The 283,263-nt window shown below is 50.2% G+C and overlaps 8 protein-coding genes and 1 pseudogene across 11 annotated transcripts; 3 read left to right on the top strand and 6 right to left on the bottom strand.

Moving 5' to 3' along the window:
• Positions 1 to 4,058: 4,058 nt before the first annotated feature.
• Positions 4,059 to 6,647, bottom strand: CLPSL2 (colipase like 2; the record flags this gene model as incomplete). The annotated part of the gene is made up of 3 exons (XM_080938390.1): positions 4,059 to 4,154; positions 5,728 to 5,850; positions 6,558 to 6,647. The coding sequence occupies 3 exons, from the start codon at positions 6,645 to 6,647 to the stop codon at positions 4,059 to 4,061; spliced, it is 309 nt and encodes a 102-aa protein (XP_080794516.1).
• Positions 6,648 to 13,659: 7,012 nt separating this feature from the next.
• On the bottom strand, positions 13,660 to 21,025 carry ARMC12 (armadillo repeat containing 12; the record flags this gene model as incomplete). Of its 2 annotated transcripts, none has more annotated exons than XM_080938308.1 (6): positions 13,660 to 13,995; positions 14,428 to 14,499; positions 14,623 to 14,796; positions 19,408 to 19,542; positions 19,762 to 19,907; positions 20,863 to 21,025. In XM_080938308.1, the coding sequence occupies 6 exons, from the start codon at positions 21,023 to 21,025 to the stop codon at positions 13,660 to 13,662; spliced, it is 1,026 nt and encodes a 341-aa protein (XP_080794434.1). The 2 variants fall into 2 exon arrangements, with proteins under 2 accessions (XP_080794434.1, XP_080794435.1); XM_080938309.1 differs by having other exon boundaries at positions 13,660 to 13,965.
• Positions 21,026 to 60,909: 39,884 nt separating this feature from the next.
• Positions 60,910 to 140,772, top strand: FKBP5 (FKBP prolyl isomerase 5). Its single transcript, XM_080938140.1, has 11 exons — positions 60,910 to 61,046; positions 100,591 to 100,716; positions 103,443 to 103,587; positions 111,767 to 111,909; positions 112,681 to 112,795; positions 122,660 to 122,816; positions 127,478 to 127,568; positions 130,456 to 130,539; positions 133,911 to 134,096; positions 137,667 to 137,906; positions 138,790 to 140,772. The coding sequence occupies exons 2-11, from the start codon at positions 100,612 to 100,614 to the stop codon at positions 138,892 to 138,894; spliced, it is 1,371 nt and encodes a 456-aa protein (XP_080794266.1). The 5' UTR covers positions 60,910 to 61,046; positions 100,591 to 100,611; the 3' UTR covers positions 138,895 to 140,772.
• Positions 140,773 to 160,000: 19,228 nt separating this feature from the next.
• TULP1 (TUB like protein 1) lies at positions 160,001 to 171,219 on the top strand (the record flags this gene model as incomplete). Its single annotated transcript, XM_080938466.1, has 14 exons — positions 160,001 to 160,047; positions 160,161 to 160,212; positions 160,545 to 160,626; positions 160,723 to 160,875; positions 161,199 to 161,345; positions 162,213 to 162,308; positions 162,392 to 162,511; positions 162,695 to 162,816; positions 165,383 to 165,553; positions 165,748 to 165,860; positions 167,814 to 167,925; positions 168,004 to 168,102; positions 169,282 to 169,453; positions 171,086 to 171,219. The coding sequence occupies 14 exons, from the start codon at positions 160,001 to 160,003 to the stop codon at positions 171,217 to 171,219; spliced, it is 1,620 nt and encodes a 539-aa protein (XP_080794592.1).
• Positions 171,220 to 172,341: 1,122 nt separating this feature from the next.
• TEAD3 (TEA domain transcription factor 3) lies at positions 172,342 to 191,088 on the top strand. 2 transcript variants are annotated; one of them, XM_080937596.1, is made up of 13 exons: positions 172,342 to 172,460; positions 181,501 to 181,747; positions 182,828 to 182,892; positions 186,339 to 186,401; positions 187,271 to 187,282; positions 187,762 to 187,899; positions 187,976 to 188,025; positions 188,329 to 188,390; positions 189,045 to 189,187; positions 189,293 to 189,466; positions 189,622 to 189,762; positions 189,845 to 189,997; positions 190,103 to 191,088. In XM_080937596.1, the coding sequence occupies exons 2-13, from the start codon at positions 181,603 to 181,605 to the stop codon at positions 190,214 to 190,216; spliced, it is 1,260 nt and encodes a 419-aa protein (XP_080793722.1). In that variant the 5' UTR covers positions 172,342 to 172,460; positions 181,501 to 181,602; the 3' UTR covers positions 190,217 to 191,088. The 2 variants fall into 2 exon arrangements, with proteins under 2 accessions (XP_080793722.1, XP_080793721.1); XM_080937595.1 differs by lacking the exon at positions 172,342 to 172,460 and having other exon boundaries at positions 181,619 to 181,752.
• A 698-nt stretch (positions 191,089 to 191,786) lies between these two features.
• Positions 191,787 to 194,180, bottom strand: RPL10A (ribosomal protein L10a). The gene is made up of 6 exons (XM_080937765.1): positions 193,960 to 194,180; positions 193,693 to 193,767; positions 193,529 to 193,609; positions 193,034 to 193,182; positions 192,195 to 192,367; positions 191,787 to 191,984 (listed from the first exon to the last, which is right to left on the bottom strand). The coding sequence occupies exons 1-6, from the start codon at positions 193,962 to 193,964 to the stop codon at positions 191,814 to 191,816; spliced, it is 654 nt and encodes a 217-aa protein (XP_080793891.1). The 5' UTR covers positions 193,965 to 194,180; the 3' UTR covers positions 191,787 to 191,813.
• Positions 194,181 to 195,921: 1,741 nt separating this feature from the next.
• Positions 195,922 to 208,184, bottom strand: FANCE (FA complementation group E; the record flags this gene model as incomplete). The annotated part of the gene is made up of 11 exons (XM_080937733.1): positions 195,922 to 196,224; positions 198,422 to 198,547; positions 200,012 to 200,078; positions 202,022 to 202,100; positions 202,269 to 202,392; positions 202,666 to 202,809; positions 203,045 to 203,110; positions 203,369 to 203,413; positions 204,030 to 204,627; positions 206,041 to 206,446; positions 208,157 to 208,184. The coding sequence occupies 11 exons, from the start codon at positions 208,182 to 208,184 to the stop codon at positions 196,123 to 196,125; spliced, it is 1,785 nt and encodes a 594-aa protein (XP_080793859.1). The 3' UTR covers positions 195,922 to 196,122.
• Positions 208,185 to 218,158: 9,974 nt separating this feature from the next.
• On the bottom strand, positions 218,159 to 282,579 carry PPARD (peroxisome proliferator activated receptor delta). Its single transcript, XM_080937612.1, has 8 exons — positions 282,488 to 282,579; positions 278,709 to 278,792; positions 232,916 to 233,122; positions 225,459 to 225,613; positions 222,470 to 222,608; positions 221,212 to 221,414; positions 220,657 to 221,107; positions 218,159 to 219,941 (listed from the first exon to the last, which is right to left on the bottom strand). Exons 3-8 carry the CDS (start codon positions 233,040 to 233,042, stop codon positions 219,694 to 219,696), a joined length of 1,323 nt encoding a protein of 440 aa, XP_080793738.1. The 5' UTR covers positions 233,043 to 233,122; positions 278,709 to 278,792; positions 282,488 to 282,579; the 3' UTR covers positions 218,159 to 219,693.
• Positions 244,486 to 245,010, bottom strand: LOC308436567 (acyl carrier protein, mitochondrial-like; annotated as a pseudogene). The gene has a single exon. The product of its transcript is annotated as an acyl carrier protein, mitochondrial-like (transcript).
• Positions 282,580 to 283,263: the final 684 nt, after the last annotated feature.

Here is a 283,263-nt window from a genome sequence, read left to right as displayed (position 1 = left end):
ATTTTTTAAAGGGAAGGAAGAACAGAAATGGGTGCTTGAAAAGTCCCTGAGCCCAAAACAGAACATAATTTACTCAGTTTTGAGTCACAGAAACAAAAGATGATTAAGGATCTGGGTGGTGTGGTGTACACATCTTTAACAATGCCTGTACTCAGAAGGCAGAGCCCGGTGGGTCTCTGTGAGTTCAAGATCAGCCTGGTCTACAGAGTCAATAGTTAAGATGACATAATGAGACCCTGTCTCACAAAATGAAAGAATTAAACATTTGGCTTATTTAATTTAAGCCTGCTGTCTGGCTAACGGTACAGCCTGTCCCTACTCTCCTATAGCTAAGTCCAGTAGAAGAAAAGATGTCTCATCTTTTTTTTTCTCCATTATTTTATTTATTCACTTTATGTCCTGACTGTAGCTCCCTCCAGTCCCCCAGTCACAGGCCCCTCCTCCTAAGATATTTCATCTTAATAATTGTCTATTTTTAAGATTTATTTTTATTTATTATGAGTACACTACAGCTGTATTCAGACACACCAGAAGAGGGCATCAGATCCCATTACAGACGGTTGTGAGCCACCATGTGGTTGCTGGGAATTGAACTCAGGACCTCTGAAAGACCAGTCAGTGCTCTTAACTGTGGAGCCTTCTCTTCAGCCCCCATAACTGTCTATTTTTATTGTATTTATTTATGATGGTGGGTTTCAGAGCACACAAGGTAAAATCAGAGAACAGCTCTTGCAAGAAGTGGTTCTCTCCTATCTTGGAGGTTCTAGGGTCTGAACTCAGGTCCCCCAGCGTGATAGTTTGTATATGCTTGGCCCAGGGAGTGGCACTAATAGAAGGTGTGGCCTTGTTGGAGTAGGTGTGTCACTGTAGGCGTGGTCCTAAAGATCCTGATCCTAGCTGCATGGAAGCCAGTCTTCTCCTAGCAGCCTTCAGATGAAGATGTAGAACTCTCAGCTCCTCCTGCACCATGTCTGCCTGGATGCTGCCATGTTCCTGCCTTGATGATAATGGACTGAACCTCTGAACCTGTAAGCCAGCCCCAATTACATGTTGTTTATAAGAGTTGCTTTGGTCATGGTGTCTGTTCACAGCAGTAAAACCCTAACTAGGACAACCAGTGTTTGGGTTTCCATTGCTCACCTAATAGGATGATGGCATTGCGGGGTGACCTGTCTGTGGCTCTGATGTTCTCAGAATCCAAGGTGACCGCCAGCTCAGGACAGTGGCTGGAGACAGTGAGGGGCCTTCCAGGGGTCTGGAGCAGGACAGTGTGGTAGCATAAAATGCCTGTGGCTCTTGTGCGCTCAGCCTTCAGGGAGGTGAATGGGGCTGGTTTCTCCACACGGAGTGCTGCCGTGGTGTGAGGAGTTAACCGGAAGACAAAACTGACAGATATAAAACGAAGGTAGATGAGCCGGGGGTGTGGCTCTATTGGAAGCCCTGGGTGCAGAGCCAGGGTGCAAGCTAAGCCAGGAGAGTCAGGCCAAGGTGGAGAAGGTAGTAAGAGATGTAGCAGAATCTCTGACGGATATGAGAACATCTGGAACCCCTGTCTCCACCCTCTGTAGAACCCGGGCTGTCCTAGCAGGAGGCTTCCAGCCAGTGATTGGTTTGGGGAGCTATCAGTCCTATGCGGCTGGGGAGATGGCTCAGTCATTGAAATGCTTGCTTTGTAAACATAGAAGCCCCCAAACTACATTTAAAAAAAAAAAAAAAACCAAAACTGGGTGTCACGGAGCACCCTTGCAATCCCAGCACTGCAGAAGTAAAGATGGATAGGTACCGGGGCTCACTGGCTAGTCAGCCCACTTGAAGAATGATAGGGAGAGATCTCCCTCCAAAAAGGTTTAAAAAAAAAAAAAAAAAAAACTCCCGTTGAACATTAATCTGAGGTCAAAAAGCAGCGCCCAAACCATCCGAGACTCCAGTTCTGGGATATCTGATGCCCTCTTCTGGCCTTTTCTAGTATTGCATGCACGTCGTATATAGGCGTACATACTGTGAAACACACCTACAACATAAAAACAAACCGTTTAAAAATTATTTTAAAAATGGGCTGGGGAGATACGAAACAAAGTTCGTATGTTCTTTCAGACTGTAAGGGTTCATGATTCTCTGAAGAAGGACACCCCCGACTCAAACAGTATGTAAACACAAAGTGTGTTTTATTTTGTGGAACTCCAGCATGTTGCCATCTCCCCGTTACCAAGACAACCACACGAGCTCACAGGCTAGGCGATTCCAGGATAGGTGACCTCTATCTTACTCCATCTCTAAGGGCATTCCTTTACTGGGCTGTGGAGGCTGGAAATTGTTACTGAGGAGGTCCAGGGTAGGTGGCCTTTATCTTACTCCATCTCCAAGGACTTCCATTACCTGGGCATGGGGGCTGGATCTTGTAACTGGGGAGGTCGGGAAACTTGCTGACCCTGCCCTTGCTTTAGGCTAGGTGGCTGTGGGCACCTTCTAGTTTCTGACTAGCTGCCTGAAGCCTGGGGTTTTTTAAACGGACTTGCTCAGTACTTGGGAACAGAGGTTTAGACCTAGTCTCCTTAACTGCCAACTTGAATTCTGCCATGGAGTCAGTTTCAAGACTACTTAAGTTCGATTCCCAGCATCCACAGTGGAATGGCTCACAACGGCCCACAACTCAAGCTCCGGGCAACCCCTTTACCTCTGGCCTCCATTGGATAGGCTCCTGAGCATGTCTGTACTTGCTGACCGACTGTGTGCACTCACAGCTGAAACAATTTTAGGGCAACAGTAGATGGTTTGGTAGAGAGGAGAAGGTCCAGCAGCCTGGAAACTGGGTACTCCGTAAAACTCACCGTTATTGGGTGAACTCTTGCCGTTACTAGGCTACCAGGAAGGAATTCAGCCTGGGACCCAGGGCTGGCTGGGCCCTGCTTTGACTCTGAATTTCATATCTAACCACAAACAAATTCCCCACATCCCTTAAACCAGTCCAGGTGGGCTTTTCAGATGTTCCTGAAGCAAGGAACTCTATGGTAACACCCAAGGTTGAGACCTGGGGCACAGGCTGTTGATCTGAGCCTCAGTTTCTCTGTCTGTACAATGGAGCTGGTAGAATCGAACAGTGGAGGCATCAAGACTTTTTTTTTTTTTTTTTTTTTTTTTTTTTTGCCATTCCACAGGTCACACTCTAGGGTGGTGGTGGTGGTGTGTGTGTGTGTGTGTGTGTACGCATGCAGCCGCACTCCCACCCCCACCCCTGCAGTTGCACAATGCGGAGGCCAGAAGAAGGCAGCAAAATCACTGGCGTTGGAGTTACTGGTACTTGCCAGCCACCGATGTGGGTGTTGGGAACTGCACTCCCAGGGCCTCTGGAGGAGCAGAAAACCCTCCTTAACTACACAGCCATCTCTCTAACCTCACGTTCTTGCATTAAAACTTTAAAATTTACTTTGCGTGTGACACACACATGCTGTGCTGCATACGTGGGTGTCAGAGGAGAACTTATGGGATTCCATGTCCTCCCACCGTGTGACACCCAGGGGACTGAACTCGGGTCCTTAGTCTTGGCGGCAAGTGCCTCATCTCAGCAAGCTGGGTCGTCTTGTTAACCCACGTACGTGCATCTATACATCCCTACAGATTTGAACACACTCCCAGTGACCACCACCCTTCTGGTTCCCCCACAAAACACCCCTCCACCCTGCGATCTCCCCACCACACACTCCCAGCCTTACTCTTCCCAGGATGCTCTCCATCCCTCCATCCATCCCATCATCCCTCCATCCATCCCATCATCCCTCCATCCATCCCATCATCCCTCCATCCATCCCATCATCCCTCCATCCATCCCATCCCTATTCCCAACAAGGCTTTAGCCGAAAACAAGCCCTGGAGAGGCTCTTCGTGCCTCAGTGTCCCCTTTTGCCTTTCCCACAAAGGGCAGAGAGACACCAGAGCCAGGAAGTGACTTTAATGCTCAGGAGCCGATGTAGGGGTGGGGGTGGGGGGTGGCACCTGGGGAGGGAGGCACCTGTGGAACGAGGGGTGCAGCAGCAATGGCCAAGAGAGGCCTGAGTCATCCTCTATATCATCTGACACCGTCGTGGGCATATGGGGTCCTTAGAATGGCAGCTCAAGCCAGTTCGGCAGGGACACATGATGTTCAGTCTTCCCTTGGTCTGAGGGAGAGGAAAGGTGTGAAGCAAGGGGATTACCCTTGTGAGGGTTGGGGTGAGAGTAGTGGCGGGAGATGCCCCACCCCGAGGGTCCATGTCATAGGACCGTGAACACAGCCTCTGCCATAGCCTTTCCTCTGTCCTGCGGGGGGATAGCAGCTGCCCTGGTTTCTCGGTTTTTGTTTTTTACGTGTTTGCCTGCATGCCCGTTACATTGTCTGGAACTAGGGTTACACAAGCTTATGAACCACCAAGTGGGTTCTGGGAATGGAACCCCATCCTGGCAAGAACAAATGGAAACCTTAGTTAAGGAATTACCTCCCTTAGATTGGCCCATGGCCATGTCTGTGAGAGACAGCCTCAATGATTGGCATGCCAGGGCCAAGCCCACTGTGGTCGGTACTATCCCTAGGCCGGTGAACCTGGTAGGAAAGGCTAAGTGTGAGCCTGGTAGTGAGCCACCGAGCAGTGTTTCTTTATGGTCTCTAATTCAGTTCCTGCATGACCTTCCTTGGTGACCCGGAAGTGATGGACTGTGACCCAGAAGTATAAGCAGCAAACTTTCTCCTCCTCCCCTAGTTGTTTTTTTGGTCTTGGTGTTTATCACAGCAACAGAAAGCAAACTAGAACAGTTCTCATCTCCACATTACGGCGAATGAAATACAGTGTACTAAATGGCCTCTAATAAAGAGATTCCCAAGGCTTCAGTGGGGCCCTGGCTGGTTCCTTTAAGCTCTGGCAGTGAACCAGGCTGGGATATGGAAGCTGGGTCCATCCTTCCTGGGAGACTTTGGGCCCAGGTCCACGGAGTAGGAAGAAAACCTTCTGTGCCTTCGTGTCTTCCAGTTAACAATAGCCTGCTTGAATGAGCCCTGTGAACTTTTCCCAGCCACTTCATGAGGGAGACACATTAGTCCCTCTCACTGGGTGAGGAAACAGTCCACCAGGACGTAAGCCTGGATCCCAGAAGCTGAGGTGCTAGCTAGCCCTGCAGCCCTCCCAGGTAACTGGGTCACGGGCACTAGGTCAGGGTAGGTTTATCTCCTATCCTTCTCTCCTCAGAAAGGTTAGAGGAAAAGGTTCTCACTTAGCAAGCATCTGATGTACAGCAAGCACCTACTAGGTACAGTAGTCACTGGGGGGAAGGGGGCTTCATAGGAGCCAGGGAATGTGACTCAGTGAGTCTTTGCAAGTTCTCCTTACTTGAGGCAGTCCAGGATGTAGGGATGCCTCTTAGAAGAGATATTGCAGGACTGGAGAGATGGCTCAGTGGTTAGAGCACTGTCTGCTCTTCCAGAGGTCCTGAGTTCAATTCCCAGCAACCACATGGTGGCTCTCAATCATCTGTAATGGGATCTGATGCCCTCTTCTGGTGTGTCTGGAGACAACGACAATGTACTCAAACATAAAATTAATTAATTAATCTTTAAAAAACAAAGATGAGATATTGCAGGATGAATAGTACTTGGTAGTGGGGGCAGGACATCCCCAAAAGTGGGGGTAGGGGTGGGAGAGCAGAGGCACCTGTTTGTCTTTTTTTCTAACCCCCCACACTCCCTGCTTGTAGGTGTCTCACCTGTGGCAGGCAGGCCATGCCTACATGGGACTTGGAGGTGCAGAAGGCCCCTTTTCTTTCCAGGTCCATGAGGCAACAGTCGGTCAGGCACTGGGTGTGGTGGACACACCTTTCTCCGTTGGCCTGTAGAAATAGCCCCTTGGTCACCAGCACTTGTCTAGCAAACGGTGACTGAGGTCCTGTCATTGTCCAAGAAGCTGGGGTCCAGGAGGAGAAGCCATAGATTGTCACCGCCGTGGAGCCCCGCCCAGTGTATTCCTCCCCAAAGCCGGACTTGACTGAGCAAAAAAGTCAGGAGCTGGGCATCCTGCCCCTCACCTCCGTGACTCCCAATCACAAATCTAATAGCTAGTAGGCATGGGAGGGGCCAAGATGGCTCAGCAGGCGAAGGTGCTTCCTGTGAAAGCCGAGAGAGACCTGGGTTCAATTCAACCCCCCCCCCTACTGGGGGTGCTGAATGAAGATGGAAGGACAAAACAGACTACACTGAGATGACCCTTACCTCACACACAGACATGGGGGGAGGGGAGGGAGAGAGAATTTTTAAAAATGGAAGGGAGAAAGGGGAGAGCAAAACTTTGCATCTAGAAGGGACCCTAGGTCTTGGAGGAGGGAAGGGGAAACCCCAGAATCAGAGGGTAGAGAGGGCTTGGGATAGTGGGGGGAGGGGTGGTAAGCCCAGAGCTGAGAGAGCAGACAAGGTTAAGGCGAATGGAAGCTGACCAGGGCTGTGCTGTACACGGACAGTCCCCTGACTCCAGCCCTGGACCCTACAGCCCTGGGTCTCCCTCCGCCTTTTCATCACGGGGCAAGTCAAGGGCAACACTCACCTTTTTAAGATCTGAGTTTCTACTGAGTTTGTGCGGCAGGGTCTCAGCAAGCAAAGCCAGCACGGTGACCAAGGCCTGGGTGAAGTCCATGATGGCCTGGGTGGTGGCAGGCTCCCTGAACACGGATAAGTCCCTGTCACTCTGGGGGTGGGAACCAGCCAGCGTGGGCTGGCCCAATGGACAGACTGTCCTGCTCAGTGGATGTGGGACAAGGACTGCTGACTCCCAGCTAGGCCTTGGCAGCCTCTGGAGGAGCTGAAGGGAGGAAAAAGTATGGACTAATGGGGTGTTTGTGCTGTGGAGCCCAAGGGCCTCATATGGGCCACTTTGAAACACAGACTTCAGGCTATAAAGAAAAACTTTTCTTACTCATCTCAAGAGTAGCAAGCAAGTTTGAAGGTGGGGCGGGGCGAGGTGTGTGTGTGTGTGTGTGTGTGTGTGTGTGTGTGTGTGTGTGTGTGTAGAGCTGGCAAGCTCACCAAGGAACCAGGGATAGAACCCTTGGAAGGAAAGAAGTCAGTAGCAAGTTCCTACCCAGAATGCCTAGGGCAGCAGAGCATCCCTGTAGCAGGCGAGAGATACTTGTCTCTAATGGGAAGGAGGGCTGAAACAGGAGGACCGGGCTTTCTAGGCAGGGGCAGATGGGATGAAGTTGAGGCAGGAGAATGTGCAAGGCTGTCAAGAGAGGCCCAAGGAGAAGGGGTGAGCTCTAGGTAGGGTGCAGAGCAGAGAACTTGGAGAAGCTGGCCGGGACTTCTCTGAGCTGCAGTGTGGCTTCTCCGAGGAAAGCTATTGGCTGCCGGGCTAGTATTGGGACCGAGGACTACAGCCTGTGTCCCTGAGTATAGGACGAGGCTGGTTGTCCCACTCTGTGAGGACAGCAGCCTTGAAGGAGGGCTGGTGCTGATTCCCAGTCACCCCCTCAGTCCCTGTACATACCTCTGTAGGACTGGGACATGCAGTGTGCTCTTACCCCTCCTGCAGGTCCTGCTGGCTCATGGGTCTCCAGACATGGCCGACCTTTAACCCCCACAGTCACCCTGGATGACAGAGGTCGACAGTCCTGCCTAGTATCAGGGTATGTTGTCCCACAGCCTGGCCTATAACAGTACCAAAGCAGGGTTCTGTTTCTAGAAAGATAGTCTACGGCAGCGGAGTTCCTCAGCAGGGCCAGAGAGTTCTGTGCCATCTCTGAGATCAAGTGAGATAAGCTCGCACAGCCTCGGGGGAGCAGGGAGCCATACGCGGGCTAGATGCACGGGTTCCCTGACCTCAAGTCTCTTTCTTACTCCCCTCCCCCCATGAGTCTGAACCACATCAGTGCCCAGCCCCTTGGTCAGTGAAGGCTCCTTCGTTACCAAGAGGTAAGAGAAAGAAACTTGAGCCAAACTAACACTAAATGTCACTTGTTGTCATTGGTGACTCTAAGACCAAAGTCTCCTCTATCCCAGGCTGGTCTTGATAACGATAATTATCAAGGTTGTGGTAATGATCACCGGGTAAAGTTGTTTACGGCCAAGCCTGATGACCTGAGTTCAATGCCCAGGACCCACATAGTAGAAGGAGAGCGTCAACTCTTGCAAATTGTCCCCTGACCTCCAGAGAAGGGACATGGCATACATCTGCATGCACACATGCACACACATGCACACACATGCACACACATGCACACATATGCACACACATGCACACACATGCACACACACATGTACACACACATGTATCTGCCTTTTGAGTGCTGGGCTCACGGGCACACACTACCATACCCAGTTTGGTGCTTAATATAGTGCCTCTTCTGTGTTGCTAGGGACTGAACTCAGCGCTTAGAGCCTCCAAATCTAACGTTTTACTTGTAAAAATCCCAAAGAAACAGTTCTGCATCCACAGACATGTAGAACCAGGATGACTAAGACATAGACACACTGATCTCCTGAGGTGTCTCTTCTCCACGAAAGGCTCTGTTCTTGTTCTTCCAGGGAAAGATATCCCTGGCTGGCCTGGAGCATTCATTATGTAGTCCAGGTTGGCGTCAAGTTCATGGCCTCCTGCCTCAGCCTCCCAAGTATCGTGATTACAGTGTGAGCCACCACACCTAGCTCTGAGGGGTTTTTATTTTATTCTCTTTGATCTTAAAAAAAAAAAAAAAAAAAAAAAAAAAAAATGCTATCGGCGATTCATCATCTGGTTTCTACTGCCCCCTGGTGGAATACGTGCTCCTCTACCAAAGTGGTTTGTCAGGCTACTTTGTTGTAGCCATCTCTCGGGCTCTGAATTCTTAAGTGACTCCTGGCCACTCAGATGGCATTGAGGGGCCCACGGACCAGTCACACACATCCAGCCTGAGAACTCGGTACCAAGGAGTTACTTCAGTGTATGTGAGACTTAGCCACACCATCCAAACTGCCAGGGACCGTGGGATCAGATGTGCCTGCTTGCAGGACTGTTGACTGTCCCCTCTTGTCATTGTGCCCTAATTTCACATGGCCTGGGGGCTTGGGGCCTGGTGTGGGGGGTCAGAGCATATTGGCTAGGAATGGAACTAAGTCGGGCTCTGTTTTGGCTTTGAAGAAGCGGCTCTTCAGGGTGGGAGAAGACATTTCAGTGGGGCCACTTTGGGGTTCACCCATGATCCTGTTAGCACCCCAACACCTTCAGACTGTCTGTGTGACTTCTGAGTAGCCTGTGGCCTCTCTCACTTGCCTGGGACTTGTACAGAGCCTGGTTGGCTAGTGAGCCCCAAGACTCCCCAGGGGGTCTCCCCAGTTCTGTGGTCACAAGCATACCCCATGCCTGTGGTTCTATTGTTGTTGTGCCTTGTGTCTTTGGGTGCTTTGCCTGCATGTGTGTCTGGGCACCATACGTGTGCCTTGTGCCCTTCAGAGGTCAGAGTGGTTGGCTCCCTGGAACCACAGTCAGTTGTGAGCCACCATGTGGTTGCTGGGATTTGAACTCAGGGCCTCTGGAAGAGCAGTCAGTGCTCTTAACCGCTGAGCCATCTCTCCAGCCCCTGATTTGTTGTTGGTGTTGCTGTTTGGCTTGTTGTTGATGTTACTGCTGCTTTTCTCTCCCCCCCCCCCCATCTGAGATTTTTATTGGTTGTGGAGTACACAAACAGCTCAATTCTTAACACATGGACCAAAACCCCAGAGTCACATAGTGTTCCTTCAGAAGGGTTACGCCAGCGACGGTCCCGCCTCAATGCTTGGCAAGTTTCCCGTAAGACCTCGCGCAGCAGTCAAATGCTCGGAACCTCCCCTGCTGCATGAATCATGGTGTTGTGGCGTCCGCGGTACGCACTCGAGTTTTCTTTCACTGATCAGTATCTCCACATTTAGGAAAATGGGCTGCTGTGATGGAACCAGTACAGCCCCGACAGGGCAAAGACCAGTGAGAGGTTGTATAGGAAACAGAAGGCAGGATGTAATTTAAAATATTCCAGACACAGGCTGGAGAGATGCCTCGGCCGCTAGAGGCTAGGCTCACAGCTAAAAATATAAGAGTTGCCGTTCCCAGCACCCATGGCCAGCTACATAAATGAAAAAACAAACAAACAAACAAATCCCCTAAAGATCCCAAACTCAATGCAGCCACAAATGCACAACTTTGTGCTCCGTACTGTAGGATGTCAGCAGCAGTCGCCTCTGTGGGGTGTTTAACTCCAGACACAGGCCCTCCCCGATCCAGTGTCCCGCAGTCCCCCTGGTTGTATCAAAAGCTAAGCAACCAGCGAATCATTTTACCTTTCCCCCCTAGGTTTTTATTATCTTATGTGTATGAGTGTTTTGCCTGCATGTATGTCTCTGCACCACGTGTGGCCCTGGTGCCCTGGTGCTTGAGCCTCCATGTGGGGGCCAGGAATTTAACCTGGGCTCTTTGCAACAAGATGTGCTCCTTTAAAAAAAAAAGGTTTTATTTATTTTATCTATATGAGATGCTGTCTTTAGAGCATTAGATCCTATTACAGATGGCTGAGCCGTCTGGGACTTGAACTCTGGACCTCTGGAAGAGCAGTCAGTGCTCTTAACCGCTGAGCCAACTCTTCACTCCATGATTTCACCCCTTAAGAAACCTTTGAAGCTTAAAAATTAAGAGCTGTGGAATTTCCCAGCCTCCATATTGCAAATGGTTTTTGTTGGTGGTGGTGGTAGTGGTGTTGTTTGTTGGCTTGCTTGTTTGTTTTTGAAACAGGGTTTCTCTGTTTAGTCCTGGCTGTCCTAGAATTTGCTTGGTAGACCAGGCTGGCCTCAAATTTAGAGAGAGCCTTCCTCTGCCTCCCTAGTGCTCGGATTAAAGGTGTATGCCACAACCCAGTTACCCCCTCCCCCAACCCCTCTTCAAATGTTCCTGAAGCTACTAAAATATTCATACTCAAAAGCTGATAAAAATATTCCTCTGGACTCTACAAGGAGGGGGGCGGGGCCCTGACTGACAACCTGTGGCCAGTCCCTCCCCTCCCTCCTCTGCTGCAGAGACGGCTGGGCTCCTGTTCTTGGTCTGTCTTTCCTCGGGCAGATCTGTTGGTTACTGTGAGCCACCTTGGCCTGCTTGCCCCTTGATCCCCTCTAGGTGCATTTTCCTGACTGATGTTATATCCTTTCCCAGGGTCTTTCTTGGTCTTGTGTTCACCTCGGCAGGGACATGGCAGGTCATAGAGTTGCCTAGCAGCCCCTGGATCATAACCCTGTAGTTTTTAACAGTGGTTCTGGGGATAGAACCAGATCGGGTCCTTCTGGCCTCTCCCTGGTCCTCTATCTTTTAACCGCTAACCTGAAGTGAGTAGATGGTTCTCTTTGGGTGTTCTACAATCCTCAAAACGTAGAGAAACGCCACAGGGCCACACTGGCCACCCACCATGAGTCTGAAGGCTATGCTAGTATTGTTGCCTGCCTTGAATGTCATTGTTTCTTCTTAAAGATGTCAAAGACTGAAATCCTCAAGAGAAAACTTACTTTGAAATAACGAAATAACTAAAATACAATGCTTTTCCTTTAAGAACATTTATGAGCTGCACACACTCCAGTCACAGCATACATGTGGAAGTCAGAGGACAACTTGCAGGAGCCAGTTCTCACCTGCCATGGGATTGCTGTGGATTGAACTCAGATCCTAAGGCTTGGCAGCAAGCACCTCTACCCACTGAGCCATCTCACAGGCCCAGACAGGCTTTTCCTATGTTCTACCTCAGAATCCACAGTATTAAGACTTGTTTAGGGTCTGGCAGACTTGCTCTAGGGAAGCCAAATGCTATGACCTGAAGACTCTCCAACATCTTGCAGAGAGAGTGGGGCCTCTTGGAAGGGTACCCACCAGTCCTGGGCAAGGCTGGATGGAGCTGGATGGAAGCCAACCAAGACACTCCCAAATTCCCAAGATAACAAATGATCGTTGGGAGTTGTTCTTATGTCTCCCAGGGGCTGTCACCCCGGAGAAGTGACCATCTTTGTCTTCTTTCTCCATGACAACCTCACAGTATGGCTAGTGTAATGTCATAAGGCCAACGGGCTCATAATGAGTCTGTGCTGCTACTCACTTCACAGACATGGAAACTGAAGCTCAGACAGGCTTCCCGGCTCCCCCAGGTCCCACAGCTGGCAGGGTTAGGATTCGAACCCAGCTCTCCTCTCTAGCCTTCTCCCTCTCACCCAGTCTGTTATTCTGTTCCTTGTTGTCACCAGATAATTTTTAGCTCTTCCTGTACAGCCTCATTTCTGATATAAACTTTGAGAGGAAGGTAACAGAGCCATGGTCCCTCTACTGGCTGGTTTTGTGTCAACTTGACACAAGCTGGAGATATCAGAGAGAAAGGAGCCTCAGTTGAGGAAATGCCTCCATGAGATCCAGCTGGAAGGCATTTTCTCAACTAGTGATCAAGGGGGAAGGGCCCATTGAGGGTGGTGCCATCTCTGGGCTGGTGGTCCTGGGTTCTACAAGAAATCGAGCTGAGAAAGCCATGGGGAATAAACCAGTAAGCAGCACCCCTCCACGGCCTCTGCATCAGCTCCTGCCTCAAGGTTCCTGCCCCGTGTGAGTTCCAGTCCCGACTTTCTTTGGTGATGAACAGCAATGTGGAAGTGTAAGCTGAATAAACCCTTTCCTCCCCAACTTGCTTCTTGGTCATGATGTTTTGTGCAGGAATAGAAACCCTGAGTAAGATAACACCAAACAGGAGGTCAGAAAGAGGCTCCCACACGGCACCTCCCTCAAAGGCCCACACCATTCACAATAGGAGAAACTGGGGAAGGTTCTTTTTTTTAATCCTTTTTATTTATTTATTTAATGAATGTGAGTTCACTGTTGATTTCTTCAGACACACCAGAAGAGGGCATTGGATCTCATTACAGATGGCTGTGAGCCACCATGTGGTTGCTGGGAATTGAACTCAGGATCTCTGGAAGAACAATCAGTGCTCTTAACCACTGAGCCATCTCTCCAGCCCTGGGGAAGATTCTTAAGCCACAGAGGATTGGACTGGAGAGATTGCTCAGCAATTAACAGCACTTAGTGCTCTTGCAGAGGACCGGGGTTTGATCTCAGCACCTGCCGGTAGGTTCGCAACCATCTGTATGTAACTCTTGTTTCGTGAAACATAAACACCTACAAACTCACGCACAGCACCTATGTCCTCACAGGAAAGGGTGGGCTCCACATTCAGGCTTTAAAGGGCGTCTGGGGAGTCGACATGCGGGTCAAAGTGCTCCCCAGCAAACACTGGACTGGAATTCACACTCCTCACAACCTCTGCAAATGCCCAGCGGGCGGGGCGACTGCCTGTCCTTCCAGCCTTGGGAATCAGCGACAGGGGGATTCCCAGGACGACCTGGCTGGTGAGACTAGCCGTATTAGTGAGCCCTGGGTTTGACTGAGACACCCCACCTCAGTGAATAAAGTAGAGGACGTTGACCCCGTTGTCAAGCTATGTCCCTATGCTAGGGGCGCGCGCACACAAACGTGCACATGTGCCCACACACACCTCAAAAAAAAAAAAATTGAAACAGATTTAAAGGGTAGCAACCTCCACCCGGGTCCTGGGAGGCAACGGACAGACGCGTGCTTCCAGGCCTCACGCTTCCCTCCTGTACGCATTTATTGGATCTCCTTAATGTTACTCCCCGGTTTTGAAGTAGGAATGGCTGGGTCGGCAGACAGAGGAGGGTCGGGATCCCAGGTCCTGGGGATACTGCAAGCTCACTATGACTTTGCAGGCCTGGATCTGAACCTCCTCCTCAGGGTGGATGACCACGGAAAGCAGTCGGTCCGCCAGTCTGGACTCATCCCCAAAGAGGGCTTCGTGCAGGGACTGTTCGTTGTAATGCCATTTGACCGCTCGGTAGTGGGTGGCGTTCCGACCCTCACTCAAGCGCTCAGCAAACACCAGCACCTCCAAAAGCAGACAGCCGGGTTGTGAAGACTGGAAGAGGTTCAGGAAGTTGGAATGCACCTATGGTGGGGGTGGGAGAGAGCCAGTGAGCTCCTGCCCGCTCTCCAATTCTCTTCTTTGGCTTCCCACCGTCTCTGCTCTCTCACGGAGCCACGTTTGCCGTCCTCCTCTCATTTTCATGTTTCCAGAGGAGTTACATCACAGTCAGAGCACGCGAGTGAAGTTCCTGAGATTAATCTTAAGACAGTGTGTGAGGCCGGAGGCGACAGGCTCTGAGTGCTTTTGCATTACCCTCGTGGTGGCTCACAACCCTCCGTAGCTCCAGTTCCAGGGGATCTGACGCCCCCTGCTGGCCTCCACCGGCACTGCACACAGGCGACGCACAGACACCCGCGCACGTTCAAAATTAATCTCCAAAAATCGATCTAGCGAACCTCCCCCCTCCTGACACCTGCGTCAGCATCCCATCAGCCCCTCTCCACGTTTCCTCACCTGACAGTTGAGAATGTCATAGAGAAGGTCGTTCTTCTGCGCCAGGTAACTCAGGAGGCGGACCGCTTGTACCTGAATAAAGAAGAGGGTGGTGGGTCTGGGCCTCAGCAGGGGTGTCTTGAACTTCTGCTCTTCCCTCTCCGTCCTGCTCCAGGACTAGCCAGGGGCAGAGCCGCGGCTCTGACGGGCAGGCACCTGTGCCAGGATATAGTCTGACTGCATGATCTCCATCAGGGCGGGCATCACCCGCCGCAGCTGAGGGTGAACGTAGTCAGGCAGTGGGAGGCTGTTGAGCAGTCGGAGGCCAGCTACGTGCAGCTCCATGTCCCAGATGATGGAAATCAGTTCCAGCACCTTGATGCAATGTTCCTGGGGTGGAGAGATGGGACTGCTCTCACATGGTGACCTCCCTGACACACTCCGTGTTGCCCTTCACTGACCCTACCCAGGACCCAGGAGATAATCCTTCCTATCTTGAACTAGAAGTACCAAGGCATTGGTTAGCTACCCACACATTGGTTAGCTCATCCGCGGCTAGCCACTCCCACCTCACGGTTGTTTTGTTGGTGGTGGTGATTGTTTCCCTTTCTGGGCTATCTCTGTCTTCCTAAAACTTCTGCCCCATCTCCACATCTCTGATCCATCCCTGTAAGGTCGTCCAGTCCACCTGCTAATCCCACTTTCTTTCTGCCCAAGCTTGTTTCCTTCATCGTGGTCACTAGTGCCCGCACTCCCTCCAAGCCCCAAGCTGCAGTATTCTATTCTTTGTCCGCCTGAATATCTGTGGTCTGTCTCCTTCCCTTCCTCCTTTCCTCTCTCTTTCCTTCTCTAGCCATCTCTCCCTTTCCCATCCCTCAGAAAATATTTTTGGTTTTATCTTCAAACCCACCAAAAAGGGGCTAATGAGACGGCTTAGTAGGCAAAGCGCTTGTGGCACACGCCTGCCAACTGGAGTTCGAGCCCTGAAATGCACACACATAGAGGTGTGGGGAAGAAAACCAATCCCATGAAGTTGTCTTCTGGTCTCCACAATGCACTGTGGGACAAATGTGTGTGTGTTCGTGCACACACACACACACACACACACACTGATTTTTAAACATCTAGTAAAAGGGCTGGTGACTTGGCTCGATACTGTACTTGGCTCGAGTTGTATTTGATCCCCAAACCCCAGATGGTAGGAGAGAACCGACCTCTGCAGGTTGACCTCTGACCTTCAGGATTGTGCCATGCCATGCATTCTCTGCAAAACACACACATGCATGTCTTCCTTTGGCATGTAGGCATACATGCAAATAGAGCACTCATATACATAAAATAAATATTTTAAAAATTAAAATTAAAATTAAGAAATAATAGAGAAAAATAGCTAGGTATGGTTGCTCACACCTTTAGTCCCAGCACTCTGGAAGCAGATACAGGAGAATCTCTGAGTTTGAGGCTAGCCTGGTCTACAGAGCTAGTTCTAGGATAGCCAGGGCTACACAGAGAAACCTGGTCTCAAAAAACAAACCAAATAAATAAATAAATAAATAAATAAATAAATAAATAAATAAGGAGAAAAGTATCACACATATCCCTTGCTCTTCCATGCATACAGCATACATCTTACCCAGTCATTCAGTACTACAGTGAGAGGGATGGTTGGCAGTGTGGTGCGCAGGTCTGCGTCTTATTACAGATCTTTGTAATGGCCACAGCCTTCAGTGTTACTTCATCACATCCAAACTGTCCCAGGGACCTCTCTTGTGGGATTCCACCCCCCCCCCAAATACTGGATAGTCCTTTGAGAATGTCATATAAATGAGATTAAACTTCATGTGGCCTATTGAGATTGGCTACTCTTTGTGTGTGTGTGTGTGTCTGTGTCTGTGTCTGTATATCTCTCTCTCAACAGAGCCTCACCACATAGCCCTGGCTGTCCTGGAACTCTCTCTGTAGTGCAGGCAGGACTCAGAACCACAGAGATCCCCCTGCCTCTGCCTGCCTGGTGTCAAGACTAAAGGAGTATGTCACCATGCCTAGCTTGATTTCCTTCACACACCATGACAATTGCATGTGACACACTGTGTCTCTGCCTTCTGTGTCACCCACCCCAACTGGGAGGCTACAAATCCCACAAGGACCAGCTGCCTTCTCTCTTCACCACTACCCCGGTGCCCGAAAGTCGGCCCAGCAGGATGGCTCAGTGGCTAAGAGAGTTCAAATCCCAGCAACCGCATGGTGGCTCACAACCATCTGCAATAAGATATGATGCCCTCTTCTGGTGTGTCTCAAGACGGCTACAGTGTGCTTATATATAATACATACATAAATCTTAAAACAAAAAAGATACTGGACTGAGAAGGGACACCAATCAAACCTAAGTTGGCTTGACAGTGGTGAGTCGCCCTATGAGAGCCAGCATCCCCTGCCCTGCCTGGCCCACCCCTGAGAGTTGAGGGCAGGTGAGAGCCTAGGGCAGGGCAGGAGGAGGAGGAGCAAGTACAAGAACAGGGGGAGAGAGAGGGAGCCTGGAGTTTCCTTTTTAATGGCTCATTTTAGCAAGGAGGCATGGCCAGAGCCAAACATCATGTTTAAGTGTCTAGGAAGGGAAAAGGAGGAGGTCTGATTTAGAAGGTAGGGCAGATAAGTAGAGGCCCTCTCCAGGCCTAGGTGGTGTATCTGGTAGCAGCTGGCCATGAGGAAGCAGAGGAACTGCCCCCAGCCCCGAAACTGCAGGATCCAGCCTGGCTGGTACTTTCTAAATAGAAAGAGCCAAGCCTTCACAACATAAGCCTTCATAACATCCTGTGAGGGGTGGGTGGGGGATGCTCCCTGGGGAACCGAACCTTGCAGGGTGGAGCCTCAGGGTCTCTCATGAAAGCAGCTCGAAGGGGACCTGGGAGAATCAGAGCTTTCAGGCAACAGAGAGAGAGAGATAGAGGGCCTGGGGGAGAGGCAGAAGGGACCATCAACTGTCACTCAGAGCCTCAGGCTGGCCTCAAGCACTTGATCCTCCAACCCCAGTCTCCTGAATGCTAAGGTTACAAAAATACACAATACCTCAGCCCAAACTTTTGTTTCACACCAGTTTTTCCCATGTCAGAAACAATTCTAGTTTGCAGTGTGTGTGTGTGTGTGTGTGTGTGTGTGTGTGTGTAAGAGAGAGAGAAAGAGAGAGAGATATTAACACCATGACTGAAAGCGATGTTGGAGAGGAATGGGTTTATTTGTCTTAAATCTCCAGGTCACAGTTGAATGTAAGGTACAAGCCTGAGACAGGAGCTATGGGGGAGGGGCTGCAGAAAAGGCTCAGCAGTCAACAGCACTGGCTGTTCTTGTAAAGGATTCGGGTTTGGTTCCTAGCTGCCACATGGTGTCTTAGAAACAACATCCATAACTTCAGTTCCAGGATCTGGCCCCTCTTCTGGCCTCCACAACCAACAGGTGTGAATATAACACCATACATACACGTAGACAAAATACACATAAAATAAATGTTTCCTTCTTTTGGAAGAGCTGTGCAGAAATGCTCAGCCGAGCTCACACATCTAGGGATGGTGTCGCCCACAGTGGGCTGGGCCCCCACACCAGTCACCAGACAGACCAGTTTTTCACAGAATTACCCACAGGCCAGTCTGCAGAGGGAACTCTTCGGATGAGAGAATGTCAAGTTGCCGATTAAAACCTTACCAGGACGGAAATGTTAAAATGTGAAATATTCAAATGCCCACAGTAACTCCCAGGACTACAAGAAGGCTGCGCACCCTGTTCTCACTGCATTAGGAGAAACCAGGGAAGATGCAAACATCCCACAGTGGACAGAGAGTGAGGCGGTCACAACGCAGACCGCAGAACAGCGTCTGCTATCAGGAGGAGGAAACAAGGTAAGCTTAGTCTTTTCATCTGTGGAGGAAAGGCAGACCACGGAAAAACACAAACCACACGTGTATGGTTTGAAACCAGAGTACACCTTTCCTCCTCCAAGCTGTCAGGTGCTGTCCCCGAAGCAGAAACAACTAATCCGCAGTGTCCCTGAGCACACAGAAGTCCAAGCACCATTAGTCGACCTCGCTGCACGAAACACGCAAATGCAGGTGTATCTGCACCAAATGTGAGGTCATAACCCTTCTGGATGGGAGGATCAGGATCCAGGAGGGCACCTTATGGCCATGCTGTTCTCAGTTTGGGGCTGGCCACATTTAGGGAAGGTTTCCCCCCCCACCATATGGGAGAAGGTGCTGTATGCACGTGCTCATGGGGGGGGGGATAGTGGGGGTCAGAAGACAACTTGTGGGAGTTGGTTCTCTCCTTCCACCATGTGGGGTCCTGGAAATTGAAATCAGGTAGTCAGGTTTAGAAGCAAGTGTCCTTGTCCACGGAGCCATTTTGCCCCTTGATATCTCTTGAGTTGTTTTTCTTTCTGATATATATATATATATATATATATTATATATATATGTATATATATAATATATATATGATGTTTATATATGTGTGTGTGTGTGTGTGTGTGTTTTAAGCCGGGTGGTGGCGCACACCTTTAATCGCAGCACTCAGGAGGAAGAGGCAGGTGGACCTCTGAATTTAAGGCCACCCTGGCCTCCATAGTGAATTTCAGGACAGCAGGACAGCCAGGGCTACACAGAGAACTCCCCACGCCTTTAACGGGAAAGTGTGGTAACCCCAATTTCGCAGCCAGCCTGCCAGAAGTCAATCGGCATCTAGTGTTGAAATGACCGCTCTCGCGAGTTGCACGGTTGACTCCCATTGTAAGTTACGCCGCGCTGTCGACTTAAGAATCTGCTCTTTGGGGGTCCTGCGTCGCCAGGCGTGGGGAGACCAGAGTGGCCTGGGAGGACGCTGACCACTGTCTCCTCGCTCATTTCCGGGCTGCAAACTCGGAATCAAACAACCTTCCGGAATTTGTCGGGTCAGCAGACAAACGAAAGGACCCCAGACCCTGGGGAACACCCTGCCGATCTTGTTCAGGCTCACCTGGATTATGAGCCTGAATTTCCTGATGCCAGAGAAGGCTTTAAGTGCATTCAGAGCTTGGATTTTGACACTGTTGTCCTTCCCATCCAGCATTTCAGCCACCAAGTTGATGTCATCCACAGTACAAGTTAAGGCCTAGAGTGTGTGAGGAGAGGAAGGGAGAGACAGGAGAAGCGGGTGTCCTGAGCCTGCTGTCCCCCAAGTCTCAAAGGCCTTCTTTTCTTTGATGCTGCTAATCAGAGGGACAGGTCTGAGGATGCTGCCTGGGCAGTCCTGGGGTTACGGGTGAACTGTAAGCCAGGGACCAGACTAACTGGGAGGGGCCCGGCCATGCCCCGCCCCGCCCCGCCCCACCTCAGTCTCCAGCAAGTACACGCAGCGTGTGATACGATGAAGAATCATGCTTCTGGTATACGCGTCCTGTTTGCACGCTAGAGAGTTGAGAAGTCTTCGAATCTCACCCGAGTCCCGCCCTTGGCGCTCTCTCTCGATGGCCAGGCCTAGACAGCACCCCAGTCCACAGTTAGGGATCCGGACTCAGAATTGAGGGAGGCAAGGGGCTGGGGAAGTGGGGGAGGGAAGGAGGAGGGAGCTGAGGTCAAAGGCCTTTTGTGAAATGAAGGCCTTTGCTGTGCTGCGCTTCACGGGGACAGCTACAGGCACTGTGCCCTGCCTGCACCGAGAACCAGACCTGCCATTGTACCACCTGCCCTGTCAGTCGCTGGTTTGTGTGTTCACAATCACAACTTTCCTGGTGTGTAGCCACAACAGGTAGGGTTCTGTTCTCATCAAGACACCCTGGGAGATGACAACCAACGATCTCAAATTAGTGACCCCTTTTCCTGATGCTACAAAAGTGCCCTAAGGGGGACTAGAGAGATGGCTCAGTGGTTAAGGACACTGACTGCTCCTCCAGAGGACCCAGGTTCAATTCCCAGCAACCACATGGTGACTCACAAACATCTGTTATTTCAGTCTGGGGATCCAATGGCCTCTCCTGGCCTCCATGGGCATTGCATACCGGTGGTGCACATACACATACACACACACAGGCAAGACACCCAAACACATAAAATGGAGATTTTTAAAGTACCCCATGACCTAGTTGGAAACTCAGGGCAAAAGGTCCCTCAACTTTTCTTCCCCTCGGTGTCCCCAGTTCCTGGGCAAGATAAAACTTTTGATTTCCATTTCCCAATACATAGAACTGAGAGAGAGCCATGTGGATGGTTCTCAGAGGCTGGCTACCCAGAGACTCCCAAACTATCGTCTACAGAAGACTCTTGCCTCAGGTGCTGCGAAGTGGGAGGGAAGCTGAGGCAGACTGGAAAAGAAAGACGAGGAAGACGGGAGCTTGAAGGAGTCACCTTTGGGCTCCCCCCCCCCCCACAGGGAGGCCTCAGGCAAAGAAGCCTCCTGGAGCAGAGCCCTCTCCCCCAGGGACTGGACACTCACGGGCAATGCAGATAGGCGGGTTGGAGCAGAGGGGTGGCTGACATTTTAAGCTAGCCCTGATGGCCTTGTACAGCAGGTATAAGGCCCCGATGCCTGTAGCCAGGCCCACAAAGGCTTTGCGGAGGTCCAGTTGCTCCAGGCACTGGGGAATGATCTTGCCCATGTCTTCAGTACTGCCTGGTGGCTCGGTAGGAGCTAGGCAAGGCACCTGGAGAGAACATTCCAGAACCAGAACCCTGGTGGGGCCAAGAACCAGGGTACTAGAATCAGAACTAGGCAACAAAGGAAACTTTGGAGATGACGGGGTCAAGGATGGCCCTCAGGGAAGAAAGAGGCCCAGAGTACCCCAGATGAAAGAAGAAGATGATTTGGGAGGTTGCAAAGAAGATGCCAGAGTCTAGGGTTAGAAGGTAGGGAGGGGAGTGGGGCTCAGAGGCAGCATTTGCCTAGCATGGAAAAGGCTCATCTCTGCAAAGTTTTATGGTTTTTATCATCTATTTGGTCCTTTCTTTCTTTTTAAAAAAGGGTTAATTAATTAATTTATTTATATGAGTACACTGTAGCTGTCTTTAGACACACCAGAAGAGGGCATCAGATCCCATTACAGACGGTTGTGAGCCACCATGTGGTTGCTGAGAATTGAACTCAGGACCTCTGGAAGAGCAGTCAGTGCTCTTAACCGCTGAGCCACCTCTCCAGCCCTGTGTTTGTTTGTTTATAAACAGTGTCTCATATATAACCCTGGCTGGCCTAGATCTGAGAAATTTGCCTGCTTCTGCCTTCCCCTTGCTGGGATTAAAGGTCAGCAGCACCACACCTGGCTTTTTAATTTATGTGTGTCAAAGTCACACGCACTGGATACCCAAGGATCGCAGAAACAAGCATTGGGCCTGCTAGAGGAGTTACAGTTGGAGGTGGGCTCAGCTAGTTCAGACCCTTACTATATAAGAATAACCTTGATTGATCTTCCTGCCTCTACCTCCCTAGTGGAGGGTCACTGGCATATATCACCATACCTAGCTCCTGTTTTGCTGTGGCTCAGAAGGAAAAGGCTTCCCCTAGGGAAGTGTTATGCAGGGGAAGGTTTCCCCAACAAAAGCGTTACAGCCTCTGCCCAGGTAGCGGGAGGTCTTCCCAGTCAAAGCTCTGCTCTTGTGACAATGTTACAGCTTTGCCCCTTGAGGTATCCTGGCAGTTGGGAGCCAGGGAATGCCACAAGGTCACCCTGCATATAGCAAACCTTACACAAGAGACCTATTGGGAGGGTGGCTGTCTTTGCTCTGGTGAGAAGCAGCTAAGAAGAAGGTAAAGCTTATGTAAGATTTCTTGCTGGGAGGAGTGGGGGTGGGGCGATTTCCCTGTGGAGATTTCCGGGGTGAGGATTGGTGGGATTTCAGTTTCTGAGCTTGAGTGGGCTCAGGGAAGGGCTGGATTTGGAAAGATCCCGTTTCTTGTTCCTGGTCTTGGGCTTGGGGTCAAGTTCAGGTCAGGGTGTTTTTCCTTTGCCCTTTTATCCTACAGAGAGAATGCATGTGTGCACTTGTGAATCTGTGTGTGCACACGAAGCTATAAATGCGCATGTGTTCACAGGCATGTACACAGGTCCGAGGATAGTATCAGGTATCTTCTCTGGGCGCTCCCTCTTTCCTTTGTATTTTATTGCTTATTGTATCCTTTTAAAAAATATTTTATTTATGTGAGTACCCTGTCAATATCTTCAGACACACCAGAAGAGGGCATCAGATCCCACTACAGATGGTTGTGAGCCACCATGTGGTTGCTGGGAATTGAACTCAGGACCTCTGGAAGAGTAGTCAGTGCTCTAACCACTGAGCCGTCTCTCCAGCCCTGCTCATTGTATCTTATGCATGCTTTGTGTATGCATGTGCACCCAGTAACGGTTTAAAGCCTTGTGAGGCACCATGGAGGTGCTGGGAGCCGAACCTGGTCCTTTGCAAGAGCAACCAGTCATCTTGACCACTGAGCCATCTCTCCAGCTCCCTCTTACGGCAGGCATTGTGTGTATGTGCTTCTATGTGTGTGTGGGTTTGTGACTTTCAGTGCAGATGCCTTCGGAGGCAAGAGGCATCAGGTCCTCCTGGGACTGAAGGTATACACTGCCACCTTCCTGTGTGATCTTTAATTCACCTACATATTTATTGTTCAAACCGAGGAGTTTCACTAAGACATGTTAGCACCTGTGCGCCGTGTATTTTGACCTTATTCAAGTCTCCAGTTCCTTTTCCTTTGAGCAGGTTTGAGGGGCAAGCTGGTGCCTCTTGCCACTGCCCTATCTTCCACTAGAGGGCAGCAGAGGCCCACTTCTGGGCTTTGGGCGTCTTTCCTGTGGACAGCTTTGGGGAAGCTCACCCTCAGCTTCCATAACTGTGTTGGGTTCCCACTCTGAGCAGCAGACTGGCAGGATTTGGAAAGATCCCCGTTTCTTGTTCCTGGTCTTGGGGTCATCCATTCCCTCTTCCCACTGGAGTCTGAAAACAACGGGTGGACACCTCAGACAGTTCTGCTGTCCCTCGATCCAGCTGCCAATTGCAGCTCTGGAGTCTGCAGCCTCCCTGAGGAAATCTCAAGGTCGCTGTTTAGCCTTTGGGGGGCAGCGATCCAGGATGGAGGCCTGCACTTGGTAGGTCCTTAAGCCATGTTGTCGGTGCTTAAAGACGTATGGACGCAGCCCTCACTGTTTGCAAAGAGGGGTTTTGTGTCCACCTAACATGACCCCAAAGGGAGAAAGAATTAGAGTTGCCTGCGGCATTTGCGGGCGGAAGGGTCTAGGTTTTTCATTCTCAACTGCAGAGTTACCTGGAAACTTCTCTTCTCACAGCGTCCGGTGTTGGCTGCGGGGGTGAGCTGCCCGGATGGAAAAGCTAAGGTAGAAGAGATTTTTAAAAAATAGTAATAATGTTACAACTTGACAGGCCCCACAGAAGCTTGTCCCATCTCCTCAGGGAACACACCTGAGCCCAGCGTCTTCCTGTACTCTCTGAAAATCTGCCTGAGAACCTCAGGGACGCCCAGCAACAAGGACAAAAGGAAAGGGTCCCTTGTGGAGTCGTCTGCCTCTGGACCACCAGTCACTTCCCATCAATTCAGGACAGGAAAACAGCGCCCCCCCCCCAATGGGGACTGTCACCCTAGGCCCAAAGGTCTGAGACTGGGTCTCAGGTCTGCCTTTCTCATTCTGCCTTCCTACCCTTTCTGACAACCGAGATGATTCTGAAAACTTCACATCTATTTCCTTTTTTTTTCTTTTTTTCTTTCTGGTGTTTATGGTACGCCAGTGTGTGAATGTGAGTGTGTCCACCTGTGTCAGAGTACATACACACTTTTGTGTGAGTGCACACGGAGGCTCAACTTCCACTTGCTACACTCTTTCTGTGTTCCGTTTTGTTGTGATAAAACACCATGATCAGAACCAACTTGGTGGGGAAAGGGTCTGTTTGCCTTCTACTTTCATGTCTACGTCTGACACAGAGGGAAGTCAAGGCAGAAACTGAAGGTGAAATCAGGGAATATCTTTCCCTAGCTTGCTCTCAGCTGACTTTTTTTTTTTTTTTTTTTTTTTTTTTTTAACACAGCTCAATCCTTAGGAACTGTGCCTCAATTAGCTGTCAGGAAAAACTTCCACAGACATGGCCACTGGCCAATCTGACGCAGGCAGTTGTTCATCCGGAAGTTCCCTTTTTCCAGGTGTGGTGGCCACCCCTACACACACATCACTCCCCTGCCTTACTCCTTAAGGTAGTGTTTTCCAATAAACCCGGGGCACTTGGGTAAAGGCAAGTTTTGCTAGCAAGCTTACTCTGGGGAGCCCATCTCTGCCTTCAGTGGCTAGATTTACAAGTGGCCACCACACCATACCCATCTGGGACTAACATGGGTTTCGGGCATCTCAATTTTGGGGTGCATTAACTAGCGTGCCTACTTCTGCTACTGAATCCCAGCATTTGGGAGGTAAAGGCAGGCGGATCTCAGAGTTCAAGGCTAGGGAGTTCCAAGACACCCAGCGCTACACAGGGAAACCCCGTCTCAATAAAAACAAGACAAACAAGAAAGACTCATCTCTGTTTGCCACCAGATCCCCTCCTGAAACTACTTAGCCCAGCATCTCTGGTTCTGCCTTTAAACAACAATCCAGAGGGACTGGGGGTGATCATCCCCCAAGGTGACATGTTTCTGAGCTCAGAGCAGCTCTTTTTTGAGGGGGTGACCAGACTTTCTTCTTTTTTCTCCTATGGTGCTATAGGTCAGACCTGGGGTCTTGTGCGATGACACCAAGTTGCTTCTTTGTTGGCTTTGAGGGGGTCGGGTGTGAATGTACCATCTGCATTGTGTCTAAGCAACTCCTGCCCCTCAGGGTGGCTGGGATGACAGGGCAAGCCAAAGATAGAGCCAGACAGGCTTATTCTGAAGAAGATGATGTTTATGCAGATTAAGGGCAAGTGTTCTGCCAGCTGGTGCCTGGGTGATCCCTGGCAGCTTGTTTTTTCTTTCATTGGAAAGAACTTGGGCTGGAGAGATGGCTCAGTGGTTAAGAGCACTGACTGCTCTTCCAGAGGTCCTGAGTTCAATTCCCAGCAACCACATGGCAGCTCACAACCATGTGTAATGGGATCAGATGCCCCCTTTCTTCTGGTGTGTCTGAAGACAGCGACAGTGTGCTCGTTGTATAAATAAATCTTTTTTTAAAAAAGGAAGAATGTGTACGAGCATTTCGCTTGCTTATACAGCCCATGTGACCCGGTGCTGGAGGAATTCAACAGAAGGCATTGGATCCCCAGGGACTGGAGTTACAGACGGTTTAGACCCTAGTCAGGGTCTCTATTCCTGCACAAAACATCATGACCAAGAAGCAAGTTGGGGAGCAAAGGGTTTATTCAGCTTACACTTCCATATCACTGTTTATTACCAAAGAAGTCAGAACAAAAACTCACACAGGCCAGGAATCTGGAGGCAGGAGCTGATGCAGAGGCCATGGAGGGATGTCACTTACTGGCTTGTTCCCCCTGGCTTGCTCAGCCTGCTTTCTTATAGAACCCAGAACCACCAGCCCAGGGATGGCACCACCCACCATGGGCTGGGCCCTCCCACCCTTGATCACTAATTGCGAAAGCTGGATTTCATGGAGGCAGTTCCTCAAGGAAGGCTCCTTTCTCTATGATAACTCCAATCTGTGTCAAGCTGGCACAAAACCAGCCAGTTGTCAGCTTTTGAGACAGGTAGCTTAGGCTGGCCTCAAACTCTGCTTATGTGGTTGAGGATGTCCCTGAATTCCCAGCGCTACCTCCACCACCTGAGTTGCTCGGATTCCTGAGTGCATCCTGTCTACTTTATTTGGAGCTGGAAAGTGAACTCAGGGCTTGCCACACGCAAGCAAGGGCCCTACCAACTGAGTTATGGCCCTGGCCCACATCTCCTGGTAGCTTTTTAACTTTGGGGGTTATCACCCAGGTGTTCCCTACAGGTCAGTTCAGCTGACATCATCCACCGTGGAAAGGGACGGGGACCCACAGCGTGGAGTTGCCTGTGGACGCTGAACCTGCGAATTGAGCTACACGATGCATACTGACCGGTCACGATGAGGATCCACGTGGTTCAAGCGCAGGGTCTTCAGTGCCTCCACTAGCGACAAACCACTGTGCCGAGTTGTTGCCTCTAAGGCCCATCATCCACCCGTAAAACTGCAAAGCCACTTCCCCATTCTCCTCACCCAAGCGTGGACCGTGGGTGTTTTCAGCGGGTGTTTCTGTATCCTTATGGCTCCAAGCGCTGTTGGGAGTCTGACACACACCCGGGCACGTCTATGATCTCCAGCACTCTCCGGAGGTAGAGGCAGGGGGGTCAGAAGTTCAAGGTCACCATTACACAGCAGTTCAACACCAACCAGCACTTCGAAAAGCTGACGTTAATAGCGCCGCTGCACTTGCAAGCGAGGCTTGGCCTTTTCTGATTGGATCAAGTAAAGGACATTATTTAGATAAATAGCCTCCTCCCCCCGTTTTTTTTTTTTTTTTTTTTTGTTTTGTTTTGTCTTTTGGTTTTTGTTTGTTTTTTGAGACAGTTTATATAGTAGCGCTCAGCTCAACTAGAGATCTTCCTGCCTTCGCCTCTTGAGTGCTGAGTTTAAACCCACACCATACCTGGCTTCCCTAAGGATGGGTGTGCCAAAGCACAGGTTTGGAGGTCTGAGGGCAGTTTGTGTAAATCGGTGGCTCTCGCCTTTCACCTTGTGTGACCTGGGGATCGAACCCGGTCTGTAAGCTTGGAGGCAAGCGCCTATCTTGACTTCTGAGAGGCCTCTTATCAGCTAAGGGTTTTGAGTCTTCGCTACACCCAGTGAAAAACCCCTTGCGGTCTGACCGATTCCGGTTCTAATCCCAAGACTGTGAGGGTTGTCGAATTCTACCATCAGCTTTTCTGAGTCGGTCCTGAAACTGCAGCCCGCAGAACTAGCCCAGAGAAGGTGCAGATTCTAGCGCGCTGCGCAAGGGACAGCTCGCCATTAGTGTTTAGCCCAAAAGGCTTGGGGAGGGGGAGCGCCCGTTCCTCACAGCGGATCCCACACTCCCTACGCTTACCCCAGCCGGGGAACTCGAGCCGAGGGGCCCCTCTGGCCAGCTCATGACCCGCGAAGGCGTGGGGACCAGGAGAAGCCGTGTGAAGCGCGGGAGCGGGCAGCGCCCCGGAGGAGGAGCGCGGGGCGGAGCGCATCGCCCTGCCTCCCCCGCGCCCCCGCCTCTCGCATCCGGCGGCAGCACAGGATGTTCTTTCGCTCGGGTCCCCCCGCCCCCGCTCTCACTTTCTTCCCCGCTCCCCTCCTCCACACGCGCCGCGCCCCGCGCCGGCACCTTGCTTAACCCCTTCCCGCCCGCGCCCCGGGGCGTGCAGCGAGTCTGGGGTGCCGAGTAGGCACAGGATTGCGCCCACCCGGACAGCGTCGAGGGTGGAGGATATAGTGGTCTTCTGGGGACCCAAGCCTGCAGTCTCCAGAGGCCCCTAGATCGCCAGGGGATTTTTCTCGGAGACCCAGGCCCGCTCTCTCTCGATCTTAGGCTAAATAGCCAAGAGCAAGCGCCGTGCTCGCTCTCTTGTGGGCGCAGACCTGAGTGCGTAGTTATCTCCGGTCTAAGGAGTGGGGGAGGACCCAGTAATGTTAACCTCATCTTCCCCTCCAGGTTGAGCTAAGGCGCGGCTCACGTCCTTTGAGAGGATGGAGAGAGGCCACACCCCCTATAACGTCACTGTTTCCAAGGCAATCGGAGGCGGGGCTGTGGACAAGCGGACTTCGGGGACTGCAAGCTGACTAGGGCTCCAGGACAGGGTGCGGCTGGGCTGGGGGCTCGACGGGGTGGGACATTTCTGTTTTTGCTTTTTTTTTTTTTTCTTCCCCGACTCGCTTGGTGTTCGAGAAAGCGAGAGAGGGAATTGGGTTCGATTTTTGATTCAACAAATGTTTATGCTCGGCGCCATTCTTAGGAATTGTTTTGCTCTCTCCAAGCCTGCGGTTCACAGGTTGTCACCAAATCCGGGTGAAGTGGCCATGCACCCAGGATATGATCCTGGGATAGATGTAATGTCTTTTTTATTACATTTATTGTGGGGGGCTGGGGCTCGTGTGCCAAAACGAGAGGGCAGGTAATTTGTGGGAGTTAATTCTCTCTCCTTCTACCTCGTGGGACCCCGAGGGCATCCAGCTTTTGAGGGCTTGGCGGTGCCTTTATCCACTGAGCTGTCTAGATAATTATTCAGTGTATCCTTTCCCTTGTCACGTAACCCCAAATAAACATAAATCAGGGAAGACTTGGTTCTCTGATTCATGGAAGGTCCCAGCCATTCAGGGAAGGACAAACTGTTCCATGTTCTCCGTGTACCAGTTCATTCTCAGCACATTAGGTCTTGTGACCTTTGCCCCTTGTATTTCTCGCTCCTTTCACAGCCTGAGTCTGTGAAAGAAACTGGGTCTGAGCGGTCAGAGAGGACCCTAAGCCCAACAACTAAGTGTTGGAATCAGGATGGGACCCAAGCCTGTGTCTGAGTATCCATCTCTGGCTTCCTCCTTAAGACTAATTAAATGCTATGAAAGAAAGAACAATCCTGCCTCTAACCCTGTCAGGAAGGAGTTTACAGCCCACAGGGAAATGGGGGCGAAGATACCACAGAACATAATTAAGCAATAAAACCTGGAACAGGTTGGAGGCTGTTTAACAGGATCAGAATGGGGTTGAGATTGTCAGAGCCTTTCCTGTGAAAGGTTCAGTCCCAGGTAGGACAGGAGGTAGCCACAAAGCTGGTATCACAGCCTGTGAGAGACCTGTTAGTGCAAAGAACCCCTAACTAGCGGCTCAGCCACAGAGACAAGCGTTTTTGTTTTGGTTCTTTTTGGTTTTTTTTGGACAGGATCTCTAGCCCAGGCTGACTTCAGAGTCTCTATTTAGCCAAGAATAACCTTAAACATCTGATCTTCTGCCTCTACCTCCAGAATGCTGGGATTACAGGTGTGCACCCTCCCTCCCACCCATGGATGGAGGGCCCCCGGAGGCCTTCTCCATGTTTGGCACGAGGTGTACCAATTTAGTAATGTCTACAGCCCCTCCTTTGTGTCTTTTGCCCTGGTCTGTGGCACTGCCTCACAGAGGCAGACACCACAGCAGCTGATCAAATCCCACTCCATCCTCCCCCACCCCTAAGTGTTTTCGACTTAGCCGAAACTCCAAGTTAGAGCGTAACTTGGACGTCAGCGTACCCTTCCTCCAATCTCTGAGAAGTCCGAGGTAAATGAAAAAGAGAGCCCGAGGGCCAGCAAGACGGTTCCAGTGGGCAAAGGTGCTTGCTGCCAAGTCTGATAGCCTGAAGACCCACATGGCAGAAAGAGAGATTGGTTCCTGTAAGTTGTCTTGTCCTAAGTTGTCCTGCCACCTCAGGCCATAGCAGGCCTGCATCCACACTCACCGAATAGGTGCATGTTCAAGGAATAAGATCTGGGAGAGCATCAGGAAAGGCTCAGCTGGTGGCAATGGGCATAGCAACTGAGGGGAGAGAGTAAGAGGAAGGTGAGGGGAACAGATGGGCGTGGCTGGGTCACTTGAGGACTTCTGATGTCCTCTCACAGTGGGCTGGAAATAATATGGACATACCCCTGGCCTCTGCTCTGGGAACACACAGGGTAGTACCCAGCGTACTCAGTGTGTTTGGCTGAGGTGCTAACACACGCAGTTAATGGTGTTTGGGAGAGATTATCCCAGAAGGGTGTGTAGGAGCCAGGGAAGGCCCGGGGCCGGAAAGCATGACCTGTATGGGCCAAAGGTGGGATCTATGGGGCTGGAGAGAAGGGACTGGAGGCGGGGTTAATGAAAAACTCCAACAAATGCAGCCAAAGTGGAGAATCTGATGTTTGCGGACAGATCCCGCATAGGCCTCTGATATAAGAGGGAACAAGTTAACCAGCTGGGACGGCTCAACAGTAAAGACACTTGCCACCGAGCCTGATGACCTGGGGTTTGATCCCTGGGATTTACGGGGTGGAAATACGGTCACTGATAACATTTTATTGCTGTTGTTGTTTTGAGACAGGGTTTCTCTGTGTAGTCCTGGCCGTGCTGAAACTCTGCAGACCAGGCTGGATCTCGAACTCAGAGAGCCACCCGCCTCTGCCTCCTCTGTGCTGGGATTAAAGGTGTGCGCTGCCATGCACAACTCGGAAATTTGTTCTTTTTTTTTCCTTGTTCAGAAACTTTTAACAGGTGAGCTTATCATTTTTATAAGGCTGGACTGTTGTAATGTATTCGCTGAAACATTTTGCTTGTGTTAACGCTTTACCTCTTGCGTTTACATGAAAATTCACACAGAGATAAGAGTGGAGAAGCTGCCAACACCTGATTTTCTCCCGTTTTTTCCATCTGTAGTCATATACTTAGGTAGCCTTTGACCTCATGGGGAAAATGTCTAACATTCAGATAAACTACTGATAAAGAAGAGGGAAATTTTTTTTTTCTTTGAGAATGAAATGTTCCTCCTCATAGTGGACTCTTAAGCATGTTCTCCATGTAGACTGCACACTACCTGGGTATCTTTTGGCACAACTGTTACACATTTGACATGGATAGCATACAGGTTGGTGTCTTTTAAAAGGCCAACCAGATAGGCCTCACTTGCTTCTTGCATAGCACCAGATTTCATGGAGCGCCACAGTACCAGGCCCGTAATGATGAGGTTCTTCACCCCTCCAGTAGAGGGCGCACTCTTGTAGCCAGCTGTTTCCTGGGGGCTTTACCAAAAAGGGATTTGCCCGGCAGTCCTCTCTGTATGAGCACTTCCTCATGCTGTTGTTGGCGCTCAGTGGAGGCTGGGGACACCCAGTAACTTAATTTTTGTAAATTAAAAGTAACCAACTAACTATAGTAAAGATTTCCGCTTAGTAGTAAAGTGTCTGCAAGACCTTAGATTTAATGCACAGCCCTCTAAAAATTAGCCTACCACTGTAGGGAGTTTGGGGGATTGGGCCCCAGTGGGCAGTGGGGGACATGCTTGGGCTAGGGACAGAGTCTGTTAAAGTCAGTCACTTGTAGGTCATGGGAAGGCAAATGTTTGTTAGGGAGCCAGAGATGGAGAGGACGAGTCAGTGTGTTCTGAGTTCACGGACACCAGGACACATGGGTACCAGGGACAGACCTGTGGGTTGTAGGTTGGGATAGCTGTTGGCTGGGGTATAAGGGGACCAAGTTGTCTCTCTCTCTCTCTCTTGGAGGATTTGGCAAGTGTCAGCCGGGTGACGGTATGTGTGGGATGTGTATTGTGCTGAGAGGTGGTCCCCAGAATGGGTATGTTGGCCCTCACCCTTGGCTACAGAACTTACAGATGGAGCAGTCACATGGCCCTGTTGACACTAGGCCCAGGTGAGATACTTCAGCAGCCTAGGGTCCCTCCCCTAAACTTCAGCCTGGAAGGCTCTGGAACCCAGGCCTGTGCTGTCTGCCAAAACCTTTCCTGGAACCTAGCAGAGAACAGAGCCCCTCCCTGCCAGCCTGGCACTCTCTAGGCACAGGGTGTCCCTCGGGGTACCTTGAAGACACCCCAGGAGGCTAGAGCACTAAACAGCCCCTCCTCCCTAGGAGCCACCCATGTTGTCAGCGGGCCCCACCAGAACACAAGAGTCAGCGAGCATGGAGGAGGAATTCTGTGGCTGGATGGCCAGTTTCTTGGGTCTTTGCTGTGGCTTCAGGTGGGAGGGTGGGGACAACAGAAAAAGCAGACTCTCAGGCTTCAGAGGACCACGCCACCTGCTTCTCCCTCCCTCCCTCTAGGGAGGAAATCTTCAGGGCCCCAGTGGTTTTGAAAGGAGGGGGACCGGAAGAGACACAACACTCTGGGTCAGACAAGGACAAGGACAGGGCAGAACTCTCTCTTGAGTCTCCTAGGATGCTCTTCCTTGGTACCCTTACCCACCAAACCCCAGAGCAAACTGCCTTTACTGCAACAGTCACAGGTCACTCTTGAGACTTCCAGAGGCGTCCCAGAGTGGGTTGGGCTTGGAGGGACCACGGGTCCTCCCATGTTTGGGTGCAGTGAGGAGGGTACTCCGGTTCTAGGTGGGCTGAGCCCACTGTGCTCCGGCCTGGAGGGTCCGGAGATGGCTTCTTGGAGGGGTGAGGAGGCCTCGTACCCAATCATGTGGAGGTCTTGCAGCGCCGCGCCCTCCCTCCCCGCGCGGAGCCGGCTGCTGACCGCAGGCTGCAGGAGCGGTTGATCTGGGGAGCGGGCGAGCACACCCACTTACCCAGCTGCTGAGTCAGGCTGTTCTCGCTCGCGCCCGCCCGCCCGCTCTCGCCCGGGACATTGTGTTCCAGCCCCAGCGCGCTGGCAGCGGGCCCAGGCGCTCACACCAGCCTCCTCGCCCTGTTTGTGCTCGCGGCTTGCGCTGTGGCGCAGCCTCCCGTGGCCGCGGGGACTCTCAGAAGGCACTCCAGTAGGGTGGGCCCCAGCAGCCCTGAACTCACCAGTCTCGTAGCATCCACGTCTCTCCAGATTCCCTGGCTAGGTGCATCCCCTACCCCCGGATTTATGGAATATGAGGACAGTTGGGGGCTGGGGCAGGTGTTGAGAGCCCCCACCCTCCCTCCACACAAACGTTTAGTCCTAGTGCTGCAGAAGGACAGTTGGGAGCACGCCAGATCCAGACTTGAGAGACCTGGAATGTGGTCATGTGACAACAGAAGCCCGCTTTGAGGGGACCAATTCAAGCATCCTCCCCTTTTCTCACCCCCCACCCTTGATCCGTCACAGACTCCGGGAGCACGTAGACTCCAGGGATTCCCGGAGCCCGCAAGCAAGCCCAGCCTTTTTGGAAAGCTTGGGAAGCCCCTGGCGGGATGCTGAGAGGAGGGAGCCCCTAGTGGGAGTGGTAGAGCCAGGGCAGGGCGGTGCAAGAGGACCCCAAAGGCTCTGCCTATTGTCCAGCTCCAAACACTGGTGTGTTAGTGAGAGCCATCGCTTATTTCTCTCAGCTCGATCTGCAAAGACAACAGCAAGTGCTGGCTCCTCTCCAAAGAGAGGACTGTGTGCCGAGACTGAGTGTCTGCACACGGAACGCTCTGGGGTGGTCCCGCTGAGGAAGTCATGAAAAGTGAGACATACTTTCTTTTTTAATATCTATTTTGTTTTTAATTGTGTGTGAGAGAGAGGGAGGGGGGAAGAGGGAGAAAACAACACACACACGCGCGCGCGCACACACACACACACTGGACTCCAAAGAGCAGCTGAGTTCAGAAGAGGGCATCAAATCCCCAGGAGCTGGGTTTACAGGTAGTGGTCAGCCACCTATTGTGGGCTGGGAACCAAACTCAGGTCCTCTGCAAAAGCAGCTGTCGCTCTTAACCCTTGAGCCAGCCCTCTCTCCAGACCCACGGGCATAATTTCCAAGGCCTCATCTTCTCTCTCCTTCCCATACCTTCACATTTCTGTGTACTGTCTCTTCATCCCTCCTGCACCACATAGGAAGTACCAACTAAGCCTGTACCCCTCCTCTCCCTACACCCAACTCCATTTTCAACTCCCAAAAGCTCGGCAGCCTGGGGTCTGTCCCCTGTTCTAGCCATCTGTTGACTCAGACCAGATTAGAAGGCCCTGGAAGCCAAGCAAAGGTGACATTTTCTTAAGGCCTCGTTCATACCCCCAACACCAGCCCATCTTTCCCAGTTCAGGTCTGATACTGAAGTTTCGGGTCAACAAAATACCCTCAGAGTATTTTGTAAGCCAGTTGAAGAGACAGACGGTTTGTGCTTAAACAGCAACCCAAACCAACAGGTGGCCAGCACCTAAAGTGTGTATCAGCCACAGAGAGACCTCCCAGGAGGTTCTATGCCCTGGGTTTTGTGTGTGAGAATGAGTGTGTGTGTGTTGGGGGGGAGAACAGGGGAGGGGTGGAGGTGACTCATTTTAGTTGACATCCGCCCCAAACAGCCCTCATGCTAAATATTTCACATGTACTAACTCTGCTATGTAAGGGGGAGTTTTGAGGGAAGGGTTGGAAAGGGGACAGGACCCAAGTCTCACCCACTCAAGGCTAAGCAGAGCATGGTGGAACAGCCTTGAATGTGGGCTCCCCACCTCAGTCCTTGGGTACTGCCTGTTCCCTGGCCTGCCACACCCACATCCTACACCCAAGAGTGCCCAGCACTGCCCAGCGCTGGATAGCTCTGTCCCAACCCCTTAACAACTGGCTGTGTGTGACCTTGGACAAGGCACCTTCTCTGTCACCTGCCTGGCAGCTCTCATGCTGTGACTCTGAGCCCCTGTCTGAAGAATGCTAGCCACCCCCCTCCCATGTTACCTGGGCTGTGGTGGAACCCACCCCCACACCACACACACTCTCACTGTCCCTCCTCCCAGCCTCTCCCACCTTCGTCCCACACCCCACCCCTATCTGGAACTGGGAGAGGAAGTAAGATAGGGTTTCCTGTGGCTACCAAAGGGACAGGGGCTTTCTCTGTGGTGCCAGATCTGAGGGAGACGTTGAGGGAGCGGGGAGGCTCCTCTGATGCCTTCCCACTGCTCTGCTGAGCTCCCACCTCTTAGGGAGCTTGGTACAATGTGTTACCCTGAGGCCGGAATGTACCCTGCATTTCAAATGGCCTCTGTCCAGTCCTACTCTGGCTGTTTCTTATTTATACTTCTCTTCTCCAGTGGTGGCATCCTGCTGTCCCGGGCACTGGCTCTCATCTGCTCACCTCCCAGCTGAGTCCCCATGGCTCAGAGAGTCACTCTGTAGTCCCCGGTCCCCACATGGAGTGGTGGGGAGCCCAGGGAGTTTACCTGGGAGGGAGAAGGCAAACTCCAGAAGGGTGCAGGAATCCTCCATCTTCGTCTCTTTCTCTGTCTGTCTGTCTTTGTCTCTCTCTGTCTCTCTGTCTCTGTCTCTCTCTCTCTGCAGCTTCTCTGAGTTTGAGGATCTTGCTGTGTATCCCAGGCTGGCCTTGAGTTTATGACGCTCTGGTCGCAGCCTCCCAGTGGGATTACAAACACCATTCATGACACTGTCCCATGGGCAAGATCTATTTGCAAGGTCCCTGTGATACCACTAGTAGATTTGGAGTGTCAAGTTTCCCCTGTCGCGGTCCCTGGTTTGGGATATCTGGCCTGCCTGTTAACAACTTACCCAGAGACAAATGGGCAGATATGACTGACGTAGCCCAGGCTAGCCTTAAATTCTCTGTGTAGTGGAGGATGACCACAAACACTGGATCCACCTGCCTCGGTCTTCTGAGTGCTGGGATTACAGGGTTATGCCGCTTGGTCTAGCTCACGGTACCACGGACCTTACCACTGTCCACGGAGGACTTTGGAACAATGTAATCAATAGCCCTGGTTATCCCACAGCCAGACTCAGCGTGAGCCTGAGTCTCCTCTGAGGAGGACCAGCAGCTACCCTGCTGTCTGGGAAAGCTGTACTGTTCACTCAAGGTCAAGGTGCCTTGCTTCCTGTCATGGGGCTCTTCTGAGAAGGGAGATGAAGAAACTTCCAGGATGTCCTATATCCGGTGATGTGTGGCCTTTTACAGAGCCCTGTCACCTCAGGAGAGGAGGAGAAGGTCATAGCTCCACAGTGCCTGCCCATGCTACTCTCTGCTCCCAAAGCGGATGGAACAGAGACACCAAATAGCCTGCGTGTGTGGCTGCTCTGTACCGGTTTCTGGCTTCCTGTCCTCAGTGTCTCTCTAGGGGACACTGTGTTCTGGGCAGCTTTTTTTCTTCCTCTAAGTTCATTCTTCCTCTTTTTCCCCCCCATCCTTACTCACCCCAGAGTTCTGTTTATACATTTCTAGCTGTAGTTTGTAAAATGTTACATTTTATTTATTTACGTGCGTGCGTGCGTGCGTGTGTGTGTGTGTGTGTGTGTGTGTGCTTGTGTAAGAACATACGAACCCTTGACAGTCAGAGGCAGTCAGTTCTCTCTGTCCACCATGTGGGTCCTGGGATTGAACTTAGGTGGTCAGGCTATTTCATGTCCCAAGAACTAACCTTATCCCTCCCAGGTTCCCCCAGTACAGGATTTACCTTTTCCTCAGGCTTTTCTCTAAGTGTCAGGCTCAGGAATTCAAAGGCGGCTTATCCAGCACCTAACATGTACCCTGAGACCCAGACTGAAAAAAATCACCTATTGTGTGCAGCTGGCACTGTGCCTTGTCCAGAGCAGTGGTTCTCAACCTTCCTAATGTGGTGACCTTTTAATACAGTTCCTCAGGTTCTGGCATTCTCCAACCCTAAAATTATTTTTGTCGCTATTTCATAATGAATTTTTCTACTGCTATGAATTATAATGTAAGTATCTGATATGCAGGATGTCTGATGTGCGACCTCTATGGAAGTGTCCCTTGACTTCCAAGGGGGTCTTGACTCACAGGCTGAGAATCAACTTCCTTAGAGGCTTAGATGCTGCTTGCTCTTTCTCCTCAAAACCTCTGGATAAAATGCAAATGCAGAAACAACATATCCTAAGGCCTTGGAGACTTGGGGACCTGGGTGTGGCCAGAGCAGAAGAAGGTTCTGGCAGGGCCCTTTGGAGGAAGTTAATCTTCTTCAGGTCTGCAGAGAGCTGGCTAGGCACGGCACAGTGCAAGCTGTTCCAGGTACAAGGGACACAGGCTGTGAGGCAGTCCTGTGCTCTCCGGCAGGCACCAGGCACTGTTTGGTCTGGCTGGACACAGAGTGCAGGTTGAGGAGGCCAGGGAGATGAGGCCAGAGGCAGGCAGGCCCAGACGGTGCAGTACCTTGTGTTCCAGCAAAGAGCTGACCTTTATCCTGGAGCAGCCGGAAGCTCAGACAGCCTCCCGGCTCCCTGTACCCAGGGAGCTACAGGGCTGGGTGAGGGCCAGACCCAGAGTGCTCTGCAGGCCTCTATTAAGGAACATTTACTGCCCTTTGGCTCAGGAAGGCCTGTGGGAGAATCAGTTACTTAAATCTAATGTCCTTTGGCTGTTCATTCATTCGAAAGAGCTCAGAGGCCATCCATCTGATGCTTAGCAAACCCCTACTGCTGCCTCTCAGCTCTCGAGAAACTTACATCCTGGGTGGCTAGGGCCATAAACAAGCAGGCGAATGAAACAAAGGAGCAGATAGTGTGGAATCTGCAGTGCACAGGAGAAAGGAGCAGGGAAACTGCGGAGAGCCAGGGAGTGCAGGCCCAGCAGGGAAACCGGCAGTCCCTCAGACATCTGGGGGGCCAGCTCATCCCACAAATGAAGCAGTGCCTCCCTTCAGGTGCCCCCCCTAAGGGACGAAGGAGCTTGACCTTTCCTTAGCAAGGAATGGCAAGTGAAACGCATCACTCTCCAGGATGTGATGAAGAGATCAGGGCACCCATTTTGTAGGAACGGAAATCGAGGCTCAGAGTGGCTCAAGATTGGGTGTGATGATACCTCGCCTTAATCCTAGCCCTCAGGAGGCAGAAGCAAGTGGGTCTCTGCGTGGGCAGGGTTAGCCTGGTCTCTTTAGTGACTGTCTGGACAGCTAGGGGTACCTAGTGAGACCCCATCTCAAAATCCACCCATCAGTCATAACTCGTGAGTATAAAGTCACTTACTGTTTCCTACCAAGTGTCAGAAGCAACACCCAGCTGCCCAGTCTCTGAAACTCTGTCTCATTGTCCCCCGAGTCTCTGACACCCCAGGCTCTGTCTTACCTGTCACAGTCCTAAGCCTGCTTCCTCCACTGACAGTTAAGGGAATAAGGGTCATCCACGGCTTGCCCCCGGGTGGGGGTGGGGTGAGGTTTAGGAGAGATCATTTCACACAGAAGTGCTGGGACAACCTCCACTTTATGTGGAGGTCACAGGCAGACCAGTCCCAAGGACCTGAAAACCCAAGATACAAGAGACAGGATCTGATGAAAGCCTCCCCTTCAGACCTCTTTTTCCTTCCTTGTCCCTCGCCTTTCCCTCCCCTCTTCTTTTTCCTCCCCTCTCCCCTCTGCCCATCTTCTCCACCACCTTTTCTTTCCTGCCCTCCTCCATTCTGCTCCCTCTCCCCTCTCTTCCATTTCCTTCTCCTCTGTTCGTCAGTTCTGTCTCCACTCCTTCCCTATCCCCCCTTCCCTCCATTTCCCCGCACCTCCATCCTCCATCTCCCCCCACCACCACGTCGCTCTCCTCATTCCCCTCCCCTCCCCACTCCCAGTTCCCCTCCACCTCTGTCTGCTCAGTTGGGATCCCACACTGATACATCTTGTACTTCCCGTTTCCAGGGAAATTCCTTGCCCACTCGACCACACCCACCCTTGAGGACCTGCCCATCTCTTTGGGTAGAGCAGAAGCCAGACAGGGACCTGGACTGAGAGGCGAACACCCCTTACTGGGTGTGCGCCAAGAACCTTCTGAGGGGCAGGAGGAAGGCTCCCCAACATCCGGAGTCTGGCTTGGCTGCAGGGTCCCAGTACTTCAGAGAAGAGGTGGGGACCTCGTGGCATAGGGACTCTGGCCCTTCCAGCTGCAGTGAATAGGACAGAGACCCCTCCCCACCCGTGCCCTGGCTTCCTGCCCTTGCTGCTGGGAGGCCTAGTCACAACAGCACACTGGCACACAGACTCCCAAGCCCCTCCCAAGCACCATGAAGAACCAGCTGCTACAGGGGCGCCTGGCCCTGCTAGGGTCACAGAGGCTCAAGCAAAACACTACTCTGTCCTTCGCTGCTGGGGGGCTGGGGGGCTCAGCGCAGGGTTATTTTTAGCAGGGAATCGAGAAAGGCCCTTTTCTCCTTGACTTTCTCTGGGCGCCGCTCCCTAAACCCCTAGCCCGGCCTGAGGAGGCCGGCTGGGAAACCCCCTCCTAGGGAGAGGAAGCGGGGCATTCTGCTTTGCAGTTAATTCTCAGGACAGGAGTGGCAGGCAGCCGTGGGGCTACGCGGAAGGGGAAGCTCCACCTCATCCCTGGTCTCCGCATCTCTCAAATTTGGGGAGCAAATGTAGTGTGTAGAGTCGGGGTCCTCAGCTTTAGGAACTGAAGGTCCGGACTTCGGGGAGTTTCCACAGAAGCTAAGTTTATGGGATTTTTTTTGTTGTTGTTGTTGTTTTGTTTCTTGTTTGTTTTTTGATACAGGGTCTCACTGGCCAGGCTGGCCTGGAAGAGGCTGTGTAGAGCAGACTAGCTTTAGAAATGATAGAGATTTGCCTGCCCCTGACTCCTGCAAGATGAGATCAAAGGTGTGAGCTGCCACACCCAGCCTTTTACAGACACTTTTCTGGGGCTGGTGAGGTGGCTCAGTGCATAAAAGTACTTGCTGCCTAGTTTGGTAGCCAGTCGGTGGGACCCACGTGGTGGCATGGGAGAACTGAATCCAAAGGTTCTCTTTGGATCTATACATTGACACATAGACACACAAAAGCACACACACATACACACACACAGGTCTATCTCTCTCTCACACACACAAGCACACACAGCATAAATACATATACTTACTCACACTCATATACCACACACATACACACCCATGCACACACTCATAGACACAGCACACACACCATACACACACAGACCACATAACACACACACATACCACACACACTCACACACATACAAACACAAGACACACTGATCAAACACACACAATATATACTCATACACACCGAGCACACACATATACTCACACACACATACCACACACACCATATACTCACCCGATTACTTACAAACACATGACACATACTCACATATACCACACATACATATACTCTCACACACACACACACACACACACACACTCATGCATCCACACATTCACACCATAAACACAAACCCTCCCCCCACAAATAAATAAACCATAGCTGAGACTGTGGAGCTGCTTAGCAGGTTTGTGTGTTCACTCTGAAAGCAAGAGGGTGAGTTCAAATCCCCAGAGCTCAGGTGAAAGCCAGGATCTGTGTGAGTCCAATATTAGGGGTAGATCTCAGGAGATCACTGGCTAGCCAGCCTACCCCAACCCAAGTCTATCATGTTCAGAGAGATCCTGTCCCAAAAAAGAAAAGTGTAAAATCCACATGCAGAGACATCTGATACAATCTGTACACTCACATGGATACACACACACACACACACACACACACACGTGCACATCACACACACACACACTAAAAGGAGGGCAGAAGGGATGGCTCAGTAGTTCAGAGTTACCTCCCAAAGCACTTGAGTGTGGCTCTCAGTACCTGTAAGCCTAACTTCAGGGAGCCCAGGCTTTCCCATCCTTTGTGGGTACCCTCAGACATGACAGACATATACACACAAACACTCAAATTTAAAAAAAAAATCATTTTTGGCTGGCTGGGCGTGGTGGCACACACCTTTAATCCCAGCACCGAGGAGGGAGAGGCAGGCAGATCTCTGTGATGTTGAGGCTAGCCTGGTCTACAAATCGAGTTCAGGACAGCCAGGGCTGTTACACAGAGAAATCCTGTTTCAAACAAAACAAAACAAATTAAAAGATTAAAAGACAAAAAAAAAAAAAAAAAAAAAAAAAAAAAAACCCAAAAAAGTTTTTGTTTGTTATTTTTCCCCCTAATTGTGTTTATTTTGGTTTTTCGAGACAGGGTCTCTCTATGTAACAGCCCTGGCTGTCCTGGAACTCACTCTGTAGACCAGGCTGGCCTTGAACTCAGAGACCCACCTCCATCTGCCTCCCAAGTGCTGGGATTAGAGGTGTGGTGTACACCCTCGATCGCCCGCTATTTTTCTTTAAAAAAAAAAAAAACACCTAACTAAAATTTTAAAATTAAAAAAAAAGAAACTAAATTTAGCTGCTATTACTGGAGAGGAGAGTGAACAGCGTGAGATTAGAAGAGATGGCTGTAGAGTTTCCAGACTGTTTTCTCTGAGTCGTCCGTCTGTCTCTGCCTCCTCAGTGATGCCCCACCGTGCCCAGCTTATAAGGTGCCCAGGATAGAACCCAGATATTCATGCATGCTAGACAAGCCCTCGTCAGTTTAGCCATATCCCCAGCCTGTGGACAGGAGCAGATAGAGACACCTCCACTGAGGACTTAGCTTCAGCACTGCGGGTGGGAGTCACCCTTGAAACCAGAACAAGAGGCCTTGAGTGAAGAGGGGCAGGATGAGGGGGAGGGTCTGCTAGTTGTCTGTGCCAGTGAGATAGCAGCCCCTCCCCCTCCCATAACCCCTCCCATAACCCCTCACCAAGCATGGGGGTGGTGGTGGTGGGAGGGGTACTTTAAGCAAAACCAAGACTTCGAGAAACACACTCTCAAGGCCATGTAGCCAAGGACAGGCCGTAGTGGGGGCTTTGTGGTTAGCTGATTTCTTTTCCTCTTCCCTTTCAAGGTCGTTAAGATTCTGGACCTCCCCCATCCTTTTGTCCGGCCTGGAGAGGAGGAGAGAGCTGAGCTTACTAGAGAGGCACAAGAGGGTCCTGCCCTTTCTCTAAAGCACCTATCTGAGGCTGCCCCGCCTGGTGCTGCAACTCCCGGCGGCTGGGGCGACCCAGAGGATGACTGAGGTACATTCTGTTGGCTGTGACATCAGAGTTGACATTCCCAGGTGAGAAGAGGGCTTTATCTCCAGAGGAGGCCCCAGAGTGTCTGCTTGGGAATAAACAGTGAGCTGCTGGCAAAGGGGAGGGAGGGGAGGGAGACTCCCTGGAACACACAAGGCACACCCAGTGTTTCCCTGGCCTTTGACTCCTGCAAGCCCCTAGAAAGGAAGAGAGAACACTGACCCGGAGTCAGGAGCCCTCACTTCCGGTGCTAGGGCTCTCAATTGCTTCCTCTCTCCAGGGCCGTGGTCCCCCTCGAACAAGAGGGTAGCAGTCTTTGAAGGACCTCGACTCCGGTCAGATTTCCTTTCCCTGCCCTAGCTCCTTTGTCATGGCTGCCGGCTGCCGCCTGGAATGCTGGGATTTCACACCTTCCCACCCAGCAGCAAGCCTCAGGACAAGGGAGTCAGCCTGGAGTCCTGGAGCTCCCTGGGCAAAGCTGACTGCTTTGGGAAAGGGCCCCAGGAGGAAGACAGTCAAAACGGTGCTGTGCTTAGTTATACACACCCAGGGAGGCCAGTATCCATCAACAAACACAGGAGCTGGGTGTGGTTACACACACCTGTAATTTCAGGTTGTGGGAAGCAGGCTTTCAGGTCAGCCTTGGCTACATAGGTTGAGGCCATCCTGGGCTACTTGAAACCCTGTCCTCTCCTGGACCAAAAACCGGAGACACCGACATAATCACATATACAACCCAGTACATGCGTGAGCATTCAGTGCCCATCCCCCACACATCAAATGCACACATACACATACATGAGCACATGGGCACACATGTATGTGGCGTTCCCCTCTTCACACACTTTCTGCTGCTCCACGGCGCAGCTCTCCACCCCGGCTCTCACTGTTTCGTGATGGGAAGTCAGGAACCTGCCGGCGCAGAGCCCTGCTTGCCCCTGGGTTCATAACGATCCGGTATTACTTCAGCTGTTCTTCCTCCTCGTGCCTGGGGTGAAGTAGAGGAAACATGCAGAGCTGGGGGCTCACCTTGGGGCACCCCGCTTGAGTGGTTGGCAGGAATGGGGCTACAGAGAAGGGAAGGACAGGTTAGCAGCTGGGTAAAGACTCTTTTCGGTGCACAGAAGTCTCCAAGGCACTGTGGTTTTTGGGACCAGTGCAATGAAGCTGGTTTCTTTTAGTCATTGTTTTTTTTTTTGTTGTTTTTAAATTATGCTTTGTTTTGTTGTGTTTTGCCTGAGTGTATATATGTGCACCACATGCATGTCTGGTGCCCGAGAAGGCGAGGAGAGGGTGTGGGATCCCCTTGAACTTGAGTTGTGAGGTGGTTGTGAACCACCATGTATGTGCTGGGAACAGAACCTGGATTCTTTTGGACGAGCAGCCCGTACGATCTCTGCCCAGCCATCTCTCCAGACCGCTCCGTCACATTTCTTAACTGTCTTACCCCTCTTTGTACAAATGTGTTGTCTTGGTTGCCGTGAGAAAGGGCTTCAATTTAGCTGTGTAACCAGGATGACCTTGACTTCTGACCGTCTCTCCCCCACCCCCCGGGGGGTGCTGGGATTACAGATGTTGCTTCAGTGTTGAAAGATAACTTTTCTCTGCTTCGGCTGAGGCTGAGGCCTGAGCATTCGAGACTGGGTTAGCACGTCTTTGCCTGAAGTTACAACCTTCAAAAAAAAAAAAATTGAATTAATTTAGTTTTGTGTGGGTGTGGGCAGGCAGGTGCCACGGTGTGCTCCTTGTGGAGATAAGAGGTTTGTGGAACTGGGTGGGGCTGGTGTTGTGGCTCGGCAGGGCATCTCTGTCTCTCCTTTGACTTCCTTAGGTTGGAAGGACAACTTGTGTTCGATCTTTGATTCAACAAACATTTGTGCCTGGAGCCATTCTTAGGGACTGTCACCTGCTCTCTCCAAGCCTGTGGTTTGCTGGTTGGCACTCGGGTTATGTTCCTAAAACAGATGAAAAACCTTCTTTACACTTATGTGTGAGGGTGGATTCGTGTGTGCCACCACATATCACTGTGTGCACAAAGGACAACGTGTGGGTGAAGGTTCTCTCCTGCCACTTTGGAAACTGAACGGAGACCACCATGCTGGCCAACAACATCCTTCCCCTGCTGAGTTATCCTGCTGGTCCCTGAGTCCCAGAGACTCCTCCTCCTCCTCTCTCCATTTCCTGTGTGCTGGGATTACACCAGGCCTGGAATCTTGCTGGAGGCTCAGACAGGACCCGATTCTGGTTACTGGTGGTTACTGGTGCTTACTGCTTCACATGGATGCTCTCCCAGACGCCTCCAGGGCACCATGGCATTAACCCCTGGCCGTCCAGGGAGAGGGGTCACATCTGTGATACAACCTGGCGGATATGAAGGGCCAACCAGAGAGGAAGTTTGGAGTTGATTCAGTCTTGTTCAGTTGCAGACGTTTGCTCAAAGTGTGTGCCTGGGGCTGGTGGGACGGGGACGGTGGCAGATACAAGACTGAGAGCTAGTGGAGCCTCAGAGTCACACATTGAGTGACAGACATGTTGTCATCCTTCTATATAACCCCAGTTGAGGCACGAAAGCTGAGTGTCCCAGGCCAGGTCTCCCACGAAGAGACCCTGCCTTAAAACAAACAAATGAAAAACTAGAAGGAAACAGTAGTGGGTAGTGCTGGGTGGGTGGCTTACTGGATAAAGCACTTGCTTTGAAACTGTGAGGAGGGCAGGAGTCAATGCCCTTGTAAACTCTAGGCCTGTGAGGCCCAGCTGTAATCCTAGTCCTAGGAAGTCAGAGACAGAGATGCCCAGAGCAGACTGTCTGGATAAAGCAGTTGACTGGTAGCTCTGGAATCTGCAGAGACTTTGCCTCTTCATGCAAGGTGATAAGCTACTGAAGAAGACACAGATCACCAACCTCTGGCCCTCCACAGGTACCTGAACACACACATAGGCACATACACACACATATACACATGAATGCATGCACACATGAACACACACACACACACACACACACACACACACACACACACACACACACGCCACACACAAATACACATAAAAAAAAAAAAGCCAAGGGCTGGTGACAGAGCTTGAACAACTGGCCAGCCTGTGTTCCATTCCCAGTGTCACAAAAACAATGACAGCAACCACAGAGCTCACTCTCATAGATTCCCCCTACCCTATCCAAGCCAGTGGTCTAGTAGCTTCCTCCTCCCAGGGCAGGAGCATCTGCTGACTGAGGTAGTTTTAAGCACCTCTAGTTGACCGATATTAATTAAGTAAGTTTATTCAGATTTAGTGGAATGAGAAAGTATGATTCATTTTTTATTTATGTCAGATTTCTGTCCTGACAAACTTTTTTTTGAAACAGATTTTTTCTGTGTAGCCCTGGCTGTTCTAGAACTCACTCTAGACCAGGCTGGCCTCAAACTCACAGAGATCTGCATGTCTCTGCCTCCTGAGGGCTGGGATGAAATGTGTGCCACCATCTGCCTACCAACAAAGCCATTTTTATTGACCATAGCATATTTAGGAGAAATAAAAGTTTGAGAGTAAAACCCCACGCATATCCGTGTATCTGTGTATTTATGTCCCTATATATCTATGAATCTATCTATGTATCTATCAATCTCTGTATCTACCTGGTGACAGAATCTTGTGTAGCACAGGCCGGCACTGAACTTGGCATATAGCCAAGGAAAACCCAAGAGCCAGGCAGGTATCACAGCACCTGGCCTTTCCTGGTTTTCAATTGGAATTCAGATGACTCTCAAGCTTAAGTTTCTTCTCGTTGGTCAAGAGAGATGTCCTTGTTGCTAGGGCTTGCAGGTGGGGTGTTTACCCATCATTGCAACACTTGGCAGACGAAGCAGAAGAAACCCTGTAAGAGAGAGGTCAGCCAGCACCACACGGCACAAGATCCTATCTCAAAAACAAACCGAAAGAAGGAAGAAAAAGCAACCTCCTAATGACCCACTACCTTGTGATAAGTGGCAGCTACTCCTGACTGGTCTTTGTGGTTACAGCCTCAGGGAGACAGACCCACAGAGGCGTGGCCTTTGGTACATCTCATCTCAGGGCCTGGGCCAGGGACAGTCATGTCCTCCAGGGCTGTCTGCGAGGGCTGCTGGCGTGGGTTGAGGGCTTGGCTGAGTCTTGGAAGATGTGGATGATTAAGGGAAGCAAGCAGGGCAGGGAAGCCCCACACATGTTTGGACCTACAAGCGTTTCGGTAGTGGGGAAGGCAGGGGAGAGAGGATGTGAGAAGCCAGGAAGCCAGGGAGACTGGGGGCTGGGAGGCTGGGAGAGATGGGAGGCTGGGAGAGATGGGGGGGCTGGGAGGCTGGGAGAGATGGGGGGCTGGGAGGCTGGGAGAGATGGGAGGCTGGGAGAGATGGGAGGCTGGGAGGCTGGGAGAGATGGGGGGCTGGGAGGCTGGGAGAGATGGAAGGCTGGGAGAGATGGGGGGCTGGGAAGCTGGGAGAGATGGGAGGCTGGGAGAGATGGGAGGCTGGGAGAGATGGGAGGCTGGGAGAGATGGGAGGCTGGGAGAGATGGGAGGCTGGGGTAGGGAGGCTGGGAGGTGGGAACCTGGGTAGATGAGATGAAGAAGGTCAGAGGTTGTGAGCCAGGGAGCCTGGGAGGCAGATCTAGCACAGCGGAAGCAGCAGGAGCTGAAGTCACCTTCTCTCTTTCCTGGGGAATGTATAGATGGGTTGTGTTGTTTGTTAGAGTTTTTTTTTTTTTTTTTTTTTTTGAAAGATTTCTTCACTTTATTGTATGGGTGTGTTTGTATGTATGTATGTGTGTATGGGTTGTACGTATGTATGTGCACCACATGCTTGTATTGTCTTTGGAACCCAAAGAAAGTGTCGGATCCCTTGGAACCATAGTTAGAGATGGTTGAGGGCCACCACGTGAGTGCCAGGAACCAAGCCCAGGTCCTCTGCAGGAACAGCCAATGCCCTCGAAGGCTGAGCCACCTTTGTCATCCTGACCACATATAGTTTTAAGCAAGTGGCTGATTTTCTTTATACACTTGTCCCCAGCTACCCTGTATCTGAATTTAAACCTGGACCAAGCCAGGGTGGGGACCCACCAGGCTGGAGAACATCCTGTCCCACATTACACTGAGACTGCAGCCTGCGACTTTCACCCCCTCTGAGAGGCCTGCTGGCCTACAGCATCAGCAGTGACTCTGCCACTCACTGGCTAGGCAGCTCACTGAACTGCCTTGTGCCTCAGTTTCCCTACCTGTCGCAAGGAGATGGCATCTACTGATCGATCGAGATGGTTGTTGAAGATGATATTCTTTATTTCTTTCAAGACAGCATCTCCCTCTGCAGGTTTGGTTGGTCTGGAACTCTCTGTGTAGACCAGGCTGGCCTGAACTCTCTGTGTAGACCACTGGAACTCACATGAATCCATGTTCCTCTGTGGAGCTGGGGTGAAGAGTGTACATTATCATGCCTGTGTTTTTTTTTTTTTTTTCTGGCTTAGAAAATACCTGTAACTTTAAGGACAGTATCTAGCTAGACAATGATGAAAGTCTCTGTAAGTTCAACTGGGGTGGGATATAAACTGGACCTGCCAGGAAGGGAAGAGCCTAAGGCTCAGAGCCACTCAAGAAGCTAAGGTGGAAAGATGGCTTGAGCTCACAAGTGTGGGGGTAAACCTGGGCAACAGTGTACAGGGGTAAAGCATTATCTAGCTCTAAGCCTAAACTCTGCACTACAAAGAAACAAAGGAAAACAGAGACTGGGCACTTGGCCAGTGTCAGGTTCAACCAGCTGCCTCCTAGGAACGGCCCACAAGAGTGTGGATGGTCTCAGAGACAGGTTTCACACCACCCCCGCTGTGACTCCACCCCCAATCTTGCCCTTTGGTTTTACTTTTCCATTGTTACTTCTATGTGCATAGGTGTTTATGTGTGTGTGTGGTCAGAGGATAACACACAGAAGTCCTTTCTTTCCTTCTACCATGTGGGTCCTGGGGATTGGTTTCGGGTGATCAGGCTTTGTGACAAGTGCCTTTACCTACTGAGCCACCTCACTGTTCCTTCATCTTCCCTTCATATTGGTTATTTGGTTTCTTTTCTCATTACTGTGACCAAATGCCTGACAAGAAGCAACTTAAGGGAGAAGGGTTTCCTGTGGCTTACAGTTCAAAGTGATACAGTTTATATCACTTTGAAGTCATATCAGAAGGACCTTAAGGTATCTGGTCACATTGTATCTACAGTCACAAGCAGAGTGGAAGGAAGTTGAACAGGGCTTAAGAAACCCCAGGTCCTGCCCTCAGTGGACCACTTTCTCCACTGAGGCTCTGACACTTAATGGTTCTTTGACTTTCCAAGTTAGCTCCATTATTCGGGAAAATGGAGAGGAGTGGGGGGCCAGGATGTCAGTTACAGAGCAGAAGTTAGACTGGCCTCTGCAGGTACTGCACACACAGTACACAGTCATATGTGTAGGCAACACACCAATACATAAAAACTGACAACACAGAGAGAAGCTGGAAGGCAATGGACCAGATTTAGAATTAAGCACAAACTGCATGCCTTAGGTCAAGTTCCCAGAGGCATAATTACATATAGTACCACTCATATGTGCACAGGTGTGTTTGTTTGCTTGTTTGCTTTGTTTTAGAGACAGGGTCTCTCTACATAGCTCAAGGTGTTCTGGAACTTGCTCTATAGACTAGGCTGGCCTCAAGCTTACAGAGATGTCCTGCCTCTGCCTCTAAGTGCTGTGAAAAAAGGACCTGTGCCACCATGCCCAGCTTTCGTACTGTTGGATGGGTTTGGTGTTTTCAGTGATTGAACTTCATCTTAGGGCCTCACACATCTCGAGCAAGGCCACATTGAGCTCCAGCCCCAGACCTGTTTGATGAGGGATTTTGTTTGTTGTTGTGCCTTTAGAATTATTTACTTTGTGAATATGAATTTGTTGCCTGTATGCACGTATGTGTGCCGCGCACGTCTTGTGTCAACAGAGGTCAGAAGAAGGCCTTGGATACCCTAGAACTGGAGCCATTGAAGGTGTGAGTCACCCTGTAGATGCTGGGCAGCTGCTCTTAATTGCTGAGTCATCTCTCCATCCCCAGTTTGATACCTTTTGACAAATGTGTTTGTCTAGCTAACACTGCTCAGACACCCTATAGATCAGGGCCTTCATTCCAAAAGTTTCTCTGATTTTTTTCCAACCTGTTTATGCTTGGTCCAAGCCACCCCCATCCCTTTTCTGTCACAGTGGATTAGCTCTGTGTTTAAAATAAATATTTATTACTGCTGTATTGTGTGTGTGTGTGTGTGTGTGTGTGTGTGTGGCATGTTGTATGCAGTCACATGTGCCACAGATCCACGAGTGGAGATCAAGAGACAACTCAAAAGAATCAAGGTTTTTCTTCTGCCTTATACACGGTGGGTGCCTAGGGCCTTTAGCTCTGTTCAGACATCTCACAGCCTCTAGAGTTATGTTTCTAAAAATTTAGATAAGAGGAATACCCATTAGGTGTTTTCTGTGTGTGGGTGTGTCTGTCTGTCTGTCTCTGTCTGCACGTCTCTATGCATTTGAGTGTGCAGAATGAACTAAAATGGGCGTGCAGCAATCTCTCACTGGAGTGCACCTTGTTCATCATCCCTTCAGGCTTTTCCGTCCCTTCTCCTCTTCCTCCTTCTCCTCACTCACCTAGTATTTCCTAGAATTCTGGTTTGTTTGTTCCATTGAGACAAGGGCTGGCCAAGTAGCCCAGGTTGGCCTGGGATTACACTTCTTATCAAGTTACTCGGTCAGCCCCGTGGGAACATAGCTCCACAGATGCTGACAAGTGCCTGACCATGCCTGGTATCCAATGAGACAGAAGTCCAAGTGAGGACCCAGTGCATTGATGTCAAGGGCCCCAGTCATGGCACAGGAGGCATCAAAGCAGACATATTCCAGACATGACCTCGCTTTACTGGTTGTTGCTCTCTCATGTTGCTAAAAGCACACAGAACAAGACAGAAGAGGAAACCAAGGGCTGGAGAGATGGCTCAGTGGTTAAGAGCACTGACTGTTCTTCCAGAGGTCCTGGGTTCAATTCCCAGCAACCACAGAGGAAGCCAACCATAGGTCCACCAAATGATCAAAGTTAAAAATGAAAAACTTCAGGGCTGAAGAGATGGCTCAGCAGTTAGGAGCAGGAGCTACTCTTCTAGAGGACCAGAGTTTGATTCCCAGCACCCGAAAGGTGGCTCACAGATTCTAGGATCTGACGCCTCCAAGGGCACCACATCCACTGGATGTGGATATAGACCTGTAGGTGTGCACTCATGCACAAGAAATCAAAATAAAATCTTAAACAAATAACAATAAGAACAAAACCTTATCTTATCTACCAGCTATCTGCAACGTCCTCAAGAGGCTGAGGAAAAATTATATCGGTCTGAAGTTCCACGCCAGCTTGGCCACCTAGTAAGACCTGTTTCTACACACACACACACACACACACACACACACACACACACACACACACACACACACAAATGCATGCACACATCTCATTTTCTTTCTTTTTTTCTTTTTTTGGGGGGGATGGGGTGGGGAAAGGGTTCCTCCATGTGGCCCTGGCTGTTCTGAAACTCACTCTGTAGACCAGGCTGGCCTCAAAATCACAGAGACCCACCTGCCTTTCCCTCCTCAGTGCTGGGCTTAGAGGTGTGCATCACCATACCCAGCTTTAGTTTGCTTTCTATTGCGTAGGTAGCTTGCCTCTCCCAACCACAGCCTCATGAAGAGACATCAGGGCAGAAATGCAAGGCAGGAACCAGGATAAAGGAGCTGAATCAAAGACTGTGGAGTTGTGCTGTTTGCTGGCTTGCTCCTCATGGCTCGCTCAGCCTGCTTTCTTATGCCATCCAAGACGATCTGCCCAGGGGATGGCACTGCCCACAGTGGGCTGGGTCCTTCCATGTCAATCATTAATCCAAAAAAAAAAAAAAAAAAGATGCCCCACAGGTGGACTTGGAGGTAGTAAAATAGCATCAAAATTAGACTTTCCCATCTCTGTCCAGTGATGTCCAGGGGTCAGCGTTTGCACAGGGCTCTACAATTATCAGAGATCCAGATTTCTCCATCTTTGTCTTTGCTGTCTTCAATGAGCACTTTGACCTCATGATCCAGCGTGGTAGCTGGGCTCCTACCCATCTGCATTTATCTAGTAGTAAGGTGAGAAGAAAGAGTACTGTGAACCTCTCCTTAATTAATTTAAAACTTTCCAAATGCTGCCCCACCCAGGTTCCCACTCCCCTTTCACCCCTTTTGCCTCTGGTAGCCCCTCTCCCCAACACAGCCTCCCTTCTTTAACATCTTTGAACATCTTTTTTCCTCTCATTAGCCTGAAGATGAGCTCATACCTAGCTGCAAGGGAGGCTGGGAAACGTATTCCCTTTCTAGGTAACCGCATACCCATTCAAACATCAGGGGAAGAGGAAAATGAATAATGGAGGGTGAATAGAATTTTTATTTTTGCTATATTACATGGAAATTTGCTTCATTAAAAAGGAAAAGAAGGGGCTGGTGCGATGGCTTGGTGGTGAAAATTTGCCTCCAGAGGATCCTAGTTTCTCAGTACCCACATGGTGACTTACAGGTGTCTATAACCCCAGTTCCCAGGTATCCACAGGCCTTCGCAGGCGCCAGGCAGGCATACAGTACCCAAGTGCACATGTAGGCAGACCGCCCATGCACATAAAATAAAAACAAATATATATTTTTTTAGAAAAAGAAAGTGACAGAGGAGAAGCCATTGCTGCCTCCTCCTCTGGATGTGATGGTATGTGCCTGTGACCCAGCACTTAGGGTGGAGGCAAGAGGGTCAGGTGATCAGGGTCATTCTGGAATACAGATGGCATTCAAGGCCAGCCTTGGGTATGTGAGTCTATCTCCCTTCTCTTTTTTGACTGTCTCTCTCTTTCTCTATGTCTCTCTCCCCTCTGTCTCTGACTCTCTCCTCTCTGTCTCTGTCTCTCTCCTCTCTGTCTCTCCTCTCTTTGTCTCTGTCTCTCCTCCCTCTCTTTTTTCTTTCTGTTTCTCTCCTGTCTCTGTCTATCGCCCCCCTTCCCCCCCCCAGAGCGTGCACGAACACACACACACACACACACACACACACACACACACACACACTCCATGGAACTCCACAGAAAAAGATGTCATCTTTTACTTAGGCGGCTAGAGGACCTTGTGATACCGCAATAGGCTATATGTCTCATATCTCTTCCTTGGCACCAGGGGACGATTTCTGCTGGGTGAATTCTCAGAAGGGGAAGTGCTAGGCCAAAGACCGTGTTACTTATTGCCAAACATCTCTTTGAAGAAGTTCCACCAATCTCTACTCACCAATAATATCTTTCCCACACCCTGACCATGTGCCATGGTTACAAAACATTGGCAGCTTTAGGTAGAAAAGGGATATCTTTCTGATAAATTCAGGGCGTATGGCTTAATGTTTCTGCTTTTATGAATCAGCTTAGATGTCTTCTCAAATGTTTTAGACTGCTGTTTTTAAGAATGTGGGGTATGTGTGGGATGGGTACATATGGCATTTGTATGTGGTTTTAGTTGGGGGTTCTTACCCCTTGGCATTCCCCTCCCAGTGTTTTGGAGACAGAAGCTCTCACTGGGCTGGAATTCACCAAGCACTGGGTCAGAAAGTTGCAGAGATCAGCCTGTCTCTGCCTGTTTAGCACAGAGATCATAATCAAACACCATCGTGCCTGGCTCTTCCAAATGTGAATTCTGGGGATCAAAATCAAGTGCTTTACTAACTGAGCCATCTCTCTAGCCTTAGTTTGGATTTTTCGTGGGGCTGGGAGTCCGAGGACATATAAGGAAGGGGAGGACCTCAGTTGAGTTCCCAGAACCCACACTGGCCAGCTCATAACTGCTGTGATGCTAATTCCGGGGAATCCAACGCTTGTGGCATAATTGGGTATCTGCATTCATGTAAACATGCCCATACATGTATTACTCACACATATGATGAACACACATAATGCCCACACATACATATAATTTAACATAAAACTAAACCTTAAGGGCTGGAGAGATGTCTCAGTGGTTAGAGCACTGACTGCTCTCCCAGAGGTCCTGAGTTCAATTCCCAGCAACCACATGGTGGCTCACAACCATCTGTAATGAGATCTGATGCCTCTTCTGGTGTGTCTGAAGACAGCTACAGTGTACTTCCATATAATAAATAAATAAATCTTAAACAAAAAAAAAAAAAAAAAAAAAAAAACTAAACCTTAATGCCAGCACTCAGGAGGCAAGGGTAGGCAGATCTCTGTGTTTGAGGCCAGCCTGATCTACAGAGTGAGTTCCAGGACAGCCAGGGCTACATAGAGAAACCCTGTCTTAAAAAAAAAAAATCTTTGGGCTGGAAAGATGGCATAGAGGTTAAAGGTGTGTAGTGCTCTTGCAGAGGACCTGAGTTCAGTTCCCAGAAATAAGATAAGGATCTGGCTTTTTTTTTACTTTCACCTCCACCAAAAAAGCTAATCAGCTTTCCCAACATTACCTACCGAACACACACCTGCTCCTGACATTGTTCTGAAATGTGCTTAGGCCGATTAGAACTATATCCATATTTTATATTAAACTGTAGATTTTGTTTCTGTTTGTTTCGAGACAGTGTCCCATTGTGTAGCATTCATTGGCTAGCCTGGAACTGTGAGTAAACCAGGCTGGCCTGGAACTCAAAAAGATCCACCTGCCTCTGCTTCTCAAGTATGTCCTACCTCACCCAACACATGGGATAAACTACATATCTATGTATTTTAAACAATTTAGTTTTGTTTTGAGTTTATGGGTGTTCTGCCTGTATGTCTGTCTGTGTACCATGGACTTGAACCTTGGTCCTCTGGAAGAGCAGCCAGTGCTCCTAACCACTGAGCCACCTCTCTAGCTCCAAAATATAGGTTTGTTTTACATGTCCGCTCCACCCTGTGTTAGGGATGGATGGCTTTGCAGGACGCCTCACCGCCTGATGGTACAGTGTCCATCTTTCTTAAGTTTCCTCCAATTCTATGTATTAGTTTTTCCTGAGATGAATAGCAGCTGTCAACTTACCATACTACTGTTGGGATGGCAATAGTCTACAAAAACTGTCGAGCCTTATGAATGGTATACGATATAGTGGTACAACTTTTCCTATAGAGACACAAACAAATATCCCACTATAGCATGGCTTGGTAACCCAAGTGCTTTGGGGTTACTCACAGGAATGCAGAGTTTTCTCTCTGCAGAGATTGATTAAGACCTTTTCTGCCTTGGAGATCAGGCCTATGAACCTGAGACTTTCTGAGCATCCTGAATCTTACTAAGGGGTGTGAATTTCCCGAGCTACTATCATGACTGAACACAATTTGGAATTGGTATGTGAAAACTGCTGTCCTTTAGGGCTGCAGAGGTGTGTCTGTGGTTACAGGCCCTTGCTGCTCTTACAGGGGATCCAGGTTCAGGTCCTAACGAGATAGTGATGGATCACTGGAACAACTTCGTGGAACTGTGACGTCCACGGGGATGAACTTAGACAAAATACTAAATTTGTCTGCCTTTTATGCAGAGAGTACGTGTGTGTGTGTGTGTGTGTGTGTGTGTGTGTGTGAGAGAGAGAGAGAGAGAGAGAGAGAGAGAGAGAGAGTTTCCCAGTTAAATTTGAATTTCAGAAAGACAACAAATTATTTTTTTTTAGCATAAATATACTCATGCGAGATTTGGGACATATCAATGCTAAGAAATTACATGTTGCTTATCTGAAATTCAAATCTAAACGACATGTCTCTAAGCAAGCAACTCTTCCAGAGATTGGGGCGGCTTTGGTACCAGAGTGCTGCTGGCTCATGAGAGAGAGCCATAGGGGAGGCAGGGCGGGGCTCTTGAATCTTCTTGGTTTTCCCAGCCTAGAGAACCTGACAAACCACTTGTTTGAGTATGAACTGGACCCACTCTCCTTGTCACCATGAGCCCAGATAAGCCCTTCTTGTTGGGTACTGGGTCATAGCCAGAGAAACACAGTTCCGGTGGGGGAGGTGGAGGATTCCCCTGGTGGTTGCTTCTCCAGACTAGATGTCTGTGGTGGACGACAAGCATCACTTGAGAGGACTCGCTTTGGTCTTGGTCTGGTTCAGATGTGGAAACTCTGGGACATCAGGTTCAACCTGGTGTCAGAATATTGGGCCTTGGGACAATGAGCCATGCATGGGTCATAGAGACCTGTTAGACTGTGGTAGGTGGCTACTGGAATCCTCCGGTGAGACCTGTGTCCGAGTCCTCACACCACACTTAATCCTGTCCCTTGAACCCTGTTTGCTTGAACCAAACTGGAGATGGTAGAGCTGATGCTCTGCTAATTGGAGGCCCAATTCATATAGAATTAAATGGTATTTAGGGATGTTTACATATGTGAACCATCACTGTGGGCATCCTAGCAACAGTAACTAACGTTCTGCTTCTTTGGTCATTTTGTGCACGCATGCGCGCGCGCTCCTGGGAACGCCTCCCAGGATTTTGTGCCCACGAGGCAGGAACCCTATCACTGTACCATCACCCTCTAGGTCTTGATGTCTTCCAACCCCAACCATACTTTATACAAACGGAATAAATTTCAGACTTCCTCTGTTGCGCGCAATCTGAAGAATGCTCTTTTGGGTTTGGCCGAACGGCACAGCCCATGCGCGGACGATGATGTCTGGAGTCCCGTGCACTAAACAAGATGATATTTACTTATTTCTGCATCATACAGTGAGAGTTTTGTAGAAATCTTAAATTTCGCTCTGTATTACTCGGCGCGGGGATACAGAACTACCACTGCTGGTCTTTGTCGAGTTTGTGTCCCGAAGCCTTACTGAGTTTGCTCTTTCTGATTCCCCTTCCTCCACCCCACTAGTCCTGGTATTACCGACGGGTGCCTCCCAGCCGGACTGATTCAGGGCTGTGGAGCAAACTCAGGGCTCTGTGCCTAACCTCCTGGCCTTGTGCCCAGTGACCCACACCGTCACAGCCTGTGGGCAGTCCTGCATGGACGATTAGTAATGACAACAAGCACACTTGTAGAAAGGACCCCAGTGCCTCAGGCCCGTGGGAATGGGAAAGCCTTCCCCTGGTTAAAGTCCTGATGTTGACAGTGCGTGTGCTGAAGCTACAGCCTTCTCCCCTACAGGGGGCACACTTGCTTGTTCAGCTGTCAGTAGCAAACCTGCTGTATACAATAAGCCCAGCTCCTCATTCAGATCTATATAATCAAACATGAGTTTCTGGGCTTCTGCTGGGTCTCCGTCAGCGTGCGTTGCCTGCCCCATTTTTTCATTTTCCTTCACTCCCACCCCACCGCCCCTGCCCCCGTCAGACCAGTCCCAAAGTTTGCAGGTTGGCCCAAGTTTACTCTTTTGCTTTTTAGTCTTTACCTCTATGAGATTCTTGCTTAACTGTCCTGAATAGAACATTCCACCCAACAGTAAACAGACATGCTTAGCTAGGCACCATGATATGCATTTGGGAGACGGAGGCTAAGGGATGAGGGACTGAAGTTTGTTTTCTGCTACACGGTGAGTCTGAGGCCAGCCTGTATTGCATGAACACCTGTCCCCGAAAACAGAAGCAAAGTAAGTTAGAAGTGACCAGAGTGGACATCCTTATCCTGTGCCTATTCACCCGACAGGCACCCAGTCTTTCACTATTGTGATGTTAGCTATGGGTTTTCATAGAGGCCTTTGCCTGTTTTCTATAAATAAAGTTTTATTCAAACACAGCCATGAGATTCATTTACATGTAGCCACGGCAATTGCAGCTGACTCACTGTGATAAAGATATATGGTCTTAAAGCTTAAAATCTTTCTATTTGGCCCTTTAAGAAGACCAGTGGAGTGTTTTTTAAAAATTGGAGTTAGTTTGGGAAGAAGCAATATACAATGAAAACAACTTCTAGTCTTGGGCTGAGGCTCCAAAAGCTGTGTCATGTAATAAAAGGAAACAAAACCAAAACCAACCAAAAAAAACCCAACACATAAACCTCTGACAGCAGCTAGAGAGGTGGCTGAGTGGGTAAGGAGTTGTCGAGCCTGACTAGCAGAGTTTGATTCCCAGTAGAAGGAGAGAACTCCCTACAGTTGCCTCTGACTGCCATATGCATGTCATGGTGTACATAAATGTGCACACACACATACACACATACATGAACATATATACATACACATATATAAACATAGACACATAGACACATACATAAACATACACACATACACACATATACACACACATACACACATAAATACACACATACATACATACATACACACACACACAAATACTCATGCAATAAAAAATTAAAAGGAGGATTACGGGACAAGAGAGATGTTTGAGCAGTTGACAGCATGAACTGCTCTTCCAGTGGATCTGATTGGTTCCTGTGTCTGTGTCCAGCATATAATCACCTGTAATTCCAGAGGATCCCATGGTCTCTCCTGGGATCTAAGGATGCCTGTATTCATGTGCCCTAAACCCCAGACACCTACATATACATTTAAAAAAATTAAAAATCTTAAAAAAAAATCTCAGAGCTGGAGAGATAGTTCAGGGGTTCTGAGGACCCGGGTTTGCTTCCCAGAGTCTACATGGCGGTCCATGACTATATGCAGTTCCAGTTCTAGAACCCTATGCTCTCTTCTGACTTTTTGTGGGTAACAGGAATGCAAATAAAACAGTCGTATGTATACAATATATATTTTTAGTGTATGTATATTATACGTGTATATATTATACATGTATTAGTGTATATATGTATTTATATACTAATATATATACTATGTGTACATATATACACAAATATATACAGTAAAAACTCTATATATACATATATATGCATACACACACAAATAAATTAATTTTTTAAATCTATTTTATAAAAGAGGACCATTGGGCTGGAGAGACGGCTCCACGGTTAAGAGCATTCTCTACTCTTCCAGAGGTCCTGAGTTTAAATCCCAGCACCCACATGGTGGCTCATAACCATCTGTAATGGGATCTGATGTCCTCTTCTGGTGTGTCTGAAGACAGCTACAGTGTACTTAAATACATAAAATAAATAAATCTTAAAAAAAAGAAAGAGGACCATAGTTTTGGTCTAACCTGTCCTAAATAGTGAGACCTTGACTACCCTACCCATGACCCCACCAAAAAAAGTCCCACAAAACTGGAAGGAGAATCTGTAATCTGAAACAGAGAACTTAGAACAAGGCAGGAAAGGAGAAGAGATGGAAAACACAGGAGAAAGGGGTGGAGGGGGATTAACCCTGTGATTTGACTTTAGTCCCAGAAGCAGAGAGAGAGAGGGAGGGAGGGAGGGAGGGAGGGAGGGAGAGAGAGAGAGAGAGAGAGAGATTGATCATTCAAACATACCATGACTGAGACCTTTCCAACAAAGACAACAACCAGTTAAAAGGGTGACCATGCAGTGGAGACCGAGTTCCCCATGGGTTCGGAACTCAGTTTCCCCCACAGTACCTTATTCATGTGCACAGCTGCCTCAGGAAAAGGTTCTCATACCAAGCTGGGAGCTGTGGAAGAACAAGGGTTTGGGTGGCTGAGTTTGAATATAACTTTTGCCCACTTCCTAGCCAGGCCACCTGGAGAAGGTTCCGATTGGCGTATCTCCCTCCCTCCCTTCCCGTGTGTGTGTGTGTGTGTGTGTGTGTGTGTGTGTGTGTGTGTGTGTGTGTGTGCATGCACGTGCCTGTGTGTCCCTCTCTGTCTCTCTCTCATTTATTTCTTTGTGTCTATGAACTGTGTGTATGTAGTGGTGTGATGGGTGTCCCTTATGGCGAGATTTTGGAGGTCAGAGGCCCATTTTAGAGTGTTCTTTCTCTTCTTTCCTTATGTGAAATCCAGGGATCAAATTCAGGTTGCCAGGCTTGGCCGCAGACCCTTTACCTGCTGGACCCTCTCACTGGTCCTGATCTGCAGCTCTCTCAATGAATAAGCAAGAGAGATCGAGAGAGAGAGAGAAAAAAAAATCAATGTCACATTACAGCTGTGAGCATCGAGTTACCCATGCTGTGGGAACAAACTCTGCGGGCACCAAGTGCTGTAAGACTGAGATGTGGTTTGAATTCTATCACAGGCAAACTGGGGCTCGAGAAGACTGTAAGCAGTGCCTGGGTAATTTGCAACAGTTGGTGCAGAAAGAACACACAGGGCCCCTTGTTGAAAGATTACTATGTCAAGCTGACCACAGTGGCACTTTAAACAGAGCACCGGGCCTTTCTTAGTGTGCGTCACTGAAAAAGGTGACACACCCATGAAGCCAGCCTTGGTGACAGGACCTACAAAGAGCGGCTCTTTGTGGTAGGTCAGGGCCTCGCTTCCCACAGCCAGGTGTCTTTGTGTATGTCCTAAGGGCATCGGTGCTTAGGGGAAATGCTGGCGAAGGTGGGCTTGGTGGCTTTTCTGGGGGGAGTGGGTGGGGCTAGCTAGGTCACCATCAAAACCGTAGAACTAACTGTTCCCCACAGTTTCTGGCCTCAAAGGGAAAAAAAATAAAGCCTGCAGCTGTATCCACAGCCCCTGTTGTTCGCTGGTGTGTTACGACACAGCCTGGCAGCCTCTGGGCTTTTCTTCCCCCTAGGAGAGCCTCGTCTCAGCACATGTGACTGACAAGTCCTCACAGCCCTGCAGATTGGCCCACACTGCCCCTAGCTGTTCCATCAGTTCCTTAAGCCCTTCCAGGTCTTCTTGCCTCCTGAGCTCAAGTGCTGTCCCTTGCCACAGTGAGCTGAGTCCATGATTGTCCCTTATCCACAAATTTTGGTCTGGGAAAAGCCTTTTTTTTTTTTTTTTTTTTTTTTTTTTTTTTTAATCTTCATAGAGTGGGTTCAGTGTGACCTCTTCAATGCAGCCTCTCTAAAGGGGGATGCTGATTCTCTTCCCTGGTAAGAGCCCTTTCCTCTTTTACGTGGGCATGTGCCACAATCCCCGGGACATTACTGAGGCTCTCCCTGTCTGCTAGCTTGGAGCCTTTGAGGGCTGGTACAGTGCCTTCTCACCTCCATGTACGGTCCTCTGCACATTCTTCTTGCTCTCGGTAAGCAAAGTGGATGCTTAAGCAACTGGCATTGGTGAGCAGAACAGCTACCATCCACAGGGTGTTGCTGAATTCAAGTGGCCACTCCCTGGAGGCTGGTTAAGGGAGCTTTCCAATCATCGAGCTCCTCCCCTCAGAAAATGAGAGTTCGGAGAGATCCCCGAGCCCTTATGAGCCCTGGTACTCGCTGGTTGCTCTTCCAGGGGCTGGGAGAGCACTGGGTGCTTACAACTCCAATGAGAGGGAATCTGACGCCCTCTTCTGGCCTCTGTTGGACACTGCACACACGACACACACACACACACACACACACACACACACACAGGGGTGCCGTCTTGCAGCTGAGCTAGATCAACAGCCCATCCTTGGGCTCCTTTCTGACCTCATCACCTGGGCTGCTGTGTTGGGGAGGCAGAGAGCCCAGGGGAAAGCGTGGTCTTCACGCCCACTGGGTGGGTGTCCAGAGAGAGGTGCTAGGTGCTACATCGGATATCCCCCCCCCCCACCCCGTCTCTAAAGGAGCATCTTTTAAGTTCAAGAGGTTATTTTCCGGGGTCAACATGGCCTGACCTCTGCAGCCTCGTGAATGGCGGGCTGGGTGGACAGACAGGCAGGGTCTGGTCAGTATTTTGTCTGGAGGCAAAGGACGAGGAGAAGAGGTGTCAGTCAGCTTCCTCCATCTCTCCTCTCCAGCCCCCACAAAGGGCAAGGGCCAGACACGTGGGCTGCGGTGAAGAGGCGGAGATGCAAACGAACGGGGCGGAGCCTTATTTGCATAGACAGTGCGCGGCCACCAATGGGGACCCGCGGAGCGACAGCCCGCGCGCCTTTTGGGGGCGGATTGACAGCCCCGCGGCCCTATGGGAGGCGGGTCCTGCGGTCGGCGGGGGCGGGACGACGGCGGGCGCTGCCCGGCGCACTAGCCGGCTTGCGGCGCTGCCAGTCTCCGGCGGCGGTGTCCGGCGTGCGGCGGAGCGAGCGAGCGAGCGTGCGGACGGAGCGGCGGCCTGCTGGGCGGGCTGGGCGGCGCGCGCGGCGGAGAGACGCGCAGCGAGGGAGGCGGCGGCGGCGACAGGTACGGGCGCCATAGCCGCGGGGATGGTGTGCGCGCGCGCGCGGCGGACCCGGGAGCCAGCCCCGGTGCTCGCGGCCCCGCTTCTGCCGCCCCTCGGCGCGGCTTCCCCCCGGGGTGGCGTGGACGGGACGTGCGGGAGGCCTGGGCCCCGCGTGGGAGGCGGAGCGGCCGGCGCTCCTCTCCAGCGTCCCCGGAGCGCGGCGCCGGCTCGCCCGCCCGCCCGCGGCTTTTGTTTCCCGCGCAGCCCACAGGTCCGGGGAAGCCCCGTGTCGCTCCGCCACGCCGCCCTCCGGACGCGGAGGAAACTTGGCCTTCCGGAGCCCCGCGGATAACGGAGCGCCCCGCCGCGTCCGCGGGGCCGCGCGATGGGCGTGCCGGCCGGGCACCGCCCTCACCTGCTGCTCCCGAGCCGGCTCGCACCGGGCGGGCAGGTGACCGGAGGGCCGCGGAGGTAACGAGGAGGAAGGGCCAATTAAAAGTTGCCGTAGGGGCCTCAGAGGTGGCTGAGCCGGTATAGGCGCTTGCAGCCAAGCGTGAGGACCTGGGTTCGATCCCCGGAACTGACATGGTGGTTGGTGAACCGTCTACGGCGAGTTGTCCTCTGACCTCCACGTGTACAGAACACAAACACACAGTACTGACTCTGATACACACACTCATCGCTCACCACCCCCAATAATATTAAGGAAATAAAAGTTATTTTAGGAGTCTTCGTTCCCTTCTGCCCAGCGACATCATGACTCCAAACCTAGCATTTTGTGTGTGTGTGTGGGGGGGGGGAATGAATGTAAGGCAGCCCATTGCATTGTGATCATCTTCCTCCTCATCTTCGCCTGTGGATGAACCAGGTGGGGCACTTCCGCCTCATTTTTTAAATAATTGGTGTCTGCAGCCGTGGCAAACGCGTTGGAAGGTACAGATCGTGATCAGGGCTCGCTCAGTGCAGAACTTGGGACAGCCTTCGGCGGGGCTCGGGACAGTGTGTACAGAGCTTGGCCGCCATTCAGTAAATTCTGCATGTGGCAGTTGGGAGCTGGTGGTTTGGGGATTTTTTTTTTTTACCCCTTTGAGGAGTGTGTATTCCAGTGGACCAGGGCTGGGCGTTGAATGGGCACTTTCTTTGCTTTCTCTAGGGGTAGAGGAGGGTGTTTATTTATTTCTATTGTCTTTCCATTTTCCTAGGATTGTGGACAAGGGAAAAGTTAAGGTGTTAAGCATTTTGTCTCTTCCTCCCCACTTCTTGCTGTTAGCTTTATATGTTGTTGTTGAATTATAGCTTTTCCTCTTGGTGTTTGAATGGAATTCAAGAAATGACTTGGGAAAAAAAATCTTATTCTGGTGGGACATTCTTACCCTGCCATACTTCCACTTAACCGTGTTTCGTCACGCTCCCAGCTGTTCCTCACTTGCCTGACAGTCCTCTTTTTTTTTTTTTTTAATTTTTTTTTTTTTTTTTTTGGTTTTTGTTTGATATTTGAAACATCAAAGTTTTATTACTTTGTCATCGGGAGTTTTCCATTCAATTAAAACATACATTTCGGGAACCTAACACTCTTCTAACAGCTTTCACTTTGGGGATTCTACAGAAATGGTGTATTTTAACTATTTTTAAGTGCAAAGGTTAACAGTAACACTCATTGTTAGAGACTCTTGGTTTAGTTTTCTCCCCTTTTGACTTCTAATGTGTCCTGTGTGGCCACTGCCTTGGATATAGCCTATACTTAAGAGATGTTGAACTTAAGAGCAAAGCTAATTCTTATTTAATTACACTAATTCATTGAACGATCATTCATGTAGCTAGTTTGAGTTAGCTATTAGTTGGGACCACTTGAGACTATTATTTTTTATTTCGCTCTTTTCTGAGACAGGATTTTTTTTTTTTTTTTTTTTTTTTTTCCTGTAGCCCTGGCTGTCTTGGAACTCACTCTGTAGACCAGGCTGACCTTGAACTCAGAGATCCAGTTGCCTTTGCCTCCCAGATCTGGGACTAAAGGTGTGAGCCACCACTGTCCAGTCACTTGAGATTGTTTTAAATTAGTCCAGGAATATTTTCTGAAAATTGTTTTAAAACAATAAGTTCATTAGTTGGGCTTTTGTCATTCCAACATTTAACAAAAGGATTTTCCTCTATTTACTTTTTAGTTTTTATCTCTGTCTGCCGTCTGTGTTTGGGAGCGCACTTGGCACAGGTGTGGTTGTCAGAGGACAACTTTGGAATTTGCTTTCTTTTATTGGGCACTGGACTTCCAATCCCAGTGGTTTAGTTTATTGGAAGGTTCTATTATCTGCTGAGCAGTATCTCCAGCCAGCATATTTAAAGACATTTAAAGACAATTTAAATCCTTCAACATGAACAGCCTAGAATTTGGGATTAGGTAAGTCAGTTAATTTTGAACATTTTCTTTATTCTTGGATTGGGAAAGAATGTGTATTGTGTTGTTAGTTCCTGAAGGAGACTGAGTTCAGGAATCCAGGGTAGGAGCACCCGGTGGTGTGCTGCTAGGGCCTTTAGGCTGCTGAAAGCTCTGATAGTCCTGACAACAGAGAGGGGCTCTTCCCTATGCAGAGCTGGCTCAGCCTGCCTGAGGGGCGTCATATGACTGGGGCTTTGGTCGCTCTAGATGATTTAATTCTACTTTAGTGTATGTACTACCACATGAAATTGGAGGGTTTGTAATCTTCTATTCTATGGTGCTGCATAAATACACCAAATCCCATACATTTATTACGTTTTACTCTTTTGTTTTTAAGATTTGTTTATGAGTACAGGCATTTTGCCTGACTATTGTCAGTACATACATATGTGTGTTTACATGCACGGTGCTGGCAGCAGTGGAGGCCAGAAGAGGACGCTGAAGGTCAGGGGCTGGCAATCGAACCCTGACCCTTGACTGCCCAGCCATCTCCCCGCCTTCCTCGTTCCTTTCGTCTCCTTACGCAAAGACGTGTGCTGTGTGCCTGAACTAGAAAATGCCTTTTGATTGAAAGTGTTTGCAGGTATTTTAATTACTTGTTTACTTCTGTCTGTGATAGATCCCATAATGGAGTTACCAACGCATTTCTCTTTCAGAAAGAAGCACAAATTGATTCTTACAACACGTAAGAAGACTGGGGCTATTGCTGTCAGTTAGGAAGTTACCCTCGAGTGTAGCTCCTTTTGAGTGTGGACATTGCTGGTAAATTTCTTTACTCTGCTGTTCCTCCCTCCTAGGATTGAACCCAGGCCCTTATGAGCACTAAGCAAGCATTGTCCTCTTAGGTTAATAACTGATGTTCAGAACACATCTACAGGCCACGATTTCTTCAGATTCTCTTGTTTAACACACTGAGTAAATATCTCCATTTTGAACTTCTCAAGATTTTGAGCTTTCTAATCTAACAAATCAATAATTAGATTTTCCCATTATTTTATATTTCTGATTTTAAAGTTACCTTAACAACAACAACATTAATAATAATAATAATAATAATAATAATAATAATAATAATAATCTTGGCTACCCTTGGGAATTTAGTTTGGGGCCTATGCATGCTAGAGGAGTGAGCTGCACTTAACTATAGCGCCAGCCCTCAACTGGTTTTTGTTTTTGTTTTTTTTTTAATTTCTTTTCATCTCATGTGCACTGGTGTTTTGCCTGTGTACGTGTCTGTGAGGGTGTTGGATCCCCTAGAACTAGATTTACAGACAGTTGTGAGCTGCCGTGTGGGCATTGGGTATTGAACTTGGGTCCTCTGGAAGAAGCTGGTACTCCCAACTGCTAGGCCGTCTCTTCAGTCCCCTTTTTAAAATTCACTACATGCTATATGTGCCTCCTCAGATATCTAAAGCATTAAATCTGTGTGCCTGGAAGACTAGCTGGATAATGATCTGTAGGTCCTGTAACTATTGATTTAAAACAAGAACTGCTTATGTGTGCGCTAACTTGCAGACAAGATGTTTACTTTGTCCAGAAGCCAGTTCTATAAGGGAGACAGGCTAAAAGAAAATGATTAGAAAGTACATGAATTCACAGGGTTCTTGATAGAGTAAGGATATTATAATAATGTTTAGAGCACTAAACTTCCACTATTCAAAACAATTAGTACTTATAGTTTCTTAAGAGAACTGATTTGTGCTGTGGTAGTCAGAACGTGCCTTTTATATCCCAACACCCGGGAGGCAACAGCAGCCAGATCTGCATATGGAGTTGCAGGCCCTATGTAGTAGGTCCATAGTAGGGCCCTGTCCCACAATACCACCACCAAGAAACCACCAAAGAGAATTGCCTTAGAGTGTATGCTTAAATTACTATTTACTGCTAGTCTTTTAGGAAACATTGGATTAATGAGATAAAGGACCACCAGAGGGAGCGTAGGGTCTACACATTTTGTGTATCGTTTTTTTTTTACCCTTAGTCTGGAAGGAAAATATTTAAAAAATAAGAAGTTTTAGTTCTCTGGAAAAACTAAGCAAACCATAATAAAAGTTGAAGAATATAGATATTTGGAGTTGCTCTGTTTTTGTAATACACAAGGCTTTGTCAGGATTCTTTAGAGAAAGGTACAACGATTGCACACACGAATGACGGCTTTTGGAGTGGAGCAACGGGTCTGGAAGTGAGCAGTCACAGCGGTGAGTGGAAGCCAGGATCAGAACGCTGCTTCACACCCAGGACGTGCTGTGTTAAGAGTTGAAGTTGCTCAGTGTTTGCAGAGAAGAACAAACCATGAAGGAAGATGAAAGACTGGAGAGACTGCGTTGTCCCTGCACTGTGCCTTTCCTGGCTGCATCCCCTCCTGGGCTGGCCAGGGCAGATTGCTAGACCCATAGATGCTGGTTCCATCTCGGCTGCTGTCAAATGCTATGTTCATGTGCGTGTCAGAGCAGGGTTGTTCCTTTTCCTTCTTGATTGTTCTCTCTCTTGGAGGGCACCCTTTCTCTCCTTCTCCCTCCCCTACTTGCCCTCCTTTTCCCCATGGGGACTTCCCTGGTCTTGATCCTTGAGGCCAGTGAACTCACTTCTTCCCAATGAACCTGCCTTTAGTGAAATCTTAAGAAAACCTTTAGGTTTGTTTTAAAGGAGAAAGCGATTGGTAACTTCAAGCTTGAAGTGAAGGCAGTAGGGTCCGTTTTGTCTTTGGCTCAGAGAAGTAGGAATGAGCTGGCTGGTTGGTTGAGAACACTGCTCTTACTATGACGGGCTGCAGCAGCAAGTGAATTCTCCAGAAAAGCCAGGGTAGCACGCACTGTTCCCTCTTAGTGTAGTCAGTAATGCTGTAGGAACATGGAACACTTGGAGGGGTGGTTTTACTAGGCTTAAGTTTGAGGATGAAGTGGAATCTTTTTATTAAAAAAAAAAAAAAGATTTGTATTTCTTAATGTTGGTGTCCCTGAAAATGAAGTCTTTTCTCTGTTGTTAGTTGAAATTGCACAGTGGGAATTGAGTCAAAATATCTCTTTATCATGGATTTAATGTTGTAGTGAGCTACTTTTTGGATGGGAGAAAATACCTTAGAGATGGAGAATTTTTTGTTTGCTTTTTAAATTTTTTTTAAGACCTATTTATTTATTATATATAAGTACACTGCAGCTGTCTTCAGACACCAAAAGAGGGCATCAGATTCCATTACAGATGGTTGTGAGCCACCATGTGGGTGCTGGGAATTGAACTCAGGACCTCTGGAAGAACAGTCAGTGCTCTAACCACTGAGTCATCTCTCCAGCCCCAAGATGGAGTCATTATCAGTATATATATTTGAATAATCATGAAATATTTTCTTATTGGATATTTTTTTATTTACATTTCAAATGTTATTCCCTTTCCCGATTTTCCCTTTGGAAACCCCCTATCCTATCCTTCTTCCCCCTGCTTCTATGAGGGTGTTCCCCCACTCTCTCACTCACCCACTTCCTCCCACCTCCCCACCCTGGCATTTCTCTACACTGGTGTATCGAGCCTTCCCAGGATCAAGGGTCTCTCCTCCCACTGATGTCTGACAAGGCCATCCTCTAGCATGGAATATTCTTTACCTATGTTAAATATTAACAGGTGAAATTATTTCCATGTGTAGCTTTTTGACAGTGTAAGACTTGTGATCTTTTAGCAGATTTAGGGTTTTGTCTTTAGTGTAAAACATTATTGTATAGTAGATGGTAAGGTCCCAGTCAGTATTCTGAAGCTGTTTTGGGAAGAGATTTGTGAGGACATATTTGTTTCACTAGCGTGTAGCAGCGGGTTAAGTGGGCGAGCTGTCCTTCCTCTTGTGCTCCTAGATAGATTGAAAATCAGAAGAGCTGAGATGCCTTACCTTTCCCTGCTTAGGGCTAGTGCACTGGGAACCCAGGGTCTTCTTTAAAAAAAGTATTTATATATAAATATAGTATTATAAATATAAATAAAAAATATATATTTCTTGGTGTGGGGCTGGTTAAGGATACTCATTGCAGTACATACATACATACATTAATACATTGGGGAAAAAGGGCTGTCAGGATGGTGGCTTGGCAGTTAAGAGCACTGGCTTCTCTTCTAGGTCAGTTCCCAGCAACCACATGGTGGTTCACAACCATCTATAAAAGGGATCTGATGCCCTCTTGTTGAATGTAGGCATACATGCAGAGTACTCCTACATTAAAAAAATGCATGAACAAATTAATTAATTAAAAAGTACTTACTGTTCTGGTGGAGGACTCAGGTTTGTTTTCAGCATCTATAATGATGACTTAAAAAACCTTCTATAACTCCAGTTCCAGAAGATCTGATACCTTCTCATGACCTCTGTGGGCACCTGGTATGTTTACATACATACAGAATCAACACTCACACATACATAAAATCTTCACAAAGTAATTTTGGGTTCGTATACACCAGATTATCATCTATATTACATATAACTAAATAAGTGTGTATATGAATATGCATACATAAATATATACACAGTTAATTGCTGTGTGTATTTGTGTGTTTAGCTATTCTAGTTTATTTAAATGTGAACGTCTCCCTTTTTTTCTTTTCAGTGAAACAGGCTGCACTAAGAGGAACAAAGTATATGTTCAGGAAGCTGGTACAGGATGTTCATAGCAGCTCCTTTGCAATAGAAATAAACTGCTGATTCCCACAGCAGAACACAGAAATAGTCTTCAGGAGAAGCTAGACACAATACGTACTTTATGAAAAACACAGGAACAGGCAAAACCAAGACATGGTAGAAATGAGGACTGCTTCTAGGTGGGGCTGTGGTTCACAGAGGGGGTTCAGAGGACCTTTCTGGAAAGATGGAAAGATTCTGCAGCTTGATTGGATGATGAAACTGTTTTAGGTAATGTTTTTTTTTACTTTGGTGTGAAGGTGTGCACATGTGTATGTGCAGGTTTCCTTGCCCATGTGTGTATATATGGAGGCCAGAGGTCAACATTCTTTCACTGTGTTCATCTACCAGGTGGTACAGGCCCACATCACCACATCCTGCTCTACATGGGCGCTGGGGATCGAACTGTGGTCCTCATGGTTCCACAGCAAACACTACCACCGAGCCACCTCCCAGCCTCTCTTTCATTTTTAACTTCCTGAAAACTGCAAGATTAGTACTAAAGATTTTGTGTATACCTTTGTCCAAATTTACTAATTGCCTCCGAGTGTTCAGATTTATTGAGCTATGCACTGCATAGCCATGTGTACTGTCTAAGCATGTATGCTGTACTTTTAGTATAGGGAAGAAAGCTTTAGAATGTGCTAAGTGAAAAATGGTCTCACCTGAAAAAAAAAATGAACTAACATTAGCTGACCAACTTATGACAGTGAAAGAAAACAGGCAACTGTGTGTATGTGTGTCTGTCATTTGCTTTTCACTGAAGTTTCATGTTTTTGTTGGAAGAAACTGGATCCAGAGACGATTCAGTGCGTAAGTGCAGTGAGGAAACCTGCTGTGTTTTATTATCCTATTCCAGTACTCAGGGACTGACACCTAGCAGCAGCTTTCCTGGAGTTGAAGGTGGTGTTCACTCTTGGGAAGGAGCAGCACCCCTCAGTGTGCTGGGTTCCGCACAGACATGTACCAGCTGTAGTGTTCTGGTCACTAGACAAAGGAAGTGGAGGCCAGGAAGCCTGCTTGTCATCTTTGGGTGGTGTCTTATCAGAGGGAGGTGAGCTTGGAGTCCACAAACCACATAAGCACTTAAGATCATCGCTCAGAGTGAGTCTCCTTCTCATACCTCAGCTGACCCACCGAAACTAAGCCTGTGGTTTAAAACATTTACCTTGTGTTTTGTATGGTTTTCAGTATGTGTTCATTGTAGTTTCAGATTAACTATAGGTTGTAGGTATTTGTTTATATTTTAAGAACATTTTCTTTTACACCTATATCTGTTTTTGGTTATTTCCTAGATTAGGAGATACTTAAAGTATCTAGAGGGCTAACCAGAGGCTTCAATAGATTAGTCATTGATGTCTATGGCAAATAGGTATTTCATCTTTATTAGTCAAAACCATGCAGTTATATGGTTTATGTATTTTTCAACAAAACCAAAGGTACATTAAACAGAAGATGGTAGTTGTCTGCGGTCAACTCAGATAAAGGAATGACTTTTTCTTAACATGTTCATGATACTCTGAAACGACAGACTAGGTTTTTTCCCTCCTGTTTATACACTAATTTTCTTTGGGTTTCAGAAATGAATTATGTGTTAGAATTTTATTTTTCCTGTGCTAAGGCTTGAATTCTAGGTCTTTCTCATGTTAGGCAAGCGTTATAGTGCCACTGTAGTAATCTACCTAGTCCAATCTGCTAAACTTGGTTTTGTCAGCCTTAACTAGATAGAATTCTCAGATAGCTGTGTCACACTAGCCCCGTCTTGTTCTGTTACATGTCATCCACAGGTGTGCAGCTGGAGAGAGGAATATTGTGCCCTCCACGTGCCCATTCTCCGGATTGCTCACTGACATTTTGATTGATGTGTCTTGGTTTATTTTGGTTGGTTTAGCTGTTTTTGAGATAAAAGTCTCACTTTTTAGCTTAGACTGGCTTTGAACTTGTGATCATGACTCAGCCTCTTGGGTGCTGGAATTATGGTTGGTGTGCTTTTAAAATTTTATAAGTTTGGAATGGAGAGACTGCTCAGGAGTCAGTTAAGAGCACTGGTTGCTTTTACAGAGGACCCAAGTATAGTTCCCAGCAACTACACGGTGGTTCACAACTGTCTGTAACTCCAGTCCCAGGGGATCTGGTGCTCTCTTCTGACCTCCATGAGCAACGCACACATGGTGCACAGACATAGGCTTAGGCATAAGCTCATAAAGGAAATAAATATGTCTTTAAAACTTAAGTTCTATGGGTGGAGATCTGGCTCAGCAATTACGAGCACATACTGCTCGCGGAGAACCAGAGATGGCTTCCCAGCATCCATGTTGAGCAGCTTACAACCACCTGTTATTCCGTCTCTGGGCATCCTGACCTCCAAGGGCACCTGCATCCACGGGCACATTCCCAGTCAGACGTAAATGCATATGGTACAATAGTGGTATTGGTGTGCTAGAGTTTTGTTATAAATGAAGGGAGTATGCTGTGGTTTGCAGATCTGGCTTTGGACATGCGGGGACTGTGAGACTGTTTTGTCTTTAGCTCCCCCGCCCCTTGGTTTATCAAGTGGAAAACAAAGGTTGATTTTTATGCCTTAAAAAAAAGATTTATTTATTATTTTACTTATATAAGTACAGTGCCCCTCTCTTCAAACACACCAGAAGAAGGTATCAGATCTTATTACAGGTGGTTGTGAGCCACCATGTGGTTGCTGGGATTTGAACTCAGGACCTGTGGAAGAGCAGTCAGTGCTCTTAACCACTGAGTCACCTCTCCAGCCTGATTTGTATGCTTCTTATTACATTCTTATGTTACTCAGTCTAACCAGCTGTCCACCTGGAGCTCTAGATTATCTTTATTGTAGTAGCCGGAGATGTAGTTGTCTAATTGTACTATTCATCTCTAAAACTCCAGACACTGGGGGCTGAGAAGATGGTCCAGTGGGTAAAGTAGTTGTCATGCAAGCATGAAGACTGGAGTTCTGATTCTCAGCCTCACATACAAGCTGGGTGGCATAGCAGCCCACTGTAATGCAGTGCTTGGGAGGCTGACATAGGGTCCTAAGGTCACGCTGGGTGGCTGGACCAGCTGAATTAGTGAGCTCTGGGTTCACCTGAGACCCTGCCTATGTAATGTGGAAAGCAATCAAGGAAGTCAGTCACCTACCTACAGGTATCACATGTACACACTCAATCCACAATCAGACATCTCCGTGTGCCGCCCAGACGTGCTGTGCTTTGGATGTGGGATGTGTGTACACACTATCTCTGGCTTCCCTCAGCAGCATCCCCACCCTTTCCCCTTGCAGCCAGAGCAGTTCTTCAGCTGCCCTCTTTAGCTGTTAACGACTCTATTCTTACTGGTCATTTTGACAGTTTCTTTAAAGCTAGTGACTCACTAAATTCCTTTGTTTCTGACTTAATGCCTCTTTTTAATCTTTTCCTTTGATTTGCACTAGTCCTAAAGCAATTTTATCCCTATCTGTCATGAGCTTATCCATATAAGAATTAAGACTTGCTTATGAAGTAAACACAGAGGATATTTTCTTTGCCTTCCAGAGAAGTCTTGTGTTGTAGGTACACTTCCCGGCTTTGCTGTTGTAACTGAAGCTGCTTGCCTTGCTTGTTTAATTTGGGAGCTGGGATCTTCCTCTTTAGCCCAAGATGTCTTCAGACCCTTGGTCCTCCATCCAGAGTGCTTTGCAAAGTTGTCTTTGGTGAGCATAGTTAAGCTCAAATGAAGATTAAACTCTGGGCCTCATGTGGCTAGTTATGTGCTCTACCACAAAGATAAACTTCTGGGCTCATAACAAGGCTTAAGTAAAAATATTTAAATCAAAATGACTTTGCATCTGAACCATGTTAAAGTTGTATGGACTCTGCCAGTGGCGCCACTTAGGAGTTTGAATCACAGTGTATAGATATGCACCCCTTGCCCTTCAAGCCATAGAGTCTTTTTGTTTTTTTAAGGGTTTATTTATTATATACACTGTAGCTGTCTTCAGACACCAGAAGAGGGCATCAGATCTCATTACAGATGGTTGTGAGACACCATGTCGTTGCTGGGATTTGAACTCAGGACCTCTGGAAGAGCAGCCAGTGCTCTTAACCACTGAGCCATCTCTCCAGCCCCTAAGCTCTAAAGTCTTAATGAGCTATGAGTTTATTGGAAGCAGTCTTGTAACTCTTGGGTTTTTTGTTTTAAGCTCTGAAGCATTCAGAAGTGCTGTTCTCACAGGTGAATTGTTGATACTGATTGGGACAGACTTCCTTTATGGTGTTCTGTGGCTGGTTGGGAATTAAGAGAATAATTATAGATTTGATACCACACATTTTTTTTGAGATGTATCTTATAGCCTAGGCTGAACTTGACCTCACTGTACAGCTGAAGTCTGATCCTCCTGCTTCCACCTCCCAAATGTTGGGGTTCTAGGTGTTTGTTACCATGTTCGATTTTATGTGGTGCTGCGACACAACTTAAGGCTTCATGCGTGCTCCACAAGCAGTCCACCGTCTGAGCTTGACCCTGCCCCGCCCTGGGATAGATTCCTGATGGTACTGATGGGATCGGAATCTCATCCTTTCTACTCACCGTGAGACAAGACACTGGGGAAATACTAGTTTCCCTGTGCTCCGTTTCTTCAACTGTAAGATTCAGGGACAAACCGAATGGACCGCTGCTGGTGGCTCCAGGGCTAAATGAGACAACAGCTGTCGAGTGTTTAGGTCAGGACTTTGTGTCTTCAGGACCTAACATACTCCAGTGGTTTTCATCAGTAAGCACCGCTTCCCGTTGTGTTCTAAGTTGTGTTACAAAACAAGACACTGTCCTCTCAGAAGGGAGCAAATGCACAAAAGGTAAATAGCAACCCAGATCCCATGGTAACTGGCAGGCATCAGAGGTAAAGAGGCAGGAAGAATAATTGCCAAGCAGACAGCAACTTAGAGGTGACAGGACTTGGCCCAAGTGCTGCAGGACTAGTTAACAGGTCGGCAGACTGCTCTGCTCTTCCCTCTGAGATCACTGAGAATGAGGTGAGTTTTCACAGCTAAGATGTGTAGAGCATTGTCTCCAGCACCATCAGAACGAGGGAAGAACGTACTTGAGGTAGAACACCGAGTGGGAAGACGGGAGAGGCCAAGATATGTTTGAGGTGGATGGGAGAGCAGGTGACAGCCTGCTGGGAGCATGGCATCTTTCCCCGAAGGCTGATGCGGTGCTTAGCATCGGTTATTAACTTGACAGGGCCTACAGTCACTGAAGAAACGTGCTCTCGGGGTGCCTGCAGGGTCATCTGGATTAGGTTAGTTTGGGCTGGGAAACTCACCCTAATGTGGGTAGCACCAGCATCATGCCTCTCTGCTTCCTGACTGGATACAGTGCAGCCAGCAGCCTCCTGCTGCCATGCTTCAGCCACTGTGATGAACTGTGCCCTTGACCTTCAAGCAGAATAAGCCCTTTCTCCCTGCTTTGTCACAGCAGTGACATAGTAACTAACATGAGAAGAGCTCTTGCACTCTTTGTCAGAAGATCTGGAGTGTTCAAGACCACACTTCTGAGTCAGCATCTGACATTGCTCACTGTCTTTCCAGCTTTAAAAATAACCTAAGCAATGGTGGCACACACCTCTGATCCCAGCATTCAGGAGGCAGAGACGGAGGCAGGGGAATCTCTGTGAGTTCCAGGACAGCCAGGGCTACACAGAAACCCTGTTTTGATAAACAAGCAAACAAAAAAATCCCAAACTTCAGACAAAGGGCACAGAGGGAGTTGCTGCTCAGTCACAGTAAAACACTGTCCTCAAAACCAAAATACATAAACAAACAAACAAAACTGCTAGAGAGAGAGCTCAGTAACCACTTGTTTTTCTCGCAGAGACTCCATCTGATTCCCAGCAGCCACATAGCAGCTCATAACCACCTGTAACTCCAGTCACAGGAGATCCAGTGCTATCTCTGGCTTCCACAGGCACCAGGCACGCACATGATGCACACGCTCGAGAGCACACGCATAAACACACATAAACAAATCTTTGCCAGGTGTGTGTCACATTTTGAATTCCAGTGGTGACAAGCTAGTAGGAGGCTCTGAGTTTGAGGACAGCTGGGACTATATTGTGAAACCCAGTTTCAAAAACAACCCCCCCCCCCAAGCAACTTTAAAACTAACTTTTAGCTGTGAAGCTGATGGCTGTCTATTGTGAACTTTTATGCATCTTTACTTAGTCAATTTGTTTTTGGCTTCCTCTTTTTCCTTATATTTTTCAGTTGTTTATATAACCCTTATTTTTTGTCTCAAAAGTTTGATGGGTTTTTATGACTGGTTTCCTCCCTACCCTCTCTCTGGACAGCCTAGATTTTAAGTCACAAAGCCACACAGTGGAAAGGACCAGGCAGCCGGGGGGGAGAGAAGGGAGGAAGGCATTCTCTCTCTAGCTGCGATGTTTTACAGACATGGAAGCTGAGATCTGGAGGCAGTAGTCTCAGGTCCATGATCCACCACTGATTACTGAGGGTTATGCCTCTCAGGACTGGACAGAGCCGCTTTGTTTTCACTGCTGTGGTTCTCAGTGTCTGGGTGGAATTATAGTGGAATTACCGACTCCGCTGCCTTAGGACCGAGGTAGAAAGTGATTTCCTGTGAGAAACAGCGTGGTAGCAATTCACCCATCTCAAGAAGGTCATGGTTGGTTCTCTCATCATTACTGTTCTTCAATTTAAAATTGATCTTGTGTTCAGTGCGGGTGACGTGTGCATATGCTTATGCGGTGGCTCACCTGTGGAGGTCAGAGGACAACTTTTAGGAGTTGATACAAAATCAGTTTTTTGAGGAAAAAAAACCCAGGCTTTTTAGTTTTTAAAGTCAGTTATGTGTGCTTTAAGTCTCAATGTTCTCTCTCTCTCTCTCTCTCTCTGTAACCTTTTTGTCTTGTCATGGTAGAACACAGATTCTCTGTGCTGCACATAGGTGGTACTAGCACGAGGACTTGGCACCATCGTGTTACATCTGACCACCCTGGGCCTCTGTCAGTGGCTTCAGAATTCAGCATGAGCCAGGCAGAATGGTACAGACCATATTTAAGCCTTGCTTTCTTCTGGGATAGGGTCTGGGCTGCTTCGTGTCTAGCTGTACCAGTTGCCCAATAAATGTCCCCTCCCTTTCACAGAGCCAGACTCCAGCCAGGGACTCACCGGCACAGTAGCCTTTTCTCCCTTGAAACCTATTGTTTTAACTCCAGTGAGACACTCTGCTTGCATTTTGAAAGAAAATGTGCACAGTGTAGCAAACAATACTTCTTAGTCACTATAAGCATAATTTTACCATGAAATCATTTTGCAACTGGCAATTGCTTTGTGTTCTGTATTCGTTCCCATGGACATGGCCTGGGCCAGAGATGTCCAGAACTGCAGGTTCTCTTACGATCTTTCAAGAAGCAGGCTTCTGGACTGGGTTCAGTTTTATTTACTAAAATACTAATTCTTTCTTTATTATTTTAGGCACTCTTGAGATTGAATTGTATAACCTACAATTGTACACAATTGTCTCTGTCTTCAGGGATGGGTATCAGGACTATACTTTGGCTTATTTCTTTTTACCTCATCTCCCTCCCTCTTCCCCTCCTTTCCCCTTCGCTCCCTCCTTCTCTCTCTCCTTTTTCCTTCCTTCTTTGCTCTTACACTCATTCCTTCCTTCCTTCTTTCCTTCCTTCCTTCCATTTATTTGTTTAGCCTTCTAAATGTATATACTAACCGTTTTTGTTAGCTTCATTCTTAGGTTGTTTTTTTAATAGTTTGATTTATTGGTATATCATTTCTGAGATTCTCATACCAGACAGGGAGGGTATGTTTGAGGCAAGGTTCCTCTGTGTAGCTCTGGCTGTCCTGGAACTCACTCTGTAGACCAAGCTGACCTCAAACTTAAAGATATGCCTGCCTCTGCCTTCCTTGTGCGGGGATTAGAAGTGTGAGGTCCCATGCCCATCTGGAAAATTGGTTTCCTAGTGTGTACACGTTTTCATTTTCTAGTTGTCTCCTGAGGAAAACAGAGCTTTAATGTTATGCTGTTCTTTCTTTCAACCCTTTTCTTCATTTCTTCTTTCCTTTCTCTTCATTCCTTTTCTTGTTCTTGGATTCTAAGAATTGGTCCCAGGGCTTTGCATGTGAAAGGTTAAGTGTTCTCTCTGATCCCGTATTGGAGGCTCTTCTGTGTTCTTTTTGGTTCTGTTTCTGAGCAGAGTCTCTACATATGTGCCTGGCTAGCTGGGAACTCACGTAGGCAAGGCTGGCCTCAAACTTACAGAGATCTGCTTGTCTTGCCTCCCTGAGTGCTGGGGTTAAAGGTGTGTGCCATCATGCTAGGCTTCCTATGTGCTTTACAGACTACTATGTTATGTTGTTTATTTCTTTGTTCTAATTATAATATGGCCATATTCTAGAACTTTCTTATTTATTAGTTCATGATATATTTTTTTGCCAAACTAGTTTAATGTGCTTCATTTTGTTTTCAATTATAATTTCATTTAAAGACATCTTTGTGTATGTGTATACTCAGTTTGAATATATAGTATGAATAATAGATTTTCTTTTTTTCTTACATCTCAAAAGTTGTCATTTTAATATTTTCATACATAATATCTGTTTTGACCTAAGAATGTTGATGGCAGCCTAGAGAATTTAATACACTTGATATAAGGCGACTTTTTCAAAACTGTTTGGCATTGCCAGATTCTATTAATTTTATTAATAGAATTAATTTATAGAATAATTAATAATAGAATAATTCTTTGCCAATTCTATTAGTAAAGACTTTAACAGTTTTGTAAGTCTAATTTAGAGTTCAAAATCTAGTACCTTAAGTTTTGATTCTTAGGTCATCTAATTTCTTTGTTCTAAAAAATGTCATTGGCTTTTCTAAAAGCCAATCATAATTATATGGAATAATTAACTTTTAAAGAGGAAAATAAAGATTCATTTTAGAACCTCTATTCTAGATAAAATGGGTTAATACATACACAGTGATTTGAAGATAAGAACTTTTAGGTCATGAGTTTTCTCTTAATTTTGTAACTTATTGAAAAGAATTTGGTAATTTAAAGCTTAAAAGGCAAAGATCATTAAAACAAGAGAAAATAAATATAAATCACTTGAGAAATAATGAACAGGATGAGAGAATGGGAAGGAAGAAAATTTTAACACCAATAATCTAAGGCGAGATAGTGTCTGAACATTAAATTTAGCTCCATGCTTCCTGCCAAGCAAGTGAAAAGGGGGAAACCAGATGGGTTTCATGGTTATTGTCTGATAAAGAAAGAAGCTTATCGGTTTTTCTGTAGAGAAAAGCTTGAAAAGTCCTGGGCTATAAAGCTGAAAACACAGGCAAGGAATGTACTTCCTATCTCCTCCTTTGTAAACCACTAAGTTCTGCTGCTGTTTTTACTGCTGTGTTATATTTGGTCAAATTAAATTCATGTCCACTGGTGTCAAAAGTGGAAATACCAGGGCTGGGGTGTGTTTATGGATTGCCTCGAGCTGAAGGCATTGACGAACAGGAAACTGAAAGCTAAAAGTTCAGGAAATGTATTGTATTTAGATTGTGTGGAGAAAATATATATAGCACCTAACTACTGAAGTCTTTGACCGAAGTCTGTGCTGATGTGTTACAGCTGGCCATTGAGGGTTCTGACAATACCCCGGATGCTTAAACACGGTACACATGAGCCCCCGGAGTCGTGTGCAGCCCGAGAGAAACCCCCAGCAGATGACATGTGCTCTGTTACCCTTGCAGGAAGCAGCACAGCCGGCAACTCAGCGAATTGTTGGAAGATAGTTTGTCTTTAAGAGTTACTTTTAGTTTGGTTCTGAGGAACCGGAGGCTTCTTTTTTACACAGTGCCCTGCTTCACTCAGTAAGTCCCAGTGGTCAAGTTATATTTTCTTATGTTGAATTACATTTTTCTCCATTTTATTAATATACTTAATAGTTTTCTTAGTGTTAAGAAATTATCAATATTATCTTAAAAGTTAGCTGTCTCCCAAATATTTTCTAATTACTGTAGTATTGTAGGAGATGCACAAAGTCTATAGTGTGTGTGTATATATATATATATATTTTTTTTTGAGACAGGGTTTCTCTACATAGCCCTAGCTGTCCGGAAACTCAATAGACCAGGCTGGCCTCGAACTCAGGGATCTATGCCTGCCACTGCTAGCTTTAAAGGGGAAGTTCCTAATACCGTATATTTTCCTTGCTCATTGTTATCAGTGCGTGCACATGCACAGTTCTGTTGCTTTGAGGCTAAGTAGCCCAGGCTGGCCTGAAACTCTTGGTCCTCCTACCTTTGCCTCTAGAGTGCCAGAAGTCTAGGCCTGTGCCTCCATACCTGTCTCACTATGGTCCATCACACAAAATACCTTAACGTTCCATTAAGTGAACTTTCTTCCCACATTCCTGGGTACTACTCACTGTTTTCATAGCTCAGTTGAAGCTGATCTCGTCAGGACTTAGTTTACTTTGGATCTGTTAAGGTTACTTATGGCTGCCTACAAACTTCTCTAGTGACCAAGAGGATTGAAGACCCTGACTAGAAAAGATTGTTCCAGGAGGTGAGAAGCAGTGCCCTTTCTAACAGCGGCCTGGGCCCTGGGCTGACAGGGAGCTGATGTGGTGGGAAGATACTGGACTTTAGGCAGTAGCTGATCTCCCACTGCAGGGAAATGTCTCTTCGAGACCAGCAATTGAAGCCAGGCATAGAGGCACATACTTTTAATCCTAGCACTCAGGAGGCAGACACAGCGTCATGTGGCCCATTTGGGCTATGTAGCAAGACTGTTAAAAGACCAGAGGGTGGAAAATTACTCATGAAAGAAACAGATAAAAGCATATAAATCTTTTTATTTCTGTTTAGTCTGCTGATTCTGCTAGCTAATACGTATTTAGTAGAAGCCCTCAGCATAATAGATAGAACGAAAACAGATTTATAACCAGTGGGTCTTAACAGGGGAAGTGGGGACCAGCCCTCCCCCCACAAGCTCTTTGGGAGTAGGGACTAGTTGCTTCTTCTTCACCATCTTGTTGGGATCCTCAGGCACAGTACTCACACAGAGTGAGTGATCCATAGATACTTGTTATAAATGATGAGTTTCTGATTGCTTGCAATAATTCACATTTTCACACTGTGGGATCATCCAGACTTTTATGTTCATCTACAGTGCTTTCATATACCCAGCCTTTTTCCTCATTAATGATGGTTTCAAATTTTTAAATCCATTTTATTTTTAACATAATTTATTTATTTTTGTTTTATGTGCGTTGGTCTTTTGACTTCATGCATATCTGTGTGAGGGTGTCAGGTCCCCTGGAACGGGAGTTACAGATGCTTGTGAGCCACCATGTAGTCGCTGGAAGTTGAACTCAGGACCTCCGGAAAAAAAACAAAATATAAAGAATGGTTTTCATTTTGTTTTGTTTTCCATTGAATCCTGTGATTTGGAATGGTTTCATGTATTTCTTAGGTGTTTTCTCTGCGCTTACAAATATGTATGGTTTTGTTGTTTTTGAGACAATATTTTAATGCAAATATGTATATTATTCTGTGGTAGTAGAGGTCAAACAAAGGCCTCATGTATGTTCAGCAAGTACTCTATCACTGAACTATATAGTCTTGACTCTTAGGAAAGTTAGGTTTTGTTCTGCAAATTGCTTTTTTCTTTAATGTCATTCTTAAACATCTTTCCACGTCAATAATACATTTATACCTGTTTTATTATTTTTAATGGCTGCATAATGTTTCATTGTTGAGATTTTATAGTAATAGTCTGTTAAATTTTTTTCCCCCTGTGACTACTGAGGTGACTCAGTAAAGTGCTTGCCCTGTAAGCATGGGAACCCGAGTCTGGATCCGTAGTGTCCTTGTAAAAACTCATGTGCATGGTGTGTGTGTATAATTCCAACCCTAGGAAAGTAGGAAAAATGGATCCCTGGAGCTTGATAGCCAACCAGCCTAGCAGAATTCATAATATATATGTTTAGTGAGAGATGCCTCAGTGAGACCAGATCCTAGCATTCACCTCTGGCCCATACATGCATGTGTGCACACACCCAAATCCACTCACATATACACAAAGACATTTCCTTCTCTTAGAATCATGTGTCATTCAGAGAATATTTGCAGTCTGTTTTCTGGACATGATGTTGTTGGGCTAAAGGATATTAAACTTTTTGTAGATGGTGGCGAGTTTGCCCATAAGAACACCATGCCACACATACATTCTCTCTAGAAATAGATAGAATCCTTTTCTGGTGAATATGCAAAGTTTCATTTTATGGACAGAGTCGGGGTTTCTGTTCTTCCCTAGCTAATGATCCTTCCTCAGCCACTTCTCCAGTCCTTAGTTTCACTGTATGGAGACAGTTCCAGCATCTGGAGTTATTGAGAGATTGGGCTGTGGACCTGGATTTTCCTAATGTGGACAGCAGTGTGCAGCCCGGTGTATGCTCTCCATGGTTTGTAGAAGAGACAAATGGTGGAGTCAATTACAGTAATTTCTTGCTCTCTCATAGTAACAGCAGAGCAAACCCCTCAAGAGGAGATGGGAGAATATGAGAGAGCACCGTGAAGTTCCTAGTAGAGGGGCCAACAGGTGCACAGCCCTGGGGGAGGCACAGGGAATAAGGTGTTTACCAGAGCAGCTCAGGCAGAGCTCGGTGGGTGGGAATAAAACGTCCTGGAGGGCTTTGGACTCGGTGCAGTTTGTGATGGGAAGCCATTGGAGGGTTGCCAGAGTTAGTTGTTTTAAGCCAGTCTGATTGTCACTTTCCTTGCAAATGCTTCAGTTCCCATTTCCTTTGGAATAAAGTTCAAATGTTGTATTCTGGTACACAAGGTCCTTCAGTCAAGCTTCTGCCTATTTATTTAGCATCGTCTGCGTCTTTCCCACATGTACCCTTCACTTTAGCCAAATTGGATCACAAGCAGTTCCTGTATGGGTCATTGGTGATTCATGTCTTCGCGTCTTCCTGTGTGCTGCTGGCCTGCAGGAAGCCTTCCCTCTGCCTGCTGTGGTCACGGGCTTGGTTTTGGAGGGTCTGCACTGCTCTTGTTCTTTAGCCAGTCCCTCCCAGTCCCTTTCTGCTCTAGCACTGCCTTGGAGTGTCCTGTATCCTCTACCTGCCCTAACTGCTCTCACCACGCCTGTGCTGACGGCCATGCTTTCCTTCTGAAGCACCACTGTGGTGATCTTTTTTTTTTTTTTTTTTTTTTTAAGATTTATTTATTTACTATATATAAGTACACTGTAGCTGTCTTCAGACACACCAGAAGAGGGCATCAGATCTCATTACAGATGGTTGTGAGCCACCATGTGGTTGCTGGGATTTGAACTCAGGACCTCCGGAAGAGCAGTCAGTGCTCTTGACCACTGAGCCATCTCTCCAGCCCCACTGTGGTGATCTTAAACAGACTGCCCTACAGAAAACCCTCTGCTTGGCTTGCCTTTAGTTTCCACATGAAATTCTGAATCCAAGGCTAACAAAGACCCTCATGCTGTGCAGCAAGTACATAATCTATTGAGCAGCCTCCCATCACCCTTTCCCTTGATTTTGAGACAAGGTTTTGTTATGTAATTCAGCTAGTCTTAAAATTGTGGTCCTCCTGTCTCAGCCTAATGAGTGATGGGGTTGCTAGTGTGTACTGCCACCCTGGTTTAGTTTTATGTCTTACATTGAATTTTTGTATGTGACATGAAGTCAGGTATCCAGTTACAGTCTATGTGAAGATAGAGTTGTCCCAGCACTGTTTAGTGGGAAGTGTTCTTTTCTACCTCCAGTTTAATGGCACATTTTCTGAAAGCAAGTTAATGAGAATGTATTAATATTCTCTGTCAGTTCTCTTGGTGGCCCATGGATTCCTGAGTGTGTCCTTGTAGCAGGCCACCCTGTCTTGAGTACTCTTTGTCCTAAGCATTGGCCACACTGTCTTATGTTTTGTCTTAAGTGTTAATTAAAAGTGTGGCCCTTGAATCTTGCAGTTTTGTTCTTTTCAGGGTATTTTCAGTTATCTTGAATCCTTTAGGTATCTCCATGAATTTTAGAATCAGCTTGCTAACTTTTGCAACAGAGTTAACTTAGCTTGTGCTAGGGATCTCTTTGGCCAATTGGAAGAACACTCAGATACAATTTAGCCATTTAAAACTGTGGTTGTAAGGATAACTGTAACATTAAATAGTCCAGTTGTTAAATTGGAAAAAGAATAGAAAACATACACACTAAGATTTGGTATGAAACTGGTAGGAAAACATTTGTTTTCCTTTTTAAATATAATCTTCCTTCTTCGGAACAGTAGTTGATTGAACACACTGCAGGAGCTAGGGAGTGGGACACTGCTCCGATCTGTTTTTCTTTTTGCATTTTGGAGATGTTCTCACGCTGTAGCTCAGTCTAGTCTTGAACTTGTAGCAGTAATCCTCTTGCCTCTGCCTCCTCAGTCCTGGAATTACAGACAGGAATGGCCATACCTAGTTTAAATCAAAACAAAACTGTTAAACAGAGAAAGAGGACAAGCTGTAAACCAGGGGAAATACTAGCAAAAAACTATAGTGACAAAACTCATAATAAATAAAGAACTCCTAAAATTCAGTAGCATCACCACCAAAAACAGTAGGAGTAAAACAGTTGAAAAATACAATCCTACCGCAGCAGGTGTGTGTGTGTGTGTGTGTGTGTCAGAGTTTGAGTCAGGGTTTCTCTGTATAGACTGAGCTGTTCTGGAACTTAACGTATAGACCAGACTGGCTGTCTCAGACAACCTAAAATAAAGCTTTTATTTTTAACTCAGTGTTTAACTCAGAATTTTAAAATTATAATTAGTAACGGTCCTTTGGAATAGAAAAATCAGTTTTTGTTCTTTTCATAACTATTTCTTATATATATTAAAAAATCAAAGTAAAAGCTGAGTCTGAGTCAGGCGACAGTGGCACACACCTTTAATCCCAGCACTTGGGAGGCAGAGGTGGACAGATTTTCTGAGTTGTAGGCCAACCTGGTCTACAGAGTGATTTCCAGGACATCCAAGGCTCCACAGAGACCTCCTGTCTTGAAAAATAAAACAAAATAAAAATAAGTAAATAGAAAGAGCTGGGTGTGATGTGTACTCCTGCCATCTTAGTACCCGAGAGGAGCGCCAAAGTGTCACCCAGAGTGTGATGCCAGCCAGGATATACAGTGACACCTTATCAAAAAAGCCAAAAGACAGGAAAAAAGAAAGTATGATGCTTCAGTTACTCAGATTCAGTTTTGATAAACATATTAAAATAAAAAGTTTGGATGATTTTATTATTACCAGTTAAAGTGGTATACTTTATAGTATCCTAGAAAAACTCTCAAATCCGAGGCCACTGAGATGTGTCCAGCAGTACTTACCCTGTAAGACCTCACCTCTGTGGGAGGTATCGCTTGTCCTAGCTACATCTTTTTCTGGCTTAGAAATGGAGTCTGTGGGCTTGTGCTTCTGACTGACCAGAATGTACTTAACAGAGATTGGATTTGCTCTTTTGGCTACCGTCACAAAGCAAACAGAAATCCCTAGACAAAATAGATGAGGCAACAGCTTGAAACACCAGAAAGCTGACAGCAAAGGGGAGAGTGATCTCTGAGGAAATAGAAACCAGCAGGTAAAGCCTGTAATTACACTATCTGACCCCAGAGAGTTCTTGTTTGCAGAGTCCAGGGAGGACAGGCAGATGGCCTTTGACAGGAAAGAGCTCTACCAGGGAGAACTCAGAACTGTGTGGAGGATGCTGCTTGCTCTTCAGAGGAGCGTTGTTGGGTTGTGTAGAAACCACTCAGGCAGAGAGACAGCCACCCAAAAGGATAAAGGAAAAGAAAACCCCGTTTCTTTTTAGAGCCAGGCATACTGGCAAATGCCTGACATCTCGGCACTAAGGAAGCAGACAGGTGGGTTCAAAGCCAACCCCGGGCTACTCAGCAGCAGTATTCTGTGTCAGGCAAAAAAAAAAAAAAAAAAGAATTACTGCCAACCAAATTGGAAAGCCTTGTCAGTCCCAGAGCATTAGGGAGGATACTTAGAAGTGGTTGCCTTAATGGCAGGCGAGTGCCCTCACCCGAAGACTTCTGTCCTCCCAGCAAAACTCCAAAACAAGCCAGGAGAGGGTGGGATCTGCCAGGTAACTAGGACAAAGGTTCACATCTAGAGGAATGCAAAAATACCTATCCCGTATCAGGGCCAAATTCAGTTAGCCTCTGGTGAAAAACAGCAGGCTGCACAGAAACAGGAAAATTAGTCAACAGTGACAGGCTCAAATGACTCTGAGGATGAAATTAGTAGAACTGAAGTAGGTGTCATAACTATAATTCATTGGTTTAAGAAAATACAGGAAAGATTGAGAGTGTTGACTACAGTTCTTTGGAGTGAAACCCACAGAGGGTAAGTGTGACGGCACACAGTGTGGAGCAGAGGTTAGAAAACTTGATGTCTTAGTGCAAACTATCCACAGTACACTGAGAGATGATTTGTGGTTTTGTCCTTTTAAAGGTCTGGGAAAGGAACCATATAGCTGTGAGGCAGTCATGAAGATAGAGTGTGTGCATAGTTAGTTTTGAAGAGAAATGGGGTTACAGAGACCTGAAGACAAAGCACAGAATTTCTAAATTTGGCAAGAAAAAAGAGAGGAAATGTAAAAAGATGTGATTAATAGGAAGACACACACTAAGAAAGTGGATCCATGTATAAACAATATTAGTGGTCAGATTGAGAATAAATGGCCTAAAAACATGCAGTTAAAAGAGAGCCTTACAGGTAACTTGTATGCTTTTTAGGAACTCACTGTGCTGTGTGGATAAAAACATACAAATAAGACAGACGGATGCTCTGTGCTAATACTGTCTAAGAAAACTGAGACAATACTGATTTTACACAGATTAAATCTTACAGCTAACAAAATTATCGATATGAGGGGCTAGAGAAATGGCTTAATAGTTAAAAGTATTACTGCTCTTCCAGGGGACCTGAGTTCAGTTCCCAGCACCCACAGTGGGTGACTCACCACCCCCTGTAACTCCAGCTGGTGATGACTTCTGGCGTCTGCCAATAATCACATGTACAAAAAATTGTAAAAAAGTTTCCAGGACAGCCAAAGCTACATAGTGAGACCTGCCTCAAGAAAACAAAAGTAAAAAATAAAGTCCATGCTGGGGACTGGGGAGATGGCTCGTCGGTTAGGATGATGGCTCCTATCTGTAATTCCAATTCCAGAAGATCTTCCTGCTTCTGAGACCACTAGGTACACACGTGGTATACAGATACACATTCAGGCAGAACACCCATATGTATAAAATAAAATGGAAAATAAAACAAACTCTGGGTGTAGTGGTGTACACCTTTAAACCAGCACCTTGGGAGGCAAGAGCATATCTCTTTGAGGCCAGCCTGATGTACATAGCCAGTTCTAAGCCAGCCAAAGCTACCTGGAAAAATCATAAGCACACTTCCAAGAAAATCAAAGGTTAGAAATAATGCTTGATCATAGAAAATTATTTTAATTACTAAGTCATCCAAATGTGTGAATGTGGTCAGTCTATGAACCTCTAGCCCTGATGAGCAGGAGGGGGAGGGCACACATTTCGCACTGGAACGAAGGTGACAGAGCACACATTCTAAAGAGAAGATAATGTTATGAGTTACTTTACATAAACAGTAGACAGTCATTCAAGAGACCAAGGCTTACTTCAGAAGCAGTGACTGTCCTGAGAGGTGCTTCATCTGTGGGAAATGGCTAATAATTGACACAGAACATTTCTTAACTCGTTGTATGATGCCAACATTATCATAATGTCAAACTTGAATAGACTGAAAAAAAGTAAGTAGAAATAATAACCCTTAAGAACACAGTCCAGGGGTTAAGAGCACTTACTACTCTTCCAGTGGTCCTGAGTTCAGTTCCCAACAACTACATGGTGACTCACAACCATCTGTAATGGGATCTAATGCCCTCTTCTGGTCTGTCTGAGGACCACTATAGTGTATTTACATGTAATAAATAAATACATCTTAAAGGAAAGAACATAGTTCACCAGGCTCTGGTGGTGCATGCCTTTAATACCAGAACTCAGGAGGCAGAGGCAGGTGGATCTCTTGAGTTTGAGGTCAGCCTGGTTTATAGAATGAATTTTAGATAGCTTAGGCTACAGAGAGAAACTCTTTTCAAAAAGAAAAAACATAGCCCACATGGTGGCTTCAGCTGTTCTTAATTCAAGTCTCAGGGTCCAATAGCAAACCTGCAAACACCAGGTATACACACAGTGCACAGACATATTTAAGCAAAATACTAACATATATAAAATGATAAGCTACTAACATTTTTTAATGGAGAAAAAGATTCCACAAAAAAAGTTGTGGGCTTCATAATTTAAAAAACAATCTGTGTTTTATACTCTGTGTATCGTTGTGTGCAGATTTAGGTAGGTGTATATATACTCTTAACTTTTAGAATTTGTTGCTTAACTAATTGATGCCATTATTCTACAATAGCTTAATCCAGTAGCTTCCCTATGTGGATTATAGGGGATTCCAGGAGCATAATTAATAAACCATAAATTGCAAAATTCCTTAAAGTGTTGTTACTAATAAGCAAGACAATTTCAAATTTTTGTTTTTAGTGTTTTTGAGACAGGATTTCTCTGTATCTACCCCTGGTTGTTCTGGACCTGACTGCACACCAGGCAGTCCTCAAACTCATCTGCCTGCCTCGGCCTCCAGAGTGCTGGGATTAAGGTGCATACCCCCACTGCCAGCTAATAAGAGTTAAGTTGTAGTGGGAGTCCTAGAAAAATGTATCACATAACACCTGAGGTGTTCACCCTTGTGAGCAGGAGCAACAATCATATTAGAAAAAGTGTCAACCATACGTGGTCATACTTTAGTCATCTAAATTATGAGATATGAGTTGCCAAATAGTGCTAGATGTTTTAGCCCTTGAGGATTAATTCTACTAGTCGAGGACAGAAGAAAGTCTCAGAAGGCAAGGCAGTTTGGTGCAAGATGGCTCAGTAACAAGCAGTGGTTCAGATTTTGGGAGTCTGACCCTGAGAGGTTTATTTTAAGCTTATTTAAGCATAGCACAATCTGGTGAACATTATTATGATGATTAACTCACTCCCACGTGGATAACAAAGCAGAATTAGATCTCTGAGGAACAAAATAAGTACCGATCAGGTACAGCTCCTTTGACTCTGTTAAGTACATGTGATGCCTTCCATAAAGGGAGGGTCTCTAGACTGACTGAGAATGCAAGTTTGTGAGAGCATCCACAAGTGCTCCCAGTCCCACAGAGCACGAAGCTCATGGTGCTGGACAGTGCATGCGCTCTGGCCTCCTAGGTAGAAAGGTTTTGCTTCCTTCCCTTATGTACTTAACATTCTAGGTTCCTCTACTTCATCTGTGAGCACAAAGACTTTATGGCCCTACAAAAGTAAACTCAGTTGACTATAGAACTAACTGTAAAGCACAAATTTATGAAATTTTTGTGAAGTAAAGTAAGTAAAAGAAAAACAGTGGGACTAGTGACACTCCTGCATTGAGAGATGAGATCTGAGCTTGAGGGCAGGCAGCCTGAGCCATACAGCAGGCAGCTCAGAGACTGCCCGGAGGCCTGAGCTGGGAAAGAAGGAATTAGAAGTGAACACAGAGAACTTTGTGGGCGGCACCTTCATTATCTGGATTGTAGTGTCGGCTTTGGGAGTGGGGAAGCACACATCCTTACACAGTGTACACTAGAGCATGTGCGGGTTCTTCTGCGTGCAAGGTTCTGTGTACTTCTCACGCTGTACAGTCTTCAGTGTTCACAGCCTCGGTGTCCTTCAGAGAACTCGGTGATTCTCCAGGAAAAGGAAAGTGCACTGTGTGTATTGTTTCCTGCAATTTTAAAATGTTACGGAATTGGAAGGCCAGGCAGCTGGGTATAGTAGCATACACCTTTGATTTCTAGTACTTGGGAGACATGAATTCAAGACCATCCTGGTCTACAAAGTGAGTTGAGGGTTACACAGAGAAATGCTGTTTGGGGGGGAAAAAGGAGGACTAGAAGGGCAAATCAAGTAAGCACCCCAGTGTGTTCTCTGGCTTGCTGACGGCATTTTCAGAGAAGTGTTAGGTTTTACTTAACTGTCAAATTAGAACTTGATTGTCCACCTGGGTGACAGAGAGAGAAAAAAGTTCAGAACAAGGGGAGACCCCTAAATATGGAATGAAGGAACCCGCAAAATTTAGTTTTGGGAGAGACTCATGGTTTTGTTCAGATGACAGGTTTTAAGTAGATGGAAAGGCCATGTATGGGGCTCTCTGAAGGGTAAAGGGCACACAGTGTGGCTGTGAGTAAAGCTGAAGAATGAAATGGGGGGCGGGCCCTGCGTTGTCTCTTAGAGAGGAGAGGCTGTGACTACAAAGGAGTGATGGAAGAGGCAGCGTTTGGCTTAGGTGCTGAGCGCTTGTTACAAGATCTGGGCCTAAATTCAGGTCCCAGCGCTCACAGGAAAAGCCACTTGTGGTGGTGTGAGTCTGGGGAGGCAAAAAGGAGGGTTCCTGAGCTTGGTGTCCAGTCTGGCTGTAGAATCAGAGAGACAGTGTCATAAAAAATTAGACAGAGCAACTCAGAAGGCCCTCTGTCCCCCTCAGGCCTCCAGGGGATACACAGGAACACACAGATGAGCAACAGTTAGAATTCATTTTGGAAAGAACAAAGACACACAGCATTTGAGGGAGGAAGGGAACCAGTGCAGCAGAGACCCTGCGGGCAGCACCTGGAGAAGGCCAAGGTGCAGCACTCTCCCCCCCCCCCGTGCCCCCTGCACCCCCAGTCTATGTAGTCACTTGTTACAGCAGCTACAGAGGACTAGGGCCCTGTCTAAGGGAGCTCAGAAGTAACTTTTTCAGAGGGCTAGAATGGAAAGGTGAGCTCAATAAAACTAAAATAACTTTTTATTCCTTGGGAATTTTTTTCTTTCCAGCTTTCTAATCTGACTTCCCATAAAAGCATAGATTTATTCATTAAGAAGGCATTCTAAATATAAAGTCTTATAGCCAGAGTGTGGCTTTAGTCTAAACCCCTGCAATTTATATCTGGAGAAATTTAATGTAAAGGCTTCATAGTTGGTGCCTACAGATGAGGGTCCGTGCCTTCAGAATGGGCATTCAAGGTGAGCAAGGCCTTTGTTCTTTTCACATGAGGAAGGATCACTCACAGCCCCAAATGCTATCTTTTTAAAGATTGATTTATTCCATGTGCTCACAAATCTTCAAATCTCCAGAAATTAAAAAGGTATACAAACTCCAAACAGATGTTACATATTAAATTTTGCTGTTATCTCTATCTTTAGAGGTAACTCAGGAAGCATTCATTAGTGTGCTTTTTAAAAAGATTTATTTATTTTATGTATATGAGTACACTGTCACTGTCTTCAGACACACGAGAAGAAGGCATCAGATCCCATTACAGATGGTTGTGAGCCACCATGTAGTTGCTGGGATTTGAACTCAGGCCCTCTGGAAGAGCAGTCAGTGTTCTTAACCACTGAGCCACCTCTCCAGCCCCATTAGTGTGCTTTTTATATGCTCTAAGGAACTCTTTCATCTCTTTTCATCTTCACCTTGTTACAGAATGCTGTTTCTGCACTGAGGTTCTTTAAGAAACACAAGGCAGCTCTGTTTGAACATCTGCTTGCTTTACATTGAAATTTTAATGATGCAGCTGTCTGTTACAAGGGAATTCAATATTTTGTTTATGTGTGTGTTTTGCTGTATGCCTGAGCACCATGTGTGCAGTACCTGCAGAGAGCAGAAGATGTCAGCTGACCCAAAACTGGAGTCACAGATGCCTGAGAGCTGTGTGGTGCTGGGAACCAAACCCAGGTCCTTAGAGCAGACAGAGCTCCAGTCCAGGAAAACGGTAGTTCGCAAAACTTTGGTTCTAGACTCTTCACATCTTCTCCAGTTGTTGGTCAGTGGTTAGTGGTAAGATTGTGGTCCTCGCCCTCTGTTCTTGACTCTGCTGTTACACTGAAGTGGAACGAGAGGTTCACCATATGCTGTGTGCACAGATGTGCTTCCCGTGCACTCCGACCTCCTGCTTGACTGTGCCGGGTCATGGTCACCACTCCCGAGGAGGGACAAACCTTGTTTTAATTTAAAGTCAGGAGTGTGGACAGCAGAGATTTTTTCATATTTAATTTAGAGAATTAGTTTCTGTCACTGAACCTTTAACTCTGTGTACTGCCTGGCATTTTGCTGTCTTTGTTCTGGCTGCTTCTGAAGATCCCAGGTCCCCATGTGTGGAGCACTGCTGAATGTCGCTTAGACCAAGTGGAGTGGAGGTTTTAAAAAAAGCAGCACATTCCCACTGTGAGGTATTTTCTGGCTTCTGTTGGTCTGTTCTTAGAAACCAGTGCAGACTTGGAACTAAATTATTAGGCGTTAATGAGTCACCTCAGGTTAATAATCTACCACTCTGGTTTTTGATTTTTTTTTCCCCCTCCTAAAAGTAAAAACATGGAGCCGGTGTGGTAGCACATTCTTTAATCCCAGCACTTGGGAGGCAGAGGCAGGCTACTTTCTGAACCTGAGGTTAGCCTGGTTAACTTTGCAAGTTCTACAACATCCAGGATCACACAGTGAGACCCTGTGTCTAAAACAAACCAAACAACAATTTGTTATAGACTAATTCCTGCTGTCCCTGCCCTTTACCAAGTGCACGTTTTATGAAGATACACCTTCTAGAATTAGTGCCTGACACAGCACAGTTGCTTATTGGATTACCCTCCAGGGATTCAAAGTCAGGGCCTCAAAATCTCAAAAAAAAAAAAAAAAAAAAAAAAAAATTGTTTTTTAAATTCTTTTGAGAAACTAAAATAAGTAAGTGGAGTTTTGTAATTTTATGTGAATGGATGTTTTTCCTCCATGTAAACCAAGGGCATACCTGAGGCCTGAGAGGGCCAGGAAAGGTCAAAGGATCTTGGAGTTACAAGCGATTGTGGCTGCCATGGGGATTAAATCTGGGTCCTCAGGAAGAGCAGCCAGTGCTACCAACCATCCAGTCATCTGTCTGGCCCCGAAAGAGGTTTCATTACTAGGAAGAAGAATATTGAGAGTTCTCATCAGTCTCTACAACATTTAAAAGCAATGCCCACCAGATGCACATTTAAGTCGGGGGGGCTTGTGACTTGGTAGGGGAACTCTGTGGAGTTGTACCAGTGACTGGACTGTCTGCCTCGAGCACTGAGGGTGTGTGACAGGGTGGGGAGCAGTGAGGTCAGTGCTGAGGACACAGGTCTTGTAACTGTCCCAGGTTTGGCTTCTTCAGCAGTGTTCCAGTTGTGTGTGCTGCACAAAGTCCTAGCAGTCAGCAGAGCGGCCTGGACGTGAAGATCTGAGAAGCTCACTGGCAGGGCAGTGTCAGCGGAGTGCTCCTAGCACGCACAGACCCGGAGCTCAGTCCCCAGCACCAACATGAAGAGCTTCGACAACTAGTCTGATCCGCTTAGGAGGAGTTGTGACAATATTTCTATCTTAATTACCATTAAACTGTTAGCAGGACTTTTCTCCCATATATTTTAAGAGCACCTCTTGCTCCACATGTTCCCTTTGTCTTTGGGAAGAAGGCACTGAATTAGGCTAGCAAGAAGCTCTGCAGGTGGTCCCTGGGCCCTCATAGTGGAGAGAGCAGACACCTGGCAACTGTCCTGACTGCCACATCTATGCTGTTGCATGGTCCACTCCTTCCCCGTTAATAAACCAGGTGTGATTTGGGTTTCTCACTGAAGCCCTGGCTGTCCTGGAACTTCTGTCTGCCTCTGTGTAGCTGCCAGTCTTGTTCTCCAATGGTCCTTACCTGTCTTGTCAGTGTAGTGGGACTCTGCCTGCTGAGGATCTTTGCAGACATTTTGGAATACATAAGAGCAAATATATACACATTTCTTCCAAAACCAGAATCATGTTACAAATTGTTCTGCATGTGCTGTTGTCTTTTCTAAGAGGATGTGTTAGTACCTGGTGTGGTGGTACACACACCTTTAAAGCAGGCAGATCTCTGGTGAATTTGAGGACAGCCTGCTCTACATAGTGAGTTCCAGGACATCCAGGGCTATGTACACACATACCCTTGTCTTTAAAAAAAGAGAAGTGGGGGTGGGGCATTGGCAGCTTTCTGGGTTCATTTCCTTTCTTGTCAATATAGCAAAGTGGGCAATCTCACCTGTTCTGTGCAGATGGGGTTCGTAGCTGCCTTAAGCCTGGGGAGATGATAATGAAAACTGAATTTGACATTCAGGTGTCCGCCTGTGTACCTGTAATCAGGTGCAATCTATAGACATCTGCAGACTGTGTCAGCTGTGGTCACAATGACACATTCTGATACATGACTTCTTATCTGTAACTCTTGAGTGTCAAGGGGACCACTGCTCACCATGGGAACACACTGGGTCTGTCACAGTGGCATTCTTCTCAGTGTGCCTTAGTGAAAGCAATGGCGTTCTTTTTGAGTAAACATTTACAGATTTCTTTCCTAGTTAGGTGGTTTAACTGTTTTAATGTTAGAGCCTAAGTAATCTTCAATTGTACATAGATTTAGTTCATCTTTTTCATAGACATTTCACAGACAAAAAACAAATGTCTTTTTTTATAGTATGCGTTTCCAGATGTTTGCATATTTCATGATCATTCACTTGAGGAAATTTGGGGGAGGGGGCTGGACACGCATACTATGGCTCAGTTGAGAGCACTAACTGCTTTTTCAGAGGATCCAGGTCCAGTTACAAGTACCCATAACCATCAGTAACTCCAGCCTTAGAGGATTGTAGGCACCAGACATGCATCTGGTATGCATGTACACATTTAGGCATAACACCCATGCATGTAAAATAAAGTCATTTTTAAAAATGAGCATATTTTTAAAAGAAACATTTTTATTTAGCCACGCTGTTCATTTAGCAACAGCTTATGCAGCCTGTGCATATTTAATTAATGGGGAGACCTGTGCACCTCCCTTTCTGAATCATGACGTTTCTTTCATTCTCTCTTGGAGGTTTCCCTTATGAATTTAAGCATGACTGGTTCTTTGTACAATTATACCTTTTCTTCCCTCCGCCAAAGCATTTCATTTCATCCCTCTCCTGCTTTACTTTGAAATTCAGGGCCCACTGTCCCCCACCCTGCCCCACCCTTACCATCGCCGAGTGCCTCTGACAGACTCAGCACTTCGTGTTTGTCCTTTCAGAGTCACTGCTGGCCAAAGACTGACTCTTCAGAAATGTCCTCTCTTACTCTAAGTATTATCTGCAGAAAGATGTGAAGTTATAGTCACAAAATTACAGACAAAGTGCTTAGGGAAGTGAGCAATCAAATAATAAAAGATGGTGGAAAACATTACTCATGTTTAAAGGGTCTCTAATATACTAAAAATATTGGTCATAGCTGCTGACCAAATAATGACCTAGAAATTCCATCAACAAAATCTCTCCCAACATAGAGCAAAAGGACAGTGAGGGAAAGAAGAGAAGCGGCGGCTCCAGCCACATCTGCAGCCTCCTCTGATTCTGTGCCCTGATGCTGCGTCAGCCCAGCCCCTCTGGGTTGGAGTCAGGCACTTACAGTGTTTTAAAAGTGCCACAGTGATCGTAATGCTCACAGTGTTAGAAAAATGAGTAAGAAACCCGAAGGCTGAGACTACGGGCCTGACATCTCTCCACGGGCAGAGGTGGGATCATTGCAGTGTCTGTGGAGTGAGACCTGTAAGGATGAGAGATACATTGGGGCTGAGAGGAGAAGGTAACACGGGTACCTCTCTGCCTACTGTGACTTCCAGAAGCTAGAATATTGTACTTTCCATAGGGAAAATACAGGAGCCACACTAGGAGGGAGAGAAACCTGACTGGTCTATGGGATCCGACATAGGCCCTGCTCTTGGCCCCCTGAGTTCTCTAGTGAACCCCCAAGCCCAGTGCTGCACTTGGAATGCCCTACTCCACTGCCAGGCCCTGCCACGGGCACACCAGCTGACGCTGGCTTTGCTTCTCTGTTCGATCCATTGATCTCATTTGCTTTCTAGTTCTGGGAATTTCCCTGAATTTTCACACTCAGTGATGCACACCTACCCTTTTGTTGTTGTTGTAGTTTTCTAAACTAGGAGGATTTTACAGACTTACTGGACATAAGGTTGTCATGTCCCTTCAGCCAAATTCCCAACACTGCAAAAAACAACTTCTGTAGTATGACCTTGAGAACCGAGAGCTGAGGACTGTCTTCTAATCTGTTTGAAGCCCAATAGGGTAAATAGTGAGAGGTAAAAGACTTCTTCTCTTTTATTGCATAATGTTAACATTGGATAGTCTAATATTTTTAGGGTTTCTTTTGTTTTGCTAGTAATACAACCCTGTGCCTTCTGCTTAATGATTCAGACCAAAATGGTGATGCACACCTTTAATCCTAGTGCTCAGAGAGCAGAGGCAGGAGGATCTCTGTGAGTTCTAGGACGGCCTATGCTACACAGAGAGACTGTTTCTCAGAAGGAAATAGGAAGCGAGTGCAACAGTCATTCATCTGGCAACACTGTCCCAACTAGGCAGGTCCACCCTGGGAGGAGGTGTTTGGAGGTTCCAGTCAGGAGTGTAGCTACTTTATCCCTTCCCAGAGCAGTCCTGTGATGCTCAACCCTGGTGTGGTGTACATGGAGCTGTGAGGGAAAGGGAGGCTGCTTCCCTCACCAGCCAGCTCAGCAGGTCAACCCTTACAATGACGGTGTGACAGACAGCCACATTCATGGCAGAGTGGACTAGGTCTGCTAGCTTTGCCAGCTTGAGTCAGTATTTGTAATGAGAAGAACGAGTTCTCCAAAGCATTGTGTATATTGGAGACATAGAATGAATAGTCTTTAGGGTGGCAGAGCCTCTTTCTTAAATTGTCTTCCTTTCTGCACATCTCTGAGCCCTTGGCTGAGAGGCAGCTGGAATCACTCCCAGAAGCCCAGCTGAGGATTGAGGAAGGTCACTGGACATGAGGAAGGGAGGAAGACTGAGAAGGGATGCTCAGCTGAAGGTGGCTCTAGCTGGCTGGCTGTCCTCCACTGGCTGGCCGGCCACTTTGACGCATCTGTCCAGTCAAGCTGTTTCTGTTTATTTTTGACTTCTTATTAAAGTATGCATGTATACATGTATGGTAAAATATACTGCTTTTAGACATTTAAATGTTCCTAAGTGGTATTAACTACACTCCCAATGTTGTGAAACCATTACTGGTCAGTTTTTCATCACCCCAAACAGAAACTCTGTACCTTACAACACTCCCCTAGTAACCTTCAATCTACTTTGATTCTGAATGTGTGTGTGTGTGATGTTTGTGCTCTGTGTACAAGCCAGGGACCGGCATCCAGTGTTGTATATTTCTTTGTATTTTATTTATGATTGCGGTGTATGGCCACAGCATTTGTTTAGAGGCCAGAGGATACATTGTAGGATATGGTTCTTTCCTTCTCTGTAGAATCCAGGGATCCAACTCCAGTGTTCAGGCATGCATAGCAGGCACTTTTACTCTCTAAGCCATCTCTCCAATCCTACACCAACTCTAGACTGACTGGCCCTCAAACCCCAGAGATCCTTCTGTCTCCTGCCCCTGCTACCCTTACCCCTAGTGCATCGTGGCACTGGACTTTTATGTGCTGCACACTCAGGTTCTCCTGTGCTTAGCGTGGATCCCCAACACCTACACATGCACTCGTTTTTCATGTCCATTCTGATGGGTAGGAATAGAATCTCTTACGGTGGTGTTTCTTTCCACTTACCTGTCACTATTGATGTGAAACAGTCCTGCCATTTTTCAATATATACTGTGTGTATGTATGTGTATATATTTTTTTGAAAGTGTGTGTGTGTGTGTGTGTGTGTGTGTGTGTGTGTGTGTGTGTGTGTGTGTGTCCAACTTCCACCTCAGTGTAGAAGCAAGACCTTTCTTTGGGGAAAGTAGCTCTGGATAATCACAGTTCGTAATTTCACGTAGCTATGTAGTTTCCTTTACCTGTGTAGTTAGCTCTTTTTTTTTTTTTTAAATCCCTGTCCCTCTTTTTTTCTTTTTTTCAAGTGTATTTCTTGTCTGCCAATAAATGTTACTGTCTCTAGGCTGGAATGTCTGAGAGAGGTCTGAGGCTGAAATTTAAATGAGGGCTTTCCACCCATTCTTATAAAATATGTCACAATTGATCAGATCCACTTACCCAAATGTCCTGTTCTGAGGCCTAGGTATGTTTCTTTCTGTGTCTTTTCTCTTGTGTGGAGTTGAAAGCTGTAGGGAACAACCAGGAGTTTGCGGGGTTTAGAAATACTTGCTGTGGTTCCTCACTGCTTCTAATGAAGAATCTAGGGATGATCTGATGTAAGAACAGTACCAGTTATATGCGCAGGTTCTGTTAGAAAAATACTGAAATTTTCTTAGTTTGTCTTAAAAGGTTTTTTGTTGTTGTTGTTTTTAGATTTATTTATTTATTTATTTATTTATTTATTTATTTATTACATATAAGTGCACTGTAGCTGTCTTCAGACACAACAGAAGAGGGCATCAGATCCCATCACAGATGGTTGTGAGCCACCATGTGGTTTCTGGGATTTGAACTCAGGACCTCTGGAAGAGCAGTCAGTGCTCTTAACCACTGAACCATGTCTCCAGCCCATCTTAAAGATTTTTAAGAATGGTCTTTTTTATGTAACACCATAAAGCAAAAGGGCTACTTATTTTATTTGTTTACAAAATTCAGTACTTCCAGTGACCTAAATGAAATTCAAGGGAAATGTTTTGAAAATTAAAGAATTGGGGGGGTTGTTTGGGTTTTTGTTTGTTTTTCCAAAACAGTTTCTCTGTGTTGCTGTGGCTGTGTTGGAACTGGCGCTGTAGACCAGGCTGCACTCGCAGAAATCTACCTGCCTCCACCTCCTGAGTGCAGGGATTAAAGGTGTGCAGGACCACTGGCCAGCTTAGTTTATTTCTTTATTCCTTAAGATTTAAATGGCTTTGAACCTGGGGGGTGTTTTCTGGATTCCTGGTACTTTTCTTCATATGGACTCAGCAGTACTGTTGTGAGCCAGTCTCAGATTTGCATACTCACATCCCTTAAGTTGGTCAAGTTCCTTTGTCAACTTGGCACTTATAGGAGCAACAAATTGGGTTGAGGGGAGTTGAGACTTACTTGAATAGCACGCCATGTCTTTCTTTTCATCTTTTTTTAAAAATTAATTTATCTTTTGAGAATTTCATACATGAATACTGTTTTTTCATTGTTTCTCCTTTAATTCCTCCCATTTCCTTCTCATTTGTGCCTTCTTATTTGTTAATTATTGTTACATGTACATGTGTGCACACACATGGACTGTGTGTGTATAGCCTGCTGAGGTCATTTAGTTTTGCTTGTATGTGTTTAGAGAGGGTCTGGTGTAGCTGAAGTTAATAATACTCACCCCTGATCCTCCTGAGTTCTGGAACTGCAGTGTATGCTGTTGTCACCAGTGTGTACCTGGCTGAAGAAAACTTTTCCTGTTTTAACAATTTTGTGTTGTCTGCATGGATGTCTTCATACCAGCCACATGCATAGGCCTAAGGTGTCAGGTCTGGAAGAAATAGCAGATAAATAAAGTCCGCCTCCCCTTACATCACCATGAGGCAGTTTGTCTGATTGCTGTTGTCACTGGGGTTTGGTATTGAAGCACAGAACCTATGAGAGGGACAGCTTAGATCAGCCCCTCCCCACCCTCTGAGTTTTTGAGATAGGGCTTTTCCTGTGACCAGGTTGGCCTTAAATTCAGACATCCACCTGTCTCTGCCTTCCAATTGCTGGGATTAAAGGTGTGCACCACCATGCCCAGCCCTAGATCCAGTTTCTTAAACGTTCCCACTCATGACTCCTTTTTGCCCAAGAATCTTTGCTGTGCAGATATTTTTACTATTTATTCAAGATGAAAACAAATATGTGTCCCAACAGATGAATGTGCTTGTTTGCCTAGTACAGTTGAGTCCAAAGATAGACTATGTTTTGATATTACCTGCTGAGAAGTGGCAGTAGGAAATACTAGGTTCTTGTCCCTAAACCATGGTGTTTCCATAAGAACAGAAAACGTTGTATATGAAGTAAAACTACTGTAGTTAGTGCGTAGCTTGCAGTAGCCTCTGGTGTGAGCCGAGGGGCTGTGAGCAGCGCTGTGTGGCGTTGCCTAGTACGATGACACGCATGGTCAGATGCACATGTGTGCTCAGAACCCAGACCTCAGGAGAGTTCCATACTGTGGCGTGGGCAGCTCTGCCAGGACACCAGGGCTCCCTATGGATTTACTCTTAGATGGATTTTGGGCCAGTGTGTGTTCAGAAACCTTCACTGCTGCTCAGTTGCTCTCTCCCTGGTGTGGGATCCCTGCTTATTCTTCAGTTATGGTGCACATCACCCACTAAAGGGTTACATTGCTCTTTGGGGAAGGCTCTTTCACCTTTTCTGTGGGGTTGTGCTGGTGGATATCTTTCAAGAAATTTTTACCTGATAGTGTTGATGTGTTCAGAGTCTCAAACACATGGATAGAGGACCATGTGTCTCTGAAAACCTGCAAAACATTTCCCAAGGATACAGTGCATACCTGCTCCAGGTATTTAAATTTTAAGACCATTTTTTCCCTGTTGTTTAGATGCTCCCTATAAGTTCTCATGTGTCAGAAATATGTGTCACAAGCATTGGGTCCTAGAAGCTGAGAGTCAGCCGTCCCTGTCTAATTTTCCTTATTATCTAGTCCAGCATTATGCTGAGCTAGGTACTTAACTTTTGTTGTTTGTTTGAGAACAGCTTGTTCTAGGCTTTCACTTACCCTGAGCCAAACATGTGGACCTTTTATTCTGGTATAAACTGTGCTAGAAAATCCAGCACAGGGGCTTGGCCCTGGGATTGTGGTGCTCTCTTTGCAAATCTTTCAGCACAACAAACTGCCCACCCTGAAGAGAGCTTAGCTTGTTTGGAAATGAGTTGAAACACTGCATATTTTAGTTGCCTAATTATTAGTTCTATCAGTAAAGCGGTTTTTTACAAGTCTAGAAGTTGTTTTGTTTGGGTTTGATTTTGCCTGTAAACAGAGGGCCCAGAAGGTGACTTGACTGAGCCTGGAGTCTGTTCTTGTCCTAATGTGGGATAGCTTTAGAAGTGGTCCGTAGTTAGCTGGTTTTAGTAATGTCCTTAACCTCGGTACTCAGAACACTGAGGCCAGTTTGAAGCCAGCCTGGGCTACTTAAGAACCTGTTCCAGAAAATAATTGGCATTGTTATAAATTCTTCATTTCCCCTGCTCAGTCAAGGAACTGTATAAAATTAATCAAAGGAGTAGACAATTGTGGGTTTTTTTTTTGGCCTAGTTATCACTGATATACAGATTGTTCTTGCATGAGAAAAGGTCAGGTGCAGCACTCTGGAGGCAGACTGGTGGATCTCTGAGTTCAAGGCCAACCTATTCTACAAATTGAGTTCAGGACAGTCAAGGCTATTATACAGAGAAACCCTGTCTAAAGAAAAAAAAAGGAAAAAGTTATTTGTGTATTTAAGATATACAATATACCATTTAATTCAGATCTTTTTGTGAAGCAGTTTTTATTCTGAGCACACTGCTCTAAGTAAAGGTGTAGAGTACCTGAAGTTGGAGTAGAAGGAGCAGCTCAGTCTGCATTCCCTGCTAACAACTGTTAGGAAAAGCACATCATCCTTCTAAAAGACCCTTCCTTTAGCTACCAGGGATGCCTCATAAATATCAGCAATCAGGGGAGAAGAGCTAAGGAAGGGTAAAAACGGGCAAAACGACTTGCTTGACTTGCATGACATCATGAGAGGAAGAAGAAAGGGTAACCAAAAGTGGGTGTGGCTGGTTATGGAAGGGAGCACTGTTTGGACCAGTGAGCTGTGTGAAGGAAGGGTCTCGGTTCTCAGGAATGACTGTAGAAGAAGAATGTTTGAAGGTTCTGAGAGGACAGCTTCTCCCTGTGCAGTCCTGTTAAGGAAGATAACACAGGCAGACCTGATATACGCTGCTCTCTAATCTAGGACCATGGCTAGAGGGGAAATTGAGGGGTGCTTTATTTCCCTGTCTGATGACATCATACATGCCCACAGCAAATGCTTTTGTTATTGTCTCTGTGTTTTAAGTCTCTTAGTCTTTTGTAAGCTGAGTTCTCAGGAACTTTTCAGATGTATTAAGAAATAATATGGGGGTTGGAGAGATGGCTCAGTGGTTAAGAGCACTGACTGCTCTTCCAGAGCTCCTGAGTTCAAATCCCAGCAACCACATGGTGGCTCACAACCATGTAATGGGATCTGATGCCCTCTTCTGGTGTGTCTGAAGACAGCTACAGTGTACTCACATATATAAAATAAATTTTAAAAAAAGAGAGAAATGATACTTTCATTGAAGGAAATTTGTTTCTTTTGGCAGGTTTTCTACTTATAAAGGACAATGACTACTGATGAGGGCACCAGTGACAATGGAGAAAACCCAGCAACCACCGTGGTCGAACAGGGCGAAGATATCACTACGAAGAAAGATAGAGGAGTATTAAAGGTAAGGCCATACCGGTGTGTGACATACGGAGGTCTGCTGTGCGGGAGCTTATGGATGCTTTAGGCAGCCTGCTTCGTAGAAGGGGTGGGGCTAAGTATCAAACGCTACAGCTGACTTCTCATCAGTCCTCAGAGTTGGGGCAAGCTCAGATTATAGATAGTGCAGTTTCAGCTGGGTTAGGTATATTAACTCATTTCTTAGACCCTGGAGAACAAATCCAAGTTATGCCTTCCCTCAAAAGAATCCTCCTTATTTCAGTGTACGCATGTAGATTGCCATTTGAATATGCCATCTCAATGTGCTAAAGCTATGCAGTGACTGCTAAAGAATCTTTAGAGAAAAAGGAGAGGACTTAGTTTTTATATACCAGTACTGCTTCTATGTGTCATGATGAAAGGACACAGAATACATATTTGGGCCATCTTTCCTGTTTATTTAAAGTGTGTGTGTATGTGTGTGTGTGTGTGTGTGTGTGTGTGTGTTCACTTGTGTACATGTATGCATGTGTACTTTCCCTCAATCAGGACATCTTCCTCAATCACTCTTCTCAGAGTCTTTCATCAAACCTAGAAGGAAGCCTGTTTTAGGAAGGCTGGGTAGCCAAGAAGCCTCTAGGATCCATTTGTCTCTGTCCCTCAGCACTGGGGTTGGAGACACACTCTGTCATGTTTTTACATGGGTCTAAGGAATCTGAGCTCAAACCCTCCTTGAACCAGCTCCACAGACATTTTTTAATTTGTATCTTAGCAACAGTGTTAGAAACAGTACCTTTCGATGATGGTGGGACTGGGTATGGTTCCTAGGGTCTCACTAATTTGCCCAGGCAGGTCTTGAGCCTGCCACCCTCTTCCTTTAGTCTCCTAAGTAGCTGTGATTACAGGATTGTGTCCCCAAGATGGGCCAGGTTCTCTTCTGAGTCTCCATGTTCTCCTGTTACCTTGTCTGTGGTGCCGGTCACCACATCTCCTTCCCTGCAGTGCTTAGCCTGGGAGCTCTCATCCAGCGGAGACTCTTCAGGCAGTGTCTCCTACCTCTCTTTTGAGTGCTGCATTCAGAGAACTGGCCTCCCAGGTCCCTCAGACACTGTGTATTCTGTAACAGAATCCTGGGTGATTCATGAGAGAGAAGTTTATTCTGGCTCCCAGTTCCGTAGTCTGAGAAGTTCAAGAACATGGCATGCCTTGATCTCTTTGCTTCTAGTAAGGACTCACTTCAGAGTAGCAAGCAGAAGGCAGGCAGACAGGAAGATCTGAGAGGCACAAGCTGGCATAGGCAGTTTCGTGTAATAAGCCCAGTCCACAGGGAGGTCGCAGAGGCCAGACCTTGAGTCCACCTAACTTCCTACTTCCCTCCTGAAAGCCCCGTGTCCCAGCGCTGTCCTGGTAGCAATCAACCCAGGCAGGTCCTACTCAGCCCTCACTCAGACCACAGTATTCCTCCACGGGGAGTGAATGCTGCTGCCGAGCCTGCTCACAGGTCTCTGAATAGACAGTGAGCAAACTATAGTCTGCTTTGTTCTAGGGAGTAAGTCTCAGAACAAGCTTTAGGCTTATTGTAACTGTTTATAGTTTGACGTTCTTTACGTTATAACATGTACTGTCTAGATCCTTCAAGTCACCTTGGGGCTTTCGGTGAAGATTCTATGCCTTTCACAGCTGTGACCCGAGCATTTGTCAACCTCCTTGGGTTAAGTTTTCTGTTCATAAAATTTGTAATAATAATAAGTTAGTTTTACATTTTTCACATAAATTAAAACTAGATTTTTAACTTTAAGGCAACTTAAGACTTAAGCATAAGTTTTCATCCTGCTGGGAAGACAGACAGACACACACCCACACATACAAATAACCAGAGGACATTGTCACACGTTAGCTGCTGTCTTCTATACTGCTGAAACGGTCCCTTTGGCACAGATGATTGACAGGCTGAATTGCACCACCTCGCGCCTGGATTAAATTTTCTTTTCCAAGAATTGACCAACTGCATTAGCAGCTTGCTTTGCCAAGAATAAAAGAAATATTCTGGATTTTACAATGGTTAAATACTTTTCATTTTGCAGCTCTCCCCCCCCCCCCCTTTCTTTCTTTCTTTCTTTCTTTTTTACTAGAAAACAAGCTACTTAGTATCATCAAAGTATATTTTACAGACTATTCAAATGATGGAAGTGTAAGCTATATGTCAGAGCATATAGCAGAGCAGTGGAACCTGTCTTTAGCAAAGGGAGGAAGGAAATAAGCCGCCTACGTCTTTTGACTCTGCTGTCTTTGCCTGAGTGACTATTTAAGAAATCAGCAGTCTTTGGCTAACTCAGTTTGTGTGCCTTATGCCTGCTCAGGAGTCTGTTTGGACAGAGTTAAGCATTAAGTATGGGGCTTTCAACCAACCAAGTACGGTTTACTGGCTAATTCTGTTTCGTCTTGTCGGAGATGAGCTTCACAGGATAATCTAGCTGGCCTGGAGCTTACTGTGTAGACCAGGCTGTCTGCGGTGACCTGTTTGCCTCCACTCTGGCTTTCTGTTTTGAGAGAATATTGTGGTGAGCAGTAAAACTAAAGGTAACACAAAGGGTTAGTGACGGACAGTTTTCTGAGAGTGCAGCAAAGGAGCCTCGAGGAACTGTGGCGAATCTGTCCGTCTGTCTGGGTGCCGGGGAGTAGCCTGTGTGGCCTTGGTATCCTTTTACAAGTACAAAGCTCTACACTTTTTTTCTTACGTTTGTCTTCCAGATTGTCAAAAGAGTGGGGACTAGTGAGGAGACCCCAATGATTGGTGACAAGGTTTATGTCCACTACAATGGAAAGTTGTCAAATGGAAAGAAGTTTGATTCCAGTCGTGACAGAAAGGAGCCATTTGTCTTTAGCCTTGGCAAAGGTAAGTGGGCAGTGTTTTTAGTGCTTGTTTGTTTCTGCTTCTATTCCACAGAGGAAATGGAGCCTGGCCCTGGCAGATGCCGTCCAAGGATCCCTTGGTGTCTCTGTGTTCCGTTGGCAACCATAGTGTCAGTTTTGTAGCAGTTTGAAGGTGATGCTTTTCACTCAAACTGACAGTCTAAAACCTGCAGAGGCCCAAACCACAGGGACCTTCATGGGCATCAGTGACGCTGTCTCTGCAGCTGACATTGTGTCATCACTGCCTCTCCTGTCGGTGTCACCTCAGTGCTTCCTAGGTCAGCACATTATTGCACACAGTGTGGCTGCTGGGTGGCTCTCGGGTCATGCGAGGCCCTTCTGTGCACCCTCGCCCTCAGGAAGCCTACTGTGCTTCAGTTGGGAAGTGAGCTAGCGCGGTGTTGCTGTGAGCAGCGTTCTTCCTTGCAAAGGCAGTCGATGACTGTTCAGACTTGAGAGGTGTTTGCTGAAACAGAATGAGATAAACCTGACATTTCAAGGAAAACAGCTGAGGATGAAGTTGCCATCACAGCTTCAGGTAAAAACAGTTTTAAAAAATCTGTGGTTGTTGTGCACTTAACAGCTTCCTGAGAGAGTAGTGGGTACTACTGAGTGTGTCTTTACTTCTGGACGGTGAGATCTGTCACTGTTAGAAGATCTGCCCAACTCAATTAGCCAGTATTTTCCCAGGGACCAGTGCAGTACACCGATGGTCAAGTGTGGACAAGCACTTTTGATAGATGTCGCCTAGGAATTCTGTGACCCTGCCCTCCTGTCTTTCCCCAGGTCCTGTGAGTTTGCACTTCTCTACATCTTCAGTCGGAAGTCAAAGAGACTTCCTCTTGGCTTATGTTAAGTCAAACACATTTCACTTTTGTAAAATTAAAAATGGCACCTTAGGACTGGGGCATTGTTCTGTAGTTAGAGTGCTTCCTTGGCATCCAGAGCTGAGTCTGGTCCTCAGGTGCAGTCCTGTCTGTAACCCCAGCACTGGGCAGATTGGAGGCAGTAGGGTCTTAGAAGCACAGTGTGGTGTTGACCACAGAACAAAGAAACAGAAGCCAGCCTAATGGCACACACTTTATCATCCCAGCAGTTGGGAGGTGTCTTAGTCAGGGTTTCTAGTGAAACACCATGACCAAAGGCAAGGTGGGGAGGAAAGGGTTTACTTGGCTCACACTTTCCCCGCGCTGTTCATCGTTTGAAAGAAGTCAGGACAAGAACTCACAGGGCAAGGCACCTGCAGGCAGGAGCTGGTGCAGAGGCCATGGAAGGGTGCTGCTGACTGGCTTTCTCAGCCTGCTTTCTTATAGAACCCAGGACCACCAGCCCAGGGGTGGCTCCTCTCCAACTAACCACTAATTAAGAAAATGCCTACAGCTAGATTTTATGGATACGTTTTCTCAATTGAGGTGCCCTCCTCTCAGATGACTCCAGCTTGTGTCAAGTTGATGTAAAACCAGCCAGCACAGGAGGCAGAGTAGAATGCTAAGTTCAAGGCTGTGTTGTACTTTACAGCAAGGTTCTGTCTCAGGAAAAGAGAAGAGAATTAGCCAGGCCATTTAGACTTTATATTAATATTGTAAACATTGCTACTTCCTCAAAATAAAAAAAAATAAAAAAAACAAGTATAAGTAGAAAGTAGTGGGCTGGAGAGGTGGCTCAGTGGTTAAGAACACTGACTGCTCTTCCAGAGGTCCTGAGTTCAATTCCCAGCAACCACACCATGGCTCACAGCCATCTGTATTGGGATCTGATGCTCTCTTCTGGTGTCTGAAGACAGCTACAGTGTACTTACATATAATAAATAAATAAACTTAAAAAAAAAAAGAAAGTAGTGTAAATATTGTCTCTTGAGCTGCCAAGAGACAATATATGTCTCCCAAGGGGGTGCATAGAAATATTCCAATGAGAAGTTCCAGGCTTATTTTGGGATTTTAGTATGACTTCAGTGTTTTGTTTTGTTTTAGATATAGTCTTCTCTATGTAGCTCTACCTGTCTTGGAACTCACTATGTAGAATAGTCTGGCCTCGAACTCAAAGAGAACTCTGTCTCCTGAGTGCTGGGACTAAAGATATGCACCATCACACCTGGCCAAAGATTGGTATTTTGAATAGGACTATCATGAGTCTGACTATAAAAACTTCATTGAAAAATACACATACAATAGAGCACTGCCCTCCCCCCACTGTGTGCCCACTGCCCCTCCCCACACTGTGCTTACTGCCCTCTCCCCCCACTGTGTGCCCACTGTCCCTCCCCCGCTGTGTGCCCATTGCTTGCCTGTACTGACCTTTAAACTGCGAGTTTAACTGTGAATAACTGTGCTTTTATTATAAACCACTATACAACGCTGAGGTGAAAATGACACATACTGCAGTGTACGCCAGCCCAGCTAAGTGCACACCTGGGTATTCTTGTTATTACAGCAAAAGATTACTTTAAAGTTTTTACTGCAGTCACAGTAAAAGCTGTTGTAACCTCTTGTGTCGTAACTCTCCTTACTGTGCAGTCATATAATCCTTTTGAAACAATGCTTAGCCAGCCTTCTTTTTTGTCCCAGGAGGTTGGGAAAGAGAAACAGAATTAGTCTAAGACCTGGTTGTGAGCACAGTTAACTGTGCTCCAGGATAGAGATGGGATAGTTTTCCTCGGGTGCTGATGTTAGTTTTGTTTGCAGTGCTGTTGTCCAAATTGATCTTTCTCTGAAGCATCCTTCCTTGACTGTGACTATCTCTGTCGTTCTAGGAGGTAGAACTTCCATGTCCAGTTTTCCCAACATTGTTGAAAAGACGTCCTTTTCTAAGAGTGGCCCTTGCTGAAAATTACTGAATCTACAACTTTTAAACATAGGCTTGCATTTAAAATCTGAGTGTGTTTAGATTCTGACAGCATGAAAGTGTTTTTGCCTGTAGATGAGTAGACAGAGGTACAGAGAGAGCCACAGCGTCTCTTCACTTGTGCACTGTGAGTCACTCAGGTGATGTTTCTGACCTAAGGTGGGAAACAGTCGGTCCAGGTTTAAGAACAGCCCTCAGCGTGTGTGCCTGCCTGTTCCACACCAGCTCTTCTCTTTGCAGTGATAAACTGTAGTTTGTAGGATTTATAAACACAGAAAGCATGTTCTTGCTTAATGATATTGTGGAGTTAATGTGTATTTTAAAAGAAGTGTCATACTTTATAAATCTAAATCTTATAATACTAAGCCTGAAAGTGATTTTACATCACACTTAATACACTTATTAGAAAGTACTGAAGCTTGGCAGTGGTGGCATCCAGCTTTAATCCTCCTCTGGGGGGGGGGGGACAGAGGCAGGTAGATCCCCAAGTTCAAGGACAGCCTGGTCTTCAGAGGAATTCTAGGACAGCCAGGGACACACAGAGAAACCCTGTCTTAAAAGAAACAAAAGAGAAAGATTAGAGCTAGAGAGATGGCTCTGCAGTTAAGAGCATTGGCTGCTTTCCCACGGGACCCCCGTTGTAATTCCCAGCAACCACCGTGCAAGCAAAACGCTAACACATGTCAGAGTAAAAAAATCAAAAAATGTTAAAGAAAAAAGAATTTAAACACAAAAGACTTCAGCTATGATTGAGCAGTCCACTTGTAGATAGGGATCAGAAGAACTGTGTGAAAGGTCTCATGTTTGTACACACGTGCACAGCAGTGTTAGCCCTTATGATCAAAAGTGTCCTTCAGCACCTGACTGAAACAAGATGTGATATGGCCACATGGTGGATTATTATGCAAGTCTCCCCCCTTGCCCTCCTCTTTGGTTTTTTAAGACAGGGTTTCTTTGTAGCCCTGGCTGCCCTGGAACTCACTCTAGTCCAGGCTGACATCAGACTCAGAGATGCTCCTGTCTCTGCCTCCTGAGATTGGAATTATTGTCCCTATTAGCACACTGACCATATTACCAGTCTTAAAGGAGAGGGAAAGTCTGGCACATGCTACCTCAGTGCTGAACCCAAAGACATTTTACTAAGTGAAATAGTCTAACACAAAAATGAATCCCATGAGCCTCCACTTGTGTTACGTGTTTATAGAAAAAGAATGTTTGCCGGTGGTTGAGAGGAAGAAAAAGTGAGGTGTGTAATCAGGTACAAAGTTTCAGATGGGTAATTCCAGAACATTCTGGAGATAGGCTGCACAGCAAGTACGGTAGTCATGTCAAGTGCACACTGAAAAATGCTTAAGATGATAAACTTTGTTCAACCACAGCAAACATGTTTGAAGTCAGAGAAGTTACTCAGTAGAAACCACTTGTCTATTATTAATAAAGTGGTTTTCATTATAAAGGGAAGTGAGTGTTGGGTGAATAAATTATAGTATGTTTTTTTAAAGTATTATGTGGGTTTTTAACCAGAAAATATATCACTACAAATGAAAGAAAACAATGCAGTACATGGCTCTTATCCTGGGCTAGTGTACATTTTATTTATTTACTTGTGTGTGTTGTGTAGATGTGTACCATGTTCATGTTTGTACGCATGTGTGGGAAGATCAGCCTTGAGCAATCCATGCTGCCTTTGAGAAAGGACCTGTCTTGGGTCTAGGGCTTACCCATGCAGCTACACTGGCTGTCCCATGAGACAGCCTCTCTCTGCTCCTGGCTTTTACATGGAACTGGGGTTTTAACTCAGGGCCTCATCGTTAACCCGCTGAGCTACTTCTCAACACTGCCTTTAAACTCAAATTGCCTGTGTCTTTGTAGATATAAGAGGTATAAATATGTATTATTTGATGTTTTGTTACAAGTGGAATAAAACTCCTAAAATTAAAACATTGTGTTTGAGGTAGTAAAATTAAGAATAGGAATAAATTTTTTAAAAATACACTTTTGGCATATTCTGTCTTACAAGTGCTTCTGGCCCACTGGTTCTCCTTGTAGGGACTAGCCCTACGGGAATACACCGGTGTGTTTAGCTAGCTCCAAACTAACTTTTCCTCTAGTTGTATTAGCACACACCCTGAGTGATACAGCTAGTTCCCACTGAGCGATGTTCCACACACTGCCTGTGAGTGCCCTGGGCACTGGCCCTTTCCAAAGAGATACATGGTGGGCCTGTACAGGGTTGGAGACGGCATGGCAGGAAGGATTTTGGTAGTGTTGTGAGCTCTCGTGTGATCTGGGGAAGTTCTGAACAAGCAGAACTTTGCCCTGGAGTAGACAGGATATTGGGTGATCCTGGGCTGGAGAATGAGACTAGATTAGCTTGTGGTGAGATGCAACAGTTTCCCAGAGCAGCCAGGAGAGGGGGCTGTTTGATATTTTGTAGGGTGCAAAGTGACCTTAGTTTTTATCTGAGCTTAGATGAAATTTTGAAGTGTTCTTGTTTTATCTGAGCTGCTGTTTTATAAGCTCGTTTGTCTGCAGTGGGAGACTGACATGGCCTTGCTCTGAGCCCCAGGCTCACCTCAGACAACAGAGCCTAGCTGAAGTGTCAGCACCTTATTAAGAATCATTTTAACCCAGCTACCAATGTGTGCTTTCAAGTATTTTGTTTCCGTAGACTTACAGAACATCAAGATTAATGACGAAGAAGACGTGGCTGTCTGAGAAACATGTAGGGTACTCGTAACCGACTTGTTAGAGATGTACTGAAAGCACTTGAAATGCCGTTGACTTAGAGGAGGGTGAACAGTTACAGTGAGTGGCCTTCAGGACGCTCCACCAGGAGAGCCACATATTGATCATCTGCGTTGTTCTGATCTTGGTCCACGTTAAAGGAATTTTTTTGTAGCCTGAAATGACCATATTCACAGACAAAGCCTTGGCCACTAGCATACTATGAATTAATAAGCTGGCCGTGTTTTCAATTTTAAAATGGGGTCTGTATGTGTTGTTTTGTATGATTGCTTAACAGTTTAAATTCATGTGCCAGCCAATCTTGGTTCCGTCCATAGTCTCTTCCGCACAAAGACAGACACTTGACTGTTCATTGGAATTTGATGGTAGCAAAGGACAGCAGCAGCCTGAGCTAGACATGGAATCTTCTGGCTAATCAGGGCATAGGTTCAGACAAAACCAAGAAAAGGATTTTATAACATGAACTGTGTTGAAGCTACAGAGCCAAGTAATGAATCACCCCAGTTCTATGAATAGATGTGTGAAATTTTAATATATAACAAGCAAAAACTATGTGTGTAACTTAGAGGAAATTAACCAGGAAATTGACAATTTCCTTGGTTGCAATGATTTTAGAAGTTTTCAAATTGTATTCTCTATGTTTCAATGATTTCCTGATGTTGCTTTTCAGAAATGTAGTCAGGGAAAATGTGAAGTGGTTCCCACCTGTGATTCCAGCCCAAGAAGGGAAGAGGAAAAGAGGGGTGCAGGCAGAGTTATCCTTGGGAAAGAAGGAGTGGGAGGTCAGCCTTGGGGCACGTAAGACCTGATTCAATAATGTCAGCAGTAACCGTAGCAGGGCCTTCCTGCAGCAACACTTGTGATCGCAGGGTCCTGTGAGGGACGAAAGAATGGTGCACCTTTATAGTATAGTGCCATTCCCGCCACTTCCTGTGACACGTGCACACACAGTAAGTAAAATAGTTCATTTTAAAAGAAGAATGAGGTAGATGGGGTTGGTAATGTGACCTTAGTGTGACTCCTGGAGCCATGTGAAGACGGAAGGAAAAAATTGCCTTCTGACCTGCATATGTACTAAGGCACAGGCACGCGTCACACGCACACCGTGAGGAGTGAGATGAAGGGATGCTGGTTCATGTCTGTGATCCAGCACTAGGCTGAGGTGGGAGGGTAACAAGTGTGAGCAGAGCTGGGCTGTGTAATAAGACCCGTCAGGGACTGCCAAGAGAGGGGTTATTTGTGGTAGTGGCTGAGGGCAGCAGCTTTCCTTTCCTGAGCTGTACTAAGTTTTTCAGATCAGGAAACATTAAACTTGCATAGGTTTTCAAAGCTAATAAAAGGCAGACCTAAGGTTGGAATCTGGCACTTTGAACCCCTACATGGCATGCCCCCCCCCCAGTAATCCATAAACGAATGGTAATATGCTGTCATTTATGGGGGGGTGTTGTTTTGTTTTTTTCCAAGACAGGGACTCACTATGTAGTCTTGGAGCTCTTTCTGTGGACCAGGCTGGCCTTGAACTTAGAGATATTCACGCCTCTGCCTCCCAAGTGCTGGGATTAAAGGTGTGTGCCGCCACCACCTGGCATGTCAAGTCTTAGTAATAAAAATGTACTATGTAAAGTTATAAGGAAGTGGAGCTGGCATCAAGTTGTATAACAAAGACTAAGCTAAAGTCCCAGATAGCAAATGTGCTTTCTCTCCTGCTTTCATACAGACAGAGTCCCCTAGTCCCAGTGCAGCAGGTACAGTCTACTTTCTCTGAGCTTCATTGCTCAGTCTGTGTGGAGGTCAGAGAACAACCTTACAGGAATCAGTCCCCTCCTGTCACTTGAGTCCCAGGATCAAGATCAGGTCAGCAAGCTTGTCAGCAGGTAGCTTTGCCTGCTCATCTCTGTGGCCCACATGTCTAAGGTTTTGATTGACATAACACCTCAAGTGTGTTTTGTTGTTAGTGCGAAAATTCTCTATTGTTTCCCAAAGGGTTTGAAACTGCTTACAATGAGACATAGTTTTTTGTTTTGTTTGTTTTAATTCTTTTTATTTTATGAACATTGGTGTTTGTCCTGCATGTATGTCTATGTGAGGGCATCAGATCCCCTGAAACTGAAATTATAGACAGCTGTGAGCTACCATGTAGGTGCTGGGAATTGAACCAGGGTCCTCAGGAAAAGCAGCCATTGCTCTTCACCACTGAACCATGTGTCTTCAGCCCCTAAATGAGGCATAATTAATGCTGCACATGATAACAGCATTACTCAAGCGTGGTGCACACACCTGTTATCCAGGAGTTCGAGGCAGAAGTGATCAGACAGAATTAGAAGTTCTAGGCCAACTTGTGCTGCATTATGAGGCTGTCTTAAAATTTCAGGACAAAAGTTTGTAAATACAACACCGGCTAGTTGCTGCAGTTCCACAGTTCAGCAGAAAGCTGAGTTTCTGACACTGGCGAGAGAGGAACCTTGACAGATTTTGTAACTCTTATAATTTGGCAGATCTGGGTTTTGTTTGAAGGTTTGATGATTTTCTTTGACAGATTTGGTTTTTGTCTTTGTTTTCTTGATTTCTCTTAGGCCAGGTTATCAAAGCCTGGGACATTGGGGTGTCTACCATGAAGAAAGGCGAAATCTGCCATTTATTATGTAAACCAGAATATGCGTATGGTTCTGCTGGCAGCCTCCCGAAAATTCCCTCAAACGCAACTCTCTTTTTTGAGGCAAGTATGTGTATTGCTGCCTTGTCAGCATGTGCTGTGCTGAAGCAGTAAGAATGGAGCCGAGCTGGCCGCCGAGAGCCCGCTCCAGCTTATTTATTTTGGAGCTTGGCTTCTTGAATTGTTTCCCACACACTCAGGGGATGTGCCAGTGCTTTCTTAGAAATGTGTCTCTGGCACAAAATGGGCATATCAAAACAAACAAAAGACGCAGATGTAGAAATAAAAGTTCTGGTCAGTAGAGGAAGTAAGACATACTCCACACTGACAGGCCGGAAATAGTGGTGGTGAGTGTTAAGTTGTGAAGGGTTACGACTGTCTGCTCATACCCATCAGGATCAAAGAGTGGTGGTACTTTGTTTACTGTGTTGACTTAATTACACATGATTGGCCAAACTGGATCTTTACTTCACATGGCACAAAAGCACATCTCAGTCAAAGGCCAGATTCTTAACTCTTAAGGTGGAAATGTCACAAATCTGGGGTGGGAAATTGGTGTCCTCAGCATCAGCCAAGACTGTTCTGCACCAGCACCTTGTACTTCTGGCCTTTTGCCCACAGGGCAGTTGTCCTAGTACTTCCTTTCGTCTCTGCGATGCAGCCCCAGGATGCAGCCCTAGTCGGTGTCGTTACACAGAGCTCTTTCCAAGTACTGCAGAGTACAGCTTTCTCATTGCCCATGATCCTCTGATCTAAGCCGTATAGATAGAGATGTAGCTTAAAGTTTTACAGAATAACTGTTTGTTAAAATGGCTTTCATCTTTTCCATTCCAGATTGAACTCCTTGATTTCAAAGGTGAGGATTTATTTGAAGATTCGGGCATTATCCGTAGAATCAAACGGAAAGGCGAGGGATACTCAAACCCAAACGAGGGAGCGACGGTAGAAGGTGAGCAGCACATACTGCAGGAGCCAGTCCCTCCCTGACAGAGAAGCCATACTTGGAGGAGAAAAAGGTCACTAGACTATCTATAAGAAAGTTTATCTAAAACAACTAGAATGATTTTCTTAATTTTAGTGTGTACATACCATTGAGAGCAGTATTTCATTACACAAGTCTAACAAAATTAGTTTAGGGTTAGTTATATATATATTTTTTAATTTTTGTTACATTATTTTAAAAAATATTATTTATTTAATGTATGTGAGTACACTGTAGCTGTCTTCAGACACACCAGAAGAGGGCGTCAGATCCCGTTACAGATGGTTGTGAGCCACCATGTGGTTGCTGGGATTTGAACTCAGGACCTCTGGAAGAGCAGTCAGTGCTCTAACCACTGAGCCATCTCTCCAGTCCTCAGTTATTTTCTTATTAGAAACAGTTACAAATATAGCAGTTGCAGTGTTATGAGTGAATTGTCATTCAGGATTTGTTCTAGAACAGAAAAGAGCTCAGACAGGAGCAGGAGACTGGGGTGTAAGGCTGGCTCTGGGCCTCTGGGTTTCATCTGCACCCTTACCCCTTCCTAGATAAGGCCATGCTGGGTTTCTTGGTTTCAAAGGCTCCACCAGCCCCAAAAACCCTCAATGGGAATCATGCTTATGAAAATCACAAGGATTAGAGAAATTTGTAACAGCCACTTAAAAGCTTACTCGTAATGTGTTATTTCACATCTTTTTATTGTGAAAAATTCAAATATATACACCAGTTTTTTTTTTTTTTTTTTTTTTTTTTTTTTTTTTTTTTTTTTTTCCTGTGCTATGGGAACTCCTTCAGAGACAGTGATTCACAATAATTTGTTTTGTTTTGATTCAGTTTTGACACAGCATTTGTCGAGACCAGAAATGAGTAGTGCTGTTCCTGTCCCATTCCCGTCACACACTGACTTCTTCTCTAGTTTAAATCAGACTCAGAATCTGGAGCTACACTTAACTCTCATGGCTTTATTCCCTTCTAATGAACTAGTCTTCCATCTTTGCTTCCTGTGACTTTGACACTTTTGAAGACAACTTTCTGTTTGCTAGAGAATACCACGGTTTAGGTTTGTCTAGTGCCTGTAGTGACTGGATTGAGCTTTTAGAGAATGCTCTGTGGGTGGTGCTGTACCTTCTTTAGCTCTTCATCATCACCATCACCATCACCACCACCACCACCAAGAGGCATGTGGTGTGTTGCCTACTAGTGACTACTGGTGATTACTGAGCTCTTTTATCAAGTTGTAAGTACTGAGTGTTTCAGAAAAAGGAATGCTGGGAAGCCACCAATCTTTACACAGCACATGCACCAGTGAGGTTTCTATGCAACTGTTATTACTGCACTGTATGGTTTATGATAACTGTTTTCATTTTACATTTATTAGTTGGAATTCCACTGCAAGAAAGATCTCTCTTCTTCCTGTGTTGGTTTGGCTGTTTACTTTTGTCAGCATGCACTAGAGGTATTGTCTCCTCCAGTTAGATGCTTTCCCTTACTGCTCAGATTGCCCCAAGGTGACTGTTAGGAATATCTTCTCTCCTGTGGGCTCTGTTTACCACATTGCTGCCTTTGCTTGTTGTTTGTGGAGAACATTATTAAATTGTTTTTGTTTTGTCTTCCTCACTTTATGGTGCTATGAGATATTCTAAGTCAGTTTAAAATCCTCCTGCCCGAGGCCTGGGATCATCCATTTCTCCAAGGAGCTCTTTTCCTTCCGATGGAAAACAGCATCTAGAAACTGCGTTGGTTGCTCATGTGTATGTGTATGGCGGAGCTTCGTGTTTCTAGAGCATCTCAGCAGACAGAGCTTGGTACTCCAGAAGTATAGACAAACATCTGCGTGGGTCTCTTGTCAACCACATAGGCGTTTACAACATTGAGTAGTGGACATAGTGGTGAGCACTGGTTGCTTTCCCAGAGGACCTAGGTTCAGTTCCAGCATGTACATGGTAGCTCACAACTGTCTATGGCTCCAATCCCAGGGAACCTCAAGCCCTGTTCTGGCCTCTGAGGGCAATAGGCACACATGCAGTACACAGACATACACTGAAGCAAAACACACGTGCACATAACAAATTCTTAAAAACCATGAGTGCATACAGTGCCATTCAGCACCACAAGTTTGTTCTTCTTTTACTCATCTGGAACTTTTTCCAGTATGGCCACAGTTTGTTTACATCTGCCATCCTAGACTGTACGTCAAGTCACACATTATGGTGAATGCCTAAGAGTTTCTGGGCTTCAGGCGCTGGAGAGATGGCTCAGTGGTTAAGAGCACTGACTGCTCTTCCAGAGCTCCTGGGTTCAATCCCCAGCAACCACATGGTGGCTCACAACCATCTGTGATGGGATCTGATGCCCTCTTCTGGTGTGTCTGAAGACAGCTACAATGTACTTGTGTATAATAAATACATAAAGAGTTTCTAGGTTTCCGGGTACAGTGGAATGGTCAGGCATGGGGTACATATGGGCCCTGGAGGTCTTAGTCTGAACTACTGAGTCTTGCAATTCCTGCCTTTTTTATGTCTTGAGGCAACTTTAACATCGTTGAGCATCTGGTTTTCTTGTGTGTAAATGGAGCTGACTTTTCTCCTATTTGAGTTGTCATAGTTGAAGCACAGGGTTCTTCTTACATAATGGGTTTTCCCTTCTCCCTCTGTGCTGTGTGGACATAGCTTGTTTTGCTTCCTTTACCTGGATTTAAGGAAGGAATTTCTGGACACCTTTCATTTCCCACACCTAATCCTTGGTTAATTTGTGTCTAGTGACAGTCTTCATTTCAAGTTTGTATCTTCTTGGTAGTGTTGGGTTTTGTTCTTGAATGAGTGGGCTAGATGGAAGGATCATAGTCTTCTGGGCTGCTTTTTATGTTTGGGAAATTTACTTTTTCTCACAAGTGTGCTTTTTACTCTTACCAAAATTCTCATTTTACAGACCAGTCATAGGCCCTGCGCTTTTCTTGCCGAGTGAAATGACTGTCGCTCATACTCATTGTGTGCTTTCCCGTCTCGAAGAGAAGCCGAGTGTTCTGAGGGCTCCGGTTGGCGTGGTTATAGTGACTAAAGCTTTAGTCACCACACTTGAGCTTTAGTTGCTTTCCCTGGCCTCATTGCCACTCGAAAGCTTTGCTGTCTGGGACCAGATGACCCAGCGCTGAAGTAGGCCTCTAAGTAGTTCCAGTCCCTCTGGTGCAAGCTCCTGTTTGGGGTTTCAGATTTTCAGATTGTTAGTGTTGGTAATGAAACTGACCGTAGGAGCGCAGGCTACTGGGCTCTCTTGCCTCACTCGGGCTTTCAGCTCCATTAGAATGCAGCTGCAGTGCTTGGTGCTTTCAGATGCATAGTCCAACTGTAATCTCCAAGTTCCTGCTGTGGGAGAATTTCCTTTCCCTCTCACCTCCTAACAGGGAGGTGGGGGAGTGGTATTAAGTGGAGGAGGGACTGAGCTACTCTATAAAAAGAGAAGGTGGTCACGTGGTACACACCTTGAAATCCAGCACTCTGGAGGCTGCCATAGGAGGACCTCTGAGTTCAAGGCCAGCCTGGTCTACTAGTGAGTTCCAGGACAGCTAGAGCTACATAATGAGACTCTGTCTCAAAAAAATAAAAAGAGAGAGTGAGGGATTAGAAATGTGAGTTTATGAAACATGGAATAGATGGGCTTGGGCTGGTGGAAACTGGGTTCTGTAAATCCAACCCAAGCAGGTGTCGAGAAGACCTCTGTAGAGGTACATACCGTTCTTCTCAACAAGCTCGGGCAGAACTCCAAGCTCGCAATCAGCTGGTGCAAGGGAGCCAAAACAGGCTATGGGGCAATCTTCGGAACTGCCATAAAACAATATGGGGCAGCCGCAGTAAGCCTCTGCTGCAGGAACTCTCGGTGCCCAAGTCTCCAACCACTAAGTAAGTCTCAAAGGAGAGACTGGCAAAGGCAAATGTTTTAAAACTTCCCTGTGGCTCTAGTTTGCAGCCAAGGTCTGGAAGTGAATTGCCTGAGGATCTTCTTACTGTGATTTCTGCTCAAAGCTGAGGCCTCGTTCCAGAATGTAGCAGGGACAGCTCAGAGGCTGCAGGTGTCAGGCTTGGGCTGCAGAGCAGGAGTACACAGTGTCCTGGAAATTCTCAAACATGTGCTGGGCGTGGCAGTGCTCCACAACAGTGAATAATGCTGTGAGGAGTTCTGTCTCTGAAAGAAATCTTTCCCATTCATCAGCAGTAAGGCAGCCTCATGGGTATAGCTGCCAAATAAATACATAGAAATCTTCACCTATAGCTTTCACAATCACCCTATTGGGAAAACACTTCATGTTGCCTGTTTGGAATATCAGGGACAGGTGGCTGCAGTCATTTGAACATCTTTAGTGTGTGTGTGTGTGTGTGTGTGTGTGTGTGTGTGTGTGTGTGTGCAGACAGCAAGGATTGGTCAGCAAGTATGAGCAGATGTAACGGAGACAAACAATGAGCTTAGAACGGAGACACAGAAGTACTTTAAAAGACAGTTCAGAACTAACGAAATGGAAGGAGGATACGGAAGTAACCTCCAGAGACTCTGTGAGCAGAAGACTGGAATGGACAGCCCCTGTCATCCACACTGGTGAGCTGAGCAGTGGACAAGGAAGGAAGGAACATGGGGACAGGTGAGGAGGGAGGAGGAGAGGACCGGGTATCTTATCAGTCATGGGACAGAAGATCTGCAGAGCAGGAGCGTGTGAAGACCTGCCAAGGGCAGGTGACAGCGACAGGCAGGAAGCAGTGGCTTTTCATGCAGCTATACTTCAATGACATTGCTGAATGCTTTAAAATGTAATGGAATATGCTAGAAAAATATCCAGGCCAGCAAAAGAACACTTGAGGCCTGGAGCCTGAGGCCTGGCACCCATGTTGGGTGGCGCACAACCACAACTCCAGTTGCAGGACATCTGATACCTGCTTAGGCCTGTAAGGCATCTGTACACATGAGTGTGCGCGCACACACACAAACACACACGCACACACACAGTGTTTGATTCATTGGCCATCCAGTCTAGTCAAATCAATAAATTTTGGGTTATATGAGAAACCCTGTTTTAAAAACAATAAGGTAGAACCTAGCATGGTGGCAGCCCTGGGGAGGCAGAGGCAAGTAAGTTTGAGGCCAGTCTGGTCTACAGAGTGAGTTCCAGGGACAGCCAGGACTACACAGTGAGACCCTGTTTCAAAAACAAAAGGCTGAGAGCCACTGAGGAAAATACCCAGCATCAACCTCTGGGCTTCGGATGGATGGATGGATGGATGGATGGATGGATGGATGGATGGATGGATGGATGGATGGATGGATGGATGGATGACAGTTGTCAAAGGCACCAGGACTCAGAATACCAGAGCAACATGGTCGGGCTACTTGTTCCTTGTACATGAAGTAAGGAAAACATACCTGAAATTGAAAATAAAGGTTTCATGTATGTTCATGCTGATGTCTTAGAGAGCTGTCTTCTGCTGTTCACGTGACTTTCAAATAAATGTAATTATTTACATCCTAGCAGTTCCGGGCTAGACAGTGTCATCTCGCCATAGTCGAAGAGACCAAGTGCCCCACAGCCAGAGTTGTTAGGAGGCAGAGTGGGACTGGTTAGTATCAATGTGTGCTCAAGTCCTACGCTGTTGGAAAGGGAAGAGCAGTAAGATCACAAATGCCATTCCAGTGATCAGGGGCTGTGCCTGCCCTGGGCTAGGATCTGCCTTACAGTGTGTCCTTCCCCTGAATTAGAACCGAGTGCTGCTGGGCAGGAGGGAGGCTATATGGGGGAAATCTGAGCACCATGCCTGAGAGAACGACGTCCTCATCGTCAGTGCTTAATGTGCCTGCCTGCTTGCCTCCTTAGCTTAATAACATCCACTCTCCTGGAAACCCTTGCCCAGTGTGACTGACTGACTGCTCATAACCTGGTTTTCTCTAGCCAGATGGCCAGTCTTTTCTAGTAGTAATGTTATTACAGCCCTGCCATTCAGATCCTGTGGCCCAGCCATTGTCTGGGGACGAGTGCGCAGCTATCCGACACCAGCCGCTATAATTAGAAAAGGGAAAGCACTCACCGAGCTGATGTCTCAGGCTGCGGTGTTTACAGCACTTTTTAAAAAGTTATACAGCCTCTTCCGCAGTTTTGCTTCCTGAAACACACACTGTACAGTTTTGGGGTTCTTGCATTCCAGTTTTTGTTACTGCAGTGTGCTTCACCCTCCTCCCATTTTAATCGGAGAACAAATTGCTGTGAGCACATCGAGTTCATGTGCCAGCCACATTCGGAACAGGGTGTTCTGTGCTCTTCCCAGCAGAATCGCTCTAGGGCAGTAAGAGAACAATAAGTCAGAGCTTCAGTTTAAGTGGTGTTTTGCAGTGACCAGGCTCACTTGATGTGGTTACAATCTGGATTGCACAGCTAAGCTTGGGTAATTTGGTTTGGTTTGACTTTGTGGGGTTTGTTGGAGAACCCCCTTTCAGATTACATAGACTTTTAAGTCAAGAGAAAATATTGCCACTTTTAAATTTGCTTATTTCTTTTTACCAAAAAATATCCCCTAGTAGAAGCATTCTGAATGCACTTCTGTTCTCTTAGAGAACATCATAGATCATTTACTTCCTGTAAATCATGCTGGATGAGATTAGCAACAGATCTCCTGAGCCTGAGCCCCAGAGGCTGAGCTCCCGCGTGAGTCATGGTGGCTGGTATTAAATGTTTATGAAATGAGTATTTGTACTATGGAATGAATACAAAGTCAAAAGCACCCACAGGTCTTTCAGAGACAGAGCCGGGGAAGTGGGCTTCCTAGGAAGTGGGTGCCTCTGCATGTATCAGCCCAGAGCAAGTTCTTACTGTGCCGCAGCAGCCTGCCAGGGCCCTGGTGCTGAGAGTCCTGTCAGCAACCTTGCAGGACTTGTCACACTAGTGTTCCAAAGCCAAATAATCTACCTATGGTCACCTTTCTCCCTATAAATGGGGAGAATCTCATGCTGTGTTTACCCTGCTCTGATCCTTCATTTTTCCTGACTTCACATTTCATCATGTTATGAGGTGGTATATGCATGTATGTGTGAGGTGAAGCGTGATGTGTGGAAATGTGACCTAGGATTTTTAACTTGTATTATTATGTATGTACGTGTGCACATAGAGGTGAGAGGAAATGATTCTTCTACCATCTGAGACGCAAGTAATCAGGTTATCAGGTTAACAAGCAACCTCGGGCTAGCTGCTGACCTTCCAGATACAGTGGACATAAAGTTGCTTAAAACTCTAGGTCCTGGGGGTCTGATGCCCTCTTCTGACTTCTGTGGGTACCCGTACACACATAGCATGTAGTTAAATACACACATATATAAAACTTTATTTTCTTTTTAGATTTTCTTTTATGGGCATATGGTTTTTGTCTGAATGTATGCATGCAGTGCCCATGGAAGCCAAAAGAGGGCATTAGATCCCAGGAGCTGAAGGTATAGGCATTTATGAGCTTACATACATACAGGTGCTAGGAATTGAACCCCAGGTCCTTGGCAAGAGCAGCAATTTCCCTTACCCACTGAGCTGTCCCTGCAGCCTCAGCATTTGCCTTCCTGCTCTGACTTTGTCACACCCTGACTGTCTCATCCTGACTTTCTGGTTATTTTCTGCTTCCTTCCAACATTCATCTTTCCCCCACACAGCAGTAGCTTAGCACACAGAAAGAGAATATCTGAAATTATTTACAGACTGTGGGACTCTCACTTAATATTTGTAATTACACTTTTATGTATTATATGTGTAAGCTTGCACATAGAGGTGAGACGTTTTACACTGCAAATCAGTCGAGGAAACTGATGTATAATCAGGGATCCTTTGTAGAAGTCTCTGGATTTCCTGTTTTGAAAACACATTCAGATTTGATCAACCAAAAGCCACAAGTACAGCAATATTTTCCTCTCTGCTTAAAGGCACTCACTGTTCTGTAGAGAGGAAGGCGATGGTCTGACAGTAAACCTCAGAATTCTCTCCCCTTATAAGTCTGTTAAGTTGTGAGCGCCTAGAGTGATAAATCTCAACACTAAGAGGCTGTTCCACAGCTTGGGAGGTGTTCCTGTGCTCAATACAAATTCAAATTCTTGAACAAATTTGAAGATGGTAGTTACATGAACTTATAGTTTTGTTTGATTGGATCTTTGATTGGTTCTTACATGTATATTTATTTATTGTAGTTGCTAGGACTGAGCCTCAGGCTCTGTACATGCTAGGCAGATCCTTCAGCACCAAGATACACCCCAATTATCCCTACTTCTCCTTTTACTTTTTATTCTGAGAACCTGGGCTTACAAGCCTGAGTCAGGCTCAGCTTAGACACTTAACCTAAGAACTAGCAAACACCACCTCTACTCCACAGAGAATACCATAAGCCTCAGGCGCGTGCCCACACCTCTGATGTGCACACTTTAAAATAAGGTTGATTCTATTTTTAAAATAGAAGCGGCTTTTGACAACATTTACTGCTGCCTAGCTGGATGCCTCTGTGCAGTACGAAACCTGCCTCGGTTTTGGTTTTGGTTTTTGTATATATGCACTAAAGGCGGGGTGTCTATAAGTTGGCTATTTTATCTAGAACATTCCAAAAGTGAATATAATATATAGAAGTCATCATATAAATTTGTATGGCTATAAAAGAAGAGGCAGTAAGCCATCTTAGAGCTGGGATGCTCTAGCGTTTGTCTTGAAGGAGCTGACTTAGGGTTTGGGTTGGCAGCAGTAGGAGCAGCCAAGATGGTATCCGCCCTAGCCTTCCGTGTGACTCTGGGCCTGACGTATAGCTTACAGATGTTTGTCTTCCAGAGTTTCTCTCCTCTCTCAGGCTTAGGCTAATGGTGATCTGATCAAATGATTGACGAGGAATTAGCTTTGAAGCTAGTTTCTACAATGAAACAAAATCATAGACTTTGAGGGCCTTTGAGATTGTTGAGGTCAGGTAGTAAAAGTGGAGTAAGTAGAAACTGGATTGCTTGGAAGATGGTAGCTATCATAGGACATGGAATTCATGTTCAAGAGAGGGCGCTTTCTCAAGACTTAGGCAGATTACTGACCCAAAATAAGTTAAGCAGCCTTGTCAAGAAATATTTTAGGAAAATTACTAGATTTGAGGTAGAAACTACTTTTTTTGTCAAGGAGAAATCTTGGTGCCTACTGAACTGTCTCACAAGCCGTTTGTTTTTCTTACTGAGTAAAAGGCCTAATTGAAGAGTCATGTAGCATTAGTATTAAAGGTAGTTGGGCTGGGGGTCTCTCAGTGCTTGAATGACCTTATGTACACACAAGTCCTTGGAGTCAGCCTCCATGACCACACAAAAGAATTGGGAAGGCATGGTGCATGCCTGTAGTACTGATGTGATTAGAATACAGAAGCAGGAAGAGTCTCAGGCCAGCCTGAGCTATACTGTGTGTATAGAAAGAGCGCGTGACCTTCATCTGACATGTATGCAGTATTGGAGAACTGGCACTGACTTAGGCTTCATTTCTTGTTTATGTACTTTTGCCCAACCATCTCAAACCAAAACACTATTACAGATGGTTAAGCCATGTGTCAGTTCAATATTGGACATACGGCATTCTCCTAATGGCATGTTTAAATGAGCCAGCATGTCTTGACCCTGTGTCACAGGTAAGAAATCAGTAAGTATACATTTAACTTAAAATGGAAAAAATAACCTTCAGACTAGGTGGGCAAAGCTTCCAGAAGATGCTGTGTCTTATGAACTGCGGGGGAGTGGTATTACTACACTGTGGGCCAGTCCCTTGACAGGTAGTGCTGAGGGTGGCTTGTGACTGTCCTGTGTCCTCACTCTCAGTGCACCTGGAAGGCTGCTGTGGTGGAAGGATGTTTGATTGCCGAGATGTGGTGTTCATTGTTGGTGAAGGAGAAGACCACGACATTCCCATTGGAATTGACAAAGCCCTGGAGAAGATGCAGAGAGCAGAACAGTGTATTTTATATCTTGGACCACGGTAAGGAACGCCCACTTCAGTGCACAGTGCGGCTCTCTCTCTCTCTCTCTCTCTCTCTCTCTCTCTCTCTCTCTCTCTCTCTCTCTCTCTCTCTTTCTCTCTCTCTCTCTCTCTTTCTCTCTCTCTCTCTCTCTCTCTCATATCTGTTCAACTGCCAGGATGCCACATCAGCCAAGATTGGCTCATTCCTATGACTCTTGCTCCTCTTGTTTTCTGAATTCAGCAGGAGGGTGTTGGGAATTATAGTAATACATGATTTACTACCACTTGAATCCATGCCACATTCTTATATGGAGTCCCTGAAGGAAGAAAGCAGCAGCTTGTTCTTCCTGGATCTAAAGGCAACGGACATGACTCATTTTTGCCTGACTTTTTCCCGTCATAAGGATAGCCATTAGCACTGCCAAGCTTAGGACCATCCGGCATGACAGTCTCCTGTGAAAACATGCTTCCTAGTATTTTTAGATCTAAAATTATACCATAAATTCAGCTCTTCTATCTTGAGAAATGGGCCCTTGAGAGGAAGCGAGTGCATCTGCTTGTTCAGAGTGGCCTCCCAGGTGGCACAAGCAGCCACTGCTAGGATTCTGAGACTCCGGGCTGCTGCCCTCACCGGTAGGGAATGCAATGCTGTTGTCCTGTCCTTTGCCTTGGAGGGTTTTTGCTGTAGTTCACTCTCCGATGAAGCTATTTCTTTTTTATTGAAAGAGGTTCTCCCCATGCCCCTTACTTACAGAGTAGGTTCTTCATAACCTACAGTCGCTTTTTTTTTTTTTTTTGAGATGTATTACTGTGTAGCCCTGAATGCCCTAAAACTCACTCTGTAGACCAGGCCTTGAACTCACCTGCCTGCCTCTGGCTCCCAAAGTGCTGGAATTAAAGTTCTCTAATCATGTTTAATCGACCATTCCAAATTATAACAGCTCTACACTCAGGTATCTTTGGTCTGGTCTCACAGTTCACCTCTTTAAAGATGCTGCTGTAAAGCACATGACCCAGGTCTTTATGCCTTGACCTCACTGATAAGACACTTTGGAGAGCAGACGTCCCAGATTTAACAGCAGAGTGAGTCAAACCTCATCTGTCTATTAGTCAGCTAGTTCTCTACAGATATGCCGTTGGTCTTTCGTGTCTGAATCCTGCTCTTTGCAGCCTACCAGTGGTGGCACCTGGGCAAGTCAACTCCCTCAAGACTTGCAAAGGCGCCGAGGCCCAAATGGAGTAGTAATCAGGCAAATCACTCAACACGCCGCCCCTCCCCACCCTGCCCACTAGGTGTTACTGCTTTAGCAATGGCTTTCATTCATTTTGCCCTTAGAGCATAAGAAAATAGAAGTTTCTGGAATGAATGACAGTTTTCTAATCTTTTCAGGCATAAAAATGTCATTCTCCTACATATATAAAGGACCCCCCCCCTTTGGGGTTTGGGGATGTGAGTGCCTATGTTAGTGTATCTCCAGGGCATTTGTTGGCACCTTGAGTTCTGCCAGTACATGCAGTCTCCATGTGCCTGTGTCATACTGTACATGTGGGTAGAGCACCCCACGCACCAAGGATGTTTGTGTGTGTGCAGCACATCGGCTTGTCCTGGTCAGAGGCCCCCAAGTCTGGGCTGCTACAAAATGCAAGTGGAATTTGTACCTAGTGTCTTCTGCATTTCCCCTTCTCCCCTTCCTCCACCCTCACCCCCACTTCTTCCTTGACATCCATAGACTCATTGGCAGGACGTTCTCATAAGAAATTAGTAAAAGCTTCAAGTGTCTCTCTCACTAGAACAGTATCTTTTCCTGGCAGTGTTCTTTGAAATACTGTGTCAAATGTGTGTGCTCTCTGAGGCCTTGCACCCTCGGGGATTTTTTTTCCTCAATTTTTAAAATTTGCTGTTCTCCTCAGATAAATAATTAAATATTGTGACTGCTTTCTATTTAGGTTAAGTATAGATAACTTTAACTTTCTCCTTAGTTTTTCTTTATACCTGTTTTGTAACAGTCCCAGACAAAGCACAGACTTTTGAGAGTGGTCAGTCTAATTAGGAGCTGTATGTGTCACAGCATTAGTTTTCTCAGGACAGTAAAGTCTGAACTTAGTCCTGCCTCTGTGTAACCTCTCGGGAAGCACATGTCTCTGGCCTCAGCTTTGTCATCTGTAAGAAGTGCCCTGAAAGGCGGCTGTTGCTCAGACACGCTGACTCTGGACTTCCATTTCTGATCATTTATTTTTCAGTCAGGCCTTACTGTGCTCAGTATAAATTGGCCTCTTTCTGTTTAGTATAACACCAGGCTAGCCGTTCCCAGAACTGATGGCTGTGTACCCGGCTCTCTCCTGGAAGATGTGTTTCACCAATCTTGACAGAATTACTTTGTTTTAACCAGGAGAAAATGTACAAATAGTCTTCTTTAATCTCTCCTTCCACTGGTAATAGCCAGTCAATACCTGTTCCAGACCAGTCCCCACATTCTCCATACCCAGCTCCATACCACACCCACACCCGTCTCAGAGTCTCTGGTGTAAGTTTCTTTTAGACAAGTTTTCACGTGCTTGATACTATGAATGTTTTGTAGTGGATTTTGGTTGTGGCAGAAGAGGGTTGTCCTTGTCCCATAAAGATGTGCAGTATTATTTCTGACTTCCCACCTGCCATCCGATAGTAACTCTAGGCATTGCTAAATGTTCCCCTAACAAAGAAGGGTTAAAGTCAGTCCAGGTACGAGACATGGTTCCAAAATGATGCCAGTTCATCTGTCACCTTCTTCCCTACTTAGCAAAGGCTGCCAATCAAAACATGTTTTTAGCAACAGTCTGAAGAAGTGTCCACCTGTCTGCCTCCTTGCAACAAGTGAGGGACAGTTCCCATTTACCACAGTCCACACACACACACACACACACACACACACACACACACACACACACACTCCCCATCCCCCCAGGGGGAGCAAAAACCAGGCTCCATTATTTCCTAGGTTAGCCACTGGCTGTTGCCCTCTTTCTCTGTTCCTTTCTGGTGATGCCCTTCACTTAGAGTTAAGGCTGCCACACCCAGTTCTTCCCAGACTCCTCTGCTCCAGCTGCGCCTTTTCTTGTGTAACTGTGGAGGTGAGAAAGGAAGCGGGTTTTCTTGGAAGATGCAAGCAAGAGGTAGAGAAGAAGCGTGTGTTTTGTGCTGTTCGTCCTCCCACTCTCTTGGCCCCAGAGGGAGCCAGAGCAGTTCTGACACCTGAACCATGGCCTGAAGTCCGAGCCAACTGAACCTTTTATGCCATTTCATATTTCAAGACTTGTTTGGCTCACAGCAGATAAACAAACATAGTGTCCAGTAAACTCCTTGCTATTATGGTGACAGTTGATCTACTTTTTTTTTTCTTTGTTTTTTTGTGACAGTTTCTCTCTATTTGTATGTAGCCTTGGCTATCCTGGAACTCACAGAAATCTGCCTGTCTCTGCCTCCCAAGTGCTGGGGATACAGATTGGTTGGGGCATTATTCTAGATGCCGGGACACTGAATGAAGCAGACAGACAGGGCTCCATGGGATGCTATTCTAGCAGACATGTGCTTCCCAAATGCACCTCAGCACAAGGTTACAGGAGCTGGGAGTGGTGGCGTAGCCCAGGAGGCTGTAGCTAGAGGATTGCCACAAGTACAGCAACAGCGTGGGGCTGCACTGCAGTGAGACTCACATGGCCTTCAGCTTTATTTGGTCTTGTCTTTTTTTTTTTTTTTAAACTTAGTAAGTTTTGGCTAAAGGATATTTACTGCCTTAGGCAGGATGGCTGCAGAAGTGTAAGATGCTGTGAGTGGGCTGCTGGCCATTGGGCCTGGTTACATGCCCTCATCTGGTGTAGTGCCTTTTAAATCTTTTGTTTCTGTTTGGTTTTTTTGGTTCTGGTTTTTTGAGACAGAATTTCTCTGTGTAACACGTGCTGGCTGTCCTGGACTGGCTTAGTAGACCAGGCTGGCCTAGAACTCACAGAGATCCATCCGTTTGCCTCTGTCCCCCTAGTGCTGGGACCAAAGGTGTGTGCTACCAGGCACTGTGCCTTTGAAAATCTTTAATACCAAGAGAATGTAATATGAGATCTGTTGGTTTTGCTATTGTGTTGCCCCCTTTGGTTTTTCTGACTGGAGGTGGTGCCCTTGGAAGGTGGCCCTGCCTTAACGTGAAACAGAATCCTTAGCAAGCTCAGTGGGTGTCCCAAGAAGACAGAGTAAAAGGGGACTGGGGAAAGTTCCTGTGGGGGAGAGAGTGACAGGGAGTTAGGGTAAACTGAGAAATGTGTCCTATACAAGTTCAGAACTGTCACAGAACAGCAAAACAACAAATAAAATGACTAAATGTTAAAAGTATTCAAACAGAATTGTGGTGGTTTTGCTACTATAATGATTGTAAATATAGACTCTCTGTCCTTTCTGCTCATAAAGCTTAAAGGGAAAAAGTCCTGTGACAAACAGAAAAGAATGAAGTCTCAAGTCAGGCATCAACATTGAGCGGCATATTAAGCACTTTCCCAGGTAGTACAGGAATTGTGCGCATGCGCTAAGAGAAAGCCAGTTGCCGGGTCTGAGGAACCCACAGCAGTGATTCTACACCTCAGAAAACCAGAGGAAGTAAGTACCTAGAGATACACCGGTTCTCCTAAGTCTCGTTTTTTACTCTCCGTTTCAGCTATGGTTTCGGAGAAGCAGGGAAGCCTAAATTTGGCATTGAACCCAATGCTGAGCTTATGTATGAGGTGACGCTGAAGAGCTTCGAAAAGGTGAGAAAATCGAACTCTGAAATCGTGCTGGGTTCTTCTCCACCTCTTCCTGTAACTGCACATTAGGTGGTTTGGCTAAATGGTGTTTATTTCTGTGCTTGCTTTCCTTTCCCCGTGACCCTTGTCCCCTACCCCCACTTCTGCTAGAGCGGGGAAGCCGACAGCACAGTGGATGCTGAAGGGGAGCCTGTTCTTAGCTCTGACTGTGGCAGCCTTTTTTCTTTTTTTTTAACCTTTGGGGAGAATCCAAGACTTGTTCCCTTATTTGTTCCTAGGCTTGTTCTTTTTGTACTTTTTTTCCTGAGTTGAGGACAAAAAAGTTCACATACTGCCAAGCAGCTCCTTAGGGGAGTTGGGATGCAGTTTTTCAGTGCTGAACGCACTGTACACTCCACAGGAGTTACAAGGAGGCTTCCGCTGGATCTGGAGCTCCAGGTTATGATCTCTATGTCTCAGCCTCAGGGCCAGCAGCTGCAACTAGGGACAAGAAACAAACCTACTACCAGACTTTTTTATACTTGTCCAAGAACAGGAGAGGGAATTTGCTATGGCCTCCAGACTGGTGTGTCTCCTTGGACATCCTCCAACCCAGGGCTATTGCTGGAGGCTCCCAGCTGGACGTCACTGGGCAGATATACAGTGTTATAGATTACATAAGCTAAGTAAGCAGTCACCCTCAGCTGTATCTCTGAGTGACCAGCATCCCCCTTCCGAAACCCTCAGGGACTGCCCTTTTTATTATATTTTTATTCCCACAAAATGACCCCGTGTTCCTTTTACTAAGTTTTCACTAGAAATGTGACCTTACGTATTACACTAGGTTTCAAAGAGCAGTTGTCTCTGTTATTCTGTAAGTTTGGGAGAAAACAGTGGGATTGTCCTTTGCAACATCATGTTCCCCAGTACGTGCTCTTGTCATACGGTTGTGTGTTTAGGAGTGACCTCTTCTGAAGGGCCGCAAGCTCGGTCCTGATTTCATCATGGACTATTGCTAAGAGGGAAAAATACTCTGGCACAGGATTGTGAGGGCCTTGAGCTTCCCTGTCCTTTCTACAGAGGCCCCTCTACCCTTCTCCTTGCTTTGTGAGGACATGCCTGCTGTCACACTGCACCACACACACATGTGTACTGGAGTTGCTGGGCACACTGACGTGACGAGCCCCTGGTGTTTCTGGAGTCTACCTGTTTTAGTCCCCTGCCTTGTAGAATGGAAAAGAAGCAGACATGGCAGTGCGGCCTTAGAGCCCCGGTGCTCCATTGGCTGAAGCAGAGGGTGTCGCCTGACACGGAGGACTGTGCTGGGACAGATGGGAGGGGCCCTGGGACTGGATGGCCAGCCTGGCCAGTCGGTTTGCTCCAAGTTCAGTGAGAGACGCTGTCTCAGAACATTCAGTGACCATCTGAGAAGATGGCAGTGTGGGTAGAGCAGTTGCCACAAAGCCTGGAGGCTGAGGTTGATCTTCAGAGCCCACAGAGGAGAGAGCGGACTGCACAGAGCTGTGCTCTGACCTCACACATCACACATTAGACAGTGTGTTGTTTTACTATTTTAACTTATTTTTATGAGAATTTTTCAGTAAAGCTTTTTAAGTCAATATATGAAAAGATAAAAATGGTTGTTAGTCTACCAAAACAGTTGGGTAGTGAGGGAGGGAGACGTGTCCTTTACACAGTTGACACAGAGTAATTTTTTCCAACATTGAAATCAGTATGAAAATGCAGACAGCTCTTGTTAGCTAGGCTTTCGTATGGCTAAGCGGATAGAGGAGATGGCTCTCTGGGTGAGAGACTGCTGAGCAAGCATTAAGACTCAAGTTCAGATTACAGACGTGCATAGGACATGTGGTCACACCTCCCTCAGAATGTAGGACACACTGATTGTCCTTTGAATAGAGTCACTTTTGTCTCTGAACTTTCTAACTCAACCACGCCTGTTCTGTTTCTCTAAAAGACCCCATTGGTTCTGTGATCTTAAATCCGGCTGTTCATACGGATTTTTTTCTTTTTAGTACTGGGGTCTTGAGTATGCAAGACAAGGACGTTCTCACTGAGTTATAGTCCCAGAGCTGTTGTTTCTAGGCCTATGTGTACAAGCCAGGAGGTGATAGGGACATTTATGTTCAGCTATGCAGTGATGTTTTTGCATGAGCTCTGTCTTCACAGTCACACTTTGTTTAAAGTCCCCGGAGTAAAGCCCGACATAGTGATGACACCCATGACCCTAGCACTTGGAAGGTGAAGGCAGGAAGATCCAGAGCTCAAGACCATCAGTTACGTAATGAGTCGGTCATGTAACCCTGTCACTCAGCATCAGAAGTTCAAGGTCACTCTCAGCTACATAGTAAATGGAGGCTTGCCTAAGAGACGTGCAGTGTTGTCTGGGGGAAAGGTGAAAGGAAGTTCCCCAGGTACAGCCCTTCAAACTGATACTGTTAGAGGCCATAATGCATCTGGCTGTGAATGAAAGGCAGCTGCCTGACTTGGAATCTTAGACATGCTCCATGTACATGCAGCTTGGCCTGGGCCATAAGTAGTAATCTCACTCACTCAGAGCTGGGAAACAAGCTTAACAAAACGACCTGCTGACATGACAGCAGCCCCATAGTGAGGAACTGAGGGAGGGAAATATGGATTCTTCCACCCCTCGAGGGCTTGCTCTGTCACCCTAAAAGTGCAGTCTTTGAGAGTGCTCAGTGCTTGTGTTCCTGGCTGTGCTTTGCCAGTTCATCCCCCTTGGGCAACAGGTGCTCCTAACGGAGCCCCAGGAGCACTGGCCTGCGCTGGTGGCCGCAGCACAGCTGGGTTTGGATTTCTTGTAGGGATTGTTTGCTCTCAAGGCACCAGCTGCCGTGAACTCTGCTCATCTGATACCACAATCTATACACAGGCCAAAGAATCCTGGGAGATGGACACCAAAGAGAAACTGGAGCAGGCTGCCATTGTCAAAGAAAAGGGAACTGTGTACTTCAAGGTGTGTGAGTCTCTGTAAGTCCTTTCCGCGTCCAATACTTACCAGTATCCAGGAGCCATGCTGGGCCCCTCTGCGTTCTGTCAACACTGTTGGTAAGACTCTTGCTCAGCTTTTACAGCCTGCAGTGTTCAGTGTGAGGATTGGTGAACACAGTGAGTTTGTGTGCAGCAGATACTACAGGTGCCTCTGCTGTGTGCTGTGAGCTGGAACTTGTTAGGAGCAGCGAGGCCGACCAGACCTGATTTGCCCACCTGCAGGTGTGCCAGTCAAGGCCTAGAGCAGCCTGGTTGTTATCTGAGCATGAGTGAGCAGAGAAAGATGGAGGCTGTGTCACAGGTCAGAGCTCACAGGGGTGGGCTCCACTCACACCTCTCCCCTGAGGGAGTAGTCATTTGTTCTTTTAATTATACTTTTCAATTGAAAAAAAAAAAAAAATTGAGATGGCTCAGTGGTTAGAGCACTGGCTGCTTTCCCAGAGGTCCTGAGTTCAATTCCCAGCAACCACATGGTGGCTCACAGCCATCTGTGATGGGATCTGGCGCCCTCTACTGGCACATGGGTGCACATGTGCTGAGTACTCATTCATAAAATAAACTTAAAAGTAAAAACAAATCTTAAAAAAAAATTAAAACAAACATTTTTCTCTTTTTGCTCTTTAAATTGAAACAGCAGTTTTCACAGCAGATATTCTCAATATAAATCTTTAATAAAGTTTTATCAAGAAATATATCAGTATTTTCAGCACTGCTGTTACCTGAACAAGATAAAGACGCCATTGATGACACGGCTGGGTCCACTGCAGACTGGCATGGGCAGCGAAGAAGCCTGAGGTGGCCACAGTGATGTGATGTCACTAACAGCTGTGGAGGGTGGGGAGATCACTGCTCCCTCAGGGCCCAGGAACCAGTGCTTTATCCTGCAGGGCTGAGACCCACATTCAGGAAATGAGATTTCAGTGCTGTGTCCCTGCTCAACAGCCCGCTCCCCAGTGATGGGAATTCAGAGCGGGCTGTCTTCTGCAGAAGCGGTCTCTGCCTCATAGTGAGGAGATCCAGCCCAGAAGCCATCTTTGTTAGCACGCCTTTAATCCCAGGGCTCTAGAGTAAAAAGCAAGTGAATCTTAGTTTGAGGCTAGCCTGGTCTACAGAGCAAATTCCAAACAACTAGGCCCTGCCTCAAAAAAAAAAAAAAAAGTACATGGAGGGAGCCAAGTGTTCCTTGCTTTTCCTTCTTTTAGTTGCAGTCTTTAAACACAATTCTTTGGGGTTTTTTTGTTTGTTGTTGTTGTGGTTGGTTGGTTTTTTTATAGCACTATAAAGTAGAGGCTTGAAGCAGCTCTTCATGAGCCTCTGTACTGAGAGATGCTGTTACATCTGCAGCCTTACTTAGGGGGGTTGGAGGGTAGACAGTACGTGGGACAACTACAGAACTGTGGGGCCACAGGCACCTCAAAAGCAACACTGGCAGGGGCAGCATGTATTTGTACCAAAGTTATAAACTAATGTCTGACTCATCAAGTGGAAGGTGATAGAAGGTGATGAAGGAGTCCCAGGTGGGGATGTGGTGTTCATGTCACTGAGGTCACTCACCTGTGTTGCTGGGAGCGTTACAGGGGTGATGCATGTGTTTCAGCATATTTCAAATCTTCCTAAAATGACCAATCTGGATAAAATCTGGATCATCAGTCACACATATGGAACACATTATTTTTAACATGTAATTTGATAGACAAGATCTTTCAAAACATCAGTCTGTTGGGGAAACAAAAATTAATGAAAGGTTCAAAACCACTGACCTAAGGCTTACCCCAGAATGTCTCTGAACATTTTGTCCCACTGAGCACTTCCTGGAGGCACCTTCCTCATTCTAGGTGAGAAAGCCAGTCAGAGGAGGGTATACTGTCGTCTGTCCACAGTGCTTTTTTTTTTTTTGCTGCATTGCTCTGACCACGTGACATGTACTGCAGAGAGTGGTGACTGAGCTGGGCTAGCCCCCACTTCTGCACCTCATGACATCTGCGCTTCCTCACCTGCCAGTCAGGTTTCCAGCTGTGGGCAGAGGGACTGGGTTGGGATTTAGACTGATGTCGGATCACCCGTGCAGGGTTGCAGAAAGCACTGTGCTCGTCCAGCTCCGAAAGTCATGCCAAGCCCTGGCTGCCGTGTCACCGTGCACATGCAAGCTAACAGACCTCTCCCGAAAGGCTAGGGACGCTCTCCGTTGTGTGGGCATCTGGCGCCCCCTAGTGCTCCTTCGGAGGGAGGTAGGGCTGAGGAGGGCTAAAGTATTGTGGAAGAGCTCTGCGCTGTTATGGCCTCCCTGTGCTGAGTGCGTCCAGGTCTCACTCAAGCTTGTAGTCGCTGCTACAGAGAAGAACCCACCTGTGTTCCAGTTGTATCTGTGTTGTCACAAGCTGCCATTCCACTCCTGCGACCAACTACAGCACACCGTCTCCATTAGTATGTTAGAGCACGCGCTATGTGCAACGAATGTCGTGTACAGCTGTCGGAGCTCATGAAGCAGGGGAATATGTCTAGAGTCTGCTTACTCTGAAACAGCAACTCACAGGGGTCACATCAGATACCCTGCATATCAGGTGTCATAACAAAATTACAGTTATGAAGTAGCAACAAGAATGATTTTATGGTTGGGGTCACCACAGCGTGAACTGTATTAAAGGGTCTCAGCGTGAGGTTGAGAATACTGCTCAGGAAGCTGAGACAGGAAGACCGTAAGTTTGGCACTAGACCTGACAATGTAGCAAGGATAAAGGCCTGGAGATAGAGCAGGTATAGTGCTTGCTTAGTGTGCACGAGGCCTTGGTGCTGCTGGGGAGGCTGGTAGAACAGTTTCTCACACACTGAGTTTGCTCCTGCTCCTCGAGGTTACATGACTATTTACAACTAATCACCTGTGTGTCCCCACTGCCCGTGGGTCAGCACAGGGTGCGCTGCAGCCACCGCACTACAGTTCTGCCTGTGCTGACTGCTGAGAGCTGAGCATTCGCACAGTCCGCTGTGTGGGGATGCCGGTTACCACATTACATACAGTATGCCGGTTACCACATTACAGTATGCCGGTTACCACGTTACAGTATGCCTGCTCACCATCCTTTTGAAAGACTGAGGAATGTTGCCTCCAACCGGTGTAACCTCCTGCCGGGCTGAAAGAATGCCTGCCTGCCTTGGTATTAACCTGGTCCAGGCCACCTCGAAGGCTAGCAGGGCTTCCTGGGGACCAGGGGGGGGCAGAAGATAAGAGTGGGGCTGTCTTGCAGGTTTATTCTATGTGAGGACTGCTGAGGCAGGCCATGTTCCCACTTCACTGCATCCTTTCCAGAGCATACAAGTCATCTGGGTCTCTTCTCCTAGGGAGGCAAATACATGCAGGCCGTGATTCAGTACGGGAAGATTGTGTCCTGGCTGGAAATGGAGTATGGCCTGTCAGAGAAGGAGTCGAAAGCTTCGGAATCCTTCCTGCTCGCAGCCTTCCTGAACCTGGCCATGTGCTACCTGAAGCTCAGAGAGTACACCAAAGCTGTGGAGTGCTGTGACAAGGTGGGTGAGCCTCACCTCACCCTCTGTCTGTGAGGGACCTCTGCCCCCTTCAGGCTGTTTCTCTATGTCAGCGTGAACTGGTACGCCCTAAAGGATAGGGCTCCCTATGGACTGCCTCTGTCCTGCATTTCACAGAAACTGCTCCCAGAATTGATAACAGCCTTCATCTTCGGCCTTCCTCACTTGGCTCTGAGTATGAGAGCAGACAGAGAGCTCCGAGTTTCCCTCTTTATTTATTTTGTTTGCAGGGCTGAGGATTGAACCCAGGGCATTGTGCATGCTAGGCAAACACTACCACTGAGCCACACAGCCTACCCCAGTGACACTTCCTCCAATAAACCACACTTCCTACTCCCTAATCCTTCTAGTTTTTTAAAACAATGCTAGTCCCTGGTGATGAAGTAGTCAAATATCTAAGCCCATAGGGCCATTCTTTTCAAAGCACCACCAAGATAAATGCCTGTGTCCCCAGTGTTTGGGAGACAATGACAGAACACTGAGAGTTCAAGGCTGGTCTGGGCTGCATGAGTTCTTGTCTCAAAAACAATGTAGCTCAGCTGGAAAAGACACTTGCTACCAAGCCTCATGACAGGAGTTTGATTTCTAGGACCTATGTGGGAAAGGAACAGCTCTGTCACATATCCTCCGGCCTCTTTCACATTCATACACAGTGTAATAATATTCATAGTATTACATGTACAAATTAATAATATTTTTTAAATATTTGTTGATTTTATGTTATGAGTACACTATAGCTGTCTTCGGACACACCAGAAGAGAGCATCAGATCCCATTAGAGATGGTTGTGAGCCACCATGTGGTTGCTGGGAATTGAACTCGGGACCTCTGGGAGAGCAGTCAGTGCTCTAACCACTGAGTCATCTCTCCAGCCCAATAGTACATTTTTAAGAAAAAAAAACAACAACAACAAATATGAAATGGCACAAAAGACACTATAAGACTTCTTGTTTGTTTTTCTCACATTAGACTAATGTTTTGCCATGTGGAAGGGGTATATTATTATATTATTGTTATTATACTTTAAGGTTTGTGCTTTTTTTTAAATACATAATTGTTAAAAAGTTCAGAGTTCAAGCACACAAGAAAGTCCAGCCATAAAATTCCCATCAACTTTCTCACCCAAAGCAATTCATTTAAAGATATGCTTTATCTTTAAAAAACTGTACATGTGTGTTATCTGTGTGTGGAATGTGTGTGTGTGTGCAAGGCCTCCCAGGGTTCAGAGGAGAGCATCTGATCCCCTGGTCGTTGTGATGTGGATGCGGGGATGCTGGGAACTGAATTCTGTTCTTCTGCCAGAGCCATGCTCCTAACCCCTGGATGATTCTCCAACTCCCCCTCCTCCTTCTTTATGCATTTACTCTGGGGGAGGGTGCTGGTGGTGTGTGCACACACGGTGCACACATGGATAGCCTCGGGTCCGTTATCCTTTCCCCATCCTAGCAGAAGGACCTAGTTCAGTTTGTGAAGCTCATCAGCAAGGGCGTCCCACGGAGGCGTCCCACCCCTCCCACCAGGCCATCCTGTCTTTCCAAGTGCAAAATGTCACTTTCCAAGTGACAAATTTATTTTTGGTTTTTCAGACAAGTTCACATACTCCAGCCGAACTTCTGGTCCTCCTGCCTTCACCTCCTGAGGGCCATCACAGCTGCACACACACCACAGCACCAGCGTTTGGTTGTTGGTTTGTTGTTTTAAGCTAGGGATAAAATTCAGTATTTTGTAGGTACTAGGCAAGCTAAGCTACAACCCCAGCCTTTGCATATATATTTTTAAATTAAAATATGCAGATTTAGAGCTGGGAAGGTGGCTCAGAGGCTGTAAGATTACTTGCTGTACAATTGTAGGGGAACAGAGTTTGGATCTCAACACTCACACAGTAAGCCTGAGTCACTAGTGCTTCCTGGGAGCACCGGGTAGGTCAGGGTAGGAAGGTCACTAGTGATTGCTAGATACCTGTCCGTGTGTGTGTGTGTGTGTGTGTGTGTGTGTGTGTGTGTGTACAGATACGTCAGATGCATGCACATACTTATATAATACATAACCCAAAAATAAAAAGGAAATATAAAAACTAAATAGAGAAAGGTTTGGATACTGTCATGTGAAACCAGGACTCTTCCCACATCAGATGAGCGCATCCTACAGCTCCCTCACTGCTCAGTGGGAAGAGACACGGCCCTTAGTATCCATTCTGCGGATCATGGGGATTTACTTAGCTTACCCTCACAGGAAGATTGTCAGGGTTGGTTTTTATTACAAGGGTCAGTAATTCTAAGAGTTGTAAGAGAGAGCTGTTCAGTGTTTCTCTCCACGTGCTTTTAGGGTGTCCACAGGATAAGTTACCAAAAGTAGAGGTGCTCGAGAGAAGCGCATTTTAAATGTTAGGGGCTGAGAAAATGGCTCAGGGGGTAAAGTGCCTGTGGTGTGTGAGAACCTGACTGACCTCTGTCCCTCGCACACACATGAAAGCTGTGCATGAGGACTAGAGAGGCGGCTCGGTGTGTCAGGGCACTGTTTGCATTGCCAGCCATCACGTAGTGGCTCATGGTGGTCTGTAACTGCAGTCCCAGCTCCAGCTATCTTGTCTGGTTTATAAGGTGTGTAAGCAGTGCTCAGACATATGTACCAGTGAAACACACACAGAGACTCTCATACACACACACACTCCAGGCTGCCTGTGATGGTTATATCAGTTTTGGCGGAGGCCGACTGGCCAATCTCCAGGGCTTGCTGGCTGCCCAGCCTGTTCAGCAGACCCCAGGCTAGTTAGAGACTCTTACCTCAGAAAACAAGGTGGACAGCTCCTGAAGAATATCATCGGAGATGGGCATCTGGCCCACATCCATCCCAATACACGCTCACATACACGTTAGGTGGAGACAGTTTGGCTTGTAGTTAGTTCAAAGGATTCGGTTCACGTTTGGCTGGCCCTGGTGCTGTGGGCAGAGGATGGAGCCGAAGGGCAGGGCAGAGCCACTTGCTTCCTAGAGCCCAGGACACAGAGACCAGACACGCCTTTTAAAGCACACCTCTGTGGCCAGGACTCGGATGGCAGGGACAAGTGGGTCACTGTGTTTGAGGCCATCCTGGTCTACGTAGTGAGACCTAATTTTTAAAAAAAGCAAAGGAAAAAGGCACATTCCTGGTACCTTTCTCTAATCCAGTGGCCGTCCACCTTCCTAGTGCTGTGACCCTTTAATACAGTTCCTCAAGTTGCGGTGACCTCCAACCATAAAATTATTCCTTTGCTACTTCATAACTGTAACTTTGCTACTATCGTGAATCATAAAATAAACATCTGATAGGCAGACTATCTGAGAGGTGACCCCTAGTTCAGTAAGGACTCATTGGTGAGGTCCCTCCAGGTTCCAGTCAAGGCACTCAACACTGAACTGGAGACATTTCATACTAAGATCCTGAAAACAAGTGAATTTGACCTGACTGTTGTGTGACTCTCGTCTGCTTATCTCAGTGTGATTGCGCTGTCCCAGCATGGGAGTGACAAGAGTCACAGGTGTCCCTTCTGAACTGTCACCCGTCTGTTCTTAGGCCCTCGGACTGGACAGTGCCAATGAGAAAGGCTTGTACCGAAGGGGCGAGGCGCAGCTGCTCATGAACGAGTTTGATTCAGCCAGAGGTGACTTTGAGCGAGTACTGGAGGTCAATCCCCAGAACAAGGCGGCGAGACTGCAGATCTCCATGTGCCAGAAGAAGGCGAAGGAGCACAATGAGAGGGACCGCAGGGTGTATGCCAACATGTTCAAGAAGTTCGCCGAGCAGGACGCAAAGGTGTGCAGGCCTGACGGGGGTGCCTACCACCTGGGGTTGTAAGGACACTATCCCAGGGGACTGGGTTGGGATGCCAGGCTGGAGAGGCAAGACTTAGGAAGAGACTCCATTGTGGCCAGAGGCAGAGGTGGTAGGCCCTGGCGTGTCTGTGAGAGCTGAGGCTGACTCCCCGAGACCGAGCCGTGCTCCTGTTCTGTTTTGTTTCTAAAACAGCTTTCTCTTTGTAGACCCAGCTAGCTTCATCTCAGATCCTCCTGCCTCTGGCTCATGCGTTTTAGGATTATAGGCATCTGCCACCAAGCCAGGTTCACTTGCTTTGTTCTTGTTTAAATAAATTCAGCCAGGCAGTGGTAGCACACACCTTTGACCCCAGTGCTTGGGAAGCAGAGGTAGAGATAGGATGTTGTCTGAATTCGAGGCCAGTCTGGTCTACAGAACAAGTTCCAGGACAGCCAGGAACACAGAAGCCCTGTCGACAAACAATGACAGCAACAAAAAAAACAGCCCCAAGCCCGTCAGCACTGTTTGTCTGGCAACACTTCCTGGTTGAGTCCAGTTTGGGTTGGAAACAGGTGTCCCTGCGATGGCCTTTATCATATACTCTGCTGTCATCGCTGTCATCGGGAGCCTCGCTGACAGTGGGTCTGCCTGAACAAGGGGCCGATTCTAACCCTGCAGCCACCTTCTGGTCCCAGGTCTGCCCTCCATCTTTAGCTGCCAGTAGCACAAGGACTTGAAAGTTATTCAACAGCTGCCTGGGGTAGCTCTTCAGTGCATGTCACCCTACTTACCAGATACAAGCGTGCACACTTGCTGTAGACCTGATAAGACCATCCTGGGAAGGCAGGGGTTAATTAGTTTCATCTCCTCCTTTAACCCTCAGGAAGAGGCCAGCAAAGCAATGAGCAAGAAGGCTGTAGAAGGAGCTGCCGGTAAGAAACCAGAAAGTCAGACCATGGAGGAAGAGAAGGCCGAAGGCCATGTATGACGCCACGCCAAGGAGGGAAGAGAGTCCTAATGAACTCGGCCCTCCTCGCTGGGCTCGCCCCCAACTCAGGACTGAACAGTGTTTAGTGTAAGGTTTGTTACAGTCTCTGTGATTCTGGAAGCAAATGGCAATACCAGTAGCTTCCCAAATAACCGCCTGCTGCTGCCGGGGGTGGGGGTGGGGACATGCCAGGGAAAAGCAGAGAAGGCCATTGGTGTGGAGAAACCAAGCCAGCAGCTCAGTCCAGCTCATTTCAGTTTGTCACCTTTCAGTGTCCAGCACAGTGTCCCTTGTGATCCTAGGACCCAGCTGCTGTGGGTTCTGCACTGTGGTTGCCCTTCAGACACCACTGCGAAGAGAAGCTCGATCTCTGCGTTCCTGTTGGGGGCATGGCAGGGGCGGGTGATGAGATCTTGTTTGGCCGTGACTCCTACTAAGTAAGGACACCGTCCACAGCAGGGGGCTCCCAGGTCCACGGCTGAGTCTGCTTGCCTGCCTTCCAAGCTCCCTTCTCAGACTCTTGAGCGTAGCTTTCTGTCCTAGCCAGCATGTCCTGTCCTATGGGCTTTCTCATTCCTCCACACCCTTCATTAGTGAAAGCAGGCGGGATTTGCCGGTCAGCTTTCTCTGTTTCGGGTGAATTTCTGAGGTGTGGGGAGCAGTCAGCAGTGGGCTTATCTTCCCCGCTGTCCCTCTTAAGAGTGTTAGCGTGCTGCGCTCCATGCTTGACACCGCTCAGCCCCGTGTGCCCATCCTCTGCCTCGCTGTGAAGAACCTAAGACTTGCTCTTGTTCTAGACTGAATGGACTGATGAGTCACTCTCCTTTATTGTTATGATTGCTTGTAAGTGTGTACACTGCTTCTGAGAAGGAACTTCACACTCCTCTATCATGCAAAAATATTTTTCAATTTTTACTTTTTGACTTGAGTTTTGAAAGGCAAGCTCTGGGAGGTTTAAAACAGGTAGTAATTACTCCTAAAAGTGCGGTACCTGGAGGTCCGACAGGCAGGTGCCTGGCTCGCTCGCTCTGCACTGCAGCTTCTTTGTTCTGGTGGGAACTGCAAGGGCTGCCATACTTGGGCATTGAATTAGGGTAAATCTTAAATGGTTTTGGAGTTGGATTTTAGTCCTGCAGGTGATGTATGGGATTGAGCACAGCTTGCTTCTCACAGCCTAAGGAACCCCCATAGGGGCACATGCATCTCATCCTGGACAGCTCACTTCCAGCCTGAGGACCACTGCACTCAAGATGTGTGCATTAGTGAGACAATCTTGCTATCAGTCGTTAAGTCAGGACCTTAGCAGGGACAGGTCACTTATTTCCTGCCACTCCAGTTCTGTTCTCCGTGTAGCTGATGGGATGGATGTGAAGACGTCTGTGATGTGCCCCTTTCCACTAGTGTTTGTGACTCACCCAAGAACAGAGCAGGAGCCAACGTGGCAGGCAGTGCGGTGTTTGTAGTTCTGTTGACTAGAGTCAGGGCAGGGAGGCTGTGCTGGGATTTGAGCCTATAGGTTAGGTTTCTACAGGAAAACTTTCAGAAACTCGGGTGACCTCACCAGCTGTCTCCCAAGTGTGTGTGCTGTGGGCCAAGGAGACTGGTACAGGAAGGGGGGTGGTCAAGGTTCCTAGCACTGCTGGATTTTACGTGCTCTTGTATTCGGTAACTTCAGACAATTTCTTCAAACACCCTTAGATTGGAGAGTGATGGCTGAGCAAATAACACACTGAAATTTTGGTTTTTAAAAAATCACTTAGACTGCGAGAAACAGTGACACACACACCTTTGATCCCGTGACTTGGGGGACCCTGTCTCAAAACAAAAAAATCATTTAGATGCATTTTGTGTTCCTTAAATAAATTTTTTTAAAAAGTGGTTTTTTTATTGTTCATGGCTTGTTTATTTTTTTGTTCGTTTGATTTTTAAATTTTACTTTTATCTCTGTGTGCTTGGGAATATTTGTGTTCAACTGCCCTTGGGGACCAGAAAAGGACTTTGAATCCCCTGGAAACGAAGGTACAGACGATTGTGAGCCAGATGTGGGTGTGAACCCCGGTCCTCTGAAAAGCAGTAAGAAGAGCTCTTAACTGCTGGGCCCCCTCTCCTCCTCCATTGTTCGGGTTTGACTTTAATATGTATTTTTAATGATTTTATGTGTATGTGTAGGCATGCTTTTTTGTGATATTTTATTGGGTTCCTATGGTACCCTTCCAACCCCACTCTAGGTAGGGAAGAAAGAGGTTAGAGGGGTGGGGTAGATCTTTTCAGACTGCTTCTTGCTAATTAGGGGCGTGGAGCTTCTTAGATCAAATCCAAGCTTCATTGTCAGAATATCCAATCTCGTCTCCTCCCTCACAACCATGTGACAAACTGAAGCAGTGGCCTCCTTGGCGGAGCAAACTCCCATCAGCCCCTCTAGGAGCTCGGGCATTTACAATCTATGAGAAGTTCCCAAAATCCAAAATGTCGTGCACTTGCAGAAACTACAACTGGCAAAACCATACCTCTGCAAGAGCATGAGGCAAATCATAGTCAGCTGCTATAAAGCAGTCTCTTATTCCACCCGGGATTTAAAAACAAAAAACATTCACGTAACATAACTGGGTTTTCTAGAAACCAAAGTTTTCATTACACATATGGATGTTTATCTGGCCTTAGTTACCATTTCATGGCTGTGATAAGATACCATGACCAAGGTAATTATATCAGGAATTAAGAATCCATGTTGGTGGGCTGGAGAGATGGCTCAGAGGTTAAGAGCACTGACTGCTCTTCCAGCGGTCCTGAGTTCAATTCCCAGGAACCACATGGTGGCTCACAACCATCTGTCATGAGATTGATGCCCTCTTCTGGTGTTCTGAGGACATCGACAGTATACTTATATATAATAAATAAATAAATCTTAAAAAAGAAATCTCAGACAGTGCCACAGAGAGAGTGGATGGAGAGAGCTGGAATGTGATCACACTCATCCATGAGAGAGTGGAGGGAGAGAGGGCTGGAATGTGATCACACTCATCCATGCACGTGAGTGCAGGTGTCCAGTGGCCAGCAGAGCATGAGACTTCCTGAAGTGACAGTTGTGAGCTGCCGTGTGTGGGTGTTGGGAATGAATTTGGATCCTTCAGAAAGAACAGTACCAGCTCTTAACGGCTGACCCATTTCCCTGTGCGGCAGTACACCATGAGAGGAAAGCCTGGTCAGGTCAAGCTGGACTTGAGTCCCCAGGGACCCGGAAGGGACAGTAGGAGCTTCACCTGCTCCTAACATCAGGCCCCTGTCACATAGCCACAGCCCCCCATAGAGAGAATGGTGGTGTCAGTCACATAGGGGCAGCACCCCCAAGCCCTTCCACACGTAGGTGAGGCAATAGGCCCAAGCCTATAGGAAGCACCTGCTGTCAGACCCAAACCCACCCACAACTGTATATAAGGGTCCTGCCCAGAAGGAATAAAGGCGTGTGTGAGAATGACTCCCATCATCTAAGAGCATCTTACTTGTAACCCTTCCTGGGAAGAACATCCGGAGCCAGTGCAGCAGCAATGGTGGCTGGCCAGAGATCTCCAGGGATAGCCTCAGGCACGAAGACCAGCATTGCCCTAGCCTTAAGATCTTGCTTCTTTTTTCTTTTTAAAATTTATTTCATGTGAGTACACTGTAGCTGTCTTCAGACACACCAGAAGAGGGCATCAGATCCCATTTCAGATGGTTGTAAGCCACCATGGGATTTGAACTCGGGACCTCTGGAAGAGCCGTCCGTCAGTGCTTTTAACCACTGGGCCATCTCTTCAGCCCCTTGCTTCTCTTTAATACATACTTGCCAGCTCTAACTTCCCCTCTGGCTTGCCACACATATGCATTGGTGTGGTGGGTTCTTTTATTATTGTTATTTTGTGTTTTGCCAGCACGTATGTCTGTGCACCACATGTGTACCCAGTGCCCATGAAGGGAACAAGGGAGTCAGATGCCCTAGAGCTGGAGTTGTGAAATGCCACATGGGTGCCGGGAATTGAACGCGGGACCTTTGGAAGAACAGCTGGTACTTGTAACCAATGAGCTATGTCTCCAGGCTGCATTTTTTTTTTTTTTTGTCTTAATTCATCCCAAAGCATTTTCTAATTTCCTTTATAATTTTTATTTGCCCCTCTGCTTGCTAAAGAGTCAGCTTCCTTCCCACATATTTGCACCTTTTCCAACTGCCCGCCTCCCTTCTGTTATTAATCTGATCTCGTTCCACTGTGGTTAGAGCGCACACCATGTACCATGCTTTGTTTGACTTACGTTATTTTAAATGTATTGGGACTTTTCTCAGCCACATATGGTCCCCTCACCCCACCCCCCACAGAATCCATCCTGCTTTTAAGAAGATCGTGTGCATGCTTTTGCACAACATTTTTAAAGCTTTTGGCTTTATGATTTATATTTTTTTCAGGTAGACATGTGGGTGTGCATGCCAGTGGCCGGGTGGAGTTTAGAGGACGACTTGGGGCATCCACGTCGCTGGCCCAGGGCCTTCCGGTGCACGTGGCTCAGGCTTCTGTGAGCTATGCTGTCCCTGGGTGGACGTGTGGTGTTTGAGTCCTCTGCCGTGACGGATGAACTGTCTCAAATTTGTCTTCAATTCCTCCAGCTTGGCTTTCTTATATCTGGGGGCTTGCTGCACACACGTGTTTGTAATATTGTCTCTCCTGGGTTGACCCTGTTCATGGGGAGATCCTTAGCTCATCTTTCAAGAGTGCTTGCTGCTCTTCCAGTGGGCCCAGGCTCAGGTCCTGGCGTGCCACATGCACACAGGGCAAGCACGCTGCCGACTGGCTGCATCCCCCACTCCCGTTTGCACGTTTTCTGTCTCACTGCTCTACAGTCTTTCCCAGGGGACGTTCCAATTTCCTTGTCTTTTAACTTCTTAATTTTTTTTAAAAAACAATTTATTTATCTTATATATGTTCAGACAACAGAAGAGGGCATCAGATCCCCTGACAGAAGATGGTTGTGAGCCACCATGTGGTTGCTGGGAATTGAACTCAGGACCTCAGGAAGAGCAGTCAGTGCTCTAACCACTGAGCCATCTCTCCAGCTCTTAACATCTTAATTTAATAGGATATAATTTGAGCCCATACCGATGTAATCTCAATAGCCAAACATTGAGGGGAAGTGATGGCACACGCCTTTAATGCCATTTCGGAGGCAGAAGTAGGAGGATCTCTGAGTTCAAGGCCAGATCCGAATAGTGAGTTCCAGGACAGCCGCCACTCAGAGAAACATGGTAGCAAGTTCAAGTCCTTCAAAGGAGACAGGAGGGTTAGAATTTCTAGGCCACCCTGGGCTGCATGATATCCTACCCTAGAAAAAAATAAAAATATTTATCATTCTTCCCATCACCCCTTCTCACACCGCGAGCCAGCCAGCTCCTAACCAGTGAGCCATCTGTTCCCCTTTTGTTTGTACATCTGGATTTGAATTTCTTTCCGTCTTTGGTGTCCCTCCTATCTTTGCCCCCCAGCTATGGCATTTAGGGCTTTTTTTTTTTTTTTTAATCGAATCTCAAACTGAATGATCAAATCACTTGACCATTTGTATGAAGTTTAGATTCTAGCAAAAGACCTGGGGGTAGGAAGGTTTGCCACTGGCCCTGCTGGAGGACACCAGGAAAGGTCTTAGAGCATCTGCTCACTCTGACACACACACACACACCTCCCATGTCGTGAGCTGCATAGAGCTGCTCTCCTCTGCTCCGGAAACCGCAGGGACCCAGGCAGCCACAGAGCTGGGGTCAGCTCACCAAGTGAATGCATGGACGCAGCATCTCAGAAGGACAGCTGCCACCCCACCCCCAAGGTGAGTTCAGCGCCCAGTGGTGAGCCCCTGGGCAGATGGTGAGGATTCACCACGTGATTGGAGCCTGGAGGGAAGAGAGGCCCCACCTCCCCCTGCTCTTCAGCATTTCTGCTCCGTGCGCCTCACCTCTTCAGCTCAGACTCCGTCGCAGTCCTGTGCAGGAGGGGGAAGGGCAGAGCTGTGCCACAACATGGGTTTAGGAAAGGAAAATAAAAAATAAAAACAGCCCAGCTGATAGATATTCTTGCTCTCAAAAGAGCCTCCGCAGGCCGTATACTTAAGTGCAGGCACCTGAGGTCATGCCTGCCTAAGTCCCTTAAGATTTAATCAGCATTACAGAATGCTGAGGTTCGGTTCCTAATACCCGGATCTCTAGGCTCACAAGCACCCAACCTCGGGAGCTCCGGCCTCTGGGCACCTGCATCTGAGTGCACAGAAACACAGAGGCACACACACCTACATAACTAAAAATCAAGCTCTTTGGGGCTGGAGAGGTGGCTCAGTGGTTAGAGCACTGACTGCTCTTCCAGAGGTCCTGAGTTCAATTCCCAGCAACCACATGGTGGTTCACAATGCCCTCTTCTGGTGTGTCTCAAGACAGCCACAGTGTTCTCATATAAATAACTATCAAGTTGTAGAAAGGACCAGAGCAGCCTCAGATAAGCCCTCAGGAGGAAAACCTAACATAGGGCTCAGTTCTCAGAGTGTGCCACCAAGTACAAAGCCCTGGCTTCCTTCCTAGTTCATCGAAGACTAGAGGTGTGCGTCCATAACCCAGTACTTGGGAGGTGGAGGCAAGGGGGTCAGTGACCATCTTCAATTGCTTCTTCGACCTTGTCTCAAAAGTAATTTCATTGGAGAAAGAAAAGACTGGGGGTGAGAAAGGAGCAAAGGTTGAACAGAGGGTGAGAGAGGAAAGGAGTGGTGGGCGGGGCAGGCAGAGTCTGGAGCCCTCTGGGCTGAAGATAGCTCTTGGTGGATGGGTTTTCTGGTCTGAAGGGACTCTCCTGGCCTGCCCTAAAGGGGAAGAGAAGGGAACAGTTGGGGTAGGTGGGAGGGTCACCTGACTGATGGAGACTCCTAACACTGGAGGCCGGATTTGAAGTTGATCCCTGGCACCTTCCCTTGCCCCCAGACTGGGCTCATCCCTACAGCCTCCTGTTCCAGTGACCTGGTTCCTAAACTTGCCTGGCAGGTGGCCCATCCTGTATCGAGGGAGTCCCAGGTTAGAGATCATGCCTGTGGGGTCAGAATAGCAATTGGAAGGGAAACTCCCAGAGTGCCATACAAGAGAGGTACCATGGCCCAGGAAGTGTTCAGACTGAGGGTGGAAATGAGGGGTTTGGCCCAGCGTGGAAATGCTAAAATCCCACCATGGGCAGAACCTCTCATGAGGTTTTGAGAGTCACCCTTTAGAGGTGACAGGCCATCCACGGCTAAGGGGCATCACTCAGTCCTTTGGGGATTGCAGATAAGGATAGCACCAGATACTGGTGTCCCATTACCTTAAAGGCAGCTAGGAGTAAGCGTCTCACTTAGCCTCTCTGCCCATGAAGCATTTCCAAAAAACTCTCCAAATACCAGTTACTAAGAGATCCCAGGGTGGCAGGATGGCTCACTGGGTAAAGGAGCCTGCAGCCAAGATCCCCGCTTCCCACGTGGTAGAAGGAGAAAACTGGCTCCTGCAAGTTTTCTTCTGACATTCATATGCACATGCGTGTAGACACACACACACACACTAAAGATGCAATATTTCTTTAAGAAGAATTTTAAAAGACATCACTGTGTGAACAACAGCTGGCATGGTGGCTCTTCCCTTAAATCCCCCCACTCAGGAGGCAGAGGCAGGTGGGTCCCCAAGTTCAAGGCCATCCTGCTTGCAGTGCAAATGCCAGGACTACCTAGTGAGACCCTGTCTCAAATAATATTAAAAGTATATTAAAAGTATACTCAGCCTGGAGAAACTGAAGCATCCACCAACAGGAAAACGGCCACACTGGCACACCACTTCGTGCCTTCTGTGCGGCGTGCAACACCTAACACCTGAGACTTCACCGGTGTAAAGAACGAAGACTCAGTAGTCTATTCTGTTGAATGGGCCTCATACGGTTGCAATGCTCAAGAGCAGGTGAGCCGATCTCGGGTGACAGAACGGAAGACCCCTGAAGAGGAGGTGGCTCCAGGCCACGGAGGCGGAAGGGATGGAAGGGCTGCTCAAGTGCATGTAGTATGTGGTTGTCCAGTATACATGAGCAACATTTTGTTTACACGTATATTTCTTGTCCATGGTCAATGATCAGTTAATAAAAGTACTGGAGGAAGAGACCATTTTAAAGGAAAACTGTGTGTGTATGAGAGTGAGTGTATGAGTGTGTGTATGTGTGTGTGAGTATATGAGTGAGTGAGTGTATGAGTGTGTGTGTGAGTGTATGAATGTGTGTGTGAGTATATGATTGAGTGTATGAGTGTGTTGTGTGAGTGTATGAGTGTGTGTGAGTGTATGAGTGTATGGTGTGAGTGTATGAGTGTGTATGAGTGTATGTGTGTGAGTGTGTGTGTGAGTGTATGAATGTGTGTGTGTGTATGTGTGTGTGAGTGTATGAGTGAGCGTGTGTATGTGTGTGTGAGTGTGAATGTGTGTGTATGAGTGAGTGTGTGTGTGTGTCTGTCTGTCTGTCTTTCATTTGTGGACCCAAAGAACTCTGGCAGGTGAGATAAACCCTGGGGAGCTCTGAGCGGTCTAACAACTCATGGCTCCATTCGGGTGCATTGCCTACAATGTAGGTCTATTTACTCTTCTGTGCCTCGTGCCCTTGGGGGCAGAAGGAAAGGAAGGATCCCTGAGACTGGAGTCACAGTGAGCTGCCTAGAGACCAAAGCTGGGTTCACCAGAAGATCATCTTTTAACTCCAATGGGGTGATGGTGTGAGGGCACTGCCCAGTGTGAACGTGGGCATTGAGGAGACCCGCAGCAGAGGACAGAGACCTATGCACGCGGCGCACCAGGTCAGCGGAGAGGGGGCAGAAGCACTCGATGCAGATGAGCAGAGCCTTCAGGAGCAGGGTGTGGAGGGAGCCTCTCACCCCTGCCCGAAACTGTGTTGCTGTTGCTGGTGAGTGCTCTGCTGAGAGGAGCAGCCAGTGCCAGCCTGGGGATTCAGTAATGCATGAAGAACCAAAGAGGGAGAAGCTTCACGCCCCAGGGACCTCAGATCGATGACAGGGGGACAGCTAAGCCAGTAGGTAAACGCTTTTCTGTGGAGGGCCGGTGAGTCTTTGAGGAATGTGGGTTTCCACTGTACTCAGTGCTGCCCTCTTGTGGGAGTCACACAAAAGTTCCCTGCCAGGTTGCCTCTTGTGCCCAGCACAGCTTGCACACAGCTGCACAGTCACCTTTAAGGCTGTGACACAGGGGTCTGGAGGGGTAGCCTGCACCACGCTAGCCATGTCCCTGTCAGAAATAAACCTCGGGAGCTGGAGAGATGGCTCACCCAAGGACCCAGATCACCACAGGCCTGATTGGAGCAAATGTGTCAGCTTAAGGCTGAGACCCATGGGGCAGAAGGAAGTGTGAGTTCTGCCTTGGAAACATGTGGTACCTTCCTGGCCTGTTGCAGGAGCAGGAGGAAGCAGCCACCAGCTGGAGGTGGGTATTGTTCTCCAAGAAGGTGGAGGAGACACCCCCACACCCTGTTCCCAACCCCCCCACACCCATTGTCTGTGTCCTGAGAGTAGGGAGGCATAGGAAGGGGCCAGATGGGGATTAGGGACAGAGAGGGGGCCAGCAGGTTGCTATGATGGGATAAAGCTCTAATGAGATTAGTCCTGAAGACTACAAGGGCTGGGGAAGCAGAGGGGGAGAGCCATGAGGAGCAGGAGCCCAGTGCCCTCCACCCCCACTTATCTGCAGAGCTCTGGACCAGCCCCACATGCGTCAGGGGGTCTCTCCAGGGGCCTGTGAAAACTAAGAGAGCATAGATTATTGCCAGAATTTGACTCTGAGCCCTTTCCAAACACGCTCAGGAAAATGAGGGGAAGTAAGATGCTCTGAGGTGTTGAACCAGATTAGAGTGTTCCTGCCAGGGGCCGGGGGAGGAGTGGGAGGTGTCCATTTGGGGGAATTGGAAGATCTATTCCCTACAAGGAAGACAATGAGGCAAGCTATCACAACCATATAAGAGTAAATCCAGGGTTGATCATGTGACTCCGTGGACACTACTCTTAGTTACATAGTTCAAGGTCAGCCTGGGCTACCTTTGTGGTAAATGTTATTTGGGGGTTATACAAAAGACACAAAACCTCTATAACAAACTTAAAAGCACTCCAGTAGGCAGATATCAACCCTCCATGATATTTTGTCTACTTCTTTGTCAATAACCCCGAGATATTACTTGCCCTGTTATACCTGGGTTGCTTCCACTCCAACAGGCCAGCGTCCACGGCCAAGCGTTCATGACCCACCTACCCCATGGCAACTTCTTCCTTCTCCCCTAGTGGTCCCTGCCTGAGACCCCAAGCTTGGAATCTTCAGCCCTACCTACCTCTCTTCTGCCCAGCAACAGGCTAGAGGCATCTTTGTTAGCCAATCAGGGACAACATGGCGGAGGCAGGGTTTCCACAAGAAAAGCTGGTACCTGAGAATCTGCTCATCTTGGGACACAGTGTCTTAGCGTTTGAATGCATAGCTGCGCCAGACCAACACTTAATAGGCTACACAGGCCCTTGTGTGACTAGGTTTGGTTGTCAGCCTGAGTCCCTCGGGATTTGAGGAAACAGTTCCCTCAGCTTGGCCTGTGGACAAGTCTGTGCACCATTTTCTTGACTGGTGATTGACAGGGGAGGGCCCGGCTCACTTCGGGCAGGCCCACCCCAGAGCGCATCACGGAAAGCAATGGCGTCTGCTGCAGACTCTGCCTCCAGGGTGCTGCCCCAACCTCCCTTCTGAGGCAGCTGAGGCAGAGGGGTCAACTGTAAGTTGGGACTAACTTGGCTATACAACAAGACACGGTCCCCCCAAAACACAAAATCAAAAAGATTGAGCTGAGTCCCGGCAGTCAGGATGGTCAGAAAGGAAGATTATTCCAAGTTCGAGGCCAACCTGAGCAACTCTACAACTGTCTCCAGTATGTAAATAAATCAATATGAAGGGGATGGGAGATAGCCCAGGGGGAAAGAGCACTTCCTACCTAAGTTCAGAGCTTCAGCATCCACAGAAGAGCTCAGGTACAGAGACAGGGAGTAGCCAGGGCTAGCCCAGAGAGAGCAAACTCTAGGTTCAGGGAGAGACTCTGTCTCAAGACAATACGACAGTGTGAGAGCTATACTAATCGACATGGCCGGCTTATGGTTTTTTTTTCCTTAAGTTTTTTTTAACTTATTTTTATTGTATGTGCCCGATATGATTGGCCACAGGAAGTCTATACGCCGTGTGCCTGCAGTGCTTGCGGCGGCCGGTAGAGGGCGTCGGATACCCTGGAGTTACGGATTCCCGTGAGGCGCCCTGTGGGTCCCGGGATCAGATCTCAGGACCGCGGGAAAAGCAGCCCGTGCTCTTAACGGCTGAGATTTTAAATTAAAGATGTCTGCGTCACAAGGTCACACTTTCATATAAAAAACAGTGGCAAATAATCTGACTGAAGCTCAAGTGTCACTCTTCCTGACGGGACTCAAAAGGCCAAGAGGCGGGAGGCCTCAGAAGCATCAGGATGACGTCATTTCTCAGGCAATCCCAGATTTTCATTTTCTTCCGTTTCCTTCTCAATTTATTGTTTCACAATTTATTATTTGGGGTTTGTTTGTTTGTTTGTTTGTTTGAGGCAGAATATCACAGTGCAGTCAAACTGACCTAGAACTCGAAATCCTCCTGCCTCAGGTACTAGGACCACAGATGCTGACCACCAACCACACCCAGCTTACCTTTGTTTCTTAACTTTTCTTTTTTCTCTCAGGTAGCTGTCCTGGAACTATCTATGTAGACCAGGCTGGCCTGATTTTGAACTCACAGAGATTCACCTCCCGAGTGCTGAGATTAAAAGTGTGTGCCATCACACCTGGCCTTTGATTGTATCTTCTATGTGAATGCTGATGGGGAAGGGTGTGTTAGAGTTTGTGTATCTGTACCTGTAAAGACCAGGGGTCACTGACAGCTGTTCCCAGCTGCTTACCACTCAGAGCTAACCACTTGGCCAGCCAGCACCCTGGAGGATCCGTCTGCCTCTGCCCTCCATCCAATGTCACACACACCACCAAACTCAGCTTTTTATGTGAGTCCCAGGAGTCCTCGGGTACTTTACCAGTTGAGCCACACCCCAGCCCCCATTGTAGAAAGAGGAGTGGAGGCAGGTCCTGCAGGAACATCGAAAAGCAAAACTGGTCACCTTTCACACCCCATGGTCAGGTCCCTCCAGCCTGTGCCTTCCGAACCTCATTCAACAACCCCCCCCCCTTTGAAGACAGGGTCTTACCTTTTAGCGCAGGCTAGCCTCAAACTTAAATGAAAAGCCCAGCAAGTTTGCCTTTGTTAAAACTAACCCAGAGGGTTGGGGAGACTCTCAGCAGACAAGAGAACAGGGGCTCATCCTCAGCATCCGCACCAGGTAGCTCACCTCTGCCTGTAGCGCCGGTTCCAGAGGCTCTGACACCCTCTAACCTCTGGCTGCTGGTTGGCTTTCCTGTGCCCTTTTGCTTCATAAGAGCTTAAAGGAAAAGTCTTGGGCCAGTGAGAAGGCTCCTCAGGTAAGGGAGCTTGCCGCTAAGCCTGATGCCCTGAGTTCAAACCCCAAGACCCATGTGGTGGAGGAGGGAGAGAAGTTGTACTAGGCAGCAATACATGGTGCACGGAGTCTCGAGGATATATACACACAACTAAGTAAGTAGAATAATTATTCTTTTAAGGGCCTCCAACGCGATTCCAATAGAGTCTTCCACAGTAATGCTCAGGTCGGCTCCCAGTGACAGGAAGCAGCTGACTCGAGAATCTCAAAATCCTGACTCGCCGATCTGAACATGCCAGGGTTTTGTAGGAGAACCTGTGTATTTGTCTGTTTTTGTTGGTATAACAAATTGTCCAAAGCCGGGTATCTTGATAAAGAAAAAGATTTGATTTGGCTCCATTTTATAGGCTGAAAAATCTAGTAGGAAGCCTGTCAGTTTAAGTCTTTGGTGGGGGACACCCAGTGGATGTCTGTCGTGAGAATTTGGGTTTCTTTAAAAACACAGACCTATGATAAGAACATGTTTTCGTTTTCGTTCCAGGTGTGGGATGTGGGGCTCCTTCGAATCGTCCTCAGCAGCTGACTGTGATTTACCTCGTGCTCTAGCAGGGGCGTGATTCTGCCAGCTGCAGACAGTTTCTGCAAGGGTGTGACATTTGGAATTCTGGGGACTCTTCAGAGGGTAGATAAATGCTAGGCCCCCCAAGAATGAGCTGTTAGCTGGTTGCTGTCAATCATAGTTTGTTAAGTAGTTGTGAGCAAAAAAAGAAACAAGGAGAAGAAATTAGATATCCTGACGTTGAAGATCGAACTTGCTCCAAAGAACTTAACCTCACAAATCAGCAGGAAGCGTCTAACGATTAAACGATAACGACCCCCTTCCCCTGTCATTTTTTTCTCTCTCTTATCAAGTGTTAGGCGGCTTCAGGGGTGGAGGAGGGTGGAAGAAAGACGAACCCACAAAGCAGCCCATGTCCAGGTACAGATGTCGTCTGGTGAGAGGAAGAGATGGAGTCAGCAGATTTCCTGCCGGACAAGCTGGTTTCCATGATCCCAGCTCCTCAAAATGGTCACGCTGAGCCCCACCCCTCCGGCCTGTGAGCCAAGCGCTTCCAGCAGACCCCAGAGCAGGAAACCCATGTCCCCTTTCCCAGAGCCTTGGGAATGGTCCTTAAGTACTTCCTGCTCTGTCAGAGTCCCTGCTTATCTCTGACCAAGAACTGAGTCCTAGTGAGTCAGCACCTGTGGGTCCTGGTCTGGAGGCAGGTAGAGATGCTTGGGCAGGAAGTGCCACTGGGCAGGATGTCTGAAACAGGTCAGAGGAGGTGTGGCTGGGGACTGGGAAGAGGTGCCATTCAGAAGGATGGAGGGTGGATTGTGATTTCAGGGGCAGGGCAGTTTCGAGTGATGACAAGACCAGGGTGTGGCTGTACCACCGGGTCGGTGGAGGTGTGAGAGCCACGTGTCAGAACTTCAATAAGAGGGAGAAGCCTGAGGATGACATGGCTCAATAGCGTCTGACTCAAGGAGCCAATTCAGTGGCCCCGGGTCATTAAAGCCAGTTCAGGGCTAGGGGCTGACTCAGTGGGTAAGAGGGCTTGCTGCTCAATGAGGACCTGAGTTCGGATCCTAGCGCCTACCTAGAAGCTGGGTATGATCGCTTGCTCCTGTAACCCCAGCAGAAGGAAGCTTTAATGTTGGTTTTAATTTCAAATTAGAATGAACTGTGTAGGGAGATCTGCCTGAGGAAGTGACCAGATTGCCTTGATGGGTCTAGACCCACCCTGCCTGTGGACAGCACCTCCCCCGCCCCGCCCCCCACCCACGCACTGCCCGGTGGGTGGTGGAGCTGCAGCCTAAGTAAACCCTTGAGCGCTTGCCTCCCTCTTGCCACAGAGCTAATTTGCTTGCGACTGAGGCAGAACCCGCCTGTCCCCACTTTCGTCATAGCCCAGGGACCAGCAGCTCTCCAAGATCCTTGCTGGCATCCTGTGCCAGGCTGGGACAACTGAGGCACCACCCAGGGGACCAAACAACTACCAGGTGTCCAACTTCCCAGGTGTGCTCCTTCCGTTGTTACTGGTTTAAAGCTGACTTTAAAAGTGTGCGCGCGTGCACACACATACATATTCACGTACACTCACACCTACACATAAACACAAGACACATATACACTCACACACACACTCACTTACTCTTACACTCACGCATGTACTTACATTCATTACACACACTCACACGCATGCACACACCCTCCGTCCGTTCCTCTAGGAAACTTTGCCTAACACGGAGAGGCAGAGACAGGAGGATTCCAAGTTTCTGGGCCCGTCAGGTTAGCCAATCGGTAACTGAGTTTGGAGAGAGAACCGGGTGAGAGCTGAGTTAGCCACCAAGACAGTGACCCGCCCCATCCTCCACACTGATGCCTGGGGAGACCCTCTCCCTCCCTGTGTGCACCAGGCCGTATTTGCCCATTCATCCCAACGACAAGGAGCCCGATGCGGCTCGTTGACCACGCATTTGCAGACGCCTCTCACAGCCTCAGGGCTACCTCTGCCTTAGAGGGCTTAGTTAGGACCTTGGGCGGGTCACATTCCCCCTCTGGGAAAAAATGGGGACCCCATTTCCAAAGACATCAAAAACCAGTGACTGACCCAGTGCTGGGAATGTGGATTTCTAAGGACCCTGGTGTGCCTTTTCTCACCCAAAGGTCCCTCAACTCTCTGTGACCTCAAGGGCCAGGAGTCCCACAAAGTGCCTGGGTCACTTCCTTGACCTGTGACTAACAATGAATTCCTAAAAATGGAAGGATGGAGAGAGGGGGAAAGGGGGGGAGAAAGGAGGAGGGAGAGAAGGGTTCAGGGAGGAGGTGGAGGGTAGAGAAGAAGGGTGGTAGAGGAGGGTGGAGGAGGAAGTCCAGCACCTGCCTCTTGAGCAGTCAGTGCCCCGCCCCCCTGTGATGAGCTCTGCCGCCCCCTAGTGGCGAGGCTGAGCCGGCGCACCCTCACCTGGGCCATGGCGGTTCCCACTCGTCCCTGTCCCACAAACCTCAGCCTGTAGGTTGCCACCCTTTTGGGTTGAAGACTCTTTCTCCATGGTCACCCAAGACCATCAGAGACCACGGATATTTACATTACAATAGCAAAATTACAAAAAAATAATTGTTTTGGGGTTTTTAGTTGTTTTTTTTTTTTAAGACAGGGCTTCTCTGTGTAGTTCTAACTGTCCTGGAACTCATTTCTGTAGACCAGGCTGGTCTCGAACTCACAGAGATCTGCCTGCCTCTGCCTCCCAAGTGCTGGGATTAAAGGTGTGCACCACCACCTGGAAAATAATTTTATGGTTGAGGGTGCTGTCTGGGCTCCAGTCTCTCCTGCAAGGCGGTCTGGCTGTCATCAGGACCCTGTGAAAATGTTTTCCTGGGGGATAAATCCCCCTCTAGCTGGTACACAGGCTTCAGGAGGTTCCTTCTCCCAGCACGGGAACCCCTGGGATATCCCAGTTCCTTGGGGACCACTGTCTCTATAGTCTGATGGTCAAAGGGGGTTCCTTGGGAAGGACATTACATCCGCAGTCCTCTCTACCACCAAGGTGAAGAAGTGGTACCCTTCCCAAGGAATGAGTAAGTGGAGGCTCAGAGAAGTTAAGTGACTGACATATGACAAAGTAACACAGCAAGGGGTAACATAGTCAAGTCTCCGGCTACATCACAAGGCCTCTGCACTAGTGGTTCCGGCTTTGCCTAAAACCTCGGGCTTCACCTGCAGAGCCTTGAAAGATGCTGTCAGTGGTGGGGAAGGGGGGCTTCCTAAGGTGCTTCAGGGGACCCCAAGCCAGCTCCTAGGGCTCCACACTGGCACTATTTCCCTGCCCTTGGGGCTCTGCAGAGGCTTGCAGACAGGACGCCAAGCACGGGGGCATCCTATTGGGCTGTGAGCTAGCTGTGCTGACTTGGATGAGCCACTCTGCCCCCAGTAAAACAGTCACCAGAACACCTGTCACCTAAGTGGCTTAGTAACAGCCACAAAGCCTAGGTACCTGGAACTAGGTGCCACATGCTCTCTGTGGACACCACAGTTCCTGTCTCCCCAGCCCTGTCATTCATCCTGAAGCTACTGGCAGCTCCCCACGGAGAACACATCTTTTTCTGTTCGGATTAATTCTCCATTAGGGTGGGGCTATCCCAGAGGGCGCTGCCCAGGGTGGACACTCAGTAACATGGCCTCCCATTATGGACCAGGATGGGTGAGGGTCTCCCGGTGGTGTGTGTTAGTTGGATGTGTTCTGTCTCCCCCCTGTCCTCCTGGCCTTTCCTGGGTCTTAACTCAGGACCTCTGAGGCTCGGTGGGAATGATGTCTTGGGGACAGCTGGACGAGGAAGGCATCACCCCAGTTCACAGACTCCTCAAGTGAACAGTGTGACTCTCTTGGTTCTCAGAGGATGGAAACAAGAGCTAAACAGACTCCCTGGGAGGCAAACAGACTGAGAAGCAAGCCTAGGCTAGGTAGTAAAGATGTCGAAATTCCAAGATGACCGGCAGGCATCTTTCTTACCCTCCTAACTTGGGCTTTTGTCTCTTAACAGCAGGCTGCCTGCTGACAGTCTGACTCAAGTTCAAGGCCTGATTAGGACCCAAACTACAATGGCTCTGGGCCGACTAACCATCCTGGCTTTTTTCAAAGTGACCAACGCTAAATTAGGGGAGAAAAACACTTAAGAAGCAGTAAGACCTCAGACCTCTAAGTAAAGACTGGATTTGTAGGCTGAGTCTCCCCAGTTTTGCAGTCTTTTTCTGTATGTGTGTGCTGAGAGACAGAGACAGAGAGAGCATGCCTGTGTGCATGCATGTATGCATGTGTGTGTGTGTGTGTGTGTGTGTGTGTGTATGTGTTTCCTCTACCCGATAACCCCCTTTTTCCATCTGCCATGCTTAAGGTTTCTCTGTGGTTACTCCGTATGCTTTAGATCTTTCCCACCTTTTAATTTTTTAACGGAGCAGGGCATCGAAGGCAGAGACAGGCAGATCTCTGTGAGTTTGAGGCCAGCCTGGTCTTCAGGGCTAGTTCCAGGACAGTTAAAGTCACACAGAAAGACCCTGTCTCTAAACAATCTTTAACTGGCAGAGAAAAGACACCAAGAGTGTATCATTTGTTCACTTTGGATTTCTTCTGAAGACTGTGTCATTTATAACCCAGCCCAGACTGGTTCACACTTAGCAGTGACCCAAAGGGATATTGGCCAAGATGTTCCATGATTTGTTTATGTTGGGAGAACAGGGGTGAGGTGTTAAAGCAGTCTTAGTGTATAACCTTGGCTGTCCTGGAGCTAAGTAAATCAGGCTGGCCTTAAACTCAGAGATTTGCCTGCCTCTGCCTCCTGAGTGCTGGGATTAAAGGCACACATCACAGGTTAAAATTGTTTTCAAGTAAAAACAAAATCTTGTAAATTACCTGGCCCAGTGCAGATAGATCACAGACCCCCAGTTCACACTGAACAAAAAGACAAGGCCTGAAGTCACAGGTGGGTGTAAGATGAACCCTTATCTTTGCCTGGCACCATTTGAAGATAAAAACTTTGTCTTTGCTGATTTTTCAAAGTCCCAGGTAGCCCAGGCTGGCCTCAAACTCTATGTAGAGAAGGATCTCCCTAACCCCACGCCACCCCCAATCTTTCTGTTAAGTCCTGGAATTACAGATACACAAACTACGGACAGGGTTACAGAGCCCGTTCGTTCAGAGGGACACTTTTGGAAATGCTGAAAATTGTGGACTTGGCTCCCTGTGGCCAGTCTAGAGGAGGAGAAAGCCAGGAGCTCTCTTTTTCTAAGTTCCAATTAGTCCTAAGATGGTTTGAGTGGGAAATGTCCCCCAGAGGCTCAGCTCTTTGAATGAACATTTGGTCCCTGGTTGGTAGAGCTGTTGGGGAGGAGGCACAGCCTAACAGGAGGCAATGTGTCACAGGAAGGGCTTCAGGATGCGCTAGGCAAGAGCTTTATTAACTAACCGGAGGCTCCTGAGAAGTGGACCCTAGGTCACTCCTCACAGCCCTCCCTGCCCGGGGCTAACAAGGGGTCTCTCTATCTGCTCTGAGGCTTCTAGAATTCCTACAGAGGGCTATGGAGTCAGCTGTGGGCCGCAGTGGGGTTGGACTCAGCCCCTTCCTGCCTTCTAGGGAAAGAAGGACAACGACCTAAGCCCAGTGAGCAGCAGGTGGCTTAGGTAACCCCACTATTGGCAATCGCTGCAAAGATGCTGTTGAAGGTGCTCCAGGCTCTCAGGGGTGTTTTTTGTTTTGTTTTGTTTTTTGTTTTGTTTTGTTTTGTTTTGTTTTGTTTGCACCGATTAGTGGAGTGTTCCCCAACGCTGCTCCTGGAGGTCTGAAAGCCCACCAGGAGGAAGTAACCCTTCCAACGAGCAAACAAATTTCCTTGATGGAGAAGCTGCAGCAAGGACAGTTGTCAGTGGTCACCAGGCTGGGATGTGTGTTTTGGGGCGCGCATGCAGATTGTTCCTGGCTGAAGACACAACCCTAGTTTTCTCCGCGGTCCCTCCCGGCTCCCTCGCTTCTTCGCCGCTAGGGGGAGCCAGAGAGCATGAGATTAAATGCGTCAGGGTCTGGTTGTCCTTGGTCACCTCTGCACCTCCACACCCACCCCGTTTCCTGATCCGTGACTGAAAGTTATGGGGTCTACCGGACAGAAGGTACCAGGAGCAGGAGCATAGCAGGCACTTCACAAACTATCAGTCAGTTGCTAGAATTCTCCTAAGTTAGGTGCAGTTAGCCACGGAGTGGGAAGGGCATGTGTCTACCAGCGTTTAAAGCCAGGGACTAGGGTAACAAGAAAACACCAGGGGGGGCGCCTAGAGACAGCAGTTCAGAACACTTCACTGACATCTATTAATTTCTAGTTCCAAGGTACTGGGATGAACTCTTTCACCTCTGAAGGTAAAACATCCACACAGCAAAAATGAATAAAGATTGTTTTCTAAAACGACATTGTTTAAAAAACAAACAAACAAACACCAGGCCGGTAGTAGGTGTCTTGTCTGGATTCACTGACAGCAAGCAACCTAAGTTGAGTCATGGGAACATATGGCTTAGATAAACTTGGGGGACCAGGCACTGTTGTCTTCTCGAAGCTGATTTTAGGAAGCAGCTAAATTGATGTGGAATTGAGTCTGGTGACTAAGGCCAGGCAGGGATCTGGTTGAGAAATGTCCCTTTGAGTTCAAAACAAGGTGTAATTATAGAGCCCAGGCCTGTTTGGCCTGCAGTCCAGGAGGCAAGCAGATCAAAGTTCCTGGAACTAACTTATCTGTGTCCTGACTCTCCTCCTGCGCTGGACGCTCAAAATTCTAACGTCACCTCTGACCCACCTGAGTTCCCTCCCCATGCCTCAAGTCATCAACCCTCAGAGGTCTGCTTTTCTCAGAGGCTCCCTGGGGCCACCCCTGCCCCAACTGACTTTAGGAAATTGAAATATTGCCTTCAAGGGGAGGGTACTCAAGATGACTCAAAAAGTTATTTATTTTTATTTTTAAAGTTATGTTTGGGGGCTGGAAATGGCTCAGCGGTTAAGAGCACTGACTGCTCTTCCAGAGGTCCTGAGTTCAAATCCCAGCAACCACATGATGGCTCACAACCATCTGTAATGAGATCTGATGCCCTCTTCTGGTGTGTCTGAAGACAGCTACTCATATACATAAATAGATCTTTGGGGGGGAGAGGGGAAGAGTGTTTCTCAAGTCAGCCAGGCAAGCCTATGCTTGGGAGGCAGAGGCAGGCAGATTTCTGGGAATTAATTCAAGGCTAGCCTGGTCTTCTACATAGCAAGTTCTAGATGAGCCAGAGCTGCATAGTGGTGAAACCTTGTCTAAAAGAAAAAAAGAAAAAAGAAAAAAAAAATGGGAGCTGGGAAAATGGCTTTCACAGAACAAGTGCTGCCACACACCGGAAACAGAGAACTGATTTGTCTTGTCACCAGGACATCTTCACACATGAACCATGACATGTGTTCCCACCACACATGCAATAAACAAATGTAAACATTTTTAAATGAGCAGATCTCAGGCCGAGTATGGTGTTGCGTGCTCACAATCCTAGCACACACGAGACTGGAGAACCTCGGGTTCCAGGCCAGCCCACCCAGGAAGTCCCTGGGTACAGAGTGAGACCCTGTCTGAGGAAAGAGGGAAGGGAAGACGGTCTGGAGGGCCAGTCTGGCCTTTTCCTCTCCAGAACCCAAGCCGCACCACTCACAGCTTACATAGGAAGTGCCTGAGTTGGGTGGACGGACAGACAGACAGACAAACGGTTTGTGGTATCCTTTTATTCCGGACTGCTCTAGTGAGGAGAGCTGGGGTCCAGACCTTTCCTTCAAGGGTTGAGTCCCTGCGGCTTGGAACATCTTGTCCTCAGAGGTGCGTCCTGGTGGCCTCTTGGCCCGGAAGGTGGGGAGAAGCTGAGCTGAGATTAGCTAGAGAGGAAGGGAGGCTGGGAGCTCCGAGTCACCAGAGAGGGGCGGTTGAAGTGACAGCGACACAGGAGCACCATGCCACTTCAGGAGGAGACCCTTCGGGAAGTGTGGGCCTCAGACAGGTGGGAGCCCCCACATCGCCCCACCTGAACCCCAAGTCCTAGTTTCTGGGCCGCAGTGGGGAGGAGATAGTAGACTGAAAGAAGGGAACAGATTGGTTCCTTTGTACCCTCAGTGGCCCTGAAGAGGACTGGCTGAACCCCGAGCCTCCGCCGCGACCCAAACAGGTGTGTCACCCGGTTTGGGGGATGGAAAGGAAATGCAAAGATGTTCTGGTGTGCACAGGAAAGGGGCTGCCCGGGAGAAATCCTCTTGCCAGCACCTGCAGCTCTTGACTTAAAAAGTTTAGAAGAAAGAGGGGCTAGGATGTGGGGTGCTCAGAAAGACTTGGGGGAGTGGGTCTTGGAAGTGACCACCATGCCTGGGTAGGACATTCTCCCAGAGCAGGGGCTGCAGCACTCCTTGGGATAATCCAAGGCTATTTCTGGTGGCTCCAAGGGATTAGAGGGGGATGGGAGCCCTAGAGTCCCCTTCTCTCCCTGTGACCCCTATTCCGCAGCGACCTTCCCAGGGACAGAAATTGAAGAAAAAGAAATCTGAGACCCCCGAGTCCCCGGAATCCAAACCCCGTAGAGCTGGGGGTGAGTCCTGGCGGGTGTGCGGGAAGGTGTGGGCGCGGGAGGCTGATGTGGGGACCTCCAGGCCAGGACCCTGCTGAGCCCGAGGTCTGGCCCCAGCTGGGCGCAGGAAGCACGGGGAGCCGCCTGCAGACCCCGCGGAGCCGCGAGCTGAGCAGACGGTCTACGCCAAGTTCCTTCGGGACCCCGAGGCCAAGAAACGGGATCCCCGGGAGACCTTCCTGGTTGCTCGCGCCCCAGGCGCGGGAGGCGGTAAATAGTGACTAGGATAGACCGTGTCAGCTTGCCCAGGGAAGCAGCTATCACTTCCCAGCACCCAGCTCAGGGTGGGTCTCCCCTGCTCTTTCCCTGCTACAAATATAGGGAAACTGAGGCAGCAGGGCTTGAGCTACAGCTAGTAGCCATATAAATCAGAAGCAGCTGCACAAGGGCAAGTGGGGACGGGTCAGGAGGGAGGTGGTACGGAGCCTGAGCAGGGCGCCTCCCACCGCAGCCGCCACAGGAAGGTGCCGGGAGCCCCTGTAGCGGGGACTAAACCTCTGGAGCTTGTTTTATTGGAGAATTTCTCTCTACAGAGGAGGATTCGGAGGAGGATTCAGATGACGGCAACGACAATGATGATGAAGAAGAGAATAAAGAGGGGGGGAAAGAGAAAAGCTCTCTGGCCCCCAAGAAAGCACCCAAGGAGAGGGAGAGGAAAAGCAAAGCTCCGGGTCCAAAGGGTGGGTGCAGGGAGCGCGCAGAGTCCCCATCATTTGACCTTGTGAAGAGGCTATATGCCCCTTCCCTCCACACACCAGGTCCCTAAGGAGATCAGTTCTCAGGGTTGCTGCAAACTACAGAGGTGCGCCAAGAGAAGGATTCTGTTTCCTTCCGTGGGGTTTTGCTTCATGTAGATTAGCGTTATAATTTTTATAAAGTAGATAAAAGTTAGAAAGAAAGAAAGAAAGAAAGAAAGAAAGAAAGAAAGAAAGAAGGAAAGAAATCTATACCTAAAGACCCTGATGGCGCCCTGGACGCCTGCCCAGGAAGGTCGGGTCAGAAACGTGTGGGATGCTGGAACCCGGTCGCTGTTGAGGGGCAGAGGCTAAGGGGCTGGGGACGGTTCCTGCAGGAGAGGCTGAAGGGGGATTCTTCAGAGGTCCAAGTGAACCCTAGTATTGTTCACCCGTTCATTCTGTCCCTGCCTCTTAAGCTGGTTCCTAGCCGGATCATTTTTCAGACTTAGAAAAAAGAAAAAAAAAAAAAAAAAGGAAAAAGTTAGGGGCTGGAGAGATGGCTCGGCGATTAAGAGGAGTCGCTGCTCTTCCAGAGGTCCTGCGTTCAATTCCCAGCAACCACATGGTGGCTCACAGCCATCTGTAATGGGATCTGATGCCCTCTTCTGGTGTGTCTGAAGACAGCGACATTGTCCTCACATACATAAACTAGATACATAAATCTTTAAAAGTAGTTAACACAAGACCTACAGACCCTGTTGGTTTTGGCACCCTAGAAACTTGAAGCTGGATACAGGGATTAGCAGGTGGAGGCCCTCAGCCCCAAAAGGTTCCCTGACCCCGCCCTCCCCCCAAATCTCCTGTTCCTAGGGGATGTAGGAAGCCCTGATGCCCCTCGGAAGCCACTCCGAACCAAGAAGAAGGAGGTAGGGGAGGGAACCAAGCTGAGAAAGGTAAAGAAAAAAGGTAAGACTGGACAAGGGGCGAGGCGGGGGATATGGCAGGGGGCACTGGGTATGGAGTGGTGACTCCTTGCGCCCCATCTGCAGGGGCTGGGGAGACTGACAAGGACCCCGCCGGAAGCCCAGCAGCCGTGAGGAAGAAGGTTCCGGCAGCCATGTTCCTGGTTGGGGAAGGTGGCGCAGCCGAGAAGGGTGTGAAGAAGAAAGGTGAGCGGCTGAAGGGTGCTGGGACCGCGGATGGTGTGTGTGCCGTGGGCCGTGAGGGGTGTGGGTGGGTGAGAGCTAGACCACGTGGCAGGCCCTGATCGCCAAAGAGGATTAAAGGAAATCTTGGCTACTGGAAAACTGGTCTGGGTGAGGGGTCTACAGCCTTTCCCCCTTGGTACTCAGGGCCCCCCAAAGGCTCAGAGGAAGAGAAGAAGGAGGAAGAGGAGGAGGAAGAGGAGGATGCATCCGCAGCAGTGAAAAACAGCAACCAGAAGGGCAGAGAGAAAGGGAGAGGCAAAAAGGTTGTGACCCTAAGGGCAGGCAGGGGTGGGGGGTGTCTTCAGGGTGAGGACTTGGCTCCCCATCTGTGACAGGGCACAAGGCCTAGGGAGATCAGGCTCATGGGAACAGAAGAGACAGGAAACCCACAGGCCTTCTAAACTTGGCTGCTGAAGCCTCCTCTCTGCAGTAACTAGTTCCCGGCACCATGGAGGCTGAGCACACAGCAGCAGGGCACTGGTTTTTTTGGGGTTTTTTTTTGTTTTTTTTTTTCCCAGGGGGAGGGCACAGATAAGGTCTTGCTATGTAGCCCAGGCTACCCTGGAACTCCTGGTACTAGGATTACAGGCTTCCCAGAAGCACATCTTACACACCTCCAGGAACATTGAGGAACTGAAAGCTGGCTAGCTGGACCAGTTTTAAAATGCTACTCTGAGGTCACCCTCAGGACCCATAGCCTCCCAGCCATGTAACAGCCCCGTTCCATGTGCACAGAGACCTAGCGCCTGGGAGGCACACACAGCAGGGGTCAGAGCTAACCACAGTCCTGAGGTTGAGGCAAGCCTGGGCTACATAACGTGAGACCCTGCCTCAAAAATAAAATAGGGCTAAGAGAGAGAGAGAGAGAGAGAGAGAGAGAGAGATGACCCAGCCCTTAAGAGCATTGGGCACATGTAAGTAAAAAGGAACCAGATTTGCTTCCCAGCACCACCCTTGAGGCTCTTCACAGCCTGTTTATCTTTAGATAAAATAGTCAAAAAATATATATAGTCAGTTGATCTCCAGCTACCGAAGGCTCCAGAATGCTCCCCAAAGTACAGAGTCCGTTCTGATTCGATGTCTTCCACTGTCGGGACATGTTGCTAAGTACTTCGAAGGACAAGGTACTTCACGCTTCGAGGGAAGCGTCCACAGGACGGAGTACACAGGTGATCCAGGGGCCTGGCCGGGAGTGTCCTTCACAGCTCCTCTAACAAGAGAGCCATACAAGAGCCAGCCCTGGTCCGAGCTTGTGGGGTTAATAGTTTGGGGAGCAATGTCAGGTCTTCAGGGAAGGGTTCCCGTTAACCCAAATCCCTGTGGCTCGTGGTCACAGTACTTTATCCCAGGTGGGAGGAGCAGCCCTTGGAGCTTTGGAAATTGACAGGTGTAGAAATGTTTGAGTCAGTTTTCCCAGATCGCATTCCACACGTAGTCTGGTGTTTCCCAAGTTTCTTCTGGAGCAGGCTGGAGTCCAGTCAAGATGGTCATCTGCCCCTTGGCCGTGGGCCCCAGGCTGTGCCTTACCTCACACACCATGCAGGACCGCCCTCAGCAAAGGGCTGTTATCACAGATAACTCCGAAGCCTCCGGTGCTAAAACCCCCAGCCTGATAGGTCAGCTGTCCCCTGAGGGACTTGAGTCCCAGTTCCCCTCCTGTGACCAACAGAGCTAGGGGTGAAAGGGCGCCAGGGCTCACCCTGCCTCCTCCCGTAACCGGGCGTTGCTAGGAAATTCTCCAAGAGCAAAGGGAGCTGACAGGTTCCTGAGTCAGCTAGGTCTTGCTGAGTAACAGACAGCCCCAAGCCTAGTGTCTTCAGAGGACTAGCTTTCTCCTGCTTCGTTTCTGAGGATCAGAAATCTAGGGACAGCTTCACACACCTGCGTGGGCTCAGGGTGTTGCACACGGAAGAGACTGTGAAGGAACAGACAGTATCTACAATGGTACCACCGTCACTGGTTAGAGACCTCTCTTCCTCCCCGTATAGACTGATCCTGTATGCACGGCACAACCCCAGTTTCTATATGATAGGGACAGCTCCCCCCACTCCCAGTGTTGTAAAAAGAATGAAGAGAGTATCTGAAGAGCTAGGCGTGGCTTCTACTCCAAGCGAAGGGAAGCTAAGGAGGATTTCAGTGAGGCCAGCCTGGGCTACAGACTTTGAGGCCCTATAGTGAAACCCTACGTCCAATAAAGTAAAGAGGGGCTGGAGAGGTGGCTCAGTAGTTAGATCACTGGCAGAGGACCTGGGTTCAGTTCCCGGCACCCTCGTGGTCACTCACAACCACTCATAACTGCAGTCGCAGGCGTTCCTGTACCCCCTTCTGACCTCCAAGGGAACCAGGCACACGTGTGGTGCACAGACATGCGGACAAGACGTTCATATATGTTATAGACAACAAACAAATCAAACACACAAAAAATCACCATCACAACAGGGCCTGTCATGGTAGGTTGGGAGGTAAGGGGAAGAGGATCAAGGGTTTGAGGCTAGCCTGGGCTACATGAGTCTTTTTTTTTTTAAATGAAAATGAAAACAAGAGCATTATGTCCAGTTGACAGACCTTTGGTGGTAGAACCTGGACTCAGACTGGGACCTTTTGTATTCATGCTAAACAGTGATAATACATCACAGAATTCCAGAACCTTCTATCATGGGTCTGGACATGGGGCTGTGGCAGGACCAAATGCCTTGGCTCCCAGGTCTAGATGCTAGACCTAGCTCTTTTCTCCTTCCAGAAAGTGGTAAGTGGTGGCCTGCCCTGCCTGGGGTGCCGAGAGAGGACCTATGGGGCAGGGTGCCCTGGCTGATGTACCATCTGCCCACGCAGAAGGAGGAGAGAGCCTCATCCCCCCCTGTGGAAGTGGGTGAACCCCGGGAGTTTGTGCTGCAGCCAGCACCCCAGGGCCGAACAGTTCGCTGCCGGTTGACGCGGGACAAGAAGGGCATGGACCGCGGCATGTACCCATCCTACTTCTTACACCTGGACACCGAGAAGAAGGTCCTGAGAAACTGGGTGGGGCATGTCTAGAGCTGGGGGCGGTGTCTAAGGCTGGGGGCGGTGTCTAGAGCTGGGGGCGGTGTCTAAGGCTAGGGGTGTCTAGGCCTAAGGGGTGTCTAGGACTTGGGTGTCTACAGCTTTTCTGGTCCCCTGGTTCCATCTGCCTCACCCTGTCACCTCTCTGACCTCTGCAGGTGTTCCTTTTGGCCGGCAGGAAACGCAAGCGGAGTAAGACGGCCAACTATCTCATCTCCAGCGACCCCACCAACCTGTCGAGGGGTGGGGAGAATTTCATCGGGAAGCTGAGGTGCACTTCTGTCCCACTATGGCTGGCGGAGTGCCCCCACGTGGGACGCTCTGGAGACATCTCCCAGCCTAGGACATTTCACCCTCTGACATGCATAGATCTCTTGGGAGCCTTGTCTAGATGGTTTTGTGGGGTGAGGGTAGGGCCCTGGCACTGCATGCCAACACCTCCCCCAGGGGTTGGGTATGTGTGTGTAAGATGTGACCAAGGCTCTAACAGAGAAGCTCCAGGAAGGGAAAGCCAGGCGTGTGACCACTGAGAGCTAACACTTCCCACATAGACTCTTCTCTACAGATGGTTAAACTACAGGGCGTGGTGGTGTGTGCCTGCAATCCTAGCAGCTACTGGGAAGTAGAGAAAGTATCGGAGTTCAAGGTCATCCTTGGCTGTGGGCTACTTTAGACCCTATCTGAGAGAGAGAGGGGTGGGTGGGGGAGATGATGCAACTCAGTTGCTAGAGCATTTGCTAAACCAAGTTTGGTCCCAGCACCACATAAATCAGGTGTCATGGCACCTGTGTGTAAAACCAGCCCTTGGGAGGAAGTAGAGGCAGGAGGATCCACAGTTCAAGGCCATCCTTGGCTGGACCGCAAGTTCAGCCTTACGTGAACTCCTAAAACCCTGCTCCACACCCTGAATGCCAGCACCTCAGGCAGAAGCCCGCAGAGATTGAGTTCAAGGTCAGCCTGGTCTATACTGTGAGGCACTGTCTCAAAAACAAGCAGAAGCAATATTTGTTAGGGGGGGGGATGAACAAGAAGAGGGGGCCTCGGTGTCACCAGGATGACTTCCCATATGACCATCCAGCTACTCTGAGGATTTTATTTTGCTTTCGTGTTTAACAAAAGGCATGTAGGGGCTTCCCTGAACCTTGGACACCATTCTAAACACTTTCCAAATATTAGCCAAATATTGTATTTTCTTTTTTCTTTTACTTATGTGAGTACGCTGTGGCTGTCTTCACACACACCAGAAGAGGGCATCGGATCCCATTACAGATGGCTGTGAGCCACCATGTGGTTACTGGAATTGAACTCAGGACCTCTGGAAGAGCAGTCAGTGCTCTAACCACTGAGCCATTCTCCAGCCCCACATATTGTATTTTAATGAACCAAACCAGAGGGAGACTGTAGCTATTCTGATTTACAGGTGGGAAAGCTGAGGGCCAGCAAGATGGCAAAGGGGGTGAGGGGCTTGCCACCAAGAATGATGGCAGGAGTTTGAACTCCCAGGTACACACACATTCAATAAGTCAACTTAAAGGATAGCTAATGCCAGGTAGCACCTGAGACTTTCCTGTTTCCTAGGACCACACAGATGGAGCTGAAATTTGAATGATTTGCTTTATTCTTTCCTTATCTTATTAGTCTGGGTGTGGGTGTGTGCAGGCACAGGAACGCTGGTATGTGCATGTGGAGGTCAGAGGACAACTCTGTGGGGTCAGCTCTCTTTCTACCATTGTGTGGATGATAGGGATCGAACTTGGGTCCTCAGGCTTGTGCTACGGACACTACCCATTACCCTTTTTTTTTTTTTTTTTTTTTTTTTGAAACAGGGTCTCACGTAGCCCAGGCTAGTTTGGACATCACTACACGCCGCTGGGGGATAACCTTGGATTCCTGATTGTCTGCCTCCCCATGGCAAACCCAGCAGTTTCTGCAGCACCTGGCTCTGCTTTTCCTGCTGCTGGGGATGGCACTTAGGGCCTGAGGCATGCAAAGAAGGCTTAGCAGGCTGCCACTGAGCCCCACAGCCAGACTGTCTCAAAAGGCTGATGATTAATAATCATCTTAAAAGCGCTCCTTCCCTTTAAGGGAAGCCTGGATCCAGGCACATGACACACTTAGTCCCAAGACACACACTGCCCCTTGCTCTTGAACTGGGAGGCTGTGGGAAGGCTCTTGGGGTGGGAGGTACTCCCTTGTCTTAGCCCAATTCTTTTTCCATCCTCAGGTCTAACCTCCTGGGAAACCGCTTCACAGTCTTTGACAACGGGCAGAACCCACAGCGAGGGGGAGGTGGCGACGTGGGAAGCCTGCGCCAGGAGCTGGCAGCTGTGGTCTATGTGAGAAGCCAACGTGTGCCCACTATGCTAGGCCCTCTTCAGGTGGGATGTGGCCTGATGTCCCTATCTTTGTTCCAGGAGACCAATGTTTTAGGCTTCCGAGGACCCCGCCGTATGACTGTCATCATCCCCGGAATGAACTCGGACAATGAGAGGGTCCCTATCCGGCCCCGGAACGTGAGCCTCTACCATCTTATCCCCTGTCCCCCAGAGCCTTGTTCTCTATTCACCCACTAAACATCAGGGCCAGGGATCCGGTTTGGCCAAGTGACTCTCCCGGGTACCCAAGAGCTATTGCTAGCTGTATAGGGGGAGTTTTCAAGGCTAGCCTGAGCTACTTGTAACACTGCCTCGTAGAGATAAATAGGACTGGAGAGACCGCTCAGCAGGGAAGTTCTTTCAGAGGGCTTGAGGTTTGTTTGGGGGTTGGGCTGGAGGAGTGTTTCTGAGGCAGAGTCTCACGATGTAGACCAGGCTAGCCGTTGAGTTCATCTGCCTTCAGCACAGTGGGGTAAAAAGACTTGAATCACTGTGAAGCAAGAAGCAAAGTCAGTAGGGTGACCATCATGGGTCACAAGGATCGAACTAACCACCTTGGGCTTTGCCACTCCAGAGACCAGTAACTGGCGTGTCCCATGCTCCTCGGTGACTGATGTCCCTCTACTTCTTTCTGGTGAACAGCAATAACCCTGTCAGTTGCTCGAGGGGGTAGAGGCAGGAAGATCAGAAGTTTAATGTTATCCTCAGCTACACAGGGAGTTTGAGGACAGCCTGGGCTATATAGAACCCTGAAAACACATGTGAACACACGCGCGCACACACACACACACACACACACACACTCACGCGTGCCCTCACACATGCATGCACGCGAGCATGCACGGTTTCATGCACAGGAATAAAAAAGGAAGGTTTGGAGATGTCTATTAGTAAAGTACCCATTGTACAAGTCTTGGCCCTGAGTGCAGAGGGTGCTGGGGAGTGTACCCACACAAGTTGAGCCCAGCACCTGTAGCCCAGCACTGGGCAGGAGGGAGACGGGTGGATCCCTAAAAGCATTGATCACCCAGCCTTGCCTGGTCAATGAGCTCCAGGGTTAGAGGAAGACTAGAACTCAAAGGTTCTAGACCACCAGGGGCCAAAACTGTTGGGGTTCGCCTGTGCCTTTCTACTCTCTGCCAGAATGTCCCCCAAACAGGGCTTCTTCTCAGCAGGGTTCTCCCTGCCTCTGCTGATGCCTTCTTGTGGGCATGGCCGTCCAGTCTGAACAACTGCCGCACACACATCCTGGCCCCCAGAGCAAGCTCAGCCACGTCTAAACACCCTTTCTTTGCTACCTCTCCTTGGGCACCGCAGTCCAGAGATGGACTGTTAGTCCGTTGGCAGAACAAGACCCTGGAGAGCCTCATTGAACTACACAACAAGCCGCCCATCTGGAACGAAGACAGTGGCTCGTACACCCTCAACTTCCAGGGCCGGGTCACCCAGGCCTCCGTCAAGAACTTCCAGATTGTGCACGCAGATGACCGTGAGTATCTGAGGGCCATGCAGACCTTCCTTCCGCCCACCAACTTCTAACCCGCCCCCTCCTCTCTCCCTCCATCCTTCCCAGGACCCTTGGGTAGGTGCTGGGACAGTCCCAGCCGTATCATGTTGAAAGAAGGGATGAATTGCTGGAGTCTGAAAATCACCTGGAGTCCGACGTCTTTGTTTGGAGGAGATGGAAGGACCCAAGGCCACTCAGAGGAAGAGAGAGAGTTAGAATTTACCGTTAGCGAGATGAGTATCCTACGACAAGGTCTCGCTATATTGACTTGGCCATTCTGGAACTCTATAAGGACCAGGTTGGCCTCGAACTCACAAAGATTCCCCTCTTTTTCTGCTCGTCCAGTGCAGGGATTAAAGGCATGATCATCATGCCCTGATAAAATAGAGGATGGTCTATTAACAACAGCTGGACTGTTAGGGTTCGAACAGAAGCACACACCGCCTTGTGTGTCTGAGTGTGTAGTCACGGACAAACTGCAGGAGTTAGCTCTCTTTCCACAAGGCGAGCTTTGAGAATTAAATTCAGGACATCAGGCTTGGCAGCAAACGCCAAGAGACCAGAGAATGGACCACTCATTTCTAAGTGCCTACCACCTATTTTTTTTTTTTTTTTTTGGATTTATGTTTTTTTGTTTTTAAATGTGTGTGCCTGTATGAGTTATATCCACTTTGTGTGTGCTTCGATACACACTTTGTGTGTACCCCACAGAGGCCAGAGGGTATCAGATCCCCTGGATCTGGAGTTGCCAGCAGTTGTATGGTTGCTGGGAACCAAACCTGAGTCCTCCCCACAAAGAGCAGTATGTGTTCCTAACTGCTGAGCCATCTCTGAGAGGTCCCACCAAGACTACCACACAAAGGACTCTGGGTCAGAGGGTTTGGCTAGTACTGTGTGTCCAGTACTTCCTAGCCTTGGGATTGCTAAGTACCTCTTATCTCCAGGCTACTTCCTGTAGGAGCTTGGTCTGTTACTAGCCCAGAGCTGGGGTGGAGGGGTTTTTTGTTTTAAGGTGGTCAGCTTGGTTCTCAGAGAGTTTCAGGCCAGGATTTTTGGGAGGGAGGTAGCAAAAGGATTAGAAGACGTTCAGGGCTAGCCTTGGCTACTTGAAATTTGTTCTCAGGAGAGGTAGAGAAGGGAGGAAGGGGAAGGGGGAGGATGGTTGGTTGCTGGTTGGAACTGATAAAACCCTGATCAGAAAGGGAGAGGTCAGAGCCCAGCACAACTGGCTAAGGGAGGGAACACCTAGGGTTAGAGAAGGATCTGAACTAGGGTTAAAGGTTAGACCTGTGACTGGGGGCAGGCCAGAGGAATGAGGCCAAAAGACGACTTGAGGGAAAGGTTCTGGTTTGGGCAAGTTTGACAGGGTCCCTTACTGCTAGATTACAGGTTTACTGTAGCCCTAGGCAGTAGCTGATAAGGTAGGGCCCCTGCCCTGGGGACTTGGTGTGACAGACCCTATACAGGCTGGGCTGGTTGGATGACACAGAACGGGAAAGGTGACCAGAGGCTGCATGGGGGCTATGACTCCAAATCAAGAGACAAGATCTCCCTCTGTTGAGGGTTTGCCTGTCAAGATGGGATTCAAGGTCACCCCACGGTCTGTGTTCACAGCCGACTATATAGTGCTGCAGTTCGGCCGCGTGGCTGAGGACGCCTTCACCCTGGACTACCGGTACCCGCTGTGCGCTCTGCAGGCGTTCGCCATAGCTCTCTCCAGCTTCGACGGGAAGCTGGCCTGCGAGTGACCCCACAGCCCCTCAGTGCTGGGAAAGCATTTGGTTGGGGGTGGCAGGGTTTCTCCCCCACCGCTCCCATGGAAGGGCTCACCCCTCTGCCTCTCGGTGACCTCCATGCACCCCCCAGCCTGGCACCGGACGAGGCGGAGGGGTTGGAGATGAACATCTGGTCGCCCAAAAAAATACTTGCCTCGCCCCCTCCTCCCCAGTCACTTCCTGTCCGGGAGCCGGAGTCAGATGTTCGAGGCCCCTCCGGGCCCGCGCTGTGGGGGAGGGGATGACGGTGAAGCAGAATCAGGGACCCAATTCCCAATAAAGTCACATCCCGGGCTGAACGCAGCAGTAGTTCCTGAATTCGTGTGTGTAGACTGAGGTGCCTGCGCGTGTCCCGCGCTCCCGCATCCCCTTCTCTTGTCCTATGGAAAATCTCGTGAGAGCGCAGGGTCCGGGTCCCCGACTCTCCGGCCGCCGGGCGTAGAGGGAGGGCCCCAGAGGTAGAGGAAGAGGGAGAAAGGGAGAAATCCGAGAAACAAGCCACTCGGGGAGAACCAGACAAACCGGGTCCGGGCAGGGCGGAGCCGGGTCTGGGGCCCCGGAGTGGGGGGCGGGCTCTCGGCGGAAGGGGGGCTGCAGAGGTCTCTGCTGCTGCGGACCCGGGTAGAAAACTGGGGAGCCTGAGACCCCGTGCGCGCTCGGGTGTCACTGGATGCGCGGGACCCGGCTCCCCAGGACCCTGAACACCTCCGGGAGTCCAGCCCAGGGGGCAGAGCTCCACTCTTGGCTCCGCCCCAGGCCTGATCCCTCAAGATTTAGAGGAGTACCCACAAGGGGGTTATGTAGGGGAGGTGGGGACTCTGAGATGACGAGCGAGAAGTGGGGTGCGCGGGAGGGTGAATCCGCTGCGACGGGCGTTCTTGGGGCAGGGTGGTTAGAGAAACAGCAGGCCCCGGCCCGCCTTAGACCACTCCCCCCAAAATAGCACCGCCCACCAGTGGGCCCGCCCACAGCTCGCCCCGCCCACCGGGCCCGCCCCTCCCGCCCGCAGCCCCCACCCCCCCGCCCGGCTCCTCAACACAAACTTTCCGTCCCGCTCGCTCCCTCCTCCGCGCCCAGCACCTCCCGCTCCGGCCCGGCTCATTCCGTACATTCCGGCCATCCCCCTGCCCACGACCCCCCTTCCCGGCCCCCCTCACTACTCCCTCGGGCCCGGCAGAGCGGCCCGGCGGAGCGCCCCCCGGAGCTCGGAGCAGGTAAGCCCGGGGAATGCAACTCGGAGGCCTTGCGCGCAGAGGTGACTGACTGTTCGGGTGGCTTCTGGATCGCGGGGACCCGGGACACTCTGGGTGCTCTGAGCTATTGTCCAGCCTGCGCTCGAGCCCAGGACTTGGGTGCCGGGAACTTTGGAGGGAAGGGGGGAGACGCTCTCCGGGAAGCCCCGCCCACCCCCCCGCCGCCCCCCCCCCCCGCGACCCGGAGGCTGGGAAGCCCGGAGTGTCCGGGGTGTTCGGGCCTGGTCCCGCCGTGTGCCGGGGTGTGCGCCTGGAGCCGCGGGCTCGGAGGGCCTGCCGCCGGGACTCGTATCCGGGGTGCCCTTTGGACTCCGAGAGCCCGCGGCCCCGGCTCCACGCAGGCCTTGGCCAGGGCGCGCCGGTGTGCGCGCTGCTCGCGGCTGCGCTGGGACCCGGCCCGGGTGTCTGGAAGCCACAGTGTGAGCCCGGAGCGTGTGCGCACCCAAGGGCGGGGTGGGGGGGACGCCTGTCCCCTCCAGTTCTGCCGCCCGCGTCGGGGCGAGTCCCAGCTCCTTGCTCCAGGAGCCTCGCTCGGGACGCGGCTGGATTTGGGGCCTTCCCCACACTTCTCCGGAGAACTTGTTAAGGCAAATGTGGGCGGCTGGTCTTCCCTTCCCACTCGGGTCCTCACCATTGTCTGTCACGTCTTTATTCGTGTCTAGGAAGGGAGGCCGGAGTGCTGGTGTGGGTCTGTTTTCTAGCCTCAGCAGGCCCTCCGGCGATGTCACTGAAGCCCCTGCTCTACCCGCCCCCCCAGCAGAGGCCCTGATTGAGGGCTTAGGTTCTTAAGGGAGAACGAGCGAAGGCCCGGCTTCTCAGGGCCTGTGTCCCTCTGTATCTCAAGCTCTCCAGGTAGGGGCAGAACCAAGTCAGGCCTGGACTTGTAGCCCAGAGGATGGCGGTGGGGGCTGGACACAGCTTTGAGGGGTTTGTGTCCATGGTGGCTCCGTGTGTTCGAACTCTCGTAGACTGGATCTGTATACACAGGGTTCCGCCTTAGTGCTGGGGTCTGGGACACCCCTATACACACACACAACCAGCTGCGGGATGCTGCCCGCTGGGGTCAGGAGAGAAAGCAGTTAAAGACATAAGGCCTCTGCCCTTCCTAGTCCCTGGGATCTCCTTCTCCACACCTGACACTTGTTAAAGCAATTGCGGGCTCCTGGTCTTCCCTTCCCACTCTAGTCTTCCCCGTTGTCTGACACGTTTTTTTGTTTTTTGTTTTGTTTTGTTGTTTTGTTTTTAATTCCTTCATGGGAAGCGTTAGGGTCTACTCATCTCTTGGGCAAAGAGTAGACACAAGACTGGATACCCCCTCCTCAGGGAGGGGCTGGAAGCCAGGCCTACCCCACCTCCAGGGAGGGAACTGTAATTAATGCTAATTAGCACTTTGGGGAACAGAATGGTCAGTGGTTGTCAGGACATCTTTGAGTGCACACACACACATACACACACACAGGTGTGTGTCTACCCGGAGTCTTTCATCCACTGAATTTTTACACCCTAACTTGTTCTGCAGTTGGGAGGAAGAAATACACTTAAAAATCCATAGTTCGGCAGAGGGCAGGAGACAGGTTTGCCGACTATATTGGTGGCTCCTAAGGTTCCTGATCCCTCATCTCCTCAGATGTTGGTCCCCCTGTCTGCCTTCAGTCTCCACCCATCATGGGAGCTGAACCTGGGAGGGTCTGGAGAGGTGGGTAACCCGATATAGCACAAGGAAAGGGGAATAGGGTCTGGGGAAAGGCATGCAGTTACAGCATGGTGGCCTGAAACGGATCTGAAGGGACAGGGGAGACTGTGTGGCTCTGGGGGATGCTTGCCTTTGTAAATGGGGTTCAGAGGTCACTGGATGGCTACCTTCAACCTTAGTCCTAGAGCCTTTCAGGGTCCCCTAGTGCTCCATGAACAGAAGCCACCAGTCCTGTTCTGGGTAGATACAAAGGAGTTGAGAGTTGTGTGTGTGGGCTGGGTAGAGGGAGTGGACGAACCAAGGGTTGTGAGGGGCTGACTGTCAGTGTTCTGTGGTCCCCAGGAGGTTCCAGTCTATCCTCATGGGTCACAGGAGCTGTGGCAGCTCCAGGACCCCAGGCTGAGCCTGTCTGGTTACAGCTGGGAATCAGCAGGGCTCTGCTTGCTTCAGATCCTCTGGAGGTTATGGCCGGAGAATCCAGACACAGGTCCCCAGAGCCTCAGCCCTGGGGTTTCCTAGAGTGCCGGATTGTTTCCTGGACTCCCAGCCAGGCCTGAAAAGACAGGAAGTGATAGACGGAAATGGGAAAGCAGCTGTGTGGGACTGGATTTGAGGACTGTGAGGGGTCATCTGTGTGGGGGCACATTGAGCGGTGGGTATGTGTGGGAAAGAGCCCAGGTATAGTCTCTGTGACCAAAAGTGAGAAAAGCCACCTACGGCGGGCGGTGTGCCTGAGAGCCACGTCCTCCATCACTGTGGTCATGAGAAAAACAGACCTTGGGCTGTCGGGAGAGACGGCTCTGAGGGTAAAAGGTAGTTAAGCCAGGAGTTCAATGTCTAGGACCCACATGGTGGAAAGAGAGCCCGGTGAGAATCCGGCGTGGAGATGCCTGTGTGTGTACAGGTGAGAGAAGCCACTGGGATGCTGTTGGGTACCACACTAGGGTAGTTGTGGAGAAAAGGTGTGTGTCTGTGGGTACAGCAGCTTGCATGAGGGACGGTGGTGCCGAGATTCTACCCGAGGGGCATTCCATGTGACCTGTCATGTCATGGTGTGGTCACTTCTGTTGTCGGTTGTGAAATGAATCGTGAGGTGGCTCTGGGTTTGTCTGTGTGACTGTTCATGACACTGCACGTGAGTACAACAGAATGCACCGCCGCCGACACCACGGATGCGCATGAGGGCTCAGTGTGTGCTGAGGAGCTGAACGCTGTGCACGCAGCCTGTGTCCTGTGAGACAGCCTGGGGGAGCCTGTGCGAGAAACTGGGGTGTGACTGACAACCAACTTCATGGGTGGTCACCACTGCCTCAGCTTGTGTGGGTGACATCCTCCGGGCTCTGCCACACAGGGTGTGGGGGTCTGTGACCCCAACGCATGTGCCACCTACCTAGAAGACCTTGGGAAAAGATACTGTTGTGCCGGGTGTGGTGCTGTGTGCTTTCCGAAGCAGAGGCAGGCCAATCTCTGTGTGATCAAGAGGCCAGCCTGGTCTACAGAGCGAGATCGAGGACAGCCAGGGCTAAAAAATAAAAATGATAATGTGAAAGAGAAGATGATGGCCAGTGTTGCTCAATAGTGTAAATGAGCCCAGTTCTCAGGACAACGAGTGAGGTACAGGTTCAAGTCTAGCTAGGGCTGTACAACGAGACTCAAACTCTGAGAGAGAGAGAGAGTCTAACATGGTAGATGTTATAATATGTATGAATTTTTTATCTTACAACAATATAATTTTTTTTTGTTCACACTTGTAATTCCCAACACATGGAAGGGTGAGGTGTCAGGATGGTGAGTTCAAGGCCAGCGAGAGCTACAACCTGAGACCCCCCCCCATCAAAACCCAATAAGAAGAGAAGGTAGTTAAAATAACATTTACATTATAGCACAGGTAACCCTAATTTGAGTTTTCCCCCCTGCAGTTGCAAACCCCAACACTTGGGAGCACTGAGAGTTCCAGGGTAGCCTGGATTACGGGAGTGAAGACCCTCTTCCAGAAAAAGGGGGGTGGGGTCAGCGAGATGGCTCAGCGGGACAAGGTGCTTGTTGCGTTGCCAGCCCTAACAAGCTGAGTTTGATCTCCAGGACCTAGTGGTGGAAGGAGAGGATGTCTACCAGTTGACCTCTGACCTCCACATGTGCACAGTGACCTGTCAGCACTCATACATACATGGATAAATAAATAACTACCTATGAATACATGTGAACATGAATATATATATATATACATATACACATGCATCATATACACACATGTATATTATATACATGTACATATATACACACACACACACATATTTAAAAAAGAGAGGAAGGGGAAGGTCAGGTGTTTATACAGAACACCGACTTCAAGTGGCATCTTGTATTGCTGGCAGCCCAGTGGATGACCTGAGACATATGTAAACCGAGCTTTGTGAGACCCTAGTTCCCCAGGCTGTGCCTCAGCCTGTCCCAGATGGATTCGGAGACCCTGGAAAGGGGTTGGGAGGCATTCTGTCCTGGGAGGCCTGGGGGCTCTGAGGATGGGGCCTTTCCTGGCTGGGGTTCCTAGAAGTGGGGGAGAGGGATGGGAGCTGTGGCTCTCAAAATTGGAAGCACATTAGTGAGCTGGAGCAGGGAGGCCCCGCCTTCCTTCTCCAGTGGGTCTGGAAATTACTCCCTCCTGTGGAGAAAGGGAGAGGGTCCTCCCTCCCCAGCATGGCAGGGTGTGGCTATTTGGCAGGTCCCTCCTGGGTCCTGAGACTGGAGGTAGACTGGAAGTGGGGGAGGCATAAAGCATCTCTACCCCCTCCCCTAGCCCATTCTGGTCTCAACTAGAGGTTGGCCACTTGTAGGGTGGGAGCCTCTGGCAGCTGGAGAACAGCTGGCTGCTGTGGGGGTGGGGTGGAAGGAAGAAAGGCTAGGGGGGTGGGAAGGCCCAGCGCGCCCTTCCCAGCGCTGTGTCCTCTTAGCGTGCAGCCTGCGGTGGAGCATTTCGGGACCGCTGTTTTGTCCACGTTAGGTTATGGCCCCAATAAACGGAGCATTTGGGGGCCAGGATCTCTAGGTAGCTGCTGGGGTCCTGCCCTTACCCCTGGGAAACAGGGAAGTCCCACCTGAGAGCATGCTTCATCTCCACTGTGTGCCCACCAGGACACCAGCTTTCCGGGAGCCTTTGCCTAAGCTTGGCTTTCCCCCTTCGGAGGGAGACACTGGACTGGCGGTCTGGAGGAACAAGGCCTTGACAGCCGCCCAACTCTGGCCTCCACTCAGAGCTGTCTGGCCAGTTCTGCCCGCAGATCTGGCCCAGGGGCTGGGAGTGGGCAGCCAGGATCTCTTATCTCCCTGGGCCTCCCGGCCCCCTCGGCATTGACCCCCAGGCCGAGGGTCCGGGAGGTAGGAGGAGGCAGGTGTGACTGGTCTGCAGGCTAAGGGTGAGGAGAAAGACGAAAGCCATACAGAAAACTCCAGCTCTGAGGAAAGAGGGGCTGTGGCAAGAGGAGCTGATCCTGCCCCTCCCGTCCCCCCCTTCCTCCTCCTCCTCCGGGTTCAGTCGTTGCTGAGTTATCTTCCAGACGCACCCCTTCCCCACCGACTTCCTCCTGCCTTGTCCTCTTCTTGCCTCTATACCTGAGTATGGGGTGGGGGGGCATCCCTGGGTGTGGATGGGACAGATGTCCCCTCTCTGCACACAGTTCATGCCTCTTGTTTGACTTGTGCTAGGTGACTCTTCTGGGACCCTCTACCTGGGCCATCTCCCTCTCCATCCCTGGCCCTCTGTTCCTCCTAGAACACAGCCTCTAGGTGGAGGCTGTCTGTGGGGACTGGCCTGCCCAAGTAAGTCAGGCCCAGGAGGCTCAGCCTCCTGTCTCCCGTGTGGTCCCAGGGTTCAGGGGTGAGCATCCACAGTCTTTATCTACCATAGTAACCCTGGGAGGGCAGCTCTGATTACCCAGTAGTCTCTCTCACCTCCTGAAGGATGCCTACTCGGAATGATGTCCGCAGAGGAGACCCCTGACCACAAGCATTTGCTGAGCAGCCAAGAGCTTGCTGTATGCAGCTGTTTTGTTTTGTTTGTTTGTTTTGGAGGGGGGTACCATTTATCTCATTTGTGTGGACACTCTGCCCTCCAGAGGTCCCTAGAACCATGTCAGGACTGTCTGGATGTCAGGTGCCCATGAGCCATGTAGGGTATGGATATTGGGGTCCCTAGTCCTTGACACCTCCAACCCCCCCCCCATGCCTTTTTCTCTCTCCAGCTATCCAAGATCCCAGTCAGGGGCTGCCCCATCCCCCAGTCTGCCCCAGCTCCCAGGCTGCTCTGTTCGCCATATTTGGCCACATGCTCCCTCAGGGGGCGGGGCAGGACTGACATCACCTAGGAGGGGGGCATGGCCTGGGTGAGGGGAAGCAGCCAGAGACTTGGGGGAGGCCAGAAAGTTTCTTCAGAAGTCAGGCTACCAGGGTTCCCTGTGCTCTGAGTGCAACTGTTCCTCTGGAAGCTAAAGCCCTGGGCGGAAGGTTCCTGTCTCTGGGTGGGTCCTCCAACCCTTCCAGATGGTCTGACAGCTCCATTAGCATAAGACTGAGACCTGAGGAGGCTAAGAACTTCAACTGTTCCTCCAATGTTCCCCTCCTCGCTAGCATAGTACCTGGTTCCCTTTCTTCTGTAAGCAGAGGAGAGGAGTCACAGATCTAGACAGTTCCTGTGGTGAGGGACAGGGACAGGCTCCAGGTAGGGGCATCTGACCCTTGCTGTCCACTGGCCACCGGGAGAGACTCCTGTGTGTCTTGGAAGCCACCAGAAAGGCTGGTCTTGTGCAGGGGTGTAGGCCTTAGAAGTTCTTACAGTCACTTAGGCTGAGGGGGCATTGTGGCCCCGGTTTTCCTATTCAGGTGATGGGTTTCCATGCCTTTTTTTTTCTTGTCTACAGGGTCAGGGTGCAAGCAGCCAGGGCCTCTCTTCTCCCTGTGAACCCTGGCCCCCATCTCTACCAGTATCCAGTAACTGTATCATTTCACTGTGTATCTGGGAAAATTGTTTACCTTCTCTGTTCCTTGTTTTTTTTTTTTTTTTTTTTTTTCCCTCATGTACAAAGTAGCGTTAATAATAAATAGCACTTACTAGTCACTGTATAAAATCCCCAAACACTGTGTGTCTGGTATATGGAGGTGCCCCTGTTGGGAGGCAGAGGCAGGTGGATGGCTGGCTTGGGCTACACAGTGAGACTGTCTCTAACATAACTATGTATGTATGGATGGCTGACCTGGAACTCACTAAACTCGCTCTGTAGACCAGGCTAGCCTCAAATTCAGAGATCTGCCTGCCTCTGTCACCTGAGTGCTGGATTCGAGATGTATGCTACCATACTGGCAGACACTGCATTCTTGCTCCCCCCAGAGCAAAGTTCATTACGGTCTGGAGGCCTCAAGGATTCTGACTTTAGTTTCCAATGTTCTGGGTATAAGGCTGTGTTCATGGGGGATTGAAAGGGTGCCCCCTCCCATTCCCAGAGCCTTGACCCATCTGCCATGTGGGCCAGGACAGAGCTGTGTGTGGGTGGTTTATGGGCTGCTGTGGGGCTGAGGAGGCATGGGAACAGGAAGTGGATGGAGACTGGACAGGCGGAGCCAGGTTGCTGGCTACACATACTAGCTGTCTTGTGCAGGCTGTGTCCTGGCCATTCCCGGGGCATTGCCTGGCCCATGCTAAGGTCCTCTGTGGGGTAGCCCATGCTAAGGTCCTCTGTGGGGTAGCCCATGCTAAGGTCCTCTGTGGGGTAGCCCATGCTAAGGTCCTCTGTGGGGTAGCCCATGCTAAGGTCCTCTGTGGGGTAGCCCATGCTAAGGTCCTCTGTGGGGTAGCCCATGCTAAGGTCCTCTGTGGGAAGGTGAGAACAATCCCATCTCACAGCAGGACAGCACAAATGCTGGGCAGAGGTCAGTGGTGAGAGTCTGGCTGGAGTCCTCCTCCCCCTGCCTGCTGAGGGTACAGATACACCAGTCCTTGCCTGGTGCTCCTCTTCAGACACAGCCCAGGGAGCCTCAACATTCTCATTATGAATAAGCATTCTCCGTCTGCCTGTGTAGAGACTGACCAGATATACAGGTGCCACGTGTGTGTGTGTGGGGGGGGTGGTGCTTACATAGCCCAGGCTGGACCCTCACACAGCCCAGGCTGGACCCCCACACAGCCCAAGCTGGACACGGCTGAGAGTGACCTTGAACTCCTGCCACAGCCTCCCAAGTGCTGAAGTTCTGGCTTCTGCTTCCATGCCCAGTGTTAGAAAAGGTTTTCATTTGCGTTTTGAGTCAGGGTCTCCCTGTGTGATCAGACGGAACTTTGAACTTTGCAGTCAGTCAACCTCCCAAAGCTGGGTTACAGGCAAACACCATCCATGCCTGGCTCAAACTAGCAATCCTCCTGCCTCAGGCTCCCAATTATGCGGCACCTATTGATATATAGTGTTGTGGTTGGTGATCAAGGAGATCTCTTCCCCTTTACCCTTATTTTTATTTTATTTCGTGTGAATGTGTGTTTTGCCTTTATTTACGGCTGTGAGAGGGCATCAGATGCCCTGGAACTGGACTTACAATTGTGAGCTGCCGTGTGCTTGCTGGGAATTGAACTCGGGACCTCGGGAAGAGCAGCCATGGCTCTTACACACTGAGCCATCTCCACAGCCTTTTACGGTTTTATTACAATTATTTATTCCTGTGTGCATGTCTGTGCCTGCATGTGGGGGTCTGAGGACAGCTTTCAGGAGTAGTTCTTGCCTGCCATGGTGTGGCTCCTGGCGGGAGAGAGACAAGAAGGGCATTGTGGAGCCTAGGCTGGTCCCAGATGAGCTGAACTCCTGATCCTCCTGCCTCAGCCTTCCAAGTTCTGGAATTACAGGGGTGTACCACCACCTGTTACTGTTTCGGGTTTCCAGCCTAGCCTCTCAAACCTCACCACCCAAGGGGACCCTTTGTAGTTTTAAAATAGATTTGTGTTTTTAATTTTGTGGATATGTGGCATGTGGGGCCAGAGGTGTCAGGGTCCCCTGGAACTGGAGGGACAGGCAGGTGTTCCCTAGACATGAATGCTGGGAACGGGATTGGGATCTTCTTAACCATCTCTTAAACCCTCGCCTTCGACAGACCATTTTGACTTTTTATAGGACCGGTGCTCAGAGGGGTAAACCAGCTCCTGTAAGGTCACACAGCTCTGAAGAGGCTTAACTCCAGCCTCCACCGTGGAGCACCTACCCATGGTGTGGGGAGCACGGAGTGTGGTCGCTGGGGTGGGTGGGAAAAGCCTGCTCTAACCCTTGGCATCTGCTTGTCTAGGCACAGGCCATCCAAGGGGCTCAGGCCCAGAGCCCAGAGCAACCAGCACAATAGCGTCCAACAGCTGGACCGCCAACAGCAGCCCCGGGGAGGCCCGGGAAGATGGATCCGAGGGCCTGGACAAGGGGCTGGACAATGATGCCGAAGGAGTGTGGAGCCCGGACATCGAGCAGAGCTTTCAGGAGGCCCTGGCCATCTACCCACCTTGCGGCCGCCGCAAGATCATCCTGTCAGACGAGGGCAAGATGTACGGTGAGTGCGACCCGGCAGAGGTGGGCGTGGCCCCGCCCGCTGGCCCCGCCCCCTGCTCTCTGTCCCTTGCCAGACCGGTTGGTTGGGGGAGCCCTGGCGGTCTGCCCGGCGGGCGAGTCCGGGCCGGCAGGCTTGGGCTGCGTGTGTCTGGGGCCTCCTCCAACTGCACCTCGCAAACAAGCCTGCCACAGCCCACACGCGCCCCGCCTCTCCCCAGCCCTGCCGGCTGGAGGTTTCGGGGTGACTCAGGGGGCCAAGAAAACTGGGTCAGTCCAGTGAGCCTCGACAGGAGCCTGTGGCCTGGTGAGGCAGCCCCAGACTCCAAATCTCTACATCCAGGACTGAGGGGACACCATAGGGAGATTGGAGGCCCACTGTCTGGACAGGCCAGTCCTTGACGCTTGAAAAACTCTACTCTTGGGACAGGAAGATGTTCTGGGGTGCTCCACCGGGTGGGGCCGCCTGCCCATACTGCATTTTCACCAATGGGAGGGCAGCCCCACGGGGTATTTTTAGACAAGGGGTTGGCGGGCAAGGAGGAGTGGTGGGGCCTGTTCTGTCATCACAGAGGAATTTGGGGAATGTGGCAGTTCTGGGGAGGCCAAGAGGTTGGGGGGCTGAGCGCACACCATGGATGCTGACATACACCCTGTGGTATGTCTAGGCGGCCCCCACATTGCATAGCCTACTCCCCAAGATGGTCTCTGGTGTTGTGTAGAGTCCCTAACCCCAGACTCAGAGACTGGGCAATGCCGTATGGGTCACTGGCCCAAGGACCCAGTGATACCTGTCAGTATGAGACACATATCAGAGTCTCCTGTCTCCTTCACCAGAGGAGGGACAGAGCTTATTCCGGGTTCCCGGTGACCAGGATGAAACCAGACAGAACAGCTCAGCGATAGGGGACGTGGGCTGAGACCTACCCAAACCCCCAGCCTCTGAGCTTGCTGCCCAGGATGCCTGTCAAGGCCTTTTCTGTAGGCCATGCCCTCCATCAAGTCCTGGAGGCAGTGTGAAGGGAGCCCTGGGTTCTAACCTCTCCCTCAGTCCTCACGGGCTCTGTCTCCCTCACTAGGTCGAAATGAGCTCATCGCCCGATACATCAAGCTGAGGACTGGAAAAACCAGGACGAGAAAGCAGGTAGAGAGATGGTTCTGGTCCCCTGGCCCCCAACCCGAGATGGTCCTGGTCCCCTGTCACACCACCCATGGTGCCTTGGGTGTAGGAAGCACTGTCTAGCATACAGGGACTGCTCATGGGTCAGAAAGATGGGTGTTTGCCTATTTGGGTGGGATAGTAAAAAGACAGTCGGGCTGGAGGTTGGCCAACGTCCTTCGGAAGGCGTGAGCATTAATGGGAGGGGGTGGGGGACAATGGCCATGTTCAGCAGACCGTGCAGGTTACAACCCCCACAGTACCCCACTTGCATCTGCCAAGTGATGGGGTTCACACTGTCTCACCCTGCCTGTGACCACAGGGCCAGCTCTTCCCAACCTTCCCACGACTTAGGGTTTCCATTGCTGTGATCAAGACCCATGACCAAAGAGCACCATGGTCAGTGTCCCCTGACGTCTGTTCAGATAGCAGTGCACTGCTGAGTGAAGGCAGGAGCTGTCCAGAGAGAGCTGGGCTCTTCCCTATGAATCGTGGAAATGCTCCATGGGCCAGGCTGCTGGGGGCTTACTCTAGCTTGTGTTGAATTAGCATAAAACTAAGACACTGGGAAAGGGGAGTTTAGAGACCCCTGTATTGTGTCACTGAGCTAGGTGGGGGCGCAGTCAAGATTGACCCCAATGAGCCAGGAGAAGGAGAAGGAGTCTGGGGGGGGGGGTGTCAAGGAGTGGAGGCAGTTGTAGAGAATGGGGCCCTGCAGCTGTCAGGGCAGTGAATCTGGGAGGCCAACCAGGAGACAGAGGCAGAGGCAGTGGTGGGATAAAGGGGCAGCAAGAATATTTGCTCCTGGAAAGTCCTGCAGCTGTGGGTGACCAGGTGGGGGTGAGGGGGGTAGGGTATTGGATGAATTAGAACTGGGGTACCTAGGAGAGATGCCAACTCAGTGCTGGGTATACATAGACAAGTCCCCCCCTTATCCCTAACCTCAATCCAGAAGAGGACATCGGATCCCATTACAGATGGTTGTGAGCCACCATGTGGGTGCTGGGAATTGAACTCAGCACCTCTGGAAGAGCAGTCAGTGCTCTTAACTGCTGAGCCATCTCTCTGCCCCTCCCCAATCCTTAAGTGGGCTCTGGGCTCTCTGCCTAGCATGGGTATTTAGTGATACCTGCCCAGGGCCCCGAATGAGTTCCTATGGTGACCTCAGGCATTCCTTGGGTCCTCAGTGTAGCAGGAGTGATCACTCAGGCCCCTGTTCCCAAGCTCAGGCCTCCTGCACAAGGCATGAAGGGGCACATGCCTGTAACCCCAACATTTGGGAGGCTGATGTGGAAGCTCCTGTGAGTTTGAGGCTCCAGACTAAGGCTCCATCTCAGTCCCCCCCTCCCCCCAGACAACATAGACTCTGAAGTTCCAATAGTCTATGCTACCTGGGGCTAAGTTTGCTTCCCAGCCTTGGCTCCTTGCCGCTGTAAATTAACAGATACATGGACACCTAAAACAGTACGTGTATCTGCTGCCCTTACTGCCACACCCATATTCTCGGGAACCCGGTTAGCCCTGGGTCTGTAAGTTCAGACTCTGAATCAAACCAAGCTGGCCAAAGGTTGGGCATATGTCCTGCCTCTCTCTGACCCCACTTGCACCTACTCTTACCTGGGCTATCCACATTTGGAGACTGGTGACCCTATCTCCTGTCACTTGTAGCAACGGGACAATGGGACGCCTATAATTGAACTATGTAGCCCAGGCTGGTCTGCTTCTACCTCCCAAATGCTGGGGTCAAAAGTGTATGCTACCATGCCTGGTACAATGACTGATTAGCTAGACTCGCAGATATTAAGTTGGGAGTAAGCCCCTGCCTGTGCCTCTAACTGTTAGAGCTGACCCTGAGGAGGTGGTCCCAAGTGCTAAGAGCCTGAAGAAATCTTGGGAGAATAGCTTGGTGACAAAACCAATGGTCCCCTGGCTCACATGGCCTGGGTTTGAATGACAGCTCTGCACCTGGCTGTGTGACCCTGGTTACACAGCTGAGCCTCTCTGGGCTCTGATGAGGTCATCTGCAAGTTAGAGGGTTGCTGCAAAGATCAAATGAGTTGGGTGTGTGAAGCTTAGGGAACGCCAGCACCTGCGTTTGGCGGCCATCAGTATCGTCCGGGCAAGAGTAAGCGTCTGCTGGGGCTCTAGGGACCCAGCTAGGGGGTGTGACTGGGGTTCCAAAGAACAGTTTCTTTATGGGAATAAAAACTTCTGAAGAAAGCCGAGAGCAGTTGCTGATACTGACCACGGAGCAGCCGTGATGGTTATGGTCTGCTCCTGGACGTTGCCAAGGGCTGTCGTACAGTCTGGGCACTGTTGGCCTGGGATTAGCTCAACTTTAGTCTGTGAGGCTTCAAGGAGCAGGTTGCTGGGAAAGAGGGCCTTCAAATAAAAGTACCTACTGTGTGCATAAATCTGTTTATGGAAAGGCATGCTTCGGGGCTGGAGAGCTGGCTCAGTGGTTAAGAGCACTGACTGCTCTTCCAGAGGTCCTGAGTTCAAATCCCAGCAACCACATGGTGGCTCATGACCATCTGTGATGGGATCTGGTGCCCTCTTCTGGTGTGTCTGAAGACAGTGATAGTGTATTAATATTAAAATTGTGTGTGTGTGTGTGTGTGTGTGTGTGTGTGTGTGTGTGTGTGTGTGCGCGCATGTGTAAAGCCATGCCTGCCTGGTACAAAAGAAGCTGCAGGAGAACCGGGAACCAGGAGATACGCAGGACAGAGAAAAGATCTTTGTCAGAGACTGTAGCAATGTAGCAAGCCTTTAATCCCAGCACTGGGGAGTCTGAGGCAGGAGCGTCTACATAGTGCATTCCAAGACAGCCAGAGCTGCATAGTGAGACCCTGTCTCAAAAAAAAAAAAAAAGGGCACAGAGCCACGTCTAGCCTGTGGGTATTCCATGGATTTCCGTGAGGAAGTGACCCACTTCCTTTGGGTCAGGTACAACCCTCACCTGAGAGCTTAACCAGCAGATTGTGGTTCTGTTCCACGAACCACCTACACCATGATGCATGGTGGCCCTTGAGACCACTGTGGGTTAATTTAAGACTAAGAAGGAAAAGAATCAACAATACCGGGCTGGAGAGATGGCTCAGTGGTTAGAGCACTGACTGCTCTTCCAGAGGTCCTGAGTTCAAATCCCACCAACCACATGGTGGCTCACAACCATCTGTAATGGGATCTGATAACCTCTTCTGGTGTCTGAAGACAGGTACAGTGTGCTTATATACAATAAATAAATCTTTAAAAAGATCAACAATATCAAGTACCAAGAGGCATGTGCCCACTGAGACACCAAGTTCTCCCATCAGGCCCTGGTCGGCCAGAGATGAGGGCTGGGGTGCTCCTTCCATCTTGGGCCATCCTGGCTGTGCCTCCTCACCCTCTGTGTTTTCCTTTGTGGCGGGGCATGGGGCACCCCCTAGGTGTCCAGCCACATACAGGTTCTAGCTCGGAAGAAGGTTCGGGAATACCAGGTTGGCATTAAGGTACGTCGGGTGCCTAGCAGGGCCTCTGGCCCCTTCCTGGACCTCACCTGTTCTGCACACTGCAGGCCTCTGCCTCGGCCGCTCTCCAGCCCACCTTACCTCTCTCTAGTCTGAGCTTTGTTCTCCTCTCTCTCCTGTCCTTCGCTCCTTCTCTCTTTCCCTACAGGTCTGTAGTCACTTGCAGGTTCTAGCCAGGAGGAAATCTCGGGAGATTCAGTCCAAGCTGAAGGTATGAGCCCCCTGGCTCTTGGCCTAGCCCTGCCCAGCATCCTTCTGGGCCCAGACCAGGGCTGAGGAACTGAGAGGGTCTGAGTGACAAGTCACACAAGTGACAGCAGTAAGTTCAAAAGCTCCCAGGTGCCCTCTGTGATGGTACCTTAACCTTGGTACTCAGGCAGAAGCAGGCAGATCTGAGTTCCAGGACAGCCAGGGCTACACAGAGACTCTTGTCTCACAAACAAACCCAAAAGTAGCCAAGCTTCACAGACCACAGCCCCTGGGGACCGGACAATCTGGTGGCCAGCGTCTGAGGACTACTCAAGCCTGCCTCTCTCCTGTGTTCCCCTTGTTCCTTTCTTCTGACTGTTGCTTGCTTACAGCCTTGGGGACTAGCTCAGTGGGGAGGCGGGGGTGGACACACAGACCCATGGTCCTTTTTCTTCTTTATCTTCATCTAGCCAGAGCACCCCCTGGCTAGCACGCATTCTCTCTCTGGGTGGGGAGGGTCCCCAGCCCCTAGAAGCCTCTTGGCTTTTTTGGGAACTGACAGCCAGAGCACAAAGTGGGGGTGGGTTGCTGAAAAGCATGTCCCTTCCCCCACAGAGTCCCCAAATTTATCTTCTAATGTTCTGTCTATTTCTCTTTCACAGGCTATGAACCTGGTAAGTCGCCCAGCCCCCGTCCCCTGGGGGGAGGGAGGGGCTTGAGAGCACCCGGGCAGTGTGGGGTGGCACAGGGGCGGCATGCTCACCAGACAGGCTTCTCACCAGACAGGCTGCTCAGTCTAGTAACCAAACCCTAGCCCCTAAACTGTGAACTGTGAAATAAGTCTGGTTTCATAGAAACAAGTCACAGGTAATTGTGAGCACCCCGGAGGAACAGGCGGTATCCGTGGGGGATCCTCTGCTGCTGTATGCGAAGGACTCAAACTCGGGCATCCGGCCTCTCAGTCCGAGGAGGATCCCAGAACCAGTTTGCAAGGGTCATAGAATGAAAACGGTCAAATGGTATTTCATACCTGGGCTGTGCCCAGAAAGGAGACAGACACCAGAAGACTGGGACCCATCGAGGATAGAGGCAGCAAAGCCTGAATTTCTACCCGAAGGGCATGGCCCAGGTCTGACGCGCCCACTGTCCCCAGGACCAGGTCTCCAAGGACAAAGCTCTCCAGAGTATGGCGTCCATGTCGTCTGCCCAAATCGTCTCTGCCAGCGTCCTACAGAACAAGTTCAGCCCACCCTCCCCTCTAACCCAGGCTGCCTTTTCCACCTCCTCAAGGGTATGGCTGGGCTGGGTGCTGGGCTGGGCTGGGGTGTGGCTGTTTCTGGGTACTGAGGCCTTGGCTTTGTCCACAGTTCTGGAGCAGCCCCCCTCTACTAGGACAACAGCCTGGACCCTCTCAGGAGTAAGTATTACCTACTAGAGGAACTGAAGTTAATCTCTGGTCACCACCAGGCAGTGTGAACCAAACTCAGGGTTCTCAGTACTGAGACCTGCTGACTGCCACTCTGTGGGACTGAGTGGGGCTGGGACGGGGGTGTAGCCGCCAGCTGTGGGAAGCAGCTGGGTACCGTTGGAGTTAAAACACAAAGATGGTGGGCTAGCTTGTGAGCATGCTACTTGAGGTAGCTCAGCTCAGGGGATGCACGGGAGGAACTGGGGCAGGTGAAAGGTCCTGAGGATGTCTAACCTGCTTCCCCTTCTGCAGCATCAAGCCCTTTGCACAGCCTGCCTACCCCATCCAACCTCCCCTACCACCAACGCTCAACAGTAAGTGTCCCACCATGCCATCTAGCACATGACACCTCTGGTGTCTACTCTTCTGTTTGGGACCTGCGTATTTGTACTGGGGTGGGAGCCGCTATAGGGGTTTGAGAGGCTTCTGTCCCCTGTAGAAAAAGAGCCCTCTGTCTGTCTTTCTGTTTGTTTTTCTGTCTTCACCCTCCCATTTCTGTCTCTGAATTTCTCCCTGCATTGGTATGTCCCCCCCCCCCCATCTTTCCCTGGCCCTATGCCTTGGGAGAGGTATGTGAACCTGCCCAAGAGCTCCCCCCAAATAAACCTTTTAACTTTTTTTTCTTTTTAAAGAAAAAAGAAAAGAAAAAGACACCAAAATATTGCCAGAATTCCAATCCTAGGTGACAGTTTTCTGTACCAACACACATTCATAGGCACACAGAAAAATATCCCTGACTACTACCAAGATTACCTCCTTGGTGTCTTTGACATCCACAAGGGAGCAAGAAGACACCTTTCACACACATGGTGACCCTGGGCGTGTGTTGTGGTTTCAGGCTGAGACCCAGGCTGCCTCCTTCCCCCCCCCCCCCCCCAAGCACACAAGCTCTCTGCCACTGTTCTGAGCTTTACAGACCAACCCTGCTGTCCACGCGTGGGCAGAGGAGTTAGAGCTTACTCTTGTAGGTTATGAGTCCCTGGCCCCGCTGCCCCCAGCCGCTGCCTCTGCTGCCTCTGTGCCTGCTTGGCAGGACCGCACCATCGCCTCCTCCCGACTACGCCTCCTGGAGTATTCCGCCTTCATGGAGGTGCAACGGGACCCCGACACGGTAATGTGGGGACGGTGGGGAGATGCTGGTCCAGCATCCAGCTCAGGGTCCTTGGGTCTGCAGGCTGACCCCTGCAGGCTGACCCCGGTTCGGCCTTCCCCACAGTACAGCAAACACCTGTTTGTACACATCGGCCAGACAAACCCTGCCTTCTCAGACCCACCCCTGGAGGCAGTGGATGTGCGCCAGATCTACGACAAGTTCCCAGAGAAGAAGGGGGGGCTGAAGGAACTCTACGAGAAAGGACCTCCGAATGCCTTCTTCCTTGTCAAGTTCTGGGTGAGGCCTTCTCTTCTAACTCTGGATGGGCAGCTTGCCCCCACTAGTGGGCTCCTGGGCGGGGCCTGCAAACCTCTGGGTAGATGGGACTGGAGCCATGGAGGTGGGAAGCAGGTGGCTGCCAGGCCTCTGCAACACCTGGTCCCCTCCCCCAGGCTGACCTCAACAGCACCATCCAGGAAGGCCCCGGGGCCTTCTACGGGGTCAGCTCACAGTACAGCTCCGCAGACAGCATGACTATCAGCATCTCCACCAAGGTGTGCTCCTTCGGCAAGCAGGTGGTAGAGAAAGTGGAGGTGAGCGGCAGCCTGAGGGGGTGAGTGGCAGGCACCCGGGTCAGTGACACCCAGTCACACTCTTTCCCGCCCCACTCTGCAGACAGAGTACGCCCGCCTGGAGAACGGCCGCTTCGTGTACCGCATCCACCGCTCACCCATGTGCGAGTACATGATCAACTTCATCCACAAGCTGAAGCATCTGCCGGAGAAGTACATGATGAACAGCGTGCTGGAGAACTTCACCATCCTGCAGGTGGGAGGCTGGCGGGTAGCTCTGTGGTGGACCGGGCCAGCCTGGAGGCCAGTCTTGCCAGCCATCACCTTTACTGAGCCCTGTTCCCTTCCTCTGTCCCCATAGGTGGTCACGAGTCGGGACTCGCAGGAGACCCTGCTGGTCATTGCTTTTGTCTTTGAAGTCTCCACCAGTGAGCATGGGGCACAGCACCATGTCTACAAACTTGTCAAAGACTAGCATGCCCTTGACCTCTACAGGATGCAAGGTGGACATCCTCCACACACCTGCCTGTCCGGTCACCCTGGGCGTGGGTTGGGGGCCTTACCCACCCATGGGTTTCAGGCTGGGACCCAGGCTGCCTTCCTGGCCCCAGCACACACGCTCCCTGCTGTTCTGCGCTTTACTGGAGAAGAGGGGCTCCATGGTGGGGTGGTTTGCCTGGGCGCTGAGCCACAGCCGACTAGGCGCCACCTGGCTTCAAGTGACATCAGAATTGTACTACATAAGACACCTTGGGGCTTAAGTTTATGGTCCCTGGCCCTTAGGGGAGTGTGACGGGCAGATGACAGCTTGAGACTAGGGAGCGGCAGCTTACAAGGAGGCCCTGGTACAAGGCGTCATGTTGGGGATAGGCTGAGAAGGTACACTTCTTTGTACCTTCTGGGTACCAGCCTGTTCCCAGGCCTCTTGCCCAGCAAGTTTGGGTCTCCCATGCCAAAGTGCCAAGACGGATGCCCACAGAAACAGCTGGAGCCCGGGTTCAGCTACCTCCCTAGCGGGGCTGGGCTGTGGAAAGGCGCAGCTGGGCAGAGCCTAGACAAGGGTCTACTTTCTGTTGCCCCTAGCGTGCGTACCAGCCACTTGGGGCCCCTTCCATGTCCTGCAGACACCTCTGCCTTCTCCACATCCAGGTCCCAAGGCCGCCTGGGTATCTGAGTTTCAAATGAAGTACTGTGCCCCTCATCTAGCCCGAGCTTCCTGAAGGTTTTTACCACTGCATGCTGCTCAGGCCACCCCCAAACCCCACCTAGGTTTTATAACATGTATTATATGTATTTTGTGTATTTTTAAAATCCAGCTGTGACGGGCTATTATCTTAAATGGCTCAAGGCAGGGGCCACTCAAGGCCTGGCTCCTGCTTTTAAAAAGAAATATTAAAAAGCTGTTTCTGGGTCAGGACAGTTGTGCCATATGCAACATTGTACCCTGCCTAGTCAAAAACAGGTGGGGAGACCAGGGTGCCACCCCCCCCATCACTCAGCCTACTTTTCCCAGTTGGGAGCCCCCCAGGTGTGCAGATGACCAAGCTGGGCAGTCCAAAGGTCTCCAGATAGTTGACCTCTGCCACCCAAAGCCTATGGGGTTGAGATGCTACTCTGGAGTAATGTTAAGAGAGAAGATGGACACCTTATACACTCTGGTCTACCTGCCAAGGACCTACACAAATCCTGTTTTCAGATCTGCAGCACAAGTCCCTCTTGCTTTGAGGGTTCTCCTACCTGGAGGCTGCAGTAGACAGGAACAGCTAAGTACCTGAAGGTATCTTTTGCCTGTCACTGCCATGCTTCCAAGACATGGGAATATAAACATCCCCCAAGGAAAAACACATGGTGTGTGGGGGTGCAGGTTAACTTGGGAGTCACCTAGAAAAGCCACAGCCTTGTTCCTAAAGTTACATTTGCAGGCAGGCAGAGAACTGATGAGCTATGTTGACTATGATGATATATGATATAGCAAAAGCCACACAGCCAAACATATACAGCTTGGTCACAAACACCCTGCCCCTAATCACAGGCAGACCAAGGGATGGCAGAACTGAGTTTATTGGAGCACTCTAATACAGACGCTGGGGCTTGCCCATGGTGCTCTTGATGTACAAAGCCCGGACATTCTGCCAGTTCTTCTTTAGCAAGGACACCAAGAAATTGACAGCCAGGTGAATGTTGTAGACCAGTTCATCATCAGTCATCTTCACGTGGCCGACGGCAACAGCCAGACACAGCACCTGAGGAGGAAGGAGATCACCAGCTGAGCATGCTTGCATGTAGCATGCCTGTCCCCCTCTTCCCCTGGAGACTAGATTTCAAATTCTGGTTTAACACAGAACTACTCAAAAAGGTGCGGCGTGCTGGACACCTTCATTCTACCACGCCAAAGGAACCACATCTAGTTACTTCCAGCTTTCCACCATTAATGTCCCCCAGCCCAGACTGACCTTCTTCATCTGGAACTTGATTGTGGATTTCACCTCGTCCACCTTGGCCACCATGTTTTCATTGTGTGTCAGCAGGGAGGGGAACTTGCCAGCCTTGTTTAGGCCTGGGCCCAGGATACGTGGAATCTGCTTGATCAGAGACTCGGAGGCCAAAAAGGCATCATACTTCTTGGCTAGAACGAGTTATAGAGACTACTTAGGGCCAGGTCAGAAAGGCATTTTAAACAACCCTTTAAAACGAGAAAGCCACACTGCCTCCTCAGGCCTATGACCATTGAATAGCCATCTCCAAGGCCTTAAACAGGCCTTAGACCAGGGTGACCCACAATGCCTGGGTACCCAGCCCTCATGTAAGCCATTCACTGCAAGCCAGCATTTAAAGCACCACAAAATGTTAGAGATGAGGCCCAGCCATTTAGAGCACTGCTCCTCCACATGTCCGAATTCAGCTCCCAGCACCCACATGATGGCTCACAACCACCTGCCATGGGATCCGATGCCCTCTTCTGGTGTGTCTGAATACTGCCTAGCTCTCAGTGGACAAAAGGAGCCTGCCAGTGCCTGACCACTATATACCTAACCTACCACAGAGGCTAACATATCACAGACCCTTGCGACCTCTCCACAGGTTAGCACCAAAGCCCCCAAACCAAAAGCTGTGAGTCACCTACATACACCTGGGAAGTGAGAACCTCAACTGGTTGGCTGCTTCCATCTGGCCGGCGTTTGGGGGCATTTTCCTGATTGCCAACTGATGTGGCGCCACTCCTGAGCACGTGGTCATGGGCTGTGTAAGGCAACATCCTCCATCCCCCCAACATCAGGCCAGCTACACCTACCCAGCTTTTTGACCAACTTCTTGTTCTTATTAAGCTTCTTAAGCGCCTCGATGTCCATGTGGGGGATATCCACGGCCTTGGCTTCATCACAGTGCTGCTGGTCCCCCAGGACGCACACCGAGAACTTCGGGCGAGGGGTGGACTTAAGCCTGCGTTTGGGGGTGTGGGGGAGACAGAACAGGTCATGCCCGATGCCTGAGTTGCCGGAAGGAAGAAGGCTGAGGTAGCAGCAAGCCCCGAGTCTTACCCGGAGGTCTGTGCAACACTAGCCTGGCTTCTCAGGCTAGCCGGCGGGCTCGGCCGAGGCCTCCCCACGCCTCCCCTCTTGTTTTAAGACCCAGGGTGGGGGTCCGTCCAGACAGCCTGCCCGCAGCAGGGCTCCTGAACTACCCTGACACGTCAGTGGCCCCGTGCCCGCCTCGGGCTCGGCCAGAGCGGCACCGGAAGGCCACACGGGGACACTGAGGGGCTGGGTGGGGTCAGAGCGGTGCCAACCTGACGGTGCCCGAGAAACGTTTGTCCTTCTGAGGGTCGTAGTTCTTCAGGCTGATCTGCAGCTCCACGGTCTCCAGAAACCTAGGCGAGAGGGGCGCCGGTGAGCCCGGGGATGCTCGCCCTGGCCGGGGAGGCCCGCCCTGCCCCGGGAGGCCCACGCTTACTTGCGGCGCTTGCGCTGGTTCCCGTGCAGGACTTCCCGCACCGCCTCGTACAGGGTGTCGCGTGAGACTTTGCTGCTGTTGGGGAGAAGCGAGAGACCTCAGGGCCGGCCATGCTGGACCCCGAGCCGGATGACAAGCCCACGGCATGCCGAGAGAAGGCTCGCGACACGGGCAGCCGCCGGGAGAGCCTCCGAGGCGGGCTGCAGGGCGTCCGCGGGACAGCTGGGCGCACGGATGGCGGCGGATAGCGCCCCGGTAACTACCTACCTCATGGCTGCTGCCGCCGCGGAAACCGGAAAAGAAGGCAGAGGGTTCTGCGCATGCGCTCAAATAGTGCTCGTGTTCCCGCGAGAATTGCTTGTTCCGCCGCACGTCCCGCGTTTAGCCGAGCGGGAGAAGCGCTCCTGTTTGTGGCCGCTGGGGGGCGCCACCACGCGGCTGCAACGAGAGAACGGCAGGCGAGTTCTGCATAGGGACTGGGGCCGAAGCTGGGGCATCGCGATCGGATTTCTCCCTGGTGTCTATCTTCTGCCTGCCCCGTGTCTTCCACAGTCACCAGCGGAACCGTTCTCCTCCATCGCCTAATTTGGTGATGAGCCCCGAAGAGGCACTGGGCAGCTGCCCCCTCTAGCCCGTGCATTGTGCAATAGGCCAGCCACAGCATGTGGGCAGAGGCACGGACGACAGGAATAGCTCCGGGAAATGATCCTTGCTGAGATCTGCAGAACTGGCAAGCGTCTTGTGACTAGATTAGGATCAGATGTGCCTCATTTAAGCGTAAGCCTCCACCTGGGAGAAGGCGCCCACCAGTCTGCCGCGGCCATCTGTATAAACCGTTCCTGATTCAGCCTCTAGGCTGGATGGACTTTGGACAAATGCCCCTTGTCTTTTCTCAATTAGTTGGCATTCCAAACAAAGTCGTTCTTGCCGCCTGACCCCAGGCTTTGCGGTTAATAGAGAGGCGCGGGGTCAGGGATCGTTTGCAGGGAGCCTCCAAATCCGGAGTGACTCATCCCGAGGTGTACTCCTTCAGGCAGCCCTCTCTGGGAAGGTGTCGTAGATGTGGCCAGCACCCACCATTTCCAGGGGGGGCAGACCTGAGAACGGTTCATCTCACCCAAGCACATCCACAGCACACATCAGGTAAAGAGGTTCACGCAGGGTCACAGTGGCAGGTAGGTTGGAGCATCAAGCGTCACCCACACTAAAGGCCTCCCTGGAACTCAAGACTTCAGAGGAAGCTGTGGTCTGAGAAACCTCGTTCCCCACCCACTGGAGGGCTGAGGTAGAATGCTGTCATCTCCTTTCTGGGGCTAATTTAGTCACATCAGTGTGGTGGATTTTTTCTTTGTGTAGCCCTGAAATTGGGCATCCACCTGCCTCTGTCTCCTGAGTCCCGGGATTAAAGCTGTGTGCTGAATGTTGAGTACCTGCTCAGGTGCTGTGGAAACACAGATGTCAAACAGGTCTGCAGCACACCCCAGTGCTTTCTCTGCTCCCCTCAGCCCACAGTAGCTTAGACACCCCTCAGATCCCAGCTCAGACAGCTGAAGACAGCTCAGTGGGGCGGCACTAGCCCAGCAGGCTTAAGCCTCTGGGGTCCGGGCACAGCACTAAAACAAAAGCTATGGGTCCCAAGCCAGGGTGCTACATCCCTGACAGACCTGCTGTGACAGGAGGGGTGGGGGTAGGTGAGAGACTGAAGGGGGTTCAAGTGTCTATACCTCATGGGTACGTGGACCCGTTTAAGAACATGGGTGCTTGTTTGTAAGTTCTTTGTATCTGACACGTGTATGTTTATACACACTAGTGCTGTACATGCGTGAGCACTCTGGGACAGGAACATGCCACCGCACACACATAGAGGTCAGAGGACAACCGCGGGGGGCCAGTTCTTGCCTTCCATTTTGTGTCAGGTTAAACTGCCCTGCAACTTTGAGGAAGACTCTCCTGCCCCCACCTCCAGCCACACCCACAAACTTTTTTGAGCCAGGGTCTCTCTCACATAGCTCAGGCTGGCCTTAGACTCTGTGCAGTTGAAGATAACCTTGAACCCCGGTCCTCCTGCCTCTGTCTGATGGCTGGGCTGACGGGTGAGCCACCAAGTGTGGGTGAACTTTGTTTTTATTAAGAACTATTACAAAATTACTCGGGTGAGAAACAAAACGGAGGGGGTCACAACATACACATGAGCACTAAAGATTCACCCCGGAAGCCCAGCTTTCCCAGTTCACCAGCCACCGCCCCCTCATCCTCCACAGCCCCTGTATCATGATGTTGTCAGGAGTGGTAGCCAGGGCCCCCTCTCCGCTCTTTGTGGAGTCAAGATGGCCTCTGCACAGCCCAGGGTGTTGGACAAGAGGTAGCTGACTACTGAGTTTAGGTTGCACTCTGAGGCAGGAGGTCAGGGCGGCGTGTCCTTGTGGGTGGTCAGCGGGCCAGATGCCTCAGCGCTGCCTGCAGGGACTTTTTCAGGAAGGTGGTGTTGGGCTGTAGGGCCACAGCCAAGTCTAGGCTGTGCTGTTCTGTGATCTAGAGAGAAGGGATCCAGGTCAGGGCTGGAGCAGCCGCCTCCCCATCTCCCCAACACCACAGGGCCTTGTGAGCGGTAGAGTACAGAAGCGAGGACAGGGTCCTGAGAAACCAGACCCGTCCGTCTCGTGAGGTGATGCAAGCACCCCGAGGGCCTGGAGTTCTTTCTATCAGCTGTGGAGCTCGGAGCAGGCCTCGCAGCCTCACCAGCACTCACGGCCCTCCCAGGCTACAGATGAGATTTTCGGGACACTCCTGTGACCACGCGATCTTTCTGGCCTATTCCTGTGTCTCTATGGGGCTCAGAATCTCAGGTCTCCAACCCCAACTCCTGGACGAAGACAGGGGCAAAGTCCTGATGCCTCTGGAGGACCCAGGGGTACCACAGCACAGAGGTTCTGATTCCACTCTCCTAGGATCATGGGATCAACAAACTGTGTGATGAGCCCACCTTAGTTGTCAGCCTCACACAGCTGGGAGAAGAGGGAGCCTCAGCTGAGGAGCTGCCTGTATGCACACTGCCTATGGGGCATGTTTGTGTTGCTAGGTAACATGTAAGGTCTCAGCCTATCTTGGGCAATGCTACCCCTGACCAGGAGGTTCTGGATTGTATAAAAAAGTAAGCTAAACCCAGCATAGTGGCCTAGGCCTTTAACCCCACCACTCAGGAGGCAAAGGCAGGAGGGTCTCTGAGTTTGAGGCCAACCAAGTCAGCATAGAGAATTCAGGCTAGCCTGGTCTACAGAAGTCAAGCTAACCAAAAACACAGAGCCTAGCAAGCAGGAAATCCTGGGTTCTATCCCCAGCACCGCATAAACCAGGCCACAGTAGTGGACCCATGTAATCCTAGCCTCAGGAGCTGGAGACAGGAGGGTCAGATGTTCATGGTCATTTGGGCTGCATAGCAAATCACCCTGGGCTACCTGAGATCTTATCTAAATGAAGAGCTCCCCAGCCCATGACCACACAGGGCCTTCTAGGACAGGCTGCTAGGTCTGCGCCAGTGAGGTGGCTCAGAGGTGAGGGTGCTTGCTGCCAAGGCTGGCTACCTGGGTTTAATCCCTGAGACCCACATAATGGAAGGAAAAAACAAATTTCTGAAAGTTGTCCTCTGGCCCCTGCATGTACACACAACAAAATACGCAAATTAAAATGCAACTTTGAAAACAAGAGGGCTGGAGTGATGGCTCAGAGGTTGAGAGCACTGACTGCTCTTCCAGAGGTCCTGAGTTCAATTCCCAGCAACTACATGGTGGCTCACAACCATCTGTAATGAGACCCAGTGTCCACTTCTGGCCTGCAGACATATATGCAGGTGGAATGCTATATATTTAATAAAACTTAAAAAGAAAACTAGAAATGGGGGCTGGAGAGATGGTTCCACAATTAAAATCCTCCTCTAGAGGAATTATATTTGGTTCCCAGCACCCACATGGTGGCTCACAGCTGTTAACTCTGGCTTCAAGTAATCTGATGCCCTCTTCTGGCCTCCAGGGGCACTGCATGCACATGGTACACATACACATCTACCTAAAATTAATAAATTAATTACATTGGAACTAAAAATAAATCTGGGCATGTCCGTATGACTGGTAACCCCAATGCTGGGGGTTTAGGAGACAGGAGGGTCCCTAGGCTCACTGGTCAGCCTGGCCAGGCAGAGAGCTTGGCTTGGTGGGAAAGCATGCCCGTACAACGGGAGCTGACGGCGTGAGGGCTGATGCATAGGACAGGCTGGGGGCGCGCAGTCTCCGAGGGCTTTGCACAGTGCCTCGCCCCAGCTGCCACAGGCCCTCACACCGTTAGCTACAAGGAGCTACTTGCAGACCAGAAGGTCAGACCTGGCTCTCGGTGTTTTGGGATGGGGGTGAACCTCTCTCATTACACGGACTGGCCTTACATTTGCTATGTACAGAGCTTGGCTTTGAATTTTTAAAAAAAAGAGAGAAAAGAGACTGTCATGTATTCAAGGCTGGCCTTGAACTTCTGATCTTCCTGCCTCAGCCTGCTCCATACATTTACCACCCCATCACAATCCCCAATATGGCCTAGCTGCCTCCTCCTTTGTCACCAGATGCCTGTGCCAACTCCTCCCAGGCACGATGGCTGGAGACAGGGTCAGCATGCTGGGCTCTTCCCAATGCCCCACGTGCTACCACCAGCGATCCCGGCTGGACGAGCCCCTGCTGGCACTCACGCTGGCTTGGTACTTCGTCATCACTGTCAGCATCAGCTTGGCATAGGCCATGGAGGTGGTGGCCGCCGGCCCCTCTTTGCAGAGCCTCTGCATCAAGACACTGAACACCTCAGAGGTCATTTCTACCTGCATGCATTGAGACACGGGACAGCGTCAAATCCAGCTCCATCTCCTGACGGGTAGCTGAACAGAATGCTCTAGAATGTTCCTTCACAAACACAAGGATTGGAAGTCTTGGTCCCAGGGCGAGGTGCTCGGAGGTGGGGTTTGGCTAAAGGGGACAGAGGTAATCAGGCCTCTGTTCTCTCTCTGCTTCTCGGCTGCCATGACCAGAGCAGCCTACCCGTCACACACTCCTTCCACCATGATGGGCCTCACAGAGGTCTAAGAGCAATGGATCCAGTAACAGTTCGAAGCCTCTCAAGTGTGGACACAAGCCAGCCTTTCTTTCTGCTGTTTACCTTAGGCATTTTGTCCTAGCTAGAGAAAGCTAACACACCAAGTTGTCTCCACAACTGGACAACACAGCTCAACTGAAGACTGTGAAGATTAGCACGAGCTGGCACGAGCTGACACGAGCTAGCACGAGCTGGCAGATACAGGTCTCACGGAATAGCAACTGTCTTTGCCACAGCTCAGTCAGGGCCACGGGAGCCAGTGACTCTAGTCTGCCCCAGTAGTTTAAGCCAGGCTGCAGTGAGGTTCTGAGGGGCACCGCCAGCTCTTCGTGTTAATGGCGGACCACTAGCACCAGGTGGCAGTCAGCACTTCGCACCTGCCACCTTGAAATCTCACCACACCGTTGTCCCTACACTCAGATCAGGAGACCTGGGCATAAGCAGCCACGGCCAGTCACTGTGATGCTCCGGCTTTATCTGCCAATTTGATGGATTTAGAATCGCCATGGAAAAACATCTCTGGGTGTGTCTACCATCCCCAGTAGGGTTCCACTGAAGGAAGGTCCTCCTTGAATATAGGTACCACCACCCCACGGGCTGGGGACCCGACCAGCATGCAGGGAACCCTGGGTCACATAAAATATGGCATGGTAACCATGGTAACCCATAGCATGTACGAAGTTTAAGCTCAAACTCCACGTGGACACACAAAAAGCAGATACACGAAGCCAGGGCTGGTGAGCTTCAGCCCCCGTGAGAAGGGGGCTAGTTTAAGGGTCTAAGCAGCCAATGTGAGCACGGCCCTGACGGTGCTGTTTCTCTGAACCAGCGAGAGCCAGCCCCAGGCCGGGGAGTCTGATGCCTCAGACGTCAGAGGAACATTGGGCTTGGCTCCTGTTGAGTTTTTACACTTGTGACTCTAACCTTGTGTGGTGCGGCACACCTGTAGTCCCAGCATGAAGAAGAATGACCGGGAGTTCAAGGTCACCCCTCCACCGCATGGGGGTTCTCCAGATTGGGCCACGTGAGAGAGAAGGGGAGAAGCCCCAAGGCAGGTGCTACCAGATGACAGGGCTAGTTGCCCAGGGGTAAGCTGTCTGTCCCTGCCTGACAGGGTCAGTGACACAGGTATAAGGCAGCGGCCTGCTTGCCTAGCCGCGAAACCCAGAGTCTCTCGAGGCAGTGTACTCACGTGCCGCTCCAGGAGCGCCTGCAACACCAGGAACGTCTCTTCCCTCCAGACCAGCTCCAGGACCTGCCTGCAAGGAAGACGCCACTCAGGCCTGTCTGCCAACAGCCTGACCGTAGCAGCTGCAGACCCCGGAACCACCCTGGGTTCAACCTCAGGCTTTATCCCCACACTGTCTGAGCGTGGAAGCCACACAGGACCGGAAGCTAAGTGGTCAGTGAGCAGGGGCTGGCATCATCTGAAGCTACTACCCCACCCCCACTATGTTTTTTTTTAAAGATTTATTTATTTATTTTATGAGTACACTGTAACTGTCTTCAGACACACCAGAAGAGATCATCTGATCCCATTAGAGATGGTTGTGAGCCACCATGTGGTGGCTGGGAATTGAACTCAGGACCTCTGTTAGAGCAGTCAGTGTTCTCTCCAGTCCCCTGGCCCTGATTTTTGATTTTTTGGTTTGTTTTTTCCCCCTTTGAAAAAAGACACACAAAGAAAGATAGGTGTTCTAACACTCAGAAGGCAGAGACAGGCAGGTCTCTGAGTTCAAGGCCAGCCTGGTCTATAGAGTGAGTTTCAGGACAGCCAGGGCTGCACAGAGATATCCTGTCTCGGAAATCCAAAAAAGACCTACTCTGTAGCCCAGGCTGGCCTAGAACTCAAAGCGATCCTCCTGCCTCGCTTCCTCCTGAGCGTCGAAACTTGATACAGGAGCCATCAAAGCTCCCAAGCAAAGTTTCTATTTTTCATCTGGCTGTGGGATCTGTCTGTTTACTTCGGGGTCCAGCATGTGGGTTCTGAGAGTCAGACCCATGGTGTCAGACTTGGCTGCACAGTTACCCCCAGTGAGTCCACTCTCCAGCCTGACTTTGTATTTTGTTTCCAAGATTTTTTTTTAATTATGCGTGGTTGTCTCACCTAAGTTCAGGTGACCAAGAAGGCAGCTAGTGTCAGAGGTCCTGGAGCTAGTTACAGCCACCTGACGTTGATGCTAAGAGGCAAACCTGGCTCTTCTGCAAGAACGTACTCGGGCTGGAGAGAAGGCTCAGCAGTTAAGAGCACCAACCTTCCAGAGGTCCTGAGTTCAATTCCCAGCAACCACATGGTGGTTCACACCCATCTGTAATGGGATCCAGTGTCCTCTTCTGGTGTGTCTGAAGAAGCAAGTGTGCTCACATACATGAAATAAATAAAAACAAAACAAAACAAAAAAAAAAAAAAAACCAGCATCTGCTGATGGTCCCCTGGGCCCCTATATCTGTGCTTATGAAACAATGTACCCCAGGCTAGCCCCAAACTTGCCACGTAGTCAAGACTAGCCTTAAACTCCTGATCCTCCTGCCTCTATGTCCCAAGGGAAGGATTACAGGCCTACACCACTAATGCCTAGCCACTCTTTGGTTCTACTACCTAAATTTAATCCCAGTTTTGAGCACAGACATACCAGAAATATTACATGTATTTTGTACTAAACATGTGCTCTCCCACTGAGCCACACCAACGTCTGATTTTCTGGGAACTCACGGTACGCACTACCACACAGACTACCTAGAAAAATTCCAGAGAGCCACTACTAGGCTCAGAGGCAAGGAGTGAAGCCTGTGTGCCTTGCAATCCCAGCATGTGGAAGGTAGATGGTGGGAGTCTAGGGCTAGCCTGGGCTACATAAAACCCCGATTCGGAAATAAATGAGTAAATATAAACAAACGAACAAGCTTGAGTTAATAAACAAGGTCAAGACTGAACACGCATCTGACGCTGGCAGCGTTTTTAACCACTGCAGCCCGTCCTGGTCAAGCTGAGCTACTTCTTAGAGGGATCACATGCAGAGAAACTGGAGAAGATGCCCGGCATACCACCCAACATGGGCACCAGGCAGGTTCAGACCCAAGTGCCAAGGTGGGCGTGCATACGTGTGTGCATGCACGGTGCTAGGGGTGGAACTGTGGCCTCACACGGGCTTGGCCTGGGGAGGAAGCGGCCTGAGGTTAGCATTGAAGCTTGCACACTCACCCCAGAATCTGGATCTGCACATCTGGCTCCAGGGACTCATCCTTTACAAGGGAGCACAGTAACTCTATCTGTGTGGGACCTGGGTCAGAGACAGGAGAGAGGGCTGGAGGCAGGAGGCTGCCAGAACAGGATGCCCAATATCTGGGAAGGAACTGGTTACTCACTGAACCCCCCAACTCCCAGCAGGTCCCTTGTGGTGAAGTGTGCTGGGCACAGAGGGCCGGCCTGGGGCTGGTTCTGCATGTACCTACGCCTGGGTCCTGGAGCAAGGGACAGAAGACAGCCCTGCAGACAGCGTAGGTGTACTTCGCACAGAAGGAGATGAGGGTGACTCTGAGAAGCCTGGAGGCAGAGGACGGCAGGGAGAGGATCTAGTCACAAGGGAGGGGACAAAGTCACGTCTTCCCTTCAGGACTGTTTTCTCTCACACACATTTTGAATGGCAATCCATGTTCTGGAGGAAAAGCCAAGGGTCTGTATCTATCTAGGGTCACAATGGCTCCCAAACCTGAAAGCCCCCTCTGGGGCCCAGGAGGGAAGAAGTGTAAGGACATAGAGCCAGAAGCTCACCCCTCTGCCCCTCTCCCAACTCCCTTCCCGAGGACTCAGAGGATCCCCATTATCCCTGGCCTTCCGGTGCCCACCCGGTCAAGGAAGAGGCTCCTGGCCAGCACAGAGGCATTGCTGATGCTGAGGGCTGGAGTGAGACCCAGCAGGTGGCCGCAGAGCTGCAGGAGGCCTCCGTCAGGGAGCTGGGGGAGCTGCAACCGGCTGCATAGCAACTCCATCTAGGTGGGGGACACCCAGGGCACTCAGCTGCCTCTGCTAGGCTACAAGCCCAGTGGGCAACAGGAAGGGCGGACAAGGACATGAGGGGAGGGGACGCAGCACAGAGGGGGAGATGCTACAGTGGGGGGAGCTGAGGACTGAGAAATGACTCAAGGTAACCCTCCTGGAGAGAATGCAATGGGAGGTGGGAAATAGGCAGGAGCAGAGGTGACCTCAGGGCAGGGCCTGTCTCACCTGGCTGGGACTACACTCATGAAGAAACTGCAGGTCCACTGGAGGCTCCTCTGGCCACTCCAGCCCCTGGGAAGGCAAATCCTACATGAGGGCCCGGGCTGGCAGAGTGCTTTGTGACAGCTCACAGAGCCTGCCCTTGGAAGGCACTCCCAGAGGACTTCCCGAGGGATGATGGCCTGTCCAAACTTGGCCCTGTAGTGTCTGTCCGATCTCCCTCCTACCCAGCCCCGCACCAGGCTCCGTGATCTGGGGCTTCCCTGGGCATGTCTACGGTACAGAGAGAGGCCGGGAGAAGGGCTGTGGTGGACGGGGAGAGCCGGTCACCTCCTGGAAGGCCTTCAGCAGCTGCTGCAGCCTGGGCATCTGGTCCTGTGGAGGAGAGCACAGTCAAGGGAGATCTGTAGTGCAGCCGGGCCTCTCCACTCCTCTGCGGGAAACACCTAGGGCCAGAGCTGGAGACCTGGGTTCAGCTCCCAGCACCCACACTGGGCTCTGGGAGACCTGGCGCCCTCTTCTGGCCTGGATGGACACCACATGCATGTGGTTCGAGGACAAGCAGGCACAGGCATAAGATAAACAAAACCTCTAAAGGGCTGTGAGGGCAGAGCAATGGGCAAAGGCGTCTCAGAAGAAGCAGGTATGTGCCGCCTCCATCTTACAAGATATCTAGAGCAGGCCTGCGCCGCCCGGCCCACTGATGTCTTCTCGGCATCCAACCTCAATGGGGTAGGTAGAGCCGGCATGGGCTGGCTGGTTCTTGGCATGACTCACACTACCAGGGAGAGCAGGAGCTGAACCCTTCCACCCCACACCCTAGATCATCTGGACAGCTACTTCCTGCTTCTAATCACTCCCTCCTCAGCCCCATCAGTCTGGGGAGGGGAAGCCACACTCCTTCCACCCTCCACCCCTCATCCCTGGTCCACCTAATACAGAGAGGTCCCTGCTGGGAAACGTGTCTCAACCAGCTTCCCGACCACAGTACCTGGACAACTTTGGGCAACTCCATGCTCTCAGCTGGACCCTTGACCTCTACGCCTGGGCCAGTCTCCGGAGCCTCTTCAGTATCAGACAACACACCTCCTGCATCTGACGCCGATTCTGATGACTCCAGCTTGGGTCTCTCTTCTCGTTCCCTTTTTTCCACCATCTCCTCCTCCTCCTCACAATCCCGGAACCTTTTAGGGGATCTCTCTGACTCAGGGCTGGCAGCCTCTTCCTCTGGCCCTTTCCTCCGTTTCCCACAAAGCTGTGAGAGTCTGTCCTCTTGTTCAGGATGTGGACCCGGGGCCAGTTTCAGCCCCCTGCCGCCTTGGCCCAGCCGCCTGCACAGGTCTCCGAGCTGTGACTGACAGCTTCCGGTCAATGGAGAGGATCCCTCCACAGAGACTCCAACCCCCACATCCCTTCTCAGCAGCTCCCTGAGGGCGTCGAACCAGGCATCAGGGGCAGATGCTGTGTCCTGCTGGTCGAGCTGCAGCAGAGAGCGGAGACCGCCCTCAGGTAAGGAGGGTCGAACAGCCAGCAGCAGGGTCATCAGGTTCTTGCGGCATACCCCAGGCAACCGTAGCAACAGGGACACCCTAAGAACAATCAAAGGACTTTTGTTCTCCGGGTTGGGGGATTTTTGCTATATAATCCAAGCTAGTCTTGACCCCTCAAACCTCCTGTTTTAGCACCCTAAGTGCTAATTACAGGCATGTACCATACTGGTTGGGGCAGACCGGCTAGGGAGTCGAACACTGAGGCAGGGAACAGCCAGGGACTAGATGGTGGTACCCTAAGAGTTGCTGAGGCTAGGTGGCCAGATCTGGTGGCACATGCTCTTAACCCCAGCACTTACAAAGCTAAGGCAGACAGATCTCTATGGACTTGAGGCCAGCCAGAACTAAACAGTGAGACCCTGTCTCCAAAAAAAAACAGCCAAGAGTTGCCGAGGACGGAGGGGTCAGTAGTCAAGACACCTGACATGCACCAGGCCCTGTTCTTAAACCTCTGGACCAGAAAGGGCGTCACAGAGCCAATGGGACAGGAAGCAGAGGGAACTTGATAATAACCCTTCATTTCACCCTTTGGAGCTCCTAAGGGGCCAGCTGCTGCAAGTAACCCTGGCTTCCCCAGGCACCATTCATTTAGCTCTCTAAGATTCTTCTGAGGTAGCAGTCCGGAGCCAATGTGAGCAGAACCAAATGACCCTGTCTTTGAGTCTCCCCGTGTCAGTATCATCACACAGAGGTGTCTAGCATGTGAGGATAAAAGAGAAAAATTTTTTTCCTTCTTTTTTTGTGACAGGATTTCTCTGTGTAGCCCTGGCTGTCCTGGAACTCGCTCTGTAGACCAGGCTGGCCTTGAACTCACAGAGATCAGCCAGCTTCTAGTTTTGCTAGCCTGTGCTTCCTCCTGTCTAAGATTCCTGATGGCTGAAATCAGGCCCTATACTGTATATGGCTTGGATTTTAAACACCGGTGCCCACTTGACATAGCTACACCTGTATTGGAGATGCTTTAGTATTATTTTTACAGTCGTCCTGCCTCTGCCTACCAAGTACTATTACCAGCGTGCACCACTTCAACCTGCCTTTTACTTTTTCTTTAAATTTTTTTATTCATGAGTACACCCTACAGCCACCATGTGGTTGTTGGGAATTGAACTCAGGACCTCTGGAAAAGCAGTCAGCTATCTCTCCAGCCTCGGCCTTTTATTCTTATGAGACTGAGTCTCACTCAGTCACCCCGGAACTCAAGAGATGCGCTTGCCTCTGCCTCCTGAATGCTGAAGTTAAAGCCATGCACTCGGCAACTGCAGATGGAAGCACGCAAACAAAATCGTCCTGCACTTAGAATTCTGCCTGACGAAATGCGTGTCTCAGCCCACACAGCCTATCACCGAGGAAATGGTTGCATGAGTTCGAGTCTAACCTAGGCTAGATAGAACCATGATTCAATTACGCAAATAAGCAGGAAGGAGGTGGTGGGGACCACGAGCGGGGACTCACAGCTCCAGGCGGCCGTCCGGGCCCCTCACTTCGGGCTCTGTGCGACCCAGCGCCTCCAGGAAGCCATCCCAAGGGAAGTGCTCAGCGCGGCGGCCTAGGGCGCGCAGAACCCCCAGCCCGCGCCCCGCGCCCTCCGGCCCTGCCTGCAGCGCCTGCAGTAGGAGGCGGGCGGGGGCCTCCAGGGTCGCCCAGGGCGCCGCCCCGGCCGGGGCCACGGTGTGCGACACCGGTGTCGCCAGCGCAAAGCCGACGCGCGGCGGCGAGCAAGACACGCGGGATCCGAACGGCCCTGAGCCCGCGCAAAGCGTCCCCGCGACTAGGAGCGCCAGAAGGGGCGGGGCCGGGAGGGGCGGGGTCGGAAGGGGCGTGATCACCGCGAAGGGGCGGGCCCCGTAACTAACCAGACCTGTAAGAGAGCGTTTGGGAAGGGGGCGGGGCGTGGGGGCGGGGCGAGAGGATCAGGAAGCAGTTTAACCCTCAGCAAAGTAAGAGAAGCCCGTGAAGGGGCGGGGCCAGTTCCAGCGACAGGAGCCAATCTGGTCCGCGCTTGATTTCTCCTTGTCTTTTTTTTTTTTTTTTAAGACCTATTTATTTATTATATATAAGTACACTGTAACTGTCTTCAGACACACCAGAAGAGGGCATCAGATCCCATTACAGATGGCTGAGAGCCACCATGTGGTTCCTGGGATTTGAACTCAAGACCTCTGAAAGAGCAGTCAGTGCTCTTAACCGCTGAGCCATCTCTCTAGACCCCTCCACGTCTTTTTTTTAATGTGTGTTTTTAAAAACTGTCTTATGTTTATAGTGATTTGCTTGTATGTATGTAAACGTCCCATGTCTGGTGCCCGCGGAGGCCAGAAGAGGGCGTCGGATGTTCTGGGTCTAGAGTTAGAGATGGCTGTGAATTTACTCGTGGAGTCTTAGCCACTGAGCCATCCCCTCCAGCTCCGTTTCCATTTTTTCTCTTTTCTGTGTATGTGTGTGCCTGTGTATATATATGTGGGCCACATGTGTGCGGGAGCCCTGGGAGGTCAGAAGAGAAAATTTCTTTGAAGCTTGAGTTACAGGCAGTTGAGAGTGCACGTGCCTGCTGGGAAACTCCAGTCTTTAGAAGTACAGTTAGCACTCTTAACCACTAAGCCATGTCTCAGATTCCTATCTCTCTGCATTTTTATTTTTAATCATGTGTATGGGGGGGGGGTAGGGTACATGTATGTGTGGTTGGGGGATATCTGTATGCGTATATGGTGAGTATGTGTTCTGAACCGTGGGTCCTCTGTGAGACGGCAATATGGCTTCTTAACTGATGAGACATCTCCCCAGCCACAAATTATCAAATATTTTGACTGTGACAGCTACTTTCAGGAAGAATGAAAGGGAGATAGGTTGAGAAGCCTTATAATAGAATGACCAGGCAAGATGAACCCGATAAAGTCCAGGTCAGCCTGTAGGGAGGTTGCTGCAGGAAGAGACAGGGCAAGGGCCCTGGGGCTGCAGGGAGTCTGGAGAGGGGATCAGAGAGGTCACCAGGCTTGAGGTCACACAGGGGACATTGGCTTTCTGCTCTGAATATCATGGGAAGCCAGGGCTGTATTTTTGACCTGATTTTGATTTGAGCCAAACTATTTATTTATTTCAAAGGAATGAGTTGGGAGAGATAAGGTCTTCCTGATTCACAAAGGGGGAGAAAAGGCAAAAAGACAAAAAAATCAAAACAAAACTAACCCAACTTTCTTCTAGTAACCTTCTTTCTCCGGTAAGTAGGCTGGAGCCAATTTCTGATGTTCCAGAGAGGAGCTGCGGGGGATATGGACCCTAAGAACGTCCCTCCCCCAAGCCTCAACCTAGACCTCACTCCCTGAGGTTTTGCATTTGAGCCATCTAGGCAGAAGTGGGTTCAGGTCCCAGGTTCAGAGAGGTCCAGGATGCTGTCCCCACCCTCTGAGGAATGTACAGTACAGTCTCCCAGAGGCCAAGAAAAGCAGATGCCCCTGGGAAAAAGGCTAAAAATGAAGTCTTCAGACGGCGTGGGGCAGCTCAGTTATATCCTCTACAAAACAGTAAAGTTTAAAAAAATTGAAAACTTGCAAAGCAGGTGAGGACCCTTCCTCACCGTAGAACTCCCCAATCCCAACACCCATGCCTCTCCACTTTCCCCCACCCCCAGCTAAGAAATTTTAGCTCACAGGAGTGGAGGTGTAGGGTTTGCAGCAAAGCCCCAGAGGGATTACTAGTCACCACTAAGATTTCCCACCCAGCGGGTCCTTCCCCTTCCCTCCCCTGTTCTTTTTTTTGTTTTTAAATTTTTATTTATTCTATGTATGGTGTGTCAGACACACCAGAAGAGGGCGTCAGATCCCATTACAGATGGTTGGGAGCCACCATGTGGTTGCTGGGATTTGAACTCAGGGCCTCTGGAAGAGCAGTCAGTGTTCTTAACCACTGAGCCACCTCTCCAGTCCCCTCCTCTGTTTTTTTCATGGCAGCTGAAAGCTAAGGTTCTCTCCCTGCCCCCCACCACAAAGTATAAGACCAAGGCCAGGGCACAATCTGGGAAGAGCACATCTTTCTCTAGGTTGCTGGTCTTTAGGAATGATGTTTGGCTCCACCACCATAAAGTAGAGAAAAAAAACCCAAAAGCCTTTGGTTTTAGCCCCAGCTGACTGGGGACAGACTCACAGGTAAGGTTGGGCAGGCTGAACACAACAGGATATTGTCACCTTGGGGTAGACATCATCTACATTGCTCACGTAACGCATTACATTTATGGTGGATATTTTAAAAATACTGGTTCTCATGAAAACTAGGCTGCCTGCCAATTTGGTAGGTCACTGAGCATGACCTGGAATTTCTGAGCCTCCTGCCTCCACCTCCCAAATACTGGGATGATGGGTGTGTACCCTCCCATCTAGGAGCGCACTGGAGGCTCGTGTCTGTTGGGCAATCACTGACTGAGCCCCAGCCCAGCCCCCATGGATACTGTATTACTTTTCTATTGGTGTGATAAAACACCATGACTGGGGGCTGGAGAGAGATGGTTCAGTGTTTATGAGCATCAGTTGATCTTCCAGAACGCCAGTGCACATAAGAATAAATAAATCTTTAAACAACAAACCAGAACCAAGACACCACATATAAGAAAGAGCTTAAATTGCAAGCCCAAGCAGAGAGCAAACTGGGAACTGCGCTTGGCTTCGAACCCTCAAAGCTGGTCCCTGCTGACATACTTCCTTCAACAAGACCACGCTTGCTTCCTGCCCCTATTTAAATAGTGACACCGCTTGGGGACCGGTGGCCGTGGGCTAGGGCGGGGAGGGGGACTGGTGTAAGGAGATTTAATCAGATTTGAAAAAGTCAGTGGCTTTTCCCGCTGGCAACCAGATCTGGCTGAAAGGCAGTAAAAGGGATGGACAAACCGCTTCAAGCCGTGTACTTCCAGAAGAAAAGGGCTCTCGAGTCTGGTGGGTGATGTTCTCCAGGTCACACACAGTCCCAAAGCGCGTGCTGTGTGTCGGAACAGGCGAGGATCCACCCCACCCCTTGTAGGGTTGGCGTTTTACCACCACCTTCCAGCAGGTGGCAGTGAAGCGCCTTGATGGAAACCCTTCTAGAACGCTGTCTGGGGCAGCGGAGCGGGGACCTTTCTCCTTTTTTTTTTTTTAATTTTTATTTTTTTCCCTCAACAAATTTTTACGAGTAACGTACAAGGACGGAATCCTCAGCTGTGCCTCTGTAGCCAAGTCAGAGCAGAGTATTATTGGGCTACGGGTGGCCTTAGCTGGTGCAGCTGCGGGCCGATGGAAGTTGAAGGATCAGGCCAGAGGGGGCTGTGAACACTGTGGTCAGCCTCCCGGAGGCCAGCTGGGTAGTGAGTGCGCGGAGGAGTTTGTCACAACAGTATTTCCTTAAAGACACGACAATACTGATGCAGGGCCCTCAGAGCACCCAGGTGGCAGCGGACTGCGCTTTCCTCTTTCAAACACTACAGCCAGGATGGCTCCATGAGGTGGCCCCACGGGAGCACTCGGGCTTCCCTTTCCTGGTCCCTACGTGACACCAGCCACATCAACACCTGTGCTGGAAGTCTCGGGTGGCTTCTGCTTTTGTTTTGTTCTGAGACAGGGTGTCATTACGTAGCTCTGGCTGGAACGTGCTGTGTAGATCAAACTGGCCTCAAGTTCTGCCTGCTTCTCTCGGCCTCCTAAGAGCCGGGGTTAAAGGCACACACCCACACATCTGTCTTTCTCTTTTTTTAATGTTTTGGTTTAATCTTTGGAGACATGGTGTCCTGTTGCTTGGGCTGGCCTCAAACTTGCCCTGTAACCAAGGACGACATTGGATTCCTGCCTTCTCCACGTGAATACTGGGATCACGGATCACGGCTAGCGCCACCACACTGGTGTGTGTGGGCATGGCCTGGAACCCAGAGCCTCATGGGAACTATGTCAGAACTCCGCCCACTGAGCCACACCCCCAGCCCTGAAATGTTGTGTGGTTTGCCTGCATGTATATGCATGTACCACTTGTGTGACGGGCATCTGCTGAGGCCAGAAGAGGGTGTTGGACTCCCTGGTACTAGTTATACAGACAGTTGTGAGCCACCATGTGGATTTGGGGAATTGAACTCAGGGCCTCTGGAAGAGTATCCTGTGCTTTTAAACACGGAGCCATATAGATTTAGATTGTTTTTGTTTTCTCCCCTGATCCTAACCTCCCTCCCCCCATTTTTAGACAGGGTTTCTCTGTGTAGCCCTGGCTGTCCTGGAACTCACTTTGTAGACCAGGCCGGCCTTGAACTCACAGAGATCTGCTTACCTCTGCCTCCATTTAATCCTTGGATTAAGGGCATGCGCCACACTGCCAGGCATGTGCCACAGAGGTCCCTTAAATGTTCCTCCACCTCGATCCGTTTGCTCTTCCAGGATCTTCCTTCTGAGTTGCTTCCCTCTTTGTCCCTCCTGGTGCCAGCTTGGGCCTGAACACTGGGGTTCAGGTTCCATTTGCTTCCTCAAGTTACTTAGACTGTGCCTCAGTTTCTTCCTCCATAGTTTGAGGAGAATAAGGCTTCTCACCTCACCCAGTGATGATAGGTGACCCCCCGCCCTCCACACCACAGGCCCTCATTACAGTTCTGGGATTGACACATCTTCAGAGCCTTCCAAACTAGGATACAAGTGACCGGTGACACCCACTTTAACCTCCGTCTGCCTGTGGCACCTTTATCTTCTCCTCCCAGAAGACCCTGCTCTCCCTCTGCCGTTCCCTGGGGAGCTCCTCCTCCCCACCTACACTTGCTTTTCCTCAGTTGCTGACCGGGTGCCATTGCGGTTCATAGGCAAGTCCAGGGCTGCAGGCTGACGGAGCCTTCGGGATGGCCAGGGGCTAGGAGGCCAGCACCCCCATTCCTCTCTCCCCTGATAGCCCTCCCACCCTTACTTGAGGATTCCCAGGGAGGAATGGCGCTCTTTAACTTCTGCCTTGTGCTCGGGCACCGCAGGCAGTGGGTGTGGTTGGGCAGGATGCCAAAGGCCCACATTTTATCCATAAGGACACCAAACACTGAATCCTGGCTGTTCCCTTCCCTGTTCTCACAGGGTGGCTCAGACGCTCTCCCAAATACAGTCCCAATACAGCCTCGGGTGGTACCTAATGTTCCTGAGCTCCCCACCCCCAGTTCCTAGAGGGCCAGTGGGCCATCTGCCCTGTCATCTCACCTGACCTCAGGATCACCTGCTTCTCAAGGCCGGAGGCTCAGCTAAGGGGCCTGGAGCTCCTGGGTGAGGTCTGACTGGGCTTGATGCTCCTGGGAGGGGCCATGGTTCCTGTCAGCTTTTTTTTTTTTTTTTTTTTTTTTGTGGATATTCTCTGTATTTACATTTCAGACGTTATCTGCTTCCCCCAAGCCCCTCCCCCTCCCATTGCCTCCACGAGGTGGCTTCCGGTCAGCTTTTGTGCTCACTCAGGTGGCTTCTACACGCAAGTCTTTGCAGTAAACTAGGCACTACCCAGGTCCTGCCCCGGAAGACTCAGGAAATCTCTCAAGTGTCCACCCACTGTGCACACTCTAATACGGTACCTGTAAAGGTCCAAACTCAGGCATTCAGAGCCTAAAATACACTTAGCATAAAGGAAGATATAACATTTTATGTTGGTTGAATTAGTAATAATTGCACACATACTTTTGATTCTTTAGACTGTATAAAATGCTTCTGTATAGCCCAGGTTGGCCCAAGCTCAAAGCAACCTTCATATCTTAGCTCTCATGAGCCTTGGGTTACAGGCGCGAGTCACCATGCCCAACGACAGGGAAATTATTTCTTAACCATTAAAAAGGTATCAAGTGTGCTGGGTGCTGGTGGCATACGCCTTTAATCCCAGCACTAGGGAGGCAGAGGCAGGTTCAAGGCCAGCCTGATCTACATAGAGAGCTCCAGGATAGTCAGGGCTACACAGAGAAACCCTGTCTCAAAAAGACAAACAAATGCTTCTTCTCCTACTCCTCCTTCTTCTTCCTCAGAAAATACCAAATGGCAGATGACGCCGGTGCAGCGGGAGGGCCTGGAGGACCCGGAGGACCCGGAGAACCAGGATTAGGAGGCCACGGCGGCTTCCACGGAGGATTAGGCAGCGGTTTTAGGAGCCACAGTCCTGGTCGAGGCCGAGGCGATGGTCAAGGGGCTCATGGAGGTAAAGCTGAAGACAAGTGGATCCCTGTCACCAAGCTGGGCCGCCTGGTTAAGGACATGAAGATCAAGACTTTGGAGGAGATCTACCTGTTCTCCCTGCCCATTAAGGAGCCTGAGATTATCTGTCCCGTGCAACCGTCTTGCCAGCAAGAACGACACGGCACACGAGTAGGATTCTTCTGCGGTAAAGCTTTAATGCATCTCGAGAGGCAGAGCATAAGCTTGCAACAAGTGAAGACGAAGACCCCAACTATCTAGCCCGTCCCCTTATATAGGAATCAGTCCTCCCCTTGGACGTGGAGCCCCCTGATTGGTTGAAACTCATCAGGCCCTATGACGCCACGGGAGAGGCAGAGCTCAAGGAGTGGAAAGTTACCCAGCGCGTGCACACATGACTTGTTTACTGCTAACTCCAGCCGGATGTCAGCCCCATTTTGTAATGGAGAATGTGCAGGCAGCACCCCACAATTATCGACTTTTTCCTGGGTGCATCTCTAAAGGATGAGGTTCTGAAAATCATGCCAGTGCAGAAGCAGACCCGGGCTGGCCAGTGGACCAGGTTCAAGGCTTTCGTCGCTATCGGGGACTACAATGGTCACATTGGTCTTGGTGTTAAGTGCTCCAAGGAGGTTGCCACTGCCATCCGAGGGGCCATCATCCTGGCCAAGCTTTCTATCGTCCCTGTGAGGAGAGGCTACTGGGGAACAAGATTGTCAAGCCCCACACTGTCCCATGCAAGGTGACAGGCCGCTGTGGCTCTGTGCTGGTGTCTCATTCCTGCCCCCAGAGGCACTGGCATTGTCTCTGCTCCTGTGCCCAAGAAGCTTCTGATGATGGCTGGTATAGATGACTGCTACACTTCAGCCAGAGGCTGCACTGCCACCCTGGGCAACTTTGCCAAGGCCACCTTTGATGCCATCTCAAAAACGTACAGCTACCTGACCCCTGACCTCTGGAAAGAAACTGTGTTCACCAAGTCTCCTTATCAGGAATCCACTGATCATCTTGTGAAAACCCACACCAGAGTCTCTGTTCAGAGAACCCAGGCTCCAGCTGTGGCTACCACATAAGGGTTTTTATAAAAGACAACAAATAAATAAACTGAGTCTGTTAAAAAAAAAAAGACAAACAAAAACATGGTTCCACATGGAACTGGAGGGATGGCTCAGTGGTTAGGAGCACTTCCTGCTTTACGGAGAACCTAGGCTCAGTTCCGGTACTCAGGGTTACAACTGTCTGTTACTCATGACTCCATAAGATCCAAAGCCTGGTTCACCTGCATGACGTGTGTACATTTATACAAACACAGATAAATAGCTATTCACACATTAAGACTCTCCCCAAAATACTTTTTGAGGGGTTTGGTGGTACATGCCTATAAAAACGGCACTCAGGAGGCTGAGGCAGAAGGCCTGAGTCTGAGGCCAGCCTGGGCTACAATAGCAAGGTCCAGGATAGACCATGTGTGTCTTAGAAATCCACAACAAGGGCTAGAGCACTGGCTGCTCTTGCAGAGGACTTGGGTTCAGGTCCCAGCAGTCACACTGTGGCTCACGCTGTGACTCCAGTTCCAGTGGATTCGGCTACCTCTTCTGGCTTTCAAAGGCTCCAAGCAGACACATGGTGCACAGGCACGCGTGCAGGCAAGCAGCCATACACACAAACAAACAAACAAACAGGTGATGGTTTCCATGAGTGTGGTTCCCCCACTGGCTCGAATGTTTGACTGTGTGGTCACAGGGGGTGGGGGTTGCTTTGAGGCTTTAAAAGCCCACACCTCTCCCAGTTAGCTCTCTCTCTCTGCCTCCTGCATGTGGCTGAGATGTGAGCTCTCGGCTACTGCTCCAGTGCCATGCCCACCTGACTGCCTGCTAGCTATGTTCTTTTGACCAACACACACAAATTAGCACTCCCCAAACAAAGGATCCTGAGCAGAGCTGGTGCCCGTACCACAAGTGCCCCCCAGTCAGCTTGCTAATTGTCTTCTTGGTCAGACTGGCTGGTGGAGCTTGGGGGATAAGACTGCTACTGGGAAGACTTTTAAGTGAAAGTCTGTCTGTCTGTCAGTCCATCCGATCTTGAGTCCCTCATTCTGTGCACCTCTCTGCCCCCCAGGTAGAGACACCAAACCCAGGACCTCGCTCTTAGTCGAACTCTCTGCTCAACTAAGCTCAGTCATAAATTCTAAAGCTAGAGATGGAGACTGAGTGGTCAGAGATCGCAGGTGACCGACCTGGGCCTGGAAAGATGGCAACAAGGGAAACAGAGGCTGGAACATTGTTGGGAAGCCATCAGGACTGGGTGTGATATCAGGAGGCCACTGAGAAATATGGTTGGTGAGAGGAAGATCAGAGAGTCCTTACAATCAAAAGCCCGAATATAGTCTGGACCGTGCTCTCCAGACCGTTCCTGACCCCAGGCAGGAAGGGAACACTGGGAATCTCTGGTAGTAAACATCCTTTTGAGTTTTGGGCTTTTTCCCTGTCTGCTTTTCTTCCCGCTTAGGAAACCCACAAATCTGTCTGTACATTCATCCCTCCTTCTGCCCAAACCTCAGCTCTCCTGGGAGAATTGGTGGTTCTGGTTATCAGCAAATGAATTCGTACTAAAGTGTGAATGACTGATAGAAAGCCCTAGTGGGCTAGCACAGCCCGGACACACACACACACACACACACACACACACACACACACACACACAAAAACAGGATTGGCTGTGTAACTTGGATGTTCTGGGTTCTTTCTCCTCTGGGGTAAGAAACTCCTTCCCAGATGTACTCAAAATTCATAAGGGACTTAGCTTGTGTTTTTGTATTTTTAAGATTTATTTTATTTATTTATTATAAACAAGTACACTGTAGCTGTCTTCAGACACACCAGAAGAGGGCATCTGATCCCATTACAGATGGTTGTGAGCCACCATGTGGTTGCTGGGATTTGAACTCAGGACCTCTGGAAGAGCAGTCAGTGTTCTTAACCACTGAGTCATCTCTCTAGCCCGGGACTTAGCTTGTAATAGCCAGAATGAACCCCAAGTAATTTTACTCCTCTCCAATCCTGAAATCCAGACCCATGCTGTATCTCTATGGTGGCTAGGAACAGGGGCCACCCTTCCTACTACAGCTGCTGCCCCCAGACTATAGTGTCCATCCCTGTTGCAGTCCTTGTGGGAAGCGGGCAGGGATGTTCAGGTGGAACCTCCATCCCACGAGATGTACGAGGTGGAGGAATTAGAGTAGAGCTAAGTATAGAGTTCATGCTGGGCTGCTCCAGGAAGCCCTGGGGACCTGACCAGGTGACTGGCCAGGTGTCTTATCAATGAAATCAGTTTGCTAGGCAGGTCACAAGTAACTAGAATATTACCAGTGCCCCGGGCTCTGTTCAGTCCGGACACTCTAGATTGGATAGCCAGTCTGCCAGTTAGAGTCTCTCTGGCGTGAATCAAAGCAAGAATTTGATAGGGGTTAAACCAGGAGTGACCTTGAGTACGTGTCTCGGTTCCCTCATCACACCCGATGAAACACCTACACTGTGGGAGTTACTGGGAGCCAGTGTCTCAGTGACCCTTGACAGGGATCTCAGGTAGATGCTTGCACCCCCAATATGGGGCTGGCTGGTCAGCATCCCTGAGCCCCATTAAGAAATAACAGGAATGAACAAAGGAGGTGATGACCTTCCTCCCAGAATTCCCCTGACAGGTTCCCTGTCTTGGTGAGTCCCTCTTCATGACAGATTCTGAGGGTAACAGCGTCCTAGGTGGGGTTCTGCTTGGTGACATGCTGGCCTCCTTCCATGGGGGAGATGCCAAGCAGCCTAGCTGGGTACAGAGACACCGGGTCCCTCATGAGCTTCCTCCATGGGGGACCTGGGCTGCCTGGAGATTCTGGGAGGTGGTCAGGGACTTTCCTCCATGAGGCAAACCATCTGTTGTGTAAGTTCTCAGCTGGGGTGGTGGAGAGTGTGTAGTGAGGTCATGGCTGAACGATGCTTGGCACCCACGGTTCAGTGTGAGCTCCCAGCAGGGGAAGAACCAAGGCCTGGGGCCAGGGAACCTGAAATGAGCTACATCAAGGTGCTTCTGGGCCCTTGGTTTCCCAGTCTTCTCTGCCTTATGTAACCGGATGGATGCAGAAGGGAAGGACTGTGGCCTCTGATCTGATTTCGAAGGTTTGACTCCCACTGGGTTCCTGTAAGCCAGCAACGGCGGACAGGGCTGGACCACTCTGCTCGGTGTGGGAGACAAGGCAAAAGTGAGCAGACGCAGTGAGAACTCAGGTAAATATACAAGTTTTAGAAATGGTTAGGATTGAAACAGGATCTCACTATATAGCCCCGGTTGGCCTCAAAGCCCCAGAGATGTACCTGCTGCTGCCTTCTGAGTGCTGGCATTAAAGGCCTGTGTCACTATAGCTCTGGCTGCTCTTGCAGAGGACCCAGGCTCTTAACTGTTAACTCCAGGCCCAGGGGATCTGACATCCGGTCTGGCCTCCAAGGTCACCAGAGAATCAAATGGCGAGCAGGAATGCATACAGATAAAACACACATATGTGTAAAGACTAAAATTGAATACTTCCGGGAGCTGCAGAGATGGCTCAGTGGTTAAGAGAACTGACTGCTCTTCCAGAGGTCCTGAGTTCAAATCTCAGCAACCGCATGGTGGCTCTCAACCATCTGTAATGAGATCTGATGCTCTCTGCTGGTGTGTCTGAAGAGGATGACTGTGCCCTCACAAAATATAAACAAGTCTTTGAAAGAAGAAACTATTTCTAGAAGGGGGCTAGCAAGATGGCTCCATGGGTAGAGGCATTTACCACTAAGTCTGATGACTTTAGTTCAGTCCCTAGGATATACATGGTAGGAGTAGAGACCAGAACTCCAGCAAGCGGTCCTGTGATCCACACACCCTACCTCAACTCAGACAAGCTGTCCTGTGATCCACACACCCTACCTCAACTCACACAAGCTGTCCTGTGATCCACACACCCTACCTCAACTCAGACAAGCTGTCCTGTGATCCACACACCCTACCTCAACTCACACAAGCTGTCCTGTGATCCACACACCCTACCTCAACTCAGACAAGCTGTCCTGTGATCCACACACCCTACCTCAACTCACACAAGCTGTCCTGTGATCCACACACCCTACCTCAACTCACACAAGCTGTCCTGTGATCCACACACCCTACCTTAACACAGACTGTGTAATTCAATGGCTTCCTTCTCCTTGTTCCACAGGAAATGGAGAGGGAGACCACAGTCTTTCGGAGCACGGCCAACTGATTTAAATCCCATGCCACTCAGGGCCTGGGCCTCAGAGCCCCTTGAGGACAGATCCCAGGCCAGCACCAGGAGCTCTAGATATCGAAGGTGTCTCCTCTGCCCTCAGAATAGCATGAAGAATTCAGGTGGCTTCAAGTCAGCTCTTAAATACTCACTTCCCATTTATTTAAAGTTCCGTCAGTCTGTATACACTATTTATATTAAAAACACAGGAAGCTGGGGCTCCTAGCAAAAATATACATTTCAGTTTTGGAGACTTCAGACCCTGAGAGGAGCTGCATCCTCAGCACCAGACCTGGGTGGGGGTGGGGCAGGGTAGGTAGCTCCGTTCACAGCCTGGGCCCCACAGGGAACACCTCGAGACCTGATCAGTAGAGGTGGGGGACAAGGAGTGTGCTAGCAGAAGATAATCTGGCAGCAGGCCACTGCAGATCACCTCTCCAAGCCACAGAGGACCAGACAGAGATCCAGGATGTCAGGCCCTGAAGCCCGGGCGGGCGGGCATTTAATGCTTTTCTCAGAAGCCTGGCTGGTGGCTCCCTGTGGGCCTAGGCAGGATCTGCTGGGCTGGCTGGGCTCAGCCCTTGGTCTCAGGAGGGCCTGGAGGGGGCTGGGCAGGGTACGGGAGCACCCGGCAAGTTTCACTTAAGCAGCAGCTGGGAGCTGGTGACCAGCCAGGCAGAAGAGAGACTGCTGGTGTGGGTGGGCGGGGAGAGGGGACAGGGCTGGAGGAGGCCTGGCAAACTCTGCCTGTGAGCTGGCAGGGGTGACCATCCATCCTAGAAACAGGGCCATAGCTGTACCCCAGAGGCCTAGGGGAGGGCACGGTAGGGGCTCTGTGGTGACATGACTAGAGGGAGGCAGCTGCAGGGGCAGGTGTGCCAGCGTCTCCCCGGAGAAGAAAGAACAGCTATGGCCCAGTTCCTGATACTGGGTTTGCCAGTCTGGACGCCACTACAGTGCCGAGGAGGGTACTGATGGAGGGACTGTCCACTCACTGTCTAGCTCCTAACCCTGCAGCCCAAACCCGAGTCCTAGCATCAGAACTAAGAGCGCTGCTGCTGCTTCTGGCCCATCTCTACCCCCTCTTTCCCTTCAGTGGGGCTGTTGGACCCCATGTGGAGGAGACATCTCGGGGCAGCACAAGTGCCATCAGTGACAATGGCCTAGAACACTGGCAAGAAGAAAGGGGGGTGTCCAGGTGAGAGTGGGTGCCTAGGGTTGAGACAGCCTAGGAATATGGCTCCCGGCCTGGGCTCCTTGCTTACTCTCTGAAGGGGGAACCTGTGATGGAGACCACAGGCTGGGATGGCAGGCAGTCCAGGCCCAGCTTCCTGGAAAACTGGGCCCAGACAGAGTGTAGTGTTTCTTTGGATGGCTCATGGCTTTGAAAAGGGGCTAGGCAGGACTGAGCCAGCGCGGGCCTCACTGCTTCTAGGCGGCTGGTGAGCGTACCAACGGGCTCACTGACGTGAATCAGACAGATCCAGGGACAGGCAGGGAGGAGCAGGGTGCTGGGGAGGAATGGGGTAGGGGCGAGGGCAGAGGGAGAGTCTGGGCCACGTGACTGGAGTGCTGAGTAGGCTCTAGCTGCTTGGGCTGTGGCCAGTGCCTGTGGGCTGGTCCTCTGAACAGTCTGAGGCCGGGCACAGCGGAGCCTGTGGGGAGGCCTGGGCTGCGGCCTTAGTACATGTCCTTGTAGATTTCCTGGAGCAGGGGGTGCAGCAAGGTCTCACTCTCCGTCTTCTTTAGCCACTGCATCATCTGGGCGTGCTCAGTGACCAGCTGCCGCAGGTCGGCCATCTTCTGCAGCAGCTTGGGGAAGAGGTACTGGCTGTCAGGATGGTTGACCTGCAGATGGAATTCTAGAGCCCGCAGAATGGTGTCCTGGATGGCTTCCACCTGTGGCACATTCATAAGGCCTGGCCGGTCTGTGGGGACACAGGGTATGAGTGTGTCTCAGGGCAGGGACCGCCTTGCTCTGTTGCTAGCCCCACCCCTGGGTAACTCCACCCCTCTTCTGTTTCTGACCAGTTGTTTTTCCTGATCTAGCAGGGTCTTGTGATTCCTGTCTCTGACACCTGGTGCCCAGATTCAGATCAAGAGAACATCCTGGTGGCTCTGGGCTTCAGTGTCCTTAACTCAGTCGCTGTGAGGACCAAATGGGTTAAAATCAGGATGGCTCTGGCCTGAGTTCTATGCCCTGTAAGGGTGCAGGCTTACCTGTGTATTATATTAGTTTAGAAAAATGTGAAAGTAATACAGAAATTTCTCCACTACCCACAAATGGTGTGTTTCTTCTTCCCACACCCCAGTCCTGGGGATTGGACTCAGGGCCTCCTGCTTGCTGGACTAGCATTCTGACATTGAGCTATGACCCCAGCAAGGTCAGCTTCTCTGTACACTTGTCTGTCCAACACGATGCAGCTGGTTCTGCACAAGTGCTCTGCTACACTGAGGTCAGGCTTGGTCCCTTGCAGCGAGGCCCCGCCCCCTCACCTCCACACAGTGATGCCCCGCCCCCTCACCTCCACACAGTGATGCCCCGCCCCCTCACCTCCACACAGAGTGATGCCCCGCCCCCTCACCTCCACACAGTGATGCCCCGCCCCCTCACCTCCACACAGTGATGCCCCGCCCCCTCACCTCCACACAGAATGATGGCCGCGATGAAAAGCGCCAGGTCACTGTCGTCGAGCTCCAGCGCATTGAACTTGACGGCAAACTCGAACTTGGGCTCAATGATGTCACTGAAGGGCTTGCGGAGACTGCGCAAGAACTCGTGGGTGACGAAGCCACTGCCATTGGCCACCAGCAGCCCGTCTTTGTTGACAATGGAGGCCAGCATGGCAAAGATGGCCTCATGCACGCCGTACTTGAGGAGGGTCACCTGGTCGTTGAGGAAGAGGCTGCTGAAGTTGGGGATGTTCTTGGCGAACTCGGTGAGCTCCCGGACCGTCTCCACCGTGGTGGACTGGCAGCGGTAGAACACGTGCACGCTGATCTCGTTGTAGGGCGGCAGCCCGTTTACCAGCTGTTTCCACACCAGGCCCTTCTCTGCCTGCCACAGTGTCTCGATGTCGTGGATGACAAAGGGCTGAAAACCAGGCCCATCAGAGGCCAGGCCTGGGGAAGGGCACGGACCCCGCCCTCAGGTCCCCTGAACCCCACCTCATGGCTGGGCTGGCCAGTGACACTCACTGCGTTATGGCTGGACTTGCCAGTGAGGATGCTCCGGGCCTTCTTTTTGGTCATGTTGAAGTTTTTCAGGTAGGCGTTGTAGATGTGCTTGGAGAAGGCCTTCAGGTCCGCCAGCTGCGGGTTGTGCTGGCACCCCTCGCTGGCCGTCAGCCCTGCCACCAGCTTCCTCTTCTCCGCCTCCGGCATCCGTCCAAAGCGGATAGCTGCATGGGGGGTGGGGGCCAGTCATGGGGGAGCTGCTTTTCCCCCTGCTCCTCTCAGGTGTGGAGGTGAACGGGAATCATTCTTGAGGAGCCTGGGGTCCTCAGAGGCGCTCTAGTCAGCAAGGGAGCAATGTGACGGCAGTCCAACTCCCTGAGAGCCTTTGCTGACTTGGCTGGGGACTGGCCAGGCATGGCAACTAGAAAGAGCCTGTGGTGACCAGGGCCCACAGCTGAGCCCTGGCTCTTCACTGTTTTATCACATGGCTCTGTTCCTTCGCCTTCTTTGTGGGTCAGGGAAAGTGGAGATCCCTGACGCTTGCTAGAACAATGAGGGGCATTCACTGTAAGCAGTCAAAGCCAGAGGCATGGGCTGGATGCCAACGCGAGAACCTGAGGCCACAGAACTCATGTGAAACAGCTGGGGGTGAGGAGGGCAAACAGAGGCGAACCCCAGGACACACACACACACACACACACACACAGTTCAAGTATTGAAAGTAGGTCCTGGCCTCTGTCAGAGAAGCATGAAGAAGGTTCAGTTTGACCCCTGCGATGGAACAGTACCAACAGATACAGATGGGCAGACCCACTGAAACCCACACTTAGGAGGAGCCAGAGATGGCTTGAAGATGCCCAGTGAGTGTGGCCTAGCGGCTAGCCACCATAGGGCTGAAGCGGGAGGCGCCCTGTTCTCTGGAAACCTGAGGTAAGGATGGCTCCTGGGAGTCTCTGACCACCAAGAAATTCCTACCTGGGTCCTGGCAGCTGCCACATGGTCACAACTGGCTCCTACCCACCCTCAACAATCCAGGCCGGGGACAGGGGTGTGTGGGGGGAACCCTGGCCTCAGCTTTGCCTGCTCTGTCAGACTCAAGTGTGGGGAACAGTGTTAGCAACCCCATCCCTGCTGGACTTGTCACTGGAGTGACAAGAGAACGTACTCATCCGTGTCAGGCACAGGTGCTGGGTACCCCCTCACAGCACGGGGGCGCTGCGCTGTGCAGGCGCGTCCCCCCCCCCAAGTCTGCTGCACCGCACTGCGCAGGCGCTCTCACCGTTGTGCGACATGCCGAGCGCCAGACACTTCTGGAAGCGGCAGTACTGACACTTGTTGCGGTTCTTCTTCTGGATCTTGCAGATCCGATCGCACTTCTCATACTCGAGCTTCATGCGGATCGTCCGGCGGAAGAAGCCCTGCGGAACCAAGGGCGTTAGGAGCCCGCTGCCCGGGGCCCTGCGGAACCAAGGGCGTTAGGAGCCCGCTGCCCGGGGGCCCTGCGGAACCAAGGGCGTTAGGAGCCCGCTGCCCGGGGCCCTGCGGAACCAAGGGCGTTAGGAGCCCGCTGCCCCGGGTCCCAGTGGCACGGAAGGCACTGGAATCTGGGAGTAATGGGGAACATTTTTTAAAAAAATATATGACCTTTTTTCATTATATTTATGTCTGCATGAGAGTTGACAGAAGCCCTGAAATGGAGTTACAGATTTTTTTTTTAAGCAGCCATGTGGGTACTGGGAATTGAACATGGGTCCTCTGGAAGTAGCCAGTGCTCTTAGCCAATGAGTGGCTCTCCAGCCCCCAGAGAAATCTATCTAACTTTCATTCTAATAGGAAAGAAGGAAAAGTATCCTTAAATAAATAAATAAATAAATAAATAAATAAATAAATAAATAAATAAATAAGGATCCACTTGTTTTTTGTATGTGAGCACACAGTAGCTGTCTTTAGACACACCAGAAGAGGGCATCAGATCCCATTACAGATGGTTGTGAGCTACCATGTGGTTGCTGGGAATTGAACTCAGGACCTTTGGAAGAGCAGTCAGTGCTCTTAACCACTGAGCCATCTCTCCAGCACCCCCCAAAAATTTAAGGGCTGGGTATACTGGTGCATAGCCTTAATCCCAGCTCTTGGGAGGCAGAGAATCTTTATGAGTTTGAGGCCAGCCTGGTTTTCGTAGTGAGTTCCAGGGTAGCCAGGGCTACACAGTGAAACCCTGTCTCAACAAAACAAACAACATTAGTAATAATTTGTAATTATAACCCCTTTTGTTTTCATAAGAGTTTAAAAAACATTTTCTTTATTTTGGTGTGTGTGGGTATGCATGCGAAGGTCAGCAGACAAGAAGGGAAGAATTGGTTCCCCTTTTCTATGTCCGTTCTGAGGAACTGAACTCGGGTCACCAGGCTTGGCAGCAAACATCTCTACACACTGAGCCATCTCTCTGGCCTAACTCTGAGCTGATCTTGCCTTTACCTCCCAATCACTTATGGTGTACAGCACCATATTTCGTTTTTATGGTGATGTGGCTCAAACCAAGGACTTCACGCAGGCAGGCAAACACTGTCACGTGAGCTACATTCCCAATCCTACATGGTGATTTAAAAGAGACTTTAATGCATGTGTTCCTGTATGTGGGTGCATGTATACCTACATGTGGGTGCATGTGTACCTGTATGTGGGTGCATGTGTACCTGTATGTGGGTGCATGTGTACCTGTATGTGGGTGCATGTGTACCTGTATGTGGGTGCATGTGTACCTGTATGTGGGTGCATGTGTTCCTGTATGTGGGTGCATGTGTATGTGTACCTGTATGTGGGTGCATGTGTACCTGTATGTGGGTGCATGTGTACCTGTATGTGGGTGCATGTGTATGTGTTCCTGTATGTGGGTGCATGTGTTCCTGTATGTGGGTGCATGTGTTCCTGTATGTGGGTGCATGTGTTCCTGTATGTGGGTGCATGTGTTCCTGTATGTGGGTGCATGTGTACCTGTATGTGGGTGCATGTGTATGTGTTCCTGTATGTGGGTGCATGTGTTCCTGTATGTGGGTGCATGTGTTCCTGTATGTGGGTGCATGTGTTCCTGTATGTGGGTGCATGTGTTCCTGTATGTGGGTGCATGTGTTCCTGTATGTGGGTGCATGTGTACCTGTATGTGGGTGCATGTGTATGTGTTCCTGTATGTGGGTGCATGTGTTCCTGTATGTGGGTGCATGTGCATGTGTTCCTGTATGTGGGTGCATGTGTTCCTGTATGTGGGTGCATGTGTACCTGTATGTGGGTGCATGTGTATGTGTTCCTGTATGTGGGTGCATGTGTTCCTGTATGTGGGTACATGTGCATGTGTTCCTGTATGTGGGTGCATGTGTTCCTGTATGTGGGTGCATGTGTACCTGTATGTGGGTGCATGTGTACCTGTATGTGGGTGCATGTGTACCTGTATGTGGGTGCATGTGTACCTGTATGTGGGTGCATGTGTACCTGTATGTGGGTGCATGTGTACCTGTACGTGGGTGCATGTGTACCTGTATGTGGGTGCATGTGTATGTGTTCCTGTATGTGGGTGCATGTGTTCCTGTATGTGGGTGCATGTGTTCCTGTATGTGGGTGCATGTGTACCTGTATGTGGGTGCATGTGTACCTGTATGTGGGTGCATGTGTACCTGTATGTGGGTGCATGTGTACCTGTATGTGGGTGCATGTGTACCTGTACGTGGGTGCATGTGTACCTGTATGTGGGTGCATGTGTATGTGTTCCTGTATGTGGGTGCATGTGTTCCTGTATGTGGGTGCATGTGTTCCTGTATGTGGGTGCATGTGTACCTGTATGTGGGTGCATGTGTACCTGTATGTGGGTGCATGCATATTGAGTGTGGTGACTGCAGGTCAGAAGGGGACTGGAGCTGGGGTCACAGGAGGTTGTGAGCCACCAGACATGGGTGCTGGGAATCAAACTTGGATCCTCTAAAGAGCAGCCATGCTCTTAAGCACTGAGCCACCTCTCTCTATCCCTTCAGATAGCACTTGCATAAAAAATTTGTGCAATTCTGATGGTGTGTCATTAGAATGACCTAGAAAGCTCACTCTCCTGTCAAAGAGCCTCTTAAGACACAAGGTCCTGGAAACACTTCAACAGACACTCAGGCCAGGACTCTTTCCTGCCTGCCGGAGCTCAGGCCTGTACGAGATGGAAGAGCTCTGCTGGGGCTATTTTCAGTGTCCTACCTGAAGCGGGCAAAACCCTCATGCCCCTCAGTCCATACCTTGCACCCCTCGCACGCGTGGACCCCGTAGTGGAAGCCCGAAGCCTTGTCCCCGCACACCCGGCACTCCATGTTGAGGCTGCCACCGGCGGCCCCATCGCAGCCCATCTGCAGCTGGTCCAGCAGGGAGGAAGGTGAGGAATTCTGGGAGAGGTCTGTGGGTACAGGACAGAGAGGCGGTTAACAATCAGCTACCAGCGCCCAGAGCTCAGCCAGCCGAGGGCTGTGTGACCTGGGAAAAGCTTCAAGGGCCCAGTCTCCTCTCCAGGAGGGAGCACCCGGTGGAGGGCAGCTCAGCTAGGAAGATGAACAAGTGTGCCTGTGAGTGTGGCCCATGGCGGACAGGCGTGCAGCTGCCGCTTACAGCCTCCCTGACTGGGAGAGGAGGGGCCTGGTGGGCTTTGGGTAAACAGCATTTTCAGTGGGTCCTTGGATGATGGTGGGGTGGTGTGTCTGTTGGGAACTGTAGGGGTGCAGAGCTCCGCCCAGCTGGCCCTCATTTCCGTGGACCCCAGGGGTGCTGTCAGGGCTCTCCCAGAAGTCCTGTTGAAGCGAGAGCGCAGGCACAGCCCCCACTGGCTCTGTTCTATTGAGTGCCCAGAGCTCTGAGGTTTCAAAGCTGGCAAGGACAGTGGGAGGCTGGGACTGCACGGTCACAAGATAGACCTGCGGTCACATAACCTTCAAGATGGCAGCGAGCCTCTTCTGAGCCCACTTTGAGATTTAGGGCGGAGACAAGGGATAGGACCGCCTCGGGCCTCAGTCACCCGGCTCCACAAGACCACCCAACCACCTCTGTGTGCACCTTACATCTGGGCTGTCTCCTGGGACTGCACCAACTCCCCAGAGTGACAGACACCCAAGCAGGAGAAAGACCCCAGCCATGCTAAAGTTTGGGTGTGTTACATGAGGTCACTTATGACCCTAGTTCACAACAACTGTTATTCCGAAGGCACAGATACCCTCCAGCTCTGGCTGAGGAGAGCTGACCCCTCATTTCCTCCAGCAGGTCCTTCTGGAAGGAAGAGCAGCTCGGACTTCTTGGTAGTCTCACCATCTGACGGGGGTAGGGTCTCTGTTCACACGTGGGCGCCGTGCACCAGGCGTGAGGGCTGGGAAGGAAGGGCACACTGAAGCCCAAGGCTGAGAAGCTGTGGGCACCATGCTCAGGGTAAGCTCCTCAGCTCCCAGGGAGTCTGTGTTCTCTGCCCCAAGCCCCTCTTCTGCATGTAGGGCTAGGAGGACCTCAGCACAGCTTCTCCTCTCCCCTCGCCCACATACGTCCTGCCGTGCTCTCTGGCTCAGGGTGGGGTTAGGGTGTGTGGGGGTCCATAGACCTCCAGAACCCTGTAAGTAGTCAAGATAATCAGATCCTACTGGCGACCTGAGGCAGGCCAGGAGGATTACTACCAGAGAGAAACAGGCCCAGCTCACCAGGCAGCGAGTGGGTTGAATGCCTCAGCCTGGGTGAGGACTGCTCAGAACTCCAGGCTGTCTGTAAGTGATACACAAGACCTATGGGAACAGCGTCATGTGAGCATGTGTACTAAGCGAATAGAAATGGTGTGTGGGTGGCTTTTCCGAAAACAATGTCTCTGCTTCTTCCGGGCTGACCACTTGGCTTGAGGATTTGTCCCCACACCACTATAACCTCACACCCAAGAGTCTGACCACCACAGGCACAGGTCCTGGAAGTGAAGGTCCTGTGCTTTCTCTGTTACATCCTGGTCAGAGTACGGCAGATTGGTGACTGATCACGTGGTTGTTGGGATTCTATGAGACACATATAATACTGCCCTAAGCTCCTCAGGCTGAGGGTGCAAAAACACTGTCTGCTCTTTCCTTATTTTCCTTCTTGCTTTCTCTTACTGTTTTTGAGACAGGAGCTCCTGTGGCCCAGGTTAGTTTTGAACTAAGTGGATACGCAGTGCCTGTGGAGGCCACGAGAGGGCATCAGATTACCTGAAACTGAAGTTATAAACAGTTGTGAGCCTCCATGTGGGTGTTGGGAACCAAATCTACCTCCTCTGGAGGAGAGGCAAGTGATTTTAAATGTGGAACTGTCTCTCTAGCCCCCAATTTAATTTATGTGTTTCGTATGTGTACATGTAGGGCCCAGAGGACAACTTTCAGAAGTTTGTTTTCTCTTTCCATTATGTGGGTCCCAAGATCAAACATAGGTAGCCCAGCTTGGCAGCAAGCACCCTCACCTCTGAGCCACCTCACCGGCCCAAGCCTAGTTCTTTACGTGAGTGCTAAGTACCTGAACACAGGTCCTCTTGTATATGTGGCGATCGTTTCTGCTCATGACCTCGAAGCTCAGTTTCTGCCTCCTTAGCCTCCCAAGTGCTGGGGCCACACTCAAGGTTGCAGAATGGCAGGTGAACCCTCTACTAACCGAACCCCATCCTCAGCCTCTTTTCTTTCCTTGACTCATGGTCTCACAATACTGTAGCCCAAGTCTAGCCTATAACCCAGGCTGGCCTGTAACTCGGCCTCCTGAGAGCTGGGTCTGTAGGCATGTGACAGTATGTGACAATATGCCTACAGCACCGATTCTAAATGTTCCCCACAGGCTCAGATGTTCAAAGCTTTGGTGCTACGGGAGGCGGGGCCTAGTGGGTCACTGGAAGTGAGCCTTTGAGAGGCATGTTGGACCCTGTCTCTTCTTTACAATGTATGTATGACTCACCATAGACCCAAGAGCAGAGGGGTTTGCTGAGCTGGGCTGGAACCTCCACACTGTCGTCCTAAACAAAAGTGTTTTGTGGGACATCCCGACACAGCGACACGTGGGACATCCCGACACAGCGACGTGTGGGACATCCTGACACAGCAATGGAGCTAACTCTCCTCTCAGTTCCCTCCTGCTGCTCTTAGGAGGTGCCCTTGCTCACCTGATACATCTGCAGCTCCCAAGGGTCTATGCCTACCAGGAGGGACAGGAGAAGAGGTGACATTTGCCAGGCCCCACCTACTAGCCAAGGGTCTTTTGGATTGTTGTGTCTGAGGCCGGTCTAATTAGGTAGCCCAGACTAGTCATGAATTCACAGTGCTGTGGCTGCCTCAGCCTCCCAAATGCTACCATGCTTGGCTCCATTCATTGTATGCAAGGTCACCTATTGGCTGTGCCTAGGTCTGGGATCTGCGGCGGTGTGCATACTTGCTTGAATGCCTGTGCTCCAGAACTCTACTGGGAACTGAACAGCCCTTACAGTCCTTCATTTATGGACAACCTCAAGATACTCCACCAAGTCGGGCTTTGTGCCCCTGCATAACAGGCGAGAAAACTGAAGTTGATGTGGTTAGAGATAGTGGTGAGGACGGCTTTTCTGATCTGGCTGAGCTGTGATAGCCAGGCTTCCATTCACACCAGCCTAGATTAATTTAATTTCAGCACTCAGGAGGCAGAGGCAGGTGGATCTCTGAGTTCAAGACCCGCATGGTCTTCAGAGTGAGTTTCCTGGTGACTTTAGCCTGGTCTGCAGAATCAGGACTGGACATCTATAAATGTGTGAACCAGCCCTACACACACACACACACACTCCCTCCCTTTATCGGTTCTGAGAACCCCTGACTAAGGAGGTGGCAATGTGCACTCTCCCACACGCTCTTCCTGTCAAACAGCAGTGTTGCTATGGAAATCAACAGCAGGCTCAGCACTAGGGATGACTGAGGTCGGTCATCAGACACTTGAACTCCGTGTAACCCTGGCCCTGGCACCCCACACGAGTATCAGTCTTGCCATCAGAGTACAAGCTCAGCAAACACACACTATTGACTTATCCCTCATTCTCACACGGTGGCAGGAGGCTTTCCTGAATACCTTGCCCCAGGGGCTGGAAGCACGCTGTCATCACAGCCATGAGGCACACACGGGCCAGCCTGGTTAGTCATGGTGCTGCCAGAGCCTTAGTTCTCACATCAGGATAAGTTCTAAGCACACCTGAGGCTGAGGTACTGGCTTCTTGTTTTGAGCAGGGTTTCTCTGTGTAGCCCTGGAACTTGCTCTATAGACCAGGCTAGCCTAGAATTTAGGGGGCCTGCTGTTTCTTGTGGGATTAAAGGCATGTGCCACCACACCCAGCTAACTGGGTGGTTTGTTGATTGTTGTCCCATTTTGCCTGGACTTTGGGCTCCTCTGGGCTGGTGTTCAGCTCTGTCCACCACTGCCCAGCCCGCTCTGGCATGGTGCCCAGCCCTGGACACCCACCGAGTGCTGCTGAGGAAAGAAAGCACATGTCGAGGAGAGCCACTTGTCTACCTGGCTTCCCTATGTAAGGGACAGGGAGAGGTGGGGTGTGAGCACCAGCTCCTGGGGTCAGTCCCCTGCCAGCAGGGGCCCCAGGCTATGTGCCTCCTTAATGCTATGTGTTAGTGTGAAGCCTGCACCGCCTACCTCATGGGGACAGAATGGTGGCAGGTGCTGACTAGCGCAGGGAAGTTTAGTGTGGGACCACATGCAGGGGTTGGAGCCGCAAGGCCTTCCTACTTTGTAATGGGTCCCTTTGGGGTCTAGACTCATGGGCACAGGGCAGGACATTAGCATGTACCAAGAGCTATAGAGGGCTCAAGTGAGGAGACTGAGGTGAGGGTCACAGCCTGCAGGGTCCACCTGGGTTCCCTGTTTTTCTGTGGGTGGCCTCTATGTCCTAACGGGATCTCACTGTGTAGAGCAGGCTGGCCGTGAGCTCAGAGAGGTCTGTCTGCTTCTGCCTCCCATGTGCAGGAATTAAAGGAGCGCTCCATCATGCCCGGCAGGTTATCTGTTACAACTCTGGGACAGAACAAAACAAGCTGCTTAAGTTATTAAGTCACACGGGGCAGGCTATGTCTTATAACGGGCACGCCTCACCCCATTCGTGACTCTAAATCAGCTCCTGTAGTTCTCTGGTTTGCGCTGTCCAGCATCGACTATACTGTTGGAACAGGCTGGCCTGGAACCTGTGACTCTCCTGCTTCAGCTCCCAAGTGCTGGGATGACAGATGGGAGTCACCAGGCCTGGCTCTACCTATTCTTCAAACAAAAGAAAACACAACACTTTCAGCATGGTGGTGGACACCTTCAATCCCAGGATTCAAGAGGCAGAGGAACATTAATCTCTGTGAGTTTGAGGCCAGCCTGGTTTACAGAGTGGGTTTCAGGTCAGCCAGGGAGAGGCCTGGTCTCAAAAAACAAAATAATCTTTACTACTTATTATTAGTATATGTGATCTGTGTGACAGGGGTGTGTGACACAGCACATGCATGTGCTCTGTGTGATGGGGGTGTGTGAGACACAGCACATGCATGTGATCTATATGATGGGGGTGTGTGACACAGCACATGAGGTTGAGGGACAACTGTACAACTGGTCCTCTCTGCCACCTTTATGTAGGTTCCAGGGATCACACTCGGGTCTCTGGGCTTGTGCAGCAAGAGTCTCTTCCTACTGAGCCACTGCACTGGTCTCTCTCTAACTTATCCTTTAAACATTTTTTACATGTTTTGTGCACATGGAGAGGTCAGAGGACAACTTGCAGGAGTTGGTTCTCTCCTTCCACCATGTAGGCTGGGGGCGAGCCTCTATCACTGAACCGTTCCACCGGCTCCTGCTTCATCCTCTTTAGTGACTACAGACTGTTCCCCTGAGGCCCTGGCAGGGCTCACCTAAGGGATTTGCCACAGAGCCCGACACCCTTTTTAGTTTCTATGAGCCATGCTGTGGCAAACAGATCACCTCTGCGCTCACTGACCAAACGGGCACCGGGAACATGGTCCCAGAGCAGATCTGCAGGGTTAATGGGACACAACCTGCACCATCCCGCCACCATTGCCACCTAGAGGCTACACATCAGGCCAACAGTCTCCCAGCGCTGACGGACTGACTCTTGAGTGAGGCTCTGTTCCCTGTCACTCTGGAAGAGTGTTCTGGCCACTCGCTGCCTCACTTGCTCTAACTCCTCTGCAAGGGCTGGTCTCCTAGGCCAGTAGTTTGACAGCGGCTACCAGCCCAGTTGCCAAGCCGACTCTAATGTGTTCATTTATCAAAAAAGCAGACATGGAGGCCTGGGAGTCCCACAGTCGATGCTGTTCCAGATGTCCCCACCACACCTCTTTCTGTCCCCAACTGACTCTGCCCTAGCCACTGTACTTTGGCAGGCACGTGAACATTACAACCTCAGTAATGACTTGTGGTGGGAAATCACTTGTGTGAGGTGTGTGTGGAAACCCAGGACAGGATGCTTCCTGCCCAGTCCCAGATATGGGGACAAAGTTGTCAGGGCAGGTGGCCAGTTCAGATCTTTGCCTTTCTCCTTCTCAGTGTCTTCATGGCACCTGGCACACTGCCAGTGCCCAGTGTGTTTCCTTCCCTCCCCCTTCTCTCTCCTCTCTGTCTCTCAGCAAGGTCTCTCTATATGGACCAGGTTGGCCTTGAACTCTCAAGGATCCTCCTACGGCTGCCTCCCGAGTGTTGGGATTAACAGCACACTCCACTATGCCTCTGGTCCTTTGTGGCCTAAAAGCAGCCTGTGACAGCGCTGAGGGAGTCCTGGTTCCCAGAAGCCATCCTCTCTATTGAGAATGACACTGGGAGTCACTCTGAGGATGTGTGTAGATCAGCGGGATCGACACCGGTCCTTCCACCCCACCCTGAGTGCTAAGGAGGAAAAGCCTTGCTTTGTGGCTTTCAGGTGACATGGTTCAAGGATTGGTCCCTTCTTGATTGCAGGTCCAGGCCAAGGCTTATCCTACCCCACAGCCCTGTCACCTCAGGCACCCCTGGAAGAGCCAATCCAGGATCATCAGGAGGCACTAGTCCAAGCCAGCCAGAGGAGGGGTTGGGGAGGGACAGAAGGGGCCTGGTGGCCCTGTGTGCAGGCTGGACATGGTGTCATGAGGATGAGATGACAGGGCCATGCTGTCCACCAGGGAAGAATGTCACCATTACCACCAACAGAGAGTCAACCAAGTGACCCAGCAAATGAAAAGAGCCAGGTGAACCCTGATGTTCAAAAGTGGCCCAAGTCACAGGCACTCACTCAAACCACTTGGCATTTCCACCCAATCACCGCAGAGCACAGGGTTAATACCAGGTCTCCTGGGCCCAGTGGTCCATGACAACTGCAGGCATGCCCCACAATTCCCGATGCAGCTAGGGCTAGGGGCACATCACAGTGGTGGTGCCTAAACACACAAGGGTAGCACACACAAGGCTCTGGGTCCAAGGCCTAGCACCAAAGCCAAGCCCATTACCAAACGCTGCCTGGGAAGGTGTACATGGAGGGTCGGCCAGAGACAATTTGGTGGATGGGGTGGGATGAGGGACAAACACCTCTCACCTCCCATAAAAGCCCATATCCACCTCACCTACCATTCCTGCACGTGGCTTCTCAGGGCCCCTCGGCTCACCGGCTGGTGACTGGCTGGCCCCCCTCTGTCCCCTCTGTCCCTTAGCCCCTCAGCCTCCTCCATACCTGTGCAGCTGCTGGAAGGAAGCGTGTGCTCTGGTCCCCCATTGAGCTCTGGGGCTCTGTCACCCGTGGCCACTTCCTCTTTCTCCTCTTCCCGGGCCTCAGGGGTCTCCTCCTGTGGCTGTTCCATGACTGACCCCGACTCGGCGTGGCGCCTGCAGGCCTGGTCATAGCTCTGCCAACATCTGGGTCTGAGCGCAGATGGACTGCCTGGGCCGGAGAGACAGAGAAGGTCAGGGAAGAGGGTGGCGGGCACAGGCAGGGTCCCTGTCACACAGCAGTGCTGCTCTGGTGCCCTCCTCAGTCCCTGCAGAGACAGGACTTCATAAAGCCCAGGGTGGCCTGAAGCTGTGCAGCCAAAGATGGCCTTAAGCTCCCGTCCCTCTGTCCCCAGGGCTGGAACTCTGGTGTGAGCGATCATCCAGGGGTCCTGGCACTCACCGCAGCCCACCTCACCCCAGCACTACAGCTAAGGATGCAGCCATCCAGAACCACTGTTCCGAGGAGCGTCTTGTCCTGCCTGAGGTAGGAAGGTAGGAAACAGTCTGTGCTCCTACTGTGCTGGCCCCCAGGGACCGCAGAGCCAGCGTGTCCTGGGCTTGACTCAGGAGGGGCTGAACCCTGGCAGAAAGGAGGGAACCTCAATTGAGAAAATGCCTCCATAAGACCCATAAGGCGTTTTCTTAATTAGTGATGGGGGAAAGGCCCAGCCCACTGTGGTCCTATAGGAAAGCAGGCTGAGGAAGCCAGGAGGAGCAAGCCAGTCAGCCGCACCTTCCACTGTTCTCTGAAGTGACAACTCTGGAGGCTGTGGAGAGAGTTCACCCAGCAGGGAGCTGCAAGAGTGCAGGGCTTTAAAGCTCAGAGCCTGAGCTCCAGCTTGGCCCCTCTTTATGCATGTCCCACATCCCCTGCAAACAGAAACAACCCTTCTCCAGGATACCCAGCTTCAGGACCTGAGTGTCTGGTCAAGGCCCCATTGGGACCTGGCTCCTCTCAATGGGTTAGCGAGTAGCTTAGGTGCGCGCGCGTGCGTGTGTATGATTTATTTTTTCTTTGTTTTTGTGAAATAAGATCTCTCTATGTAGCCCAGGCTCTCCCAAAATGCCCCATGTAGACCAGGCTGGCCTAGAACTTAAAAAGATCCTGTCCTCTAAACACGGGATTCAAGGTGTGCAGCCCTGAGGGTTCTATTCTAATCCCCCGCATCTGTGAAGTGCAACCACGCTTAACCAGTGCTGCCCAGCAAAGCACGTCTGTGTCTTATGTTCTCCTTCCTCACACTGAGCTCCATACGGCCACCCTGAGTCCTGGACTGCACAGTGGCCTCTCAGAGGCTGTGCTCTGGGCAGATGGACATGCAGCACTGAGGCCTAAGTGGTAGAGAGCCAGAAGATGGGGATGTGTGGACCTGGAAGATTCTCACTAAGTGACAGGCACAGGAAGTGTGTGAGTAGCTTCATCAGAAGATATAGACAAATGGACTGGAGAGATGGCTCAGTGGTTAAGAGTACTGACTGTTCTTCCAAAGGTCCTGAGTTCAAATCCCAGCAACCACATGGTGGCTCACAACCATCTGTAATGAGATCTGATGCCCCTTCTAGCCTGCAGGCATACATGCAGGCAAAATGAAATGCTGTATACATAATAAATCTTTTTTAAAAAAAGAAGATATAAACACACACATAGACACAGACACACATGGACAGACATACCCCTACCTCAAATCAAGAGAGAAGATGTGGGTTTGGGCCATGAGAACAGCTGAGAAAGTGCTAACAGATGCTGGCCCTCACAGCCACTCCAAGACAAAGGACAAAGGCAGCAGAGCATCAGAGTGACAGCAGACAAGTAAACCATGGCAGGGGCTGTAGCTCAGTGGGGAGCGTGCTTGCCTCTCCAGCGCAGCCAAGCCTCTGTGGCTTGTCCTCAGCACCCATTAGTCAGGCGTGGTGGTGCACATCTGTAATCCAGCACTCAGGAGGTGGAGGCAAGGGGTAAGAAGTTCAGAGTTATCCCCAGCTACAGAGAAAGTGTGAGGCCAGCCTGGGCTATAGGAAACCCTATCAGAACAACAAAACCATGTGTTCACATAAAACTTGTCTTACGTGAGTAAGATACAGGCCTGACAGTAAATTCATAAAAGCTTTATGGGTATCAAGAGTACAGGTAAAAGATTAACAGATTTAATGATATAAAAGTTCTATTCAGTATAGGGAATGTTTGTAGTCCAGTGGCCAGAGAGAGAGCTTCTGGAGTGTTCGGGGAACCCTGATCAGGTCCTGGGCAGGGGCACAGGTCAGGTGTGGCAGCGCAGCCTGTGGTCTGGACAGAGGACCAGTTCCAAGGTTAGCCTAAGTATATAGCAAGCTTGAGGCCAGCCTAGGCAACTTAAGACACTGTTTTAAGAGTCCAACCGAATCAGATTAAACAATAAACAGAGAAAAATACGCTCAACTTTTATCTGAGTGCTGAGTTCCTTAAAATAGCTCATAGATTCCTTAGCAAAGACTAATGGTGCTAGCTAGACATGGTGACCTCGCCGTGACCCCAACACAGGAGGCTAGCCTTGTCTATACAGAGAGCTCTAAGGCACAGCCAGGGCTACATAATTAAAGCTGAACTCCAGCACACCCATCCCTGAGGTGTTTTTTTCAAATAAAACATGTGGACCCACTGGAGAGGCTGGACAAGCAAGCCTACGTGGATGCTTACATGGTTTAATCCTAGGCGCTGAGCAGCCACAGCAACACCCCCCACTAAGGGGGGGTGCGCTTGCTTCATCCCAGAAGCCCCATGTGTAGGGGTGTCTGCAGTAGTGCTAACCTCCCCTGTAAACGGAGTGATGATATGCTAAGACAAGGCTGGCCTTCCATGATAGACAAGAACAATCCTAGGGGCAGAGCCGGACGAAACGGGGGAGGGGAGAGAGCTAGCCCAAACCTCCTGCCCTACCTCTGCTTCCTGGCCACCAAGATATGAACCGTGCTTTCCCACCATGAGGGAATGAACCCTTTGCAACTGTGAAGCATCGTAAGTAGTTCCTTCCTTTAACGTGTTCTCTTGAATAGTTTGGTCAGAAATACAGGCAGGAAACTGATTGACATGGTTGTCTTTTCCACAAATCATCAGAATCAGGATAAAATAGAAACACAAAAATAACAGTGGTGTAGGAGAACTCTCAAGTCTGGATTTCCCAGAAGTCAGCTGGAGAAGCTGCTTATAACATTCTGATGAAGCCTGGGATACAGCCAACAGAATGGGGGGACTCAGAAAGCCCCCAACACGGGGCTGGGGTGGGGAACGGCTCAGCAACGGGAGCACTGGCTGCCAAGCCTGAAGACCCAGCTAGATCCCTGAGGACCCACGTGGTGTAGGGACAGAAATGACTTTGCAAGCTGTCTTCTGATTTCCACTGGTTAGCTGTGATATGCATCTAACACACATACATGCACACACAGGCACTCAAGGACACATGTGTGCACATACATACACAGATGCATGCACACACATGCACACACATTCAATGGTAAGTAAGCTCTAGCCTGCTGACTGGGACAGACAAGGACTGTGGCACGGAGACAGGACTACAAAGAGCCTCGGCAGGAAGAAGCCTGCAATGCTGCACAGGGCCATATGTCCTAGACTCATCCCTAAGCCTCAGCTCATCTTATATCTGGCTGCCAGGAGATTTTCTCCTAACAACCAGGAGAGCTGCTTAGTTTCTGGGGTGCACATGGCTGCCTCTTCAGACTTGGGATCAGGATCAGAAACGTCAGCCATGACAACGTTTCTCCCTGGCTTGATACTGGCTGTGACAGTGGATCCACTGGTTGCTCTGAAACCTGCGTGCATCTCTCGGGATGCTTCACATGTAGCTCTAGCGGCCAAGGTGCAGTTCAGCCCTGTATTCTGCCAGAGCTGTTCTTCAGACAGCCCTGCCTGCTCCATCTGCAGCTGGGTTCAGCCGGCCACACTACCGGTGCCCTGTCACTGCTGGGTCCTGTAGCCGGGAGCCACCTCCAGGTGGCCTTTCCCAGGTTCGTACCACCTGACCTGCCAGGAACCTGTTCTCTTTTATAGTCCTGCCCAGACTAAATGCTCACTACCAGTCTCCCCTCTGCTACCAGCGTTGTTAAGGTCACAAACCCCATGATCAGGAGCTTTGCCTACGGTCGGGGCTGAGCCTCAGACCCTTCAGCAGCAATTCTGGGCCTTATGTGCAGCCACAAGGAGGGGAGGGAACTGGGGTGGTTCTAGCGCAGTGGTTTTCTGGAAAAAACAATCCCTGGACTGCTCTGATTCTGGGGTGTGCACACATTCATACGCATGCACACACGCTCGCATACATGTACATACATGGTGCATACAGTCCCAGCTCTAGGACCCAGGTTCACCACCCAAGAAGAGACACTGTGGAGAGGAGGGAGGAAAGAAAGGGGTAGATGTGGGAGTGGCAAGCCCCACCTACCTCTCACTGGCACGGGTACATACAGGAGCTGAACCCAATGACCCACACCTCTAGGGAGGACTGGCACACAGTGGAAGGAGGCCACAGGCCCTGAGAGAAGCAGGGTGGGCTTCCTTTGAGGACATCCTACTGCCTGGGAGGTCAGCTAAGGAAATACAGGTGGTGCTCTGCCTGGTGGCTCAGCTCTCCCGATGGCCAAGCAGGCTATGTGCTCAGAGAGAGAAGGCCTGCCCTGTCTGGGGTGAAGGTGGCTGTGGGGAGTCAGGATGCCAGGGCCCCCTTCATAAGCCCCATCTTAGGCGTGCCTCCTCACTGTCTCTATTGCCCTGGTGGAGCTCCCACACTCCCTGGCTCACTAACCCTAAGCTTCCTAACTCTGTGGGCACCGACCCTTCTTATAAATACCCTAAGAACCGGGTGCTACTGTCCCCAGGTAAAAAATGCTAGTTCGAGGTCAGGTCTTTGTCATGACACCGTGTACCCTGTCTACTGCTGAGTCAGGAATGCCCCAGGAGGTAGCTGGCCCAGGGGCAGGACCCAGAGTGCTGGAATCTCCTGTCAGCTTGAGTCAGGAGCCCTCACTCCTGTGTGGCTGCAAGCCCTCAGCTCAATGTCACAAGAGTCTGCCACAGTCCCCCCTCCAACCACCACAGTTCCCCACCACAGCCCCCCTGCCTACTCCTGCCAAAAAACCCACCATGTCATAGCTGAAGGTAGCCACAGGCTCTGGTCCCTGAGTCTTCTTTTAGCCCTTCCTTACTACTCTGTCCCCTGCCCCTCATCCCACTATCACGCTCAGCCACGGAGGCTCAGCGTGGGACTGGAGTGCTGCTGGCTCCCCGGAGGATCGCTCTCCTGGGTTCTCACTGGTGCTCCTTCCAAGAAGCCGTCCTGGGCTCGCACCACTCCGCCCTGCTTACCTCAGTCCAGACTCCAGATCTGCAAGGGCTGCTGGCTGCCCTGACCTCACCACAGCACGGTGCTCCAGGACTGTGCTCTGTGCTGCTGGCACAGTGCCTTTAGTGAGTGTTCAACAGGCACTTGGTGAATGGATAAGCGCAGCTTTGGCCTGCAGCCCTTGCCAAGGTTCCTCATGTCCCTGTTACTCACATCTGGGGCCCTTTAGAAGCTACCTCTACCAGCTTCTGGGTCAGGCTTCAGTCAGACCCTGGCTCGCCTCCCCTCCCCTAATCTGGGGGTGACACTCATTTTCCCAAAGTTCTCAAGCCTTAAAGTCAACAAAGTGCAGCTGCCCACCAGGAGAAACTGAGGCAGGCGTGCAGAGCAGAACACCTGCAGGGACTGTGGCTGCTATGTGCATCCCATTTGTCTTGGGGAAGACTCAGATGAATGAGGTCACTGATTTTAAAGTGTGCAAGCACTGAGGCCCCAGGACCTCCGCAACCCTCTCTCTACCCCCACCCCGGGGACTCCACAGCTCTCTCTCTACCCCCACCCCAGGACTCCCACAGTTCTCTCTCTGCCCCCCACCCCAGGACTCCACAGCTCTCTCTCTGCCCCCACCCCAGGACACCACAGCTCTCTCTACCCCCACTCCAGAACTCCCACAGTTCTCTACCCCCACCCCAGGACTCCACAGCTCTCTCTCTACCCCCACCCCAGGACTCCCACAGTTCTCTCTCTACCCCCACCCCAGGACTCCCACAGTTCTCTCTCTACCCCCACCCCAGGACTCCCACAGTTCTCTCTCTACCCCCACCCCAGGACTCCACAGTTCTCTCTCTACCCCCACCCCAGGACTGCACAGTTCTCTCTCTCTGCCCCTGACTCCACCACAGGAGACCTGCAGGGCACTCCCTGCTCTGTCCCTGAATACTCCGAAGAGGTACAAAGTCAAACAGAGGAAGACTGTCCCGGAGAAGAGAAGAATATGTTGTCTTTGCTGGAGCAATAGCCTGAGCCTTCCTGACCTCCTGCCCCGGGCCACTGTCCAGCTTCCTCTCCCTTGTTGCCCACTATGGAGGTCAGGGCGAGGATGAGGGTTAGTAGTGTTACTGAGGCAGAGGTTGTCCCACGCCTCTAATGGTTTGGGACCAGCATGGAGGGGCCCTAAGAGAAAGCCCCTAGATGATGGTCCCAAGCTTCCCTATCAATCAGTAATCTGTGTGCTGACCCAGTAACCCAATTTTCTGGGCCAGCAACTCTGCAGTACTCGCTGCTTCCCATTTGCCAATTCAGGTCACCCCATGCCATCAGGGTACCCGAGACAGGGGTGGATTCACCCTAGTGGGTACCTGAGGTCAATCTCCAAAACACCAGAAAGAGCAGGAACCAGCCAGGACAAACCACACAGGCAGAAATGGCCCTTGTATTTCCAGTTCTTCTGTGAGTATCCGGAAGCAGCACTAAACGAAAATAAAAGCTCTGGCAAAGAGTGTTGTAGAAAAGAGAAAGAGGGAAGGGAGCTCTTGCCTGAGCTGGGAATAGGAAGTAGGGGCCTCAGGTGGGCTGCTGGCTGCCTGCATCAAGGTGGGGGGAGTTGCCTGACTCTGGAATAGGAGGGGCAATGCCCACCCTCAGCTAGATGGAGAAGATTCAAAACATGGGCTCACAGACAAAACAAGCCTGGCGTGGTGCATGCCTACTATTCCAGCGGAGACCGAGGCAGAAAGACTGCTTGCTGCAAGTTCAAGGCCAGCCTGGGCTACGCAGTGAGACCTTGTCTTCCCAAAGTGGGGATGCCGTTAGATGGCGTGGTGTATAAATGCTTTACCACCAAGCCTGATGAATGGGCTGAGGCCGCAGGTCAGTGAGAGACAAGGATGACCCGTGGCCTCCACACCCAAGTGAACATGTGTATATGTGTATCTGCGAGCACACACACAACTAGAAACAACCACAGACCTACGGTGCTTTAGTCTCATCTCTTTGGACACATCAGACCTGGCTGGGCTGGAACCCACTCTATAGGCCAGGCTGGCTTTGAACTCACAGAGATCCACTCCCTTCCTATGTCCCCTAAGTGCTAAAGGTGTGTGCCATCATGGTTGGCTTATTTTCTTAATAATATTATTGTGTTTAAGTACCGCCACCTGAACCCGGGGAACTCCATTAAAGGTACTGCTGTGTTAAATAGGAGGCCTCCCGGGTTCTGCGAAGACTCAGGGTTCTTCTAACAACGGCTCTAACCAAAGGCCTTCAGCGTTCAGGGGTTCTGAACCATGCCAGAGGCCTCCCCAGAGCCCTTCTCACGAGGGCGTTGGAGCTATGTCTGCCAGTGTCCTCCCTCTTGCGCGGCCCTGCTCTCAGTGTCTGCCAGTGGCTGCCATCTGCCGGCATTTACTCAGTCAACAATCATTTGCTGAGTCCATTGGTCAGGAGGCTGACACAAATATTGAGGTGTGACTGACGACCATGCCTCCCTGGAGAACTGGTACCCAGCCCCATGGGGCACGCTTGGAGCACGCTGGTCCAGGAGAGGCCGGTTTCAGTCAGGCAGGCCTCTGATGGATACAGAACACACAGGACTCCAGACGCAAAGAGGACGGTCATGTGCTGCAGCTGGACCGGCTCCAGGTACAGAGAGGTGAAGGGTGGGAGGGGCTCTGACCTGGGAAAAGCAGGGGGCTCAGGAGGGCTCTGAAGGAGCGGGCTGAATTTAAAACTCCAAGGCTGTGTAGGGCACCAGGCAGGGAGCCGGCAGGGGGACGCACCAGCAGGGCCTGGCGTGAGCTCTGAAGCAGCTGCCTGCCTGTTCCTAGAAAGATCCAGGCTGAGTTGTGCTTCTGGCGCCTGCTCCGAGACCCCAGTGAGCCAAGCGGCCATTCAGGAATCTCCCGCACCCCGGCCTGTGTTCCAGTGTGCTCTGGTGAGCACGCACAGTACACATGAGCACAATGAACAGGAACAACCACATGCCCGGGACTCACAGTTCCATGTGAGGCATCCACGGGACGCCGGGGCTGAGAACTGGCTGGCCAGCCTTCAGGCCAGCGGTCCTGCCGTGGGGCTCTCTGCTCAGCAGGCAGCGCCTGGATACATGACTTTCCTCTCTGACCCACTAAGACCAGGGAAGCTTTCAGGTCAGGGACGTGCCCTCATCCTTGTCTCCTGTCTGAGCCGGGCAGGCAGTACTGACAACCTGGGATTTCACTTCATCGCCGGGACCTCTGTCTGGGGAAATCCAGCCTGTCGGGGGCAAGAGATGAGAAGCCAGCCAAAGGGAGGGCATGACAATGACCGGAGGAGACAGGGCGGTGGCCAGTGAGGAAGGGCAGGTGGGCAGGCTGAGTGGCTTCTGGCCATCTCTGGGGAGGGAGGAGCCTCAGGGACTGCACAGCTGGAACATGGCACCCATATCTACGGGGGTGGGGGTGGGGGTGGAGGTGGGGCCGGCTCCATATTTACCATGCTGAGCGTTCAGCACTGAGCCAGTGCCGAGAGAGGGATGGTCAGATAAACAGAGCACACGCAGAAACACAGCGCTATCCAGCCACGAAACACGCTTCCTCGGCACAGTTAATAAAGACACCTAACAGAACACAACGGCAGCAAGCGCTGCGTGCTGAGGGAATGGCTACAGAATGAAAGGCGGTCAGGTGCCCACGGGCAGCGCTAGGTGATTCTTTCATGCTACTGTTCCTTTTAGCAGCACGGTTCCGTCCCAGGTGTCACCCGTCAGGCGTCTCATAATCTCCTCTAACTTCAGCTCAGTGATCTAAAGCTCTTTCCTGGTCTCTGAGGGTTCTGCGCACACACGCACACACACACACACACACACACACACACACACACACACACACACACACACCTTCAAAATAAGAGAGAAAGAAAATGTTCGATGCTGAGGCTGAAGCATTACTGTACCCGCCTCTCCCTGTGCCTCTGTTGCCAGCCCACCTGACTTCTCTCTAGAGCAATGGTTCTCAACCTTCCTAACACTGTGACCCTTGAGTACAGTTCGTGTTGTGGTGACCCCAACCATAAAACTGTCTTTGTTCCTATTTCATAACTGTAACTTTGCTACTATTACGAATTGTAATGTAAACATTTAATATGCTGGATATCTGATATCTGACCTCCAAAGGGGTCAAGACCCACAGAGTGAGATCTAGACTGTTCTAGATCCTGAGGACTCATGATTACCAGGGTAAGAAGAAACTGGTGTTGATTCCATTTGGGGAGACACAGGGTCGAGAAGCCGAGGACGCTGGTGCTACTGACCCTTTGGCTCTAAGTGTTAGGGCTGAGCAGAATTTCAAGTGTCACTCCACAGGGGAGGCGGTGGCAAACCATCGGGTGCCTTGAAGCTCTGGGTTCCCAGAGTGGAAGAGAAAACCAGCACCTGCTGCACACAGTGAGGCAGGAGGGCGGAGCAGGTGCTGGGTCCAGCCGGAGGCCTCAGAGAAGGTTCAAGGAGACCAAAGAGAGCTGGGCCATCTGGGATAATCAATCCTGGGAATAAACTGTCCTCATGATAGAAGAGAGTGGAGTTCAGAGAAGAAATCAAAGCCATGAATGAACAGATGGTTTTTAATAAAGACCAACATGAGGGTGGTACAGGTACTCAGGACTCCAGTTTAGGAGAGTGAGGTAGAAGGAAAAATCCAGAGACCATGGTGGCAGGGGTAGAAAAGGCTGCGGGGCAGGTCACAGACAAATGCACAGGGCTAACTTTCTACAAGTCTTCCTACACAGAGCACACACACACACACACACACACACACACACACACACACACTGCTGGAGTCAAACCACAGACAATCGGCCACAAGTGATCAGCACCAAACAATCACAGGAAGCAGCTGTTTTGGACTAGGCTCTCCCACCCAGCTCCAACAAATCAGACTAAACAACAACAAAACTTATGCTAAAACACCACCTCCCTTTGCCACCCCAAACTGCCACCCGGCCTTTCCAGGAATGAGACAGCTGCCCAGTTTTCCAAACAACTCTGTCTTCGCTGACTTTGCAAGGCAGTTCCGGTTTTGTCTGTTTAATTATTATCCGTACTGCTGTAATCTGGATGCAGGGTCTTGTACACGCTAGGTGAACACTCTACCAATGAACTCTATTCCCTCTTTGCTTTAATCTTTACAAAAACTGACCTGAAGTAAACCAATGCTAAACTGTTTCCTTTTTCTTTTTCTTTTTGAGATGGTCTCATGTATCTCAGGCTGTCCTCAAACCTCACATGACACTAAGCAAGGCCTTGACCTCCCGGTCCTCCAGTCTCAACCTGCAGATGTCGAAATCACTGCTGTGCACCATGTGCCTCCCATGCAGTGCTAGGGATGGATACCAAAGCTTCTTACTTTCTCCAGGCACCCAACCAGCTGAGCCTCATCTCCAGCCATGGCGCCACGGTATTTTTCTATTGTTCCATCTCTCTGTCTTCTGAGAAAATAACTTTGATTTGTCTTTTGGTCTTATTGAGACAAGGTCTGTTTGGCTTGAAACTCTCTCTGTAGACCAGGCTGGCCTCAAGCACGCAGAGAGGTACCTTTCTCTGCCTCCTGTGTGCTAAGATTAAGGGCACTGGCCACCCTGCCCAGCTAGCAAAGGGGCTTTGAAGTACGCGCCATGCTTTGAAAGCCTTCTCTAGGAAAGAGCTGGCTTCTGTTTAGCCAGGTGAAATGAACATTCTTTTTATCCCGACAGTTAAGAGTGTCCCAGATTCCGGACTCACGGAGCCAAAGAAAATCTCTAAGTGGTGACAACAACTTTCCACTCACAGAAGAGAGCACCGGAGCCCCAGAGAGGGACCATGGGTCTGGCAGGGGTGGAGAACCAATCTATCATGAAGACAGGAGGTAGCCACATCACAACCGGCTCCCAGCCCCACTCCTGAATGCCAAGGCTATAAAATCCTTCTATATCCTGACTGAACTCTCCGTTATTTTTGGCCCCGTCCTGTTTGGCGTCTGGTCACACGATGTGATTTTATTTGGCCATTAAGAATGGAACTAGAAAATATTACACGAGTTACAAATGCTGTCTATGTTTCCTGCCTTAAGGCAGGATCTGACTTCTGATTTTTTTTTTTTTTTTTAGTTTTGTAATAGATTTATTTTTAAAGGGTAAACCACTCAGACAATTTAAATACAAGTGGAACAGAATGGCTGTCAGTCGGCCAAGATGCCATCGCGTGTCCTCTGGAGTCTCACAGTGAGGAAGAGGGCTCCGATACTTTATTCACACACGTCCTTCTTATCTGAAATGTAATCTACAATTTCTTGTGGATACATTAACTTCTCTGCATCTATATCAGGAATTTCAAACCCAAATTCGTCTTCCATGGCCATAATATCCACTTGGTCCAAACTGTCTAAACCCAGGTCCTTCATAAAATGAGAATTTACGGAGAGCTTTTCTGGGTCAGTCTTATCATAGAATTTCAAGACGTACAGAACGTGGTCCTCAGTTCCCTCTAACGTCAGTGGGGGCACAAATCTAACATCACTATTCTGGTGGCACAAATGTGTGACCGTTCCAGGCACTTGTGCGAAAACGAAGGCAGACTGCAGAGTCCCGAGCCTCCTCCGGATTCCCTCAGAGCAGAGAGTGGTGCTGAGCGGTCGGCCAAGGCCAAAGCGGGAAGCCGGGGTAGCGGCGCAAAGACCGTGGGCAGGCGGCGGACACAGGCACAAAGGACATGAGACGCCATGGCTACCTGACTTCTGGTTTTCATGTTGTGCACTTAAACGGATGTCACTGTAAGTAGAGGCCAGGGTACTGGGAAAGGGCAGCGGTATATGGGCTGACTGGAGAAGGTAACAGAATGCATGAGATGTGAACATGGGTAGGGAGGACTGTGGGGAAGAGGAAGGTATGGGAGGCAAGGGGATGAGGGAGAGCATCAGTGGGGAGGGCCAACCAAAGCTAAGTGCATGTGAATATGTACAAAGAGACCTATTAGTTTGTGTGGTGATTTAAAAAGTAAAGGTAAATACATTTTTAAAAATGTGATTTAAAAAGGGATTCAGAAAAAGTGATTATCTTACAAAAGCTCCCGGTAGGAGATGGAAACCTGTTTGCTGTGATTGCTGCATTTCCAGAGGGTCCCCAGCACCCACTCAGGTAGTTCACAGTCACCTGGAACTCCAGGTCCAGGAGATCTGAGACCCTCTTCTGGCCTCCAAGGGCCCTGCACACACTCACCAACACACACAAAGTCCCCAATGAGGGAGACAAAAATCCTTTATGTAGAAGCATGTCTCATGGTGGCCCAGGAGGACTCAGGTGGACAGTCATCATTGCTCAGACCTCCAGCCTGCAGGCAGAGCCCTTGAGGGTCATTTTGGTCTCTGTGCATTGAACCGTCAGCCTGCCGTGTGCCAAGCCTGCTCTCTATCTTGAGTCTAGTCTGTATGCCCCTCCTGTAGATTCTCTAAGCCTGTGCTCCATGCACAAACTGTCCCTCTCTCCACTCTCTGTGAGTCTGAGTATCCTAACTTCAAACTTCCTCCCAAGTCCAGAAGATACAGTGATAGTTTTGTCAGCTTGACATCAGGCAAACTCCCCTGGAAAGTGAGTCTCAGTGAAGGCTGTTTGGATTAGGCTAGTCGATGGGCTGGCCTTAGGAGGACTGTCTTGACTGCATAAGAATAAAAGGGAGGTACCGCCCCCTGTGGGTGGCACCATTCCCTTGGTTGGGTCTTGAATTGAACAAGCACTAGGCAAGCCTGCATTCATTTTCTCTTTGTTCTTGACTGTGGACCACCTGTCTCAAGTCTCTGCCTTGATTTCCCCAAAACGATGGGCTACATTTTGGAACTGTGAGCTACAATAAGCCCTTTCTCTCATAAGGTACATTTCATCGGGGTGTTTCATCAGAGCTGCAGGAAGGAAACAAGGGCTGGGGGTTTGCCCTTGTGCTGCTTGCTAACCTGAGCTCAGGCAGTTCAACAACTTCATGTCCCTTGCTAGAGAAGCGGGAAGCCAGCGGGACAGAGGAGGAAGCTCTGGTGCCAGACTCTGTAAAAGGTTCACTCAGTTCCGTCTTACCAAGCTGGGAACTCCTGGGCCACTGTCTGGCCTTTCTGTGGTTTAAGCTGCCCATCTGAAGGCCAGAACTAATACCCACTAGCTTGGAATAGGTATTAGATATGGAAGACATTAAACAATTTTAAAGACACATTTTTTTTTTGTTTTTAATTATTTATGTGTGTGTGGGCATGTGCCCATGTGTACCAAAGGAAGGTATCAGACTCCCAGGAGCTGGAGTAGCAGGAGGTTGTTGGTTATCTGATGTGGGGTCCTGGGAGTTGAACTTGGGTCCTCTGTAGGAGTAATAATAACTGACTTTAACCTCTGAACCACCTCTCCATTCCTATTTTAACTTTGATTTCTTGAAAGTCTCATGTTGGCTATGCATAGTGCTGCCAACTTTAATCCTAGTACTTGGGAGACTGTGGCAGGTGGATCTCTGTGAGTTCAAGGCTAGCTTGGTCTATATAGAGAGCTCCAGGCCAGCCAGAGTTACATGTCGAGAACCAGTCTCAGAGAGACAGAGAGGGAAAGAGAGAGGGAGAGAGAGAGGGAAGAAGTCTCATAGTCTCATGCAGCTCAGTTCAGCTTTGGATTCACCAAGGACAACACTGAACTCCTGAGCCTCCTCTCTAACTCCCAAGCTCTGGCATTATGGCCCTGCTGATGCTGGTTGAAGAACTGAAGCTTGAAGCTCCGTGTTCGAGATGACTCAGTGGGTAAGGACATCACTTGCCTTATTCCCTGAAGTGGATCCGCACAATAGGAGAGAACAGACTCTTTCCTACAAGCTGGGCTCTGACTGTCACTCATAGGCACAGGAACAAACAAACCTTAGGAACTTTAAAGAAAGGCAGTGGCTAAACTCTCCGGAAGCAATTTAGGAGGGTGCTAATGGGGCAAGGAGGCCTCAGGACAGTCTCTATTTGCTTTTGAGCACACACCTCCTGGGGCTTTCTAGTTCCTGATAAGGGCTGCTTTACTCAGCTCTGGAGAGCAGGAAGTCCCCAAGGAAGTCCCCAAGGACTTCCTGGTCCCCGAGGAAAGGAATGAAGCAGTGAGTGAAGGGGCAGGGAGCAGATGAGCTCTCCCTGCCCTAGAAGACCTCCCTAGAGATGGGAGCCCAACCATGTCCTCTCCAGATCTACTGGCTAGGAAACCCCAGATCCCCTTGGGCAGCTCAGCCAGTGAAAACCTGCTGAGGAGGGGTCTGTGGATGTGACAGAAATAATGCCAGAAGCAGGCTACAGGGGCGCCACTTCACACATTACCAGAGCAGCACACCTCACACTCAGGTTACACTGGGCTCCTTCTCCACCCACAAGCAAGGACCCGGCTCTCCACAGAATGCCCGGGAAGTGTGCCTCAGTGCACCAGATGTTATGCTGGTGACAAGGACAACCTGTAAATGCTGGTTCGCTCAGGAGTGCTAAAACACAGGCTCTGAGGCAGCCATGAACCAGGGAAAGATGTCCCAGTGCATTCCCCAAACTGCACAGAGCAACCTGTTCCTTGCCAGGACTCTCAGGCCTTGGCCTCCAACTCAGGAGTTTTCCTGGAGGCTGCGGAGGGTGAAGGTACAGTACAGGAAAGTCTGGAGAGCTGTCTCAGTGCTACGGCAACAGGCACAGGACAAGGTGGCCCTGACTGGAAAGGCCACATCCTGACTCAGCCCTAGTCACCAGCTTCTCAACAGCAAGTGTTCGGGAGGGCGCCAAGGGTATTAGGGACAGAGTCCTCTCTACTCACTCAGGGATCAGGAGCGGCTTCCTTGAGGCTGCTGCAAACTGGGAAGAGACAGGTCTGTGGGCTGGCTGTGGGCTGCCTCTCTGCACCTAGCTGTCCCAGCCCTCTTTTCTGGAGGCCTCCACCCAAATCCTGGGGCTACAGCAGGTGGCACCTCCCTGCCCACCATAACCTGCTTAGCAAGGCCTTACACGCCTTCCCCACTAAAGCTTCCTGCTCCTGTCTTCCCGCAGGAGTCCAGACAGAGGCAGGGCCTTCCTTATCGATGTGGGAACCCTAGGCACTAACTTTACCATGGCTCGCAGTCTGGTCCTTGCAGCCTGAACGTCCCTGTGGGAGTGGGTGGAGGTTGGAAGGGTGCCTGTGGGACACCGGTGGACACAGCTTTCCTTCTAAAAGTGGATGAGAGCAGGCAAAGGGCCTGCAGCTAGCCCAGAGGAGGCCTGCTTCCTACCTGAGAGACGGCCAGGTGCACAGGGCGCTGGGAGGCACATTCTTCTCCCTCACAGGGTGTGGCGCTCTGTGAGCTCTGTGCTCACACACAGTGACCTTAGTGCTGACCAGCCACCTTAGAAGTAGGACTGACATAGGACAAGGTAAGACTGTCCCCAAACACAAGTAAGCTTGACTACTGAGCAGAGGGGTCTGGCCTGGGGAGCCAACTTCTCCCAGCCTCGGGTCCAGAGGCTCTGTCATAGTCATGGGAAGAGGCAGTGGAGTTGCGTGGTCCCAAAGCCAGGCATGCTTCCCAAAGGGCTGCCAGTGGCTCACACATACAGGGGAAGGTCTTGCAGGCCTCTGCTGGGACTAAAGCAATGGCTACCACACCTGCCTCTATTTGGTTTGCCTTCCGGATTTTCACTCTGTAGTCCTGGCTGGCTGGGAACCCGTGACCTTCTCTCCTTAGCGCTCAGGTGGCTGGCCTCCTAAGGAATGCAGTCTATGGCCTGGGCTGGGGTTCTCACAGGCCTGGAGGTTGGCAAGCAGGCTAGGCTGGCCAGCGAGCCCCAAAGACCCGTCTCCCCGCCTTCCAGCAATTGCAGGTGCTTGGCCAGCTCTTTAGTGTGGGCTCTGGAAATGGAACTTAGGACTTCACACTCCATCTTGGAAGATTAAATTAAGATGAGCACGGGGTACCCCGTGCCTGGAATGCCGTTATCAGCATGGAGATATGGGAAGACATAGAGCCCGAGACACTCCCTGCCCCCGCCCCCAAGCATGAAAAATAAAAGGAAGCAGGGAAAGTCAGTTTTTTTTTCTTTTAAAATTCATAGTGTTGTGAAAGAAAGAAAAATTTATGAATTAAGGCATTTCTGGAAATTTCTGTCCCTTGTTCCCAAATCCTGAAGGCAGTGACTGTTGGGAACATGGAGTCTCGGCACTAGGTCCTTTTCTATGTGGCTCATTTAAAACACCGTGTTCCAGGGGCAGGCTCCCAGCTGCAGTCCAGGTCCTCCTCAGGTACAGTCGCTTCCTGGACCAGCCTGGGTGCTGAGCTTGTGTAAACACACTGACCCTGGCACAGACAGCTGTGTGAGGAGACCACACAGGAAGCAAAGCCTGCTGAGGAACACTTGCAAGGTGGGAAAGGCCGTGGTAAGGCAGGCAGGGCAGCCAGTGTACAATGGGGGATGGTGAGCCGCACCTCACTGAGGCATCCAGTTCTCAGATAAGGTGCAGGACGTGGCCTTGGATCCCAATTATAACAAGTGAACCTAATTCTGAGGCTGGACCTGGGAGGAGAGACCACGGATGGCTCGGAGGTTAAGAGCACTAGCTCCTCTTGCAGAAGATCCAGGCTTGGTCCCCAGTTCTTGCACAGTCTCTAACAACAGTTTCAACGCCCCCTTTTGGCCTCCATGGGACACTGCATGCTGCTGATACACACAGGCAAAACACCCACACGTGTGAGATAAGATAAATCTCAATGTAAGGAGACAGAAGAAAGAGGCAGAGACCACCAGAGGTCTGCAATGTCAGTGGAGAAGCTGAGGGCCTGACATCTTACCTCACCAGTAGCTTCTCCCTACGCTGAGGCATCAACAGAGGCAGCTCTTTCTGCCTATGACTCCTCAGCCCCTACTTACCCTGACTCATACCTCCCTGTCCTTCAAACACTGCCTTAACCACCACTTCCCTCTGTACGCCTCCTGCTTCTCTGCCACCGCCCGTCCCACATGCTTTCAATGCAGCTGGTATGCATTTGGTTGCCTGGGCTGTGACCAACAGACCAATGGTGTCTGTTGTCAAGATGGTGACCCCTTCCAGAACCCTGGAGAGTTCCTGAGTGCCCACTCCCCCAGGAGAGGTGACAGCACTCCTGACCAGTCACCATTGGCAAGCTTTGCCCGATGCTGTATGTGTGAGGCCCTTGGAGGTGCAGAGACATGTGGGTCCTTGGGGGTCACTGGCCAGCCAGCTTAGCCTACTTAGCAAGCCAAGTCCCAGTGAGAGAGTCTGCCTCAAACACAAGGCGTGCGGCTCCTGAGGAGTGGTGGCTCTGACCTCCTCCTCCCCAACACAAGGGGCTGGCTCCTGTCATGTCCGTAAGTGAAGTGCTCATCTCTGTAGAGCCCTGGGGTGCCTGCTGTGTGCCTCAGGGGCTACCGCCTGTTCTGAGTCTCTAGGAGGCCATTTTCATGTTCTGGAAGCTTCCTTACTGGTTCAAAGAATTGTGGACTATATACACTGAGCCAGGAAGAGCTTTGCTTTAGAAGGCCCAGTTGACTCAAGTGTACAGCTTAAAACGTGTGTGTGTGTGTGTGTGTGTGTGTGTGTGTGTGTGTGTCTGCCTGAATACCTCTTGCAGCATGTGTGAGCAATGCCAGATTTGGGACTGAAGTTGGGAAGAGTTTGAGCTGCTAGTGCTCGTAACTGCTAAGCCAGTTCTCCAGCACCAAGTTTAAGGCATTGTAGTGTCCAGTGGCACAAATGTTTCTTTGGTTAAAACACGCACACGAACACACACACACACACACACACACACACACACACACACACACATGGGAATCAAAATGGTTTAAAAAAGAATGCAGTGGTTGATAAGGAAAGAGTCCAACTGCAGGCTCCAGTGAGAAAAGCGAGGCGTGAGATCAATTTAAGCTTCTCAGCCTCAGGGTGAGGAGCAGGAAGAGAGCAACTGAGATCAGTGTGAGTGAGTGTGTGCACAGGGAGGAGCCAGGCACATGCTCCTTTGTTCTGGGGGTGGGGCTGCAAGCCCAGAGATGCTCTTGGGCCATATTCTGATCTGTGTACATGCTATTTCTGTATCAATAAACATGTTAACTTTAAGACAAACAAACAGGCTGAACCTGGACCCCGGAGAGCTCTCCCCACCTGCCCTGAGGTCATCTGAGGACACACTGAGGGATGCCTGGAAACCTGGGCTCAGGCCCCAGACACCAGAAGATTCTGCTGTGGGCCTGCAGAGACAGCCAGGGCCTGTGCACGGGCAAGCTTCTGAGCTCAGCACTTGGCAGTGGGGGAGATAGTGAGTTCAAATCCAACCTCGTCACGGTGAGCCTGAGGTCAGAGGGAGAACATGAGACTGAACAAACAAATGTGTTAGTGTAATAATTATTGTTTTTAATTTAATTTGTTTGGTTTTTCAAACAGGATCTCTCTGTCTCTGTAGCCTTGGTTGGTTATCTTGGAACTCCCCCTGTAGACCAGGCCATCCTTGAATTCACAGAGATCTGCCTTCCTCGGCTTCCCAAGAGCTGGGATGAAAGGCATGCGCTACCATGCCCGACTTAATTTTCTTTTTAATGTACAGAGACAAGGATGGCCTCTGAGCTCACCCAGCATGCTCCTGGAGCTTTGCGAATGCCAACAACTGACAGCCCCCACTCACTGTCCTACAGCCAAAAGCTGGGTGCTCGGGGCAGTGAGCCACGAGGAGCGTGGTCCGTGCTCACTCTACTCTGGGCAAGTGCTGCTCACTCTCCCGCTCTCCCCACCTTACAGATGTGCGAAGAGCACCAGACCATCTGGTGTATGTGAGGCCAGAAAGGCTGCAGTGCCCTTCTGCCAGGCCACAGCTGGCCATGGGGCGGCCTGGTCTGAAGCGCCATCCCTGTGGCCAGTTGGATAACAAGAGGGTTTGTCTGCATCCACTCTTGGCTCCATCTTGACCTTGATCTTAGGCTTCCAGAGCAACTGCTTCATCCCCTATCATCTTCAGAGATCCAAATCACCCCAGGACCAAAAGGACCAAGTGCTGAGTCCTGAGTATTCTTTCCAAATCCAGCAACAGCCCCTAATCCACACCTCCGGCCTCGCCCCAGACTGTAGCAGATGGGACTTGCTAGCTTGGTCCTCTTCCCTTACTTCCCTGCTCCGGTCAGAACAGTCGCACACTCTTGAGTGGCCCACCCAGGGTGGCTCAGCTCTTGTCTCTGCCTCTCTCTTTGCTCTCCCAGGGCTCTAGGCTGGGCCTCTGCCTTGGCCTTGCACTGCCTGCAAGTCTCATTTCCCCTGAAGTCTGTCTTTCCTCCTTCTCCTCCTCCTCCAAGACGGAGGAGACCCTCCTTGCTCCAGAGATCCACCTGTGCCTGGCCACCTTCCTATCCTGGTCTGAAATCTGTCTCCTGCTGACTGTTTAAATCCCACACAGAGACCTATCAGAGCTCTGAGCATCCACAGCAGTTACCTCATGCCACACAGGTGGCCCTGATGCCAGCACAACACCAGCCACGCTCTCCTCTCCTGTTCTCTACTCCACACTGGGAGCTCTGGCAGTCAGGGGACAGTAGCCCACGCACACAGGCTGGACAATGTCCTCAGTTCATCTCCCTGTCCTACCTAGCTCAAGACTTGTCTGCTTCATCTGGAGCTGCCTCCAGACATTCCTCCAACTGGTCCAGCCACTCCACATATCTACCATGCCCCTGCCCACAAAATCTCATTTCTTATTGTGGCGTCCCACACAGGCCTCTGTATGTGGGTGCAACCACTGCCTACGATGATGTTAACGACACATGCTTCCCAAATCCCTGAAATAGCCCTGCAAGGGAGGGACAGCAGATCAAAGCGCAGCAGGTGCGGAAGCTGAGGCCAGCGCCCAGAGTCACCGACAAACTCCTGAGGAACACCACAGCTAACCGCCTTCCCACCCACAGCTTCCTGAAAGCACTCCAAATCCCGCAGCAAGTGAGGCCAGGAACTGAAATCCTCACGTGACTTAAGAAAAAGATGGGGCTGGAGCAGTTAGGAGCACTGGCCACACTTCCAGACCAGCACCCCATGGAGCTCACAACGGTCTATAACTCCAGTTCTGGGGTGTCTGACACCCTCACATAGACACACATGCAGGCAAAACACCATTGCATGCAAAATAAAAGAGGAGGAGGAAGAGGAAAAAGCTTGTGGGGCGGGGCTGGGTTTCAGCTCAGAGGAGGGGTGAGACGGGATGAGGGAGGCCCTGATTCATCCTTTGCAACAGCACCCACACCCCAGTGCCTGCCTGAGTTCTCAGAGAACAGCACAGGACAGACCTGGGCCAGAACAAGAATAAAGACCAAGCAAGGGCTGGGAGTACAACTCTGTTCGCCTTGGATGCACAAAGCCTAGAGTTCCATCCCCAGCACTAGGGAGGGCAGGGCAGGAGAGTTACAAGTTCAAGGCCATCCCTGGCCACACAGCAAGTTCAAGGCCACTGCGAGACGCACACCTTTGCTTCAGTGGCTTCTTGGGAGCTAAGAGCAATTGGATGGCTAAGGCAGGAAGATCCTGAGGTCAAGGCCAACCTGGGCTACCTAAAAAGGCTATCTCAAGAAAACATTAGAGAGAGAGAGAGAGAGAGAGAGAGAGAGAGAGAGAGAGAGAGAGAGAGAGAGAAGACAGAGACAGAGACACACAGAGAGAAAGACAGAGACAGAGAGGCTTTTCCTCTGGACCCAGGAAGGAACATCAATGTTTATTTTCACAGTTGTGTTTGTCCCACGCGACAGTGCCTCTCTGGTCAGCATGGACAAAATGCTCACACTAGTTAACAAGCCTGGAAAAGGATCTCATGGTTCTGAGGATTCATGTCCCCTTCCTGACCCTTCATCCAGCCTCTTGGAGGTGGCCCAGTATGCCCAAGAATAAGATATTTCCAGCCACTGTCTGAGCGTCTACAGCTGGAGCAGCTCTTTAATCACATGGCTCGTTCCCAGAGGCTCCTACTAAGCCAGCTGCTTCCCCAGGTTCCAGGTGGTGGTGCTGACGTCAGAACTGGAGGGAGAAAAGCCACCCAGCAACAAGGACAAAGACGACAAAAGGGAGGAGGAGTGTGGGAGCAGGAGTGCAGGAGCTCCGGAGGTGGGCAGTGGTGAGCCAGGAGGCTGCTCTGGGGTCGGCTGGCTCCTTTCTCATCTGTGCTTGCCTCCTGGCATAGCCCTGCTGTCCCCTGGAATGAGGGTGCTTAGGCGATTCCTAGCAGACAGAAGGCACTAAATTCATGCTGCACGAACGGCAGCTGACTGTGTATGCTTGCCCAATACAATATCCACTCTCTTCTGCCTGCCCATCGACAGACGGCCAGTTCTATTCCAGGTAGCATGTGCACCAGTGAAGAACTTCCCCACCAGGAAGGTCATGCTAGCTCCGTGTGTGTGTGTGTGTGTGTGTGTGTGTGTGTGTGTGTGTGTGTATTTCCTCCTGTCTCCTCTGCCTTGGAGTTGGACCACAAAGCCCAGACCTAAACCATCCACCAGATTTTGGTTTTTTGCATGTGATGAAGGTCCACTGGTTGAGGCACCGCGCATGCTCATGTGAGGGTATCTGCTATTGATTCCCACTTCCTGGGAACTGAGAAGGATCAAGGTCAGAAAGAAAGGAGGGAGGAAAAGGGAGGGAGGCAGGAGGAGGGAAAAACAGAGCAAAGGGCAGGAGTGCAGCAGACACCACGGAGCCCAAGTCAGAGGGAGATGGGAAAGGAAGCTCGGGCCACCACAGACAGCAGTGTCAACAGCGGATGCTCCTCTGTGTGTCCTGGCCTTTGCCTGGATATTATGGCGCTTTACAGATAAGTAGCCACAGCTCTGAGACACTAAGTCCTGGTGTGTGCGTGTGCATGCCTGTGTGACATTTTTTCACGTTTCCTTAAGAGATGAGATACCATGCCTGTCCCTTCCGCCAAGTGTCTCGGGTGTAACACATGGAACCATGGCAACCATTCTGGACCATGAGAAACACAGGTACACCCTAACATGGTACAGCAGGACACCCATGCCTTACGGGGTGCCCAGGCTGCCTGCTGTACTACCCAAGGACCCACCTAGGCCTGCCGCAGATGCGCGTTACTCCACTCTTTCTCTCCTCAGCAGCAGATTCTGAGCTACCCTCCCTGTGGCCCTGACCCAGCAGTGACTTGCAAGCTGCTCTCCTACAAAGAGGGAAATCGGACTCGGAAGGCTGAGGGACCAATGGGACATCCGGTTTCTGTGGACTCAAGAGTTCTCTCCTTGGAGGCGCAGGGAGAGAGGGACTGTGCCATGAGCACTTCAGTATCCGAAGCACTGGTACTTAGTACTGCGCACACTGGTGCTTAAGTCAGGATGGAAGACTGAGAGCCGTTGGGGAAGATGGGTCCCCACTCAGGTGAAGGCATGTCTTGGTGTTCCAGCCCGGGAGAGGGAACCCCACCTCCGCAGACCATCAAGAAGCTGCTCTGAGAGAGGCTCTCTCTACAGCCTTTAGTGACTGAATCCTTTCTCTCCTGACAACACGCCCAGGACTCAGGCGCTGCTGAGGAGGAACTGAACATGGATGGCCCTTTGCACTTGTCTGTCTTACTAAGAATCTGGAACTGGGAGGAAAAGTAGCAGGCTTTGCGTGCCAGACAACAAGAATTGAAGAGGGTTGCACACCGCGTCAAAGCATGCAATATTCTAGCGCTCGGCACGCAGGTAGCTCAGTTTGCTGAGGTGTAAAAGAGCTAAGTTTGCCGGGAAAGTCAGACAGGCTGGAGCACGCAGGGCTGTGTGTACCACACCAAAGGTGTGGCCTCGGACTGTCAGCACCAACCGGACTGAAGGCACCCCCTCCCACTCAGACTCACATCCCCACTAGAGATCATCCCCGTGCCACAGTGGAAGATTGAGGTGGAGCTGACCTATGAGGAATCCGGACCCCCGGGGGTTCGCGCCACAGGTGGTAGCTTTATGCTTGCCCTGTGTGGCTCAAGTGCAGGAAGAAGTCAGGAGCCTCAGGGCTGCTAGCAGAGGAGAGGGGCCACTCAGGCTATGCAGGAATGGCCAGGGTGTGGTGATGTACGCCTTTTTATCCTAGCACAGAGAATTTCCATGAGGTTGAGGCCCATCCTGGTCTACATAGTAAGTTCCAGGACAGCCAGGGATAGAGAGGCCCTGTCTCAAAACAAACAAACAAACACTAAATAAAACCTTGAGAAATATAAATGTGTTTATGTGTATGAGTGTGTACCTTGGCAGCCAGCAGAGGGCGTCAGCTCCCTCGGAGCTGGACTTCCGGGTGGTTGTGAGCTGCCTGACATGGGTGCTGGGAACTGCACTGGGTCCTGCCTGCTGACAATGGCTTCTCTGTCATGTGACACATGTCCTCAAGCCAGTGCTGCTTCACCAGTGGCCCTAAGCAACAGACCAGACTGACCATGGGCTGGAACCTCCAAACCTTTTTCCACGTACATCACCTCAGGCATTCAGTCACAGTGACAGGAAGCTGACTAACACAACCCCACCAGAAGCACATACCTGCTCTTGATGGACACTTTCCCAGCCCAGCTCCCAAGACTCCTCCCTGAAGATCAGCCCAGAAGCCAGGGAGCAAACCACTCACGTGCCAGCGAGGCACACACACCAGGCACACACACCAATACTGGAAACCCACGACTCTGACTGGAAAAAGGAACTTCAGATGATGCAAGAGCTGACGCACCACAGACAGAATTACAGAGATGTGGGGACACGGCCGAGGCTAGGGAACGACAATTAATGGCCAAGGTTGTAGCTCCGTGGTAGAGTGCTTGCTTAGTATACTAAGGCCCAGGTTCCATTCCCACTACAAAAGGACAAATGGAAGCGGTACACTAAATCCCACGCACACCGCTAGGAAACAGCTTTTGCGGCAGCGGCAGGATTATAGCCCATAAGGTTTATCCGAGGCGCGATTATCTCAGTGAATGGTTACTAGTCAGAGTCTATGGCACAGTCCTGCGTAAAGAGGCTGCCGGTTCCTGAACCATTTTCATTCTCTCTAATCTCATTCTTTCCTTTTTGACACAAGGTCTCATGTGGTAGCCCAGGCTGCCCTCAAGCCTACTAGGCAGCTGAGGAGAACAGTGAACGGACTCCTTCCACCCCGCAAGCGCTCTGACAGACCAGCAGTGTAGTCAGCTTTAACTGTCAGCCAGACACAGCCTATAGTTAGTTATCTGAGAGGAAGACCCTGACTCAGGAGTTGCCTGAATTAGATGGGCTGGGGAAAGAGGACAAACCTGTGTCAGGGCTCCAGCCCACTGTGGGCAGCACCACCCCTAGGAACACATGCTGAGCTGTGTAATACGAGCCACAGAGCAGCAAACTGTGTTCCTCTATGGTTCCTGCCTCGAGTTCCTGCCTCGAGTTCCTGCCGACTCCCCTCAGACAGGATATGACCTGGGAGTGTGAGCCAAACAGGCCTTTCCTCTACTAAGCTGCTTAGGACACGGCAACCGAAGAGAGACTAGGGCACAGCTTGGTGGTTTTTGAAGTAAAAAGATCACAGTAGAAATGAGAATCCATATAATTTATTTTTAAAACAACAACAACAACAACAACAACAAAATCCAAAATGGAGACATAACCCCAAAATCTAGCCCTAGGACTAGCCAGGACGATGGGAGGTAGCCGTATTTCACACCAGCCTTGCCCTAAGCCCTGCCCCTGCCAGGAGGCATGCTGGTGACAGGGTTCTGAACGCAGCAGAAGGAGGGCTTTGTACCTGTGAAGCACAGGGAGTCAGTCGGATGCAGCAGGGGTCAGGCCCTGCATGGCTACCTGGCCACTTCTACTGGCAGAACCGAGTTCCGATATACATAACCTGAACCCCAGTGCAGCACACTGGTGACAGACCCTGTATGTAGCAGTGCTTACTAAGGCCCTTGTGGGATCTGGGGTGGGGTCATGATGCCAAGGAAAAGGGAACAGAGAGGGATGTACCTTTTCTCTGGACCTAATTCCTGGGCAGTGTGTGTCCCGCCCTGCGGCCGCGTGCCCTATGCCGGGAGAGCCGCACGCGCTCCACAGCTGATTATTTTTAAGGCCTCAGATGTGGCTCTTCACACAGCCGGGAATCTGTGAATCTCTGTGGATGTGGCTTTCATTTTGTTCTCCCAACCACCCGTCCTAGAAGCTCCTGCCAGACTCGGAGTGGGGTGAGCCCTGCCAAGGTCATACTGAAAAGCAATCACCAAGGCAACAGTATCAAGAACTAAGGTTTCTGGGAGGTGACCAGGTCAAAAGACCTTCCGAATGGGCTAGTGCTCTTCCAAAAGAGCTAAAAGGGCCAGACACGGCAGCGCATCTAGAACTCAGAGTGCTGAGTCGGGAGGATGGAAAGTTACAGACCAGCCTAGGCAACACAAAAGAAAAGAGATGAAAAAGGGGGGGGGGGGAGAAGATGGAACAGTCTGCAGATGGATCAGAACTGCCTGTGATCTTAGAAACACAGGAGCAAGAGACACGTGCAGCCCTGAAGGTTGATCATGGACAGAGAAGATGGAGGGGAGTAGGGTGCAGCCCTGGGGAGCAGTGGTGAAGAGAGAGATCTGAGAGCAGCAGAGAGAGGGCAAAGCGAAGGGCAGTCGATCAGGAGCAGGAAAAGGGGGACCAGGCACAGCAGCAGGGAAGGGAAACCGAGGCCCAGAACAGCAGAGCTGTGGACCTCCCAGGAGACGGGTGTACAGGGTCACAAGGGGCGAAGTCAGGCAGCTGCTGGGATAATAATAAACACGTATAGGGCCCTTTGGGGGCCACCAAACACAGAGGGGACTTGGGGATGCCAAGAAAGCTTGGGTGGCCTGGAGTCTTTAATTATACTCAAAGGAGGCAGAGGTGATGATCTCTGTGAGTTCAAGGCCAGGCTGATAAGTGGTGAGTTCTGAGACAATTGGGGCTATACAAGAAACCCAGTCTCAAAACAACAACAGAAGGAAAGAAGGGAGGAAGGAAGGGAGGGAGGGAGGGAGGGAGGGAAGGAAGGAAGGAAGGAAGGAAGGAGGGAGGGAGGGAAGAAGGAAGGAAGGGAGGGAGGAAAGGAGGAAAGGAAGGAAGGAAGGAAGGAAGGAAAGAAGGAAGGAGGGAGAGAGGGAAGAAGGAAGGAAGGGAGGGAGGGAGGGAAGGAGGAAAGGAAGGAAGGAAGGAAGGAAGGAAAGAAGGAAGGAGGGAGAGAGGGAAGAAGGAAGGAAGGGAGGGAGGGAGGGAGGGAAGGAAGGAAGGAAGGAAAGAAGGAAGGAGGGAGAGAGGGAAGAAGGAAGGAAGGGAGGGAGGGAGGGAGGGAGGAGGGAGGGAGGGAGGGAGGGGGGAGGGAGGGAGGGGGGAGGCAGGGAGGGAGGGGGGAGGGAGGGAGTGAGGGAGGAAGGAAGGAAGGAAGGAAGGAAGGAAGGAAGGAAGGAAGGAAGGAAGGAAGGAGGGCTAAAAGAGTGGACAACTGCATATTCAGAGGGCTGGACCCAGTACAGGAGGCTTAGGGGAAGCACATAGGGACTGAGGCAGAAGACAAGGGAACCAAATAAAGGTGACAAGACTGCCTGATGCTGCCCAGGAAGGAGGTGGTGGCCTCCAGGACCTGAGCAGACCCTCCAAGTGCAGGTCCCAAGAAAAGCACCAGTCCCTAGACTCCTCGGTCCCCCAGTGCACACCCCACACATATGTGAATGACGCCCATGTGGTGAGCATGTTTGGAGAGGCTGCTGAGACCCAAGCTCTCTGGAACTCTTGAGAGCTACCCAGCAGGCTTTCCCAGACAGGAAGTGTGTGGAGAGTGGCAGGGCTCCCTGCTGGGGTGACTCAGACAGCTGTGTGGGGCCCCACCTCTCTGACGGGTGGCTGAGCAGACACCAGACTTCCTGGAAGTGTCCCTCACTGACATTTCTGATGGCACACAGCTTCGGAGCACACCTCCACGTCTCCTGATGACTTCAGAAGGCTTCGATGGCCACATCCGGAGCCCACACCTCTCACCACACAGTGCCCACCCGATGCCACCCCCTCACTAGAGCCTGCCCATTCGTGATGCTGCAAGTACAGAGAGAGGGCTTCCCGAACGCAACAGGAAGTGATATAATCTCAGGAGACCTGCCAGACCTTACGTGGTCCACGGGGGAAAACACAGCTTCAATCTCTAAATTATTATGGCAGGCCGGAACGTGTCGTGCTCCAAAAGACCTCAGACTTCTGTATGGATGCATCCACACTCAAACGGCTGGCAAGCTAGACGCTCTGATACCACAACGAGAAGTTAGCAGAACATGCTAGAGTTTGGTAAAAATTACAAAAGTGAGAGCTTCCAGATGGTTCCTCAGGTAAAGAGGCTTGCGCCAAGCTAGTAAGTCTGAGTTCGGTCTCCAAGACCCACATGGTGGAAGAAGGTACTAATTCCTGTAAAATGCCCTCTGACCTCCACATGTGTGTTGAGGTGTGCATGTGTGAGTATACACACACACACACACAAAATAAAATATAGTAGAAATTTTATAAAGTTCCAATTTCAGCCAGGCATGGTGGTGCACACCTTTAGTGCCAGCACTCAGTAGGCACAGGCAGGTGGATACCTGTGAGTTCAAGGCCAGTTTGGTCTACATGATGCATTTCTACACAGCCAGGACTACACCCTGAGTCTCTATCTCAAAACAAAACCCACCAATCAATCTCTCTGTCCCTCCCCTCCCCCACAGAGTTGCAGACCTAACCTGGCAAACTGTATCTATCACACACCTGTCATCCCAGCACTCAGGAGGTGGAGGCACACGTATCAGAAAGTCACACAGCAACACAGCTAGTTTGAGGCCAGCCTGAGACACATAGGAACCCCATGGGGGGGAAAAAACCTAAAGTGCACACTTCCTGCCAAAAGCAAACCAGGAACGGTCCTGCAGGTGAGTGCACAGAACCGCAGCACATCAGGACGAGCTGCTGCGGTTCTCACAAGCTTACAGTCCGAAAGGAAAGCGGTGAGATCGTGACAGTCACAGACAAATGGGTAAAACTGGGAATCATTATGGTAAGTAAAATAAACCAGACACAGGCAGGCAAATAGGGAGCCGGGCGAAGTGGGTGTGGCTTGTGGGGAGGAGGGGGTCGGGAGAGGCTGGGGGGGGGGCCGGGCGAAGTGGGTGTGGCTTGTGGGGAGGAGGGGGTCGGGAGAGGCTGGGGCGGGGGCGGGGGGTCAGGAGTTCAACCCCATACTCTCCTACAGAGAGGCTGTGGGACACTGTCTCAAAAATACAAAATAAATAAATAAAAAGACAAAAAAAAATGTTAGTTTTCTCTTTGTGTGTGTGTGTCTGTCTGTCTGTCTGCAATGAAAGTATAAACAAGGGTGTGATCAGGAAGAAAGTAACAGAGGGGGGCGGGCAGAAAAGAGGGCCACGGGGAGGGTGAGGGATGTAAGGAGGAGGTAAGAACAAATGAGATTGTCCTGAACTTAGAAAGACACCATAATTAAACCCATTATTTTCTGTTTGCTTCAACAATACATCAGGCACAGAGAATGATCAACAGTGGTGATTAATGATGACATGGAATAGTTAAGGCAGGAACGTAATAAAATCCTGTGATGCCTGGGACATTCCATTCGGTTCTTTCACAGCACGGAGAACGAAACTGCAGACCGGGGACCCTGCGAAAGCGCGTGAGAAACGGTCTGGGTGTGTGAGGACCCAGCGGGGAAGACCAAATACCCAGCCCTGTTCCTCTGTTCAAACCCCTCATCCAGCCTTGACTTGTGCCTGGTCTTGTTGTAAGTGTGTCTGTCACCCAGGAGGCCTGCTCTTTTCTAATAGGAAAAGGAGGGAGGGGAAGCTACGGGCAGCCATGATCAGGACTTAATTATATGTGAGAGGGGAATAAACACAAATTCTCAGGGTTCTTGGGATGGATATCTTCCAGAGGACACAAGTTCAGTTCCCAGCACCCACAGCAGGCAGCTCACAAACCACCGGAGACACAGCCCCAGGCCATCCAAGCAGTCAGAGAGCACCCCCACACACATAACAGACACAGACACATGTATTCTAATAACTCTCTCCCTCTCTCTTTGGAGGAGGAGGAAGATGTCGTGTACAGCCCAGGCTGCCCTTGAACTCACGGTTCTACCTCTACCTCCCTTTGCTAGGGTTACAGGCATCGCCTCTACATCCAGCAGTGTAGAAAGAAATAGAAATGAAAAGGAAACAAAAAACCCTAAACTGTTCTTGGGTTAGAGAGCTGGCTGGGTGCCGGAGAGCCTTGCTGCTCTTACAGAGGACCTGCGTCTGGTTCTCAGCGCCCACAGCGGCTCCAGCCCCGAGAGACCCAGCGCCCTCTTCTGGCTTCTGTGGGCACTGCACTCACATGCCACACATCAGCAAAATAAATAAAGACACACATTTTTAACAGCTACACCCACAGTGCTGGTAACACAGCTTTCACGCAGCTTTCCAAACACTGCCCCATTTGTGTCCAATGAAAGGAGCCAAGATGCTTACAAACGATCACGTACCGCAGTTCCATTTACAGGAAACGTCCCAGGGGCACAGAAGGAGCTTGGCAGTTGCTGGGGGATGGGGGTGGGGACTGGGCTGGGAAAGACCCATGGGAGCGTGGACACAGACTTCTGTTTGGAGCAGAGTCAGTGTTCTCAAAGTCAGTGGCCAGCTGTGTAAACATGGAGCCATTAAAGCACACACTGTGCACAGTGCTAAGCAGGGTTCGGCCAAACACACCTGAAATCCTAACTCTCGAAGAACCAAAGCAGCCGGGTCCTGGGTTCAAGACCACACAACAAGACTGCCAATATTAAAAAGAGACAAAAATGTATGGGTGTGTTCATATGTGGGAGAGACAGAGAGAGGCAGAGAGAGGGGGAAGATACCAGTGAGACATCCCAAAGAATATCCACTGAAATATTAAACCAGGGTGGTTTTTAAGAAGGTTCTAGATAATTTCATTTTTTCCTTTACCTTCTTACTGTTTTAGGTTGCTTTCGGAGGGAGTCTGGCTTCTTTCTGAGATGCCTGGGGCCGTGGGAGGAGTTGCTAACTGCAGGCCAGTTACCCAGTCAAGGGGCTTCTAATTCTATGGGCCAAGGAAAGGCTGCGGGGGTGCTATCTCCCCAAACTCTCTGAAAAGTATGCCCACCGTGCCATGCGTGGGGACCACCTGTCCTGGCACCAGCTGGCACAGCTGCAAGGCTGGTCAACCTGCACATCTGCCTGCAGCACAAGGCAGTGTGAGGCTCCTACCCCCCAGTCCTGCAGAAGGGGAACTCCCAAGGGAAATCCCACCATTCCTGATGCCTGGGGGCAGCGAGCAGGTCCCGGGGGCTCAACCTGTTTCGGAAGGCCCTTGGCTGCTAACACTGGCATGGGAAATGGCACAATTCCCACTTTAAAGGGTGAGGTGGGAAACTGGCAACGCAGGAGCCAGCGACCAGAAAGGGACTTAGCAGGGTGACAGCATGGTGACAGTCACTAGGCTCTGGGTGGAAATCCCAGCTCTCCACGGTGCATGGTGACTGAAGTTGGCCACATGCCCTTTGTCACTCTTCTCATTGGGAGGTAGAACCTGCTCCCATCCTTGATTTTGGGTGACGGTGGTTGACCTCAGCAGGTCGCTAAGGTAAAGCTGAGCCTCAGACTCCCGCGGTGCAGGAGGCCACCTGAAGAGAGGAAGTCATGCAGCAACAGCCTTGGCTGTCACCCTGCAGCTGGGCAAGTTCGGGCGCAGACCCAGTAGCCAGGCCCAGGCACAGCTCAGAGTCAGGAGGCAGGATAAAGGCAGCAGGCCGTGTTCAGCCAGAGCCGCACAAGGTAGTCTTGGCTTTCTCATCCTTATGCAGGGAATGCCAACTCTGCTGGGCGTCTGAGGCTCAATAGGCTGGTTTGGGGCTGAGGAAGCTTCATCTATCCTAAGCACAGGAACTATTTACTCTTCCTGCAACTGGGGAGGGATGTATGGACAAACAGCCCCTGTTCCCAGTGACTCACCATGCTGCCGGCCACACCAGTCACCTGACAGCCTCTTCCCTACCACTGCCATCTTTGTCGGAGGGACCTTTAAAAAAGTCAGCTTCCCCCACCTCTCTCCAGCAACCAGAGAAGAATCAAGGCCTTGTCACCCACAACTTCCCCATATTTCCATAGCGCTTGCCACCGTGAGACATGGCCTTCAAAGCCAGGCAGACACCAGCACTGTCAGCAACCTAGCGGCTGCACGAGCTCACGCAGGGGTCCGAGGAGTATCGGTCAGTAATACCTTCTTGTGATTGTTTCAAAAGAGAAAGCAGAGCTAATATTAGCACTGGGGGGATGGGCAACCATCATCCAAGTCACTGGAGACTTTGTTCACTGAGTCTCTTGCTCTAACTCTCTCCTTTGATACCCCAGCAATTTCTAGTCTCAGGTGACACACATCATAGTTTCTAACAATGGCTCCACCCTGCAGCTCAAAGCAGCTGCCATCCACCCTTGCCATCCACCCTGAAGCCTGGTCATGAGGTCACTGTTCAAAGGTAGGGGCTACAGAGATGGCTCAGCAGTTAAGAGCTCTGGATGATAACAGGGCTGGTGGTCAGGGGGTGTGGTGCCTGCCTTGGGATGTATGGTGCCCAGGGCTGAGGCCAGCACTTCATGGTGGTACAGGTCTGTTCTCGACAGCAGAGGCAGGAAAACAAGGGGCTCACTGCCATCCTCAGCTACATATTGAGTTTGGGGCCAGCCTGGAATACATGAGACCTTGTCTCAAAAATAAAGGGGAAGGGGGTGGGCTTGAGATGGCTCAATGGGTAAAGAAGCCTGTGACCGAGTATGACAAACTGAATGTGAATTCCATCCCTGGGACCACCCACATAGCTGTCCTTTGACTGCCACTTTAAGGTGCTGTGGCATGTTTGCCTGTGTGCACAAGCACACGCAAATACATAAATGTAATTTAAAATTCTAAGGAGTAGACATCAGGGTTAGAGAGAAGGCTCCGGGGTGAAGAACGTGAGCTGCTCTTCCAGACAACTGGGGTTCTGTTCCCAGCACCCACATGGTGGCTCACAAGTGTCTGAAACTCCAGGTTCAGGGGATCCACCGGCTTCGGCCTCCGTGGGTACCAGGCATGCATGAGCCGCACAGACATACATATAGGCAAAACATTCATGCACATAAGATAATTCTTTTTTAAGTAGAGATCCCCTCACACCCACAGACAAAGCAGAGACAGCATACCCACAGAGGATGAGGTCACTGAAGAAAAAGAATGAAGAGATGCAGTCTGGCCAGCAACCACGGATGAGACATTCTAAGTGAAGCACAGGTGGGCCAGGGAGCACAGCAGCCAGGGCAGGGAGCACAGCAGCAGCCAGGGCAGGGAGCACAGCAGCAGCCAGGGCAGGGAGCACAGCAGCAGCCAGGGCAGGGAGCACAGCAGCAGCCAGGCCAGGGAGCACAGCAGCAGCCAGGCCAGGGAGCACAGCAGCCAGGGCAGGGAGCACAGCAGCAGCAAGGGCAGGGAGCACGGCAGCAGCCAGGGCAGGGAGTACAGCAGCCAGGGCAGGGAGCACAGCAGCAGCCAGGGCAGGGAGCACAGCAGCAGCCAGGGCAGGGAGCACAGCAGCAGCCAGGCCAGGGAGCACAGCAGCAGCCAGGGCAGGGAGCACAGCAGCAGCCAGGGCAGGGAGCACAGCAGCAGCAAGGGCAGGGAGCACGGCAGCAGCCAGGGCAGGGAGTACAGCAGCCAGGGCAGGGAGCACAGCAGCAGCCAGGGCAGGGAGCACAGCAGCAGCCAGGGCAGGGAGCACAGCAGCAGCCAGGGCAGGGAGCACAGCAGCAGCCAGGGCAGGGAGCACAGCAGCAGCCAGGGCAGGGAGCACAGCAGCCAGGGCAGGGAGCACAGCAGCCAGGCCAGGGAGCACAGCAGCCAGGCCAGGGAGCACAGCAGCCAGGCCAGGGAGCACAGCAGCCAGGCCAGGGAGCACAGCAGCCAGGGCAGGGAGCACAGCAGCAGCCAGGGCAGGGAGCACAGCAGCAGCCAGGGCAGGGAGTACAGCAGCAGCCAGGGCAAGGAGCACAGCAGCCAGGGCAGGGAGCACAGCAGCCAGGGCAGGGAGCACAGCAGCAGCCAGGGCAGGGAGCACAGCAGCAGCCAGAGCAGGGAGCACAGCAGCAGCCAGGGCAGGGAGCACAGCAGCAGCCAGGGCAGGGAGCATAGCAGCAGCCAGGGCAGGGAGCACAGCAGCCAGGGCAGGGAGCACAGCAGCAGCCAGGGCAGGGAGCACAGCAGCCAGGGCAGGGAGCACAGCAGCAGCCAGGGCAGGGAGCACAGCAGCAGCCAGGGCAGGGAGCACAGCAGCAGCCAGGGCAAGGAGCACATCAGCCAGGGCAGGGAGCACAGCAGCCAGGGCAGGGAGTACAGCAGCAGCCAGGGCAAGGAGCACAGCAGCAGCCAGGGCAAGGAGCACAGCAGCCAGGGCAGGGAGCACAGCAGCCAGGGCAGGGAGCACAGCAGCAGCCAGGGCAGGGAGCACAGCAGCCAGGGCAGGGAGCACAGCAGCCAGGGCAGGGAGCACAGCAGCAGCCAGGGCAGGGAGCACAGCAGCCAGGGCAGGGAGCACAGCAGCAGCCAGGGCAGGGAGCACAGCAGCAGCCAGGGCAGGGAGCACAGCAGCAGCCAGGGCAGGGAGCACAGCAGCAGCCAGGGCAAGGAGCACAGCAGCCAGGGCAAGGAGCACAGCAGCCAGGGCAGGGAGCACAGCAGCAGCCAGCCACCCCAAATGCACTAACATAAGAGTAGGGTTTAACAGGGTGAGGCACTTTAACCCAGCACTAGGGAGGCAGAAGCAGGGATCACTATGAGTCTGAGGCAAACCTGGTCTAAAAAGCTCTGGTCAGGAGATACGTGTAGGCAAAACATTCACATACCTAGAACAAACATATCTATAGGAGGTGCAGACACAAGCCATGCACAGCACAGATGAACCCCGAAGGTGTGCTAAGTGGAACAAGCCACTCAAAGAGACGTCTGGATGTGAACCTCACTTGTGATCTCGGTACCAGGAGGCAGAGGGAGGCTCTTGAGTGCTCAAGGCCAACCTGGATCTGTACTGAGACCCTGTTTCAAAAACATTGGTGGAGTAGAGGGGGCTGGGGGCATGGGTCGGCAGTTAAGAGCAAGTGCTACTGTTTCAGAAGACACAAGTTCGATTCCCAGGACCTCCTGGGAACCTACACTCATGTCCACATTCCTACACAGATTTACACACACGCAGGAGATGAGAACACAAAAAGGGTGAGAAGGAAGAGTGAGGAGAAGGGAGCCATGTCCTGACTCCTGTGCAACGCCAGGAGCAAGCTCCAGAGCAGGCGGGGCTGGAGCGAGATAATATGTAACGTGTGGGGTTTCTCTTTGGGAATTATGAAGGAGTTCCGGAGGTGGAAGGAGGCAGCAGACTACGGATGTAGTTAAAACTGCTTAAACATGATTAAGACGATAAACTACACGGTGCACGGATCCACACAAAAGCCTGCACGTGAGTGCTCACGACAGAGGAGGAAGGAACTGAACAGGAGATTAGGGAGAAGGTACCCCAAATGTCCATCTCCAGATGACAAGATAAACAAATGTTAGTTAATCTAACATCAGTGTAGTGGGTTTATCCTGATGCTGTTTGTATTCGAGGCCCAGTTGGTCAGTCCTCTGAGTCCAGAGCAGCCAAGAAAGAATACAGAATTTAGTAATAACTTGGTATTATTGGCAGGAGGTGGATTAACCACGAGGAGGCTAGACAGCAGCCCAGCTATTGTGCTGATTGAGGCATATAAAATATAAAGGCTGTGTGTGTCATTCTTTTTTTTAATTCTTTTTTTTTTTTTAATTTTTATTCTTTCATGTTATGAGTACACTGTAGCTGTCTTCAGACACCAGAAGAGGGCATCAGATCCCATCACAGATGGTTGTGAGCCACCATGTGGTTGCTGGGATTTGAACTCTGGACCTCTGGGAGAGCAGTCAGTGCTCTAACCACTGAGCCATCTCTCCAGCCCTGTGTGTGTCTTTCATTCAGGAACATAAACCACTGAAGCAGGTAGTGAACCTGCTGAGATGTATAAACAGTTAATCCAACACATAAGAATAAGGTCAGGGCTGGCCTGTGGCTGTTAGCAGAGCTAACATGTTGCCTGGCATGCATGAAGCCCTGGGTATCACCCCAGCGCCACATAAAACCAAGCTTGGTAGGGTGATAAACCCAGGACTGGGGAGGTAGAGGCAAGAAAATCTGAAGTTCAAGATCATCCTTAGCTTCATAAGGAGTTTGAAGCTACCCTGGACTGCAAAAGAATCTGTTTTCAGGGCAGGGAGTGGGTACCACAGAGTAGAATAGCATGGAGTAGGCTAGCACATAGTAGGATAGCAAGGCAAACTGAAAACAGGAGACATGCTCCGTGGGTGAGGCAATCAAGCGGATGACTGAGTTCCTTCCTTGGAACATGGATACACGTGTAATCCCAGAACTGCAGTGGGATGGGAGGCAGAGTCAGGAGGAGTCTGGGAGCTTGCAGCAAGTGACAGAAACAAAAGGAGAACCTGCCTCAAACTTGATGAAAGGACAGTCAGGGTTTCTATTCCTGCACAAACATCATGACCAAGAAGCAAGTTGGTTAGGAAAGGGTTTATTCACCTTACACTTCCACACTGCTGTTCATCACTAAAGGAAGTCAGGACTGGAACCCAAGCAGGTCAGGAAGCAGGAGCTGATGCAGAGGCCATGGAGGGATGTTACTTACTGGCTTGCTTCCCCTGGCTGGTCTACCAGCCCAGGGATGGCACCACCCACAATGGGCTGGGCCCTCCCCCCTTGATCACTAGTTGAGAAAATGCCTTACAGCTGGATCTCATGGAGGCATTTCTCCAATTGAGGCTCCTTTCTCTGTGATAACTCCAGCTTGTGTCAAGGTGACACAAAACCAGCCAGTACAATTGACCCCCTGCTAACTTGACACACAAACATCACTATTAAGGTTCAACCCTGGGCTGGAGAGATGGCTCAGTGGTTAAGAGCACCGACTGCACTTCCAGAGGTCCTGAGTTCAAATCCCAGCAACCACATGGTGGCTCACAACCATCTGTAGTGAGATCTGATGCCCTCTTCTGGTGTCTGAAGACAGCTACAGTGTATATATAATAAATAAATCTTAAAAAAAAAAAGCTCACCCCTTACTTTCTTATTCATCCAAGATCTAAATAACCTTAAGAGTCCCACAGTCTTTACAAACTCTTACATATTAAATTTTCAATCACTTTAAAATATCCGATCGCTTTTAAAATTCAAAGTTTTATTTTCAATTCAAAGTCTCTTAACTTTGGGCTCCACTAAAATACTTTCCTCCTTCAAGAGGGAAAAATATCAGGGCACAGTCACAATCAAAATCGAAATAAAACTCTAAACTGCCCAATGTCTGGGATCCACCCACGATCTTCTGGGCTCCTCCAAGGGCTTGGGTCACTTCTCCAGCTCTGCCCTTTGTAGCACACACCTTGTCTTCTGGGCTCCAGATGCTTGTACTCCACTGCTGGCATCTCCAAAACACTGCTGTCTTCTGCTGCAACTAAGCTTCACCAACAGCCTTTCTTCATGGTGCCAAGCCTCAACTCCTTTGCATGACCCCTTCAGTCCTGGGCCATCAACTGCCACTGAGGCTGCACCTTCATCAATGGCCTTCCCTGGCCTCTCACAGTGCCAAGCCTCAGCTGTCCTTCATGACCCCTTCGTGCCTTCAAAACCAGTACCACCTGGGTGACTCTTACACATTACCAAGTTCAGCCACAGCAACAACCACAACCTTGGCTATCTCTGGAACATAGCTTCTTTTTGCTCTCAGAAAACACTTCCCAGAAGATTTCACCTCAGTGATGCTGGTCTCTTCTTAATCACCACCAATTTCTTAGCTCCAGCTGACCAGCATCAATAGTCCCAGTAACGCAAAGGTTTCGATTTGGTAGTTCTGTTGTTAACCACAGCTGGTTCTTTAGCTCCAGCTAACCAAAACCACAGAATCTTCACAATCTAAACAGACAGAGCCAAGTCCCAAGAAGGTGACCTCCAACCTGCACGTATGCACATACCCACATCACACTCGAAACAGTTCTTCAGAAGAAGCCAGGAGGTGGCTGTTCGTGTTCTCACATGAACATATGGTGCAGAGCCCTATGACGGAGGGTGAGACCAGTGGCTGTGGGGTGGGCAAGCAGTTTGGGGCTTACCTCTCCGAGGTATGGGTCTGTTTTGGGGGTAAAACAGACACTGTGCAATTACATGGTAGAGCTGGTCATGTGACTATACTAAAAATCACCTTAAATTCATGAGTTTTATGTCAGGCATATCTCAATTCTAAAATGTTAAAAAATATAAACAGAGCGGACTGGGTATGGCCCCCTGGGGAGACACTGTGGGCAGATCAGGAGTTCAAGGCCATCCTCCGTTACACAGTCAACTGCAGGCCAGCTGGGGTTAGCTGGGACCCAGTATCAACAGCTCACAGTGTGCCGTGCAGTGGGGTGAGCCAGAGTGTGCTCCTGTCTGTGCTCCCCTGCAAGCCTGCCTGCTTGTCACCCCCGTCTGCGTCCCCTTGCCCTTCCTAGCCACCCATCTACTCCTTCCTTCTTCCCTCTGGCTCAGTCCTGGGCAAAATCACAGCCACCTTTTCCTGGCAGAACATCTACTTAGATCTGCCAGGAACCATCTAGAAGCCAAGATGCCGGCCCCCAAAGTCACCCCAGAAGAGCTGCCCAATGGCTAGGGCTGCGGTTACAACCATGTGTCAGCTGAGGGATGAGGTTTCACATGGAAACTTAATTATAGCTCTGGAGGGAGAAGGGAGAGAGGTGGGGCAGGCTTGGAGGGGATGGACAGGAAGCCATTGCACTGGGCCTGTGGCATGCATGCAGGCTCACAGTAACACACAGCTTGTGCTAAGTGGAATCCTGGCCCAAACCTCACACAGGTCACACCATAGCACAGAAAACCTGGTACAGAGTCTCACTCACTCCCGCTTTCTGGAGACTTCAGTCATCTGGAAGGCTCTCTGGGGAACATCGCTCCCAGGTCTCTCCCTGGCTTAAAGTTTTTCCTGAGATGGAAGCTGAGCCATGCGTGAATCTAAGGGTCCGACAGGTCCCCCACCTCATATGTAGTGCTGATCTCTGCCTACTCCCCAGGAAGTAAATGTGGAGAAACAGAACCAGCATAGAGAACCAGGCAGGGTGAGGCCCATGGTGGCTCCGTCTGGGCTCGTGGCTCTCCAGGCCTCGTCCTGGTCAGCAGGAGCTCCCTCAATCGCTGCCCAAGAGGGAGCGGGGGACCAGGCCCTGTCCTGTCAGATGGCCACACTTACCCCAACCTTTTATCTCACTGAGCCCCAGAGACTGCTCCCTCAGAGTTATGAGAGAAAACCTTCAAACCGGGGACAAAGGTGAGACACCATGTGGAAGCCACCACTGTGTGTCATTATCATATGCTAGGAAAACACAGACCAAGACTCGAAGACTCGCCAGGCTCACACGATCTGCGAGACCACAGCCATGACTGGCGGTAGCTACCTCACTGTCCCTGATGGGATAGGGAACTGCCAGGGTTTCCTCCTGGTCTCTCTCTTTTTTTTGGGGGGGGGGTGTTTTGTTGTTATTCACTTGTCTTGAGACAGGGTTTCTCTGTGTGGCCCTGGCTGTCCTGGAACCCACTACATAGACCAGGCTGGCCTTGAACTCAGAAGTCTGGATGCCTGTGTCCTGATCACGGGGACCAAAGGAGTTCGAGCGACACCAGGCACAGTGCAGTCTTTTCTAACCAACTATTAGTGAGAATGATTTATATGATTAAAATGTTTTAAAGACCTGCAGAAACGTTATGTCTGCATCTCAGCCTCAAACCCTAAGACAGACAGTCCCCCAACTCCCTGTTAACCCAGCAATGAGTAGCCCATGACTTCTCTATTGTCTGGCCATGTCCTTCCCTGTCACTAGCTGAACAGCTTACCTGTGGCAAGTCCCTCTTCCGTAACCATTCACCCAACCTGCGAAGGCACCGGCGCCCAACACTGCCTGCTTGCTCCAGAGGTCATAACTGGAAGCCAGGGCCTCAGGGAGATACAAGGGCAAAACCAGAGGTGGAGCCCAATATCCTCTGGCTACAGGATTTCCCTGTGGAAACTCCCTGCTTCCCTTGGAGCATGCCCTGTGGGGTCCCCAGGCTGTCACCAGCCTCAATGATCCCATAGGCTGCTGCTCCCTGCAAGAGATACAGGACTAAAGTTGTTCAGCTCACCCAATGCCGCATGCCTACCTTCAGTGTCGGCCACAAGAGGACGGTCAGGGTATAAGATGGACAGCTGTCACCCCCACGGAAGGCACAATGACCTGCCCGAGGCCACCCAGGTAGATCTGAGGAGCTTAGCTCCCACAATTGCCCCTAACCACCAAGTTCCTAGGCAGAGAGCTAGAGTGGCCGGTGCCCATGGGCTTCCTGCTCAGAGGCCACAGAAACAGGAGTGGGTGCTGCTTAGAGCACCTGCCCCTTAGCATAACCAACCCCAGGACCCACCAAGTGGGAGAGGATCAAGTCCTGCAAGCTGTTCTCTGATAGCCACAGTGCCGTAACAGCCAGAGTGCTGTAAACAAATAAAAGCAAGCCAGGGTGGGTACTGGGGGCAAGGGAGAAGGAACCATGAGAGATGGCTGAATGAGTCAGGCCGCTGCTCTAGGGCGGGTCCGAGTCTTGGAGCAGGGCAGGCCCCAGGCCGAAGCTGCTTCCACAAGCCTGAGGACTAGCACACTGGCCACACAGCCACGGAGCCCTGCAGAGGGGACACTGTCAGGACAGGCAATCACTGAAGTAAGAGCAGAGACTCCCAGACTATCAACACCCTGCTCTCACAGGCTGGCAGGGGTGTGTGGAGGGGGGAGGGGTGGTGGAGCAGGTGGGTGCTGCCTGGCTCAAGGGAGAGTCTGATGAAGGCAATGCCCTCTCTCGCCTCTCTCCAGATGAAGACATCTTAGCTATCCTTGCTTTCCCGGTCCCTTATCAACTAGAGCAGAGCCTGATCCCTGCCCCCACTCCCCGCAAGGCCCACAGTTACTTGTGTTTCTTTGGGTACTGGAGCGGGTTCAGGCAGCCACCGATCACTGGGCCTCCTCGGCCTACTGACTGGAATGGGACCCTGCAGGAGGCCTGCCAGAAGGCTGCTTCTGCTCAGTGACCAACAAGGGACTCACTGTTCTCTGAAACCAACGGCAGTCTAGCGACTCAGACAGGTGATTTCCAACTATCCAATCAGATCCGGCCGTCCATAAGAAACATTCACGGCTTTCACCAGCTGGGTTCAGATCCCAGCCGTACCATATCAGCATCTCTCTCTCTCTCTCTCTCTCTCTCTCTCTCTCTCACACACACACACACACACTCAGACACACACTCACAAGCAGAGTGTAAACATACTAAAGTGTCAAGTGGGCACTGAGCACTCAGCCCAACATGGACGGGCATTCTCCACCCAGCCACCAACAACTCTGGGGACTCAAAACAAGCAGCCCAGCTCCTGAAGTCAGCATCTGAGAGCGGAGTCCACTGTGAGACGCCCTGGCAGGAGGCAGCCAGAGGTGGGAGAAGGGAGCTGAACTCAGTCCTGCAAGGGAGGATGCTGCCAAGGTCAGAGGCCAAACCTTGGTTTCAGTGTCCTCTGCATGAGTGCTCCTCCCAGACAAGGCCACTCTGTGGAGGCGGCCACACTGGGTGACACTTCACCATCTTCTACCTGACCTGGGCTTGCCGAACAGCTCTGTGGGGAGGCATGGGAGGGCTCCATCAAGGGGCTGCGCTCTGGGAAGATGTTGCTGATCGTGACTGGTGAGCCCCCTCCAGGGCTGGGCGCTGGCTGCACTGCAGATCTCCAAATCTTAATGTACCTTGGGCCGAGGGACAGACAGACGGTCTCACAAGGTGGATGGAGAGGGGAGGAAAGAGGCCAAGTGGAAACTGCTGTCCCCGGGAAGCCGCTCAGAAAGGCAGGGCCAGCTCAGCACACTACGCTCTCAGGGGTGTGAACACTCACAAGAGTGAACAATGAGAAGGTGGCTGGGCTGACAAGATGGCTCAGTGGGTAGCGTACCTCCCGCCAAGCTTGACAGCCTGAGTCTGAAGCCTCAGTCCAACTCGCTGGAAATAAAGAGCCGCCTCCCACAAGATGTCCTCTGATCGCTACGCACATGCTGTGCCCACATGTACACAATCAATCATCAATCAATCATCAATCAATAACCAGTTTTCTCGACGGAAGAAAATAAAGGGTGGCCCTCACAGGGGTGGAGTCAGGGTGGCCATCACACTCCACATTTGTAGGTCACACAGGCCTTTTCAGCTTGGGCATCTCTGACCCGTGGGATCTGAGTCTCAAGGACCAGAAGAGGAAAAGGGGTGAGTGGGAGGGGGTTCTATTGACCCCCCTGGAGACAGGGAAGAAAGCCGGGCATGGAGGTGGGGCCACAGCTGAGGCTGAGCGGGGTGAGAGCACGGTGGTTCCAGGAGTGACAGTCACACGCAGAACTGTGTAAACCTGGTGATACTCCTGGGTATGAAGCAGCAAATATTCTAGACACAGACGGAAGGGAGACTGGCACTCAGCTCGAGATCTGGAGGTCAGGAGGACCAAAGCCCCGCATGCTGGCACAGCCGCACTTCCTGAGGTCCCTGGGAGAGCCCGCTTCCTTGCCTTTCCCAGACTCGGAGCCACATTCCTCACATTCCCTGGCCTCATCTTCTGTCTTCAAAGCCAGAAGTATAGCATCTTGCATGGAGGTCACACGCCTGTCCTGGGCCGACTCCCTCTGCTGCCCACTAACAGGGACGCCCCCAGTGGCAGGAAGAACCCATCAGGCAATCCAGAATAACCCCAGCTCAGGAGCCCTGACTAGTCACATTTGAGAGACCCACTTGGTTGTCAGAGGGCAGCTACAGGCCTTCAGGGACATTACTCATCTCACAGTGGCAGAAGCAACCCAAGGACACTAAGAAAACACAGGTCCCTGTGCCTCCCACGGCGGCCTCTGCCTTTGTCGTCACGTGCTTACTATTTAGATGGGTGGAGGGGGAGGGGTCTCTGTCTAGGTTTGGGAGACTTCTGTGGAAGGGAAGGGGTTTTCTCCAACCTCCCCAAGGGCTCCTGAGGACTACACTCCAGGATCTGCACTGGCATCGAGAAACCCGAGAGACAATCTGCGCTGACATCAAGGGACCCCACTGTCCTCAGGGCTCTTATCTCATGGTGAGCTGTCAGGGTGTTCCGGGCCAGGCAAGCCCGCTGCGAATCGGGATGACAGGGACACATTCTTCCTGCAGCACATCTGCCTAAGGCAGAGGGGAGAGATGAGCGCCCTTGGTCAGCGTGCCCTGACTCCGCCATGAAGGGATGAGTTGGTATGTGGCCATGTGCACAGCAAATGTCACAACTGTCCTGAGAGTGCGGCTTCGGCAGACACTGGGCTGGAGAAGCACAGGGCCAGACACGAGTGTGCTGGAAGATGGCTGTGCGTCATCACTGGGGCATGCGGCTCTCGGTAACCCACTCTCACCCTCCCAAAGCCCCCACGGGACGTGGCGAGGTGACAGTAAGGGTCAACTTCCCACACAAGGCCTACCTGTTATCCTTACCCAGTGTGCTCAGCTCGCCGGGGACAACTCAGGGAAATGGCTGACAGATAGATGGTCCTCAGCTGAGTTTGGCCCTAGGGGTACACTGGTGATGTCTGTACATCTTGGGTGTTCACTGGCTCTTGTGGGCAGAAGCCACACCACACACACACACACACACACACACACACACACACACACACACACACAGGGCTGACTCCCCCAATACACCCAGAAGGCTGAGGAGCTAGCCTGTACTCAAAACTGTTAAAGCAGAGGTGGGGGTGGGGCGGGATTACAGTCACAAGCCTGGAAATGCTTTAGGCATTTAGCATCTAGAGAAACTGAGCAAACCTCTCGTGCACGGGAATGGAGATGAACAGAGAATCCAGAAAATTCCGGCACAGTGTATGTGCGCGGTGCGAGCGGTTCAGTGTGCAGTGTTGCCAGTTGGAAGGACGGGCTGGCCTGTGTGGCTGTAGGGAGGAGGCCAAGTTCTCTGAGCTCTGACTCCTGGACTCAGAGAGTGCCAAGGCTGTGCTGTGGACCGTCCAGGACGGAGGCGTGAGCTCCGGGCTAGGAAGCTCCCCTGCCACCTATGAGCTTCTCCCTAAGGAGCCCTCTAAGGACAGCGGAGAGAAAAAGAAGGGGGCAGTGTTGTGTGCTGCTGCACTGGCTGGCCCCGAGGCCAGGTGACAGGCGGTAAAAACACCCTTCGAAAGCTGGTTCCCAGTGTGGAGGAAGGCGCCTCCTTCCCCAACTCTAGACCCCAGCTTCCTGAGGCAGATGCACTAGGAAGGGCAGGTCCTTTCATCCTCCAGAAGGATGGGGACATTGAACTGTAAGCCATACTTCACTTGGCAGCCTGCTTCCTGCCCGTGTCCCTAGTTGCCACGCTCCAACACGGCTCCACTCCTGTCTCTTCCCATCCGTCTCCTTCTTTTGTTTGTGATACTGGGTCCCATGGAGCCCAGGCGGGCCTCACGCTCCCTGAACTCCTGATCCTCCTGCCTCCACTTTCCATGTACTGATTGCGGGTCTGTGCACACAAGCCAGGTACTGTAAAGGACCACATCCTCCAGCCACATGCCACCACCTTTAGGAGTTGGCCTGGCCTGCTTCCCAAGGACCTTAAAGACTGGGCCTGTAGACAGTCACACGCCCTCTTAGAAGGAGGGGGCCGAGGATCATGGGACCCTCACCAGAGTATCCAGACACCTCTCCCAGCCAGATGAAAGTAACTCTGTCCAGGTCTCAAGGCCTCTGGGGACATATAGAGGATACGGGTGGAGAAGGATTGAGGAAGGGGATTCCACCCACACAGCCATGGGGGCACCATCATCCACACTGGGTACAGACCTATCATGGCTGCTTGGAGATGATTGCCCATGCTCAGTCGGCAAAGCCCGATAAACCGTCTCCCTGGAGTGCGGCTGGTGACATCACACCTTAACAACACCTGGCTAGTGTCTGTGCCTGCTGTTCATAACTATCTTAAAGATTAATTTTTTCATGATATGAATGTTGGGTAATTTTGCTTTACATCTATGTCAACATGACAGGCGCTTCCATGCCTGGTGCCCTCAGAGGTTGTAAGAGGACACTGGATTCTCTGGAACTGGACTTACTGACAGTTTCAGCAGTCCTGAGCTACCATGTGGGTGCTGGGAACAGAACCCAGGGAGAACAAGTTCCTGAGATTTGTACGGACGCACGAGGGGAAGCCCCTCATGCTGAACCACAGGCACACGGCAGAGGTCAGCTCAGCTCTCCCGGCCTGGAAGACCTCCCCCTCCTCCTGCTTAGGACCTCCAGAAGCCTCTGCCCACCTCCTCCTCCCTCACACCCCCTTCAGAGGAAAGGGGTTAGATGTGGGTCTGAGAACTTCAGGGGCTCTTGCCCCAGACCTTCCAGAAGGATCCAAAAACAACCTGACCCTTGTAGCAGGCAGCCAGACCTAGGCAACAGGAAAATCTGCAGGCTGTAAAACTCGGAGAAAGGGAAGTGGATCCCACAAACAGCTCCTGGACCCCAGAACATCAGAGATTAAACCGGGGCCAGGTTTCCCCTGCCCCCAGCAGGGACCCACCATAACTCTGCGTGCCAAGCCATCAAGACAATGACCACCAAACTCCCTGGTGTGCCCCTTCTGAGAGTTTCTAGAACCTGGCAGGCATCAAACAGTGTGGGAAGCCCAAGGCATTGTTAGATTCTGCTGAGGACCAGGCACCCAGCTGAGAAGGAAGAGCCCTGTTACTGCCCCCACAGACCTGGGGGCTGAGATTAAATATCTCTGTCATGTCCCTAAGAGCCTGGCTGATGATCCCCAGAGCAAATGTGGTGGTACGCACCTCCAATTCTAGCACTTGGGAAGGAGAAGGAGGGTGAGCTGGGGTTCTAGACCAGTCTGGCTACATATCCAGAAACAAACCAGCAACTTATCTATTGGGTAAATGGGAGAATATGGCGAACAGAGCCCTGGTGGCCTAGGAGCCTCTGCGCCCACATGAGAGTAAAGACGTTTTCATTTAGTGACTCAACAAACACTGGCTACCCTCTGCAGCAGACAGCCCCTCAGACACAAGAGAAAGCCCATGTTCTTGTGGGTGACCATCTCCACACTCCTAAAACATCTACCATGATGAGAAGTTGTCATGGTGATGGGTGCAGATGCTGCCCTGGTGATCAGGGACTCAGCCTGGTGACTCCTGCGAGGCCAGGAGCCTGTGGAACCACAGGCAGTCACCAGCGTCGCTGAAGCGGGCTTACCTTTACTGTGGGTTTGTCTTCATCTGTCGGTGAGCAGGAGCCTCTGAGTGAGTCCCACACGCATACCCACGCCGCTGCACGGTCCTGCAAGGGGGAAAGGAGCCGATGTCAGTAACTGAACAGTGCCAGGGTCCGACAAAAGAGCTTATGAAGTTCTAACTGAACCAGTGGTCCCATATGACCTCACACACACACACCCTGGGAAACTGTCGATCTCAGCTTGAGTCAGCAAATATTTCCCAACCCTGGAAGGAGTCTACACTGCCAAGCAAGCAGACACTGGCTCTGCCGATCTTACCTGGTTGGGCAGAAGGAGCGGGCAAGGTAAGAAAGAGGTGAAACCTGGCACCTCACTAGCTCATAGAAGGAGAGGCCCTGAGTCACACCCCCGTCACCAGTCCCAGGTTATGAAGGCCGTGGGAGAAGACCCGTATGTCTCAAACACAACACGGACGGCCCATCTGCCTGCCAGCTCCAGCCAAGTTACCCAGCTCTCCCGACACCCTGGAATCCACTCATGGGCAAGCCACTCCTCCCCTGGCTCTGATGGCACACAAACATGCTCAGCGACATCACACCATCTCCAAGAAACAGCCACAGGGCAATCTGGGACGACATGGCACAGACAAGGGTACTGGGCACAAGGCTTCGGACATAACACAAGCCGGCAGGACGAGCAAACTGTGTGACTGCTGGCAAGGAAGGAATGCCCCCGATGCCATGAGGCCAGTCCCGGCATTACCAGACCCACCAGAGCCACTGGAAGGGGTACTGGAGTACACCCGGCTCCATCAACCCCCAACATGCAGAGGGAAGCAGCCTGGGGAGGTGGGTCTCAGGAAAGGACTCAGCCAGGAGTCCGACTCATTGTACCAGGGCACGCCAGGCTCAAGCCCTGGGGACAGTTTGCACAATAGCTGGGCAGCTGCGTTCTGTCCGAAATAGAGGCTCTCCCAGGCTAGACTATCTTACCAGGTCTTTAGGATAGAGAAAACAGGACCACAAGTGGGGCTGGGGGGACACATGGCATTTGTGTCAACTGAGCATGGAGCACTGTGATTGGTTAAGCAGAGACAGGACGATAATAGACTGCTTGAGGGTGGTAGGCAGAGGGCAGGAGAGATGGCTCAGCAGTTAGAGCACTGACTGCTCTTCCAGAGGTGCTGAGTTCAAATCCCAGCAACCACATGGTGGCTCACAACCATCTGTAATCAATGAGATCTGATGCCCTCTGCTGGTGTGTCTGAGGACAGCTACAGTGTACGCACATTAAATAAATAAATAAATAAATCTTTAAAAAAAAAAAGAAAGAAAAGAAAAAAAAAAAAGAACTGTCAGGCAGAGTATCTGGAGAGCCAGACACTGGACTAATCATTACCAAGCGCTTGACTACACCCCTCAATAATGACCCAGGTGGGGTGGTATATCCCAGCAACCCCAGCACTCAGAAGATAGAGCAGCAAGACTGCCATCCGTGTGGAGGCTAACATAGTGCACTCAAGGCTAGCCTGGGCTACAGAGTGATACTATCTATCTCAAATTTAAAAGGGGAGGGGCCAGATGGCTCAGCGGGTAAAGGCACTTGCCAACCAGCCTGATGACCTAAGCTCAATCCCGGGGAACCATACACCAAAAGGAGAAAACCGACTCCCAACACTAGTTCTACATGCTCACACAAATAAATAATAAATGGAAAAGACATTTAAAAACCTTGCGGGATGTTTCTCATAGGAAGAAAAGATTCCTTCTAACCTCCTCCACTCTGCCACCACCCCCACACCCAATGCTGTTCAGAGGGGGTTTAGGGATCAGAGGAGAAGAGACCAGCTCAACCCAAGGCTAGCCACAGCCCCACTGCTCTTATGGAAAAGGGTCAGTGCACACGAAGATTACAAAACTATAAGGTCTGGTCAGGCTGGTTCAGTTGGCTCCCTGCTGTGGCTCCAGAAGGTGGCCTGTCCTATGACCAATTCTGGCTCAAAGAGAGTGTGATCCTCAAAAGAGGAGACCTAGAAACCTGGTGCCAATGTAACCATGGGCTCCTGCTTCTGAAGTGAGAGTGGGTCAGACTTCCATAGTCTTCAAAGATCAGGTGAGCTGAAGTCAGATGTATGTTCTCTCCTGAGGATGCCTCCAGGGGTCCACGGCCAAATAAAGAGGCTCAACCCCTGGTACAACTGAGATGTCGATCCATGTGCATGGAAGCAGACAGCTCAAGTTCCTTTCAATGCCTCTGTGGTGTAATCCTCAGCCTGCCCAGGCAGATACCAAGGCAATACCCCATACCACACCTGGGCAAAGGGAAAAACGTCAGCTGCCTCTCCCAGACACAGTAAATACAGCTGCCCGGGAAAAAAGCACCAAAGAACCATGTCCAGTGACCAACACGAGGGGCACATTCCGTCAGTGAAAGACAGGAGATAACCTCAGTCACTGATCCAAGACATTAAGATTAAGAGAACAGGTATCCAAGAGCCCCAAGGCTAGCAGGCTCACGATCCTTTTAAAAACTCAGACGGGAATGTATTCTGGGTCTAGTGAAGTGGCTCAGCAGGTAAAAGTGCCTGTCATCAAGCCTTAATGACCTGAGTCTATTTCCAGGGCCCACAAAATCGAATGAGAGAGCCAACTCCCAACTCCAGTAAGTTGTCCTCAGACCCACACACACACATGTACTCCACCCAACATCCGCACCCCACAGAAATAAATGTAACTTTTACACACACACACACACACACACACACACACACAAACACACACCATTCTAGAGCCAGTACAGGGAGGAAAAACCAAGTTTAAAAAAGCATGGTCATCCCTGGGCATAGCTTCTGGAGACTCATTCCTCTTAGCTTATGGGATAGGGCAGGCATGGAAGGAAGGCAACAAGAACACTGACAGCTTTTAAGTATCATGGTTTAAATACATTCCATAATATCCCAAATGAATCCTGTTTCCTGGAAGGGAAAAAGGTTATATGAAGCCTCCGGCTACCACTGGCGCACACCCAACTCAGAGCCGTCTCTCCCCAAGGGTTCCTGGAAGTCAACAGACTCATAAAGGGGAAGTATTGTAAAGCTGAGATTACAAGGGCCTACCAACTGGACATCCCTCCCAATACAACACCCAGTAAACCCTGTGACCCGAACAAATCTGGTCAAGCTGGCGCTGGACACCCCACTCTACCGCCCTTCCAGCTCAACTGAAGGTGAAACGGAAGCCTATCCTGCACCTCTGGGTTCTCCCCAAACAGAGGCAAAAACAACCTAGAAGCGAGGCGGTCGCTGACAAGAGGTGAAAAGGACAGCCGAGCAAAAGCGGGGCCTCTGTCGGACTGGATCACAACATCCTAGGGAAGATGGGGAGGGATCGGGCAACCGGAGAAACAGGGGTCGGAGATGAGAAGAGAGTATTGACCGACAGGGCAAGGATGGAAGGCTGTCGAGGGGGGCAGGAAGGATCTCCAAGGAGGGCCTGGGTAGCGGGGGCACCAGAGAGGCACTCAGGAAGGGGGTCAGTAGGTAGGTGACATGGGGTTTTCGTGGAATCGGGAGGAGATGAAGCCACGGGGCGTCACGGGGGTCAGGGTGGGTGGGAGGAGGGAGGAAAGCCAGCTGCGAGCAGCCACAGGGGTCCCCGCGGTGGAGACCCCGGCGGTGGCGCCTCAGAGCGCGGGCCGAGTGCGGACGAGCCGCAGCAGCGCGGAACGCGGCTCTCTGAGCCCCTGACCCCACCGTCCACCTCTACCCGGACCGCGCTGGCCTCCCCCGACCCGCACGGACCTGTCCCGGCCGCCTCTCGCGCCGCCGCCGCCGTCCCGCAGGCTCCGCAGAATCCCCCAGCTCCTGCCAAAACTTTTCCCATTAATCCCCCGCTCCGCCGCGGCCTGCGGCGTCACACGCTCCCAGCCCCGGCCCCGCCCCCGTCTCTGTGACGCCACCGCGCCGCTCGCTCCCTCCCCCAACCAAGCTCTGGCCCCGCCCCCTTCCGCCAGGGGAGCAGCCAATCGCCGCGCCGCTTGGAGCCACTCCTCTGACTGCCATCGCTCCGCTCCGTCTGCAGCGCCCTCTGCTGATGGTGGGAGCAGCAGCTGAGGAAGGTGCTGGGGAGAAGTTAGGGCCGGTTAAACGAGTCCGGCAAGCCTCACGAAAGGATATTTAAAGGTCGGAAAGACGGTAGAGGTCATCTAGTACAACCTCCTCACCCTTCCTGAGATGAAACTAGGCACAGACTTTTATGGCTTGAAGCAAGAAGCAAAGCTAAGGGCGGCGGGGGAAGGGGGAGAACGAATAGAAACAAACTGTAATTTGCAAAGGACGGGGAAAGGTGTGGTGGGAGGCTTGGGAACGAGAATACAGACTCATACGTTTCACAAAACACCTATTTTTATATGTCTGGGTGTTCTGTTTGCATGTCTGTCTCTGCACCATGAGGATGCAGTGCCTGCAAAGGCGGAAGAAGGCGTTGGATCCCCTGGAAGTGAGTTATAGATACTGGAGAAGTTACGTGTGGATGCTGAGCTGCGGTCCTCTGCAAGAGCAGCATGTCTCCAGCACCC

This window comes from Micromys minutus, assembly GCF_963924665.1.
Source record: "Micromys minutus genome assembly, chromosome: 25".
NCBI classification, from domain to species: Eukaryota; Metazoa; Chordata; class Mammalia; order Rodentia; family Muridae; genus Micromys; species Micromys minutus.
Note: the sequence above shows the minus strand (reverse complement) of the source record. Positions and strands in the feature narration are given on the sequence as shown.

What these genes read in the sequence shown, in the direction of transcription:
- TEAD3 (XM_080937596.1), top strand. Translation starts at nt 181,603, where the DNA reads ATGGATCCGAGGGCCTGGACAAGGGGCTGGACAATGATGCCGAAGGAG. An exon ending in AAACCAGGACGAGAAAGCAG is followed by an intron (nt 182,893 to 186,338) that starts GTAGAGAGATGG and finishes GGCACCCCCTAG; the next exon opens with GTGTCCAGCCACATACAGGT. An exon ending in TCTTCCTTGTCAAGTTCTGG is followed by an intron (nt 189,467 to 189,621) that starts GTGAGGCCTTCT and finishes CCCCTCCCCCAG; the next exon opens with GCTGACCTCAACAGCACCAT.
- RPL10A (XM_080937765.1), bottom strand. An exon ending in GAAGTTGGTCAAAAAGCTGG is followed by an intron (nt 192,368 to 193,033) that starts GTAGGTGTAGCT and finishes AACTCGTTCTAG; the next exon opens with CCAAGAAGTATGATGCCTTT. An exon ending in TCAAGTTCCAGATGAAGAAG is followed by an intron (nt 191,985 to 192,194) that starts GTCAGTCTGGGC and finishes CTTCCTCCTCAG; the next exon opens with GTGCTGTGTCTGGCTGTTGC.
- PPARD (XM_080937612.1), bottom strand. Translation starts at nt 233,042, where the DNA reads ATGGAACAGCCACAGGAGGAGACCCCTGAGGCCCGGGAAGAGGAGAAA. An exon ending in GCTCGGCATGTCGCACAACG is followed by an intron (nt 221,415 to 222,469) that starts GTGAGAGCGCCT and finishes CCCCCCATGCAG; the next exon opens with CTATCCGCTTTGGACGGATG. An exon ending in GCAAGTCCAGCCATAACGCA is followed by an intron (nt 221,108 to 221,211) that starts GTGAGTGTCACT and finishes CCTGGTTTTCAG; the next exon opens with CCCTTTGTCATCCACGACAT.
- FKBP5 (XM_080938140.1), top strand. Translation starts at nt 100,612, where the DNA reads ATGACTACTGATGAGGGCACCAGTGACAATGGAGAAAACCCAGCAACC. An exon ending in CGAGGGAGCGACGGTAGAAG is followed by an intron (nt 112,796 to 122,659) that starts GTGAGCAGCACA and finishes CCTCACTCTCAG; the next exon opens with TGCACCTGGAAGGCTGCTGT. An exon ending in CTGTGGAGTGCTGTGACAAG is followed by an intron (nt 134,097 to 137,666) that starts GTGGGTGAGCCT and finishes GTCTGTTCTTAG; the next exon opens with GCCCTCGGACTGGACAGTGC.